The sequence below is a fragment of the Urocitellus parryii genome, chromosome 9 (assembly GCF_045843805.1).
Source record: "Urocitellus parryii isolate mUroPar1 chromosome 9, mUroPar1.hap1, whole genome shotgun sequence".
Lineage (NCBI taxonomy): Eukaryota > Metazoa > Chordata > Mammalia > Rodentia > Sciuridae > Urocitellus > Urocitellus parryii.
Genome location: NC_135539.1, coordinates 27264080 through 27545410, shown reverse-complemented (window position 1 = coordinate 27545410; position 281331 = coordinate 27264080). Strand labels below are relative to the sequence as shown.

General features: G+C 48.6%; 10 protein-coding genes, 2 long non-coding RNA genes and 2 other non-coding genes across 25 annotated transcripts; 7 read left to right on the top strand and 7 right to left on the bottom strand.

Moving 5' to 3' along the window:
- Window positions 1–43645: 43645 nt before the first annotated feature.
- Fzd9 (frizzled class receptor 9) lies at window positions 43646–45689 on the top strand. Its single transcript, XM_026396925.2, has one exon. The coding sequence runs from the start codon at window positions 43646–43648 to the stop codon at window positions 45419–45421; it is 1776 nt and encodes a 591-aa protein (XP_026252710.1). The 3' UTR covers window positions 45422–45689.
- A 3678-nt stretch (window positions 45690–49367) lies between these two features.
- Window positions 49368–129051, bottom strand: Baz1b (bromodomain adjacent to zinc finger domain 1B). 5 transcript variants are annotated; one of them, XM_026396823.2, is made up of 20 exons: window positions 127672–129051; window positions 116708–116824; window positions 111169–111313; window positions 103935–104130; window positions 99286–99407; window positions 94586–94783; window positions 82973–84671; window positions 81267–81405; window positions 80401–80534; window positions 75816–75921; window positions 74899–74997; window positions 70985–71162; window positions 66135–66317; window positions 58771–58918; window positions 57353–57500; window positions 55288–55400; window positions 53221–53363; window positions 51832–51935; window positions 51169–51555; window positions 49368–50686 (listed from the first exon to the last, which is right to left on the bottom strand). In XM_026396823.2, exons 1-19 carry the CDS (start codon window positions 127776–127778, stop codon window positions 51198–51200), a joined length of 4437 nt encoding a protein of 1478 aa, XP_026252608.2. In that variant the 5' UTR covers window positions 127779–129051; the 3' UTR covers window positions 49368–50686; window positions 51169–51197. The 5 variants fall into 5 exon arrangements, with proteins under 5 accessions (XP_026252608.2, XP_026252607.2, XP_026252610.2 ...); XM_026396822.2 differs by having other exon boundaries at window positions 51183–51555; XM_026396825.2 differs by having other exon boundaries at window positions 49368–50651; window positions 51183–51555.
- LOC113188591 (U6 spliceosomal RNA) lies at window positions 61084–61190 on the top strand. Its single transcript, XR_003301558.2, has one exon. It is a non-coding gene; the product is annotated as a U6 spliceosomal RNA (small nuclear RNA).
- Window positions 129052–130541: 1490 nt separating the features above from the next.
- Window positions 130542–160237, bottom strand: Bcl7b (BAF chromatin remodeling complex subunit BCL7B). 3 transcript variants are annotated; one of them, XR_003301555.2, is made up of 7 exons: window positions 160052–160237; window positions 155828–155903; window positions 141302–141398; window positions 139185–139355; window positions 137976–138055; window positions 131235–131382; window positions 130542–130774 (listed from the first exon to the last, which is right to left on the bottom strand). XR_003301555.2 is itself a non-coding variant. In XM_026396897.2 (6 exons), exons 1-6 carry the CDS (start codon window positions 160141–160143, stop codon window positions 137627–137629), a joined length of 609 nt encoding a protein of 202 aa, XP_026252682.1. In that variant the 5' UTR covers window positions 160144–160237; the 3' UTR covers window positions 136744–137626. The 3 variants fall into 3 exon arrangements, 2 of the variants coding, with proteins under 2 accessions (XP_026252682.1, XP_026252683.1); XM_026396897.2 differs by lacking the exons at window positions 130542–130774; window positions 131235–131382 and adding an exon at window positions 136744–137719; XM_026396898.2 differs by lacking the exons at window positions 130542–130774; window positions 131235–131382; window positions 139185–139355 and adding an exon at window positions 136744–137719.
- A 3475-nt stretch (window positions 160238–163712) lies between these two features.
- On the bottom strand, window positions 163713–172239 carry Tbl2 (transducin beta like 2). Of its 2 annotated transcripts, XM_026396895.2 has the most exons (7): window positions 172010–172239; window positions 170186–170307; window positions 169758–169942; window positions 168801–168952; window positions 168336–168462; window positions 167203–167355; window positions 163713–167009 (listed from the first exon to the last, which is right to left on the bottom strand). In XM_026396895.2, exons 1-7 carry the CDS (start codon window positions 172137–172139, stop codon window positions 166547–166549), a joined length of 1332 nt encoding a protein of 443 aa, XP_026252680.1. In that variant the 5' UTR covers window positions 172140–172239; the 3' UTR covers window positions 163713–166546. The 2 variants fall into 2 exon arrangements, with proteins under 2 accessions (XP_026252680.1, XP_077658654.1); XM_077802528.1 differs by lacking the exons at window positions 170186–170307; window positions 172010–172239 and having other exon boundaries at window positions 169781–169831.
- Window positions 172240–176613: 4374 nt separating this feature from the next.
- On the bottom strand, window positions 176614–195401 carry Mlxipl (MLX interacting protein like). Of its 4 annotated transcripts, none has more exons than XM_026396892.2 (17): window positions 195045–195400; window positions 190977–191083; window positions 186913–186995; window positions 186604–186693; window positions 186272–186316; window positions 185715–185916; window positions 185455–185535; window positions 182292–182461; window positions 180432–180957; window positions 180154–180221; window positions 179931–180078; window positions 179664–179779; window positions 179455–179574; window positions 179204–179331; window positions 178995–179118; window positions 178350–178479; window positions 176614–178162 (listed from the first exon to the last, which is right to left on the bottom strand). In XM_026396892.2, exons 1-17 carry the CDS (start codon window positions 195329–195331, stop codon window positions 178044–178046), a joined length of 2544 nt encoding a protein of 847 aa, XP_026252677.2. In that variant the 5' UTR covers window positions 195332–195400; the 3' UTR covers window positions 176614–178043. The 4 variants fall into 4 exon arrangements, with proteins under 4 accessions (XP_026252677.2, XP_026252676.2, XP_026252679.2 ...); XM_026396891.2 differs by having other exon boundaries at window positions 176615–178162; window positions 179931–180081; XM_026396894.2 differs by lacking the exon at window positions 195045–195400 and having other exon boundaries at window positions 176615–178162; window positions 179931–180081; window positions 190988–191068.
- LOC113188541 (uncharacterized) lies at window positions 194763–196892 on the top strand. The gene is made up of 5 exons (XR_013344282.1): window positions 194763–194851; window positions 195643–196040; window positions 196347–196397; window positions 196491–196582; window positions 196713–196892. It is a non-coding gene; the product is annotated as an uncharacterized LOC113188541 (long non-coding RNA).
- A 113-nt stretch (window positions 196893–197005) lies between these two features.
- Window positions 197006–200018, top strand: LOC144256846 (uncharacterized). The gene is made up of 4 exons (XR_013344283.1): window positions 197006–197098; window positions 197282–197358; window positions 197483–197548; window positions 199823–200018. It is a non-coding gene; the product is annotated as an uncharacterized LOC144256846 (long non-coding RNA).
- Window positions 200019–225393: 25375 nt separating this feature from the next.
- Vps37d (VPS37D subunit of ESCRT-I) lies at window positions 225394–229117 on the top strand. Its single transcript, XM_026396946.2, has 4 exons — window positions 225394–225531; window positions 226798–226969; window positions 227451–227533; window positions 228103–229117. The coding sequence occupies exons 1-4, from the start codon at window positions 225394–225396 to the stop codon at window positions 228463–228465; spliced, it is 756 nt and encodes a 251-aa protein (XP_026252731.1). The 3' UTR covers window positions 228466–229117.
- Window positions 229118–230936: 1819 nt separating this feature from the next.
- Dnajc30 (DnaJ heat shock protein family (Hsp40) member C30) lies at window positions 230937–236063 on the bottom strand. Its single transcript, XM_026396883.2, has one exon. It carries the CDS (start codon window positions 236049–236051, stop codon window positions 235374–235376), a length of 678 nt encoding a protein of 225 aa, XP_026252668.2. The 5' UTR covers window positions 236052–236063; the 3' UTR covers window positions 230937–235373.
- A 127-nt stretch (window positions 236064–236190) lies between these two features.
- Bud23 (BUD23 rRNA methyltransferase and ribosome maturation factor) lies at window positions 236191–245808 on the top strand. 2 transcript variants are annotated; one of them, XM_026396879.2, is made up of 12 exons: window positions 236191–236292; window positions 236388–236425; window positions 237298–237393; window positions 237484–237566; window positions 237665–237761; window positions 239934–240030; window positions 241145–241195; window positions 241858–241943; window positions 242076–242121; window positions 242405–242463; window positions 245349–245438; window positions 245552–245808. In XM_026396879.2, exons 1-12 carry the CDS (start codon window positions 236245–236247, stop codon window positions 245604–245606), a joined length of 846 nt encoding a protein of 281 aa, XP_026252664.1. In that variant the 5' UTR covers window positions 236191–236244; the 3' UTR covers window positions 245607–245808. The 2 variants fall into 2 exon arrangements, with proteins under 2 accessions (XP_026252664.1, XP_026252663.2); XM_026396878.2 differs by lacking the exon at window positions 242405–242463 and having other exon boundaries at window positions 245361–245438.
- On the top strand, window positions 244820–244947 carry LOC113188592 (small Cajal body-specific RNA 20). Its single transcript, XR_003301559.2, has one exon.
- A 2019-nt stretch (window positions 245809–247827) lies between the features above and the next one.
- Stx1a (syntaxin 1A) lies at window positions 247828–262146 on the bottom strand. The gene is made up of 10 exons (XM_026396920.2): window positions 262114–262146; window positions 254723–254800; window positions 254371–254470; window positions 252036–252110; window positions 251603–251676; window positions 251408–251516; window positions 251218–251291; window positions 250440–250577; window positions 248190–248300; window positions 247828–248004 (listed from the first exon to the last, which is right to left on the bottom strand). Exons 1-10 carry the CDS (start codon window positions 262141–262143, stop codon window positions 247927–247929), a joined length of 867 nt encoding a protein of 288 aa, XP_026252705.1. The 5' UTR covers window positions 262144–262146; the 3' UTR covers window positions 247828–247926.
- Window positions 262147–270749: 8603 nt separating this feature from the next.
- Window positions 270750–273127, bottom strand: Abhd11 (abhydrolase domain containing 11). Its single transcript, XM_026396884.2, has 6 exons — window positions 272944–273127; window positions 272644–272779; window positions 271868–272041; window positions 271545–271715; window positions 271251–271432; window positions 270750–271039 (listed from the first exon to the last, which is right to left on the bottom strand). Exons 1-6 carry the CDS (start codon window positions 273063–273065, stop codon window positions 270907–270909), a joined length of 918 nt encoding a protein of 305 aa, XP_026252669.1. The 5' UTR covers window positions 273066–273127; the 3' UTR covers window positions 270750–270906.
- Window positions 273128–281331: the final 8204 nt, after the last annotated feature.

The window sequence follows — 281331 nt, the reverse complement described above, 5'->3', positions numbered from 1 at the left end:
TGACCATCTTGCCTCAGCCTCCAGGCTGCTGGACTATTGCAGGTATGCACCCCTCGCCCAGCAGGTGGATACAAAGCTTGGAGGTAGGTCACATGGCCCGTACGTCACCATACAGAGGCCGTCTTGGGTGCCTCTGTACAGTTGACACTAAGCTGTTCAAGGAACGTGACTAGCTGCTCTCTGGACGTGCCGCTGTCCATCTACTTCTGGTGCCTCCCTGACTCCTGGGCAGTGCTGGTGCTGCTGCGTGGCACCGGTGCTCTCTGGTTGCTTTGAATGAACCACGTGTCTACCTCGTGCATCCGGAAGCCCAAGCTTCCCCATCTGGTCCCCAGGAACATGGCAGGGTGATGCTGTCCTCCTGCTCCCAATCCTCGCTCCTCGAGGTCTGTAGGCAGCGCTGCTTCTCCACTCGGGTGTAAATAGCATGAAAAAAGGACGGAGGCCAGGCTGCCAGCGTCCATTCCTGTTTTTACTGGCTACTTGTAAGTTAAAATTCAAACTGCCACTTGTTACTACAGTGTCTACATCTGCTGATGATGGCTTCTGAATTGCGGTGGCTGCAGCTATTCTGTACACAGAATGTCATGCTCCAGATTTCTTGGCCTGTGCCATTTTTGATTTGCTTCTGTGCTTCTGTGCCAGTTTGAAGACTCTGGGCTTATTGAGGTTGCTTTCCTCCAGTGCCTGGTGCCCAGCTGTGCTGTGCTGAACCTCAGCCTGCAGGTAGCAGATTCTTCTACAGCACCGCAGACACCTTCTGTCCTGGTCACTATCATTTCAACACATAGGACCCAATCCTGTTGTTCTGAAAAACTTGACCCTCAGGGTGTACTCAGACTCCCACTGCCTGTCTCTGGCAGTTTGCACAAGAGGGATCTGCTCGCCCACCCCTAGGTCCACCTCTTCCTTCACCCACACCAGCTGCTCTGGTGTTCTGGGAAAGGAGAGAAAGGGGAGAGGGCGCTCTTCCCAGATGAAGCTGCGTCGCGCTCTCAGTCAAGATTGCCCCTCGGCTCACAGTGATGGGCCCTCTGCTGAGGTCTCCCTGGGGTTCATCCAGGTGGTGGCTCTAATCTGGGGCCTGTGAATGAAGCGAGCTCTTCTGAACTCTGGAAGGGCTCCCTTGCCTAGCTCTCGGCCCCTTTCAGGGAGCTGCGGAGGTTAGCAGGGTGATGCTGCCCCGTAGAGCCCTGCTCTGTGCCCATCAGCTGGCTGTTTCTCCCCAGCCCCTCTGCCCTCTGTGGGCTGGCCCGCTCATTCCTCTGGGTGGTCTTCAGCCTGTTCCTGCTGGATTGCTGACACTCCCCCCACCCCGTGTCGACGGTTCCCTTTGTAATGTTACTTGTGGGTCTGTTATTTTATTTCAAAATATTGGGAGATTTTCTGCATTTCTAATTCCACTGTGGTCAAAGGATATAATCAGTGTGGGTTCAGTCCTTTTTAATTTACAAAGGATTGCTTTATAGACCAACATATAATCTTATCTTGATTTTTCTATGTGCACTTGAAAACTATGCACTCTAGAGTTGTTGGTTATGGAGTTCTGCAAATGTCACTTGGGGTAAGTAAGTTGGTTGATAATTGTTCACATGTTATATATCCTTTTTGAAACAAATTGTAGTTGTAGATAGACAGAATGCCTTTGATTATTTTTATGTGGTGCTGAGGATCAAACCCAGTGCCTCATACCTGCTAGGCAAGTGCTCTGCCACTGAGCCCTGTCCCAGCCCCAGCCCTGTATCCTTACTAATCCTCTGTCTGCTTGTGCTTTCAGGTTGACAGAGGAGTGTTAAAATCTCCAACTCTGATTGTGCTTTTGTCCATTTTTCACTGTTCTGTTAGTTTTTGTTTCATCTTGGAGCTCTACTGTTAGATGCAGCCTTAATGTTATCATCTCAGTGAATTAACCCTTTTATAAAATGTCCTTCTTAATCCATGATGACATTACTCTACCGCTGACAGATACGACCGTGCAGCCAGGCTTTGATCTGAAGGGAGCCCCTCTTCCATTCCACTCTCGTTGTTTTCGTTGTACAGCTTTCTCCAGCCTGTTGTTAACCTGTGTAAGGTTCATCTTATGAACAACATGTATGTGCATCTTGGGTTTTTTTAATCCCAATCTGACAATCTCTGCCTTTTAATTGAAATGGTCAAACCATTTACACTTAGTACAAGTATTGAGTGTGAGTGTGAGATCGTCACAGCTTTCTTTGTCTACATCTATCTTTTGTTCCTTTTTTCTTTTGGATTGAATCATTTTGGTTTGTATTTGTTTTCAGTATTCCATTTTTTATGTTGCTTATTAACTATAGCATTATGGGTGTTTTTAGTGTTGCTCCAGAATTAATAATATGAGACTATTTTTTACAATAGGCATCTTTAACTTTGCACAGTCTGACTTCAGAAAATGTGACTCCATCTCCCATATGACATGAAGACCCTTACTAGAGTGTTCTTGCTTTCATTTCCCCCGTCCTGTTGATCTGTTGCCATGTAGTTGCCTACCCCAAAATTTAGTGACTTAAAACTTCCATTTTATTCTCTCTCGTGATTTTGTAAGTTAGCAATTTGTGCAGGGCTCAGTGGGCCTGGCTCCTTAGTGTGCGGTTGTGAGCTGGGTGAGGCCTCACCGAGCCACTCCCCGCGCTCCTGCTCAGTGCCCCTGCAGCCAGTCCTCCTCAGAGCTGCTGGGGGAGCCTTACAACAGCGGCTTTCTCCATGAGAGCCCAGAGAGAGCCTGAAGCCTTCCTCATGCCCGCATGCTCCTCGTGCTCCTCTTCCTCGCCTCTAGCTGTCACTCCAGTTTGGTTTCCCAGCTTTCTTGCCCTCTTCACATGTTCCCAGCATGGTTCTTGGCACTGGACGCTCCTATAGCCCAGCGAGCTCTTCCGACTACTCAAAGCCCAGGCTGCTACGTCCCCCTCACCAGGGTGTCTTTATGGTTATTTTATATTCAGTGGCAGCCACGCTGCTCTGCATCCCACGTCCTGTGTATTTGTCACCTCGCATGTGTTACGGGTTTGTCTCTTCATCTCTCTGTCCCCCTAGAAAGATCCATAAGGTGGTGGTGACTTTGATACTTGCACATTTCTTTTCACTGGGATGTATTTTATAAACTACTGTGAAGGCCCTTCAACAAAGTCTTAGTGGGAGCTGGAGCTTACCCTACGGAGGACCAGAGGAGCATGGCACTGAACACAGGGACCTCCGTGAATGCTGGAGTTCAGTGAGAAGCCACATGGAAACTCTCAGCGACTTGGGAGGCTGAGGATCACAAGTTCAAGACCAGCCTCGGCAACCGAACGAGGCCCTAAACAACTTAGCAAACCCTGTCTCAAAATGAAAAATAAAAAGGACTGGGGATGTAGCCCAGTGCTAAGTACAATTCCCAGTACCCAAAATGTTTTAAAGATGGAAATAAATGTGAGTTCGCGGGGGAAATCATCCCAAACAGGTTCCTCTCCTCACCTCAGAAACTGCCCTTCTGCGAGAAGGGAAGGAGGACAGCACTTTCTTCACACTTCCCAGCCCCACCCCAGCACAAAGCCAGGGCCCAGGCACCAGCGCGGGAAGGGAGGGGCGGTGGAGCAGCGCTGTGGGCACCAGCACCTGCAGGGCTCAGGGAGGTCCAACCTGGGAGAGCGGGCAGCAGCACCCGGGAAGTTCAGGTGTGCTGGGGTTTCACTTGCCTGTCCTGCACGAGGCTGCCAGACGGGGTGGGGGTCCTGCACTTAATAGAGGAGGAAGCCAAGGACTACGACTTGCCCAGAATCGATCTTCAGGTGGGTCCAGGAAGTGGCGCTCCTGGGGGCGGTTGAGAAAGACTAATGAGTCCTGACCGCAGCGGAAAGCAAACACTGGTCAACGAAGAGACTGACCTGATGACCTCCAGGGGTCCTTGCTGTCCTGCTTTTCTGAAAGCCGGTCCTGTGGTGGTGTTTTTTTTTTTAGCTGTAGATGGATAAGACACCTTTATTTTAATGTGGTGGTGCGACCCGAACCCAGAGCCTTACACAACCGTGGCCCCTAGGTCCTGTGGTCTTGAGCTGGGATTTCAGAGCCGCTGTGTCTGGCCATCGGCGCCATCGGCGCCTGTTTCTGGAGCCATCAGGTGGGCTATACAGTGAGAGCTTCTGACTCCTGCCTCTCGACCAGCTGGCATCATTGGCCATGCGCGTCCCTCACTCACGACCTGGTCCCAGCTCCCTCCACACACGGGCTGGGACATCTGGGAGTGTCCCATTGTGGCTGTTAGTCACAGCTGGGAGCTGTCTAACTGCTGCATTTGATTCCTAGACCCTTCAACCAGCCGCAGGAGGAGGATGGCTGCAGTGGTGTCACCGCCGGGAGGCTGCTGAAGAGAGCCACACCGCAACCTGGGCTTCCACAGGGCCCAGCGCAGCACCCGCTCCAGCTCCAGACAAGTAGAAACTGCTGCTTTTGGAAAGGCAGCTTCTTGTTTTGTTCCAGTAGAGTTGGTCCTTGGCCCTTCTCCAGCCCTAGCCCCTTCCGGCTGGCCGTGTCCCTGGGTAAATACAAATAGAGATGGCTTTGTGTGTTTTGTTAGGTTCTCTGTTTTGAAAAGAGAATTATGTTACAAATGTTTTTGTTGTAAATAAATAAACGCTTCCTTGTCCTGGCAGGATCCAGTATGAATTAATGGTGCTCGACTGCTGAAGCCCCCCAGGGCGCGGGGAGGCCACTGCAGAGACCGGAGTGGGGGTGGGGGTGGGGTGTTTCTGAGGGCCACCGCCACCCTCGATTCTCCTAAGAATGAAATGCATGCACTTGGGTTGGGGTCCCTTGACACCTCTCTCTGGAGGAACTGTTGCAAGACTAATTAGAAACCAAAGCTAATTAATCCTCTTTTTGACCACCTGGGTTAGGCCTCTCTGGCTGGGCCTTAGTGTCACACCTGGGTGCCCCCCCCCCAGGCACTCTCTCCTCCCTCTCATTCCCCCCCAGTTCTCTATTCCCATCAGCACACAGGCTGCCCTCGGGCCGCATTTCAGACATTGCTCTTGGCAGTGAGCAAGCACCCTCAGCACCGTCCAGCTCCGCACTTCTTGGCAGAAACTACATCACTCTGGAGCGGGCCAGGTAGACTGTGTCTGGAGATGGGGGACAGGCAGTGCCAGGGTGCCAAGAGGCTCCCAGGGACTCCTGGCACTTCCCCCCACCCTGCTGGAGTGGAAGCCACAGGATGGTGCTGCGCGCAAGAGGCCCCGGGGACCCTGGGGAAGGTCCCAGGTCTGTACTCCTGACCATGGCCTGGCCTCATCTGCATCAGAACCTCGTCCCTACAGACTCGGGGGCCCAGCCAGACCCGTGCTCACCCCAGCCTGCTCTGTCAAGCTGGGCAGCACCTAGCATGGCCGTCTGCCCCTCTGGCCTTCCTACTTGGTCACACAGCCAAGTGGCCTTTGTAAGAGCCCTGCCAGCTGAGTGGTGCTGGGGTAGTCTCTGCACCTGAGCCTTCGTCGACCTCTGCCTCAGTGGTGGCTTTGCTACGGGGTCCCCTACGTCACCCAGGTGGTCTTGACCTCCAGGCTCGAGTGGTCCTACCGAAGCCTCCCAGGTAGCTGGGACCACAGACGTGCGGCCCGGCCAGTTCCATCTTAGAGCTGCCCTTTGTCAGAGCAGCGCCCCATGAGCGTGGCCCCACAGGCGACTCTGGAAGCTTTGGGCAGTTTAGAAATGCTGGAAGCTTGAGACACACTCTTTAGTGCCCCTTTGGGGACCCTGACCTTCGAAAGCATTTACATTGCTGGACATCCCCGAGGCTGGGATGTGGTAGAGCACCGGACACCTGAGAGTCCTCCCAAGGGAGCTTCGACTCAGTCCTCTGAACACGCTGGCTTTTAAGAATACGACAGAGGTCCAGGTTGTTGCCAGGCCACTCTCCACCATGCTCTTGCCATTCCCTGCAGAGCTGCTGCTCAGCCACACCCCCCACAGCACTGCGGAAGCCCTCACTGTTGCAGTGGCAGGCCCCCGAGGTGAGGCGCGTCCTAAGGTTCCCCCAGGATGTCTCTGCGGCTCGGCGTCTGCCCCCAGCATCAGTGTAGTTCAAAACCCAGAGGGAAAGCAGGTGGCCCCGTCACAAGCCAGGTAGGATGGCCTGCAGGGACAGGTGCACCTGGTCCTTGGGCTCAGGTGAGGTCACACTACAGGGACTCCAGCCCGAAGGCGAGCCTGAGTGGGACAACACTGCCTGGAGTCTCTGCCAGGGACGCTCGGTCTCTGAAGAAGGAACCCTTTGCACCGGAGCAGGGCTCCCACTCAGGTGGGCATCACAGAAGTTTCGGTGGCACTGGCCGGTCAGTCTCCGCACACCACCTCTCGCCTGGGTGGGTCCCAAGGCTTGAGCCCCTTTCCATCCTGAGGCATCCAGGGTGTGGCCACTCCCACCCTATCCTGGGGTGTTCCCCACCCCCACTCTGCGCCTGGCAGCTCCTCCTGCACACCCCACTCTCTGTCCAAGGGCAGGTGCGCCATGGGCGCCACGTGCTCTTCCTGTTGGAGTGTGCTCATTGGGCTTCGTGCAGCCAGCCTCCCTGTGACCTCAGGGACGACATGTTGGGTGTCCAGTGATGACCGCGAGGCGCAGGCCTTGCATGGCCTCCGCTCCATGTGGCACTGGTTGGCCACTGACCGCTCTGCACATGCCAAGGGCAGAAAGGGCCGGAGCAGAGGCAACTTGCCTTCCCCGCAGGTGCTCGGTGGCTGCCCTTCCGACCTCTCAGGGTGGCAGGGACCCTGTCTACACAGGGCCTCTGTCCTCCCCGTGGTCTGGGGCACAGCCCCTCCTGGGACCTGCGTTACCCAGCCTCCCTGTAGGGAATCTCCACAATCATTCAGGGAAGGACGGGCTTGTCCCAGATGACCCCCAGGTGACCCCAATACAGCTGAGGCAGCCACTAGGTCGAGGCCCTCCTGTCCCTCTCCACCGATGGTTCATTTCTGTCTTCCAAAAAGAGAATTTGTGCTCCCTTCCCTATGGACACAGGCAGAGAGGAACCAGCTGACTTTCACTGAGCAAATCAGGCAATAGGTGGCGACATAACCCACTTCATGCTTCTCCCCTCCAGCCTGGTGGCCCCAGGGACACTGTGACATCCACCTTGGCCACACCTGGCAAGGCCAGCCACTGAGCCAGCACTCGGCCACCCTGCCCACCTCCTGACTGCTCACACAGCCACTCAGCAAAAGCTGAGGGGACTCGACTCAGACAGCCCTGCCCTCCGGATTGGACAGGTCGAAGCCCAGAGCTGCAGGCACAGGGAAGGCTGGCAGGGAGGGGCAGAGTGTGTGAGGACACGGGACTGCCCCCAGGTGGCAGGGGGTCTGGACCCCTCTGTCAGCTCTGTGGCTCATCTGCCCAGGTGGCACCTGCTAGAAGGATGCTCAGTGTCCCACAGCCCGAGAGCTGAGCTGGCCACAGGCCAGAGGTTCCTGCCCTCTCCTGACAGTTAGGAAGGGCCTGATGCTCTAATTGCTTTGGTAACAAGGGCCATAAGTCAGACCCACCCCAGCAGCAGCTAAGCAGAAGTGCCTCTGTGCGTGCTTGCACGCACGCACGTGAGGTATATGCATCCTGGGAGCCTAAGAGGCAAACATTCTAGAAAGAGAAACATCACAGGTGCACCCATATGAGATTCTATAAACATTATATAAGTATTATAACAAACAAAGAAATGTATCGTTTCTCTTCCAAATGTGATTTTCTTAATTGACAACCCAGGAAAAACTGCCGGGTGGGGGGTAACACATGACAAACAGGGAGTGACCTTGGGTGACGATGACTCTGTAGCTGTTCTGAAAAGAGCCCAGAAGTCAAGAGCAGCCCGTGAGGACAGGCTCCGAGGATCCCAGAAAGAGCCCCAGCTTACCCCTGCAGGGCTGCCCCCGAGCCTGCAGGATGTGATTGCCTAAGAGCATGCTCGCGCAGTGCTGGGTACACAGTGGTGCTCAGTGGATGCCGAGTCTTTGGCTGCAGCACCACTCTGAGGTAAGTCGAGAGGCGGATGAGCAAGTGGAGGTGTCTGGAGGAGCGTCCTGCTGAGATCCTGCCTGCATGGAGTGACCTCAGCATGTCACTGTCCCCATCATCCGCGGGCCTCTGTGGGCCTGGGCCGCCCTCCTCTCCATCTCTCTTCCCAGCCTGGATCCATGCTGCCCTCAGTCACCTCCATGCCATCCTGATGGCCTCCTCTCCCCACTGTCCCTGTCCTGCCCCAGCCGCAAGTCCTGCAGCTCGGGGCCCACAGATTCCCTGGTGCCCTACGAAGGCCTGGCCCCTCCTGTGGCCTCTGCCTCCCGGACGCTGCTCATCCCTCAGTAGCTCTGGGAGGCCAGCACCCTCCTTCCCATCCACATGGCCACCAGACCTGGTGCCCTTCCCCGGGCTGCACCTCCACCGCCCTCACCTTTGGTCCCCTGCAGGGGTCAACAGCACAGTGTTCCCGCCACAAAGCCCCAAGCTGGTGTGACTCACTTACGGAGGTGCCGGCTGCAGAGTCACGCCCCCTTCCAGGCTGTGGCCTCCCCAGGCCAGGGCCATGCCTCCTCCTGCACCGGGAAGAGCAAGGCCACCCCGCAGGGCCATCCCACTCCTCTGACCCTGGTCCAAAAATGAGACAGGACACACCCTGAGGTTCACTCCTGCAGGATGTACGACTGGGGGGAGCCTCCAGCGTGTGGTGGAGCTGTGCAGCCCCCACCAGGCTCATTCTAGACCTTGTTCATCACCCCTTCCCTTCCCCCCTCCCCCAGGCCCAGACACCACAACCTGCTCTCCGCCTCTGGAGCTGCCTTTGGGTGCCCTAAAGTGGAATCCCAGTCCGCGGGCTTCTGTGCCCGGCTTATTTATTTATTTATTTACTTACTTACTAACTTATTTAGTACCAGGGGTTGAGCCCAGAGTGCTCAACCACTGAGCCACATCCCAACCCTCTATTTTTTTTTTCTTTTTAGTTGTAGGTGGACACAATACCTTTCTTTTATTTATTTTTTTTATGTAGGGCTGAAGATCAGACCCAGTGCCCTACACATGCTAAGCAAGCACTCTACCACTGAGCTCCAGCCCCAGCCCCTCCCCAGCCCTTTTTCTATTTTATTTAGAGACAGGGTCTCACTGAGTTGTTTAGGGCCTCGCTAACTTATTGAGGCTGGCCTCAAACCTGTGATCCTCCTGCTTCAGCCTCCTGAGCCACTGGGATTACAGGTGTGAGCCACCAGCCTGGGTAACTTCTTTTTTTTTTTTTTTTTTAAAGAGAGAGAGAGAGAGAGAGAGAGAGAGAGAGAGAGAGAGAGAGAGAGAGAGAGAGAGAGAGAGAGAGTGAGAGTTTTTAATATTTATTTTTTAGTTCTCGGCGGACACAACATCTTTGTTGGTATGTGGTGCTGAGGATCGAACCCGGGCCGCACGCATGCCAGGCGAGCGCGCTACCGCTTGAGCCACATCTCCAGCCCCCCTGGGTAACTTCTTGAGGGACAGCCACCATGACAGCTGAGCGTTCACATTCCTACCAGCAGAGTTCCAGACTCTGGTCTCCCCATATCCTCCACAATACTAGTTCTTCTTCTTTTTCTCCTTCTTTCTTTACATCATCCCCGTAGCTGTGAAGTGACATCCCTTTGCGATTCCGATTGGCACTTCTGTACCCTGGAATGAGGCGCAGCATTATTTCCTGTACTTATCAGCCATTGGTACATGTTCTTGGTAGAAACATGGTAGAAACTCCTTGGCCCATTTTCAAATACGTTGTGTTTTTATCGTTGGATTGCAAGAATTCTTTATATATCTTGGAAATTAATTTCTATCATCAGACTGATGGTTTGCAGAAATGTGCTCCCTGTCTGTGCATTCTCTTTTCCTATTTTTGATGATATCCTTTGAAGCACAAAAGTTTTCAGCTTTGAGGAAGTCCAAATTTATTTTGCTTCTGTTGTCTAAATTGGTGTGGGGTCTAAGAATCATTGCCAAATGCAGGGCAACCGGCTTACCCCCAAGTTCTCTTCTAAGAATTCACAGCCTTAGCTCTTACATTGGGGTTGTTGATCCTTTGAGTTAGTTTTTGTGTGGGTTCGAAGGGCCAGCTTCCTTATGTGGATCTGTATCCTCAGCACGATTCTTGGAAGAGACTGTTCAAGACCCACGGAATGGTCTTGGCACTTGTCAAGTGCCACCACAGATGAACAGGTTTATTTCTTTTTCTTTGTGTGTGTGTGGGGGGGGAGTAAGTACCGGGAATTGAACTCAGGGGCACTGACCACTGAGCCACACCCCCAGCCCTATTTTGTACTTTATTTAGAGTCAGGGTCTCAGTGGGTTGCTTACTGAGGCTGGCTTTGAACTCAGGATCCTCCTGCCTCAGCCTCACGAGCTTCTGGGATTACCTTGCGCTGCCACGTGCCCCACACAGAATCTCATCAGCTGTCACAGCCTGTGGCTTCCGCATATTCAAAGAGGCACCTGGCAGGGTCCTGCCTTCAGCACCTTAACTCTGCAGCAGGGGAGGAGTGGGGGTGCAGCCCCAGTCCACAGCCTCCAGAGGTCCAGCAGGAAAGTCCAAGCCCAGTCAGGCTCAGAGGAGGAGGAGGAGCGGTCTTCAGGGGCCGCTGCTGCTGAGCTGCCAGGGACCGAGGTGGGCAGAGAGAAGGGAGCTGCCCGGGCGGCTTCAGGGCTTCAGTCCTCCCGCGAGGTGAAAGTCCGGCTGTGGTCTGAGACGATGCAGTGATAGATCCCACGTCCCCTTTTGGACAGAAAGCCACCTTCAACTAGCCTGGCTGTGGTCACGGTGTCCAGGGAGGCTGCCCTGCAGGACGATTCCCCCTGCCCCCGCCCCTTCTCCCTTTCCCTCTCTCCTCTGCTCTCTCTGTGAGGCCGTCCCTCCTGCTCCCTGCAGGCTTCCTTCCAAGGCCAGGTCAAGGACATCAGCAGCCTCCACCCTTCCCCTTCCAAGTCCTGAGGCCAGAGTCTCCTGTGGGCTTAGCAGGAAAAGCCCAGGGAAGCTTTTGATTGGCCCAGGCTGGGTGCTGCTCACCCCCAAGCCAATCAGGAAGGGGGGTGGTGTTCCTGCTCCGCCAACTGGGTTACCTCTTCGGCTTTGGGGGTGGAGCCAAGTGACCAGGTCCTGGGCTTGGTGGGGAGCAGGCTGCAGAGGCAGGAGGAGCTCCTTCTCTAGGGGCTTCTGAAGGTGAGGCGCGGGAGGCCAGGCCTTGGGGCCGGCTGAGGAGGGCAGACCCGGACGGGATCCAGAGGGGAGCCCTGGCCAGGAGTGAGCCTGGTAAAGGACAGTCCACCCTCCTTTTGGAGCTGCCCTTTCTTCTTGCTACAGCTTGGCGTGGTTCGCCCCCAAAAGCTTCGTGTTGGAGCGTGGCATCGGGACGTTAAGAGGTGGTGGGACCTTGAAGAGGTGGAGCCCGGCTCAGGGTCATTGGGTCATTGGGAGCCCTTCCTGGGAAAGGGGTGCTTCTAGAGCCCTGTTTGTTCCTCCCAGAGTGGATTGTTATAAAAAGAGCAAGAGGGGGTCCCTCCTGCTCCTCAGAGACATTTTTTACCATGTGATCTTTTCACGGCCATTGTGGTGCCATCATCCTCAGGAGGCTGAACGACTGGGGCTGTGTGCTCTAGGACTTTCAGCCTCCAAAACTGTAAGTTCAATAAACTTCTTTTCTTTATAAAGGAACCAACTTCAGACATTGTCTCATAGCAACGGAAAACGTCCAGATACACTTCCCCACAGCCTCACTCCGGTCCTGAGCTGTGGGGCAAATGATTGGAGGTGCCCATATTACAGATGACTTTCATAGGAGCTGGAGGCCCGATAACAAACCACTCAGCCACCCGGCCTCCGGGAGGAATGGCTCCAGGGAGCCAGCCTGAGTGTCCGGGCTTTTTTGGCCCCACCAACACGTTTGGGAGGCTGCAGGAGGAGCACGAGTTATTGGGGGCCAGGATCCAGCTGCCTCCTACGGGGGTCCACCCAGGCGCGCTTCTTGGAGGATGCGCGTGGCCCGGGAGTGGCTGCCTGGCGAGGACAGGCCGGCGGTGGCGCGGTCGCGGGAACCCTCCGCGGGAGCCCCCGCCGGCCCTCGCTGCGATTCCAGGAGTCAGCGGAGCGGAAACGCCGAGCGGCGCCAGCCGGGGGCAGGGACGCGCTGGCAGCGCGGCCGGCGCTGCGCGGTTCGGTTCCGCCCGCGTTTGTGTTGGCAGCGGCCGAGGATCCGTGAAAGGGGCCTCTGTCTGCGCCGGGGAAGGAGCGGAGGTTCCCGGGACGACCCTCCTCCCGCGCGTGCAGCAGGCCCTGCCCCGGAGGGTCAGCAGAGGCGCCTGGGCACCCGGGGCCTTCCTTCCCGCGGGGTCCCACTGTCCTGGCCCCGGCGCACCCCCTCCGCCACGTCCACCCCAGGAGGAGTGGGCTGCGGGGACATTGGGACTAGCGGGCAGGAGAGGGTTCCTCGTGCAGGGGTCCCTGTCCTGAGCCGGTCTGCAGCACTGTCACCAGGCCGGGCCCTCCCAGGAGAGCCTAGGAGTGGACACAGGACTGGGCTGCCCACGAAGTACCTGGGTAGACTTGGCATACGGAAGCCCTCTGCTCACCTGGCTGCAGGCAGGTGCGGACACCTCGAGGGATCGTCCAGGTCCAACCAACAGCGGTCTCCTGGAGAGATCCGGCCCCAAGCATCACAGGGACACGGCTTTCCGTACTCGCTTGGAGGCCGTCTCTTGTGGCCCCCGGAGTCAGGTATAGTCATCCATGCAGAAGCAGCAAAGGAGGCTCAGAGAGGTCGAGCACAGCTACTTGTTCCATGTTACAGAGCAGCAGGATGCGAGGGCTGGAACGAAGCAGCCTGCAGGGGACCCCAGGCTCTCCTCTAACACAGCCCTTTCCAGGTTGTGTTCCCACAGACAGCCCCCGGGGGCTGGGGTGACTCTGTGGTAGAGCACTTGCCTGCACTCGGGTGGCCTGTGTCCAGTCCCCAGTGCCATAAGAAAAAAAGGGGGGGGGGAAACAGTAATGATTTTGATTCAAATCTTTTAAAGAGATTAATTAGTGGATTTGGACTTCTGTTTTGAACAGTGCACAGGATAGATTAAGATTTGAAAACATTGCTACTTTAAACATCCCGGGAAGTTAGACTAGAAATGACACCAGCAGCTCATCCTTTAAATCAAGAAACAGAGGACGGCTCCAAGGGGTGGACATGGACAAGTTGGCCACAGCTGCCCTGGGCGGTGGGGAGGGGGCTGGCGGAGCCCAGACTACCTGATCCACCGTGGGGATGAACCCTCCCTGAGGGCCTGCAGCTGGCCAGGTGGGGGCGGCATTAGACACAGGAAGACCAGGAAGAACTTGGTCTGTACCTGGGCTTTAAATAGCCATATCCCCCTCTCATTTTTTTGGTATTAGGGACTTACCCATGAGCACTGAGCCACATCCCCAGCCCTTTCTATGTTTTATTTTGAGACAGGGTCTTGCTGGGTTGCTTAGGGCCTTGCTGAGTTGCTTAGGGCCTTGCTAAGTCGCTGAGGCTGGCCTTGAATCTGTGATCCTCCTGCCTCCGCCTCCCAAGCTGCTGGAGCTATAAGTGTGCACCCATCCCTTCTAAAGGTTTGTTGCCTTGAGCTGGTGCTCACTGGCTTCAGAATCTACCCTTATATCCCCAAAATTGATATTATCATAAGTATCAATGCCACACTAGTGACATCTGTGGGCTCCCAGTAATACCGCCCTGCTGGCGACCAGCGCACAGTGCACAGAAGGAGACCGTCTGCCATGATGGAGGCTCGCAGCTGCCACATGATACCAGAGAGGCTGTGATGTCATATGTGCCAAATGACAAAGACAGTCAGGACCGCCAGAGAAAGAAGACACTGGGGGATAATAGATTTGAAAAAGATTAACTGGAACTTCTAGAAATGACAACACAGTTATTTAAGTTAAAAATCAACAGATGCCAGGTGGGGCACACCAGTAATCTTAGCGGATCGGGAGGCTGAGGTAGGAGGATGTGAGTTCAAAGCCAGCCTCAGCAACAGCGAGGCCCTAACCATCTCAGTGAGACCCTGTGTCTAAATAAAATACAAAATAGGGCTGGGATGTGGCTCAGTGGTTGGGTGTCCCTGAGTTCAATCCCGTATCCCCCCCAAAAAAAAGAAAGAAAACTTGAGAAAACAAGGAGATCCCCAAAATAGTGTCAGGACAGTGGAAACTATTCAAAAAAATTCAACATCATTTTGGCCATAGCTGAAGAAAGATTTAGTGAAATAGAAGATCTGAGATGATTGCTCCCTGGGGAGTGTGGAGTTTAAACAAAACTCCAAAACCAGTAAACCATGACAGGATGGGAGATTGCAAAAATGCAAAAAAAAAAAAAAAAAAAAAAAGGGCCAAAATTATTCCACTCTGATCCCAAAGTTTATTCTCTAAACAATTATCATGATTAGGACACAAATACAGAGGTGTAGTAAATATCATTTTCTTAATTTAATTAAATTTAATTTTCCTGCATGTGATTTTAGAGCTTCTGCCATCACAAAGCACAGGGGTCTCCCTCTGTCTCTCTTTCTCCCTCTCTTTCTTCCTCTCTCTCCCTCTGAATTAAATCCCCAGTTCCACCAAAAATGGGGGTAGGGACAGTCTATCAATCTATAAAGAAAATAAACAACATACAACTTTCAAAGCAATACATGGAGTGGGGACTAGGAAGAAACCAATCTAACGTGAAATGATAAGGGGGATAAACAAATAGTACAATCCGAAGCATTTAATTAATCACAATAAATATAAATGGACAAGATTCATAGATTGGGCTGGGGTTGTGGCTCAGTGGTAGAGCGCTCACCTAGCACGTTCGAAGCCCTGGGTTCGATCCTCAGCACCACATAAAAATAAATAAAATAAAGGTATGTGTCCAACTACAACTGAAAACAATTTTTAAAGATTCAAAGATTAAGAGAACGTGTCAGAGAAAGTAGTTAAACAAAAAAGTCAGACACATAGATATTAGGATGTGGAAATATCGAAAGTAAAGGAAATGGGAAACCTCTGCTAGGCCATGCCTAACTCAAAGAAAGTTGAATATCAATTAAAATGGACTTTAAGATACCGTTTCTAGATAAGGTGAGGAACACGCTCCACCCTCTCTCTCACAAAATACAGCTGTAACACATAGACAGGTTGGGTTTCAGGCTACAACGGCTGAAATCTTCTCACATTTGGCAAAAGATATACACCTAAGATTCAATGAGTTCAGGGAACCACACGGAGAATAAACCCAAAGAAATTCTAATTAAACCATTGAAAACAAAAACAAAGAAAAAATCATGAGGAAGAACACAACATTACCAGAGGGAACAACAGACAGTTCAAGTGACTGAATCTCTCATTAGAAGCCATCGGAACCAGAAGGAAATGGAACCACATTTTAAAGTGCAGAAAATCGTCAACCTAGAATTCTGTATGCAATGACAATGTCCTTCAGGAACTAAGATGAAGACATGCTCAGGTGAAGAAAAACTGAACTATTCTACTTCTAGTAGATCTGCTCCAAAAGAATTTCTAAAGGAAATCACTCAGGCAGAAGGGAAATGATGTCCAAATCAAATCTGGAATATCGTGATTACTGATAAGTAACAGAAGTGATAAACATCTGGGGGGAGGCAATGGTCTATTCTTCTGTTTTCATTTTTCTTTTTTTTTGTGCTCAGGATTGAATCCAGGACCTCCCACCTGCTAGATAAATGCTCTACCACTGAGCTACATCCTCAGCTCTTAATTTTCTATTTTGAGATAAGATCTCATTGATCACCCAGATTGGACTGGAACTTGTCATCCTCCTGCTTCAGCCTTGAAGACCTGGGAATACAAGTATGTACCCCCACACCTGACCGCTCCTAAGTTTTTTAAATCATGTTTGGGGATTGGAAGTGAGACTTATAGCATTGTTTGATGAGCTCTTCAATGTATGTTTGTTTGGAGTTTTTGGAACTGGGGGAGGGAGCTCAGGGCCTTACCCAGCCTAAGCACTGGCTCTACCTCTGAGCCACACGCCCAGCCTAGTAACAGCATTTTTAGCCAGGCACATGGACTGCCAGCATAAAAACGGAATGTCCCAGCGTTCCCTGCAGGTTGTGGATCTCTGTTGCAAGGGGTGGAAGGGCAAGCTTCCAAGAGTCTTCCTACAGAAGGTTAGTGAGCATCCTTAGGCTTCTTCTCATCTCTTCCTTCACTGTTCTGTGTAAAACTCAGAGGTTGCCTCGGACTTTGAGGACGAGGGCCGCACGATGGGAGCAATCCACAGGAAGAAATTGAACCTCCAAGGACTTCATACAGAAGTGTGAGGTCCTAGTTGTTTACCTCCAGCCCATTTTGCATAGAGAAATAATTTTTATCTTGTGTAAGTTATTGTTATTGGCAGGTTTTTTTGTGGCAGCTGAGGCTAATCCTGAATGGATACAATCTGATAAAAGGTGGCTATCAAAGACTAAAACAATTTTTAGATTTGACAGTGAAACATCACCTTTAACCAGGAATTCCAGTCCAGTCTGGCCTACAGCCTCTGCTTAGGACAACACTGACACTTCTGGCCATTGCAATAAGACAAGAAAAAAAATTAATACACCACCAGGATGAAGGTCATCATATATTTTCCTTATCTATGTCTAAAATTGTAATTGCACACAAAGACCCAAACTTGCACATGTGCTTAAGGAAATCTGTACAAGAATATTCAGCACATCATTGTTTTTGGTGAATATGTGAACACAAACACCCATCCATATGCCAGTACTTAAATAAATAAAAATATTTTCCCCATGTAATCAAATTTGACGTAATAGTTAAAATGGCAGAATGGAGCTGTTCATACTAATTTGGAGAGGTCAAAAATACAGTGTTGACTGTGGGTTTATGGGCTGGAGAGTAAACCCAGGGCCTCACACATGCTAAGTGCAGGCTCTGCCACTGAGCTGCACTCTCAGCCCATAGTGTCTATATTTTAAGAAGGGTCTTTATAGTCAAGAGACATTTACTTCTATTTTTGCAGAGGATTTTATAGCTGTTTCTCTTTAAGATAATTCAAAGGCGTGAGGTTTTAATGAAGAATGTGTAGCCACACTCATCACTGTCAAAGCACAGAGGTTTGTTTTTATTCTCTCTCCTTTTGTATAATTTTTTTTTTTTGGGAAAAAAGACAATGTGAAAAAAATAAAGTTGAGGAATGATATATTCAAAACTATACTATTATATATTTAAAAAGCATCCTAAGAGCTGGGGTTGTGGCTCAGTAGTAGAGTGCTTGCCTGGCACATGTGAAGAACTGGGTTCGATTCTCAGCACCACATATCAATAAATAAAGTAAAGGTCCATTGACAACTAAAAAATATTTTTTAAAAATCCTAAGCCTTTTTTCTTATATAGTCACACACACACACACACATATGCATGCAGTAAAAAAATCATAGGAATAATAATAATAAATTTAAGGGAAAAGAAATGGAATGGGAGGGGTATATGAGGGACTTGAATTGATTTTGTTATATTTTTTTGCTTGAAATAAAAATATGAAACAAATATTGCAAAATGTGCGGATTTGACAAAGCTGTATTGTATTAAGCTAGTTTTCATCCTTTCCTGAGTGCTTGGCATATTTATTTAAAAAACATTTTTATCTTCAAAGCCAACCTCAGCAACAGTGAAGCACTAAGCAACCCAGTGAGACTAAATAAAATACAAAATAGGGCTGGGGATGTGGCTCAGTGGCTGAGTGCCCCTGAGCAGAGTGTCAGTGCTGTCCTAAGCAGAGGCTGTAGGCCAGACTGGACTGGAATTCTTGGTTAAATTCAATTTCTGGTATCAAAAAAAAAAATAATTATCTGGGAGGCTGAGATGGGAGGATTGCAAATATGAGGCCAGTCTGGGCAACTTAGCAAGACCTTATCAGAGTAAAAGCTTAGCAACAACAACAATAATAAACATAAAATTTCAAAAGAGATGCCTTTGAAAACATTTTTCGCTATTTACAGAAGGTCAACATGTATGCTCAAATGTATTTCACACTATAGATTTACACATTTGTGATCATCAGAGTAAAACTTGAGTATGCATAAGGTTAATTCCATAAATGACTGCTATTCTTATAATTTTGACACTGTAAAAAAATACTTGGAAAATACCATTTCCATCTGTTTTTTGTGTTGAGAATCCCATATGAAAAAATCACTTTAAAACCTTACCAGGAGTTACATCAGAAAGCAGTTTTATAAAATTCACAGATGGTACAATCCAAAGTATTAGTTTTTAGTATGTTCACAGATATGAACAACACCACAGTCAACTTGAGACTATTTCATCACCTCGAATAAACGAAACAAAACAATCTTGTAACCTTTAGCTATTGCCATCCCCCCCAATTCTCCATCTCTCCTAGCCTTAAGCAAAAATGGTTTACTTTGTGTTTTCTACAGATGTATCAAAACCAGCCATTTCACAGAAATGGTGACATGCAAAATACAGCCTTTGAGATTGGCTTATTCCATTTATTAATGTCTTCAGAGCTCATCGGTGCTGTGGTCTGGATCAGGGTTTCTTTCCTTTTCATGGTTGAATAATATTCCATTGCTTGAATCTACCAGATTTTATCATTTCATCAAAGAGTTGATGGATGTTTGGTTTGTTTGCACTTTGGGGATATTGCAAATAATCCCGCTATGGGCATGTGTGAGTGTTTTTGTGGGTATATGCTTACATGTCTCTTAGTATATTTCTAGGAGTGGAATGCTAGGTTATATTCTATCTCAATGTTTAACATTTTACATTTAATGTTTTACATTCCCACCAACTGAGCATGAGGGTTCTGACTTCCCCCAACCTTGCCAACACGTGTTATTAGCTGACTTTTCATTTTAGCCATCCTAAGGATGTGAAATGCTATTTCACTGTGGGTTTGATTTTCATTAATGACTAATGGTGTTGATCATCTCTTCATGAGATTATTAGCCATTTTCATATCTTTGTTGGAGAAAGTTCTATTTGAGGGGCTGGGGTTGTGTCTCAGTGGTAGAGCATTTGCCTAGCATGTGTGAGGCACTGGGTTAGATTGTAGGCACCACATATAAATAAATGAATAAAATAAAGGTTCATCAATGTCTTAAGAAGTATTTTTTAAAAAGTTTTATTTGGGTTTTACCTATTGTTTACACGTAGGTATTTGTAGTTCTAGAGATTGAATCCAGGGGTGCTCTATCACTGAAATACATCCTCAGAACATTTTTTTAAAATATCTATTTTTTAGTTGTAGTTGGACACAATGCCTTTATTTGATTTATTTATTTTTTTGTGGTGCTGAGGATCGAACCCAGGACCTCACATGTGCAAGGCGAGCGCTCTATCACTGAGCCACAACCCCAGCCGTCCTCAGAACTTTAATAAATATATATATTTTTAAATTTGACAGAGTCTCTAAGTTTCTCAGGTTTTCAATCCTCGTGCCTCAGCCTCCCAGCTTGGGATTACAGGTGTGTGCCACGGCGCCCAGCTTTGCCCAATTTTAAATTAGATTATGAACTGTCAAAATCTTCTTCCTCCTCTGCTAGAGCTGGGACAGAACCCAGGACCTGCACATAAATTTTAATTTTCAGTCTATTTCTTTCTTTTTTTTTTTTAGAGGTACAGAGCAAAATTATGTTTATTGCCAAACTGTATTCATTTACTGGGACAGCATAATGCGTACAGAAATGTAAAATGCATAAACAAACAAAAAAAGGGTCACTATATTCTTACTCACAGTGGCAAAGGCTATCAGGAATGATATTGTAGTAAGTGAGATCAAATTAAGTTGAAACACTTAACAAGTAATTAGTGAGCTAAAACCTGAGGAATGGGAAAGGAGAATTGACAAAAATATATTGTACAAAGACCAATAGGTAAGAGTTCAGTCATTATTTCTTTGAATATTTTTTCTGCTCCTTTGCCTCGTCTCTTGTGGAGACTCCCATCACATATACTCTTCCCTTAACAATGTCCTGTATTTCTCTGAGTGTCTGTTCATTTTTCTCCCCACTTAAAAAAAAAAAAAAAAGCTTGATTCTTTAGATTGCATTTTTTTTGTTTGTTTGTTTGTTTTTTGTACCAGGGATAGAATCACTGAGACATTTCCCCAGCCCCTTTTTTTATGTTTTATTTTGAGACAGGATCTTGTCAAGTTGCTTAGCATCTCCCTGAGTTGCTGAGGCTGGCTTTGAACTCATGATCCTCCTGCCTCAGCCTCCTAAGCTGCTGGGATTACAGGAGTGGCCACTGTGCCGGACTCAGATGGCATAATTTTGATCAATCTGTCTCCAAGTTCATCAATTCCTTCTTCTGCCAGTTTAAATCTACTGTTAAGCCTCTAGTGAACATCTCACTTCAGTTTTTATACTTTTCAACTCCAGAATTTCCATTTAGTCATCTTTAATAATTTCTATTTCCTTATTGAAAGTGTCTATGTGATGCAGCCTTATCACCATACCAATCTTTCTTTTTTGTATTATGATTCCCTTTATGATTTACTGTGTGTGTGTGTGTGTGTGTGTGTGTGTGTGTTGGGGTTGAACCCAGGGCCTTGCCCACACCAAGCAAGTAAGTGCTCTATCACTGAGCTATACCCCAGCCTCCTTTTACTTCTTTTAAGATATATATATATTGCAGCTTGGGAGGCTGAGACAGGAGGATTGCAAATTCAAAGCCAGCCTCAGCAATTTAGCAAGGCCCTAAGCAACTCAGTGAGACCCTGTCTCAAACTTTAAAAAGCTAAAAAGGACTTGAGATATAGCTTCGTGGTAAAGCACCCCTGGGTTAAATCCCCAATGCAAAAAGTTTTAAATATATATATATATATATCAGCCACTTTGAAGTCTTTGCCTGTTCAATTCAGAATCTGTTGCCAGCTCTCCTCCTGGTGCACGGACCCTCCTATTTCTTGGCAGATTTTTGGTTGGAAACTGGATGTTTGAGGTAACTGAGTGCTGCCACCTCCTGGTCTGCCCTCCCAGAGGTCGTTCTTGTGACTTGACTGGCCACTCGGTGTCTTTTGCCTTCTCTAATCCACCCTCTCCTCCTCCGCTTGCAGCCTCTGAGGTGCCTTCAGAGGGACAACCATGGGAGCCCACGGTCACCCCGGGTAATGGCGGTTTGGGGAGGGCTGCAGCAACCATCTCTCGCCCTGACCACGTCCATTAAGCCCTGTCCCTTGCTGGCTAATGGCGCTATTGTTTTGAACATTGTCTTGGAGCAGATTTTGTCCCACAGACAAATCCAATCAACTCTGGGCTCGTATGAAGGGACTGGTCCCAGCCAGGGTCAGCGTCTGGAGAGTTCGGCTCCCAGGAGGGCTGCATGCCCAGTGCATCTGCCATCTTCTAATGACCTTCCACCATGACCCCCGCTGCTCCTGAGGCCCTCTTAGGCTCCAGCCTCGCCACGCTTTGTTGCACATGAAGTCAGTTCCTTTGGAAGAGGATCCAGAACTCTCTGTTCCCTGCCTTGTCCTGCTCTCTGGGCAGAATCTCTGTACCTCAGCTCCAGAGCTGGGGGATGGAACCATCTGTGCTTCTCTGAATAGCACCCCTGTTTTTGGAGCTGCCTGCTCAGGGAGGGGACAGGCAGGAGCCTCAGGTGTCCAAGGCTTGCCTCTCCCGGTGAAGAACTCTGTCTTACAAGCCTGAGCAAGGAGACGAGGACCCTGAGGTTCTCAGTGGTGACCTGCCCGAAGCAGAGTGGAGTCAGGGTGGAAGGAGGGACCCTCCCCCTCCTGGACTTTTCCAGAACAACGGACAAGTCACCAGGAGCTGGGAGTAGGATGAGAAATTCTGATTTCCTGTCCCCTCCACCCCAGGAAGAAAGCCTTCCAGCCCAGAGCTGGGGGGGGCGGGATCTCGGTGTTCTTGGCTATCCCAGTGTGGAGTGGAATTTCCATCTTGTTGAGCTCAGGGGGTGGGGAGTGGGTCTTAGTTCAAAAACCACAGACTCTCACTGTTCTTACCAAGTTTTAGTAGATTTTCTTGAATAAATGTTTATTCATCTTTTTATATGCCTTCAGGACCATTTCCAAAGGGTGCCTGAGCGCCATGGCCAAGTCCCCTTCCTCCACCCCTGGACGCGGAATGAGAGCAAGAAATGCTCCCCATGTTTGCAGCCACCGAGACAGGGAACCACAGCAAATCCTGCCCAGGGTGCCCAATCTTCGGCCACGGCAGAGGCACCAGAGGCCCATTAAACACGGGCCTGGCCCAGCCCGGGGCCTCCGATCCCGCAGACCTGGGGGACGGCCTGAGAACGCACATTTCCAGCAAGTTCCCCATTGACAGCCACGGCTGTGACACTGGAGACAAGAGCAGCACAGTAGTTTCCCCTCGTAAGTCAGCTGTGATTTATTATCACAATGGCATTTAGAACAGTGTCCCCTGGGCAGGCTCAGGACGGTGTTTATTATTTTTGTGGCACTGGGGATCAAACCAGGGCCTTGCACGTGCCACTGAGCTACACCCCGGCCCTCAGAAAGATCCTTACTATATCCCAGGTTTTTCTTCATATAGTTGGTCAGGTTTTTTCATTTTTAATGTTATTTTCCCTTTAACAGAAAGACTCTAGATGACTTGAGTTTCCAGCATTTTCTGCTGAGACTTTCACTATTTTTTCTTTCTTTTGCGGGGCTGGGCTGGAACCCGGAGCCTACGGCTGTCAGGCGGCCACGCTCCTCCGCCGAGCTCCGACCCACGTGTCGCTCGGAGCAGTTGCTGAGGACAGAGAGTGGTCCAGGCAGAATGGGCACCGGACACCAGGCCCTGGCCTAAGTCGGCATGCCGGCCTCGGGGTGCTCAGGGGGGCAGAGGCTCTGGGACCTCAGTGTCCCTCTGTCCCCCTCGGGGCTGGGTTCCATGTCAGACCCTGGACAAGTCTCCTAAGTAATGCAAATGAAAAGTCCAAGAAGGACGAGTGGCTGTCCACTGTCTTCCTCGGGGACAGAAGAACATGAAGGGCAGAGAGAACCCCAAGACAAGCCCGAGTGAGGGGAGGCCCGTGGGGCCCACGCCCTCCTCCTTTTGCATAAGGAATCAGGGGCTGGTCAACTGGGGTCCAAGAGGAAGCACCCAGGAAGAGGCTGATGCCTTTGAACTCCTAAGGGAAGAAGGCCAGGCTGCCACCGGGGACAAGGTGGTGCTTGGGATGTCTTTGCCCTAATCCTCCCCAGGGTCCTTGAGCCAGGCTGTGACAGTCATGGTAGCCCATGCCATGTGGCACCGAGTCATCCAGTTCTTCCAACAGCAAAGTGCGGATCAGTAGGACCCTCACTTCACAGGTGGGAGGAGTGAAGCACAGGGTGGTTAAGTATTCTGCCCAAGGTCACAGAGCGAGTTGAGTCAGAGCTAGGGTTTGAACCCAGATAGCTCTGGAGCCCTCCGCTTTTCATCCCTTCTCTGTGGGGTCATGATGTCCCCTAGAATGTAAGGACCTGTCCTGTCCCCATCCTGGACAGAGAGCCTTCACAGGGCACTCCATGGACTATTCCCAAGTTGCAACAGGGACAAGGGAGACTGCTGGACGGACGCTCATCAAGTCAGGGTGACACAGAGGAGGCTCAGAGAGGAGTGACTGTCCCAAGGTGCCCCAGGGCACGGTGTGGCCAGAACCACCGCTCAAAACTAATTAGATGAATTAAGTGCCCACAGTTGGCGCCAGGGCTGCAGCGCCCCAGGCAGGACGAGGCGGCCAGCAGAGGCCACTGCCCAGGAAGGAGGGTGAGGGCCCTGGAGGGGGCACCCTGCCACCCCTGCCATTGGCGGACATCGCTGGGGGGAGAGTCACCAAAGCAGCACATCACAGTATGAGCTTGGTCGGGACAGAGAATTTGGGTTCCCCTGCGACTGGGAGCACGTGGTCACCAGCAGAGACCCCGCGTGTGGGCAGAGGGGAGAGAACCACCAGGCCAGATGGCCGTGCGGATGGGTGGACGCACCTGGTGACCAGCCTGCGGCACGGCCTTCCTACCGGCTCCTCCCAGACCTGACCCCAGGGCCTGGACCCCCAGAGCTCCTGCCCCCACCCCAGAGAGAGGCCAGGCCACTGGGGAACAGCGTGGCTGGTGGGGTGTGACCGGCCAGATAGGTCACTTTTTCAGCTGGTCACTCTTTCCCACAGTTGCTGACCCAGAGACAACTGGAAACCCAGCAGGCCTGAGGGGGAGGGACTCAGGAGGGGAGGGCGGGACCCTTGACCTGTCCCCCTCCCACCTCCCGCTCCAAGGGCTGGGGTCTTGAAGTGGCCTTGGGAGGCCTGGGCTGGGGCCGAGGGGCCTGTTTAACCTATAGTTCCCGCCCCCACAGGGACACCTGGCAGGGCCTGGACTTGTCCCTGTGAATGCTCTCTAGATGACCCTGCTGCCTGTCCCGTGGCCATCTGAGGGTCTCCTCCCAGCTGACCCTGGTGGGGGGCTGCCCTCGGGTCTCCTTGCCCTGCCTCACTTTCCCCAGCTGTGGGAGGACACAAGCCCCCACTCATCGCCTGGCTCTGACCCTTCCTCCTCCTTAATTTGTCCCAGGATTGGAGCTGTCCCCCGTCCGGGCTGCCCTGGCCCTTCTCAGCTGCCCCTGGGACCCAGCAGTCTGCTGGGGACACCCCGTCTTGGGCGGTGAAGGGCAGGCAGCTAGCCGGGTACTCGGGAGGCGGAGGTGGAAACTCAGCGCTGACCGTCCAGCAGGGGAGAGCAGGGTGGGCGGGCGGCCCGGGAGCCACGGCTATTTTTACTCCTGCCCAGGAAATGGCTGATTTATATGAGGCCTGGTTGCTTCAGGGCTGGGCTATAAATACACCTGGCCCCACGCTCTGGTGCCTGAGAGGGAAGCTCAGGCCCGTCCTGCGTGGCCTCCCGCTGCCTGGGCACATGTGGCCTTCCTGGGGAGTCCCCTGTGTGGAGCTCCCTGTCCCCGGGCCTCACTGGGAGTGAGGTCATCAGATGCTTCCAGGAAGGACAGTTGCCCGGGGGTCGGCTCTGCAGAGGGGAAGGCGGGAGGGAGGCTTGGACTTGGGGTTCACTCACCTTCGAGGGACAGTTCTGGGTGATAGGGAGGGGACGGGGAGACAGGCAGCAGGAAGGGCAGAGATTGAGGAAAACTTTGCCTCTCTCCCAAGATGTCCCCTCTGACGGCAGCTCCTCCTGGGAATCTCGGGGCAAGCAGGAGGGGTGCCGGGTCTGCTGTGAGGGGTGTCTCATCCGGAGGGGCCCTCAACCCCCTCTGCCCCTTCCTTGAGCTGCAGGAAGACAGGCAGGGCCATGCCCTGGAGGCCCAGCCTCAGGAGCTGCCATCTTGCTCTCCATCTTGCTCAATGGTCTCTGGAAAGCTCCCTGACTTCTCTGAAAATTGACCTAAGGATGCACTCCTTGTGGGTTGACTGACAGGGAGGTTTTCAGGGCAGGCAGCCACTGTCTAACATCATCCTGTCCCTTTTGGGACCCTGGTCCCTCCATCGTGAAGTGGGGACAGGGTCACCCCAAAGCGTCCTTCTACCCCCCCCCCAGCTCTGTGTCAAAGGAAAGCAGCCAGGGCAAGGACTCCATCCCCTTGTTCACGGGAAACTGAGCTCCAGCAACCCCAGAAACAACCCAGAGAAGCAGACACTTGAACCCCACTGGTCTGTGGTGGGGCCTGGTCCTCCAGACACTTGGAGCTAACAGTGGCCTCACAATTCATCTGATTGTAGCGGTCAGCAGTGCTGCGTAACAAACCATTGGTGAATCCAGGAGCTTACAAGAACAAGCACTTATTTCTTGCTCCTGGTTCTGCCAGCAGCTGCATTTGGGTCTGCTCTTCAGGTGGGTCCAGGACTGAGACACTTCTCAGGCAGCCAGCAGGCTGAGGAAGGTGGGGTCAGGGGCTTCCCACAGCCAAAGGCCGGAGCACAGGAGGGTGGCCCCACGCACCAACACAGGCAAAGCTCTGCTAGCTGTGTCAGGTGCATCAGGCCACACACCTGGGCTGGGCCATGGACAGTTCTGGGCGGTGGGAGCCTCTGGCAAGAGCTTCCACTGCTGCCTGGGGACAGGAGGCCAAGGGCTGGGGCTGATGGGCCTGGACCTCAGGGTTGGGAGAAGAGGAAACCCTGCCCCCTGGGAAGTGCGGATTTGGCTCCTCAGAACTTCTGCTGTCCACCCCAGGGCAGACACAGTTGGGGCAATAGTGCCAGAGCCCACTGTGGAAAGGCCATTGGGCGAGGCAGCCCCACTGTCTGCCCTCCCCAGCTGGTCTCCAGCCCATGGGGGTCTCAGGCCTTCAGGATGCTCCCTGCTTCCTGCCTCTTCCTTCCCTCTGTGCCCAGAGGGGAGGAGTCTCTGCCCCCAGGGAAGAGGCAGGGCCCAGATTCGGATGGTGGCCACCTGATGCTGGCCTCAGGGACATGTTCAGACTGAGCCCTGATGTTCTGTGGCTGGACTGAGGTCCTTAGGCCAGCAGCAAGGCCATCTGTCCCTCCCCTCCCTTCTTTCTTGCCTGGTTCTTGCAGAATGACTAGTTGGGCAAGTGACTGGCACCCAGCAATTGACTGAGATGAACAGAATGGATTTGGGGTACTCGTGGGCCGTGGAGCCCACAGGATGAGTGGACGGGTAGGGTATGGGGAGACCATGTTCCTGGTTCCCAGCCCAGAGCCCAAGTCAGATGTGGGGTCATCCTGCAATGAGGACAGGCAACAGGGGCTGGTGGATGGGGAGGGGGTGCAAGGGTTGTGTCCCAGCCACAGCCACATGTGAGGCATCCAGGGGACATAAGTCAGGTGCACAGTGGACGTCAGAACTCAGAGGGGACTTCAGGGGTGAGGTGACAATCTGATCTCCTGGGGTACCTATGATGAGAGAAGTCAGAGCACCCCAGACGGGAGCCCTCCTGGGCAGGGACCTTGCCTCTTGGCTGCTTTGATGCGGTGTCACCTGGTACCCCTGCCACGGGGCCCTCAGTATTTCCCAGGGACTGGGTGAATCCCAGGGGAGGCTTGGGAGGATTGGGAGGGGAGGGGGTGCGCCCAGCCCTGGAGGAGGTGGGGTGTGCCTAGGGGGGGTGCCCTCTGTGCAGCAGGACAGGCCCCCTCTGGAGTCCTGGAATATCCGTCCCCACCTGAGGGGGGCGGGGACATGCCCAGGAGCTGAGGGGCTGAGAGGGGCCACAAGGTGACCCAGAGGCACATCATTGGGTGAAAAATATCGGAACAGCAGCAACACGTCACCCAGGCAGGGGATGGGGAGGGCTGGGATCCACCACCCTGATCCTGCAGGCCTCACCCAGCAACCCGCAGATGATCCTCCCATCCTAAGATGTAGGAGGAGCAGATGGGATGATAAATGGTGCCCAGGGCAGCGTTTGGCACACAGTAGGTTTTTAATAAAGGCCTTTTCCGCTTCTTCTCTAGGATAAAGGGCTGCTGGCTCCCAACTTCTCTGTGGGTCCTGATTAGACACCCCAGGCCCTGAGGCTGCGAGATGCCTTGAGCTCCCCAGCCCCCTACAGGCGGAGCCCACAATGTGCTCCATTGTTATCAGACATGGCCCGTAATATATGCTTCTTATAAAGAAAAAAGTGATCAGAACCATAAAAATATATATATCCCCAAACTCCTCTGCGACCACAGTGTGGAAAACGCCCACTTGGGAGGGAAGAGTCTTAATGTACAGGGATCCATCGTAATTGCAAAGGACAACTGCAAAATTGATTTCTCGTTGCCACCAATAACAGGACTCCTAAAAGTTGCTACTGAGCTGGGTCTGGTGACACCTGTCTGCGACCCCACTCAAGAGGCTGAGGCAGGAGAATCTCAAGTTCAAGGCCATTCTGGGCAGCACAGGCAACAGAGTGAGACCCTGTTTCAAAACAACAACAAAAATGTCATCCCCAAACTGAAAATTAACCATTTAGATTCTCAGGGAAGTTCAAATACATTCTCATAGTCCCATTTGGCCACTCACACTCAGCAGGACCCCAGGACAGGGACCACTTCTGACAGCTCAGGAAGGAGCAAGCACCTGGCGAATGTTGGTGAAGAAAGGAGAGATGTGGGATGGAGGGGGATGGAGGGGGATGGAGGGGGATGGAGGGGGATGGAGGGGGATGGAGGATGGAGGAGGATAGAGGATGGAGGAGGGTGGAGGATGGAGGAGGATTGGTAGAGAATGAATGGGTGGATCTTCTATTTGAAAATGGGGTGAGGGTCTGGGAGCTGGGCAAAGGGAAGAGCAGGGGAAAAGTGACTGTCCCGTGTCCTGCTCCATGGCCTTGTGACACCCACAGCCCAGGGCAACCCTGAAGGGTTGGCAGAGGTGATGTGGAGGCTCCAGCTGAAATCTGACGCCGGAGCGGGAAGGAGCCGGGCTATCTCCCTCCCTTCCTCAGAGAGGAGAACCAAGTCCCCAGTTGAGGTTCCCCCTGCGCCCTGGACCAGGAGGCTGTGCAGGCTCCACTCCCAGATGCAGGGAGTCCGCTGGGCACCTGCGAGATCTCACCATCCTCGCTAAGGGGCGATGTCCCCGTGTCCCAGAGGGGCCAGCAGGAGGGCCAGGTCAGAGCTGGGGCAGGGACTGTGCAGCCCTCCCGTGTCAGCGGGAAACCGTTTCCATCCCGAAGTCCCAGCTCCCAAGGTGGCACGGCTGGGCCAGGCGCGGGGGACTGCCATTGCCCCGAGCCCTTTCCTCCTGTCAGCCGCTGTCCCCTGCCCTGGAATTCCTGTCCCCTGCCCTGGAATTCCTGCCCCACGGTGGCGGCTGCTGGGCTTCCTCTTTGGGGGCAGCCCTGGGGCCAGTGAGGTGGACGCGGGCGGGGGTCCCCCCACAGCCTGGGTGGAGTGCCCACCCCTCCAGTGCCCACCCCTCCCGGGGGCGTTGTCCCCAGGGGCGTCCCCGCTGTGCCCGCGGGGCTGGGCGGGAGGGAAGCCCCACACCCTCTTCCCACTCGGCCCGACTTCTCCGTGTTTGTTTATTTACCTTGGAAAGCGCCCCGCGGCCCGGGCAGGAAATGGGCCGGTTCCAGGAGGCCGGCGGGGAACAAGGAGCCACATTGTGCTGCCGTCGCGCTCCGCCCCGGCCGCCGCAGGAGCCGGGACGGGGATCTGCGCGGGGCCCGCAGGAAGGAGGCGGCCGGGCTCCCGCCAGCCCCGTGAAGGGGCTTCTGTGCGGGGGCGCGGGCTGTGCGCCGGCACCACCTGGATGGCCAGGGGCCAGGCCGGGGGCCAGGCAGGGTGCCCGGATGGGGCTGGCCCCTGCGTGGCCTGGGACTACCTGGCACCGAACTGCAAACCCCGGGGTGGAGGGAAGAGCCCCCGGAGCCGGCTGGCCCTGAGACCAGGCACCTCAAGGGCAGATCCCACCCCTCAGTGTGGGGACATGGGCTCTCAGCCTCCCTCCCAGGTCCCAACTCCTGCCAGGCAGCTTGGCCCATCTCAGGCCTCCTGTCTGCCCCTCCCAGAGGCTGAGCTGGACAGTGCTCGGGTCCCTCCCCACCAGGGTGCAGAGGCCAGGGATGTTCTTGGGACTTGATGTCCCTTTGGGGGCAGCTTGGGGAGGAGTCAGCCCCTGGACTCTTCTCTGCTTAGAGCTGAGTGTCCCTAGGAGCCCATCATTCACTCAGGCAACACAGGCCCCCTCCCTGTGGGACCCCCCTACCGCACTCAGTCCCACCCTCTGCCCACACAAGTCAGCAGCCTTCTCCCAGCCTCTCCTCTCTGTGCTGGGGCAGGGGTTAAAGGCAGGGTTCTTTGGTTTTGGGTACCAGGGATTAAACAAGTGACACTCTATCACTGAGCTGCATCCCTGACCCTTTTTATTTTTATTTTTTATTTTGAGGCAGCTCTCACTAAGATGCTTAGGGCCTTGCTAAGTGGCCGAGGCTAGCTTTGAACTCATAGTGAGCCACTGTCCCCAGCTAAATGCAGTTCTGATGGTGTCACCCTCTAAAGTCCCCAAAGACTTCCTGCTAATTTCTGGGCTAGCTGCCCCTCAAACCCCAGCACCCTCCACTGCCTGCCGCCTCTTCAGGCCCCGCCAGGACCCTAAGCTGCTTTTGGTTCCCACCCTGGGATGTAAGTGGGGCAGGGCCAGGGACGAGGGGACTCCCACCCCATCCTGCTCCTGCCAAAGAGGCTCCTCTGTGGACTGTCCATCAGCTGGAAGACAGGCCTGGGGACCTCAGAAATGGGATGAAGACCAGGCACAGGACATGTGCACAGCTGTCCCCCATGATGGTCTCCTCCGCACTGAAAGACCGCTCCCCTCTAGGGCTCCACTCTCGACTGAGGACTCTGCCTTCAGCTTCCTCCAAGCTGAGGTCGTCCCTCATGGGTCTTCTCTGATGTTTGTCTCCTGACCACCAGCTCCACCAACAGGGACTCCTCAGTGTCCCCAGACGTGGGTGGCAGTAGGGGCTCAGTGGACGCACACTGGATGGAGGGCACTGCCCAGAGCCCCTCGGTGGACTCCCCAGTCCATCTGCGACTTCAGGGAATCCATCTCTAACTCCAAGAGGGTTAGTTTTGGAACTAACATTCATCTACAAGGGAAAAAAATGAGGAAGAAGAGCCAAGGTCAAGGTCAAGGTCAAAGACAGGGCACCTGCCTCTCACATGAGCAGTGCTGCTCTAGATGTCACCGTTAGGGTCCCTGGACACTCACGTGTGCCAGGCACCATCAGGGACACTGCTTTTCCTTAACTGACCCTTTCCATCCTTATTTGACTCCAGCAGCAACCACGACATCCAGTCAAGGAAACTGGCATGAAGGTCACGGGGGCCCGTCGAGCCCCAGGTTAAGCATTTTGTATCAGCAGCGCCTTCATCCCATCTTTTGGTCCTGGCAGCCTCGACGTGGTGAGAGGACAGGAGGGAGCAAAGTCATTCACTTCACAGAAGGGGCCAGGGTCCCGTTGTCCCCTCCAGGAGCTCAGTGCCCCCAGGACTTCCCAGTAGCCCCACCATTTGCCATTAGCATCACAGCTGGGGACAGAGCCTTGAACACATGGTCTTTGGGAGACCAGCCAGGTCCCAAAAATGTAACAATAAATAAATCAAAAAATAAACATAAAGCTGGAAGAAAAACATGGGGGTATTTCTCAAAAAGATAAAGAGAAAATTAGAGGTCCGTGTAGGGGGTCCTACCTGCACCCAGCAGAAAGAGGAAGGCGGAGAGTACTGGGAGGAAATCATCAGAGACACAACCTGAGGACGTTCCCTGGAACGGGGGCCACGGTGCCCGGGGTGAAGGCTCCATGGGCATCTGTCATCTTGGGGGTGAGAAACCATCCTGGGTAGAACACGTGACGAGAACCTGAAGGTCCCGCAACCAGAGGGGCGAGCTGGGAAGGACCACTGTGCTCACCAGGCTCCTCCGAGAGGGCCACAGGTCTTAGATAGACGAGTGCAGAGGACTCCTAAAGGGAATTAGCTTAGGTGGTCATGGTGGCTATGATGTCCCATACAGGCCACCTGCAGGCTGGAGACCCCAGGGTGCTGGGCGGTAGCCTGGCTCAGATTAAGTGGGGGGGGGGAACCTCAGAAGCTTGAAAACTGAGGGTGGAACTCATCTGAGGCTGAAGGTCTGAGAAGTCGGGGTGGGGGGCGGCTCTGGTGAGAGTCCTGCAGTGCAACAGCCACACGGCCTGGACACTGACTTGTGAGGACAGGAGCAGAGTGTCCCAGGTCCAGGAAAGAGAGAGAGCAAACGGCCGAGGCAGGAGGACCCCAAGTTCTAAGCCAGCCTCGGCAACTTAGCGAGACCCCATCTCCAAGTTCATGACCAAGTTATGGTATGCATGTCATCAATACCCCACGGCGAATCCCACTTTTATGTATCTATGAAGCACCAATCAGGGAAACTAGAAGGAAGGCCAGTAGCCCTGAGGAAGGGGACTGGGCAGGGTGGGGAGGAAAAGAGGAAGCCCTGGGGTGGAAGGGATCGCGTCAAGAGGAGCCTCAGCATCATGTGTGACTAATCACTAACAGCAAGCTAAGGGGAGCCTATTCTGGCTGGGGACAAGGCGTGCATCAGCAGGATGGACAGACAGACCGTCCTGTGTCCCTGTAGTAGAACGCTGACCTAAAGACCAGAGACACTGGCTGTGAAGCCAGGAGACCCGACGCAGCAAATTCCTGGGATTCCTTTTATATGGTGCTCAAGACAGCACAGCCCTACAGCCTGCTGGGGTGGTGGCAGTAGGAACAGTGGGGAGTCTGGGGGGGGTCACTGGAAAGGGACCCAAAGAGCCTTCTCTGGTGGTGGGGCACTCTGTCTTGGCTTGGGGGGAGGGGTGTCATTACACAAGTGTGTTCACTGTTTTAATCATCAAGCTGAATCCTGAAACGTGCACATTTAGTGTAAGTGATACCTCAATAAAAAAAGAAAAGACTATGTGTAATGTTATTTCATTAAAATAGTTAATGATGGCTGGGCACGGTGGCACACTCCTGGAATCTCAGTGACTCGGGAGGCTGAGGCAAGAGGATCCCAAGTTGGAGGCCAGCCTCAGCAAGTTATCGAGGTCCTAAACCACTTATTGAGACCCTGTTTCAAAAAATAAAAAGGGCTGGGGATATGGCTCAGTTGGTTAAGTGCCTCTGGGTTCCATCCCTGGTACCAAATATATCAATAAATAAAATATGCATACAGTTGTTTCCCATATCTGCGGGTTCTACATCTCTTGGATTCAACCAGCCTCAGATGGAAAATATTCAGAAAAAAAATATAAGCGATTTGAGCATCCTTGATTCCCCCCCCCCAAGAAGGTTCTGGAAACAATCCCTGCTGACCCCAGGGATCACATTTCTTTCTCTTTGAAAAGAGAAAGAAGGAAAGTCGTGGGTCAAAGTCCAGCTGCCAGAGTCAGTGTCCTGGGCAGAGGTGTCCACCAAGCACAGGCTGCTGATGTATTTGGTGAAAGAAAAAAGCGCAGGGACCCCGGGCTCTGTGGGTGGGGGCAGAACAGCAGGTCCCTGAGGCCCAGCGAGGGCTTGATGGCCACCCAGAGACACTCAGGTGTGACCCTGCAGACGGTGGGAGCCAGGGCAGACTGAGGAGCAGGGCGTATGTGGTGGCCAGCAGGGTCCAGCCTCTCCTGTCCTGGGCCATTAGGGCCAAGGGACAAGGCAGGGGCGGCAGCTAGAGGCACTGGAGGACCCCTGGTGGCTCAGCCCTTCTGGACAGGGATGGAGGCCCTGAGGGCAAAGTCACCGCAGTCACCTGCCAGGACAGGGGGCTGCAGGTCTCTCCAGGCCAAACCTCCCACTTGTGCAGGGGCAAGTCTAGGGGAAGAACTCGGTGCCCAGGCTCAGGGCAGGGCAGAGGGAGGGAATTCCCCAGAAGAAAGGAGAGTCAGGAGCACCTGGATGCCCCCAGCGGGGAGCGTGGCTGTCCACGGGAGGAGACCAAGCAGGGCCCGATGTCAGCAGGGCCACCCACCCTCAGGCACCCTGGGCACCGCGCCCAGAGCCCACAGTACTTTGAGAGGCCCATCAAAATGCTTCCATTTCTTTTAAAAATAGAAGGGGGGGGGAAATCACGTGGCTGACTTTTAAATAAAAATGTTTTTTTTTTTTTTTAATTTTTAATATTTATTTTTTAGTTCTCGGCGGACACAACATCTTTGTTGGTATGTGGTGCTGAGGATCGAACCCGGGCCGCACGCATGCCAGGCGAGCGCGCTACCGCTTGAGCCACATCCCCAGCCCTTAAATAAAAATGTTTACACATACGATAGTAATATATTCATCTTTTACCAATGCAATCTGAAAACGTAATTTTTAATTTTTTTTTTTTTTTTTTTTTTTTAATGAAAGAAGGGGCCCAGAAAGCAAAAATCCGTAAGGTCCATGAAAGTCAAATGCAGCTTCAAATAACAACTCCAGACATGACCTGAGAGTCATGGGCAGATCCTGAATGGAGATGTGGCTGTGTTTGAGAGAGAGAAAGAGACAGAGGGTCAGAGAGGTGGGGAAGGGTGATGAGGTTGATGGGAAGGAGGAAGGGCTGTGAGAATGAACAGTCATCCTGCTGTCCCACTCCTGTGTTGAGTCCCCATCCCACCTGGCACCTGGATGTCACCAGATCCTTTCACACCCCCTGGGGTAGCTGAGACTCAAAGCACAGGGAGGTTTGGTAAATTGTCCAAGATGACACAGTTGGTGGGGCACGATTTGAATGCAGGCTGCTGACCCCGGGAACTGCTCTTAACTTCTGGGACTTTGTGCCTCAGGGCCTGAGTGCCCCAGTGGGGGCCCTGGGGGACGATGTTAGAGCGACAGAACCCAGATGGGGTGTTGGGGAGCGCACTGCTGTCCTTCATGCGGGGAAACTGCCCACCTCTCCTCACACCCGAAGTTGCGCCCCTGTAGCCCTTTGTGCCCGGGAGGCCTGCTGACCGGCCGTGGAAGGGGCAAGGCGAGCGGCCCTGTGGGCAGAGGAGCGAGGAGCAGCTGAGGCGGAGAAGCAGGCAGGCCTGGCTCTCAGCCTGCCCCGGACTCAGTTTCCTCATCTGGGCAATGGGGGCCAATGGGCCAGGGATGCAGCACTCACCCAGCAGGTGCATGGCGCTGGGTAGGAAAGGGCCTTGCAGAGCACAGGGACCCTGACTCCAGGAAGGCCTTGCAGCTCCTGAGGGAGAAAGGCGAGGGTCTGGCTGACTTTCTAAAGAAAGTAGGTGTGATCCCAGGGACTCGGAAGGCCGAGGCAGGAGGACTGCAAGTTTAGCCTCAAAAAAAAAAAAAAAAAAAAAAAAAAAAGCTAAGAAGAGCCAAGAGAGGAAGAAGAGGCTAAGTCACTTAAAAAAAAATCCAGGGGCTGGAGATGTGGCTCAGCGGTAGCGCGCTCGCCTGGCATGCGTGCGGCCCAGGTTCGATCCTCAGCACCACATACAAACAAAAATGTTGTGTCTGCCGATAACTAAAAAATAAAATATTAAAATTAAAAAAAAAATTTAAAAAAATCCAGTTCTGTTGGATGTCAAGGGCCCCTTGCAAGGTCCCAGGACCAGGCTTCCCCCCGCCCCTGGGCCTCGACCCCCACCCGAGGCCTGCCGCTGCCCACCCTGGTCACAGCTCTGGATCCAGGGCTCATGGCCCACAGCTCCCTGTTCAAAGGAACAGAGGATGAAGCAGCAGGAGGAGGGCAAAGAAGAGCAGGGCAAGAGGGAGGTGGGGACCAGGACATGGGGACCACAGGGGACCCCAGGACACCCGACTGAGCCAGGGCTGGAGGGACAAGCACAGTCAGAGCCAGTCCCTGGCCTGTGGTGGGCTGGGATGTGGGGAGGGGACAACGTGGGAAGGGCCACAGCGGGGTGTGGGGGCAGGGCCTCTAAGCCAAGCAGGCTGCTCCCTGGAGGAGGTGTTGGTGCCTGAAATCTGGAGTCCAAGTTGGCCTGACTCCAGGAGGATCCCAGGGAAGCAGCAGCCTGGGCCTGCTCCCAGCTGCAGGTTCCTGGGCAAGAGGGCTGCAGTCTCGGGTCCTGGCCACTGTCCATGGGCCTGAAGGGCACTACGGGGCGGGGTGAGATGAGCCAGAGAGGCAGGCAGCAGGCTGGCCGGGTGAGACCCATGGGGAAGGCTGCAGGCCTCCCGCTGCCCCCCCCCAGGCCGCCTCCAAGGTGTCAGGGGGGTCCAGGTTGGGGTCTGTCCTCGGTTCCACCCCCTGGCTGTGGCCAGCGGCAGGACCCCTCCAGGGTGGACGTGGCAGAGCCACCCGGGGATGACCTAGAGACAAGCGTGCGTCTGAGGCTCGTCTTGAGGCCACGTCATGGTTTTCTGTGGCTGTAACTGAGCGCCACACGCTGGGTAGTTTATAAAGAACAGCGGTTTATTTGGCTCTGGAGACTGGGCCGTCCGAGTGCCCAGAGCTGGCCTCCGGTCAGCCCCTGGTGACACAGAGCAAGCTGGCTCATCTCTCCTGCTATAAAACCACTAATGCCACCATAGGGGACCCACCCTTGGGACTTCATCAAATCCTAAGCGCCTCCAAAGGCCGCGCCTCCAAGGGCCTTCAGCCTGTGAATGTGGCGAGTCCAAGTCCCAATCCCTGTGGCTGGGGTGGTGCTGGCTGCAGGGAGCCACCTGGAGGTGTCCTGCCCCCACGGGCCACCATCGGTGGGCAAAGCGAGGGCAGTGGAAGGAGGAGCCCCTCTGGGCCCGCGCAGCCCAGCCTGGGCCCCCAGGACCACCACTGGGGCCAGGGGAGGGCTGGGGAAGGGCTCTCTGCCACCCAGCCTGAGGCCTGGCAGGGGGAGGCTCTGCCTGTCCTGAGGGCACCAGGGAGGGTGCTGCCTGGCTAAAGGTCACCCTCCCACATCTGACAGGCCTCCTTGGGCTTCTGCCCTCACACCTTGGGCACATGGGGCAGAGAGCCAGGGTCCTGCCTTGGCTGCACTGGGCTGAGATGACTGAGCTGGGAGCGAATGGCCCAGAGCCCCCTGGGGACCTTGGAGCCTCCAAAGACAAGGACCAGGCAGAGGAGGAGGCCAGGAGGGGAGTGGGGTGTCCTGAAAGAAGCCCGATGCCACCCTCAGGGTGCCTCCCACCAGAGAGGGTGGGGGTCCAGCGGGCCCTGTCTCTGGGGCAGCCTGAGCCCTTCCCGCGGGGCTGCGGGCTGGGCAGGGCTGCGGGGGGCAGCGGGGCCTCTTTCCTCCTGCTCAGCAGCTGAGGTTATTTTTTTCTCCTCCGCTGCTGCCGAATTTCCCTTCCCTTTGGATAAATAAGCAGCAGGTTCCAACGTCAACGAAACAGGAGCTCCTGGGCCTCACAAAGCCGCTTTCAGCTGCGGCCGGTGCCTCCCGCCTGCCTGTCCCCGGGGCGGCCAGGGCTCTCCAAGCGTCTGCCCTTGGCCTTCACTCTTGCCCAGGCCCCTTCCCAAGAGCACCGCTGGCCCTTTCCTGATCTGCCTTCTCCAGCACAGCTCCTGTTTGTCCTTGGCTCTCACTGCTCCATGCACACTAGACAGGGTTCCAGAACCTTTACCCCTCCCCGTGGCCCCAGGGATAAATCCTGACCGCCGACCCTGGGCTGGTGCCTCCTCTAGAACCCCCTACCCTCTCTCCCAACCCCTTCGCACTTGGCTTTGAGATTAGCTCAGGCATCACCTTCTCTGACTCTGGTCCCGGCAGAGGCCGCAGTGGTGAGTTCTGTCTGTGACTCCAGCTGACCAAGAGCAGCCAGAGCCCCAGTGCTTCGGGTTCACCTTGGGTCCGGACACCCAGCCTGGTGAGTGCTGAGAGGTGCCCAGAGTAAGTGCTCAGTTAAAGCCTGCCATTAAAAATTCACATGAAATCACATTAACATTCCATGCATCTAAAACCAGTGCAAACTCATGGATCGTGTCGGAGGAGTTCAGCGGTTGCCTGACCACAGGGTGAGGAGGGAAAGAAATTTGGGGGGTGGGTGATGAACATATCATTACTTAAAAAAAGAATCCTGGATCATTAAACACCCACCTGTAAATCCTTGCTACTCGGGAGTCAGAGGCAGGAGAATTGCAAGTTCAAGGTCAGCCTGGGAAACTCAGTGACACCCTGTGTCAAAAAATAAAAAAGGGGGGCTGGGGATGTGGCTCAGCGGTAGCGCGCTCGCCTGGCATGCGTGCGGCCCGGGTTCAATCCTCAGCACCACATACCAACAAAGATGTTGTGTCCGCTGAAAACTAAAAAAATAAAATATTAAAAAATTCTCTTTCTCTCTCTCTCTCTCCCTTAAAATTAAAAAAAAAAAATTTTTAAAAAAAAGGGCTGGGAAGAGGCTCAGGGGTAGAGTGCTCACCTAGCATGTTCAAGGCCCTGGGTTCAGTCCCCAGTACTGCAAGAAAGAAAAAAAATTAAACATAAATAAAGTTTTAAAATCCTGGGCTGGGCATATAGCTCAGCGGTACAGTGCTTACCTAGCATGCCCACGGCCCTGGGCTCAATTCCCCAGAACCTCACACACACACCTTGGGACACTGTCACATGCCCTTAAGCAAGATGCTTTCACTCTGTCTAAGCTTCAGTTTCTTCACTGAAAAATTAAATAATAAATCCTTATAAGGATTCAGTGAGATCCAAATTAGTACGTAATGAATGTTGGTTATTTTCTCCTGTTTTTAAAAAAACTGTAATTTAAACAGTATTTGATGTCAATAAGAAACATCTATCATTTAGAACCAGGAGGGGGGAAGCCTCCATGAAATATCCATGACCTAGCCAGGTGGTGCACCCCGTAATCCCAGTGGCTCCGGAGGCTGAGGCAGGAGGATCACAAATTCAAGGCCAGTCTCAGCAAGTTAGCAAGGCTCCAAGCAATTTAGTGAGGTCCTAAATAACTCAACGAGACCTTGTCTCTAAATAAAATATATTTTTTTAAAAAGGCTGGGGATGTGGCTCAGTGGTTCAGTGCCCCTGGGTTCAATCCCTGGTACCAATAAATAAGTAAATTAATTAATTAATTAATTAATAAAATAAAATAAAAAATCTGACCTGAAACAGTTGGAGCTGGGACAAAAATGATGAGTAACATGTTAAAATTCTATCACAGAAATGGTACATAGTTTAAGCTAGACATAACAAGAGGCTGGCAGATAGTGAGCTCTCAATAATTATTATTGATATTCAACTCTTTCCCCACATAACACACCTACTAAGGTAGCACAGAAGGAAATGGAATATTTGGCCACCGTGCCGTTCTTCCACAGACAGTTTGTCTCATTTGGTGAAGGACCACGCTTCAGTGAACAGAGTACAGATTTTGGAATCAGGTCAAACTAACTTTATATCTGACTTTTTTTTTTTTTTTTTTGTGTGTGTGTGTGTGTGTGCTGGGGACTGAACCCAGGGGTGCTTAACCACTGAGCCTCCTCCTCAGCCCTTTTTTAGTTTTAATTTTGAGACAAGGTCTTGTTAAGTTGCTTAGAATCTTGCCAAGTTGCTGAGGCTGGTTTTGAACTTGCAATCCTCCTGCCTCAGCCTCCTGAGTCGCTGGGACGTGTAACTGCTGTGCCCAGCTTTAAATCTGACTCTAAACGAGACATGTAATTTTGGCCTCGTCACTTGAACATCTTTTAGCTTCAGTTTTTCAAACACAAAATGAGAACAAGGCCACCCATTCCAGGGACTGAGGGTGAGGATGAAGGTGATGTGAGGGCCCATCTCTGACATGCCTACTAGGTTGAAGCTTGTTGGTAGGTTGGTGGGTTGGAATTCAGAAGGTGTTTCCACGGAGGAATCCTCTTGCAACTGATGGTCATATCCCCATCTGGTGCAAACCCTAAAATCTCTGTTACTAAGCTCATTTCACCCTGAATTCTAGTATGCATTAGTCATTGACATCTTAATTAGTTACTGACAGTTTAATATGCAATACGATATTTGCATTTTCACTGGAGGACATTCATTATTCGTCCATTGGGGTCGTTTCACAAGTCCTCTTCAGGTATGTGCAGTTTATCATGTAATACCAACCATGTCCTTCAATCTTGCTTTAGAAAAATTCACTTCCCCATTGACCCAGCAATCCAAGTTCTCAGACTCGATACTATAAAAATGAAAGCTCAAGGACATTCAGGGTTCAGCAAACTTCCTGTAAAGGGTACCAGGGATTGAACTCAGGGGCACTCAACCACTGAGCCACATCCCCAGCCCTATTTTGTATTTTATTTAAAGTCAGGGTCTCACTGAGTTGCTTAGCACCTCACCAGTGCTTGGAACTCATGATCCTCCTGCCTCAGCCTCCCGAGCTGCTGGGATTACAGGTGTGTGCCACTGTGCCCAGCTCCATTATTTGACTTCTTCAATCACCCCTAGTGTTGAGATTCTTGTGAAAATTTTAAGAGCCCTAATAAGAAATTTTAAAAATATTTCTTTAGTGAATGGAATGAATGTTCTAATCCAGTCCTTGACATCCACATAAAGGACAACTGAGTGAGAACTCAAGCTGCAGGAGGTGGGGACATTCCCTGAATCGTCCACACAAGGATCCCAGCTCTGTGCACCTGGGCACGTGGCACAGGAGTCACTAGGCACCTGCATGTACCTTGCATGTGCACACATGTGTGCCAGGGCCCCTCTACAGGGACACACTCATGTTCCCATCTGCCTCTGCCCCAGGGCACAGTGTGCTGGGTATCTGCTGGGTCTTCCTCAGCCTCTCCTGAGGGCCACTCAGGCACTGGAAGAAACACAGACAGTCCTCCTGGGCCCTGCTTACTCGCATGGACGCCTCTGTCCCCTGGGTCCAACCAGAAAGCCTCCATAACCTCTTACCCCCTGGTATTCAACCTCCTCTAGAAGGATCCAGGGTCCCCTTGCCATTCCCACTTTATTCACCTGGTGGTGCTGTGATGGAACCCCGGGCCTTGGGCATGCTAGGCCAGCGCTCTGCCATTGAGCTATGCCCCAGAGGACATTCTTCTCTCACAACAAACATTGATGGGTGCCTACCCCAGGCTGGGTGCCAGGATGAGAGGGCACAGCCCTGACCTCTACCTGCGGAAGCCCCCCCCCCCAGGCTCTTGAGGACAGGCACAGGTGTCACATGTTGGGTGAGGGCAGGGCTAGTCCTGGAGGAGGGGCTGCAGGGCTGAGTTGGGGGAAGAGGGAGAGGCTAACCCTGGAGGGAGTGGCGTGTGTCCAGTGGGCAGGGAGTGGTGGCCACCGTCCGGGAGGATGTGGAAGAGGGTCTCTGGGGGCCTGGGCTGGGAACACAAGTCAGGAGGATGCCCCTTCCCCAGCCCTGGCCCCCAATAAAAGCGGCTGTTCCCAGGAGGAGGAGCCGGGCGGGACTCCATTCCACCTCGCCATTGCCATCGCAGGCCCCTTGCCCAGCAAGCAGGAGTGGGGATGGGTACTGATGCTGACCTCCCTCTCCCGTCCCCCCAGTCCTCCTCATAGTCTCCCTTTCAGTGAGAGCCTCGGGTATTGTTCCACTTTTGTAAAGACGGGGATCAAGTGACAAAGCCCGGTGGGTGGGCAGGCGGCCCAAGAGGCCTCTTCTCTCTCGGGCAGCATCTGCATGGGGGCGGGGCTGTTCCACCCCCTACCTCTGGCTTCCCAGGAGCTGGCTGTTGCCATGGTGACAGGCCTGGCATCCACAGCCCCTGGGGGCCCTCCCCACCATGGCTGCCAGAGGAAGGGCCCCCAACTCCTCTTCACCCTGGAGGGGGCCGGGGCACACAAAACATGGCTGATAGGCCCCCGCAGCAGGTCCCCAGCAGCCTGAGCCTCGAAGTCCGGCTGCCAGCAGAGGGGCAGTTCCAGAACTCCCACAAAGACACCGTGACAGTGGCCCGGTGGGGGCTCAAGGAGCAGAGCTGGACCTCCCTTCACTACCATCCAGGTCTCACGCCTCTTCGGGCCAGTTAGAGGGAAATGACAGGTTCCCAGGTCCCTGGCACAGCCCCTGGTCTCATGGCAGAGCGAGGGGTGGGTGGAGGGCTCACATCGTGCTGGGACAAGGCAGGTGGCAAGGACCCTGGGGCCCAGGGCAAGTCTGCAGCCCCATCCAGAAGAGATGAGGGTGCCCCAGGAGGTGGTGGTGTGCCAGAGAGCAGGAGAGGAAGGGCCACAGGGCTGGGAGGGAGCCCGCAGAGGTCTGGAGCAGGCTTGGAGGAAATGAAGGGGGACGGGGCTTTCCTGGGAGGGCTTCTGTTGCCATCCTAGGAGTATGAAATCTCACCCTGCGCAACGGGGGAACCTCTGCTGTCCTTAATCAGGTGGTCAAGGCTGGGCCCTTTTTTCCAAGGGGACCATGCTCCTGCCCTCCTATGTGGCAAGTTCAGAATCTTGCACCAGCACCTCTCTCCACTTGGGCATCTCCACGGGTGCTCCATCTCTCTTGTCCTCTTGACAGGGGCTGGGTGAGCGCCAGTGACAGCATAAGCCTTCGTCCGTCCTCGAAGAGAAGCTGAGCACTAATGACAGGCATGTGTGGGAATGCCAGCCCCATCTCCTCCATCATTGCCACAGCCTGAGCCGCCACCCTATGCCACACTCTGCAGCAGACAGGCTTTGGCTGAGTGGGGCTGGGAGGACAGGTGCCCTCCTCTGGTGGTGGACACTGGCAGCTTCTGCAGAACAGCCCAATTGCCAACCCTGGCCTTTGGGAGCTACATAATCCTGAGTAAAAGCTTTGACTTTTCTGAACTTCAGTGTCCTATCGGCAAAACAGGTACAGGGTTCTTTGTAAGACTGCCATGAGTATTAAAAAGGGAATTGTAATGTGCTTGGCTCTCAGTAGGTCCCTGGTCAGGTTCCTTAGCCTCCCTGCCTCCCGAGGACACAGCTATTCATTCTCTAAGCCTTCCTGAGCAGCTAGTAGGTGTCTGACCCTGGACTGAGACCTCATATAGAATCTTGGTTGTTGTTGTTGTTTATTGTTTGTTTTGGTACCAGGGATTGACCCCAGGGATGTTCTACCTCTGAGCTACATCCCCACCCCTTTTTAATTTTTTTTATTTTGAGACAGGGGTTCTCAGGCTGGCCTTGAACTTAAGATCTTCCTGCCTCGGCCTCCAGAGCCTACAGGGCCCAATTCTCATATGCAGTATTGACTCTGAATCCTCCAGGTATTTGTAGGCTGAGGGGGTGGAGATAGATGGACAATGGTGGGAACAGTCTAAAGGTTCCCAGAGCAGAGTCCCTTGCCGGGTGATTCTTGGATTTTTCCTGCCCAGCTATCTGGGATCCACAGCAGTTTCTAAGCAGGTCCCAAAGATCAAGGGGGTATCAGAGAGAGGTGATAGGGTGCTAACACTCCTCCAGAAGGGAGAATGTTCTTGTGAGATAAGTAGTACAGCGCCCAGAGGCGGAGAGTTACACACGGAACTTTGGTAACTCGATGCCCTTGCACATGTCACGCCTCTCAGCATCAGTCTCCCCACCTGAGAAATGCGGATAGTGCCTCATTCTTGGAAGGCTACGCAGATGGCACGAGGTCCAGCTTGCAGCAGGATTCCTCGGCAGAGGTGCACAGGACCTGGATCATCTGTCCTCTTTACAGAAAAGGAAACTGAGACACACAAACCAGTAAAGAGGCAGAGGATGCACTTGGACAGTCTGAGTAGGAACCGAGACTTTCCACAAGTGGAGGGAGGCCTCATACAAGTTCTCTCCACGTGGGAAAACGCCTCCCATACTGGGGGTGTAGGCAAGGGACCGTCGCGGGGAGAGTTTGGGCCGCCAGGGAAGGGGAAGAGCCTGGTGGAAAAGGAAGAGTGAGCCGGTAGAAAACGTTGCCCACCGCTCCGGTCCCCCGCGGGCGCCCCAGCGCCTCTGAGAGATGCGGCTCCTTTAAAGCCTGGCGGGGGCGTGTCCGGCGCGCGGGCCCCGCCCCTGGGCGTGTCCACACAGAGCCCCGCCCCGGGCTTGTAGCCGCGGCCCCGGGGAGACCGCGCCGGCTGTGGCTCGGCGGCGGCTCCACTGGCAGCGGCGGTGGCGGCTCGGCGGGCTCGGCGGCTCCTGTCCTGCGGGCGGCTGCCCGAGCGCTGCCCGGCAGCGCCCGGACCCACGTGGGCGGCTCGGCTATGGCCCGCGCCCCGCGACGTGGCGGGCAGGCACGGGGGCGCGGGAGTGCACGGCCCGAGTGAGCCGGGGCCGCGCTCGCGCTCTCGGCCCGGGCCGCCCGGGATGGCCGTGCCGCCGCTCCGCCGGGCGCTGCTGCTGTGGCAGCTGCTGGCGGCGGGCGGCGCGGCGCTGGAGATCGGCCGCTTCGATCCGGAGCGCGGGCGCGGGCCGGCCCCGTGCCAGGTGGTGGAGATCCCCATGTGCCGCGGCATCGGCTACAACCTGACCCGCATGCCCAACATGCTGGGCCACACGTCGCAGGGCGAGGCGGCTGCCGAGCTGGCTGAGTTCGCGCCGCTAGTGCAGTACGGCTGCCACAGCCACCTGCGCTTCTTCCTGTGCTCGCTCTACGCGCCCATGTGCACCGACCAGGTCTCGACGCCCATCCCCGCCTGCCGGCCCATGTGCGAGCAGGCGCGCCTGCGCTGCGCGCCCATCATGGAGCAGTTTAACTTCGGCTGGCCCGACTCGCTCGACTGCACCCGGTTGCCCACGCGCAACGACCCGCACGCGCTCTGCATGGAGGCGCCCGAGAACGCCACGGCTGGCCCCGCTGAGCCCCACAAGGGCCTGGGGATGCTGCCTGTGGCGCCGCGGCCCGTGCGGCCCCCTGGCGACGCAGCCCCGGGCCCGGGCGCAGGAGGCACCTGTGAGAACCCAGAGAAGTTCCAGTACGTGGAGAAGAGCCGCTCGTGTGCGCCGCGCTGCGGGCCGGGCGTCGAGGTGTTCTGGTCACGGCGCGACAAGGACTTCGCGCTGGTTTGGATGGCCGTGTGGTCGGCGCTGTGCTTCTTCTCCACGGCCTTCACCGTGCTCACCTTCCTGCTGGAACCTCACCGCTTCCAGTACCCGGAGCGCCCCATCATCTTCCTCTCCATGTGCTACAACGTCTACTCTCTCGCCTTCCTCATCCGCACAGTGGCGGGCGCCCAGAGCGTGTCCTGCGACCAGGAGGCCGGCGCGCTCTACGTGATCCAGGAAGGCTTGGAGAACACGGGCTGCACCCTGGTCTTTCTGCTGCTCTATTACTTTGGCATGGCCAGCTCGCTGTGGTGGGTGGTCCTGACGCTCACCTGGTTCCTGGCAGCTGGCAAGAAATGGGGCCATGAAGCCATTGAGGCCCATGGCAGCTACTTCCACATGGCTGCCTGGGGCCTGCCGGCCCTCAAGACCATCATTGTCCTCACGCTGCGCAAGGTAGCTGGGGATGAGCTGACAGGGCTCTGCTACGTGGCCAGCATGGATGCAGCAGCACTCACGGGCTTCGTGCTGGTGCCCCTGTCCTGCTACCTGGTGCTAGGCACCAGCTTCCTCCTGACCGGCTTCGTGGCCCTCTTCCACATCCGAAAGATCATGAAGACTGGCGGCACCAACACCGAGAAGCTGGAGAAGCTCATGGTCAAGATCGGGGTCTTCTCCATCCTCTACACGGTGCCTGCCACCTGCGTCATCGTCTGCTATGTCTATGAACGCCTCAACCTGGACTTCTGGCGCCTCAGGGCCACAGAGCAGCCATGCTTGGCAGCCACTGCCCCTGGAGGCCGGAGGGACTGCTCTCTGCCAGGGGGCTCAGTGCCTACTGTGGCTGTCTTTATGCTCAAAATCTTCATGTCACTGGTAGTAGGCATCACCAGCGGTGTGTGGGTATGGAGCTCCAAGACTTTCCAGACCTGGCAGAGCCTGTGCCACCGCAAGATGGCAGCTGGCCGGGCCCGAGCCAAGGCCTGTCGGGCCTCTGGGGGCTATGGCCGTGGCACCCACTGCCACTACAAGACCCCTACTGTGGTCTTGCACATGACTAAGACGGACCCCTCTCTGGAGAACCCCACACACCTCTAGTGACAGAGGCCTGGCTCTGGGTAGTGGCTGCCCCTTCTTTGCCCTCCCCTCCCCCCAAGAGACAGCTGACTAGCAGCTGCCCAGCTGTCAAGGTCAGGCAAGTGAATGCCAGGGGGCTGAGGACCAGGGTGGGGACCCAGAGAGACTCACATCCCTCTCCCCGGCTAGTGCATGGGGGGGGAGGCCTGTTTGAGTCCCGGAAGGTGTGAGAGGAGGGGGCAGAAGAGAGCGTGGTTTAGCTGGCGCTTATTTAATGATGTAATTTATTGTTGAGTTCCTCTGGAAGCTGTGACTGGAATAAACCCCGGTGTGGCACTGCTGAGTCCTCTCTGGGCTGGGAAGGGGAAGGTAGGACGAGGGTCTGCAGGGCTCCCTGAGAGCAGAGCTGGAGGGGTGTCAGGCTCATTCTCTGGCTCCCCTCCAATCAGGAGTAAGTTCCCCCCCCCCCCCCCGGGCACAGCTGTTTTGCAGAAGTGTGTGTGTGTGTGTGTGTGTGTGTGTGTGTGTGCGCGCGCGCACGCGCAAGCCTCTTTCTGAGGCCCAAGTGCTGTGCCTACAAAGTGGGGCTGGGATGCCTGCCAGGATGCTCAGGGAATCCCGGGGATGACACGATGCCCTCTGGCTCCGGGGTGTCCAGAGGCTCGGGCTGTGGTTGTCTTCCCTTCCTCACCCTTTGTTTTCCTCATTAGCGGACAAGGTGGGGATTGAGCCTCCTCCACCTTGTCTCAACGGGTCCCCTTCCCAGGCCTGAGGCTGGAGGATGACCTCCTTCCTTGGGGCGCTGGTCAAGGCATCCCCATATCCGGCCCTCCCTTGTCTCTGGGAGGGGCACATGGGCCCAGCTTGGCAACGGCTTCTTGGTAGTGTGGATGTGGGCCCAGAGATGGAAGCCCTGGAGCTTAGTAGCGATTGGCAGCAAGCTCCACACAGGTAGCTTGCACACTTGTGTTGGGAGGTAGGCAGAGGCACTGTGTGTGCTGGGGCAGCTCAGGGCCCTGGGACCTGCCTCCTCTGTCCCCTGTGATGTAGCTGTGTAGGCCACCTGAGACCTTTCAGCTTGTGGTCAAACACCATATTGACCTGGGACACTCACTTCAGCCAGGTAAAGGCACTGGTCACTGTCCTGGGGCCTGTACTACCTGGAGCCAGCATTCGGTGTCAGTGCCAGAAGACCCTCAGGGCCCAGGCTGGGGCAGGTGCCCCCACTGCTTTCTACAGTAGGAGGACAGAGCCCCCGTGGCAGGGCCTCTCAGGCTTGAGCTTTGCCCAGCACCAGCTACCAGTGCACAGGGACCAGAGAAGTCTGATGAGAATCACCCAGGTTGGGTCCCAAGCAGGTCCCTCATGGGTTGAGTTGGGGTCAGGCTCATCCTTCAGCACAAGGGTCCCCAGGGGCATGTACAGGAATGTCCTTGTCCTTCTCTTCCCACAGCACAAAGTAAGTCTGTGCCTTTGACCAACAATGCTAAGGGACCTTAATTCCTTCTAACTGGGTGAGAAACAGAATGAGGAGAGGTAATAAGGAGCTCATTATGGCAGTGGCCACACTGAGTGGGCTCCCGGGCAGTCTGCAGGGAGTGTGGGGTGCTGAGGGTGCGCCATCGGGCAGGGGCCTCTAGGAAAGGGGAGGATTTGCAGCAGCGGTGGAGTTGAGCATTGGAAGAGCACCAGAGGACCCTCTTCCTTGCTAGGCAGGGGACAGGGGAGGGGCTGGCCCTGGCTGTGTCCACTCAGCCAAAAACAAGCCCAGTGCTGGCTGCCAGATCCTGGAGGGGTGGGGCTGAGGAACACCGGGGGCAACGATACGGTCAGGAGGGCAGGTTTGAGGCTACAATGGTCCACGTTGGCCAGGGCTTGAGAGGAGGGCACACAATGCCAGCAAAGGCCTCTCAGCCCTGGATGAGCCTTTGAAGACCCTGAGGGGAGAAGGAAGCAGTGATGCTCTAAGCCTTGGACAGAGCCTTCCCCTGGGCATTCAGTGTTGGTGCTTCACTGGTTCAAAATCACAGCCGCATGGCCTGAGGACGTGCTGGGAGTTAACCCAGTGGGCCTCCAGAGCTTCTGAGAGTCCTACACCAAGGATCTGATTTGGTCCAGTGAGGGGGAACTGCTTGTTCTCCCTCTTGTGTTGGGAGGTAGGACCAGACTTCTCTGGTCCCTGTGCACTGGTGTATAACTCAGAGAGGTCCAGTCCACATAAACTGGGTAAAGCAGGTGAGGGAGAAAAATAACCCTTCTGCAACTGGATAGATCTCCCCAACCACCCAGAAAGAACATTTCAGAACTAGGCAGCAGCACCCCAGAAACCAATACCTGCTGGCTCCTGTACCATTGGCTCTGGTCCCTTTCTTCCCCTTCATGGTCTCAATCTTTAGAATGTAGCCTTATACCTGGGGGTCGGAGCTTGTGCATAGTGAGGGCCTTGGTTAAATCTCAGCCCCGAGTTCAGCCTCTGAGGGATCTTGGGGCCCAGGGCTGTGTTCACTCCCACAAGGCAGCTCCTGGATTGGGACAGTCCACAGTGTGAAGAGGCCTGAAGGTCCAGGGCAAAGTTAGGATACGGGTTCAGGGTTACTCTGTCCTCCTGACTCGCTCACTCTACACTCTGCTAGACACCCTGGCCCCCACCAAGCTGGAGAAGGCTCATTGAGGAGCTGCTGTGGAACCCAGAGACCTCATCCCAGGACAGGGCTGTAAGACAAGGGTGATCTCGAGTAGAGTCCTCTGGAACAAAGCTCTTCTTTGCACTAGTCATCACAGGTGAAGTAGCTTCCCTCAACATCACTGGCCTGGGGAAGGGGCAGATAGGAAGGAGATGGGATGCTGAGCAGGGCCCCGTGCAGACCTGGAGGGAGGACAGCCCCACAGGTGCTGAACGGGTGGGCCTAGGAACCCACCACCCAGAACAGAACTTCACTGACCGGGCTGGGAGCCCTGAGTGCTGCCCATCATGTACAGAAGAGCTTTCTTCTCCAGAGCTGGAGGGGACAAGCGAGTGGAATCCAAACTGCTAGGGGGCCAAGCCCACCTTCCCCCAGAAGGGATGGGCACCTCTGAGTGCTTGGTGCAGGCCCTGACCCAGAAAGCCCATGTCCACAAGGCTGTGAGGCCAGCGGCAGAACCTGCACCCAGGGCTGCGGCCTTCCCTCAAACCCTCTTCCAGGTTGGCATCTGACCTTTTGCTCTGCCTGGTTCGGGTGGTCAAGAACTGGCAGTCCAACTGCTCAGCAGGCAGCACTGCAGCAGTGGCTTAGCAAAAGCTCTCTTCCCCAGGAGAGGCGTCGCCCCACAGCGGCCTGCTCAAACCAACTGCAGACTCTCAAGCACACATGAGGGCGAAATCCAACAGGGCGGCCACGGGTGGAACCGCTGAAGCCGAGCACGTGGGAACTCATTATATTTTTCACCCATTCTGTGAATGTCTGAAATTATTTCCCTTGAAAAGAAAAATGTTTTTGGGCTGGGGATGTGGCTCAAGCGGTAGTGCGCTCGCCTGGCCTGCGTGTGGCCCGGGTTCGATCCTCAGCACCACATACAAACAAAGATGTTGTGTCTGCCGAAAGCTAATAAATAAATAAATAAATAAAAAGAAAAAAAAGAAAAGAAAAATGTTTTAAAATATAGGAGTTTCTCCCCAAACTAAAGGAACAAAGACCCACAGTTAAGCCTTAAGAATACTTTGCCCCAATTCCAGATGAAATTCAGGGAGCTGGATTGAGACAAGATCAGGTCCTGCCTGCCTAAGTACACCTGGCCTGTCTCCAGGAAGTGAAGCACTGTGGCGGACAGGGCCACAGGGACCAGGCAAGGGGTACTCTGGCCTGCCACGCCAAGCCTCACAGGGAGCCAGCCAGGCCAACCAGAAATTAGCTCCCAGGACTGGACTCCCCGCCACCTTGGCAAGAGCACAAAGAAAGAGCTGCAGAATTGTTTCTTCTTTATAAACACAAGTACATAATGTTTATTTGAAATTCCAATTTATTACAAGTTCACCCTTTAATGGGGCCCTTCCTCCTTAAAGACAATTAAAAAAACAACCAACAATTCAGGTGTCACTGCAGTGGGAACACGGATTCTCACTATAACAAGAACAGACTGGATCTAGAATAAGCAGCAGGGGCTGGGGTGGTGGCAGGGCTTGTCCTGGTGTCAAGTCAGTGCTTACCCCAAGCCTGGAGAAGGGTGGTAACCCTACCCACCAGCCACTTGAGACGAGTCCCAGAACCCCCGGGCAGGGAGGAGAAGGAGAGCTGGGACCACACCTGGGAGTGTCATGTCAGGAGGCTTACTCTCAGTCCTAGGAGTGGCAATCCCCTTGGTGGGCTTCTTTTCCTTTAAATAGATACAGAAGAGCTGAGGTGCTCACGTGTTCCAAATTCAAAGTTGATAGAATAGAAAAATCAAACCCTGTCTTGTACTTTTATCAAAATCTGTCATAAAAGGGAAAGAAGACTACAAACTTTTGCCTAAATATAACGACTAGGTTAGACTGGCTGTGGAACTGCTCTCTGAGCTGCTCCCGCCCTCCACCCCCACTGACACTGACCACTGCCATATGCAGTTCGCAGGAGCTCTGAGTCTGAAGCCAGAATGGGCATGGGAAGAGGCAGATATGGAGGAGGAGGCAGAGCGCGCCGCCAGCGCCACAGTAGGCAGAAGGCCACCAAGATGCCACTGGACCAGTCTCCAACCCAGCTCCTCTGCAGAAGACCAGGTGGGTGAGGGCGATGGGGGCGTAAAGCAGACACATCATATAAACTGTACTGTACATGTGCCAAAGCCAGATGACAGATATTTTACAAGATGTTCTTTATACAATATCACTGCTGAAACAAGCAACTTTTAATAACTAGAAAAGTCAATTTAAAAAAAATCAAACATTTCAATTCTTCCTGCTCTTCTGCTCCCTAAGAGCTCGTCTGGTATGTGGGTGGGCTGGGCTCCAACACCCCTCTGGCCAGATCCATCAAATAAAGGTTATACGCATGATTATAAGCAGGACTCAGTCTCTAAGTGAAGTGCCTTCGTTTTTTGTTTTGTTTTGCTTTGCTTTGTTGAGGCGGTGGGGCAGGGAAGTGGGAGAAGGCTATCACAAAGAAGGGGCAGGGTGTTCAGGAATGGCTCCAGAAAATGTCCCTTTACTCTGCTAAGATCAACTCAAAAGACCACAACTGTCTCATGATGCTGGTGAAAACAGAATTCTGTATGGCACTCACTGACATACCGTCACCTGAGAGGGAGGAGGAGGAAGAGACAGAGTACCGGCTGAAAGAAACAAGACTGTGTATAAATATAGATTAAACAAAACAAAACAAAACAAAACAAAAACAACACAACCTCCCCAATTAGCCTGATTATTCTTGATCCTGCTAAGTAATGCCGTAACCCCTCACTGGAGACCAGAGGGGCTTGGCTTTGTTGCCAAGGTGGGAGGGACCTCAGAGGGAAGGGAGGGAGAAAAAGAACTGGGCTCACAGGAGACACAGTACCTGGGCCTCCTCCAGGAAACGCTTGGAAAGCAGGGCTAAGACCCTCTTCTGCACCCAGAACTTCTGGCAGAAATCACCTACTTGGTATTAGGCTCCCCGAAAGCTTTGATTGAATAGGCCCAAAGGGGAGTTGGAGAATAGCACAAGCTTGGGGTGACAGATATTTCTGGACTCCCATGATTTTTTCCTTCCAAGTTCTTCTCCATCTTCCTCTCCTGCCTCCCCACTCCCCCCAGCTGTCCCCCACTATCCCCCTACCTCAGCTCCCTTACCAGGGCCCCACCTCTCTATTTCTTCTGCCTTCGTGCCCTGGACTGTCCAACAGGCTCTGGATCACTGTCCCCTTCATCGTCAGCAAGCCGGTCGGGAAACTTCTTGCGTTTCCTGCGGACATACGGGTGTCCAGGGAGGTGTTTATGCAGCAGTGCCACCAGGCATTGCTCCGTCTTCACCATGCAGCTGAGCACGTGGCTGCCTCGGCAGTTGTACAGCTCAGCGTTGGTGAACACCTGCTTCATGTCAGTAAGGAACTCCTGCACGGAGCGATAGTTCCCACAGGAACACTTGTTCTGTATTGTCTGAAGGTCCATGGGGTGGGTGATCACCTCATAGTAGTCCTCAGCCTCATCCCTGGTCACAGGCTCCCTGTGGAGAAGAACCAATGGAACCCTGATTGCAACTGAGAGAAGCCTGAGAGCCAAATAAGGAGACCCAGAATGCCCACGCCTGAAGGACACAGAAGAGATGTGGTCACCTTGTCAGAGCTGTCACTATCCACTTGGAAAAGCTAGTTCCCCTGCCACTAAGACGTCCTGAAAGGAAAGGGATGGGGCGGTCCCTGGGGGCTCAGCCAGCTGCTTTTTTCCCCTATTCCCAGCGCCTGCCTGACTGCGTGGCCAACCTCCCTGGAGCAGAGCTCACCTGAAGGGCCAGCTGAAGCGGTACTTCACAATCTTGTGGAGGATCTCCTCACACTTCTGCAGCTCCAGGCTTTGCCTCCTGGAGCTGCGCTTGGTCTGAAGTACCTAACACCAAAAGAAAGAAGAATGTTTGTAATGTTTTGAACAACCAATAAAAAAAAAAAAAAAAAAAAAAAAAAAAAGAAAGAAGAATGTCTATTAGAGGCCCAGAGTAGAACAGCAGGCAGGACAGACAATGTGTGCATCTGCTTAAAAAAAAAGAGAAAAAGAAGGAAAAGGAAAGAAAAGAAAAACAGAGCTCAACCATTTTCTTGATGCAGAGACATCAAAAACATTCGACATTCAAGTCGGGCCACACTCTGGGCCGGGAGGCAGGCATCTTCATCTATCCACTCGCCCGCTCCCTGGTGGACAGCCATCAAAGCAGCAGAGGGCAGGCAGCAGTTGCTGCATTAACAGCAGGACTGTTAGAGGTTGGCTGGAAAGGGCCACTGTCAACAGGACGCTAGCACTCTGACAGCAGATGGACCCGGGATTATGGTGAGACCAAGGATGGGTATAAACAAGCAACTGCAAAAAGCCGGCGGGAGGGGGGGCGGATATTGGACCTCCAGTAGCCAATTTTGTGGAGGTGGGGTGTCCGGGAAGGAAAATAAGACGTTCAATTCCCTCGCAGGGCCTTTCCACTGAGTGCACTGTAAGAGGAGGTGGCTGAGGACAGAAGGTGGAATCCGTCTTCCAGGTGGCTGTGAAACCACTGGGGACTCACAGCAGTAGGAGCCACTGCCCTGAAGGAGTTAGAGCTGGGCACACAGGGGGGTCTTTAATGTCCTTTCATCTCCAGAATGGCTTGCTTTATGCCCCGACCCTGAGATGGGGGTCTGCCAAAACAAGCACATTTTCAAGAGCTTCTTTTTGTTCTTCAAAGCTCAAGTGAGAGCTAAAACAAAACTACTAAAATTACATTGGCTGAGGAGCAGAGGGGAGGGTAATGTCCCTCCCCTAACAACTGTCGGCAAAAGACCCAGCAGTAAGTGAGGCTCCAACATTGCTGACATTCCCACAGGGAGATCCAGCCCCTCTGGGCCCACCAGAGACACATGGGTACTATTTTAAAATCCTTAACAAGTTGCAGGCTGCTTACTAACTGAGAGGATGATGTTTGCAAGCTATGGCCGGGGAATGCCAGACAGAGCTGTTCCGTTCCCGGAGGGCTGGCTGCCCAGAGGCCCACCCATGGGCCCACCCACTTGCCTCCTCAGACCCCCAGGCTCAGGAGGAGGGAGAAGGGAGGAGAAGCAAGGCTCCACCTGCTGCCTGGTGAATTCCTAATTCTGGGGGAGGAAATAAGAATAGGAAAACGAGAGGGAGGACAATAAACAACTCTTACCAGCTCATCAACCTCAGCATCATCCACAGGGGACACCTTTGGCCGTGGCCTCCTGGTGGGATGTGGCTTCTTACTTGGTCGTCCTGGCCGTGCTGCCGGGGGGATGATTCCCTGCTTACCCCGGGTGGTCTTTCGAGGTCTCACTGTAATAAAAAATAAAGAATTCAGAGCAACAGAGGAGGAAGAGCCCATTGGGGGCAGGGCAGGGAGGACAAAGCCACTCATACAGGCAGAGCAATGGCTTCCTTCTATTACGGGTGCTCTTGCTATTTTTCTCTTGCCCTTCCTAACAGGTTGCTAAGAAGTAGCAGCAAGAGTAGATGAAAATGTATGCCCCTCTTCAATTCCCAAAGACCTTTTAGACGTCTTTGTCCCAACCCTGCTCAACTGCTCCTGGGAATGAGGCCTTGAAGGATTCAACTGCAAACTGACTCAGGAGGAAAAGTCCTGGTCTTCTAAGACCCGAGCTCAGCCGAAGTGTGTGTGTGCTTATATGCGAGACAGAGCCTCATCACGAAACTGCCCGTCTCATAATCCCCAGACTTATCCTACACCCACCATCCAACCTTCTCAGAGAAAGGCAGACACCAGTGAAGGGCCACAAGCCTTCCTCTCTGAATCCAGTTCAGTGCTTGCTCTAGTCCTGTCTTCTTGCATTTCTGACAACCAGACAGTGCACTGCAAGGGCCTGCCCAGCAGCCCCAAGAGAGGACAGGCAGGAAGGCAGCCAGGCTGCGAGCATCTCCAGTTGGCAGCAGGGGCTGGATGTCAGGCACACCGACACTCCTCAGCATGCCCTTGGGAGCACTGTTCCACGAGGATCAGCTCAGGGCTTCTCCATTAAACCCACTGTCTATGACTTTTCCTTGCTAATATTCTGGCAAGTGGGGAGATGACATTTGGGCAAAGACGGATTTAGAGAATAAGTGTTGAGAGAACCAATCACCAGTGCTTTCTTTTCTATTTCTGGACCATGGTAACTGGCCCCCTCCCATGGGCTATTTCACAGCCTCTAGCTTAAGATTGGGCTAATAAGAAAGGGAAAGAAGCTGAGGCTCAAATGCCAGGCCCTCGAGTCACACCAAGGAACCACAGCTTTGGTGGCCTGAAAGGTGAAACAAAAAAAGGCTCTGAAGTACCAAATGCTCCCTAGATTCCTTTGGCAGGTAGAGGCCCTAGAACCCCAGAAAGGGGACAATTCCTTTCCGAGCCACAATGTGGAAGCTGAAAGCTATCACCATTTTGAAAATAAACAGAACCAGTATTCTGCTATATTCAGAATCTGTCCAGACAGATGTGCATCCAAGCCACGACTGGCGCCCTCACTGCAGAATCCTGGAATACCTGCTCACACACTTCAGGACACCTGAAAAGAACACCTCCCAAGTGTGGGGGAGGATGGTGGGAAGACTGGAGCAGAGGTGCCAGCTTAGAGCCCTCCTATCTTGGCAGCACCAGTGCAGGAAGTGAAGGTCAAACATGACCTCTCCTCACACCAAGCATAAGCACTCAGGGCTGCCATAAAGAGATGTGAGATGGGAACTGTACCATCTCCTCCATCTTGAGCTGTGGTCTCAGACGAGACTACTGGCCCCCATCTGCGAGGACAGATCTGAACCTTTCTAACATCCTTTTGCTTAAGCCATGAAAAAACAGTCTTCTCTTTGCAAATTAGCAAAACTATAGACCTGTGTGTTTTAGGGAAGAAATGATCACTGTTACCAGAGAAAAAAGTACATCTCTGAAAGCGGCACTGCACCAGAGGCCTACTCATCCACTGTCCCTTATGTGGAGGGGTTCAGAGTCAGAAACCCTGTCATAAGCATGCTTGCGAACCTGAGCCGCCGTAGGCTGGTGTTCTCACGACCAAGCCACCCACCTCCAACGAGGCAGGTGATTAGCAACAGCATCTTGAAAACTCATTTAAACATATGGCTGCTCAGTTATGCCACAGTCACAGGAGAAAGGGAAGACGGCAAGATGCTGGCATCAATAATCGACTACTGGCCTTTCCAGGTCAGCTGGGGAGACTGTGAGGTCAATGATGTGGACAAAGTGAACACTTACATCGCAAGCCAGCCACCTCATAATCTTCCTCCTCCTCCTCCTCCTCCTCTTCTTCCTCTGAGTCACTCTCATCATCTTCGCTGTCCTCAGAATTAGACTCCTCAGTGTAATTCCTGTGAGGAGGAAAAGACATAGAGAACAGTTCTAGCCCAAAGTGGTCCTGAGAACAGCTGATGTCCCACAGGGATCGCAGCAACCTTCACAGAATAGATTAATCTGGTGAGAAGGGGACAGACCCTAAATCTAGATCAGGAGAGTTTTTTCACAAAATTAAAACAAAAGGAGGCTTCAACAGCATGCCTCCCTTTTCTCTGCCCCAAATGTTTTGGATAGGACACCAATGGCAACAGAAGTCAAGACCAAAATGCAACCCTACCCCTCCCCACACAAAACAATGCAAAACACTATTACTTTTGTCTCACAAAAAGAGCCATATAAAGTAACATTTCAGGTCCTAAAAGCTGTCCCCACTCTGGGATGGACTAAAAAGACAAACAGTCCAGACAGGTGTTACTCCACCTTGATGGCCCCCTTCCAGGAGCTGAGACAGCTTGCAGATGACCATAACTTCAAAGCAATGGTAATCCCAGCTCAGAGCAGCTGGTTCCAAGCCCCATGATTTCAGAGAAGCATGTTTCATCTCTCCAGCGTGGCTGGAATGGGGTGAGAAACAACTCAGGCATACTGTTAAGGTGGAGTCAGGGTCAGACTGCTCTACCCTTTGCAAAAGAGACCAAGCTACAGTGCCTATAAGCTACCTTTATACAATCTCAACTTTCAATGCAAAAAACAATGGTATTAATTTGGTAAATATTAGGTCTTTCTTCCTTACAAGGTCCTATGTTTTCTGTATTGACACTTGGGCAGGAAAAAAAAAAAAACAGCACCTCAAATCGCAGGGCACTGATGATCTTGTGGGAGGGAACCCTATATATGATCAGACGCAGGCATCAAAGTACTGTTTTAGAGATGGAAAGTTCAGCCAGCAAAGAGGAGAAATTAACTCTAAGGATGTACGAAGAACTTTTCAAAAATACAGTGCAAGGGGCTGGGGATGTGGCTTAAGTGGTAGCACGCTCGGCTAGCATGCATGAGGCACTGGGTTCGATTCTCAGCACCACATAAAAATCAAATAAAGATATTGTGTCCACCTAAAACTAAAAAATAAATACAGTACAAATGTAGCTAGGCCAAAGGCAGCTTACTCAGTTGGGAGTGCTGAACAGAGAAAAGTCCAAGAGACAGCAATGAGCAGCCTATAACAGGCACACACAGGCCCCAGGGCCCAAAACCTAAGCTGCTGTTGCTATAAGTCTTAGAACTTAGGCAAGGGAGTTTGGACTTTATTCTAGAGGCAATGAAAAGATTGGAAGTTTTAGAACAGTAAAGACAACAGATCTTCACCTTACTGCCTGCTTTTCTGGTATCACCATAATAGTTCGACAGGTAAGAAAGGGAAAGATATGAGCTAAGACAAAGGAGCTGCAAATCCACCAAAGGACTGCACATGAGAGGTGTAGGAGAGACAAACAACCAAAGGGACCACAGAGAGTGGAGAGCAGGCAACTTTTTCACAAGAAACCTGGACATTTTCATAAGACACCTGGACGCTGGACTACTAACATCTGGCAAATTAATAAATACACTGGATGGGAAGAGAAAGCTCCTGTCTAAGTCGACAGCAAAGTTCTAATTGTGAGAGGAAAATGTGGGAAACAGGAGGTGCAGGCAGGGAAGGTCATGAGTTTGAAGATACTAAGCAGCAGCTGGTTGTAAAAGTAATCAGGAAGTGAGGTGTGCACAATGTGGGGGCAGAGGCAGAGGAGATGCACTGTCACTTGAGAAGAAAGTAGGATCAAGGAGACAAGAGAATGTGGCTGGTAGAGAAAACTACAAACACCAACACTAAACCAGAATCAGATCAGAGCCCTTTGACTCCTATTGAAGCACCATGAGTGAACAGGCTCTGTACTAAAAGATGAACTTAAAGCTCTTTGGAATCACTCAATTTGAATAACTGAAATTTATTTCTCCATTCATTTATTTATAGAAGAAAAATCCTCACCTGCCACGGGAATTGCGCCTAGCAGTAGCAGGCTGGCAAGCTGGGCACTGCCATTCACCATCTGGTACTTCATAGAGGGCCGGCCTCAGACAAAACAGGTGGAAGGCTTTATTACACTCATCACACAAGATCAATTTGTCATCCTCACCTGCAAAGAGATAAACTTGTATAGCACTGTGGGTGGCACAGCAACAATCACTGAGCAGTAAGCCAAGGTGCTGACCCTCAGCTAACACCACAAAAGAACAAACATTCTAGTATAGTGCTACCTCTTTTTCAAAACACAGTCATCTTCTGGAAAGAAATGTAGAATAAAACAGACTATTGGTGATTTAGGGATAAGATCTCCTAACTTATAGCCAAAAATCTACCTACAGATAGGACAATTAGTATTTACTAAGAGGCAGCAAAAACCAAGTGATGGCTAGAAACTTTGCTACTCTTCTCTGATCCCAAATGCTTTCCAATGCATGTCTGGTAAGGTCCTCCAAGTCATTTAGTTTCCTGACATCTGGAAATACAATGAATCAGCATGGTCAATTCCCCCTCTCTGACTTTCATTCTAAATCAGTTTTACAGCAATTGAATGACATTGTATAGAATTTTTCCTTCTTAGAAATTAAATAGCTTTAGCCACTAAGAAGTCAATCACATGACTTTTAGTCATGAAGCTCCTTTTGTACACAGGTGACCTGAAAGATCTCAACAGTGAACATCCCTAAATGCTTTGCTCTGTAGGACACAGTGGTAAAAGGGCCAACTCTGGCATTCACAGCGAATAAAGAGTGCCCTCTGCTGGAAGCACTCATCTTTTCTTCCAGACAATAAAGTTCCAAGACAAAACTGGATTTCAAATTTTAGATGAACTGGGGCTGGGGTTGTGGTTCAGCGGTAGAGCACTCGCATAAGACATGTGAGGCCCTGGGTTTGATCCTCAGCACCACATAAAAATAAATAAATAAAGATATTGTGTCCAACTAAAAAATAAATATTAAAAAAAATTTTTTAGATGAACTAATTTTGCTAGTTGTGGAAATCTGAAGATTGGAGATCAACTGTTCTTACAATATACTCTAAACTGAGGAACTAAGGGCCTGCTCTGATCCAACATCATGTGATTTCAAAAAACAGCATCTGATAGACCTTCAGGAGAAAGTAAATCTGCCCCACCATACTAAAAATATTTTTTTTAATTATTTATTTTTTTAGTTCAGCAGACACAACATCTTTGTTTGTATGTGGTGCTGAGGATCGAACCTGGGCCGCACGCATGCCAGGCGAGCGCGCTACCACTTGAGCCACATCCCCAGCCCCTAAAAATATTTGTATACAAAATTCTTTTGGGGAGAGAAGACAGCTTGAGAATGGAGATCTTAGTACCTAGCACACCCACATTAGCAAATTTGATCTAAACGTACCTTTCTTTCGACAAACTTTGCACCTAGCATTTTCTGCTGACATATCCCACTTGATACAGGCGTCAAGCATCCCAAGTAGAACATGCATTCTGGAAAAAGTCTGAGCTTCACGGATTGCTGTCTTCCATTTTTCCAGAGCAGATGCCACCTAAACAAAAGAGCAAACCAGACTGGAATTATTACTACAGTGACTTCAAACACACTGACAGGGGACCAGGAAAGAGTGAAGAAACAAGAGAATTCTCAGGACATTTGTCTCGTAGAGCTTCATCAATCTACCCATTTATCTTATAGAAAAGAAGCCTTTAAAGGGTGGGGGGTGGGGGAAACTTGCCAAAGATTGCACTCAGATTAAAGGGAGGCAGGGGGAATGGCAGGGACACTCTCTTCCAGTGTTATCCCCTCAGACTTAGTAGCATTTAAAAGTAAGGAACAGGGACTGGGGGTGTAGCTGAGGTTCAGTGCAGAAGGCCCTGATTTTTACTTAAAAAAAAAAAAAAAAAAAAAAAAAAACAAAAACAAAACAGCTTTCAAGAGGATAGTGAAAGTTGAGCTAGCTTGACTGTGGTGAGAGGCTGGAGGAAGGAAACAAGAGCTGTCCTTTCTCTTTCCTACAGAAACACAAATACAGAATCACAGAAATCCTTATGTGTAAAGACACACACAAACCAATCTATATTTAAACAGTGGCTACTAAAGTTCTAGTGGAGAGTGACTCATTCCTTCTACTCCAACTTCTGCAGATGTTTCAGCATTTGCTTTGAAAAAGAAGCATAATTTCCTCCCTCCCTCTTTCCTTCCTTCCTCAGAGCTCCTTGGTAAATCTGAGTTCACCAATCAGAGCTGCCTTGCAATCCCCCCTCTGCCCTACACACACACTCTCTAGAGTAGAGATCTGACACACAGCACTGCAGGTTCCTCATCAGAACAGTCTCCTCCAAGCTGGTCTAGAATCCCGTCTCAGCTTCCCCAGGAGCTGGAACTACAGGCTCACTGTGCTGCCCAGCAGGTCAATTCTCACACAGCACTATTGCCAGGCGGCAGGGACTCAACCACAGATGGGTGTGGCTGTCCTCTAGTGGGTAGTCACAGGCAGGGCACTGAGAATACAGTCCCACTCTGCCCAGCACTGCTTTTCACTCCCCAGTTATTTCCATCAATTATGAAACCAGGCATCTACAGCTCATCTGGCCTCTTTACAATTATTTTAGATATCCAAAGAGGTCTTGACAACAATAAACATATTTAACCTTTTTAAAAACAGACTTAAAATATATCATGTAATTAGGTAGCTTTTTGTAACTGGCGATTTTCACTGTATTTCTGGGTTCATTAATATTCAATTTAGTTGCTGAATAATACTCTTGTTCAGATATGAGATATTTTATTTATTCATTTATCAGCTGATGAACATTTGGGTTGTTTCCAATGTTCTGGTTAATTCAGAATGCTTCTGCTACAAACAGTGGCATAACATTCACTTGTCACTAGTTACTTTACATGGGAAGAAAGCTTGCCCAAGGCTTCACAGAAATCTAGGGCCAGGTCTGCAGATTTCTGATCTAATGCTTAACACGTTAGGAGCATCTCCTGATGTCTCCAGAGTTACTCATTAAAGCAGAGACCAACCAGTCTCTAATTTTGAGGGAAAAAACATTAGATATTCAAGTTTCGAGGAAACATTATAGTCTCTAATTACACACAATTCCAGCCTAGTGCATCAAAAGACAGAAGTAAAACAAAAAATCCATTACATTCAAAGTAATGCTTTTAAACAGATAAGCACTGGCCAGATGAAAACATTTCCATACTTAATACTGGTGGCATCCTATTAAACCCTCCACCTTAAAGTGCTGCGGGAGCCTGCACACATTCTTTTTCTTCTTCTTTTGGTACCAAGGAGATTGAGAACAGGGGCGCTTAACCACTAAGCAACATCTCCAGCCCCTTTTATTTTTAATGGTCTTGCTAAGATGCTTAGGGCCTTGCTAAGTTGCTGAGGCTGGCTCTAAACTTGCCACCCCCCCCCCCAGCCTCCCAAGCTTCTGGGATTATAGGAGTACACCAACGACACCAGGCCTAGACACAATATCCTAGTGGAAAGAAAAATCAAATTCTCTAGCATATAATGTTTAAATAAACTAAATCCCTGGTCAGAAGTAGCTGCAACAGAATAAAGGAAAATGGAGTTTACATCTAAGTCACCATGAGTGCCTTTGTTTAACACTAAACAGGCAATTGTCCTATCTTGGCAAGGATATAACAAGACTTCACGTCAGTCTTCCACAAAAGACCATTCAAAATAGAAAAACAGTGCTAGTTACAGTAGTACATACACCAAAAGTAGAACCATACAGAGATTATTCACAGGGCACCTACATAAGAATGATATGAACACTCATGAAATGTTCCACATTATTTGAAATATCACACGGTACCCCATAAATTTGTACAATTATCATGCTAATCAATAACTTTTTAGAAAAAAATTAAAGGAGACAGAAATGCTAACTACTCTGATTCAATCATTACATGCTGCACACACGTAATGAATTATCACTATACCCCACAAAGCTGCATAATTAAAATAATGAGCAAATGTGAATTTAAAAAATTAAAACAAAATGAAAAAACAATCAGGTTGTCAGGGCAATGCAACCAAAGTAAAAAGAGAACAACAACAAAAAAAAAACCCCAGGATTTTATCAAAATATACATTATCTTTCCCGCTTAATTAAGGGATTTGAGAGACAATCTACTTTCATAAATAAAGGAAACTGGGGCCCAGATTAGAGACTGACATAAACTCATGCGACGGCCTAGTGCCAGCTGAAAAAACCCTGGCCTTAGCTAAGTGGAAACTTTTTTAAAGCAAAGGACAGTGGAAAAAGATGACCTTGGTGGAAAACTACAGGGCCTAAGGTCATGTTAATGCAGAAGGTCGCTGAGACACTCTGTGGATGTGACTGACTTTCCAAGAGGCCCTACCAACTTCCTATTCCTGCACTGGGTCTGGACCTGCAGAGGGCTCACTTTCTCCCTTCTAAGCTAAGATCCAGTCTTACCTGACAAGCTAAGAAGGTTATTTCACCATGGGCTTTAGTACTCAAAAAGAGATTAATGGGAATTCTGTATCTGTTAGTTAGTTCTCAGGGAGAAGAAAATGTTATAGGAAAAGAGATAGCAGGGGAAAATGGGACTTCTGGCATGGGAACATCCAGGGAGACTCCTGTGGTGTCAGAAGAAAAGCAGGGGGAACATGACTACTATGTACAAATAACTGAGGTGTTTATGAAAGGAGAGTGGTGTCTGTGTAAACTGGAAGAACAAAATCAGAATTAGTTGTCAGTGACCAAAAGAGTCCGATTTGAGTTGAATCTGAAAAGGCCTCTGGCACCCCTGCCATGACGATTAATTCATGCTCATTTTTCAACCCCCAGTTTCTGCGTGATCTCCTCTGGGAAGTCTTCTCTAACTGGCCCTGGGCATCCCTCAGAGGCCAAGCCAAGTAATACTCTCTCTCGTTGGTACAACAGCTCTCGACTTATGATGGTATGACTTATAATGTTCAGACTATGAAGATGGAGTGAAAGTGACACTGATTTGGTAGAGACTGCACTTAAATTGTGGGTCTTTTCTGGGCTAGCAATAATACAGGATGATGTTCCCTTATGATACTGGGTAGGAGGCAGTGGCTCAGGCAGCCACATGCTCACAATGGGAGCTGGCTGTGCTCCAGAGTGCTGCCACTACGTGCAGTGGGTCGGGGACATACAGTGTTTTCGATTCAACATTATTTCCACTTTACCATGGGTGTATCAACATGTGGTAAAACCCCAGTAAGTCAAGGAACATTAACTGCCTGCCTGCTCCGTCTCATACTCACACCGAGTACCTTGAAGACAAGGATTTATAGTTTTTAAAATCTCCATGACACCTCCAGACTTAGCACAGTTATGCCTTTATCAGATGTTTGTGAAAGAAGGAAAGGGAACCAGGAAAATCTACAATTAGGGATCAGTATTCTGCACTAGATAAGCCGGGACTTGTCTTTCAAATTCTTTTCTTCACAAGGTATTTTAAGCAGAAATCTAATGTACAAAACAGACAAAAATGGAACTGCTAGGTATCCTCATAATGGGAAATGGGAGACTTCTTCATACTCATTAGCAGAAATGAACAACATGGGGCTGGGTTGTAGTTCAGTGGTAGAGTGCTTGCCTAGCATGTACAAGGCCCTGAGTTTGATCCCCGGCACCACAGAAAAACAGAAGAAAATAAAAAACCCACCAGGGAGATCACTACAGACCAACAGAGAAGGGACAAATAATTGCCCAGAATATGTTGATAAGTGCAAAGTACTGAATGTTTGGATAGAAGGATTCCATTCTGTGAAAATCTAATAAAAATTATCTTTGTAACAGAGAGCACATCAAACTATTAGGGGTTACTAAACAGAGTGGTATCTTTGGGTAGTGAGGTTAGGATGGCAGTTATATATTTTTACTTAACCTCTTGTTTGATTTATTTACAATGAGCATGTTATGTTTAAAACTTTTAAAAAGCCAACAAATTGGATGGATATCTACATAACAACAAAAACAAACAAACAAACAAACAAACAAAAAACACCTGAAGTTGGATCCTTACTTTATCCTTTACAAAACTTAATTCAAAATGAATCAAAGACCTAACTGTAAAATTAGAAGAAAACAGAGACGGGGCTGGGGATATAGCTCATTTGGTAGAGTGCTTGCCTTACATGCATAAGGCCCTGGGTTCGATCCTCAGCACCACAAAAAAATAAATAAATAAAAAGAAAACAGAGGGAGGAAAGCTCTGTGACGTTTAATTTGGCAATGATTTCTTGGATGTGATACCCAAAGTGGAGGCAACAAAAGAAAAAACACAGATGAGTTGCATTAAAATATGCATCAAAGAGCAGTATCAATAGAATAAAAAGACAACCCTGGGAATGAAAAAATACATTTGCAAATCACATATCAGATAAAAGATTAATAGCAAGCACACGCAAAGAATTCCTACAACTCAACCAAACAACCCAATTTAAAAACGGGCAAAGGAGGGCTTGGGTTATGGCTCAGTGGTAGAGTGCTCGCCTAGCATGTGCGAGGCCCTGGGTTTGATCCTCAGCACCACATAAAATTAAACAAATAAAAGCTTAAAGATTAAAAAAAAAAAAAAGAAGAAGAAGAAAAAAAAGGGAAAGGACTTGAATACACAGTTCTGCAAAAATGAAACAAATGGTGAATAAACACATGAAAAGATTGTCCTATCATTGATCATTAGGGAACTACAAACCAAAACCATAAGACAGCACCTTCTATCCCTTAGGATGGAAACTATCAAAGAAACAGGACATGAGTGCTGGCAAGGACATGCAGAAACCAGAACCCAGATAACTGCTGACAGAATTTCTGGAAGCTGGTCCAGCCACTGTGGGACCAGTGGATAGACTCCACTTCCATCCACAACTCCACTTCTTGGTGTATCTCAAAAGAATTACAAGCAGAGATATGAAGAGATACATGCAGGTTTTTGTTCACAGCAGCAGTATACTCAATAATTAAGACAGAGAGCAACCGGAATACCAATCAACAGCTGAGTTAGTAAATAAAACTGTGTGTGTGTGGCGGGGGGGGGGGGGGGGGGGAGTATTAAAAGAAATATTCGGGATTCATCTATGACCCTAAAACCCTTGAAATTTCTTGATTTTCTTTAGTTATAGAGGCCCCTAGACAGACTCAGGATGGGTCTGGCCACAAAAGGACTAAAGTAATTAAAGGCGTGAAACTTTTAGCCCTACCTACAACTCCAGTAAGGGGTGAGGAAGGGGCTTCTGGGTTAGTGAACACATGGGTGTGCTGAGAAACTGGGGTTGTTCAGAGAGGGTGTGAAAGCTCCAGGCCCTTCCAACCCTATGCTTCTTGCATGCAGCTGTCCCTGAGGTGTGGCCTTTATAGTAACCTAGCTGTCCTAAGAAAAAAATGTTTCCCTGAGTCCTCGAGCCATTTTAGCAAACTACTGAACCTGAGGCAGGGGTCATGAAAACCCTCTTTCGGCCAGCACAGGGACTTGTGATGGGCATCGAAGAGAGCAGTTTTATGGGACTGAGTTTATTAACTTGTGGAACCTGATACAAACTCCCAAGTAGTGTCAGAAGTGAACTTCAGCTGAACAACAACAAAAAACTGGAGAACTGCTTGCTGTGGAAGAAAATTCACACACATCATGTCAGAAGTGTTGTTAGATAGAGAAGTGGTTTTCTATTAACATACACTGGTTAAAAACAAAGGAAATTCTTATCATGCTAAGTGAAAGCCTATCCCCCAAAACCCAAAGACTGAATGTTTTCTCTGATCAGCAGATTCTGATCCATAGCAGGAGGGAGGGTAAGGAAGAATGAAAGAACTTTGGATTGTGCAGAGGGAAGTGAGGGGAGGGATGGGGTTGTGGGGATGGGAGGGACTATAGAATGAGAAGTAATAATACATATATTATTACTCTATATGTGTATGATTACACTACTGGCGTGACTCTGAATCACATACAGCCAGAGAAATGAGAGTCGTGCTCCATTTGTGTACAGTGTGTCAAAAATGCATTCTACTGTTGTGTATAACTAATTGAACAAATTAAAACAAACAAACAACAACAACAAAAGAACCCAAAGGAAATTCTGGCATGTGCTATACAACATGAATGAACTTGAAGACATTATGCTGAGAAGTTCTAGGGGTGGATGGTGGGTGATGTTTGCATAACAATAGGTATACACTTAACAACACAGCATAAAAAATGGGGAATTCCACATTATATATATTTTTACCACATTTCTGGGGAGAAGATACACATATTCTGACCATTATTCACAGCTGTAAAAAGCTTTAAAAACCACAAATTTAGCAAAAGTGATTTTTAAAAAAGGAATACAGGATCAGAGGGTAAGGTCACAAGTAGCTAAAAACTGTAAGGTAAGACTATTTCAAAACCAAATTACAGGGGCTGGGGTGCTGACTCAATGGTTGAGTGCTTGCCTAGCACATTCGAGGCACTGGGTTTGATTCTCAGCACCACATAAAAAATAAATGAATAAAATGAAGGGTATTGTATCCATTTACAACCAAAACAAACAAAAAATTCACACTCACATAATCAAAAACTACATTTTTGGGCTGGGGTTGTGGCTCAGTGGTAGAGCACTTGCCTAGCATGAGAGGCACTGGGTTTGATCCTCAGCACCACATAAAAATAAAGAACATAAAGGCATTGTGTCCATCTACAACTAAAAAATATTAACAACAACAACAACAAACCCCCTATGTTCTTTAATAACTAAATACCTTTGCTTCCTCTGCCATTTTTTTCTCTTCATCCACTTCTTCAGTTTTTACTGAATCTTCACTTTGGAGTTTTCTTCTCCTTTGCTTGGGAGCCATGAAGCCTTGGAGAAATTTCTTTATGACACTGGCCTGAAGGGCAATGACACACTCACCAAAATCCTTCAGTTTTTCTAATGAAATGACCTACAAGAAATAATTTAAAAACTAGATTGAGAAAAGGGTGCAAGAAAAAGAACAAAGTCATCTTTAAATTCAAATCAACCTAGACTAAAATATCAAAGGCCACATAACATAATTTAACACCTGTGTTTCTTAGTTCACTAGATGGAGTATACATTTAAAAGTTGACTACTTCCATTCCCCCAGTGATAGGATACATAGAATGCTGAAATCTCACTCACTTCAAGAGTTACAGAACTCATTCATCTGATAATACTGAGCACCTACCAAATGTAAACTATAGTCTTAATGCAAAGACAAACTGAGGAAAATCAAAATTTACTGGTTTTCTGGCTTAGTTACTTAATTGTCAAGTAATATGCTTGATGTTATGTAAGCTTCACAACTAATTTATGGATGAGAAAACTGGAGTTAAATCACATCATCAAAATCATGCTCTCAGTTTCCAGATTCCATTCTGGGGGAGGGGGCAACCCCACTAGGACTGCAGGGCTGGGCTCTGTTTCTTCAGGCAGCTCCTGGAACTCTGAGAACTTCTAACAGCACTTGGTGGAGTTGGGAGTCATCACTCAAGGCTTGCTTGGATTATTTTGAGTCGGGATTAAGTCAATGGCACCAATCAAGAAGAAAAGTTGAATCGGTGTATATTAGTGTAGCCAGAAGTTTCTGTATATTCCAAGACAGAATGTTTTTTCCTACAAAAAAGACTGCAGCTGTCTGTCCAGTAACCAGCACAAGTTATCAAAGAGGACACCTCTGAACTAAGGAGTAAACTGCATCGGAAATGAGCGCTGGTGCAGAAGCGCTTGACACAGCTGAGGCATTGATGGCAGGTGCTGGAGGACATTAGCCTGCAGCACAAAATGCTGGCCAAAGTCCCTCAGGGGTCCTTGGCCTGCCTGGAGCTGGCATTTGCCAGCATGCCTGAGCCTCTAAAGCTGACCTGAGAGGGGTCTGGCCTACAAGGTAATGCCCTGCAGACAGTTTGGCCAAATGTTCCTATGGGGATGTGGCATTTTAGAACTATTTAAGGGAGAATGAGTCACTGTTTTGTTTCCACCCAAAAATTTCCTCCAATTTTTATAAACTGTTAATTATTTGAGTACTTTATAAAATAAAATACCTATAGCTTTGTAAATGAAGTGTTTTTAAAAAAATTTTTTTTGAGGAGGGGAGGTTGTAACAAAGTTTAGACTATTAGTTTGATGACAGATTCTTTCTTGGTTTTTAATTTTTTAAATTTCTATATGACTTTATATGTATTTCCCTAGTTGTTAATCTGTTAAGAGCTGAGGGAGAAACTGCAACCTGAGGAGAAAACTTACAAAACTCTTCAGGAAAGAAAAAATTTGGTCGAAGGCCTTTTGTGATAATTACCCATCCATGGTAGTGTAAACAAATATGTAAATCTGCTGTTTCAAGACTTAATTTCTTCAAGAAAAGAAATCTAAAGCAACGTTTGTAATGTTTCCAGAGTATTACAGAGTTCACATATTTTGTAAATGGGCCAGAAAAGGGTTAAAATCTGCTAGGACTGTGTAGTAATATTACAGTAGATCCTTAAGCTGATGCTGCCTTTTATTTGGGTGCTTGTTTTGCATGGTATTTACTGTTTTGAGGGGGAGACATAATAGGAGCATGATTGCTAAATGCCTTGCAGAAAGTGAATCAGTGTAACAAAGCAAACCTTGTCTCACTAACATGACAAAGGACACAAGTGAAGTACAAGGGGTCAAAGTTCAGTCTGATTCTTATTCTTTTGAGTTTTGTTTTATGTGCTTGTGTTTGTTTTACTGTTTGAAGAGACAGTTTACACAAAGGAAGATTCTTGCTCATAGATTTGATTCCAGGAAACTAGGGCCTTGGGATGGAGAGTGACCTGCAGACTGATCCTCAGCTACTTCACCTCCACAAACAGCACATGGGGCCTCCACTGGGGAAGCTATTTCGCCCTCTTGTTGAAGTCTTTCTGTTCTATGCAAAGCTGGTTCCAGTACATCCCTTCACCCAGTACAAACACTCCACTGTCTGAATAGTCATTAGGTCGGTGATTTGGTGTCTTGATTTGTTTTTCCTCTCCAGCCCTGCAGATCCCTCCTCAGACATCAATATTCATTCATGTTCCTGGTCTGGCCTGGATACCACCTGGTCCATGAAGCCTGCATTTCATTCCAGGGTACAGGATCTGTTTCTGTGCCCCTTACTACTCTTTGGGAATTAGACTTGATTCCCCTTGAAAATATAAGCACATGCATTTTATAGGATACTTTGTACTCACTTTGGATATGCTTCTCATTACTCATTTTGTTTGTATGCTCTGCTGATGGAGGCCAGCAGATTTCCTTGATTAGAATGTATAGGTCAAAACTTTTTTTAAATATTAAAAAAAATTTTAAAAATTTATTTTAGTTATAGATGGACATAATACCTTTATTTTTAAATTTTACATGGTTCTGGGGATCGAACCCAGTGCCTCACGCATGCTAGGCAACCGCCATACAACTGAGCCACAATCCCAGCCCAGGTCAAAACTTTAAAGTTATTCTTACTCATATTATAAGGGTTTAACCTGATCACCTCATGCTAGTTATAAGTTCTAATTGGAAGCTTTAGGTTTCTTGATTAAAAGCCTAAATAAACTAAGTTTTGGGCAGTCTTTCAACAATAAAGGTATTTTTGGTGAAAAGATTTTAAACTGTTCTACTTGATGCTTAGTGAAAATATTCTGAGTTAGTGTATATACAAGTTATTGTCTTCTCTTTATAATAATTTAGAAGTTATCTATCAAATGACAATTTTTCAAAAATAAATCATGCTCTTACACACTGCACACTATCTTGTTACAGAAGGCATACCAATTTAGAAATTCCATTTTGCAGCTAAAAAGAGATATAACTCAATGTCACTAAGAAAGAGGTCTGGATTGAACAGTGTAGGCAACTGTTGAACATTTGTTAAAATTTTAAAAGCATGTGTATAGCTACTTTTCAGGTTATGATTGGATGTTCACACTGTTCTCTCTTGTTACAACCTTACCATATCACCTATCTTACATGAAATAAATATGTAGTACTGGAAAATAACAAAATCACTTAGGTTCAACAAATCTTCAAGTATCATTCAGAACCACAAATATATTTAAATCTGTTTTTCTAGAAAATGTACCAAGGATTCATCACTAGACTAGTTAAAAGGAAAAACTTACATATGTAATATGTAATTTGTTAATTCTGATAACAAAGAAACAGAAATGCAGACCATGAAAAAAAAAAAGGGTTGATATTTACAAATTAGGGAAAATGAAAAAGATGCACCAAACTATACAACTGTAAGAATACACAAGCCAAAAAGCCAGGTGAGGTCATGTGTGTTGTCCTAATTTGTCATAAGGCTGAGGTAGGAGAATCACAAATTCAAGGCTAGCTTGGTCAACATGAGACCCCACCTCAAAAAAGGAAAAAGAAGGGGGAAAAAAAATACACACACCACACTATCAGATGCACCTCCCAACACAAACACTCCTTAATACCCATGAAAGTGTAAGTCCCTTATTTAAAGGGGTACAGTATTTGCATATAGCCTGTGCATCCTTCCATGTATTAAGCTCTAAATGACTTATGAAATCTATTACAATGTAAGTGCTACATAAATATCTCTTAGAATTTAAGACAAGGGGAAAAAAAATCTCCACATGTTCAGTACAGTCACAAATTTTCCCAAACATTTTGTTAAAATATTTTTTTTAGTTGTAGTTGGACACAATACCTTTATTTATTTATTTGTATGTGATGCTGAGGATCGAACCCAGGGCCTCACACGTGCTAGGCTCTACCGCTGAGCCTCAAACCCAGCCCCTTCCCAAACATTTTTGATCGGTGGTTGGTTGAATATGCAGATGTGGAGCCCATGGTTAGAAGACTGACTATAATTTGAAAAGATCCACAAACATTAGTATCTAGAATTATGTGGACTTTATGATTTAGAATCGGAAAAACACATCTTACAATAACAGTTGATAGTATTTGCCAGTCTTCTCTTCAGCTTTGGTACATAGACCTATGTAACATGGAACAAAGGGTCTCTTGAAACAGCTTTACTTATACTTCTTAAGGATCCTTTCACACATCAGGACTGTGAAGGGGCCTTAAAATATACTTCACTTAATTAGTATAAGTGACAAACAACTAAACATAGCTTAACTCAGCTGATAGAGTATACAGAATGGATCCAAGTAGGATTCACAGACACATTTCACAATTTGAAGCACAGGTATCATAATGGAAAGAAAAGTTAAATGATGGGCTGGTGATATAGCTCATTTGATAGAGTCCTTGCCAAGGCTCTGGATTTAATCCCCAGTACCACACAGACACAAAAAAGAAATGTTATATGACCATGGCTTGACAGCCAGTTTTCATTCAGGTAAATAGATAAGCTCTTTTCAAACAAAGGTTCTGAGGAGACTACTAGATTTTTTTTCTGGAAATCAGCAAAAGATAACAAAGGGAAAAATAACATACTTAAACAATTTTTGGTTCTATACATAACAGGACAAACCCAAACATGATTTCTAGGGTTATCTTGGCAAGTCAATTACAGTATCAAGAAACAATTTCAAACTGTGTTTTTCTAGGTAATAGCTTTCAAAGTGTTTTTTTTATACTCTTTACCCGGGCTTCGAATTCTGATGTTTCCTCCACATATCCAAGTCCTCCCTTTTGTAACCTTGTTGCAACTTCAATGAGATCACTCCGGAGAAAGTTTAAAAGCTCCTGGTTGCCATCACAGGATTTTAGACCCAAATTTGGTTTACGAGCTAGATGAATAGAGTGAATGATGTCCTGGTACCTATAAGAATTGGGGCAAAGGAAAGGGGAAATAAAAAGTATTTGGAAAAAAAAAAGAAAAAGAAAAAGAGTATTTGAAGATATTCTTTAAATTTTAATTACTTGAATGACATGTTCTATTTCTATAAAACTTATTTTCTCCTTATTGTTTTTTAGTCAGTCTCATGTTTTAGGTACACAATTTTCAAATTTTTCTTAATTCTTGCTTCATTCTAAAAACAATTATTTTATTCTGTGTTGGCTAATTCTGGTGTCTGGTAAACAATGCCTTTCCTAGTTCTCACTCATGACACCTGATTTGTGCATTTTGTGACTCCCAGGACTCTCCTGGAATGTTAGTTATGGGAACTGCTGGAGGCCTGGCTGGTGCTGTGCTCCTCTGGAGAACCTGCACTTGATTGTTTGTTCTAAGAAAATGCCACCAAACTGGGATGATTTTAAATTGTCTGCTTAAAACTTATCACAACACAAAGAAATGTCAATGTACGACCAAAATTACATGGTAACTTCAGCAGGGTTTAGTCTCACACTGAAAGTTAACCCTTTCAGGTCCCAGCAATAGATTCCTATCAGGCACTCTACCCCAGGGGCCCCAGGCTTTCCTGTAGGCTTCCTACAAAATAAACACTAAAGCTAATGTCACCCGAGCTGAACACAAAGTTCCTCTCTCTTAGTAATAAAGACTTTTATATTATTTTCCTTGGATGTACCTTCACTATGTCACGCTGGTTTCTCCCTTCACGATTTCCAGATGCTACAGAACCTCCCTTTCATTTTCTCCTTTGATGCAAGTGTCATCTAGGAATACACTTAACTCAGTGGCAGTTAAGATCATTTTGGCCATTAATGAAGAATTCATTTTAACTTTACTGCAATCTGAGAAAATATCCTAAAGTCAATGTTTGTAAATTTGTTGAGCTTTTGTGGCTAAGTACATGGTTAATTTTTATAGTCAATGAATATAAAAATCTTATTTTCTTATGCTTCTAGCTGCCCTCATATACTTTTGCTCACCCTTTTATTTACATTCCCATCCCTTTACATATTTTCTTATAAATAGTATGTATGTTTTGGTTTTCAAATTAGAACCTCAAATGGCTCATGAAACATTATCCTATCCCCGGTCTCCCGCAAGAGGAAACAACTCAAATAATCACCACCAAAAGAAGGGACAAACTAGGGTGAATTCACTAATATTATATAGATTTATGGAACATTATACAGAAATAAAAGTGCAATTCAATTATAAGAAACATGATGTCACTTAAATAGGAAACAAATGCCAAACTGCCTGGTATCCTTAAAAAAGTTTAAAAGAGGGGGCTGGGGTTGTGACTCAGTGGTAGAGTGCTCACCTAGCACGTATGAGGCACTGGGTTTGATCCTCAGCACCACATAAAAATAAATAAAATAAAGGTATTGTGTCCATCTACAACTGAAAAAAAAAAATTTTTTTTAGAGTTCAAAACAAGCCAGCGGAGTGGTAGACGACTATAATCCTAGTGACTCAGGAGGCTGGGGCATGAGGATTTCAAATTCAAGGACAGCCTTAGCAACCTAGTGAGGCCTTGTCTGAAAATAAAAAATAAAAAGGGCTGGGGATGCAGCTCAGTGATAAAGCACTCCTGGCTCGAATCTCCAGTACTAAAGAACAGAACAGAATTTCAAAACAAAGCAAACAAGGCTCTTAGCAGTTTAACAAAACCCTGTCCCAAAATAAAAAGGGGTAAGGTTGTAGCTCTGTGGCACAGCACCCAAAGTTCAATCACTTTACAGCTGGGATTTATCCCCAGCCTTTTATACTTCTTATTTTGAGGCAGGGTCTCTCTAAACTGCTGAGGCTGGCCTTGAACTTGCAATCCCCCTGCCTCAGCCTCCCAAGTTGCTGGCATTTTAAATGTGTGCCACTGCCCCTAGCTCCAAGGAATTCTAAAAATATTCAGTAAAAAAAAAAAAAAGAAAAAAGAAAAAAGAAAAAAAAGTTTTTACCTTGAGACATGGTCTCAGTATGTTGCCCAGGCTGGCACTGAACTCTAGATCCTCCTGTCTAAGCCTCCTCAAGTGCTAGCTTTCATCTTTAATCCTGATAGTCTCTAACCATGAACAAGAAGTTTTGATCTGTTTGCATTTAATGAATAGAACAGGTCCTCTCAATCTACTCATATGCCTATAAAAATACTTTGACCACAGAGGAGGAACCTCATAGATCTGTATTTCTTTGTGGTTCTGGGTACTAACACTTTGTCTTTCTTAAATTGACAAGATACATTTGTATTAAGAAACACGATTTTGAGCATAATTTTAATTAATGAACATATTAAGCAATGGAATAAAATTAATATGATATACCTATCACCAGTCCAAAAAGTCTGGCAATACCATAGAGTATGTACTAAATGGTATTTTTATCTGTTGAACGAACTCTAGATTCAGCCATGAAAATAAATATGTGGTCAGAAATTAGAAGAAGCCTTAAGCCAAAAACCCTTATCCTGCCTTTGATATAAAGAGTGGATACAACAGAAATAGCATCAAAAAAACTCTAAATGAAGTGGATGCTATTTTGAAAACAAGACTGGTTTTGTGGATTTTAATTTTGTTTTGTTTCTCATATCAGGTATGAAATCCAGGGCCTCCCTCATGCATACTAGGCAACAACTCTACCACTGAACTATACCCCCAGTCCTTTTTATTGTGAGATAGGTATCACTAGCATGTCCAGGCTGGCCTTAAACCTGTAATCCTCCTGCCTCAGCCTCCCAAATACCTAGGATTACAGGTATATTCGATGAGGCCCAGCTTTTTTTTAAAAAAAGATAAAATTTATATAAAATAAAATTCACCATTTAAAAAAGGTATTGTTTTATGGGATTTTATGTTATAAAATCATCACAACTACCAAGCTCTAAAGCAGTTCCAAAACCCTAAATAGAGACTCATGCATGTTAACAGTCCTAATATTACCTCCCCTATTCTCTGGCAATGAGGAATTTGCTTTCTGTTTCTAAGTAGTTGCCCCTTCTGGATGTTTCATATAAAAGAAACCATAAAATACCTAGTATTTTATATTTGGCTTCTTTCATTCAAACCTTACATTTTGTAGGTTCATCCATGTTGTAACAACACTTCATTCCATTCTTGTGGCTAAATAATATCCCATCATTCAGAAATACCATATTTTGTTTATCCACATGATGGGTATTTACATTCCACTTTAGGGCTATGGTGAATCTTGACAAAACACTTTTTTTTGGTACTGGGGATTGAACTTGGGGTGCTGTGCCACAGAGCTACAACCTTACCCCTTTTTATTTTAGGACAGGGTTTTGTTAAACTGCTAAGAGCCTTGCTAAATTGCTGAGGCTGGCCTCAAAAATGCAATCCTCAGCATTCAGAGTTGCTGGGATTAGAGGGGTGTGCCAATGCACCAGCTTAATGAAGGGAACACTTTAAAAAACCAACCCATCTGGTACTATGTTTGCAAGAGTGCCTAATTACAATGAGGCTAACAGCTTGATACAGGGCAAGCATTATTCAATAAGAAATCCTGGTAGCCTGTATTATATATGATTTAAAGGTATATTTTTCCAGATAAGCATGATGCACCAAAAATATGAACATCCAAGGGTTACAGAAATTTTTAAATTTTTACTTTATAAGCAAAACCAAAAATATTCCTCAGATATTTATATCTACCATTGAAGAGAAGATGTGAGAAGCAAAAGAAAAATCCTTACCTCTTTTCTAGTCTCTCTTTAAGTTGACTTTCTCTTATTCCCTGAGGATGAAGGCAGTTTAGCAACTCATCCAATTCCTTCTGACTATCACATAAAAACCTGTAGAGGTAAAACAGATCTTACAACTCTGAAAAGCCATCAGTCAAACAATAATGGATCAAGGGTTGGTGGTGGAAGTTGTAAAAGCAAAATCCTAAACCTGTTTACAGTCTAATATCTGCAATTAGAATAAATAATTCACTCTTTCCACGATGCCAATTGTCAGCTTTATCACAACACTGGAGCCAGTGTTTCTTTAGTACTATGTAAAATTTTATAAAGTTAATAGAAATATACGTCCACATAACTCCAAAAAGAAAACCTATACCTGAAAGATGAAAAGTCAGTTGATCACAGCTAATGCAGTTAAAGGAATTAGAAGGGCCCTCTCAAAACCTAGTTTCTTGCTAAAAAAGCACAACTATGCAAAAAGGAAGGCTACTGGATGTACATACAATTTCTATTCTTTAATAAGTTTTAATCAATAAATTTGTTATATACTTTATAAAAAGTATTAATAATTACCAAACTAATAAACTTGAATGAATTAATAAAACCTAATTCAGGAATATCCTAAATCCTCTGTTCCCAGATTCAAGGGCTTCTCTACTGCCATATAAGATCTTATATAATATTATAAGATATTATATAATATACAAAGTTATTACAGAGGGAAAAATCAAATTCCAAATGTTGAGAAATATAAATATCTGCTTATCAGAAAATCAAATCTGCTTTTAAAACAGTTTTAATATTCAAAAATTCAAAGTAACATGAAATGTTCTTATTAGATGTCATTATACTAAATATTTTCTTCCTTAACACTTCAGAAAAAAAAAAGAAAAAAGAAAGAGCAACCAGATGAATGCTCACATTACCATAGGTTCTGTCCTTGCTTGGGAATGGTAGTCTCCACAGCCATTTCTACTGCCGATCCATGCTGTGTGTTAACAGTTGTGTTTTTGCCTAAGTTTGTTTTCTTACCTAAGAAGAATGTAACCATTAAGTTGATCATAGTAAATACTAATTCCTCGTTTCAAAACTAAGTAACCTATGCCAGGCCCAACAACTAACAACATAGATGCTGTCTATCAAATATGTGACATGTAGAGTAGACACAAATTTCTCTTCATGCACAGTACGTTATCTGAGTCAAATGGTCTCCAAATTATGATGATACAATTTACAACTTTTTCATTTTATGATGATAGGAAAGTGATACACATCATATCATTAGAAACTGTACTTCAAACTTTTATTAACTTTCCCTGGGTCTGCAATATGCAATACAGCACTCTACTGCAATGCTGGGTAGTGTCAGCAAGCCACATATTCACAAGGGTAAGCAATGATGGTTTACAGTGTGCTACGATGCTCCTAAGCCATGCTGTTTAGTAGGATATATGTATTAAATGCATTTTATTTAAAAAAATTTTTTTTTAGTTGTAGATGGACAATACCTTTATTTAACTTATTTATTTTTATGCGGTACTGAGAATTGAACCCAGGGACTCCAAGTGCTAGGCAAGCGCTCTTCTACTGGGCTACAACTCTAGCCCTAAACTGCATCTTCAACATATAATATTTTCAATTTCTAGTGGGTTTATGGGAACATAACTCCACAGTTGAACAGCTGTATAGTTAAAATTTTAAGAGTATAGTAACTTAGAATAGAGTAGAGGGATGACTAAATAACTTTATATCAAAGCAAATAAAGAATCCTTGGAATGGGACGTAGCTCAGTGATAATAGCGCTTGCCTCAAATGACTGAGGCACTGGATTTGATTCCCAGTACTGCAAAAAAAAAAAAAAGAAAAGAAAAAATGAATGTTCCTTTTAAATGATGTTAACAGCAAAGACACCTGAGAAGAAATGGAAATAACCAGAATATAGAAAATACTACAGACTTAACTTTGGAGACTTCAAATGTCAAATTATAACCACTAACTTTTTAATAAATCAGTTCACATATATACATGTTTATGACCTTAATATAGATATATCTTAAGCCAATTTATCAAAGCCCAATTTAGAACACAATATTTTCATTCTGACTTAATACTATAATTCGTTCTCTCCCTGTCCCCATTCTCTTCCCCTTAACCTGAAGCAATTTCCATGAAATTCTACCATGTAATCCCGTGTAGTCTTTATAGTTGGGTAATTTTGAAGAGACAGTATCATCCTAGAACTAGAAAACACTAAACGAGAACATCCACAACACCAAGCACAGCATTACACACTCATAAATCCCAACTATTCAGGAGACTGAGGTAGAAGGACTGCCCATTTAAGGCCAATCTGGGCAATTTAGTGTGACCCTATCTCAAGGAAGGGTTGAGGGATGGGGAAGCAGGGGTGTGGGGATTGCTCAGTGGTACAGTGTTCCTGGGTTCAATCCTCAGGAACAAAAGAAAACTTGCTGTACAAATAAAGGGATTTGGATGCCCAGTTCTCTCTTGGGGATCTCTTTAACTATGTAACTGACATAAGATTTTGTTGTTGTTCTGGCAGTACTGGATATGGAGCACAGGGCCTTGAACGTACTAGGAAAGTGCTCTACCACTGTGATACCCCAAGCTGTCCGCCTAATCACTACCTGTTTTGGAATGGAAACTAGGTCCTTGCACGTCAGCCAAGTACTCTACCACCAAACTAAACATCCAGCCTTTTAAAAATTTTATTTTCAGACAGGGTCTCACTTTGCTCAAGCTGATCTCAAATCTGCTGTCCTCCTCAAGAAGCTACAATTACAGGTATGGCAGACATGACCATGCCATGCTGCCACCTGGCTTTTGAAACACATTATAAATCAGACCCCTTTCAGTAATGTCTCCCGGTTCTGATGATCCTGACTCCACAGTTAACTGCTAATTTAACAGTGACCTCAGCTGGGTATTTATAAAGTCTATAAAAACTACAGTTTTTGACAAGGCAACATAATCTACACTTAATATAATTCAACATGAAAACACCTTACATTTGAAGTTTGGGAATATATAATAATATTAGTAGTTTTCTTATTAACAATTCTTTGAGTATGGGCTGTGGATGTGACTTAGTGGTAGAGCATTTGCCTAGGTTCAATTCCTGGTACTATCAAAAACAAACAAACAAAAAACGCAATTCTGTGAGTTTAAGTTTGGGTTAAGAGTTTCTCTAAAATGAAGTACTACTTAAAACATGAATATTTCTTAAAGAAATGTAATAATCTAATATGTGAGAAGCAATTTTCATTGGGTTCAACTAACCCAATGGTTCTCAACAGGGAGCAGAGCTTGGTTTTCACTGACATCCAGAGGCTATGGGTACTGCTAAACATCACATAAACATGGAACAGTTTCCACTACAAAGAATTTTCTGACTCAAAGTGTTAGTAACATGGAGGTTGAGAAGACCTAATCTGACCCACACATCCCATCTTTAATAATTAATTTTAGTTGTTGTTGGACGTTTATTTTATTTATTTGTATGTGGTGCTGAGAATCGAACCCAGTGCCTCACGGATGCTAGGCAAGTGCACTAACACTGAGCCACAACCCCAGGCCCCAAGCATCTCATTTTTAAAACTTAAAAAAAAGAGAAATTTAATTTCTTAAAATATATTCAACAGGTACACTTCGAGAAAGAATGAAAATACATATTCAGAAAAGTAATTTGCGTTTATTTTACAAATCCAACATGTTATATAAATGTGCCAAGATGAAGAAGACTGTCCAGGCCCCCTCATGGCATATGGTGTGATGCTACATCATGTACAACCATAGAAATGTAAAGTTGTGCTGCAACTGTGTACAATGAATCAAAATGCATTCTGCTGTCATATATACCTAATTAAAAAAACAATTAAAAAAAAGAAAACCATTTCTTAGAAAGCTTTCTGTGAATACAACTCAGCAAAGAATAAATAAGAAAAAGCAGAAATAGTAAAATGTAAAAAATATTAAAAATGCTAATTATAGAATATTCTGCTTTATGAAACAAATATGGAGAAAGAAATCCCAAAAGGGAATCTTCTGTTGTAATTGCTGAAAGTACCAAAATTTTTTAGTCATATTTAAAAATGAAAATCTTTCATAAATCCTAAATAAAAATTTAAAATGTAAGTAATATATTGACTTAACATTTGCATTTAAGAGGACAAAACTGCTTTACATACATTAGTGAATTCCTAGATTTCTCTAAATGACATGTGCCAAGTATTATTATTATGAGTCCTGCTTTTTAAAAAATATTTTTAGTTATAGTTGGATGCAATATCTTTATTTTATTTATTCATTCATTTGTTTGTTTATTTATATGTGGTGCTGAGGATTGAACCCAGTGCCTTGCACAGGCTAGGCGAGCTAAGCCACAAATCCAGCCCCTAAACATTTTTTTTTTTAAAGTTAGCTACAGTTTTGAGATTTATTAGAGTGACTGTGAATGTAACTATAGCACTGAGACATAATTAACATGCTTTTAAATGTTATTTACATATGGAAATATTTCCTATGCTTGTTCTTATTCCTAAATTTTATTGTTTTCTATTTTTATAAAATTTCTTAGTAGACAAGAGACGCTCCAAAAATCTTGAATAAATACTTTTAAAAGCAAAGAACAAGGAAACATATTTATTTATTTATTTATATTCTTTGGTACCAGGAATTGAACTTAGAAGCACTTAACCACTGACCCACACCCCTAGCTCATTTTATTTTTTATTTTGAGAAAGGGTCTTGCTAAATTGCTTAGGCCCTCTCTAAATTGTTGTGGTTGACCTTAAGCGCGAAATTCTCTTGCCTCTGCCTCCCAAGCTGCTGGGATAGAAGATATAACTCTGCTTTCTTAGTCCTTAACCTCAATTCTAAGCCCTGAAGCACCTATAAAGAAGTTTACAAGGTACAAAGTTTGAAAACTATGCCTATAAATATTTACTGCCCAAATATCCTAATATTCAAGCTATTTATCCTCTCAACAATAGTGAGAACAAAACTGGTAATAAAATATGAATTTCTTTCCTTCTCTCTATGCATTCACAACCACTCACCTCACTAAATACTTCTAGCTTTTTTTAAAGAAATGGAAAGGTAGTACTCCTTAATGTGGTGCCTACATGAGTTGGGTAAAACAAATATTGAGAGTCCCTACTTTAAATGGTTTGACTTAAAATTTTTAACTTTACAACGGTGTAAAGCAATACAAATGCAGTAGAAACGGTACTTTGAATTCTGAATTATGATCTTTTCCCAGGCCAGCAACAGGCAGTACTTATTCTCATGCAATGCAGAGCAGCAGCAGGCAGTCGCACAATCACAGGGGAAACACTGAGGCATCACAGTGTGCTATGCTGCCAAGGGGGATGCCTGGAAGTTTAGGTGCGTTCAATGCATTTTTAACATGCAATCCTTTCAGCCTGTGATGAGTTTATTAGGACATGACCCTATCACAATTTGAGGGGTATCTAGAGTAGACAGGCTTACTTCGGGGATAGTAATCCTCATCAGGAGAGTCTGCACGGTCTTTGCGGCGATGGTTGAATCGGTAGTCAATACTGTCATGTACCCAGCCTTTCTCAATGAACAATCCCGGAACTTCATCTGAGAAGAGCCAGTATCTACAAATCACAATCAGTGTTAATCAGATAATGAATACATCAGGATGGGATGATTTTAATATTAGAAAAGCTGACTAGAGTATGACAAGCATTTGAAACTGCAGCTGATAGCACCTTTGCTCAAAATTGCAAACAGATAAAACTGATAAGGTAAAGCAGAGGACATCAAAATTTACTTAATGTCTATAATCTTTATAATTGCTATCTTTGGATTCCACACAATGCATGTATTTAGGTTGGAAACTGTAGCTCAGTGATAGATTGCTTGCCTAGCATTTGCAAGGCCCTGGGTCCAATTCCCAGTACTGCTAAAAAAAAAAAAAAATATGTCTGAGAGTGTATGTTGTGTATAAGAAACTATAAGAAACTCTATTTGGAATACACTTCATCTTATTTTTAGTGACTTTAAGAGCCAGAAAACACCTTTTTTTTTTTTTTTTTTTTTTAAATTTTCTTAGTGGCAATGCTGGGAACAAACCCAGGGCCTCCTGAATATTGGGTAAACACTCTACCACTAAGCTACATCCCCAGCTGAGGGACACATCTTATTTAACTTTATAACCCTGCATTTGGCATAGATAATGTTCAGTAAATGTATGATAAGCAATTATGTTTTCAATCAAAACTGGAAAATTGAATAGAAACAGTTATCTATTTTTAATGCTTTAGATAGCTTCATTAATTAATAACAAAAGAATCTCCCCATAAGATAACAAGAATCAAACTTCTTACCTATTATGGTTTCGATCTGTACCAATAGGAGTCCTCCGCATGACTAGCTTTGCCTTGGCAATCCCTTCCTGGAAAGCCTTCTCAGCCGCTGCCTTGTGCTTCCGGATTCGTTCTTCTTCAGCTTCACGTTCTAGTTTCACTGGTAAAGATAAAAAAGTGTCCATCAGCAGATGCTCAAGCCAGGTGTGGTGGTGCTCACCTGTAATCCCAGCAGCTTGGGAGGCTGAGGAAGGAGGATCACAAGTTCAAAGCCAGCCTCAGCAAAATCGAGGTGCTAAGAAACTCAGCGGGACTCTGTCTCTAAATAAAATACAAAATAGGGCTGGGTATGTGGCTCAGTGATAGAGTGCCCCTGAGTTCATTCCTCAGTACCAAAAAAAAAAAAAAAAAAAAAAAAAAAAAGATGCTCAGTCTGGTAAGGCACACACCTGTAATCCCAGCTGAGTCAGGATGGCCAGTTCAAAGCCAGTCTTAGCAGTTTAGCAAGGCCCTAAGCAACTCAGCAAGACCCTGTCTCTAAATATATATATGTATGTATGTATGTATGTATGTTTGGGGACGCAGCTCAGCATTCGTGGGTTCAATCCCCAGTACAAACAAACAACAACAACAACAAAAAAAGGTAGATGCTCAGAGAACCTCAGTTACTCTCCAAATTCTCATCTATGAAATGACATGTAAGGCAACAATTTCTTTTCGATCCTCCTATATTCCTCAAATTTTCATGAAGTCCCACTTACCAGTCATAGGATCCTCAAAAAGATCAGGATAAAAATAACTAATTAAATAACCACTTCAAAATTGTAGCAATGGTTATACATATCTGTGAGTGCATTTTAAAACACTGAATTGTATATGATAAATGGGTGAATTGTGTGTTGTGAGAATTATTTGATAAGATTTTTTTGTGGGTCAGCGAAAGAGTGCTCACCTAGGCACGAGTGAGACCCCGGGTTCGATCCTCAGCACCACATAATAAATAAATAAATAAATAAATAAATAAATAAATAAATAAAGGAATGTAGGGCTGGGGTTGTGGGTCAGTGGTAAAAGGTTCACCTAACACACATGAGGCCCTGGGTTCGATCCTCAGCAACATATAAAAATTAAATAAATAGAATAAATAGTTCAGATCTGATGGTGCCATCAAAGCCCAAAATTTTTTAGTTCTTAAATAATAATAAAGGAAAATTATTATCTCAGTTGGCAACTGTGCTAAGGGCTTCAAATACCTTGTCATTCAATCTTACCAAACATGAGAAAAGTATGGCATGGATAAATAACTTGCCAAAGAAATACAGCAAAAAGGATTCAAACCCAAGTCAGCAATTCCAAAGAGCAATCTGCTGTTTTCAATATGTCTATATGTGGGTTTGGGCATTTAGCAAAACCAGAAAAGATGCCACCATTGCATTAACTTATCATCAACTGCAGAATTCTAGGCCAAACAGTCTAAAATATTACAAGCCTAGATCTAGGGCTACAGCTCTGGGGGAGAGTGCTTGCCTGGTGTGTGCAAGACTCTGGGTTCAATCCCCAGCAACATCCACACACATAATATGATTATATAATATGATTACCTAGCTGGTTCTGGGTTGTTACAGAAATAAGCAAATAATTGACAGAGACATCCCATTTCTCTATGAACTTCCCATCTTTCACCATCTTCTAAAGGCCTTCCCTTTTCTCTGGGTGTAAAATCTTACCTTTCATTTCCCTTTCCTGGATCTCCCGTTCCCTCTTGGCCTGCATGGCAAGCAGCCTTCTGCTCTTCACAGCACTAATCATGTCTTCAGCTTCCATATCTACCTGGGGCTCAAACTTTACAATTTCTTTTTTCCTATCAGTTTTCCCTAACCCATTTTCCTCTTTGCCATTTTCTTTATTTCTGGCTTCCATTTCTTTCCGCTTCTGTTTCTCTGCTCTCTTCTTGTCGTTCTCCTCCTTCAACACAGCAAGCCGCTCCTTCCACAGCTCTGCAGACATCTGCTGTCTGGTCTCCATGTGGTCTTGCACTGAGTACGTCATGAGGATCCGGTGGCACAGTGCTGTCAAGATCTGCAGCTTCTCCTCCGATGTTAGCTCAAAAAACTCAGAGGTTTCCAGCTTCTCTAAGAACTCATCTTGTACCTCGTTGTCCTCAAATGGTGCCGAGTCTTTATTGTCATCTGTGTCTGAGCCCTCACTTTCCTCCTGGGCATCTGACCTGCGCAAGCAGAGCCGAACCAGCTCTGAAACAGAGTGCAGAGTGAGCGGGATTTCTGACAGCTTCATTCCCAATTCACCATAGTCTTCCGCTATTTCGTCTTGTAGTAAGGTCTGCAGCAGGATGACCAAAACTCTATTCAGATATAAAAAGCCACCCTTATCTGCACTCAAGGCTTCCATTAGCGACACAGCAGTAATAGGATACTGAGCATCTGGTAAGAGTAGCCCAGAATAACAGCTCAAGAACTCCACCACCAGGGCCACATCCCCAAAGAGGGTATTGGGCAGCCCTTCAGGGGTATCCACCAATCTAAATGTTGGAAGATTTTTGCCATTTAACTCTTGGTCCTCATACCGCTTCTGCTTTTCTAATTTCTCAAGCATTTCCTTCTCTCTTCTTTCTTTGGCTTTTTCCTTCAACTTTTCTTTTAATTCCTGTCGTTTCTTCTTCAAATATTCTTTTCGCTGCTCTTCAGACATAGAGGCCCACCTCTTCCTATGCTCTAGAAGCTCATAGCGCTTTTGTACAATAGTTCTCAATTCTTCCGGGAGGCGGGCCCTATCTTCACTGGAAAGAAGACGAGCTGTTTTGGAGATAACACAGGATAGGGCACTCTTTTTGTCCTCTCGGTCTTTGTTTTCTTTGTAATATGCAATCAGGTGCAGAGCAGCAGGAGGCAAGTGTTTATGAGGTTTACTGGAGGACCTCGGTGTGGCCCCAGAATTCCGGGGGGCTCGTGTCATCTTCTGAGTGCCTTTGGCCATATCCAACAAAGTCATCTGCTTCATTTTGGTTTTAGGAGTCTTTAAACCCTTTTTGGGAGATTTGGCATTCCCTGTGGATTTCTGTCCATTCAGGATGCCTTTGCTCCTGCCCTTTGCCTTCAAAGGTTTATCACTGTGCTTCCCTGGTTTCTTAGTTGGTGGGCCTTTTTTAGGAATGTGAAAGTTGGCATGTAACTTGTTGGGTGACATCATCTTCATCATTTCTTCCAGATGTTCATCTGGAGATCTGGAATTCTTTGAATTCTTCACTTTGAGTGGTGAGCCATTCAATGATTTTTTCAAATGTACATGACACCATAACTTAGGATTTAATGGTGAACTCAAAGAACTGTCTGCCTTGGATTTCTTTGAGGGCTTCCTATCTGGGGATCCAGTATTCTTCCTCTTAGTAGAAGGGTTGAGAGTCATGTACTAGAAATTAAGAATAGGGAAAAAATTAATTTTAAATATTAAAAAAAATCAATGTCATAAAGGCCCTCATCCTCAGGTATTCAAGTAAAACTACATATTCACTTCTCTTCATAGACACTGTCCCTGAAAAAGCAAAGACATTATTGTTAGCTAATGTTTTTGCCACATCAATACAAACATCTCTGAATAACCAGACTTACAAATCTATACTGTGGGATTGAAAGTGCAGCTCAATGGTAGAGTACTTACCCAGCATACATGAGGCCCAGGGTTCGAGCCACAGCATCAGGGGAAAAAGTCTACACTCTGAGATTAAACCATTTGTTTATTTGCTTACTTTGTGCCAAGGATTGACCACAGGGCCTCACACATACCAGGCAAGTACTATATCACTGATCTACATCACCAGTCCCTGATATTAGACGTTTTTGCTACTTAAGTAGCTCTATGTATTCTTAAATATCTCAATGAAATCTGTGAACCTTATCCCTGGAAACAACACATAAAAACTATGCATATAATTTCGGAGACCATCACCCACAGGCACCAGATAAGGAATACCTAAAAAACAGTAATACTTGAGTAATTTTAAAAGCATTGCCCTTCGGCAGGGGGGAATGCAGTGGTAAAGTACTGACCAAGCATGGTCCAGGGTTTGAGGCCCAGCACTTCCAGAAGAAGAGAACTGCTATGAAGTAGGACTGGATTTTAATGCTTTAAACTTTTATTCTGGATCACAGCATGCTATGATTTTAAGTATAAAGTGTAATATTCAAAAATTTTGCCTAAATTCAGGCATCTTTTATTAATAAAAGTATCCATAAGTATAATAAAAATATAAAAACTGCTCACAGATAAGGAAACCTCCTGACCTTGGTTTCTCAAACTCCTCTCTGTCCTTTCCCTGTAACTGAGTAACTCATTTCCATGAATACATTTAACTATGAGCTGTCTAAATTCTCATTAATTTCATACAATTTTCTCTTTGAACAGCCTATATTTCTCAAATTCTCTCCCACTAGTACTCCAACCACACAATCCTCCAATCTCCCAAGACTTTAAATCCATTTATTTTATTACATTTTCACCACCCTCAACCTCTTGTCCTTTTATTTTAAGAGAGGGGTCTTGCTATGTTGCCCAGGCCCCTGCCTCAGTTCCTGAGTAGCTGGCACAACGGATGCACCACCTGACTCTGCTCATCCTTCTTTATCCAGTTTAAATTCCAGTTAGTTATTTAATCAGTCTTAATATAAATATACAATTCCCTTGTCTCTCTTCTTCTATTATATTTACCTGGAAAAACCATAATCCCGACTGGTTCACATTTTATTCACTCTAAATTTAGCTCTAACATGGCTAGGATAAAATACACAAGTAGCCTCTCTCCAATTCTACCACCAGGCAACTGAAATGGGGACCCCTGACAGGCCCCTGTTCATGGTGTATTCCCTTAGCCTACTCCTCTTCCCTGTCTCCTAGAAAAGTAGCTTCTCCTACCAACTCTCACCCCTCCATCTCCATCACACATAATTAGTTAATAGGTTAGAACCCCTTCCATTTGTCACAATACCACTCTTTCTCTATTTAAATGTGTTCTTCACCCAGGCACACAAGCCTATAATCCCAGTGACTTGGGAGGCCGAGGCAGGATAATCATAAGGTCCAGGCCAGTGCCAGCAACTTTATTGAGGCCCTAAGGCAACTTAACAACACCATTTCAAAATAAAAAATAAAAAGGATTGGGGCAACTCAGTGGTAAAGCCACCCAGTAGCAAAAATAAATAACTAAATCTGTACTTTAAAAATAAAACCATCTGATTTTAATGATTTAAAGATTGTAATTACAAATAAAAAAGAAAAGACTTACAACTAAAACATAAACTGAATGAAATATCAAGCAGTGCAAAACTATAGCCTATTTCAGAAAAAGTTTTAAGAGGATCGAAAGACTAGATAACCTACAGAATACCTGACTTCTGCTGCCAAAAGGAGTCATACAAACACACAAAATTCCGAAATTTCAAGTTTTTTAATAGGTCTAACTTGAGAAAAGCAACATGTAAAGAAGCAGCCTGGAGACAGTAGGTATGACAAGCTAGTATAAAACAAGATTGCAGGCAAACCAATCCCCCAGCCAGAGACTACGGAATTTGAAATCAGAAGCCACTAAAAAAGGCTACAGAGAAATAGCTAAGGTAAAATAAAGAGAGAACACTGAATAATCCCATGCTCTTAGGAGTAAAGCAAAAGATGTAGTAAAATTTAATAAGCTGTGCTACAATACCAACGAAAACTCAAAACACTAGGGCTGGGAATGTATGTAGCTCAATAGTACAGCACTTGCCTAGCATGGGTTCAGGCCCTAACGATACACAACAACAAAACAAAAAAACAGAATGAAAAAATTTAAACATTAAAGGCAGAATCATCAGAGAAACAGAAACAGCAATACAAGACTTCTACAGAAGTAGGGTGTGCTCTGCATGAGTAAGCTACGCTTAACAAATTTCTCTTCTAGCTAAATTTTCTTTCTTTTTTCTTCTGGCTAAATTTTCTAACTTTAAAAGCCAATCTGCCTTCTAAGAATTATACTGACTGCGTTTTTGTTTTCTGTTTAAAACTGGATGTTTTGTTTCCCAGTAATCCTCAGGACAGGCTGACAAAAAGGTATAGTGCTTAAAAGAACACATTCTTTACTCATGAATTCCCCAATACAAAATTTCCCTGTCCTAGCTCCCCAGGACAAATTTGAAAATGTTAAAAATAAATAAGTAAAGAAAAGTAAGTTATTTCACAAATTCCATTCTCCTGCTGGATACTAATACTATAAGTATTTTAAAAAGAATACTATATCAGAAAATACCCTCCAAATCACAGAGAAAGATCCAACACTACCTGGTCAGGAACTAAATACAAACATGTTGTCTCCCAAAGTGAACCATCTTATTCAGGCAACCTTAGAAAATATCCATAGCACAGCCATAAAAAGTGATGTTTCTAATGCTCAGAACAAGCTATTGCTTAAAAATTATCCTAAAATAAATCTAATATTGAAAAAGAGAATAAAATGAGACTGTTTTGTTTTTAGCATTTAAGTAGGTATCTTTTAGTAGGATCTATTTTAACTGGATCTCTTCTTAATTTACTGATTGTATTTCTCCTACTTAAAAACATTCAAATTTAGAATAAGTTTCTTTAACTTGACTCAGAAGCATACTATTATAAAGCAGTAATACAGGTGAAGGTTTGTTATGAGAGGGTACAGCCACCCATTTTTATTTATAAAGTGTGGGCTTTTTTTGTGTTTGTGTGTGTATAGACAAACCACACCATAAATTTATATTTCTTTTTCTTTCTTTTTTTTTGAGAGAGAGAAAGAATTTTAATATTTATTTTTTTTAGTTTTCGGCAGACACAACATCTTTGGTTGTATGTGGTACTGAGGATTGAACCCGGGCCACATGCATGCCAGGAGAGCGCGCTACCGCTTAAGCCACATCCCCAGCCCCATAAATTTGTATTTCTGAAAAATGGAAAAAATGAACTCACCCAACCCCCTCCCAATAGGCCGGCTCCCGCGTGAGCAGTCCTTCAGTAACTGGGTCATCTCAGCATGGGTATGCTGGGGAGTCACAGCCCAAGGGAGCCGGCACGGCTGGACTCAGGGGGATCTGAAAAAGCATAAAACCACTTATGTGCTAAGGGTCTCCCCTCTGCCCCACTCTGAGCAATTCGCCTTCTAGACTAGCATAACGGCAGGGAGAAGAGAAGAATGAATACCCAGATTGGCAGGGTTAAAATTTTTTGGTCAAGGCCCTTCCTAATTGCCAAACAGGTAATCATACTTAGGAGTGTTCTCAGCAATGGGGGAGGCAGAAAGAAAAACAAGGGTATACACAATCCTACATCTGTCCTGTTGTGTAGAACATGCCACCACCATAAACACCATGTTTGTTGGTAAAAAGTAAAATAAAAAGTGAAGAAACCATTTGTAACATCTAAAATGCTGAATTTAATAATAAGCAGTATTATCTAATATACAAAATCTTAGATTAGAAAACTCTGGCAATCAATACCAGACTCTTACTTCATTCTTCTCATGTTTGGGATCTGAGGGCAATCTCAATCTCTATATGCATTTGTCAGACAATTTTCTAAATGTGTTACTCTGAAGTATTTTTAAAGAATTTTGAAAATAATATTCTTTCTTTCTTTATTTTATTTTCTATGGTGCTGGGGTTTGAACCCAGGGTTTGGAGCACGCTAGGAAAGCACTCTGCCACTGAATTATATCCCAAGCCCCTGTTTGTTTGTTTAAGTACTTCTGCTTTTGTCTCTAACTCAAGAGGGAACCTTAAAGGCAAAATTTTAATTAAGAAAAATCTTAGCCAGGTACAATGACGCACATCTATAATCCCAGCTATTTGGGAGGTTGAGGCAGAAAGGATGCAAGTTTGAGGCCAACTTCAGCAAGGAAGGAAGGGAGGGAGGGTGGGAGGGAGGAAAAAAAAAAGAAGAAATCTTAGAGCTAGGAACCTACTTAAAAAGCTTGTTTAGGACAAGTGAGAATTATATTTTAAAATGCATTTCAACCATTAGTAATGGGACAAATTAAAATTATATTAGGTGCCTTCTTTATTTGATCTTCTGAGAAAAATATATCCATTCTGTGGTATTCCTAATCTGAACCTAATAAGAAAACAAACCCAAATCAAAGGGCATCCTACAAAATAACTAGTTCATGTTACTCAAAAATGCCAAGGTTGGGGCTGGGGTCTTGGCTCAGTGTCAGAGCGCTCGCCACGCACACGTGAGATACTGGGTTTGATCCTCAACACCACATAAAAATAAACAAAATAAAGACATTGTGGGGCTGGGGTTATGGCTCAGCGGTAGAGTGCCCACCTCGCATGTCCAAGGCCCTGGGTTCGATCCTGAGCACCACATAAAAATAAATAAATAAACAAAAGTTAAAAAAAAAATAAAGATATTGTGTCCATGTACAACTAAAAAAATATTAAAAAGGGGCTGGGGTAGCGGCTCAGCAGTAGAGCGTTCGCCTAGCACATAAGAGGCCCTAGGTTCAATCCCTAACACCACATAAATGAATAAAATAAAGAGTTATGAATATATATATTAATATAAATATATATATATTTTTAACACCAAGGTTATCTGAATAGGGTGGTATACACCTGTGCTCCCAGGTACTCAAAAGGCTGAAGAGGAGGATCTCAAGTTTAAGGCCAGCCCATACAGCTTAGTGAGACCCTGTCTCAAAACAAAATAAAAAGGGCTGAGGATGTAGTTCAGTGAGTAAGGTCCTGGGTTAAATTTCCGATACTAGCCAGGTGTGATGAGGCACACCTGTAATCCCAGTGGCTCGGGAATCTGAAGCAGGAGGACTGTGAGTTCAAAACCAGCATTAGCAATTTAGCAACACCCTAAGCAACTTGCAAGATCCTGGTGATGTGTGTGGCTCAGTGGTTAAGTACCCCTGGGTTCAATGCTCAGTGCAAAACAAAACAAAACAAAAGGAAAGGATGACAGAGGCTTTTATTAGGCAAAATTTGAGTTATAACTGCAGATTATTGTATTGTTTCAATGTTAATTTCCTGATTTTGATAACTATACTACAGTGACATTAGAAAATATCCTTATTTTCAAAAAGCACATATTCAGGCTGGGTGTGGTGGTGTGTACCTACAATCTCAGTGATTCAGGAGGCTGAGGCAGGAAGATCACAAGTTCAAGGCCAGTCTTAGCAACTGAGTCAGACCCTAAGTAACTTAGTAGGACCCTGTCTCAAAATAACAAAGTAAAAAGGGCAAGGATGTGGCTCAGTGGTAAACTGCCCCTGGGTTACATTCCCAGTAAACTTACACACACAAAAAAAGAAACACATATTCAGGTATGTTTTAAGAGGACATCTCTATTTATACTTAACTGGGTTATATTAAGTTATGATAAAGGTTATAATATTCAAGAAATGTTATTGAATACATGGAAATTCTTTAGTATTCCAACAATTTCTTTCTTTTTTTTTTTTAAAGAGAGAGGGAGAGAGAGAGAATTTTAATATTTATTTTTTAGTTATCGGCGGACACAACATCTTTGTATGTGGTGCTGAGGATCGAACCCGGGCCGCAGGCATGCCAGGCGAGCACACTACCGCTTGAGCCACATCCCCAGCCCTCCAACAATTTCTTATGAAATCACTTCAAAATAAAATGCTTTTAAAATGTTGTAAGAAAAATGCTAAAAAAAGGTCCAAATTATTTCAGGATTCCAAATGTCCTTTTTTTCCCCTAATATTTACTTTTTAGTTTTAGGTGGATACAATATCTTTATTTTATTTTTATGTAGTGCTGAGGATCGAACCCAGTGCCTCACATGTGCTAGGCGAGCACTCTACCACTGAGCCACAACCCGAGCCCTCCAAATGTCTTTTTTTAAAAATGTCTTTTGATCTAGAATTTATGTGACCAACAGTCATCAAAACAAATTTTCCGGATGTTTTTAGAAGTATCATTTTCTTTACTTATTTCTTTACTTAAAGGTTTCCCTATTAGCACCCATCATTACAAAGATAGTGAACTCTAAGAAAAAAATAGGGCTGTTGTGTAGGTAGAGGGAAATGAGCAGCTAAGATGGCAGAAGAGAAATTATTTTAGCATCTAGTTGCTTTGTAAATCATTCTTCCAAGTCATTAGGCCTATAAAAACTTAGCTAGCCCCAAAACCCAAATGTCAGTGGCATTTTTCTTAACAAATGACTTCTTCAAGAAATGAATTAAACAGCCATATGCCCATTATATGCAATGTGCTATGCCAAACTCATAGGATACAAATTGAGTAAGTCAGGTAGAACTTATATTCTAGAAAAGGTTTACAAGACCACAAAACACAGCCTCATCATCATTATCACACTAGGCCCCACTCAACACTCCTGTTCGTCTAGATAATTCTGCAGTCTCCAACCTGAGCACTCTCTCACTGATCCTTTCCTAAAGCTGATGCTCAGAACTTGATTCCTCTTCTCAGGACACACCTTGCTCTCGAGCAGCTGTATCCAGTAGCCTGGTAGGAAATTATATTCTACAAAAATCAAAGAGGAGACAGAAAATTTTGCATGCCTTTGGGAAGGGTGGATAACGCTCATTATATTATTTTAAACTTCCTTTAAATGAAGAAAGAATCCAAAGCACTGTTTCATGGTCTACTTATCTGGGTTCACTATTCTGTTCTACCCTGATAAGATATCAGAGGCCCTTTAAGAAAACTAATTTAAGAAAGGAAAACACATAGCTTATATGCAAAACATAGAAGACAATCAGGGAAATGTCAAACAATGAGTATCAGAGAGTAAGAAATTACTGCTTTCAGGTATAGAAAATAGAAAATAAAGATGTGTACATGCTCCTGATTTTATAGACCAGTATTTTATATGAGTCTCAATTTCTAAGTAAAATCACTCACTGCCTTTTTACAGTAGCTTAATATAAGCAAGCATGCACATCCTAATTGCAATCTGAATTATAGTTAAATTTAATAACTAGTGATTTATGCCCTCATTAAAATTTTTTGAGAATAGCAGTTATCTTCAGAGATTTCCTTGAGATGTAAGTAAACAGAATTCTAATCTCTGGCTCCTACATAATGTTGAGCTCAGCTTTTTTCTCTTAATAAGCCAGAAGACCTCTTACTCATAAATAGTAATTTCGCCATTTATATATTCGAATCACTAAACATAAACAATTTTTAAAATACATAAAAATATAGCTATAAGATTTTTAAAAACTAAGATTTTAAGGGTTCAAGTTATCCAAAGTCTAAATCCCACTCAGAGGTGAACTTATATAAGGATTTTCATATAGTTAATTCTGTGTGATAACCACAGAAAGCTGTATCATCTGTGGCAATAAAATAACACTGAGCTCCAATCTTCTTAATACAAATATTTTTTTAAAATTTCAGACTAACTATCGTTCATGGAAATTTTCATTCTGATCTAGAATAAGCTAATTCATAAATGAGTCTATTAGAAAATAATAAAAATGTAAGACATGATAGATGATAATGTTCAATGATGCTGGTCTAGAACAATACTTGCTAAATGCTGAAATATGGGAGGAAGTCTGCGTGTGTGTGTGTGTGTGTGTGTGTGTGTGTGAGAGAGAGAGAGAGAGACTGTCTTGCTGGGAATTGAACTCGTGTCTTATGCTCTACCACTGAGGTACAGTCCCAGCTTGGGAAGAAATCTTTACCAATGTTCTACAGAAATAAAATTAGTTTTCAATATATTTATGTCAACATAATTAATGTAAGATAATTAAGGTTGTTTAGTTATTAGTTATGACTTGAAGGGTTCTTAATTTTTAATAATTAAAAGAGGGAGGGGGTTGGAGTTGTAGCTCAGTGGCAGAGCGCTTGCCTAGCACATGTGAAGCACTGGGTTCAATCTTCAGCACCACAAAAAATAAATAGGTAGGTAGGAAGATAGACAGATAGGGGAGATAGTTTAGTGGCAGAGTACTTATCTGCCATGTACAAGTCCCTGGGTTCAATCTTCAGTACTGCCAGAAAAAAAAAAGCAGAAAAGGGAAGAAATCCAAAAGTCTGGCATTGTTTTAATATTTTGTCTCTGGTGCTGAACCCAAGGCCTCAAGAATACACACACTCTACCAGTGGGATAGACTCTGAACATGTCCTAATCCTATTCTGATCTAAAGACCAAAATGAAAATATCAGCCAGTATACTGATAAGTTAAATTTATCAACAAAAGAAACATGAGAAATCTCAAAAATCTACATTTAAAAAAAAAGAATTTGGGCTGGGGATGCAGCTTAGTGATGGAGCACTTGCCTAGCATTTGAGAGGCTCTATGTTTGATGCCCAGCACAGCCCCACCCCCTAAATCTTATTGGAGGAACTCTGAGACAGAAAAGACAATCATCCTAGGCCAAAGTCTGGGATCTTGTTATACACTTCTAATTGGAATGGATCTCAGATTCCCCATCTGTAAAATAATACATACACTATACAATTTCATAAAAATGCTCTGAAGATAAAATGAGACGATTCAAGGGAGAAAATATTCTGAAGAGAGAGATGCTAGATTTATTTACTACTAACATATCACTCAAAGTAATATAGTTTCCAGGTTTTTTCCCACAGCTGCCAGTAATAATTGATCATCTTGCCTGATATACAAAACAAGTTTTCATTTTAAGAATCCGTTCACAAAATATTTTTGTTTCCAAAAAGAATATAAGAGAGAGGCTGGGGATGTGGCTCAAGCGGTAGCGCGCTCGCCTGGCATGCGTGCGGCCCGGGTTCGATCCTCAGCACCACATACAAACAAAGATGTTGTGTCCGCCGATAACTAAAAAATAAATATTAAAGTTCTCTCTCTTTAAAAAAAAAAAAAAAAAAAGAATATAAAGGAAAAAAAAATGTTGTATAGTTTTACTTTTTCAATTATTCATACATAGCAAAAAATAAATCAAATTAAGGGAAGCTATTCAATGTGCCCCCCCCCACAGCCCCCATTATCACAGCCTAATGAAACACATATCTGGAAATTTTCAAAATCATTATATGATGTTAGATTTTAAAATCTGGCCAGGCACAATGGTGCACATCTGTAACGCCAGCTGAGGCAGGAGGAGGACTTTAAGTTTGAGACTACTCTCAGTAACTTAGTGAAACCTTTTTTCAAAATAAGGAATAAAAGGGCTAGTGATGTGGCTCAGTGATGTAGCACCACTGGATTCAATCCCCAGTACCAAAAGAAAAGAAAAAAAGAAAATTCAAAAATCTGGTATAAATCTAATCTTATTGGAGTCAGAGAGAATAAACTCATCTACTAGTGCATTATTCTGCTATCCCAAAATTAATAGTGACCTTACCTTATATGGATCAAGTAAAAAGTCACTGAACTTGCTAGGCAGGGAATATTTTTTCACCAATTCATCTTCTACCACCCAAGGTGCATTTTCACCAGTACCAGCACGTAGGGCATTATGCCGTATAAAGTATCGAAGTATCTCCTTATTTGGTGGGCGCTCTGTTCGAATTAAGCTATCTGCTGGCACATTGCTGATGATCTAGGTGAAAAAAACAAAAATAACTCACCACTAGGATACCATGGCAATTAACCAATAAGAACAAAAATTTACATCTTTTCCAGAAAACACAATTCCATCTATGAAATAAGGTTATAAATTAGAAGAAAGAGTAGAATAACATTTAGAGATAAAATGTCTAATTTTAAAAATATCCCAAGGCAATTTGTTGATATTACCTAAAAATGTGAACACCCTTCAAACCCATAATTCCTCTGTTAAGAATTTACCCTGGGGGCTGGGGATGTGGCTCAAGTGGTGGCTCTCGAGCATGAGGCACTGGGTTCGATTCTCAGCACCACATAAAAATGAAATAAAGATATTGTGTCCACCTAAAACTAAAAAATAGTAGAGAGCTTACCTAGCACATGTGAGGCACTGGAATTGATTCTCAGCACAGCATATAAATAAATAAATGAATAAATAAAGGCCCATCTACAACATATTTATTTATTTATTATTTATTTTTTTAATATTTTCTCTTTTTTTTGAGAGAGTGAGAGAGGAGAGAGGAGAGAGAGAGAGAGAGAGAGAGAGAGAGAGAGAGAGAGAGAGAGAATATTTTTTAATATTTATTTTTTAGTTCTCGGCGGACACATCTTTGTTGGTATGTGGTGCTGAGGATAGAACCCAGGCCGCACACATGCCAGGCGAGCGTGCTACCGCTTGAGCCATATCCCCAGCCCCTACAATATATTTAAAAACAACAATAAAAACAAAACAGAATTTACCTAAGCATGTAAATACAGAAATTTTCAACTACTTTTAACATCAAAAAGTGGTGCTGGGGCTGTGGATATAGCTCAGTAGTACAGCACTTGTCCAGTATGTACAAGGCCCTGGGTCTGATTCCCAGCACACACACACACACACACACACACACACACACACACACAAAACACCACGGAGGAAGGAGAGTAATTATTACACAAAAGTTCATCAATACGGGACTCTTTCTCTCCTTCTTTCTTTCAGTACTGAGAATTGAACTCAGGGGCACTTAACTACTGAGCCACATCCCTAAACCCTGTTTTGTATTTTATTTATAGACAGGGTCTCACTGAGTTGCTTAGGGCCTCACTAAGTTGCTGAAGCTGGCTTTAAATTCTTGATTCTCCTGCCCCAGCCTCCATAGCCAAGCTGCTGGGATTATAGGCATGCGCCTCCACGTCTGGTTAAAACGTATTTTTTTAAATTAAAATACATATACATAATGGAAATCTTGTAGCCTTGAAAAAAACAAAAAGTTTCTCAATCAGGACAAATTCACCCAAATCATCTAAGGTAAAAGGAACTGTTTGGGCCTCCCCACAAATTTAATGAGCCAGAAGGAGCTCTGGAGGTAAAGTCAGGAATGTACATATTTAATAAGCATGCCCTACTGACCATCCCACACTACAATCTAAGAGCAATGTTCTGAAAGAAAAATTAATGACACAACAGAGGCTGACCAAACAGTAAATTTTAAAAGTAAATTACAAAATAATATAGAATATTCCTACTTTCAAGTCACTTAAGAATTAACCACCATAAATTAGATCAATAGTCACCGATTATCTGAGTTTGAGATTAGAGATATTTTTTTTCTTATTTGCATTTTCTATCTTCCAATTAACCAATATTTACTACCTATGAGCAAATCAACTTACACTCACCAATCAAAACCTGAATGAGAGAAGTGGCTGAGATTTTAGAATGTTTTAACTAGGTGCTTGCTGAATAAGAGGCAAGAAACTTAATGAAAAATTATATTTAACTTTCAAACATAGAAATCCTAATAATCTAGTCATTTCTGCAGATCACTAATTATACCACAAATGAGTCACAACGGTGTGAGATTTGTCAATATTTTGAGATGGGAAAAAAAACAGTATAAACAAAGAGGCAAAAGAACTGCAATATAGCCCAGGAAGTTGGCCCACGCCTGTACCAGAGACTTGGTAGAAGGATCACAAGTTTCAGGCCAGCCTTGGAATGAGACCCTGTCTCAAAATAAAAAATAAAAAGGGCTGGGGTTCTGAGGTTATTGAGTCGGGAGAGTCACAGGCCAGACATTATCAGTTATTTTCTGTTACTATTTGATTGGCAAATCAGGTGACTTATAAATAAAAGCTAATAATGTTATGTAACTCTGTGTATCATACAAAATTGCTTCTACTACTCTTATACTAAGTAATAAAGATTTTGTTCTAGTGAAAAAAGGGGGGGGGGGGCTAGGGTTGGGACTGCAGTTGTATCACAGCAGCAGAGCACTTGCCTAGCACATACATTGAGGCACTGGGTTTGATTCTCAGCACCACATATAAATAAGTAAATAAAATAAAGATCTATCAACAACTAAAAATTATTAAAAAAAAAAAAAAAATGGCTGAGGGACCAGGAGTTTGGGAAGCCTCAGCAACTAGAAGGCACTAAGCAACTCAGTGAGATTCTGTCTCTAAATAAAATACAAAATAGGGCTAGAGCTATGGCTAAGGTGGCTTATAAATAAAAGGTTGAATGCCCCTGAGTTCAATCCCCAGTACCCAAAAAAGAGGGAGTGCTAGGGATCTGAGATGTAGTTCTGTGGTGAAGTGCTTGCCTTGCAGGTGTGAAACCCTGGGTTTGATCTCCATTTCAAAAAGAAACACACACACACACACACACACACACACACACACACACACACACCCTTTTAGCTGGATGTGGTGGTCCGTGCCAGTAATCCCAGTGGCCTGGGATGCTGAAGCAGGAGGATATCATATTCAAAGCTAGCCTCAGCAACTTAGTGAAGCCCTGCCTCAAAATAAAACAAAAAAGGGGCTGGGGATGTGGCTCAAGCAGTAGCGCGCTCGCCTGGCATGCGTGCGGCCCAGGTTCGATCCTCAGCACCACATACAAACAAAGATGTTGTGTCCACTGAAAACTAAAAAATAAATATGAAAAAAATTCTCTCTCTCTTAAAAAAAAAAAAAAACAAAAAAAAGGCTAGGGATGTTAGCTAAGTGCAGTTGCACATATTTGTAATCCCAGTGGCTTGGGAGGCTGAGGCAGGAGAATCATGAGTTCAAAAGACAGCCTCAGCAATTTGGAGAGGCCCTAAGCAACTCATGAGACCCTATCTATAAATAAAATTCAGAAAGGGCTGGGGATGCAGAACAGTGGTTAAGCATCCCTGGGTTCAATCCCTAATACCCTTCCTCCCCCCAAAAAAGCTAGGGATGTGGTTAAGAACCACAGGGTTCAATACCTGGTACTAAAAAAGAAATGAAAAAGGCATGGGGGCTAGGGATACAGTTCGGTGGTAGAGCACACCTGGATTCAATCTCCAGTTCCACAAATAAAAAAGTCCCAATTCTTGACACAATAAAATCATAAAAACTAAGGCTGGGGCAGGTGTAGTTCAGAGGTAGAACATTTGGCTAGCATGTATGAAGCCCTGGGTCCAACCATCATCACACAACTCCCCACCCCAACAAAATTTACATATAGGGGCTGAGAAAATACTAAATCCAGAGCATCACAGAATTAATAAAAGGTAATACTATTTTAAGAATATTCACTGTTGTGGGTTATTACCTTACAGTTTTACAAGATTCCTTATATGAGCACTAATTAGAGTTGACTCAATTTCTGAGTTTAAGTATATTACAAAGAGCTGTACTTTTAAAAAAATATTCTTTTAGCTCAGAGGCAGAGCGTTTGCCTAGAATGCATGAGGCACTGGGTTTGATTGGAGGAGCCCATTTACCATATAAAAATAAACAAATAAAATAAAGGCATTCTGTCCATCTAAAACTACAAAATTTTTTTAAAAAACATTTTTTTTAGTTGTAGATGGACACAATCTTTTATTTATTTATTTGTGTATGTGTGTATTTATTTATTTTAATTTTTTAGTTGTAGATGGACATGATACCTTTATTTTATTTATTCATTTACTTTTTATGTGGTGCTGAGGATTGAACCCACCCAAGGCCTCTCACGTGATAGGCAAGCGCTCTACCGCTGAGCCATAACCCCAGCCCCTACTTATTTATTTTTATGTGGGGCTAAGGATGAAACCCAGTACCTCACACGTGCAAGGCAAACACTCAAACACTGAGCTACAACCCCGCCCACAAACAGCTAGTTATACTTTTAATAGGAAAAAGCTATCTCCTTGGGAAGTCTATAACCACTGGGAATAGAGTCTTGATTTTCAAATCGAGAAGCTTAAATGTTCTCTTACACTCTTATAATTCCTTTAAATAAAGAAAATGCCTGGTATCTCCTACAGATAAAAATATAACTTAACTTAAAGTCATAATTACTAAGACTACAAATAAAAATAATTTAACTTAAAGTCATAATTACTAATAGTACCCACCACTTAGAATGCGTTATACAAAGACACCCATTAACATGTTTCTTCAGCACATTTTCTCTAAGAAAACCAACCCTGTAACAGTTTCTTAAACAACATCTATCACATATAAGAGATTTAACATAAAGTGCCAACTAACCTTATCTTCATTTTGTAGTTTCACATCATATTTGTGAGGCAGAAATTTTGGAGGAGCCCATTTCCTTTCTCCCTTTTTTAATGAAGTAGGAAGTTTGCGTGGAGATCTACGTGCTCTGTCATCTAGTCAAATAAACAAAAATTCATGAAAAAGCTTGTTGTTTTAATTCTATTCATCCATTCATGAATAATAATCTTACTGAACACCTATTCTGCACCAACACTGGGTGATGTGGCCCAAAGATGAATCATTATCTCCAACCTCAAGGAGTTAAAGTCTATAAGAGGATAAATAAATAATTACACTACTAATTAAATACTATAACAGAGGTTGATTTTCACATAGGTGATTTTTAAAAAACGCACATCTAGTTCAAACAAGATTTCTTCTTTGAGCTGGGCATAGTGGTTAATATATATATATATATAATAGAGAATAGAGAAAACTTGAGTCTGAAAGGCAGGCATGAAAAACCCAAAATATGACTTGTTCAGAAATACAGACTTATAGTACAGTAAAAATCGGACTAGTGGTAAACTGAGGCTAGATTTTAAAAAGATTCATACACCATTAAAGAGACTATAATTTGTCTTGTGAGCACTAGGAAATCAAAGTTTTAGGTTTTTTATTTTTGTTTGGTAAGTTTTGGGGATTGAACCCAGGAGCACTCTACCACAGAGCAACATTCCCAGCCCTTTATATTTTTTATTTTGAGACAGGTTTTGCCACCTTGACAATTTGCTTAAACTTGCAATCCTTCTGCCTTGGCCTCCCAAGTAGCTGGGATTTCAGAGATGAGCCATTACCCAGCTCAGAGAAGAAATTTTGTTTTAACTAAATGTGCATTTTTAAAAATCACCAGTGTGAAAAAATTTAAGAAAACAATTTCAGCAATTACAAGATGAATAAAATGAGAAGGTAAGGCTGAAAATAAGGAAATCAGAAGACACAATGCCAAATATCTGAATTACTATAAATGAAATGGAGAATGAAAGAGTCAAGAGGCATTTAGGAGTTAGACTTGGTGTTAATTACAAGTAGGAATACTAAAGGTTTCCAAGTTTTCTGCCTTTCAGACCAAGTACATGGTGGTGTCATTAACTTAAAGGAAGAGAGAAGAACAACAAAAGGAAGAGAGAAGAGCAGGATTCTTGTTAAATTGCCTTGAGGAAACAAAAATGAGATGGTCAATTTAGCTTTGTATGTGCTGCATTTGAGTTGCCTGTGGGACCATACAAGTTGAAGATCAGGCCTGAAGTTACTGTACAAGTCTGACCTAGTAAGTCTGACCTTGGGAATCATCAGCCTACCTACAGATCAGAGTTTAAATTGGGCATCACTGATAGAGAACAGTATGTAAAATAAAAAATGAAAAGACAAAGATAGAACCCTCTGGGAAAAAATCCAAGGAATGGCAGGGACAAAAAAAAAAAAAAAAGGAAAAGGTAAAGAAACAGAGTAGTTGAGGAACTAGGAGACAGTGTATAAAATAATATAAAAGATGTGAGAGCAACCATCAGTGTCAAATATAACAGAAATGTAAACTAGACCAAGAAGCAATCTCCAGATTAAACAATCAAGAAGCAGCTGGGCATGGTGGCACACACCTAGAATCACTGCAACTCAGGAAGCTGAGGCAGGAAGATTGCAATTATAAGGCCAGTCTCAGCAATTTAGCAAAGCTCTTAGCGATATAGAGAGACCCTGTCTCAAAATAATAAATAAAAAAGGCTGGGAATGTAGCTCATTGGTAAAATGCCTGGGTTCAATACCCAATAACAATACCACCACCAACAACAAAAGAGATTACGTATAACCTTATTTTAGCCATAAAATGACACAATTTAGACCACAACAGCATAAGGAATAAACTGATGGTCAATAAACAGCGATAACATTCTCAGATTTGATGGATACTACAAGTTTTGTAATAAACCATCCCTTTTAAAAAAAAAATCCCCAAACTGTAGATTTGTGAGCATTAATAACACTGAATAAATATACAGGTTTGTTTGTTTTTAAAAAGAACATTGACTTGAATGGAAAGAAAACAAGATGATCAAGGGAGACATGTTATTCTTTTTAGAAAATGAGACTTTATTAATAATAAGTTGAGAATAAAAATAAAAGTTAACCCAACTCCTTGAGAAAGAACAAATACATTTCAAAGGACAAGTGTTTTAGCCAAGAGAAGAAAAGAGAGTCCCTCTTACTATGATGAGAAAGAATACAAAAATTCATCATGTCATTAAGAACACAAAGCTAGAGCTAAGGATATAGCTGAGTGGTAGAGGGCACCTGTCCAGCATGCACAAAGTCCTTCTCCCAACAGGAAGGAAGGAGAGGAAGAAGGACACAAAGTTGAGACATTTCTGGCTAATACATTATTGTTTTCCCCATAAGTAGAAGCCAGTGTCATCTGATGAGAAAATACTATTGTATTAGAATTTCTCTTTCATTCCTGTGGAAATTCGAACAATTTTTTCCAGAATATGTCATAACATTAATTCCTTAGCTGAATAATAGCAAATGACATTAGATCTCAATAATTAAACCACAAAAAAAAAAAAAAAACAATAAAAAATTCAGTGGGTGGAGATGTGGCTTAGTGGTAGAACACTTGCCTACCATGCATGAGGCTCCGGGTTCAATCTCCAATACTGCCAAAAAAAGAAAAGTCAAAGCCTAAAACTTGGGGCTCCTGGTATACAATACTTCAGGCATAAAATGAGTGTAATATATTATTATTGGTATGCCAATGATCTGATTCTAGAAATATCAATTCCTTACCAAAACAATCTCAGGGGATTGTAACTAATGCTCATGTTATAAAACTTCAGTATCAAAAAGAGAAAAACTAGGGCTGGGGCTGTAGCTCAGTGGCAGAGCACTTGCCTTGCACATGTGAGGCACTGGGTTCAATCCTCAGCACCACATAAAAATAAACGAAGATATGCTGTCCATCTACAACTACAAAAAAGTTTTTTTTTAAAGAGAAAAACTAGAAAACATAAACATAAGCATTTATAAAACAGACCAGAAAACAAAATTGAAATATCAACAAGTAGGGTAGGCCAGTTACAACTACAACTAGTTATACTTCCTTTAGACTACAGGGAAGTACGTATATAAAACCATCTGCATATATCTAAAACATCCGGAAACAAAACACAGAATGAATGACACAATATGACACTTCAAAGTAACAACATTCTAATCCAATATCTGTAAGAATTGAATAATATGGCAAAATTATTTAATACTGACAGTCATGGATTAACACACACTACATTGTGCACATGCTTTTGGAAACAAAAGGAACATAATTCAGCTAAATTCCTTATTTATATAATTTTTTAAAATGAAGATCTGAGACTGAATAATTTTCTCAGTGGGCAGTGTTCCTGTTCTTCAACTTTCAAAAAATTATTGTTAGAGCCTCCAGATACCTAAACTTATTTTTAGACATTGTTGTATTTCAGAATTATAGCAGCTCCCATGAGAGGAACTTAGATTACAGAAAACAAAAGGAAGGCCCTTAAATCACCACACTGGTTTGCACTGTGAGGAGGAGTAAGGTTTAGAATAAAATTTGCCCCTCCTACTTTGATCACCCCAATTACACATAAGTACATATTTTCAACTTTAAGAGTAAAGGATATCATGCTAAGTGAAATAAGCCAATCCCCAAAAAACAAAAGCCAAATGTTCTCACAGATATGTGGATGCAAGGAGGAAAGAATAGAAATTCACCAGATTAGACAAAGGGAATGAAGGGAAGGTAGAAGGATGGTAATAGGAAAGACAGTAGAATTAATCGGACATAACTTTCCTATGTTCATATGTGAACATAGGACCAGTGAAACTCCACATCATGTACAACCACAAGAATGGGATCCTAATTAGAATAAGTTATACTCCATGGATATATAAAATGTCAAAATACACTCTACTGTCATGTATACTTAAACAAATCAAAACGAGACTCTGAAACACAGATTAAATTTTCTAATATTTATCAGCTCCTTTAGCATCCCTAAATATTGGGCAATATTTGTGCACGTTTTTATTGAAGTAAAATGTATGTAACACTGTATTTTCATATTTTACCATTTTTAAATGTACAACTCACTGCCATTAGTTATATTCACAATGTTATACATAAAAAAAGGAAAAGAAAGAATACTTTGCCATTTTGAGTAGTTAGGGATTAGTACTTAGCAACTATAGGAAATTGACTTCCCAATGGTATTAATTATTTAGGGAGATGTAAATCTTAATTCATTTTGTGATTATTCTGCTTATATTCTGAATGATAAATGAACAAGATCATGTCTATATAAAAAAAATGACTTTTTTTTTTGGGTACTAGAGATTGAACTCAGGGACACTAAACCACTGAGACACACCCCCAGCCCTATTTTGTATATTATTTAGAGACAGGGTCTCACTGAGTTGCTTAGCGCCTCACCATTGCTGAGGCTGGCTTTGAACTCGAGATCCTCCTGCCTCAGTCTCCAGAGCCACTAAGATTACAGGCGTATACGACCTTGCCTGGCTACAATTACATCTTTGTTTTTGGAGAACTCTAAAAGATGTGTGTATAATAAAATGACAGGGTCCCATGACAAAGCTGGCATCATACATACTATCCCTCCGTCCTTCATCCTCTTTTACTACTGCCTCCTTCTTCTGATGGTCGTGAGCAATTTGACTGGAATTCTCTTTGTCACTTGATGGAGAATCACAGGCACCATCAGATTTCTTCTCAGTGGCCTCTTCATCTACTTTCTCTAAAGGATGAATCTTCACAATCTTCACTTTGAGCATTTTCTCCTTCCCAACCTATAAAGAAGAGAAAAATCAGATATCTAATAAATAAGAACTAGAAACCTAAAGAGTTGGACTATCAGAAGAGTTGAACAATATGATCCAATATAGATTCTTCCCCACAAAAATTCACTAAAATTCTGAAGCATCAAAGGACTATGAACTTTTAGTTCTCAAACTTCTAAACTGAAAAGTAAAATGATCATGACCTAGTTCATAATTCATGTACAAATGTGCGGTCAAAAAGCTATCACTGTGATAGCTGAAATATGCATAAATATAGTTCAAGAACTTCCTTTGTACATCAGGGTTGGGGTAGTGGGAACTGAACTCAAGGATCTATGCATGCTAGGCAAGCACTACCAGAGCTGCAACCTCCACTCTGTATTTTTTACTTATTTATTTTGGTACCAGTGAGTGAACCCAGCAGCATTTAACCACTAAACCATGTCCCCAGCCCTTTTGCACTTTTTATTTAGAGACAGGGTCTCAATGAGTTGCTCAGGAGCTAAGTTGCTGAGGCTGGCTTTGAACTTGTGCTCCTCCTGCCTCAGTCTCCCAAACCACTGGGATTATAGGCATGTGCCACCGTGGCCAGGTCACTCTTTATTTTTGAGACAGGGTCTCACCAAGTTGTGGAGGCTAGTATACAAAAAGGCAAATTATAATTTTATATATTGATCTTATATCCTTTTTTTTTGTGGCTCTGGGGGTGAACCCAGAAAGCACTCTGCCTATGAGTTACATCTCTAACCCTTCTTTTAACTGTATCTTGAGACAGGATTCCACTAAATCAGACTGATCTCAAAATTGCCATCAGGAGCTCGGATTATAGGTGTGTCCCACCAGACCTGATTTAAGACAGGTAGTTAATGCTATGTTTCCTTTATGTACCACTTTAGCAACTGCTTACAAATTTTAATACTGTTTTCATATGTTCTAAATATTTTATTCTTTAAATTATAAATTAAAAGTACATTACTTAGTTTCCAGTTATTTAAAGATTTCCAGACAATTGGTATTAATTTATAATTAATTAAATACTTTTTCTTTCTTTTTTTTGGGGGGGGGATTAACAGGGTGCTTAGCGACATCCTCCAGCCCTATTTATTTATCATTTCGAGACAGGATTTTACTAAGTTGCTTAGGGCCTCACTAAATTGCCTAAAGCTGACTTTGAACTTGAAATCCTCCTGCCTCAGCCTCTTAAGCCGCTGGGATTATAGGCTTTCACCACTACACCCAGAATGACTTGAATCCTTTCAAACTTGAGACTTCATTATGGCCTAAAATATGGTCTCTTTTGGTAAATTATTCACTTAAAGGAATGTGTACTCTGATGTTTTTAAGGTTTTTTTTTTTTTTTTTTTTTTTTTGTGTGTGTGTGTGTGTGTGTGTGTGTGCGTGCATGCAGTGCTAGGGATGAAATCCAGGGCCTCACCCATGCTAGGCAAGCCCTATGCGGCTAAGCTACATCCCCAGACAGGTAAAATATTTCATATTGGTAATTTATAATGGCTTATAGTGGTATTCCAAGATTTTCTATCGTCGTTGCTCTTTAGTTTATTTTACGATACAGGAACTTGAACCCAGGGCCTTCATGGACCTGGCGCTCGCTCACTCTATTGCTGGGCTATGTCCCCAGCCCTGTTTTTATTTCTTGAGACAGGTTTTTGCTGAGTTGCCCATGCTGGTCTCAAATTCCAGCCTCCCAAACTGCTAGGACTACAAAGTATTACTACTTTGCAACACCTTTTCCATCAATTTTTAGGAAGGGGAAGTGCTGAATCTCTTAACTATAGATGTGATTTCTCTTTTTTTCCTTATAGTTCTGTCCAATTTTGTTTCATGCATTTTGAAATTCTATTATGAGGCATAAAAAGTAAGGACTACAAGCCAAGCATGGTAGAGAAAGCCTATAGTCCCAGTGACTTGGGAGGTTAGGGCTGGAGAATCACAAGTAAGAGGCCAGTGGGGCAACAAAGCCAGACTGTCTCAAAATAAAAAAAACAAAGGTGCACTGTAATCCCACCTTTGGAATTAATCCTGTAATCCCAGTTACTTAGGAGGCTGAGGCCATAGGATCTTGGGTTCAAAGCCTGCCTCAGAAACTTAGTGAACTCTAAGCAACTCAGTGAGATCCTATCTCTGAATCTGAATAAAATATAAAAAAGTGCTGAGGATATGGCTCAGTGGTTAAGCACCTCTAGGTTCAATCCCCAGTAACCCCCCCAAAAAGAATAAAAGATGATAGTGTTATTTAATTACAATGTTTTTTAAAAAAAATTAAGAATGGGAGATAAGTACCTACAAAGACATATATCCAATAACAAACACTACACCCAGAATATATAAAGAACATTAAAAAATAAGAAAACAATACATTTCTTTAAAGGGACAAAAATTTAAACCAACATTTTGCCAAAGAAAATGTGAATAAATGGATGGCAAGCACAGAAGATACTCAGTATTATCAGCTGTTTCGGGCAATGCAAATTGAAACCACAAGTCAAACCACCTATTAAAAATGCTAATTTTTTTTTTTAATTTAAAAAACTGGCTGGGCATGGTCACACACACCTGTTATCCCAGCCACTTGAGAGGCTGAGACAGAAAGATCACAAATTCAAGATCAGCCTCAGCAACAAAGAGAGGCCCTAAGCAACTTAGTAAGCTCCTATCTCAAAAGATAAAAAGGGTTGGGGATGTTACTCAGTGGTACAGTGCTCTTGGGTTAAATCCCCAGTACCCAAAATATAAATAAAAATAAAACTGATTATACCAAGTGTAGACACCAATGTGATGAAATGGAACTTTCACAAACTGATGGTAGAAATTTAACAGTTTTAACCATCTCCGTAAACAATCTGGCAATTTCTTTACAGTTAAACCTATGGGGTGCTGGAATTGTGGCTTAGTGGTAGAGCACTTGCCTAGCATGTGAGGCACTGGGTTTGATTCTCAGCACTGCATATAAACAAATGAATAAAATAAAGGTTCATCGACATCTTAAAAAAAACACAAAAGCCTATGAGTACTACTGTGACCTAGTCATTCCACACCTAGGTATGTATCCAAGAGATAAAGTAATCTATATTCATACAAAGACTTGTACACGTATCTTCATAGCAGCTTTGTTAGCCCAAACAACCAAAGTATCTATCAATGGGTGATGGATAAACAAACTGTAGTCTACACATAGAATGGAATACTAAGTAATAAAAAGCACAACCTTTGATACCACAGTAACAAGGATGCACATCAAAATAATTTTGCTGAATGTAAAAAAGCCAGACCAAAAGGAAAAAAAAGATACAAAATGATCCATTTATATAAAACTCTAGAAAATGGTCTGACAGAAAACAGATCAGTGATGGGGACCAGGAAGGAAAAGGACGAGATTACAAAAGAGCATAAGTACAGTTTTAGGTATGAGGAGTATATTCCCTATAGTGATTACAGCAAGTTTCACAGGTGTAAAATGTAAAAAATGTCTCCAAATCTGTCAAACTGTACATTTTATTTATTTGACATGGGATTTCACTATGGTATTCAGTGTAATCTCAAACTCCTGGGCTCAAGCAATTCTCCTGCCTTAGATTCTCAGTAGCTAGAACTAAAGCATATACCACTACATCCAGCTTGTAAATTTTTAAATATGTGCAGTTTATAACATGTCAATTGTAATGCAATAAGGATTTTGCATGTGTGTGTTTTACTGGGAATTAAACCCTGGGCCTCATGCATGCTAGGCAACTGCTCTACCCTCATGAGCTATATCCCCAGCGCCCTTATCTTTCTTTCTTTTTTTTTCTGAAACAGTATGCCACTAAGTTACCTAGGCTGGCCTCCAACTTGGGATCCTCCGGCCTCAGCCTCTTCAGTCACTGGGATTACAGGCAGTCACCACCATGCCTAGCTTCAATAAAGCTATATTTTAAATCAACTATAATCGTGTATTCAAACCTAGAAAAAAAAAACTAACATTCAGAATACAGTGCCTTGCCAGAAGTGTCACAGATAAAAAGTAATCAAAAGCCAGGTGCAGTAATACATGCCTGAAATCTCAATGGCAGGGAGGCTGAGGTAGGAGCATCATAAGTTCTTGTTATTACTTTATTCATCTTATGTGTACAATATTATCTCACTATAGTTTCCATTTGATTTCCTTTATTACAAATGAGCTTAAACATTTTTTCATGTTTATAAGCAAATATCCCCCTAATTATTTCCTCTCTTGCTTCAAACATTTCTTCTTCCATCTTGCATATATATGTGCAGAGTATTTTCTTTCTGCCACTTCAAATCCATCACCATTCTTCTCCACACTGTTCTATGCTTACATGGGCTGACCTTACTGGTTCATACCAAAAGGCTCCCTCCCCTGCTCTCCAGAATTTGGTTGAGTTCAGTCCCTGGTAAGTATTAGGAGAAAGTCAGACAGTAGAAGAAAAGTGAGGTTAGGGTATTATTTACTCCCTTAATGCCTCCCTAGCAGGTTGGTTAAATCTCATTACAAAGTACTCTTTGACAACTAAGCTACTCTTCAAATTCCTGTCATTTTCTCACTCTCCTTGTTTCCTTGGGGTTTAGAAATGCAGTCTCCCCACTGGCTGATAGTTTCCTTGTCCCTGATCGGACTGTTGTCTGTTATCAACAGCCCTTTATTAAACTCAATTCAATTATATCATTTAAGTATGATATCTGTTTCTTACCAGGACACTAATAAAAAGTATGTGATTAAAATCCTCCTTCGAGGGCTAGGGTTGTGGCTCAGTGGTAGACTGCTCGCCTAGCATGCACGAGGCACTGGGTTCGATCCTCAGCATCACATAAATGTAAAATAAAGATATTGTATCCACCTAAAACTTAAGAATAAATATTAAAATTTTTTTTTAAAAAAAACCCTCCTGCAGGGACTGAGGATATAGCTCAGTTGGTAGAGTGCTTCCCTCACATGCACAAGGCCCTGGGTTCAATCCCAAGCATCATAAAACAAAAACTCACCTGCAATCCCAAACATTACAAATGAAAAAGAAGCAGCTACAAAATACAGAAAATCAGAGTCAATAAGTGAAACAAGAAAGGAGGAAGACTTTGGAACCATAAACACGAGTTTGAATCTTGACCTCATACTTACTAGCTGTTTTGTAGCACATATAATTGCTGAGCTGGCTATTTAAGCCATTCCCCCGCCCTCCTCTGTCCAGCCAGCCTGACTTTTCAAGAAAAAAGGCAAATACTCATTTTCTCAGCTTGCAGCTAAAGATGGATACATAAGGCAAGACCTAGCCAATGACATGTAAAGATAAAGGGGACACATTTTTATTCTTCTGGAAAATCTTCTTATCCTACTTAGACAGGCATTACTTTGGGGACTGTGGATGTAGCTCAGTGATAGAGTACTTCCCTAGCAAGTTCAAGGCCCTGGGTTCAATCTTCAGCAATGTCAAAAGAAAAACAGAAAGAAAAGCATTTCCTCACTCTGAATACAGTCACAATTTCACACCAAGAGGCAATAAAGTTAAAGACCAAAACTCAACACACTGAAAAAAGCAAGAGAGCTTGACAGTATCATCCAGCCTCTACACCAACCTTGGAACTGTCTACTTCTAAGACTTTTTATGTAACATAATCAAATGCCTTTATTGTTTAAGCCACTACTATTCAATGTGTGGTGCCCAATGTAACAGCATCATTACCATCCTACAGCTTGTTAGAATAGCTACTTTAGGACCTGTTCTAAACCTCCTGAAGTCTCAAGCATGGACCTAAGAATATATTTTCAGAACCTCTCTAAAGCAATTTTATTTAGGCTATTTGAGAAATAGTAACCACCATTAGGTATATGGCTAACAGTTCTCTTATCTGATACATATCAACCTAAATAAGCTATTTGAAATTTTAAAACTTTAAAATTTTTTAAAAATTTAAATTCTTAGCCAGGTGTGATAGCATATGCCTTTAATCCCAATGGTTTAGGAGGCTGAGGCAGGAAGATTGCAAGTTCAAAGCTAGCCTCAGCAAGTTAGCGAGACCCTAAGCATTTCTGTGAGACCCTGCCTCTAAATAAAATATAAAAACAGGCTGGCAGGGGTGCTGTAGTTGTAATATAAATGAAATTAACAGGCAGTGGTAGTGTGCTTGCCTAGCATGTGTGTGGCACAGGGTTCGATCCTCAGCACCACATAAATATAAATAAACAAGTAAAATAAAAATATTGTGTCCATCTGCAACTAAAAAAAATTTTTTCTTTAAAATGGGCTGGGGATGTGGCTCAGTGGTTAAGTGCCCCTGGGTTGAATCCCCAGTACCAAAAAAAATTTCAATTGTTTAAAAAAAATTTTTTAAATGGCTGGGGATGTAGCTCAGTGGGAGAATGCTTACCTAGCATGTATGAGGTTCTGTGTTCAATCCCTAGTATCAAGGTGAAGAAAAGAATTATATAAGGATTGCTTTAATGTTAGGTATTGCTTTTATAATGGTTTTCTTGTAGTTATTTGGGCTGTAAAATTAAAAAACAAGTTTAAGTAGAAAAGTCTATTCTCGTCATGGTTATAGTAACAACTTGAACCCAAGGGTGCTCTACTAGTGAGCTACACTCCAGGTCTTTTGTTTTTTATTTTGACACAGGGTCTCACTTATTTGCTGAGGCATGTTGTCATGTTCCTACCTTAGCCTTCTGAGTCACTGGGATGACAGGTGTGTGCCACCATAACCAGCTGTTGAAGTTTTTGAAAGTCTTTTAAAGTATGAAAAAATTACCAAAAAAAAAAAAAAAAAAAAAACCCAAGATAATAGAATTACCAAAAAGAAAGAAAAAACAAAGAGAAAGCAAAGATATAGTGGTACCCAGGTAGCAATAATCACAGAATTAAATATTCCCACATAGTCAGTGTGGTTCTAAAATTGGTCCTCAGAATACCTGATATCATATGAACCAGACATCAAACATAATACAATTTTAGACATGTACAAATAGGCTCTGTAGTCTATTACAGAAGTTTCAATTCTGAATTAGTGGATGAAATCATAGGAGAGACAGACACTTACCTCAAAGTCACACTCTTCACCCACAGCGTATTTGGTCATGATTTCCAGCCATGCAGTGTCTACTAACTTCTCCAGGGAGGCGGTGTTGTGGTGAACCATTTCCAGAACAAGTTTCTCGTACCAGGTCGGAAACTCCTCCTTCAAACTAAGTAAATATGCTGTTAGCTACTAAAAACTGAAGAAAACCTATCCACATATTTAATTTAATTTAATTCGGGTCAATTCAAACTTTAAGACTCAGCTTTTGAGAGCAGTATTAGAATCACAGCAAAGCAAATATTTCTTGAGCAAATACATGTACAACCCCGGAAGAATACAAAGATTAAAAAACACAGTTTACAGGGGAAAAACTGAAAAACTTTTTAAAGTAGTTCTGTCAATTGATCTATATAAGTTAACTTTCTTATCTATAAATGAAAATAACAGGCACATTACAGGTAAGTTTAAATATTTTCCCATTAATTGGTTTTTGGAGAGTGAATTTCTTTTCATCTATGAATTTATTCTTATCCTTTATCCAGTTTTTAGTTAGGAAGACATAACTGGATTATATTTGTGATATTTCTCAGATGCATCCATTCATTCCCCACCCCTTACCCCCTACCCCCTACCCCCAGGACTGGGGATTAAACCTAGAAGATTTCTAGAACCAAGCCACACCCGAAGTTCATTTTATTTTGAGACAGGGTCTATGTTGCTAAAGCTGGCCTCAAACTTGCAATCTTTCTGCCTCAGCCTCCCACATCACAGGGATTTATAGGCATGCACCACCACGCCTGGTTCACTCATTTACTTCTCACAATACCTTCTGAGGTATCTAGAATTTTTATTTTATGGATAATGAAATTATATCAGGAATAGTTAATACGTTGAAACCATGACTTAAATCCCAAAGCCTTTACAAGTAAAACATTGAGGTACCACTGTTCAGTTATAAATTAGCAAAAAATACTTAACTATCATACCTGATATGGCAACTAAACACTGCTGATGGCCTAATTTTTCAACCCTTTTAGAAAGCAACTGAACAATATTCATCAAAACTGCCATATACTTTAAGATACTCACTGCTGGATTCTTTTAGCAGAAAATGGGAAGCAACTTTAATGGACAGTTATTAGATATGCAATTTTGACCAGATAATTTAATATTTATTCCAAAGTTTATAGTTTTGGGGGGATTGGGGTGGGGGATGAGAACATTAGTGCAAATGCCAGTATTAGGTTTGTTTTGTTCTGCTTTTTTTTGGCTTATTTGTTTTGGTAGTAGTGCTGGGATGGAACCCAATGCATGCTAGGCAAGTGATTTGCCACAAAACTACAACTGCAGACCAGTATTAGGTTTTGTGTTACCATGATACAATGTGATATATAAGAAATATTCTGCCAGCAGCTCAAGAGGCTGAGACAGGAGGATTGCAAGTTCAAAGCCAGCCTCTGCAACAGCATGGTGCTAAGCAACTCTTACCCTGTCTCTAAATAAAACACAAAATAGGGCTAGAGATGTGGCTCAGTGGTTCAGTGCTCCTGAATTCAATTCCCAGCACCAAAATAAATAAATAAAACAAGGAGTATTCTGCATCATTCTATGCAATTCATAACTACTGACTACTATACCGTATCTATTACCATACTCTTACAATGAATTAATCCACCAAGGTATCTACTATACTACAATCATGATCGATATGTTCCAGTTTCCCCGACTTTGTGTCCTCTTCCCAGCTTAATCAACCTTCCAAGATGTTTTCAGATTTCCTTAATTCCAAGAGGCTTTTCCTGGCCCCTGTAAATTCACTCTCTTTCCATTAAACTCAGGTTTCAAGCTCCATGGTCTATAGCTAGTTATTTCTGGAGAGTGAGGCTGGACAATAATGTTCAGATTCCTTTACTCCATGTCATATACATTTTTTTAAAATATTTATTTTTTAGTTATAGGTGGACACAATATCTTTATTTTATTTTTATGTGGTGCTGAGGATTGAACCCAGTGCCTAATGCACTCGAGGCAAGCGTTCTCCCTCTGAGCCACAATCCCAGCCCTCACATACATTTTTATAACAAGGGTGTGTTACTTCCTTTTTTCTTCTTTTGTTTTTCTTTTTTTTTGGGGGGGGGGGCAGTGACAGAACTTGAACCTGGGGCCTTGCACATGCTAGAGGTAAGCACTGTACCACTAAGCTACACTCCCAGCCCACGCATCACTTTTGTAAATAGAAAGGATTTTTACTTTGAATAAAAATTTCAAAACCTCCTAATCTTTTTCAATAATTTCTCCATCCACCCTCCTATATTTTAATAGCAATCAAATCATGTAAAACATTTCCAAAGTACATTCTACAGAACTTCCCTCAGATGTAACAGGTTCCAAGGTCAAATAAGTTTGAAACCCATTATATAAAACCTAGTGAAAAGTATCTCTACTGCAGGTCTTCTAAATATCTTTAATATGCTAATGTGTATGCCTTTCTGAGAAAGTCTGTAGTGGCTTTTTAAACTCTTTTTAGGAAGAAGCAGAGAGTTAATCTCATCCTTTTTATTCCTGCCATGCATTCCTGCGCCAAGCATCCCTGCATGACTACTATTCCAGTTACAAAGATTCCCCTCCTTCCCTAACTCTTTCTACATGCTGCTTCTAGACAATCTTTTCAAAGCCTAACTACTATCATAGGCCTCCCTTATTCAATACTGGTATCTTCCACTGTTTGCTGAATTAAATACAAATAAACATTTTCTATCTTAAACATTTTGGTACAAAGTATCCAACCTTTCACCAGTGCAGGGACCCAGCAACTCAGGAGGTTGAGGCAACAGGATCACAAGTTCAAGGCTAGCATTGGCAACTTAATGATAACAAGCTCAAAAACAAACAAACAAACAAAAAAAAAAAGATGGGATATGCCTCAGTAGGGGAATGCCCCCTGGGTTCAATCCCCAGTACCTCAAAAGTAAGTAAATAAATACAAGTGTCAAATGCTATCTTCATAGAGCTGGGGAATGAGGCTTAGTAGCAGAGAATTTACCTACTATGTGCAAAGCCCTGGGTTCAATTTCCAGTACCACCAAAACAAACAAACAAACAAACCCAAGTTACCTTCTTCATGAAGTCTTGTGAAGTTTTCCTAATATCTCCAGGTTAATATCTTTAGTCTAAATTCTATCTGACCTTTACTTCTTTGTATGTAGGGAAATAATTTATTTTTCATTTTGAAGCTGAATCTTCATATTTGTTCCTAACAGTTTTTTTTTTTTTTTTTTTTTTTGGTACCAGGGATTGAACTTGGGGGCATTTGACCACTGAGCCCCATCCCCAGACCTATTTTGTATTTTATTTAGAAACAGAGTCTCACTGAGTTGCTTAGTGCCTTGCTTTTGCTGAGGCTGGCTTTGAACTCCAATCCTCCTGTCCCAGCCTTCCGAGCCAATGGGATTACAGGTGTGCACCACCGTTCTGGCTCAGAATAGCTTTTTACTAAACAGATTCACTGGGTTTTTTAGGTACATAATCACATTTCCTACAACCATAACATCCTCCTTTATTACTTTTTTATCTTTTTGTAGGCTAATGGTGGTATCTTTTATTTACAAAGAATATTTACACACAATTTTCCCAAAAAGTCATCTGGAGAAGGTAGTGTTGTATTTGCAAAAAAGTGAGTAATATCTGCTTATTTAATGCAGAGGATTGTGCTATGCACTGTAACCAATTCAAGAATAAGTCAAATATGAGTTCTAGCCTTAAGAAGTTCACAGGCTAGCTGGGCACAGTGGCACACACATATAAACCTAATGACCCAGAATGCTGAGGCAGGAGGATCACAAGTTCCGAAGCCAGCCTCTGCAATTTAGCAGGAACCTGTTTCAAAATTTTAAAACAAGGGCTGGGGTTGTGGCTCAGTGATAGAGTGCTTGCCTGGCATAAGGGAGACACTGGGTTCAATCCACAGCACTACATAAAAACAAATAAATAAAATAAATAAAGGTATTGCATCCATCTATAACCAAAAAATAAATAAATAAGGGATAAGGATGTAGCTCAATCTCCAGTTTCAAAAAAAGGAGAAAAAAAAACAGTTTGGGCTGGAGTTGTGGCTCAGAGGTAGCACGCGCGCCTAGCATGTGTGAGACACTTGGTTCAATCCTCAGCACCACATAAAAACAAAATAAAGATATTGTACCTACCTATAATTAAAACATAAATATTAAAAAAAAAAAAAACATGTTTACAGGCTAAGGCTGATACTGCAAATCAATAGCAGAGTACTTGCCTAGCATGCCCTGGTTCAATCACCAGCACCAGGGGGAAAAAATTACAGTCTTTTATAGAGGTCAGTGGGCCAAATCCAGCATCCTGCTAGTTTTTTTGGTTTGTTTGTTTGAGTACCAAGGATTGAATCCCAGGGGTGCTTAAAGACAGAAACACATTCCCATCCCTTTTTATATTTTCAGACAGGGTCTCGATGAATTGCTTAGGGCCTTGCTAAATTGGTGAGGCTGGCCAATCCTCCTGCCTCACTGCCCTAGGCACTGGGATTATAGGAGTGAGCCACCAGGCCCTGGCAGTGCTAGTTTTTGTAAGTAGTTTTGTTATAACACAGCTACACATTTCTTTATATAATATCTATAGCTGTTTAACAATGTCAAGAGTTTAGTTGAGACAAGTGACCATATGGTCCACAAAGCTTAAAATATTTACAAACTGGCCCTTTATAAGATGTTGGCCAACCCCTGGTCTAGCACATTAAATAAAGTGTGTGTCACAAACACACACACACACAAAATACAAATAACACTAATCCCAGAGAGAATGTGCCAATAAGCAAAGAAGAGGCACCAGGTTAGCCGTCTTGACCAATGAGTCAGCAGGACCATCACAAAGAGCCCACTAGTATTCAATTAGTAAATCCTATGCTCTCCTGCTTGTCTGCTACAAGTCAACAAGAAATCCAGAAAAAGCACCTATTCCCAATTCCCAAAAGGACTATTTTATCATCCCTAGTTTCTACTTATCTCTTTGTATGAACCTATAGCCCAAATTCTGCATGTTTTCTTTGAGAGATCATTCAAACAACTAGGCATTTTGAACAGATGATTTTTTTAAGACACCTAATTCACCCTTTCTATTAAACTGTCCTCAAACTGTTATCTGTTTTTGACATCTGCTGTAAATATCATCTGAAATTTCAAATGACCACAAAACAAAGAAAACTTTATGCCTTTTTGCTGTCTCCATTTACACTTTTAGGTCACATGAGTGCCCCCTGCTTAAAGCCATATTTCCAGAGTATTTACATGGTAAAAGTATAGAGCAAAAACACTCAAAGGCCTGGTAAAACCTAAATAAATATGTATTGTCCCCACTTTGCTACTAGCAAAATACCACGAAGATAAAGGCCCCTGACACTAATACAGTACACTATCATATATATTCCAATTAATGCCTCATATATTTGAAAACAAATACTGCATTAAGAGTTATTATTCCATCCTTTCCTAACAAGGTGAAGATGGGGCCAGAAGGCAGGGCTTCTATTACTTACAGTTCAGCAACTTCCTGTTCTTCTTCCCAGGCCTCCTTGTGCGTTAGCTGACTGCTTCCGGTGCTCTTACATGTCCAAATGCGTTCACTGTACCTTTCCAAGCGGGCTTCATACTCTCTGTTGGCAGCAGCTCAGGAAAACAATATTCAAGTAACAGAGACATCCAATCCATACTCATAAAATAATTATTTATAGAAAAAAAATCTACAGTACTATTTCTATAATTTATAGCAGGAAAAAAGACAGAAATGAAACCAGGGTTTTCAAGTGGCAAGTCCAAAGCAAGATCAGAACTAAAGTACAATTAGAATGATTTATCACATTTTACAAATAAAATATTAGTATTTTAGTATAAATGTCATTTCCTCAATTCAACAAAATTTCATTTCACTTTACAAGGCTCACACAGTACTAAAAATTCCCAAGAAAAAATATCATATGAAAAAGGAATAGCTGGGAGTGGTGACACACCTATAATCCCAGCAATTCAGGAGGTTGAGGCAGGAAGATCGCCAAATTCAAGGCCACACTCAGCAACTTAGTGAGGCTCTGTCTCAAAATAAAAATGACATAAGCAGTTTTTACACACTTAACCCGACCATTCCCAATGTGTGTACGTGTAAGTTACACCCTTGAATTTTGAAAATGTTTTGCTCTGTCAGGCACAGTGGCGCACGCCTATAATCCCAGAGGCTCTGGAGGCTGAAGAAGGAGGACCTCAGGTTCAAAGCCAAATTATTTAGGTTTTACCAAGTCTTTGAGTGTTTTTGCTCTATACTTTTACCTTATAAGTACTCTGAAAATATGGCTTTAAGCAGGGGGCACTGATGTGACCTAAAAGTGTTAATGGAGGATCTCAAGTTCAAAGCTAAGCAATTCAGTGAGACCCGGTCTGTAAATAAAATACAAAATATGGCTGGGTGTGTGGCTCAATGGTCAAGTGTCCCTGAGTCCAATCCTTGCTAACCCCCAAAATAATTAATTAAAACATAAAAAAGGACTGGGGATGTGACTCAGTGGTAAAAATGCCCCAGGGTTCAAACCCCAATTCAAAAGGGGGGATAAAAAGGAAAACCAAAATAAAACAAGGCATAGGGACTAAGAGTTTAAGAGGTCAGTGCCAGGGTACAGTGAAAAACACCTGTTCCAGCAACTCAAAAGGTTAAGGCAGGAGGCAGAAGGATCACAAGCTCAAGGCCAGCCTGGAAGATTTAGAAGATCCTGTCTCAAAATAAAAAATTGACTAAAAGGAGTAGGGATGCTCAGTGGCAAAGGGCCCCAGCCCTCAATCCCCGTTTAAAGAAAGAAAAAAAAAAAAAAAAAGAAAGAAAGAAAGAAAGAAAAGAATAAGAGCTCAGATGAGTAGCAAGTTTAAGAATCATTCCACCAGAGGGCATGCCTGTAATCCCAACAACTCAGGAGGCTAAGGCAGGAAGATCACAAGTTTGAGTCCAGCCTGGGCAACTTAGCAAGACCCTGTCTCGAAATAACAAAAATAAATAAAAAGGTCTGGGGATATAGCACAGTGGTAAAGTGCCCCTAGGTTCAATTGCCAGTATCAAAAAATAAAATAAATAAAAAATAATTAGTCTATAGTAAAACAAGATGACCACATTCTCACAGGCAGTTTATAACACTCTTATGCATATACTAATGCATATTAACATAGCATTCCAGGGCTAGGGCTGTGGTTCAGTGGTAAGGCACTTGCCTAGCACGTGTGAGGCACTAGGTTCAAACCTCAGCACCACATAAATAAATAAAATAAAGGTATTGTGTCTACCTACATCTAAAACATTAAAAAAAAAAAATGCATTCCAGCCTGCCTTGGGAACACTTGCTGCTTCCTAGGATTAAAAAATAAATTCCAGGGCTTGGGATATAGCTCACTGGTACAGCACTTGCCTCACATGCATGAGGCCTTGTGTTCAATTACCAGCACTATGAAAATTAAAATCCTAAAAATAACTTTTGACATAATATCCATTTTCATGTTGTCTCCAATAATAGTACATTTACCAGATTATTTAGTAATTGTTCAGTCTCTTCATGAGAGAGACAGGGGGAGATATTGGCATAAGTGCCAAATATACTGTAACTTTCCTTACCATCCTGACAGAATTCACCATCACCCAGCCACATTCAAATTCAAATGGCAAGTAATGAATTTACTTTATGCACAGCAACAGATGCCATACAAGAAATCAACTAACACTACAACTAGAGAGTTAACTGCCGAGTCAGCTGCCAATCCCTATACTTTCCAAATGACACATTTTTATGGTGGCTAAAATAAAAGTACTTAAACAGCTCCTTCTATTAATATCAATATTGTCTTCCAACTCACAAGTATTCATTTTTAATGTATAAAGACTTTTTTTAGTTTTCCAAGGTTGTGATCAGTAAAAACGGCAAATGATAGGGACAAACTCACAGGTAATCTGAACCAGCAACCACTTCACTTACTAAAGATCTTTCTCTGAATCTGCCAAAATCTAAGTAATAAATCCAATTTTCTCACTAAGGATGGTGCTAATATGGGAGTGATTAAACATATTACAGTACCAGTAAAAAATAAGAATCCAACTTTTATAAAATGCTAAGGAAACCCAATCACTGAGAATTCATAAAAGTAGGATGGGCATGGTGACACATCCCTAAAAATCCCAGTTACATGGGAGGCCAAGGCAGGAAAATCCTAAATCAAGGTCAGCCTGAACAACTTAGGGAGACCCTGCCTCAAAAAAGGGGGCAGGGCCTGGGGAGTAGCTCAGTGATAGAGTGTGCCTGAATTAAACATCCAGTACCACAAAAATAGAGTAACAAGCTGGGCATGGTGGTGCAAGCCTATAACCCCAGCAGCCTAGGAGGTTGAGTCAGAAGGATGGCAAGTTCAAAGCCAGTCTCAGGAACTTAACAAGATTGTCTCAAAGTTTAAAAAAATAAAAAGCACTGGGGCGGGTAAGCAAGCCTAAGGAATGGTGAGATGCTAAGCAACTCAGTGAGACTCTGTGGTCTAAATAAAGAACAATATAGGGCTGGGACACAGAACCACCTAATAGGGAAGCAGTGTCAGCATCCCAACTCAGATGCAGGCAAGGGGTTAACAAGATAATTCAGTTCTGTTCAGGAGATAAAGGCCATCTGAATTAAACAACAGAGAGAAGTCTGCGAAGCTTGTGCCTTCTATGACCCCCAAAGCTTGTGCCCCCCAGACTGAGTCAAGCCTGTGGCACTAGTGACCACTGGTGGAAGGCTTAGGACATTGGACCAAGTAGACACAAGTGAGATCACATGGGGTGTGCCTTAAAGGGGAAATTGGAACCCCTGCCCCTTCCTCTCCCTCTCTGTCCTTCCTGACTAGCACAACGCTGCCACTACATGTTCCTCACCAGGATGTTTTTTCTTGCCACAGGCCCCAAAGCAGTGGAGCCAGTTGATCACAGACTGAAGCCTCTGAGCCTCTGAGCCAAGTCTTTCCTCCTTTTATGTCCCACCTCTCAATGTTCTGACACAGAATCAGAAAACTAACATCAAGAGGCATAGATAGACACTGGAAGAAAAGAAGAAAGGACAACATCATCACTTGTACATGAGAGTGTTATCTAATTAGAAAATTTCTTAAAACTAAAAAAAAAAAAAACCTCTTAAAATCAATATAATAAATGTCATCTAGGCGGCTAGTTACAAAATTAATGTTCAAACTTTTCTGATAATGAAGAGTCTTTCCAAGCAATAAACAATGTTAGAAAACAGTGAGCATCTCATTTGAAATATGTATATAAAACTACAAATATTGGTGTTTTTTCTAAGTTCACAAAGATTTATACCCTGGCCATGTAAAAGAAAACGTAGTAGAAGATAGGTAAATGTGGGCTGGGCTGTAGCTCATTGGTAGAGTGCCCACCTCGAATGTGTGAGGCACTGGGTTCAATATTCAGCACCAGATAAAAATAAAGACAATGTGTCCAACTACAACTAAAAAAAAAAAAAAAAAAGATAGGTAAATGTGACACACATTTAACAGAGAAAGATACACAAATGGCCCCAAAAGGAAAAGGTATTTACTTTCTTCTATAATTAAATAAAGGCCAACAAAAGCAAGAAAAATAAAAGAGGGGTGGGGGCTGGGGATGTGACTCCATGGTCAAGTGCCCGAGTTCAATACCCAGTATCCAAAAAAAGGGGACTGGAAGTATTGCTCAGCGGTTAGTGTCCCTGGGTTCAATCCCCAGTAGAAAATAGAGTAATAAAAAATAAAATTAAATAAAAAACTAAAGGGGGCTGGGGTTGTAGCTCAGCGGTAGAACTCTTGCCTTACACGTGTGAGGCCCTGGGTTCAATCCTCAGCACCATGTTAAAAAAATACTATAGAGCTGGGATTATGGCTCAGCACGTGCCTCACACGGGCGGGGCCCGGGTTTGATCCTCAGCACATAAAAATAAAGGCATTGTATTGTGTCCATCTACACCTAAAAAACAAATAAATATTTTAAAATAATAATGTATATATTTTTAAAAATTTTTTTTTAAAAAATAAAGGACTGGGGGTGTAGTTTAGTGGTGAAATGCCCAATACTAAATAGATAAAATTAATTTCTTATTATTAGTTATTTTAAAAAGCAGGAATAACATGCCCAGTTCATTCTCCTTAAAAGTAGACTCACGTAAACACAGTATACAAGACTGGTATCACTAAGATGCCTCAGTGATTTCTCCAGTCCAACATTTTCTAAACTAGACTCATTGTTACTACTTTCCCTTCTTCCCAAACTGGCTCCTTACCAGACAGTCCCAATCTCACAGATGCTAGTGTCCAACTCAGGCATCAGGAAATCATCCTCATCTCTTCAGTCCCTAACTTCAACCACTAACAGATTTCTCAAGTCAGTCCTTTCTCTCCAATAACCAAACCATTATCTAATCCACCCTGCTTTCTCACCTAGTCATAACATTTTCAAACATTTTAAGTAGCCTCTTTTGTAGTAATCTTCTCTGGTCCTTTGTACTTCTCACCCTAAACCCTTATCTTACTCAATCTTTGTTTTTTACTTATTTTAATTTTTTAGGGAGAGAATTTTTTGATATTTATTTATTTATTTTTTAGTTTTCGGTGGACACAACATCTTTATATGTATGTGATGCTGAGGATCGAACCCAGGTCGCACACTGGTCAGGCGAGTGCACTACCACTTGAGCCACATCCCCAGCCCCAATCTTTGTTTTTTAAACTCATGTCTCCTGTTTACTTAAAGGTGTTTGGTCCGGCTGGGATTGTGGCACTGGGTTCAATCCTCAGCACCACATACAGATAAATAAACAAAACAGAAATATTGCATCCATCTGTAACTAAAAAATATTTTTTAAAAAAAGGTGTTTGTCCTCAGGCCCCCTGAGATGCAAATATGTTCCTTCCCTGAGGGAGGCAATTCTCTTGCCTCCAATTTATTAAAAATCATGATAAGATTTTGTTAAGTTTTATTTTCTGTAATTTATAAAGTAATTTTAAAAGAAAAATAGAGAATATTTTACAGATATGTTTAAATACTAAATATTTATTGATTATGGTTTTTTCCAACAATGAAAGTACCATCTATCCTCATATATACCTTTCCAACAGCCCCTTCCATAAAAAAACTATGCTATCTATATAGCATTCTCCTGCTGGGTCACTTCATCCATTCCTGTAACTTCAATTATATTCTATATGCTAATAACTTCTCATACTAACTCAGTCACCTCCCTCTGAATTCTAGACCCATATAACCAATATCAATGTGGCTACTTCCTTGGATATGCGTAAGTGACTCAATAAGACGTCCAAACTGAATATTCCACTATCTCATTCCACTCACAAACAAAACAAAATTAAAAACTTGTTCTTGGGGTGGGGATGTGGCTCAAGTGGTAATGCGCTTGCCTGGCATGAGTGGGGCGCTGGGTTTGATCCTCAGCACCACATAAAAAGTAAAATAAAGATGTTATGTAAAAAAAAAAAAACTTGTTCTTCTAGAATTCTTTATTTTGGGGAATGGCACTAAAATCCAAATGAAAACACCATCCTTGACAAATCCCCAATCAATCGCAATTCTGCCAAATCTGCTTCATTTATCTCAAATCCATCTCTTGAACTTCACCTCAAGGGCTGGTAACTTCTCTCAGACCACCATCATCTATTGCCCAGATTATTTCACTAGTCTAGTCACTTGCAGCTAGTCTCCAAGCTGAAGATCCCTTCTTGACACTGCAGCCACAGTGATCTCCCTACTTCTTTTTTATTCAAAATTTTCACTAAAATGAAGGCCAAGTTCAAATTCCTTACCCCATGTCAGAAAAGCCTACAAGACACAGCCCTATTCACATGACTCACTACTAAGTAATTTCTTCACTCTAGGTATATGAAAGTTCTTTCAAATTCTTAAAATCATGAGCCTTTAGGAGCTGGGGATGTGGCTCAGCAATCAGCACTTAGGGTGAGACCCTGGGTTCAACACCCAGTATCATCAAACAAAACAAGACAAAAACAATTTAAACTTGAAAAGCTGAGGCAGGGAGATCATTTGGGTTCAAAAGTTTGAGGCCAGCCTGGGCAATACAGTGAGACCCCATCTCAAAAAAAGTGAAGATAATCTCAGTGGCTAGGGAGGCTGAAGCAGGTGGACTGAAAGTTCAAAGCAAACCTCACCAACTTAGTAATACCTTAAGCAACTCAGTGAGACCCTGTCTCTAAATAAAAAAAAAAAAAAAAAAAAAAAAAATAGAGCTAGGGATGTGCTTCAGTGGTTAAGTGCCCCTGGATTCGATCCCTGGTACCAAAAAAAAAAAAAAAAAAAAAAGCCAAGAACCCTCAAATTCATACTACACATTCATAAACTCATCATACCTTCTCTGCCACAAATATATAATTCTCTATTCTTCAACCAACCAAATTCTAATTGTCTTTTAGATTTCAAAAAAAAACTTTCTACAGGAAACATCACCTGAACCTTCAAATATAATACATTATATTACTGATTCCAACTACTCACCCCCTTCCTATACAGGATTTTACATCTCCAATCACTGCCTGTGGCTTGCAATGTCTCTTGAAGAGGAATGTACATCCCCATCCCCACCTACTTGGGACTTGCTTTGACCAATAGATGTGAACAGATGTGAGATATGCCACCTACAGGAAGAGGCTTAAAAAGCCATTATGTTTTCCTCCAGATCTTTCTCTTTACTGCTAGAAAGGCATATCACACACAGGGACTGCTTCAATCTAGGTCTTAGAATACAAAAAAGGTGTTTTGCCAGTGACCAATACCTATAATCCCAGCTACTCAGGAGACTAGGGCAGGAGGATGTAAAATGAAGGCCAGCCGGGCAACTCAGCAAGACCTTATCTCAAAATAAAAAACAAAAGAGGTAGGAATATAGCTCAGTGGTAGCACATCCCTGGGTTCAATCCCCAGTAGAGCCAAAAAAAAAAAAAGACAAGAAAAAAAGCCCATTAGAAGGATACTGAGTCAGCTGCCTCTAAATCCTATTTCAGATTTTAGGTTACCAAAATAAGTCACTCATTCTCAAATAACCACTCAGAGCAAATGCCAATTGAGGTTTTTATGTTCCAGCAACTCCTGCACATATAATTGCAGACAAAATGTCAAAGCAATTCTCCAAAGGTTGTGTAAGCTATAAATGATAAGATATTTTCAAATCATAGATCATCTCATTATGCATCTACTTTTTTATGACTTCAAGAGCCAGCTACCTCCTCACCACAATATACAGCTGCTTTGTTCTCTTTAGCCTGGTAAAGATTGTTTCTTTCAATAAAGTACGTGAAGCCATGGTGCTTGCCTGTAATCCCAGCAACTCGGAGACTGAGGAGGGAGGACTGCAAGTTCCAGGCCGGGTCTCAAGAATTTAGCAAGACACTAAGTAACTTAGCCCTGTCTCAAAAAAACAGAAAGGGTTGGGGCTTGTAGTTCAGTGGTAAAGCCTCTTTGGTAAATAAATAAATAAATAAAATGCTCTAGTCATTCTTGTCTAGAGGCAAATTAACTGTATGAATAATGCCACAAAGGTCATAAATTAATTTTCTAAACTTTAGTAATTATGACAGTTGAATCAACAGAACAAAAATACTAATTTACAGCAAGCTGTTTGAAGCTTCAGTTCCTGCTTAAAATCTAGCTTCATTACAGTCAGTGTATCATCAGTCTACTGTCAAATAATCACATCAAGAACTGCTCTGAAAAATTTCACATTCTTCAACTAAGATGTAGTGTCTTGCCTGTGGTACTACCCTGGGAAGTAAAAGCATAAATTCAAATCCATAATATAATCAACATAATCAATATAACACCCAGTCATTACATATATAAATTATTTACAACTTTTTTAAGTTTAGTGAAGATGTACACTGTACCTTCAAGAACATACTAATTCACAGCTTTAAGTCAGTAAAATACCATATAAATTTTCTTGAGTACATATGCAATTAAAAAGGTGAGTATTAAAGGTCGAGCACAGTGGTGCATGCCTATAATCCCAGCAGCTCAGGAGGGGGAGGCAAGAGGATCCAGAGTTCAAAGCCAGCCTCAGCAATTTAGCGGGGCGCTAAGCAACTCAGTGAGACCTGGTCTCTAATAAAATACAAAAATAGGGCTAGGGGATGGTCGAATGCCCCTGAGTTGAATCCCTGATGCCCCCCCCAAAAAAGTGAGTATTAAGAGAAAATTAAAATATTGAATACTATTAAAAATATAACCATAAATATAAATTAAGAATAACAACAGTTCAAATGCAATTGTTACTCAACCATGTATTTGTTCTCCTCTATGAAACCACTAATAGCCTAATAAAGAAATATGCCAACCTGCCAACCATACAGTACAATTGTTCAAAACCCATCCTCAAAGTGTTTCCACTTGTAGACATTCCCAAGAGAGCAATATATCCCCTAAATCTAATGCTCTTAAAGAACTCCTTTGTTAAAAGAGTTCTAAATGCTTGTATGGGAAATAAAAAATGAAGAATGCTTACAAAATACATAATATTTCACATTACAGTTTCTAATTATCATCAAAAAGTCTTTTTACACTTACATATACACATACTCACAGATACATACATGTATATATTTCAATGATTTCATTGAGTGACATGAAAAGCCTTTGTTGCCAGTCCTAATTTAGCTATCATGGCCATTTTCACCTAACTCACTACCTCTTCGACTTGGAATTTAACTCTTCCCTAAGCATGTCTCTCTGTCTCTCTCTCCCTCTTCTCTCTCTTTTTCTTTTTCTGATGGCACTGGGGATTGAAAAAAGGACTAGGGATGTAGCTCAATGGTAGGGAAAACAGCTGAGGCTTCGAGTTCAATTCCCAGCACCGCAAGAGGAGAAAAATAAAAAGGAGTGGCATTTCTCCTTCTCTCAAAATAATTAGAAGGGACTAGGCAGGAAGAGCACTGGATTATAATCCTGACATCATTTACAGAGCGTGTGACCTTTAACAAGTCATCCTCAACTCTTTGGGCCCACTTGGCAAACCAGGCAAGGCTCCTCCATCTCCAAAATTAATTTCTGCTCCATGATATTATACGTATATTTCATCAAAAGAATTCTTATTGCCCAGACTCACTTTCCAAGTCTCTTTGTATGTAAACACCCAACATTCACAAACTGCACTCACAAACAAGAATGAGATTATTCTACCAAGTACTACATTAACACAAAGATCAAGGAGAAATTAAAGGGCTCACCTGGACACTTGCTCCAATGCTGCCACACACAAAACAAGAAATCTAGTCTTTCCAAAGAGTAGGCCTGGTGGCGCAGGTCTGTAACCCCAAAGGCTCAAGAGGCTGACAGGAGGATTGCAAATTCAAAGCCACTCTCAGAAATTTAACAAGGCCCTAATCCATGCAGCAAGACCCTGTCTCAAAATTAAAAACATAAAAGGGCTGGAGAGTTGGCTTAGTGGTTAAACACATCTGTGGGTTCAATCTCTGGTACCAAAAAAAAAAAAAAAAAAAAAAAAAACCGAGGGCTGATAAAACTACGGATACGTGAAAGCTTGATTCAGAAATCCTCTTTTAAGATGTAAACTTTAAAATGATAGATCTAGCATCCATATTAAGAAAAAAAAAGTAAAATAAAAGCCATCCACCAGGGCTGGGGATGCTGGCTCAGTGGTGTGGCGCTCGGCAGCGCGCGAGGCCCTGGGTTCCATCCCCAGCATCGCACAGCCTTTAAAGTAAAATGAAAAGTCTGAAAGCCCAGGCTAGCGGCAGAGCTCTCCGAACAAACGAGCAAAGAGCCTCGGCTTCCCATCTACAACAGCAGCCTCGTGTTCCCAACACAACGCAAACCCTTTAAGTACTTCTCCACATTTTTATCTTATTAAAAAAGCAAACACCAATTTCAAATCTTGAGAATTCCCAACCTCCGTCTTCCGAGGGAAGGGGAGGGCCGGGGCTGCGGGACCGGCTTTCCTCCCGCCTCCCCTGCAGGTCTGGAAATGCAGCCGGGTCCTGCGCCCGCGGTGCTGTCAGCTCAGCCAGCCCGAGGTCCGCTAGAGTCCCGGCGCCCCGGCAGGGCTGGGGACTCGGTCCCGGCCGGCGCCAGCCGGATCACGAGGCTGCGCGGGTGCAAGATTCCTAAAACTTGAGCTGACGACTTCATTTAAATTAAAAAAAAAAAAAAAAGCGCCAAGCCAGTCCCGCTTTCCGGCGCTCGGGGCCTACGGCCAGGCGGAGCGGGCAGGAGGTGCGCTCGCTGTCGCCGGGCCCGGGGACAAAGTGAGCGGCCCCGCCGCGGCAGCCAGCGGCCCGCTCGCGGGCCCCGGAGCAGCGGGCCGAGCCGGAGCGCGGGCCCGCAGCGGCCAGGCGCGCTGACAGCTGCCCCCCGCGCGGTGCCGAGCCCCCCGACCGCCCCGCGCCCGCCCGGCCCGCGGCGCCGGCTGGAAAAGGATACTCTCGGGTGCGGAAGGCCTCCTGCGTGTGCGCGATGGTGAAGAGCGGCTCCTCCCCGGGAAGCGGCTTCGCCAGCGGGAAGGGCTTGCGGCCCAGCAGCGGCGCCATCGCGGCGGCGGCGGCGGTCCTCCCGGCCCGCGGCGCAGCACTAGGCCCCGCGGCCCCGCGCGAGCGCTGGCTCCCGGCGGTGGGGGAGGGGAGGGGTGAGAGGGCGGCGCGAACTCCCGCTCCCTCACTGCCGGCGCGGTCGCGCGACCGCCATGGGGCGCCACGCAAGGGCGCAGAGCTCCTACGCGCAGCGCTGCGCGTCTCGGCAGCCCACCCCGGCCAACCTTCGCCACGGATCCACACTGCCGGCAGTCACGACTCCTCCTCAGCGGCACCGGAGGAAATTATTGAAAAATGGCGGGAGATTCCCCTCCTCCCCCCGCCGGGCCAGCGCACACACTAACTTGCTCCCCTGTGGCGCCGATAGCGAATGCTCCAATAGGCGGACAGCTGGTCAGCGCTCACTGCCTATTGGCTCGGAGCAGCTGCCGCTCTGCGTCTGGGTCCCGCCCCGCTGCCCCTGCTGCGTAGTTGGGTTGCAGCGCACTAGAGGGCAGTCTGAAGAGGTGAAAGGTCACGTTATGTAAGCGCTGGTGACAGGCTCACGGGCCACCAGCGGCGGAGTTAAATGTGGGGGACTGCGGGAACCGAAAGGCTGCGAACTAAAGGAAGTCAGGCCAGTGAAGCTCCTACACACATACAGACATTGCGCCATCTGTCACCGACGGCGACATCGACATCCGGGCACCACTGTCCGTGTGGTGCGCCGGAGGGGGGAGGGGGGAGCTCGCGGCCAGGGGCTTTGTCTTTCCACTTGTGCTCCGCCCCCTTCTTAAAGGCGCCGCTCTGGGCCACGCCCGGGAATGCTTGGGTGGGGTTGGGCTTCGAGGAGGTGTTGGCGGGAATCGCTCCAGAGACCTTTCCCAAGTAGACGTGGTGCCCAAGCACGGCTTGAGCCCCAGCCTTGCTCACCCCAAAGTTAACTTGTGGACGAGAGTGTGGTTGAGATACCGAAGCTTGTTCCTAGGCGAGGCTTGTTGGAAAGGGTAACATAGGAGGGTCTTCGGAATGAGAAGTTAAAGGACATCTCAGAATACGTGCATTCATCCATCAGATGTGTTCACCATCACCCGAGGATGTTCCTGGCGCCGTGCTGGATGCTCGGGGGGGGGGGGGGGAGAACAAGAGGAGAGACTGCCCTAAAAATATAACAGACGCAAAAAATCAAGAGTTCTGTGTTAAGTGCGCAGCGAGAAAGCGGCCGACTGCCGGAGGGCGCGGAGCCTGAGCGGCTGCAGCCGGCACCCACAGAGTCCAGAATCTGGACAGAACAACCAGAAACGCGCTGATTAAATCCTCTCCTTATTAAATGGCCTTTCTTAGTTCAAAGATTTTTCAGTGGCCCCAGGGTACACTTCTCAGCCTGTTGTTCAACAGGGCTAAGTTGCTAGGTCCCTGAATGTGGCCTGCCATTGCCATATCCTTGTCTCCTTTTCTTCTCACTTCAAGAGAATCTGGGGGCTAGGGATGTGGCTCAGTACTAGAGCCCTCGACTAGCATGTGTGATGCACTGGGTTCCATTCTCAGCACGGCATATAAGTAAATTTAATTAAAGGACAGTAACAGCGAAAACCTGGGGGTGGGGGTAGGCGGTAGCTCAGTTGGTAGAGCACTTGCCTGACATGCTTGATTTGATCCCCAGAATTGCAAGAAAGAAAAGTAAAATCTTCCCAGCAAATTCTTGGTCAGAGGCCATCTGATCACTGATGAAGACTCCTCTGATCAAGGGAGCCCATTTTCCTTCAGGAGCCATGTCTTTTTTCTTTTTTCAGTGATCAATGGACCTTTATTTATATGTGGTGCTGAGAATCAAACCCAGGTGATCCCAAGTGCTCTAACACTGAGTTATAACCCCAGCCGCTTAGCCATTTCTTTGAAGATGAGTGGGAGAAGTCTTCTCAGAGGATATGGCATGGAATTGTGAAAAGAGAAAAAAGTTCTCTAGACAGAGAAATGAGGGCCAAACATTCTAGGCCAAGAGAACAGCAGGCTGAAGACCATGAAAACTTCTGTACATCAGACTGGGTCAGGTGGTCGAGGCATGGCGCAGGCCTATGATCCCCACAACTGGGAAAGTTGAGGCAGAAGGATCATAAGTTCAACATCAGCCTCAGTAACTTGAAGCCTTAAGAGACCCTGTCTTAAAAAAAGGGCTGGGGATGTGGTTCAGTGGTTAAGCACCCCTGGGTTCAATCCTGTTAGAAATACTGCAAGCAACCAAACATGCTCAGAAGTGGATGGGTAAGGGGTTTGCTCCTGCTAGAAGGGTGTCTGCAGAAACCTGGCTAGTGAGCCAGCAGGGGTAGGCAGGCCAACCACTTTTATTATTGCCCTTTGCCCTGTTTGGAGGAGCTTGAGTACAATAAACCTGATTAGCTAATTTTAAAATTGGGGGGATCAAAGTGAAGGGCTATAATTAAAATGGCTACAATTGGGTCCAATTACGGCTGTATTCTGAAAATGGAGCACTGGACTGTCATTTCTCACAAATCCCCATTACCAAGGAAAGAAAAGTATCCAATAAGAGTGGCAGAGGAAGCAGTCATCCTGGCCACTGTGTTGGTTGAACTGGAGTGACCACTTAGAATGGAATTGCAGTTGGGTGGCAGTGATACTAAGGGCTTAAGTGGAACAAGATTAGTGGAGCTCCATAACAGGACAGACCTCAGCAGGAACAGATACCCAACAGCAGACTTCAAGCAGACAGAGTAAAGACTCCACAAACATTAAGAAACAAATGATGGACATTTTTTTATATTTCAAAAACACATCTAGGCTAGAGGTGTGACTCAGTAGTAGAGTACTTGTCTCACAGCAAGAACAAAAAAATCTATGACACACAAGAACTGGGCATCCAGGCATCAAAATCATTTTAGCACTTGGAACTGCTATGGACCGCAGTCCACTCCAGTGCTGGAGAGGCAGGGTTCTACATACGCGGAAGTCAGGGATGAGCTCCAGGCGCTGGACAGCCATCTAGAACACATCTGGAAGCTCTGAGGAAAATGGTAGTAGAGGGTGAGACTTGCTGAGCAGAACCCATTTGAGTCTCTGCCCTATTAGTTCATTCAAATAATGGGGGAGAAAACCCATGGAAGTTTGGTGGGTTTTATTTCTACTGATTGCCCCTGGTTGAACTGTGGCTGCAGACCTCAGAGGTGGAGGCTGAGACTCAGACTTATTTCTACTGATTACTTCCATCTCTCTCTTGAGTTCTGCTGCCACAGGTCAACCAGGGAATATCAAATGCACCTGCTTAAATTCTTGAACTATTTCCCCTTCCTACCATCCTGATAGGGTCCCTCCTACATTCTTTTGTCATTACTGTAACAACTGCTCTATTTTTTTATGATACTGGGGATTGAAGCCAGTGGTGCTCTACAATCGATTACATCCCTATCCCTTTTTAAATCATTATTTTGCAATAATAGGGTCTCGTAAGTTGCCCAAACTGACCTTGAATTTTGGATCCTCCTGCTCAGTCTCTCAGGTGGCTGGGATTACAGGTGTGAGCCACCATGCCAACTCTGATGTCATATGTTCTGCTTTCATATGTTCTAAGTTGCATTAAAATGATGTCTTAGTCGGTAAAATATACATAGTTCTAAAAAGAAATATAAACATAGTTCAAAAACATATCAAATAGTTTTACATGATGCAGCCCAGAAGCAACCTCCCCTGCCTGCTGTCTGCTCCACCAGACTTCCATTTTTAACTCATTAAGCTGTTTCCTCTGGTATTTACCTCCTTTTTGTTTTGTTTTGTTTTGTTTTGTACTGAGGATTGAACCCAGGGGCACTTTACTACTGAGCTACATCCCCAGCCCTTCTTATTTTTTAAGATAGGGTCTCACTAAATTGCTGAGGCTGGCCTCGAACTTGTGATCCTTCTACCTTAGCCTCCCAAATGGCTGGAATTACAAGTGTGGGCCACCATGCCCAACCTTACCTCTACATTTCTAAATAACAAATATTTTGCTATTTTATGCACTTGTTTCGCAGCACTGGGGAGTGGGCCCAGAGCCAAGCACGTAGCCTATGACTGGGCTATATACATGCCCAGCCCAGTTTCCAGTTTCAAATATTGTTGAATTTTTTCCATGGAAGATGAAGACTTTGTCCTCTGTTAAACAAAAATTGTGGGAGGCTGTTGTTTTACACTGAATTTCTTCACCAGACTACAACGGATCAGACCAAGCCAGAATGGAGTCACCTCATTCCAAATTTTAAAACAGATAAGTCCCAATTTGACCAGTTTTTCCTAGAAACATCATATTTCAATCCACCTGAGTCAAAGTAAAAAGGGAGTCCCTTGTGCTTTAACCCTCACAAAGAAGTAACCTAATGTTAATCAATCAGCTTTTTTTTTCCCCCTATAATCGTTTTCTTGTACCTATTTTATAAAATCAGTATTCTGCTTTTGCCCAATGGAGACTCTTTCTTTTTTCTGTTGGTACTAGGCATCGGATCCAGGGTGCTTTGCCACTGAACTATATCCCCGTCCCTTTTTATTTTTTAAGACAGGGTCTTGCTAAATAGCTGAGGCTGTCCTCAGACTTTTGATCCTCCTGTCTCAGCCTCCCAAGTCACTGAGCCACCCATGGCTGGCTGCTCTTGCCCAATGTGAGCTTTCATTCTATTTTGTAGGATGGAGGCCTTCCTGCTTCATGAATAAATTTGTTATTTTGGTCTTTGCCATCTGTTATATTCTCCCCAACACCACACATGTATACAGACATATCCCCAAAATTATATTATGATCAGTTAAACTAATGGGCAGTATATAAACTTGTGATTATGTGCGATTCACAGATGATTCATATCATGGACTGATTACATTTTCTTATTTTGTGTTTCCTGTATTGCGTCCATCTTTCTCACTTTATTTCACCTTTTTCACTTGCATACTATCACTGCTCTATCCTCAGACTGACAGGACTATATGACTCCTCTCAACAAGTACAGACACAACTGGGCGCGGTGGCACACACCTGTAATCTCACTGGCTCCAGAGGCTGAGGCAGGAGGAGTGCAAGTCAAAGCCAGCCTCAGCAAAAGTGAGGTGCTAAGCAACTCAGTGAGACCCTGTCTCTAAAAAAAATACAAAATAGGGCTAGGGATGGGGCTCAGTGGTTGAGTGCCCCTGAGTTCAATCTCTGGTACTAAAAAAAAAAAAAAAAAAAAAAAAGACAAACACACCATGTGAATATCCTTCCAGTTGTTCTCCAGTTCTCGTCTCCTCCCTCTCCACAGTATCCCACCACTCCCAATGGTTGGCTCCCTAAGGCCAATGGAGTGAAACCCAATCCTGGCCTGATCTGCACAGAGCTCCAAAATCTGTCCTTAGTCTACTTCCTTTTTTTAATTTATTTTTTATTTTTTCTTCATTAGCAAAGTCTAGGTTTATTTAGGTTGCTAAATATTCCCTGCTGAAAGGATGCAGAGCTCCCTGGGAAAATGAATGTCCAAAGTGAGTGTTTTAACATCCTGTACCCAAAAGTAAGGAATTGCTCGAATCATGAGGAAATGTTCAAAGGGCACAGGAGACGGCACTGGGGAACTTACTGAGACCCTGTCTTGAAATAAAAAGGACTGTGGGTTGAGCCCTCTGGGCACAACCCACAGTGCCAGACGCAAATACTGGAGACTGATTTATAAAGGACAGCATGTATTTCCTCACAGCTGTGGAGGCTAGGGAAGCCGAAATGGAGGTGGGCAGCTTTGATTTTCAATGGCTCAGGGCTGCTCTCTGCTTCCACGGTGGCCACTGGGTGCTGCACTGACCAGAAAGGAGGGCTGTGTCCTTGGTAGCACAGGCAGAATGGTGTGAGGCCTCCTTATGACAGTCTTTGCCTCACTAACCAGGAAGGGACCTTTGTGGACTCATCACCTCTGAAAAGCTCTGTCCCACTGAACATGTGCCTATGCCCTTTCCAGCCTTCAGTTGCTGTCCATCTTCACTGCTCCCCACATTCAGTGCACTGTGAGGCAGGCTCAGGTCATTGAAATGTGCATTAAGGACAGGGCCTACCACTGCCCAGAGGGAACTGACACGTTGTTCATGAAGAACTAGTGGCTCAGCCCTTGACTTTGTCTTCTTTCTTTTCATCTTCCCAATTCTTTTTTTTTTTAAATATTTATTTATTTTCTTTAGTTTTTGGTGGACACAACATCTTTGTTTGTATGTGGTGCTGAGGATCGAACCCGGGCCGCACGCATGCCAGGCAAGCGTGCTACCGCTGGAGCCACATCCCCAGCCCATCTTCCCAATTCTTATCAACTTCAAGATGGTGGTGGAGGCCACTAGCCTGAATTTCAATGATAAAAGTGGAAGTCAGTGAAAGAGAAGGGTTTCCATGGTATCTTTTCCATCGTCCTATATGTTCCTTTGTAGGCTCTCTCAACTTTGGAATCTAGAATGCTGTGTCTCTTGAGGTCCCACACAGAGGGACTGGTCCCACACAGAGGGACTGGCCCCTGATGGATGGAATTCCTGACTTCCTGCTTTCCCAGCTCTAGCATCAGGATATGCAGTCTCCATGAATGTCAGCTGCTAACTCCCCTTGCTATTTTTCACTCCTGCTTATCCTTGTCTGACATTTTATTTCCATAACTGTTTTTCATTTATAGAAACTGTATGGGTTCCTTGGCCAGGCACACACATGTAATCCCAGGAGGCTGAAGCAGGAGGATCACAAGTTCAAAGCCCGCCTGAGCAACTGTGAGGCGCTAAGCAACTCAGTGAGACCCTGTCTCTAAATAAAAAATACAAAATAAGGCTGGAGATGTAGCTCAGTGGTCAAGTGCCCTTGAGTTCAATCCTCAGTACCCATTCCCCATACAAAAAAGAAATTGTGTAGGTTCCTTCTCAAATCTGCCTGGTCATTTTTTTTTTTTTAAATATTTTATTTTTTAGTTCTCGGCGGACACAACATCTTTGTTGGTATGTGGTGCAGAGGATCGAACCTGGGCCGCACGCACTCCAGGCGAGTGCGCTACCAGTTGAGCCACATCCCCAGCCCTGCCTGGTCATTTTTTAGTCTCTTATTCTCAATACTTTCCTTTGTTTAAACACATGATGGCCATCTTGGGCTGAAGACAGAGCTCAGTGGCAGAGTGCTTGTCAAACATGCGTACAGCCCTGGGTTCATCCCTAATACACACACACACACACACACACACACACACACCACCTTATTTCAGGTACCACATACAAGAGTTTCAGGATCTGACACTCCTTTGACAACCTAATAGTGTTAACATTTTTAGAAGAGCTCTCACTCTCTCTTTCTCTCCCCCTCCCTCCCCTTGCTTTTTGCTTTGTAGGTTCTCTTTTCTCCTCCTCATCATCACTTATGGTGGGGGACTATGTGGTGAGGACTGACAATGCATTTATACAACCTTGTCCCTCTCCTTTTTCTTTGTAGTGGGGATTGAGCCCAGGGGTGCCTGACCACTGAGTCACATCCCCAGCCCTCTTCATGTTTTGAGACAGGGTGTCTCCTGCCTCAGCCTCCTGTGTTGCTGGGATCACAGCCACATCCCCAGGACTCTAGGCTCTCCTTCCTTCTCCAAATGATGGTGGCACAACATGATATGTGATGGGGTTGAAAACTGAACATTTTTCTCCTGAACGGCTTTCAAACCTGCAATAGGACACATCCATCCATCCATCTGTCCCACAGTGGAGGGCTCTAAATAATCTTTAAGAAAAAGACAGGAGGACTTAGTCTCTGTCTTGATTCCCATAGGATCAAACCTCTCTTTCTTCTACTATGCCTCTTTTCTTCTGGGAAATGAAAACCCAAAGTTTAAATAAATAAATAATAATAAAAAAAACTTTTAAAGATAATAGGCAGTAGAACTCAGATTTCATCATGATACCTGGAGCCCCTATGAGAAATGAGAGGAACTGCTTCAGACAATACTCAAATTCTTGGAACATGGAGAATGTAGAATTCTTTCCAACCATGACTCTCTGGTTTTCCTTTGGAATCAGAACAAGAAAGAACTCATGGTCCAAGGGCAGATTTGTGGTTGCCCAGGGCTGGAGGGAGGGAAAAATGGAGTGCTTATTATTGGTCCCTGGGGTAACGACAAACTTCTGGGCTGGACAGTGATGGTGGCCGCACAGCATCAAGGATATAGTTAGCACCGCTGGATTGCACGCGCTGGGAGAGCTGAAAGTGGGCTGGAGACAATGGAGCCCAGCGTTGAGCACAGCTCGCTCATGCGGGACACAGAGTACATGTCACTGGGTGTGGTGGCACATGCCTATGATCCCAGCTACCTGGGAGGCTGAGGCAGGATAGCAAGTTAAAGGCCAGCCCTGGTAATTCAGCAAGACCCTGTCTCAAAATAAAAGAGCTGGCAATGTGGCTCAGAGGCAAAATGCTCCAGATGAAATCCCAGTTTACTTCTCTTTGTGTCCCTCCCTCTTGCGCATGTGTGTGCCTCTTTGTGTATTTTACCAGAATTCTTTTTGGTACCAGGGATGATTGAACCCAGGGATGCTTAACCACTGAGCCACATCCCCAGTCCTTTTTTTGGAGACAGGGTCTCACTAAGTAACTTAGGGCCTTGCTGAGTTGTCGAGGCTGGCTTTGAACCTATGATCTTCCTCCTTAGCCTCCCAAATCACTGGGATTACGGGTGTGCACCACTGTGCATAGCTATCTTACAATTAAAAATGTAAAATAACAAATTCACAAATCCCTCCTACGTACATGTGGCTGTGGAAAACACACCCACTAGTTGTATTCCCTGTGCACAGGGAAAATGGTACAATTCCCACTCCATGCCAACTCTGACGATTCTCTCAGAAAGTGCACCCTGGAAGCAAGACACCAACAGGGCTAGCCCAGCACCTGGCTGCCATGCTACCAGCCCTACCCCCACAACCTACAAGAACGAGCACAGATTCAAACAAGATGTATTTCAAATAGTTTAATTTTAAAAATATTCTATTCAGTGCTAAAATATGTCTTCACTTGCTGTTGCCCATTTTCATTTTCTTAAACTTTTTTGAAACAAAAAATAAAATCACAAAGTTCAATTAAACATGCAGATTTCAAAGAAAAGGGGACTTCCTAGAAAGTGTGAGCTGAAGTACTGTGGGGGTGGGTACTGCTGTCAGACCTCAGATCCCTGCTAGGTAAAGTGTGGCAGGAGGCAGGGGAAGCTGGAACGAAATGGACAGGTACAGAGAAAGCTGTGTGCATGTGTGCGTTGGTGCACGCGCGCGCGCGCGCGCGTGTGTGTGTGTGTGTGTGTGTGTGTGTGTTGGGGGAAGAGGGCGGTTCCAGAGGGGCACAGGACTGTCAGCAGCTAGAGAGCCCAGGAGAGGCAGGAAATGTACATGGACTTTCTGCCCCTCCTTCCTGCCCTCCTGTGTCTCTACCCAGTCCTTCTCCAACAGCAGCCTACAGGGCCCTAGCCCTGTGGGAAAGTCCATGAATCTACAGTCTCCATTCAAGTTCAAGTAACCTTAGGCACTCTCCTCTCCAGAGGGTGCCTTCACATCTCTTTCTCTTCAAAGAAGCGCAGCAGCTCAGTCCAGAGGTTCTGGAGCAGAGAATGCTTCCTGGAGGTGACAGATGAACCTTGGGATGGCTGATGCTCCAGCTTACTTGGGGTGCAAAACGACATGAGTGCTCCTCTTCTCAGAGCAAACAGACATAGGTGCCAGGGACGGGAAGATGATGCTCCAACCCCAAGTCCAGCCCAGAAGGCTCCCAAGTGCAGACTCTGGACCCCGGTGCTTGCCCTTACCCCAGCAACACGGCATGGCCAGAACCAGAATGCAATAAATAGAGGCAGGGGCCAGGAGGCGAGGGCTCTGGGACAGTGCTAGCTTTCGGATGCTGTCTGCGGCACTGGGGGTTGGTCCACACAGAAGCGTTTCAGGGGCGGGGCACCTGAATCTTCCTCTTCCTCTGCAATCTAGGAGCAGCAAGAATACCAAGTGACAGGGCCATCCCTCTCATCAAACCTGCCCATAAACCTGCATTACAACCCCAACACTCACCTTGACCTCCTGGCAGATGACTCGCCTCTTGCCCTGCCTTACTATTGGAGACACCAGCTCCCTGGCTGCCTTTGGCCCTTCCATAGCATGTGCCAAGCTAGCAACCCAGCCGCTGGCCGGCTGTCTTTATTTTTTCCCTTAGAAATATGAAAAGCCAAAGGGACACCTCACCTGTGTCTCTAGTGGGACCGGCTCTTCCTTCGTGAGGGTGGGAGGTTCATCAGCAACTTCGGAGGCAGGCAGGGAGGGCTCTGAAAGAACAGCAAGGTCAGCCCGAGGGCAGCAGAGCTCAAGGGGGCATCTCAGCCTCAAGCTGGCAGGGGATTTTCTATGATATAGGTAGAGAGGGGGGAAGAACACCAACCAGGAAGCAAATGTGCAAGGTCTCAGTGGGCCAGGTCTAGGCGGAGGGGGCAGCCACTGAGGGTAGTAAAGTATGGCTATGTCACAGAGGGCCACCACCAGTGCTGGCTGGGGAGCCTAGTCCCTCCTTGGACACCTGCAACCCACACAGTAGCTCATCCTGCCACTCGCCAGCTGCAACGTCGCAATCCTAACTCAGCCTCCTGGTCCTATGAGGGCTGCCTTGGGGTTAGACAGAAGGTACAAGGCAGGAGGAAGTACAGTTGAGTCTTAGCTGCACTTGGCACTTTCCACAGAGGGAGAAACTCCATTCTGAGGCCTGATGTTAAGGGGTCACAGAATAGCAGAAGCTGATGGGGGCCAAAGACATGCACAGGTGCTTGCATCTTGTTAGCAGGACACAGGGCAAAGAGCAGGAACTCTGACATTGGAAGGACCTAAACCTACATCCAGGTCCTCCAGTTACTACCTCTGTGCTCCTGGACACAGATTTAACCTTTCTAAGTCTCCACCTTCCTCAACTGAAATGGAGACAGTAGCTTCTATCTTGTAAGATTTTTGAGAGGATCATGCCAGGAATCAAATGCCAAAAGCCCATTACACAGAGCCCAGCATGCAACTGTACTTCCTATTCTCTTCAGTTTGTGAAGGGATAAAATACAGTCATTCCTCAAAATATCCTGAGTGGTTACCAAATAGCTGGATGCTGCCAGGCTCTGAGGTTCACACTCTTTTTTTTTTTTTTTTTTTGTACCAGGGATTGAACTCAGGGGCACTCAACCACTGAGCCACATCCCCAGCCCTATTTTTTTTTTTTTCTCCCAACAGTACCAGGCATTGAAATTTTCAATCCTCCTGCCTCAATCTCTTGAGTGGCTGGATTACAGGTGTGCACCCTGCACTGGGTTTCTTTAACCTCTAATCCAAAGAAGAGAAATGTCAAGTCCAGAGGTAAAGACCCTCCTGATGCTCATCCTGGGTCACCCCAACTCACCCTCGAGGGTCACCCCAACTCACCCTCGAGGATCTCCTGGCCCAGAGTAGGGGGCTGGGAGTCATCAGTGCGGAAGTCGGAGGTATGTGCTGGACTTAGGGACTCACTCTGCTGGGGACTTGGGCTCGAGCTAGTGCTGCTGTCCACCTTGAGCTGACAGACGTCAGACACAGAACTCTGGTTGCTGTTTTCATCTGAAAGTCAATCAGCAAGGGCAACAACTGGGGTGGGTATTTTCCTCAAGAGGAGCTCAGTTCAGAGCTTAGGACCTGGCATCTCCATGAGCAGCCACGGACACCATGGGTACAATGAGCACTGCTAAAGACACCCCCTGAAAAGGTGGACCCATGTGGGTTTCTATGCACAGCAAATTATCTGCCGTCTAAGTTGATTAACGTGTTTTCTGTTTCATAACCTATTATCATAAGCATCAGATGCAGCAAAAATCTTTAACTTCAAGAAGGATTTACACTTTGGGAAGGTCAAGTTATGCTCATTTAATGGCTGGCTTCCTTACTGATACCACTTACAACTTGGACCTGGCGTTTTCTCACTGACAAAGAACAGAGGACAGAGCTGCACCAGTGGTCAGTGCTTCCCAATTTTTCACACTACACAGAAAATGATACGATCTTGTCTGGCACTCTTGGGTGGCATCTGGAGGTGGTCACTCAGGCCCTTCAGCTACCTGGTTGCCCCAGGAATGAGGAGCCACTACCGGGGAGCTTTGTCTGAACACTGTGAACCACCATCTAATTTAAAACCCTAGGTGTCCACAGCTCCCCTCCCCGCCCCTCCTGCAGCCAGTCACCAAACCAGATGTCATCTCCTCTCAGAGGTCACCTGTGCTTGCCCCTTCCTTTTCCGCTGCTCTTTTCAGGGCTCAATACCTCTGGCATGGCTTTCTGTGACAGCCACCTACCTGTCCTGCCATTGGTCTTATACATTCATACTACTGTCTACGTGATCTTTCCAAACCCTTGGATGGGTCCCAGCTGCCTAAAGAATGATTTCACGCTCCACTGCTTCTTAGGCCAGATGGAAGACAGTCCTATCCCAACCTCCAAAGTCCTTTCTGCTCTCTGGCCTTGATGCCTGTTCTTCCTCCACTCTCACCCTTGGCTCCACCTAGCTACTGCTGACCGAAGAGCGGTTCCCCTCATGGCACTGTGCCAGGTGCTGTGTGTGCCGTGCCTTCCTCTCCCTGGTTCCCCGGCTCCCTCAGGGGAAATCCCCACCCTCTTTCGATGCTGCTGTTGGTCCCTGTGCACCCTGCAGCCCACAGAGATGGCCAGACCAAGGAATGGAACCCCTGTCTCCCAAGGCTTTACAGTTACTGAACTCCACCCAGAGCTGGAGGCCCCTTGCCTGCATTCTCCTCCTTGTTTACTCTGACTTTGGTCAGGTGAGGGAGGGTGGGAGGGGAAACTGCAGGCCAGGCTGGTGCCAGGTCTAGTTTTGAAGGCAAAGTCCTAAGCCCACCCTCGTCTTCATACCTATAGAGACCGCTATGTCTCACGCTAAAACAGAAGTGGTGTTTATCATAAAAAGACTGAAGCTCTGTCCCCATGAGAGTCAACAGGCTCTCTTCTCTAAGCATCAGTTTCCTTAAATAGGGATGATAACAACTGTCTGGTTTAGATCACAGGCTGATAGAAGGAAAAAAGATGAGAAAGTGTAAGGGTTCTGTCAACAATGACTGCCCCATAGGTGTCAAGGGATGAGAAGGTGAGGACATGGCTGCAGGTCAGCCGGGGCAGGGCTGGCTTTGGTGATCTATGCTAAGGCACCACAGTAAAACACATGCCCTGGGGCTAGGGATGTAGCTCCCAAAAAGTAAAAAAAAAAAAGAAAAGAAAAAAAAAAGAAAATTCTAGTTCTTTAAAAAATAAAATAAAATACACTGACCCAGAAAAACAGGCCCTGACGGGAGTCTGTCAGCTACTAGTCGTGTAGCTTAAGACCCCTAACCTTGGCTCTCATGTGCCAGCTGCCCATCTCTGCCCTGCAGGACTAGGTGTGATCTCAAGGAAGACAGAGGCAAACCCAGCACTGCTCTTCTCAGAGCTCCTCCTCTTACTCCTGTGAGTTCACCTCGGTTCTCTATTTCCTGCAAAGAAGACACACAGAGGCAACTCACCTTGGAACTCAAGGAGGAGAGAGGAGTTGGCTGAGGCATCAGAGGGAAAACCATTAGGTTCCCGAGCTGTTGAACTGTTCGACTTTGACTTTTCTTTCTACAAAAGAAAAAAAGAAAAATATGAAGGAGCTAAACCAGAGACCTGTGGAGAGGACAAAGGTGCTATCTGGGAGTCCCCAGAGGTCAGGATTAGGACTGAAGAGAAATAACCGGGTGGGCGAGAACCAAGGAGGCTGGGATAACAGAAGCCAGGGCAAGGCCTCTCCTCGAGCCTCAGCATCTCCATCTGTGAGGCGAGACTTCTAGCATGAGTAAGCTGAACCAAAATGAGAGGCAGTCACTTCTTCCTCTCCTGGAGCTCCCTGTGGTTCTCTTCTCCTGCCCTGATCAAGATGTTGCACCCAGCCCAGTGTGGTGACACACACCTGTAATCCCAGCAACTCAGGAGGCTGAGGCAGGAGGATGGCGAGTTCAAAGCCAGCCTCAGCAACTTAGCAAGGCCCTGTCTCTAAATAAAGAATACAAAAGAGCTGGAGATGTGGCTCAGTGGTAAAGCACCTCTGGGCCCAATCTCCAGTACTAAAAAACAAAAAAGCTGCTTCACCCAACCCCTCCTGGTGTGATGGGTGAGAAACACAAAACAGTCCTTTGAATAGATTCCTGTTTTAGTAGCACAGAAGGAAAAAAGGTAAGAGGAGAATGGACCTCTGGAAGCACAAGAGGGGTCACTATATATGCAACACAGGCAGCACAGGACAGGGGTCCCTGCTGGCTCTGTTGCTAACTGATCATCCTCGTCTATTCAACATGATCACCCCAGCCTGCCTTTATATTTCCTTCAAGCAGGCTAGGTAAGTGCTAGCACAGGAGAAAAAGCCGAGGGTGAACAAACTAATCAATCTAAGCATTTGCAAGTGAAAGCATTCTTTTTTTTTTTTAATACTTTGTTTTACTTATAGCTGGATACAATATCTTCATTTTTATTTTTATGTGGTGCTGAGGATCAAACCAAGTGCCCCTCATGTGTTGGGCAAGTGCTCTACCACTGAGCCACAACCCCAGCCCCTGCAAGTGAAAGCATTCTAAAAGCCCAAAGCTTAAGTCTGGGTAAGTCTCAAGTTTACCAGTTCACACCTTTTTGGAGGCTGGAAGAGTACTGAAGATTGAATCCGGGGGTACTTTACCACTGAGCTACATCCCAGTCCTTTTTATTTTATTTTGAGGCAAAATCTCACAAAGTAGTTGAGGCTGGTCTCATACTTGCAATCCTTCTGCCTCAGCCTCCAGAGTTGCTGGGTTTACAGGTGTGCACCCAGCTGGTTTTACATTTTTTTAATTTAAATATTGATTTTTTAGTTATAGGTAGACACAATATTTATTTTATTTTTATGTGGTGCTGAGGACCGAACCCAGGGCCTCACACATGCTCTACCTCTGAGCCACAACCCCAGCCTTGGTTTTACATTTTTTAAATCAAATTTTTCATTTATATTTTTATCTTTGGTGCTGGGGATTAAACCCAGGGCCTCACGCATACTTGGCAAGTACACTATAAATGAGTTATAAACCCAGCACTTTTTATCTGATTTTGAGACAGGGTCTCACTAAATTGCCCAAGCTGGCTTTGAATTGTGACCCTCCTGACTCTCAAGCCTCCCAAATCAATGGGATTACAGGTGTGTATCCCACATTTTATCGCTCCACCTTCTAAAAGGATGAGGCAGGCTTGGAGTGTAGAACCCTTATCTAGCTCGGAGGCCCTGGGTTCAATCCCCAGCACCATAAAATAAACAAACAAAAAATAAAACAGGAGCATGTGGGGACATATTGGTACACTAGCACCCACAGCAACATTTGGCTTTACCATAGTTTTTTTTGTTCTTTCGTTTATCTTTATTTTAATGATTTTGTGTTCACATACATTATGTATTCACTCCGTTAAATCATGAAAATAGAGAAAAATCACCTCCATGATTAGAGACAACCCGTACGTTTGTATGAAAAAGGAGCATAGTATAGAATTAGAACAGGCTTATCTTCCCCCACTCACGATACATTTCCCTAGGTCACTAAATAACCTTTTATAATATGTTCTTAACAATTGTAAGGCTTTACAAGATTCAGTGCAGAATAACTTACTGAGTTTTCTACAATATGATCTTTAGTTTGCTGGAGATTTTTAAATGTTATAAATAATGCAACTTGCAATGCTATAGAAGTAACTGTGAAGCTGGGTACGGTGTTGCACACCTGTAATCCCAGCTAATTGGGAGGCTGAGGCAGGACTACAGTTTCAAGGCCAGCCTCAGCAACTTGAGATCCTATCTCAAAGATTAAAAAAAAAAAAAAAAAAGGTGGGGATATATCTGGAGATATAGCTCAGCAGTGGTAGAGTCTTCCTGGGTTCAATTCCCAGTACCACAAAAAGAAAAAAATGACCACGAACACTTCATGATTAGCTCCCAAAGATAAGTTCCTAGAGATAAAATTTATGGATCAAGGCTGGGGATGTGGCTCAAGCGGTAGTGCACTCGCCTGGCATGCGTGCAGCCCGGTTTCGATCCTCAGCACCACATACAAACAAAGATGTTGGGTCTGCTGAAAACTGAAAAATAAATAAATAGACTGAAGGTGAAAGGTTGGGAAAAATCATATCACTCATATGGACCTCGGAAGCAAGCAGGAGTGTCCATACTCATATCAAATAAAATAGACTTCAAGCCAAAGTTAATCAAAAGGGATAAAGAAGGACACTACATACTGCTCAAGGGAACCATATACCAACAAGACATAACAATCGTAAATATATATGCCCCAAACAATGGTGCAGCTATGTTCATCAAACAAACTCTTCTCAAGTTCAAGAGTCAAATAGACCACAATACAATAATTATGGGAGACTTCAACACATCTCTCTCACCTCTGGACAGATCTTCCAAACAAAAGTTGAAAAAAGAAACTATAGAACTCAATAATACAATTAATAACCTAGACTTAATTGACATATATAGAATATACCACCCAACATCAAGCAGTTACACTTTTTTCTCAGCAGCACATGGATCCTTTTTCTCAAAATTAGACCATATATTATGTCACAGGGCAACTCTTATTAATTATAAAGGAGTGGAGATAATACCATGCATCCTATCTGATCATAATGGAATGAAACTAGAAATCAATGATAAAAGAAGGAAGGAAAAATTCTGCATCACTTGGAGAATGAACAGTATGTTACTGAATGATCAATGGGTTAGAGAAGACATCAAGGAGGAAATTTAAAAATTCTTAGAGATAAATGAAAACACAGACACAACATATTGGAATCTATGGGACACAATGAAAGCAGTTCTAAGAGGAAAATTCATTGCTTAGAGTTCATTCCTTAAAAAAAAAGAAAAAAACAACAAATAAATGATCTCACTCTTCATCTCAAAACCCTAGAAGAAGAAGAGCAGAACAACAGCAAAAGTAGAAGGCAAGAAATAATTAAAATCAGAGCTGAAATCAATGAAATTTAAACAAAAGAAACAATTGAAAAAATTGACAAAACTAAAAGTTTGTTCTTTGAAAAAAATAAATAAGATTGGAAGATCCTTAGCCATGCTAACGAAGAGATGAAGAGAGAGAACTCAAATTACTAGCATATGGGATGAAAAAGGCAATATCACAACAGACACTACAGAAATACAGAATTATTTTCTGAATTATTCTGAATCCTTATACTCCAATAAAATAGAAGATAGTGAAGGCATCGATAAATTTCTTAAGACATATGATCTGCCCAGATTGAGTCAGGAAGATATACCCAACCTAAACAGACCAATATCAATTGAGGAAATAGAAGAAGCCATCAAAAGACTACCAACTAAGAAAAACCAGGACCAGATGGGTATACAGCAGAGTTTTACAAAACCTTTAAAGAAGAACTAATACCAGGCTGGGGATGTGGCTCAAGCGGTAGCACGCTCGCCTGGCATGCGTGCAGCTTGGGTTCGATCCTCAGCACCACATACAAAGAAAGATGTTGGGGATGGATGTGGCTCAAGCGGTAGCGCGCTCGCCTGGCATGCGTGCGGCCCGGGTTCGATCCTCAGCACCATATACCAACAAAGATGTTGTGTCCACCGAGAACTAGAAAATAAATATTAAAAAAAAAATTCTCTCTCTCTCTCTCTCTCCCCTCTCTCACTCTCTCTTTAAAAAAAAAAAAAAAAAACAACAAAGAAAGATGTTGTGTCCGCCAAAAACTAAAAAATAAATATTAAAATTAAAAAAAAAGAACTAATACCAATACTTTTCAAGCTATCTCAGGAAATAGAAAAAGAGGGAGAACTTCAAAATTCATTCTATGAGGCCAACATCACCCTGATTCCTAAACCAGACAAAGATACTTCAAAGAAAGAAAACTACAGACCAATATCTCTAATGAACATAGATGCAAAAATCCTCAATAAAATTCTGGCAAATCAGATACAGAAACATATCAAAAAGATCATGCATCATGGGGCTGGGAATGTGGCTCAGGCGATAGCCCGCTTGTCTGGCATGCGTGCGGCCCGGGTTCGATCCTCAGCACCACATACCAACAAAGATGCTGTGTCCACCGAGAACTAAAAAATAAATATTAAAAATTAAAAAAAAATTCTCTCTCTCTAATTCTCTCTCTCTCTCCTCTCTCACTCTCTCTTTAAAAAAAAAAAAAAAAAAAAAGATCATGCATCATGATCAAGTAGGATTCATCCCTGGGATGCAAGGCTGGTTCAATATACGAAAATCAATAAATGTTTTTCACCACATAAATAGACTTAAAGATAAGAATCATATGATCATCTTGATAGATGCAGAAAAAGCATTCGACAAAGTTCAGCATCCCTTTATGTTCAAAACACTAGAAAAACTAGGGATAATAGGAACATACCTCAATATTGTAAAAGCTATCTATGCAAAGCCTCAGGCTAGCATCATTCTGAACGGAGAAAAATTGAAAGCATTCCCTCTAAAATCTGGAACAAGACAGGGATGCCCTCTCTCACCACTTCTGTTCAACATAGTTCTTGAAACACTGGCCAGAGCAATTAGACCGACAAAAGAAATTAAAGGCATAAAAATAGGAAAAGAAGAACTTAAATTATCACTATTTGCGGATGACATGATTCTGTACCTAGCAGACCCCCTAAAAGGGTCTACAAAGAAACTACTAGAGCTAATAAATGAATTCAGCAAAGTGGCAGGATATAATCAACACGCACGAATCAAAGGCATTCCTGTATATCAGCGACAAATCTTCTGAAATGGAAATGAGGACAACCACCCCATTCACAATATCCTCAAAAAAAATAAAATACTTGGGAATCAACCTAACAAAAGAGGTGAAAGATTTATACAATGAAAACTACAGAACCCTAAAGAGAGAAATAGAAGATCTTAGAAGATGGAAAAATATACCCTGTTCATGGATAGGCAGAACTAACATCATCAAAATGGCGATATTACCAAAAGTTCTCTATAGGTTTAATGCAATGCCAATCAAAATCCCAATGGCATTTCTTGTAGAAATAGATAAAGCAATCATGAAATTCATATGGAAAAATAAAAGACCCAGAATAGCAAAAGCAATTCTAAGCAGGAAGAGTGAATCAGGCGGTATAGTGATACCAGACTTCAAACTATACTACAGAGCAATAGTAACAAAAACAGCATGGTACTGGTACAAAAACAGACGGGTAGACCAATGGTACAGAATAGAGGACACAGAGACCAATCCACAAAATTACAACTATCTTATATTTGACAAAGGGGCAAAAGCATGCAATGGAGGAAGGATAGTATCTTCAACAAATGGTGCTAGGAAAACTGGAAATCCATATGCAACAAAATGAATCTGAATCCCTTTCTCTCGCCATGCACAAAAGTTAACTCAAAATGGATTAAGGAGCTTGATATCAAAACAGAGACTCTGCATCTGATAGAAGAAAAAGTTGGCTCCAATCTACATAATGTGGGGTCGGGCTCCAAATTCCTTAATAGGACACACATAGCACAAGAGTTAAAAACAAGAATCAACAAATGGGACTTACTCAAACTAAAAAGTTTTTTCTCAGCAAGAGAAACAATAAGAGAGGTAAATAGGGAGCCTACATCCTGGGAACAAATTTTTACTCCTCACACTTCAGATAGAGCCCTAATATCCAGAGTATACAAAGAACTCAAAAAATTAAACAATAAGAAAACAAATAATCCAATCAATAAATGGGCCAAGGACCTGAACAGACACTTCTCAGAGGAGGACATACAATCAACAAGTACATGAAAAAATGCTCACCATCTCTAGCAGTCAGAGAAATGCAAATCCAAACCACCCTAAGATTCCATCTCACTCTAGTAAGATTGGTAGCCACTATGAAGTCAAACAACAACAAGTGCTGGCGAGGATGTGGGGAAAAGGGTACACTTTTAAATTGCTGGTGGGACTGCAAATTGGTGCAGCCAATTTGGAAAGCAGTTTGGAGATTCCTTGGAAAGCTGGGAATGGAACCACCATTTGACCCAGCTATTCCCCTTCTCGGACTATTCCCTAAAGACCTTAAAAGAGCGTACTATAGGGATACGGCTACATCGATGTTCATAGCAGCACAATTCACAATAGCTAGACTGTGGAACCAATCTAGATGCCCTTCAATAGATGAGTGGATAAAAAAAAATAATGTGGCATTTATACACAATGGAGTATTACTCAGCACTAAAAAATGACAAAATCATGGCATTTTCGGGGAAATGGATGGCATTAGAGCAGATTATGCTAAGTGAAGCTAGCCAATTCCTAAAAAACAAATGCCAAATGTCTTCTTTGATATAAGGAGAGCAACTAAAAACAGAGCAGGGAGGAAGAGCATGAGAAGATGATTAACATTAAACAGGGATGAGAGGTGGGAGGGAAAGGGAGAGAGAAGGGAAATTGCATGGAAATAGAAGGAGACCCTCATTGTTATACAAAATTACATATAAGAGGAAGTGAGGGGAAAGGGAAAAAAACAAGAGAAAGAAATGAATTACACGGGGCTGGGGATGTGGCTTAAGCGGTAGCGCGCTCGCCTGGCATGCGTGCGGCCGGGGTTCGATCCTCAGCACCACATACCAACAAGGATGTTGTGTCCACCGAGAACTAAAAATAAATATTAAAAATTCTCTCTCTCTCTCCTCTCTCACTCTCTTTAAAAAAAAAAAAAAAGAAATGAATTACAGTAGATGGGGTAGAAAGAGAAGATGGGAGGGGAGGGGAGGGGGATAGTATAGGAAAGGCAACAGAATACAACAGACACTAGTATGGCAGTATGTAAAAACGTGGATGTGTAACCGATGTGATTCGGCAATCTGTACACGGGGTAAAAATGGTGGTTCATAACCCACTTGAATCAAATGTATGAAATATGATATGTCAAGAGCTATGTAAAGTTTTGAACAACTAATAATAAAAAATACTTTAAAAAAACTTATGGATCAAAGGGATAAATATCTTGCAAATATGAAAGCTTATAAACATAAATATATGCAGCTAACTTGACCTCTAGGAGTTTATACCAACTGATTCTCCTTCAGTAGAGGCCCATTGCTTGGTCTCCTTTACATTTTTTTCCTTGACCAACATGATCATCATCCTTCCTATTTTCCCTAGTCTAATATAGGTCAATGCCAGGAGATGGCACACCACCATGGACCACAGGAGAGAAGACCAGCTGCTGAACCCCAGAGCCCAGCTTAACAACCAGCATAAGCACTGTGAGAATGTACTGTCAGGCACAACCACCTAAGCCTTCAGGAAGAAGCTGCGGTCCCTTTAAATGACTATTTTGGCACATCTAAAGTTGTTTTTGTTTCACTTAAGGCTCTCTAGAGAAATTTACAATGGAACCAGCTCAAACTGCAATCACCCCCTTTTGGGTGACCTAGAGTAAACTCTGCTTATTATAAGCCTATATTATCTACCCAAAGAAATTCCCATCTACCATTTTTTGAACATGAGATGTACAGAGAAGCACAATGTCCAAGTGCACATGCTCAAGAACGAGCCCCACCCCCACGGCCTGCAACAACTGACAACAAGGATTTCCTACAGTAAAAACTCCATGCTTTGTTTGCTCAGCTTTGGGAATTATGCACATCTCGTTCCTTGCCTTGTCACAAGAGATCAGCCTCTCCTCTCTCTCCTGCTGGCTGTGATGCTTAGCTCTGCACTCACCAAGGGGTGGACCATCTGAGCTGGGCTGCCAAGAGGGACCAGGTGGCAGAGTCTGTGAGAGGAACAAGGGGGAGTTGGCCCCCACCTGCATCACTGCCCTTGGGGTAAGAATGTCATTGCAATCAAGGCTGGGTGTGGCCTTGGACCTTCCTGGAAGAGCACCTAGGACTGATACTGGAGGATCCTGGGCAGAAGAAGGCAGAGGGTAAGGGGGAAGGCTGGCCTGAGGCAAGCCCCTCCCCTATGTTCACTTAGAGGAGGGGAACTAGGCCTAGATTTCCATCCTTCCACAATCACATTTTACTCCTTAGAGCAGCAGAGAGAGTCCCAGGGCAACAAAAAGTAAGTGCACAGCAAAAATTCTAGGCATGGTGGGGCCTGGTGGCCCACACCTGTAATCCCAGCGGCTCAGGAGGCTGAGGCAGGAGAATAGAGAGTTGAAAGCCAGCCTCAGCAATTTAGAGAGGCCCCAAGCAACTCAGTGAGACCCTGTCTCTAATAAAATATAAAAAAGGGCTAGGCACATGGCTCAGTGGTCAAGTGCCCCTGAGTTCAATAACCAGTACTAGCCCCCCAAAAAACTCCAGGAACTGGAGGACCATGAAGCCACAAAAGAACAAATCACAGCCTAGAGCCTAAGCAGACTAATGGGGCAGAAGGACCAAGTTAAACAGTAAATCCTCTGGGGAAGGTACAGGTGACACAGCAAACAGGAAATCTGGCAGTAAAGAGTGTAATTGTCAGCACTTCTGTAATCCCAGAGGCTAGGGAGGCTGACACAGGAGGATCCTGAGTTCAAAGCCAGTCTCAACAACAGCAGGGCGCTAAGCAACTCAGTGAGACCCTGTCTCTAAATAAAATACAAAATAGGGCTGGGGATGTGGCTCAGTGGTTGAGTGCCCCGGAATCCAATCCCTGGTACCATCCCCCTGCAAAAAATAAAAAATAAAATAAATTGGAAAAAGAAAAAAAGAATGTAATTGTCAAAAATAAAGTGAGTGTAAGCAGAAATAGATACAACTGGGGCTGGAGCTGGAGCTGAGCAGTAGAGCACTTACCTAGCCCACGCAAGGCCCTGCGTTCGAACCTCAGCATCACATAAAAATAAGTAAATAAAATAAAGGTGTTGTATCCAACTACAACTAAAAAAAGGAAAAAAGAAAGAAATAGATACAACTAGAGAAAAGCCTAATGAGTGAAAACTGGCTCCACAGAAACTCAGAATGTGTTAGGAAAAGACAAGAGATGAAACAGGAGAGAGAGAGGTTAAGAAATAGGTGCGGTGGCACATACCTGTAATTCCAGTGACTCCAGAGGAAGAGGCAGGTGGATGGCAAGTTCCAGATCAGCCTCAGAATTTTAGTGAGACCCTACTACTCTTTTCTTTCTTTTTTGGTACTGGGGATTAAACCCAGGGGCACTTCATCAGTGAGCTATATCCCCAGCACATTTTTATCCTTTGAGATATGGTCTTACTAAATTGCTGACAGTAACCTTGAATTGCAATCCTCCTGCCTCAGCCTCCCACCAGGGTTCCTGAGATTGCAGGTGTGCGTCACTTTGGTCAGCTTGACAAAACTCTTGAAAGATGTAACACAGCAAGAGAGAAATGAAGCTGGACAATCCAGCAAGATCTGTCTCTAACAATAAAACGGGACTTAGGAAAAACCACTGAATGACCCTGTCAATGCCATTTTTTTTTTAAAGAGAGAGTGAGAGAGGAGAGAGAGAGAGAATTTTTAATATTTATTTTTTAGTTCTCGGCGGACACAACATCTTTGTTGGTATGTGGTACTGAGGATCGAACCCGGGTCGCACGCATGCCAGGCGAGCGCGCTACCGCTTGAGCCACATCCCCAGCCCCCTGTCAATGCCATTTTGATATGCATATCCGTCAAATTTTGTGGGAGACAAATAAAGAAGTGGAATGTTTAGGGGTTTTTTTCAATTTTTTTTAAATTTCTTAATGGACCTTTATTTTATTCATTTATTTATATGTGGTGCTTAAAGCTGAACCCACTGTATAAGTCAAGTGCTCTACTGAGCCATGATCCCAGCCCATGTTTTTGTTTTTTAACTTTTAAAAAGCAAAATGGCTTAGTTTTGATGAAGTACAATGGATTGACCATTTATAGTTCATACTTTTTGTGTCATGTAAGAAATCTCTATCAAATGCAATGGCAGTTAAGATGATTTCCTCTTTTCTTCTAGGAGTCCTCCATTTTTAGCTTTTACATTTAGGCCTAGGATCCATCATGAGTTAATTCTGATATATGGTATGAGGAAAGGCAATATTTTAAAAACATATCCAACTGCACCAGACAACATGTTGAAAAATTATGCCTCCCACACTGAACTTCCTTTTTTTTCAAAAATAAAGTGATCAGGTACAATATAATTTCTAGAGTCTATTTCTAGACTCTTAAAATTCTATAGACCCGCATCTACCTTTTTGCCAATACCACACCACCCTATTACCGTAGCTTTGTTTTTTTTTTTGTTTTGTTTTGTTTTTTAAGAGAGAGTGAGATGGGGGCTGGGGATGTGGCTCAAGCGGTAGCGCGCTCGCCTGGCATGCGTGCGGCCCGGGTTCGATCCTCAGCACCACATACCAACAAAGATGTTGTGTCCGCCGAGAACTAAAAAAAAAAAAAAAAAGAGAGAGAGAGAGAGAGAGAGAGAGAGAGAGAGAGAGAAAGAATTTTTAATATTAATTTTTTAGTTTTCGGCGGACACAACATCTTTGTTGGTATGTGGTGCTGAGGATCGAACCCGGGCCGCACGCATGTCAGGCGAGCGCGCTACCGCTTGAGCCACATCCCCAGCCCTGTAGCTTTGTATTAAGTCTTAGAGTTAGGTTGTATGACCTTGCCAAATTTGCTGTTTAAGTTATTTTGGCTATTGAAAATCCTTTGTAGTTAAACACAAATTTTACAACCAGATTTCTTATAAGCTTCAAAAGACGAAGAATTTAGACTTGGTTAAGTTAAATCACTTGGGGGAAAGACTGACATTTTAAGAACATGGAGGATCTGACCTATGAACACAGTAAAGACCCACATCTCCATTAACTTCTCTCAGCAAGGTTTTGTACTCTTTGCTGCACAGGGCTGGCTGTAGGATCCTTTTTTCAAATTCATTCCTAAGTTTTTCATAATATTTGATATTATTGGAACTTTTTATTTCAATTTCATTACACATAGCTAAGAAATTACAACATCTCAATCTGAATGTATATTTTTTTTATTAAATATTTTTTTAGTTGTAGATAGACTCAATGGTATTTATTTTTACGTGGTACTGAGGCTCAAACCCAGAGCTTCACAAGTGCTAGGCAAGTGCTCTACCACTCAGTCACAACCCCAGCGGTATTTTCTTCTTTTAAAGCAATGAAGCTGAGCACAGGGGCACATACCCATAATCCCAGCTACTGAGGCAGATGACCACAAGTTTGAGGCCTGCCCTAGCAACTTAGTGAGATCCTGTCTCAAAATAAAAAAGGGCTGGGGTGAAGTGTAAAAAAAAAAAAAAAAAAAAACCAAACCAAACCAGAACAACAAAAAAAGCTACTTAAAAGGAGTTATATACTCAATAAAATAGGCAAGAAAAAGAACAGAAGAGTAAACCCAATAAAACAAAAAAGAAAATAACAACAATGACAAAAACTAATAAAACAGAAAACAAACCAAAGAAATTACTAACAAAAACTAATTGTTAAAAGATTTTAGAAGCGAGAGAGTGTATTGTGGGGAAAAAATGAAAAGACGGATATAGAGTAAAAAAGGCAAAATAACTAAATTATCTAACAGATTTTAAAACACACCAACACCAGCACACTAGTACACCTGAAAACCCAACCAACAGTCCTCAGAGGGCACTGCTGGCATCTCAGAGGGCGGTTAATGCTTCACTCTACAGGACTTTCAGAATTGAGCAGAGGGCTTGGCCACATTCTAAATATGCCTGGGGATGGGGGATGAGGGAAACAGCACCTCCTCCTATTAAATGGGGAAAAGTGTATCCACATGGAAAAGTGATATCAAGCCTCTATGGAGCCTCTCCTTCACACAAGCATAAACATCAGTTCTGGATGTGTCATAAATGGGAACAAAACAATTAACTTACAGAAGATTATAAGGAAGAATATCTCTGTAGCCTCAGTGGTAGCAAAGATTTGTTAAGACTTAATTTAAAAGTATCAATTACAAAGATCGATTATTTTGTCCATATTTAAATTGAACACTTCCACTAGGTGCAGCACATGCCCACAGTCCCAGATACTCAGGAGGCCAAGACAGAAGCAAGTTAGAGATGAGCCTACCCTTAAAAAAATAAAGCTAGGTGGGGGCTAGGGCTGGGGCTGAGCATAGCGCACTTGCCTGGCATGTGTGAGGCACTGGATTCAATTCTCAGTACCATATATAAATAAAATAAAGATCTATCAACAACTTAAATATATATATAACAACTTAAAAAAAAAAAAAAAGCTAGGTACAGTGGCACAGGCCTGTAATCCCAGCAGTTGGGGAGGCTGAGATAAGAGGATCCTGAGTTTAAAGCCAGCCTCAGCAAAAGTGAGCTACTAAGCAACTCAGTGAGACTCTATCTCTAAATAAAATACAAAATAGGGCTGGGGATGTGACTCAGTGGTAGAGTGCCCCTGGGTTCAATCCCAGGTATCAAAAGAATAAAAGAAATGGATAGACACAGCTCAGAGGTAGAGCATCTCTGGGTTCAACTCTCAGTACTAACTCGCCCCTGCACCCCTGCCCAAAAAAGGAAAAAACATTTGTAAATGACTAGAGAAGTGCAAAGAAAAGCCAAAGCAGGAGACTGATTTCCTCTAGAGGGTAGGAAGGATGGTGCTAAAAAGAGTTGGCAGTGTTTTCTTTTGTTTTTGGTAATACTGGGGACAGAACCACTGAACTACATCCCCACTCCTTTTTTTTCCTTTTTGGAACTAAACCAAGGAGCACTTTATTGTTGAGCAACACTCCCAGTCCTTTTTATTACTTATTATTTTTATTACATATTTATTTATTTTGGTACCAGGGATTGAACGTAGGAACGCTTAACTACTGAGCCATATCCTCAGGCCCTTTCTTGTATTTTTATTTAGAGATCGGATCTCACTAAGTTACTTAGAGCTTTGCTAAACTGCTGAGGTTGGCTTTGAATTTGTGATCCTTCTGCCTCAGCCTCCCAAGCCACTGGGATTACAGGTGTGCACCCAGCCTAGGTAATACTCTATTGTTTGACCTGGGTAGTTTTTACAAGAATATTAGTTTTGTATTTATTTATTAGACTGTACAACTGTACTTTCCTATGTGTGTGTATGTTTTCAGTGCTGGGGATGGAACCCAGGACCTCATGCAGGCCAGACAAGCACTGAGTTACATTCCCAGCCCCTTCTCTCTGTTTTACATTCAAAATTAAAAAAAAAAAAAAAAAAACATTTAGGGGAAAAAAAGGTTGGAGGTAATGTGGGTGTTTGTGATGCAGGGAACGTGCAGCTGTGATCACTGCACTTAAGAGGACACAATACAAAAGTGTCCACATTTACAGATATGTGGCAAGTTCTTGAGATCACAGCTGAATGAAAGAGAAGGAAAAATGGTTTACAGATGTAAACAGATGGATGTTTTGAAAACAATACACATATAAACAATGTTATGTATTTTTCAATAATTTATAGGTATCCAAATCAACAGAGGGATGATGAATAAGGCATTTATCAGAATCAAAAAGGTATGTATTTATACATATAATACACACACTGCAATCAGTAGCCAATCAGATAAAAGCATCAGTCAGTACACTTTTTTTGTTTTCTTGTGATGGTGGAAAGGAGGCCATGGTCTTAAGCATGCTAGGCATGTACTCTACCACTGAGCCAAACCTCCAAGGATCAGAGAATAAACATTTTAGGTTTTGTGAGCCGTCAGGTCTTACAGCAACTATACAGCTATGCCACTGTGGCTCAAAACCACCTACGAACAACAAGGAATAAAATAAGTCACTGGCACAGTTGTGGGTCCATATAACTATACTTACAAACATGGGAAGCAGGCCTGGGAGCAGTCTGTCAAGACCTGGAAACGTCAAATGGATCACAGGAAGTGAACAAAGGCAGAAAATACTAGTGGCCTTGCATGGACCAATGACAAAGAGTACCTGAAGTATCATCTTCAACTCAATTTTGTGCAAGTAAGTTTGTTTATAAATAAGATGTAATCAAAGAAAGAATGGGTACCTTTTTTGTTGTTTTGATTTTCTTCCACACTTACCTCCTTGCTGTCTGTCACAGGAACCCACTTAAATATCCTAAGGGATGTGTCACCCACAGTCACCCATTTTTTCTCCCTACAAGAAAGACATTTCTTATAACTAATAAAACAATAAACAGATTTTCTGTTCATTAACTTGTGCTTTTTTATTTCTCAGCAGATTATTCCTTCACTCTGAAATGCCTTCAAAATTTCTTATCTGTCAAATTATAACTGAAGCTGTGTTTGGGGTATAAGAAATCATCAATTACCCAAGTATGGATGACAGGGCTAAAGAAAGGTTAAGAAATCTGCCCACACACACTTTTATTTATTTGGTTTTTTTGCAGTACAGAGGAGTGAACCTAGGGGGCACTTTACCACTCAGCTACATCCTCAGCCCTTTTTATATTTTGGTGTTTCTGGGGATTGAACCCAGGGACTTGTGCATGTGAGGCAAGCACTCTACCAACTGAGCCACATCCCCAACCCTATTTCATTTTATTTTTTTGAGTAGTGGGGATTGAACTCAGGAGCACTTGGCCACGGATCCACATCCCCAGCCCTATTTTGTATTTTATTTAGAGACCAGGTCTACTGAGTTGCTTAGCACCTCACTGGTGCCGAGGCTGGCTTTGAACTCATGATTTTCCTGTCTCAGTCTCCCAAGCTGCTGGGATTACATGCCTGCACCACCATACCAGGACTTTTTTATTTTTAATATTTTTTTTAGTTGTAGTTGGATACAATACCTTTTTTTTTTTTTTTAATGTGGTGCTGAGGATCTAATCCAGCGCCTCACACATGCTAGGCAAGCACTCTACCACTGAGCCATAACCCCAGCCCCCTTTTTATTTCTTTAGATACGGTTTCACTAAATTGCTGAGGTTGGCCTCCAACTTACAATCTTCCTGCCTCCACCTCCTGAGTGTACTGAATATAGGCATGTGCCACTGTGGGTAGCTAGGACAGATTTTTTTAAATTAAAAATTTTAAGGGGCTGAGGCTAGGGCTGGGGCTCAGCAGTAAAGCACTCGCCTTGCATGTACAAAACCCTGGGTTCGATCCTCAGCACCACATAAAAATAAATAAGTGAAATAAAGGTATTGTGTCCAACTACAACTAAAAAATAAATATTAAAAAAAAAACTTAAAAAGAAGGCTGATAATTTTAGAAATAATCTCTTCAAATCTCTCTAGGTTAATCCCACACTGCTCCTCTTCTCTGTCTTCCATTCAGAAGTCCCTCCAAGGGATAAACAATCACAAGACACTCCTGCTTCAAGGGTAGGAGGTGAGGGGGAGCAATGACAGTGGAAATGGGAGGATCCCTTCCCATTCTGGGTTGTCAAGACTATATAAAGGGCTGGGATTGTGGTTCAGCAATAGAGCGCTTGCCTAGCACATGTGAGGCCTTGGGTTTGATCCTCAGCACCACATAAAGTACTGTGTCCAACTACAACCAAAAAGTAAATATTAAAAAAAAAAAAAAAAAAAATGGGGCTGGGGATGTGGCTCAAGCGGTAGCACGCTCGCCTGGTATGCGTGCGGCCCGGGTTCGATCCTCAGCACCACATACAAACAAAGATGTTGTGTCCGCCGAAAACTGAGAAATAAATATTAAAAAAATTAAAAAAAAAAAAGATTAGGGGCTGGGGTCGTGGCTCAGTGGTAGAGTGCAAGACTTGCATATATGAGGCACTGGGTTCAATCCTCAGTAGCATGTAAAAATAAATAAAGGTATTGTGTCCATCTACAAAAAAAAAAAAAAAAAAAGAAAAAAGGTTAAATAAAGAAGAAATACACCTTGAGGATCAAAGCTCTATAGAAAACCCTCTCAGCCTTTCTGATAAGGTGGATGCTATATACCCACAAAGTAAGCAAAGACATAAGGTGGAACGACTGTCTTGCCCACAGTCACTCCATAGGTCATTATTTAAAGTCTCACAAGTAGTCCAGATTAAACTAAATTCACTGTTCTGAACTCGCGCCTTCAATATACTTTAAGAATTGTGAACCCATGTGCGTAAAGGAAATGTAATAAAGGCACTCCCTTGTTCTAGAATTACTTCTGCAAGCCCAGGCTGGCCTGGAACTTGTGATCTTTCTGCCTCAGCCTCTTAAGGAAACAGGTTTGTCCCACTGCATCTGAAAGTTTTAAGTCTGATTTGAAGTTACAAAAAAGCCAAAAAAGTAACTGCTGTTCTGTTCAGCAAATAATGACACAAAAATTTGAGAGACTGTGACATAACAAAGAAAAACGAAGACTTAGTAAACTGGAGTTAGTTTCCCAACAGACCACTCCAGGAGCCTGTGGTAGGGCCCAGGGATGCATCACATGGCCTACAGACCCTTTCTTTTCTGAAGCAGTCTTTCTATGTTGCCCAGGCTAGCCCCAAACACCTGGGGTTAAAAGATCCTCCTGCCTCAGCCTCCCTAGTAGCTGGGACTATGCAAGTGTACGCTGCCTGGCTAAATAACCATTTTTATATGTTAAAAATCATCACAGCCAGGTGTGGTGGTGCAAGCCTGTAATCCCAGCAGCTTGGGAGGCTGAGACAGGAGGATTTCAAGTTCAAAGCAACAGTCAACAACATCAAGGCACTAAGCAACTCAGTGACACCCTGTATCTAAATAAAATACAAAAATAGGGCTGGGTATGTGGCTCAGTGATTTGAGTGTTCATGAGTTCAACTCCCAGTACCCCCCCCAAAAAAACTATAATGCACAAATTTAAAAAAAATGTGGTGGTGGGGGGGAGTTGCTGACCCTGAAAAATAAACTTTGGAGCAGAGCCAGAAATTAATTAGGCAAGGAGGAGAGAGGAGGATACCCAGCATCAGGAACAGAAGTATGGTATCAGCATCCTAAGAAAGAGGCAGTACCTTTTTTGGTCTTTATCATAAAATAAGAGGCTTCTAAGCATTACTTTGGAAGCAGAAGGGTGTTATAGTACACTTTAAAAAGATCACTCCAGACTGGGTTGTAGCTCAGTGGCAGAGTGCTTGCCTAGCACGTGAAGCCCTGGGTTCGATCCTCAGCACCACATAAAAAGAAACAAAACACAGGATTGTATTCATCTAGGACTAGAAAGATTTCTAAAAAATCGCTCTAGTACTTGAAGTAAGTAAAATGTAATTAAGCAAACACGACCCGAACTGGACGATGAGCAAGAGGAGCAGCAGGATGATCCACCAGGGAAGGCGTGGAGTTCCAGGCGGGAGAGGAGAGCCCTATGGCATAGACCGCTGGAACAATGACGGCAAGGAAGAGAATCGTGGGCTCTTAGGTCTCACCAAAACCTAGGAGGATTCCATGTGGAGAGGGAAGCCATGATCTATTATTACTTAATTATTTCTGCGGTTCTACTAGAGACTGAACCCAGAACCTTGAACGCTGAGCTGCATCCCTAGCCCCTCTCTGACATTTTGAGGCAAGGTCTCGATAAACTGCTCACACTGACCTAGAACTTGGGATCCTCCAGCCTCCCCAGCGGCTGCGATCACAGGTATGTCACACGCCCCGGGCAAGGAAGCCAAGAATTGCTTCATATTTGCACTAAATCTCAGCGGCTGGAAGGCTCCTGGGGAGAAAGCCAACGCTGCCCTGTCTTCAGGGTGGGGGCCTGGACCCAGGGGCGCTCAGTCGCCGAGCGACATCCCCAGCCCTTTTTGTTTGTCGAGGCAGAATCTAAGTTCCCAGGCTGGCCTCGAACTGGAAATCTAACGGGTGAAGCTCCTGATAACAAGACGGGCGCTCGGCCGACGTCAGAGCCGTTTCCAAGCCACTCGGAGCCGGGTCTCGGGAGCGCAGGGTTTCCACCTCAGGACCGCGCCAGCTCCTGGAGTGCGCCATCTGCCCCGAAACTTCGCAATCTCCGGCGGCTTCCCAAGCACTGCGCGCAGCCCGGCGGGCCACTCCACCGCGGCTCTCCACCGCGGACAAGCGGCAAGTAGGCAACGAAACCCCACTGCAGCACAGGACTCCGCGTCCGGAAGCCGGAAGCGCCTCCCGACGCCCGCGACCGCGGCAGGTGGGCGGGCCCGCGAGCCAGGAAGCCGCTGATTGGCCGCGTCCGGGGCGCCCTCTGACCTCACGCGGACGCCAGCGCACCCTCCTCCCGCCTTCTCCTACGCCCCCCCTCCCCCAGCTCCGGCCGCTCAGCTCCCACCCTGCCCGCCAGTCCCGCGCTCCTCTGGGTCTGGGCCCGAGTTCCCCGCCAGAACCGCTGGCTCCCGCCCCTCACCATTTCCGCACTTTCTCGATGGCCGCCATCACCTTCTTGATGTCGTCCTTGGCCCGGCTGCGGGTCTCAGCCCGGACCGACCGGCCCGACATGGCGGCGGCGGGAACGGCGGGGGCCAGGACACTGCTCCCAAGACACGGAGAATCGCGCGCCTCACGCGCCGCCGCCCGCCCGCCGCCTCAGCGTCACCGCGGCCGTCGCCCCCTCCGTGCGCGCGTGCGCGAGGGAGCGCGCGCACCCGCCCGCCCCCTGGGGCTTGAGGCCTCAACGCGCCTGCGCGCCCCGCCCTGGGCGTCCCTTTAGAGCGCCCCGGGAGTCCCCTGGGCCCCTTCGCTGGTGTGTGTGCACTTCGAGCCTGGTGCACGTGCTATGCACAGGGCGAGGTGCGAGGCACTGCCGGTGTGGTCCTCAGCATCCCCAGGGTATTTCGAGGTCACCACCCTCCTGCCTTGCTGTTTCAACTATTATTTGATGCCCTTTGACCTTGATGGAACCAAGACTCTGCACCATCTGCCTTGCCTCTTCTGTCTGGCATCCTTGTTCCCCAGATACACGACTGTGCCCCAACCACAGGAAGTTTCACACCTATCTACTGCATGGCTTCCAGCCTTTGCACACACCTGTTCATCACCTGCAATTCTCTTTATCTCTTCATCTGATAAATATACTACTTTTTCCAGCATCCAGTTCAAACTCCAGCCTTTCCCAGATAGCCTAGGGTTCTACCTTGCTTGTACTTAAGTATAGTCTTAAGTATGAAATTCAGCAATTGTTGATTAAATGCTGCCTGATTTATGGAAGGCTCTGTACCTAATGCTGAGAACATAGTGGTTTTGTTTTCAAAGAGCTTCTGGTTCAATAGAACATGTAGACCAGAAATTAAGTATTTAAAATGCCTTTTGAGGGGCTGGGGTTGTGACTCAGTGGCAGAGGGCTTGCCTAGCATGTGTGAGGCACTGGGTTCAATTCTCAGCACTGCAAATGAATAAAAAAGGTCCATTAACAACTACAAATACAAAAATAAAATAAATGCCTTTTGACAAATGCTTGGTTAAGGGAAATACAAGGTACTAGGATAACATAATCTAGAGAAAATGACCTTGAAGCTATCTCTGAAAATAGTAGATGCTGTTACTGTAAAGACTGCGTCCACAGACACTGTAGGTGCACAATGAATATGTGGGTAAACGATGACTCTTTAGTGCAAGTCTTGGCTTTTTGCCCTGGCCCATGCGTGGGCAGGCAAGCAGGCATGTACTGATGATGCCTATAGTAGGTGAAGAGTCCTGTGGCAGCTGTTTCAGGAGACACAGGAAGCGGGCTGTAGTGGTTGTTTTCCCCACCTCTAGAAAAACCTCTGCTCCCTTCCCGGCACTGGGAATTGAACCCAGAGGCATTCCACCATTGACCTTCATCTCCAACTCTTTGAGACAAGGGCCTAGCTAAATTGCCCAGTCTGGCCTTGAACTTTCAATCTTCCTTCCCCAGCAGCTGGCATCACATCACTAGGATTACAGGTATGCACACCTGGCCCTTTAAATAAACTTCTTTTTCTCTGCTCCACAGAAATCCCTGAACTTGACCAAGCCTTAGGTAAGACTGTCCCCTTTCCTGATTGACAAATGTCATGGCTTGATAAACATTTGTTCTCTTGCTGGTGACTGAGTCAGAAAGAGCTTCAGCCTGGCTGACGAATGAAAGAGCCAAACTAGCACATGGAGAGAAAAGATGAATCTAGAAACAATAGGATTGGAGGTGACACATCAGTTTTTTAAACCTAGCTGATCCAAAATAACCAAACTCACATGTGGCCAGAGCACCTGCTAAATACCCTCTAGCAGTGAAACTGTGGGTGACGCAAAGATGACTAAGACTTACTCCCTGCCCTCAAGGTGGTAGTAAAGAAAGCAATAGGAAAATGAAATGCATGGTGGAACTCAAGTGCCATGAGTCAAACCAGCTGTTGGGTCTTCAGTCCCATCCCTAACCCCCATGGTTCAGATACAGGCCACCACCTGAAAATTACACCAACTTCTCTCACTCTGGTCAACTCCTGGCCAGCCTTCACCCTGAGGTTTCTCTTCTGTTGGGAGGAGTGTGTGTGTGCAGGGGGGGAAGGGGGCAGGGGACATGAGGTGGGGGGAACACTGGGCATCTAACCAGGGCCTGTAAGTGCTCTGCACACTCCTAGGCCCCTGTAGCTTCTGTTCCTCAGCTGCTCTAGCCTCCTACTTCCATGTCTCCTTCAGCTCATCTTGCCCATCACCTTCCCTGGGCTACCCACTGCCCTAAGGACATGCCTGCTTCCTCCTATATGTCGACTTGGCCCTCCATTTCTTACCTCTTCTCCCACAACAGCACGGAGAACAGAGCCTGGCACTATGCAAATTCTCATTAAATACCCAAAAGCCCAACCTCAGTGGTTCCCTTGACCCTTTCCTCTGTGCTGTGCTCTGTGTAACCAAAGTGGAAACCTACAAACTATTACCCATAGGCACTTTTTGAGTTCATAGCCAACTTGCATTCAATGCAACTGCTTCCCTTCTCAGAGTGAAAGCTACAATGGCCTACAGTAGCCCTATGGTCCTCTTCCCGTCAATGCTCTCCCCTTTCCTCCTACAACTCCACCTGGCTATGGCTGAGACTGGCCTTGCTCATCTGAAAACACCTAGTCAAGCTCCATCCTCAGAGACCTTGCACTTCAGGTTCTTCCATGATTCACAACTGCAGTGTCCCCCAAAAGCTCATGTCAGTCTTGAATGCAGCTATGTTCAGAAGGTGGAGCTTTGGGGAAAGTGATTTGATCATGAAGGCCCTGATCTCATCCATCATGGAGTCACAGAATCCATGAAGAGTGGACTCATGAAGAGTGGGTCCTTGGCGGGGGTTGCCTTCAGGGTCTTGTCCCCAGCTCTGGCTCTGCTCCATCACACCCCTCAACCAGGACACTCTGCCCTACAGGCCCTCTGCCCCACACAGGCCGGTAGCAATGGAGCCCACAAGCCATGGACTAAAACCTCTGAACCAGGAGATAAAATTATCTTTCCTCTTCTATTTTCTCAGGTTTTTGTCTCAGGTAAAAAGCTGGCTCAGGCCACCTTAAGGTCTTTACTCAAATGTCTTCTCCATGCAGCGCTCCCTGGGCTTCCAGACCCACACTCATTTCTGTCCCCTTTCCCATTTTTCTCCAGAGCATTCGTCACCATTTCAGACACTTTGTCTTTGGAGTAGCTCCATCAAGGCGGCAACATGGCCTGTTCACTGATTATTTCTAGCACAGAGTACAGAGCCCTGCGTAACGCAGGTTTCTCATTAAATACTTGAAGGCCCAACCTCAGTGGTTCCCTCGCCCCTTTCCTTAAGATCTCTGAGGAGGATCATGGTCCTGTAAACACCCACAGGGCTCTTGTTACCTGAACAGAAATTTACCAAGACTATCAATAGGCCTTAAACTGTGTGCTTGTTTTATTCAATTTTGATGATTTTATCAGTCATTTAAAATATTTTCCAGGGGCTGAGGTTATGGCTCAGGGGTAGAGCACTCACCTCACCTTGGGTTCGATCCTCGGCACCACATAAAAATAAAGGTATTGTGTTCAACTTCAAAAAAATATATATTTTCCAAACACTTTATTTTGAAAAAATTTAGAACCCACCGAAGTTAAAATAGTAATTTAAAAATAGTAATGCTGTCTGCACCCAAGTCTTGCTAAAAAGCAACTGGGCAGCCTCCTCTCTACGTTAGGATCCAGACACTTCCTGGTTGCAAGAGAAGCAGCTGCATCTTTACTGAGTGGAGCTGTCTGGCCCCAGAAAGTTTCTGACCTTTTGTAGTGTTTTCACTCATTAGAAACTCACAACATGGCAAGTGGACATGATAGGACTTATTCCCATTTTACAGATGAAAAAACAAACCCAGAGGTCAAGTGATCTACCTGCTTCAGGCCCCAGCAGAAACGGGAACTGAAGACTTCTGACTTCAGTAACTCAACATTCTACGGTCACTTCCTCTTGGGTGTACTATGGGAGTAATGCCAGAGCTGCTTCTCAAAACAGGTGTGCAAAGAGTTTTTTTAGTCTCAATCTTCTGGCAGTCAAAAGTAAATATTCACCAGCTCCATGTGCACAGTATTATGAGTCAGAAGTCTGTTATCAGGAACATAAAACCATACAAGTGTAAGAACAAGAATATACCAAGGTGTCCACCCACCACTTGCCCCTATTCTGAGTGCAACATTTATTGAAGGCTTACTTAGTCCTAGCTACTGTGCTCAGGACCCAGAACAAAGAAGACAGACAAGGATTTTGTCCCTGTGCAGTTCACACTGCAGTGGGTCCTACAGTCCACACGCTGACGAGAGACAAGTGGCCTGCATCTGGTCACCTCAGTGTTTTGTGTGGTCCATACAGTTCTTAATTTTCATGTTTTTATTTTTTAGTACATTGCCAAAACCGAGATTCTCTGAAACAGGCAACATGTGCTAGATCCTTCAACAATAATAGGTAGTAGTCACCTGCTGCCCCACAACCAGGGCGTATGCCCTCAGCTCCCTGCAGCCTCCACCATTTCCTATCGTCTCAAACCCAGAGGACTGGCCTCAGACACTGACATGTTGGTTATTTGACATCCAAAAGAACTGAAATGGAAACCCCTGAAGCAAACAAATATCCAAACAAGATAATTTCAGATAGCATCAAGTTAACAGAGAACAAAGAAACTAAGCTAAAGTGACGGGTGTGATATGATTGGTGGAAAGGGCTACTTCAGATGGGGTGGTCAGGGAGGGGGATTCTCTGGGAGGCAAAAGAAACCAAGAACTGAAGAACTGAATTATGACAATTCCTGCCAACAGGAAAGAAAGACGCTTCCACACAGAGGGACCAGCACAGGCAGGAGGCGCCGGCCGCTATAGACAGTTCAGCTCATTCAAGAACAGCAAGACCAGGTGGCTGAGAGCGGTAAAGAAAGATCACAGAGAAGGAAGGGGCCAGGTCACATGGCTTCATGGTGAGAATTTTAGGATTTTGTTCAAAAAGCAAGGGGAAGCTTTTGAAGGGTTTTAACTAGGGAGTAAGGTGGTCTGCTTTACATTTTCAGAAGATCACTCTGCTGGGTAGAAAGGTGACTAAGGCAACAGAGGAAGCAGGGAACCCAACTGGGAAACCAATTGCAAGCTGTACTATGAGGTCCAATAGGTGACAGTGGCTAGGACCAGGATGGTAACAGGAAAGATGGAGAGAGGCAGCAGACTGAGCATGTCAAGGAACTTCCTTAAGGGTGGATGGAGCAGTGGGGGTGGGAGGTGGTAATGAAAAGGGAGCAGTCAAGGGCAACTTCGAGGTTGTGACCTGTTCTAACATCTGGAGAACACTGGGACCACCGGATGCCCTGGTTTTAGAGATCAAGACTGATTCTGGATGAAGACATTGTGCCTAGATTCCTAATGTCCCTCACTTCCCATATGCAAGCAGTCCTTATGCCCCCATATTCAAACTTTGAAAGACCCAATTTCTTATCAATCTATCCATTCACCCCCATACCAGTCACCTCTGTCATGGCTCAGTTCTCTCTCTCTCTCTTGCCTTGACTTTTACAACAGTCTACTGTAGCCATGAATTTAAAAGCAGCTCTTATAGACATGTCTCTTAGTTCCCTGACCTCAGTCATATTTATCCTCTGTACCTAGCCGGGCTGGCCAGAGGAGGCACTCAAACATGTGATGACGTGAAAAGAGGTCTCCTCAGACAGGATGTGACTTCTCCAGAGTGGCACGTCCCCGCCCAGGATCAGACCGCTCTTCCACACAACATGAAACTGAACCAGACTCCAAATGTATGACCAAGTCCCGTAAAACTTTGCTACACAGGAATGTTTCTAATTTGGTTTCAAACCACACTTTTGAGTCCCACTTTTACTGAACAGTTAATGACATCGGACAATATTATTCTTTTTCACTTTTCTTCCAAATGTAGGGAACTTATACTTCCTTAGCCTCATGTTTGCAAGGAGGCAACAGCGAGCATTACTCTGCATTTTACAAATAAGAAAACCAAAGCCCAGAAAGCAGCACCTTCATTACTTCTCATGGAGCTGGTAACCTGGCCCAGGTGAAGGCTCATCTTCCTGGGGCTCAGAACACAGCTCAGCTCACCCCATAATAGTGCTGCAACATTCCGGGGTTCATATCTACGTTTACAAACTTCCTGGGTGTCAGAGTATGCTGTCACAAGGTCAAAGACCACTCTCCTCAGTGCTGGGTGAAGACAGATTCCACCCCTTGGGCCTAGGAGAAAGAAAAGCACCTTGCTCTTCAGTCCAGAAGTCAAAAACAGTAAGGAGAGAGAGAGATCCAAGTGGACAAGAGCAGTTTCAATGGGAAAAAGAGGGGCCGCCAGCAAGAACACCAAGACCTCCTTTGGAGGGTTTCCACCCAGGAGCACCTGGGAATCAAAGTGGAAGTACTGGGGAAGCAGGCCAGACCCTTCCTGAGCCAGTCACTTCTTCAGGGCTCCCAGGCTCCTCAGGGCCTCCTGGGCCTGGGTTAGCTGCTGCTGCAGCCTCTGGCGAGTGCTCTCGGTGGAGGCCCGCTTCAGGAGGCCCTGCATCTCCTCCACCACTGCTCGGTGGCCAGGGGTATTGTGGAAAAGCCGCACTGCCCGATCCCCACAGGAGGCCAGAAAGCGGCCAGTGATGTCGAAGGATAAGTCCGTGATACACTCCCCATGGACCTGCTCAAAGCATTCCTCCTTCTCACCCCGCCGGGTATTGTAGAGATGAATACTAGTGCCGCTGGCCAAGGCCAAGACGTGGGTGTCAGGGGAGAGAGCCAGGCGGCACTGCATGGTGCTAGCCTCTTCAAAGCGTCCTGTCCTCAGCAGGTAGGGATCCTGCTGCTTCTTGTATTCCACATCTGTATCCCACAATTTCCATGTACCATCCTTGGAGACAGAGGCCATCCTGTAATATGCGAAATCACAGCTTGAGCCCCAGCTCCCTCTGGCAGGGAGGCCCCTGGGGAGTCAGAGGGACCTCAGCTAGGAAGGCAAGTCTGCTTTCCCTTCAGAGCCACAGCTCCGGCAGGAGGGAGGGCTTGCTTTGGCTGCCAGGAGCCACTGCTAAGACACCAATGAGGGCACATTCACTCACTCACCTCCGCGAGTCGTTGGAGAAAGCGAAGGAGTGGACAGCTGCAGTGTGGCCCTTCAGTTCAAAGGCTCGCACGACCTCCTGGAAGTCCCCCTTCTTTCCAAAGCAGACTTCCCAGACCTTCACATCTGGGGTGAAACCACATGTGGCCACAAACCTGCCACACAACCCAGGTTCCTTTGAAACAATTTTATAGGCACCTTGTTCCTGCAAACCCCTTACACAGCTTTTCTGAGGATACTTTTAAATTTTTCTGTGGTGCTGGGGATGGAACCCAGGGCCTATGCATGCTGGACAAGCCCTCTACACCCCCGCCTAGACACAAATAACTTTTTTTGTACTGGAAACTGAATCCAGGGGCACTTAACCACTGAGCCACATGCTAGTCTTTTAAAAATATTTTTAAATTTAGAGACAGAGTCTCACTGAGTTGCTTAGCGCCTCGCTAAGTTGCTGAGGCTGGCTTTGAACTCTGCCTCAGCCTCCCAAGCCACTGAGTACAGCAGCATCTTTAAAAACAACAACAACAACAAAAAAAAAACAGGAACAATTTACCACTGAGCTACATGCACAGCCCTCTTCATTTTTTACTGAGACAGAGTTTCACCAAGTTGCTTAGGGCCTCGCTAAATTGCTGAGGCTGGCCTTGAACTTGTGAACCTGTCTCAGCCTCCTCAGTCACTGTCATTTCAGGCATGCACCACTGCACACAGCACAAAGTACCTTTGAAAAGTGCTTTTCTGAATGATTTTGGCCAAATTAGATGGCTTGCATGTACTAATGTATACCAACAAATTCCACCATTATGTATAATTATAATGCACCAACAAAAAAAATTTTTTTTAAAGAAGTGTTTTTGTATACATGACTTCAGTTTATCCTCACAGCTTGCTTTAAGATATGTAGAGCCCTCACTCTGCCCTTTAAACTCAAGAGATGAAGAAACACAAATTAAGGACAGTGGTAGCTTACATGAAATCTCATACACCACGGCAACATTGGGAGAGCAGAGACTTGCACCCAGAGTTCCGACTCCTCCCTGTGTGCTCTCCCCCCACCACAAAGCCACCTCTCTGTGTTGTGCCTGACTTGTCTCAACCTCTCCCACCCAGATGCCTTGGCCCTTCCCAGGCTCACCTGCTGCAAGGGGATATAGCAGCATAGGTATTGTTCATCTGGTTGGTGTTGATGGTAGACAGAACCTGACCTTTCAGATTCCAGATGAGGACAGTTGTGTCACTGGAGGCTGTCATGATGAACTTCCCTGAGAGGGAGGGGAATGACATGAGCTGAAGTCAATGATCTGATCCAACTGTCATTCTCGAAGAGACACTTTAAAAGCCTCTGCTGCCCAAAGCATCAATGTTCCCCTCCCACGCCAAGGGTGGCCACAGGCAAGACCTGTACAGCTCTTCCCTGCCCCCTTGCTGTGACTCTCAGGACTAAAGGGGAGCACAGAACCTGGCTGCTTGGAGTCAGAGCTCCTTGGTCACACTGAGACTGACAAAACTCCCAGGCAGCATTAAGTCATTCAGCAAATGTAACTGTGGACATTTTAGTTTTTCATGCCTTGGGCAAGTTCCACCTCTGAACGCCTTTTACCTGTGTCAGCAATGCCAATGTTGATGACAGGTGCCTTGTGCTTTTTAGGGAAGTCCTCTGGGGTGGCTGTGAAGGTAAATCCCCCATCTTCTCTCTTGGTCATCTTGAAGACACGGAGAGTGTCCCCATTGGCCAGCCAAACAATGAAGGCTCTAGAGACAGATAACACATAAGTCTCTCCCTCATCTAGACCCAGAAGCCTATGTGTTCCAGGCCCTGGGGAAACTCAAGATCTCCCCTCGTGCCTTGTAAGTCTAGCCTTATAATGTAACCCCTGTTTCAAAATCTCAAGCCAGACATGGTGATACAACACCAGTATTCCCAGCAACATGGGAGGCTAAGACCAACCTCAGCAACTCAGCAAGGCCTATGGACTTAGTAAGAGAATGTCTTGAAATAAAACAAAGAAAGGCTGGGAATGTGACTTAGTGGTAAGTGCCCCTTAATTGCCAGTACAAAAAAAAAAAAAAAAAAAGACGACGACGACAAAAACTATTCAAAAGCTGGCCATGGTGGCAAAACCTATAATTCCAGCTACTTGGGAGACTGAAGGAGGAAGATCTCAAGCTTAAGACCAGCCTGGGCAACTTTGCAAGACTTAATATCAAAATAAATAAATAAAAGGGTTGGGAACGTAGCTTGGTGGAAGAGCACCCCAAATTCAATCCCCAGTACAGGAATATCACAGCTTTGGCTTCCTTTAATTTCTCTGAGAGCTTCCAAGACTCGACTAGAAGCCAGGTTTTGGCATTTGCTGGATGGAATTATTTCCCCTACTCTGCTTCCAAGCTATGTAACAACATAGCCCTCCAGGAAGCCCAGGCAGTGCCCAAACTACCTGGATGCTCTCTTTCTGCCACCCCACGGAGACCTTCCACTACTCCCACCAGATATGGGAAAGCTATAAACCTGGGGTGAGGCTTCTACAAGCAAACCTGAGGTCCCATCCTGTCCCACCTGCAGTCAGGGCTGAAGCGCACCAAGGTGGCGTGATCCAGCTCCACGTTGGCTCTCATGCTGCGGTGCTCCCGCTGGAGGAAGTCCTTGGTGCTCCAGATGCGGACTGTGCGATCATCTGCACAGGTGGCCAGATACTTGCCATTGCTGCTAAAGTCCATGCAAGATATGTTTCCGCTGTGGCTCTAGGGGACGGGTTGGAGTAAGTGTGAATGGGAGCCTCCTAGAGGAACAAGGAAGCCTAACCTGGAGCCATGACTATGGACCCCTATTGCTGGAATAAGAAAGGCTAAGATGAGACATGCTCAATGACTTTTCAGAGGCAGAGAGGCCTGCAATGCGCATTGATCAGTACAAAGGAAAAAGTCTGCAAGGGTCTGAGTCTTCGCATGTGGGCACTATGTGGGCACCCATGAGTACTCATGTACCTTCAGTGCTGCAGCCAGGAGACGGTGAGTGAAGCTATGTTGTTGAGGCTTCTCCTTGCGAATCCGCTGACTCTGTTTCTGCTTCTTGGATCCTGACTTCTTGGTTCCATTTGCTTTCTGGCCTATTAGGAAGGCTCAAGTCATCATTCACTCATCTGTAAGCACCTACTAACTACCTACAACTGACTAGGCACTGAGAAGAGCAGCAAGAGAGGACCAGATATGGCTCTTGTCCTCGAGAAGAGAGAAATATTATATGTGAAACAGGCAAAAACAAAGGCTTTGGAATTAGACCTGGGTGTGGATTCTGTGTCTACTACTGAGTGACCTTGAGAAGGCTACTTGCTTTTAGTTCATAGAGCACCTCAGTGCAAATTAGAAAAGGCACCAAGGCACCCTCTCTGGGCTGAAATAGCTGAGTGGGCTCATAGCACAGCCAGTGTAGTGTGGATTCTTGGCCAGATATTCCTATACAGGAAATAATGTGCACAACCAAATCTGGAGGCTTGAATCTTGGATAAGTGACTTAACTGATCTGGGCTTAAAGAGAGACTAGGAGAACTGGATGACAAACCAAGAGCACCCAACACATGCATTAAAGACCCAAGGAAATCTCAGAAAGAACTCAGAAAGAGTAACATGTTTTAAGCATCTGTCTACCCTGTGCCAGGAATGGTGCCAGTCAAGTTTTACATAATATGTTAGAGAATCAGGCTAGGCACAAAGCTGGCATGTGCTAGATGGTGGCAGATGTCCCCCCATTCCTACAGGAAACATACCTCCTAAACCTTGCACACAAAGATGGTCACAATCTGGCTCTGCTTACCTTTCCAGCCTTGTCTAATAAGCCCCACCTGACCTTTGAGCACAACAAATGCTGTTTTGGAATTCACTGCCTTTAAGAGTTTTGCCATTGGAAGGAATGTCTGCCATTCTTAGCCTCCTGGCAAATTCTTCCTACACAACTATCCTTCAGAACCCTACACCACTGGCTGGGGCTGTAGCTCAGTTGCAGAGTGCTTGCCTTGGGCTCCATCCCAGCATCAAAAGAAATAACAAAAGAACCCCTAGCCCTCTCCTGGGTTTCCTACTCTCAGCAAAGATTTCATTGACCTCCAGAAAAGCAGGGCTGGCCATTCTCACTTTTTTTTTTTTTTGTTTTCCAGTACTGACCTCTTCTGTGGCATTTATTACACAATTTTTTTCGCGTGCATTCTTAGGGTATTTATATTTACATTTTAGATGTACATTTTTAGATGCACTTTTTTTTTTTTTAATTTTGACACAGGGCCTCGCTGAGTTGCTTAGGGCCTCGTCAAACTGCTGAGGCTAGCTTTGAACTTGCGATCCTCCTGCTTCAGCCTCCCAAGTCGCTGGGATTGCAGGAGTGCGCCACCGCGCCGGACTGGATACAATTCCTTACTGGACTCATTAAAGGAAAAGATCCCAAAGTCTACCAGCCCGATCCACGTTGCCGTAGGTCGCAAAACTAATAGAGAGTGCTTAAGAACGAACGCCCGTTCTCCGTTTTTTTTTTCCCCCCAGCACAGCACGTTCCGGAGTTTGCAGCTTTCCTGGCGACCCGGGCGACCAAAGCAGCGTGGCCTTGTCCTGCCAGAGGGCCGCGGCACAGGGCCCTGGTCCCAACAAGCCCTGCCCTGGGGTGCGGCCGGCCCGCCAACGCGGCGCCCGGCCTCTGGGAGGAGGCTCACTTCACCACGGGAGAAACTGAGGCCTAGGATCCCCGGCCTGCGCCGGCCCAAGCCGCCGGCTGCCCCACGCGGACACCCAGCGCGCGGCCCCTCCCCGCCAGGCCCTACTTACGGACCGGCCGACCGCCCCTCTCCTCCTCGGCGCGCAGCCACCCCCGCGCTACCGCCGCCGTGGCCATCAGGGCCAGCAGTCCGACCAACAGGGACAGCCCCATCAGCTCCGGCATCTGAGGCAGCTCCATGTCGCCCGCACGCTGCCACCTCAGCCGCCGACTACGCTGGCGCCCGCACGTCTCCGCGCACGCGGGGGCGGGGCCTTGCCGTTAGCGCGCCTCAAGGGGAGGGGCCTGGCGGTTGGCGGTTCCCGGAGGGGCGGGGCCTGCCCGTTGAAAGCTTTTGAGGGGCGGGGTCTGGCCGTCGGAGGGCCTGGAGCCCCTTCCTCCAGACGGTTGGAGGGCACCTCGAGGGGCGTGGCCTATCCATTAGCGCGCCCAATCGAAGGGCGGGGCCTGGCCTTGGGCGCTTCTTGCGAGGCGGTGCCAGATGTGGGCGTGTCCTGAGGGCGGACCCTGGTGATCCGCGGGCGTCGGGCTGCGGAGGTCGTGCAGATGCTGAGGGTGCAGGTAGTGAGATCTGCAGGTCCTTGTCATTCCTATCTTGAGTAACTTGCTGATAACAGTTTATTAAAGGCTTATTCTGACCTTGCCACACTGGATCCTTTCAAGGAAGCAGAGCAGGGGCTTTATTCGCATTTGACTCGTGGGAGAGTCTTTGCAACAGGTGAAAGTTAGATGGGCTCTTGCTGTTACTGAAGGGGCAGAAGGGTAGTCCTGGCATCGGAGCGGGGAGCATCCTAGCAAAGACCTGAAGAACAAGGATGTTGTAGAGAGGCAGGGCATGAACACGATAAAAAGATGGCAGACAAGGTCCGAAAGTCTGCAAGGCCTCAACTGCCAGCTCCATCCAGCATGTGGGATCACAGGAGGCAGTGGGGCAAAATCCATTTCTGGATTCTCTGGATGTGTAAAGACAAAAAGACAAACCCGGAAGTAGCTGCAAGGATATGAGGAGTTGAAAAGAGCCTGGGCTGGGGATGGCCTGGGGAGGGGAAAGGAAGTTGAAAAGCAGATTTTATTTTTTACAGTGTTGGGGATTGAACCCAGGGCCTCACATATGCTAGACAAGCACTGAGCACCCCCAGCCTCTGAAAGCTTCTTAATCAAAATATAATAATAATAATAATAATAATAATTATAGAATCAACAGGTAGTTGAAAAAATGAAGAGGTCCCAAGGACATTTCCACTCAGTTTCATCCAATAGTAACATTTCGCAAAACTGTAGTAGAAGATCACAACCAGGAACTTGACACTGATACAATAATCTACAGAGGTTTTTTTCAGATTTTGCCAAAAAGGACAAAAAAGATTGAGAGAATTTGGATTAGACCTGCATGGCTGGAAAGGGGATATTCCCAGTATGGTCATACTCCTTGGACTCCCAGCCCCACAGCCCAGAGCAAACAGAAGTACCAGGATCAGTATTCCAGCTTCTAATATTTCCATCTCCACCAAGGAGCTGCCTTTCCTCACCGTCCAAGCCCTGCAGCTTTAATTTATAAGGACCCTCTAAGGAGACAGGTTACCACAGGCTGACTGACAGACACAGCCGCAGTCTCGCAGTCTCGGGTGAGGAAACAGATCCAGTCAGAAGGCAAATGGAGCAGCTTCATTTCCTTCCCTTTTGTCCTTTGCAGGGAACTGACATTGACTCAGTTGTGGGCAGTGGGGTGGGGAGTGCCAGGAGACGGGTGTTCAGAGCCTCCTGGGGCTTTTCCTCACTGACTTGCTATTTAGAAGTGTAGGCATGGCCATGAACCACCATCTTTCGCCACCATCTAGAGGCCAAGCTTTTACTTTTAAAAGCATATTGCATGGGACATTTATTGATCCAGCAGTTTTGGGTTTCTTTAATCCCACGTTGTCTCCACTGATTAGGAGACAGACTATATGAAGTCGGGTGATGTTCCCAAGGTGGCACAAGTAGGGAGAGAACCTGGGGACTTGTTGCAATTCATGAATATGGTACAAAGAAAAGCAAGAGCAGCCCTCTTTGTACAGCTCAGGCAAGGCTACAAAATCCGTTCACAGCAGTGGCTTTTAAGACAGGTGATGTCAGAGCTGTGGATGTAGCTCAGTGCTAGAGTGCATGTCTGGCATGCATGAATCCCTCCCTGGGTTTGATACCCAGTACTACCCCCCCCTAAAAAATAGGTGATGTTATGAAATAATTTAGTTTTAATCAGACTCAGGAAAAAAATAACAGGATCAGGTCAAGTAACTTGCCCCAGATCAACAAGGAAGCAGGGAGAGAATCCCTAGTCAGACCTAGTTCTGCTGTGCTCCAAGATCCATACTCCTCCCATGAAGCCTTGTGCTAACCCTCATGTGCTGTAGCCCATTTGGAAGCCAAGATCAAAGTCAGGCAGGACATGGACACAAAGTAGGATTTGGGGGAGCTAGGTGGATCAGGGAGAGGATGCCAAGGACAGGGGGCCTTGGCTGACCTGTACAGTCAAGCTGTAACTTCAAGCATCGGCATATGGAGAGGTGAGGCAGAGGGAGGGAGGGAATTCTGGGTAGGGAAGGAGTCTCAGCCTGCCTCCCTTGTGGGAGGATAATGCCTTGTGAGGGCAAAGTAGGATGCTGCAGCCCAAGACCCCAAAAGACTCATAACCGCTTGTAATGTGAAGGGAGGGAGACTGTGGAGAAAGGAGGCTGGGGGAAGTTGCACCTTGAACATGTGCTCAGAAGGCTGGTCTCCACAGGGGCAAGCATGTGTTAGACAAAGTAATCAGATTCCTCATTATTTAAATAGTGGTTTTCATGTACAACCAGAGATATGAAAAATTGTGCTCTATATGTGTAATATGAATTGTAATGCTTTCTGTTGTCATATGTAACAAATTAAAATTAAAAAAAAAAACACACATAGATAGTGGTTCTCAAAGTGTGGTCCAGGAATACCAGGCATGCACATTCTTAAACTCCATCCTTGACCTGCTACTGGGAAACTTAGAGGTGAGGCCCAGCAATCTGTATTTTAACAAACTCCCTAGTTGATTCTGTTGCACAGTAAAGTTTAAGAACCTCTGGCTGAGTATAATTCGGCGGCAGAGCACTTACCTAGGTTGTATGAGATCCTGGCTTCCATCCTCAGTACCAGAAAATAAAGCAAAACCTCTGATTGGAACTAATCCGAGCCCCAGCTACACGTTATTCACAGCTGAAAGCTTCTATTAGAGTTCTTGACCTTGGCTGAATGTTGGAAGCACTTTCAAAACTGCCAGTGTCTAAGCATCACACCTGGGATTCTGATCTGAGTCGTTCAGGCTGGATCAGGGCATGAAGATTTTTTTGAAGCACCCCCAAGTTATTCGATCGCACAGGTAAGTTTGAGAAGCAGCTGGCAGGGACACAGAAGGCAAATGCTAGAGTAGATGGAAAGGTGATGTTTTATGGACCAGGGGATGGCTGACAGGAAAAGGCTTAGTCAACTGGCCAGGCCTTAGGAAGAGGTAGCACAGGGCAGTGGGATGTGGGAAAGGGTTGAAGATATCTGCTTCAAGCCCACACAAGTTTGGGTGATGGCTCCTGTCCCAAGAATAGAGAGGACCAGCTCAAGTCACCACAAATTCAAGGGAGCTGGAGAACATCTGGAAGGAGGTGTCAGGGCGGCCCATGTGGTTGTATATAGCTCTAGGGAGAAGCAGAGATAGACATGGAGGAGGAGGTCCTTAGCAGAGAGGCTGAAGGGGCTTCCCCCAGAGCAAGGCCCAGCATTTGCCCCAGAGCAAGAGGAAAAGGGAGCCAGGGCAGGACAGGCTGAGGAAGAGGCAGCAGAAACCCAGAAGGCACTGTCAGGGAGAAAGAACCGTCTGGAGAGAGAATGGTTCAAGAAAGCCAAGGGCCCAGAGGAAGCCAGAAGCGCACCTGGATTTTTCAAGCAGAGACTCAGTCGGAAATGAGCTCAGTGGGAGCAGAGTGGAGGCAGGAGTCCAGCTGGGGGGTTCTAGGAGGAGGGGGAGCCTAAATTGGGCAGGGTCCGATGGACACGTGGGAGAGGAGGGGAGACAGCCAACGAGTGTAAGCACACTTTCAAGGGAAGAAGCCATCTTGAGCAGGATTGAGGGTATGTCTTATGGAGAATGTCCTGGAAGGACGCAGCAGCAAAGAGCGCCAGAAGCTGGGCACACCCACCACCCCCATGGCAGAGTGGCCGAAGCCACCTCTGGAGCAGCGTTGAGTGGCTCACAAACCATTCTACCTAGGGCAAGTGGCTTAACCCTTCTGTGCCTCAGTTTCCCAGCTCTAAAATGCAGATAATAATATTGTTATAACTTACATAGTGTTACATACCAGGCACCATTGTAGATGCATTGTATATTTTACTCATTTTTTAAGAGATGGGGTCCTAGTCTACTGCCCAGGTTGCCCTGGAGCCCCTGGGCTCAAGCAGTCCTCCTGCCTCAGCCTCCTGTGCAGCTGAGGTTCCAGGCATGCATGGCCACACCCAGTTTAGATTTACTGGGAAATCCTCACAACCCACCAGTAAGGATGAAATGAGTTAACACCCAAATCACTTAAAAGAATGCTCTGCACATAATAAATGCTAGAAATGTTCAACAATTATTGCTTTTGTTCTTTTTGATACTGAGATTGAACCCAGGGGTACTTTACCATGGAGCCACATCCCCAGCCCTTTTTGTATTTTATTTTGAGACAAGGTCTTTCCAAGTTCCAGAGGATCTCACTAAGTTGCCCAGGCTGGCCTTGAATTTGCACTCCTCCTGCCTCAGCCTCCTGGGATCACAGGTATGGCCACCATGGCCAAATTAGTGTTCTTTTTCAAATGAATGAGGGAAAAGGAAAGGCCACAGAAAGCTCTGTCTGCTATTTATATCTGAAAGTGTCTCCAGAAGTTCTGAGAAGATGTAAAAGGATCCCAACCTGCAGGCTTGGATGCCAACTGCAGGAGGAGGGATACAGCAATGAACAGAATCCACAGAGCCACTGCCCTGGCCGGGCCCCACTACAGTCCCTGGGGCAACGCTTGTTTTATGAATGAAGGAAGGAGAAGCATGGGGGCCTTAGCCTCCTCATGCGACTCCACACCTGAAGTACCAGTTCCTTCTAGGGCATCCCAACCAAGTAGCTATCCACCCTCTACTTGTCCCCTCACACAGCAGGGTGGTCACTTCCACTCCTTGGTCCTGGCTCTGCTGTCTTCCAACTCCAAAGACACGGAACCCATGGAGCCTTCTGCTGTCTACGGAGGAGGACTTCCAGGGGGTGGGTTTCCCTGCCTCTTCCCGTTCTCAGCTCAGCACCCAGGAGCTCCTGGAAAGAAGTTTCACCTCCACCCAAAACCTTCCAGCAGCTTCTAGATCAGAGTAAAAGCTAAGATCATTTCACAATCCACATGGCCCTCTACAAAGGCACCTTCCACTGTCAGCAGAGGTGACCACCCAGAGTGACACACGTTGACAGTCACGCCGCCATCCCACAGGCAGGCATTTTCTTCTTTTATTGATCAAGAATTATTTATAAAACCCACACGCACACAGCCACACTCACACAAGATGCCTGTCCTGCTGTGGCTACCCCTGCCCTGGTCTCTCCTGGCACCAGGCCCCCCTGGCCTCACCCAAGGGAAGCCTCCTGCAGCCCTGCAGCTTGGCAGCAGGAGCAGAGGGAGACCCTCCTATCTGCCTCCCTGCTCAGGAACTGAGGCTGGTGGCCCCTGTGGAGGAGCAGGCAGAAGTGACAGGGAAAGAGGGCTGTCCTCCTCCTTCTCTGAGCTGGCAGCTTAGGTCCCCAGTGTCACAGCTGCCTTGGGGTCATCTGGTGGCTGAACCTTCCCCTATCCCCATTTTGCTGAATGGAAATAGAAATCCAGAGATGGGGCTGCGAGTGGCCCAGAATCACATCAGTGGTACAGCAGGGACAGGGACACGCCTCCTCTTGGCCTCTAGGAGGTGGGAGACCTGGGTCCCATTCAACCCTCAGGGAAGGAGCCAGTCAGAGCCTGGGACAGGAGGAGAGTGCCCAGCAAGTTGTCACTGGAGCTCAGCGTCATCTGCCAGGACTATAGTGGTCTGCCGACAGGACCCTCTGTGACTGCCCTCGTGGCTTGCTCAGGCACACGGCTGGGATCAGTTAGAATGCTGGTTGAAGCGCTCAGCTGGCGCAGGGAGTTCAGGACAGCTGAGGAGAGACAGAGACACCTCCCTGTAGTTACCCTGGTGGCTGGAGGATCATCCAGGGGGCCTGGTGGAAGGGCCCCAAACCCTAGTCTGTGTTGAAGGGAGGTTGGAACAGGGCCTGAGCAGGGTGGAACCCCCTCCCCTGAGGCCTGACACTTCCATGAGTGGGCAGGTGGGGGCTCACGCACTTGGCCGGAGGGCAGGCAGGGAGCAATACTGGTCCAGCCAGGCCAGCGATGTCTGGCGGAGGCTGTGCAAACTTGACGTGGACACCATCCCATTGAAGGACTCGAAGAGAGGCCGGATGAGGACGCTGAACTGGGCCCGGGTCAAGGAGCAGGCCTGTGGTCCACATGATGTCCCCACCACCTCACATGGAGCCTTGACATCTGACCCAAACCAGGGGAAAGAAGAACCCGGAACTGTCTAACCTTGACCCCAAGGACTCCTGCTGTGCCTCCTCCCATCCTGCCAATGGTGGTCCAGCTCTCTGGCTCTTCCACAGCCCTTGCTCATGCTGGACTGTCCTGTATCCCTGAGATCCCTGCCTTGGCTCAGTCAAGACCTTGACCCTGTGGCTTCTAAGTCTTCTCAGGTGTCACACCACCCACTTTGGGTTCTTAAGGACACCCCAGCGCTTCCTGAAAGCCAGGCTTTGGCTGCTCTTGCCCAGGGCTCCTTCCTCAGTCTCCCTTTTAGCTCCACCTCCAGGCCATGCTGCTGGCCAAAGGCCTGAAAGCAGGGGGCAGAACCACAGCCCCTTCCCTGGGCCCAAGTAGCCCTCCGTTGCAGCTGTCCCTGCTCCTCCAGGCCACTGGTCTAAGTGAGGATACTACCCAGAACTTCCAGTTCTGCAGTGTTCGGGTCCGGACGTAGTCGTCGAACATGTCTCGCATCTGGTCAAAGCGCTGGTGTGTGATGGGCACCCCGGTGGCGGGCAGCTGCTGCTGGCACAGGCTAGGGGCGTGGAGCGGGTGAGGGGCTGGGGGTTCAGTGGCCACATGTCCCCCTTACCCCGGCCACCCGCCCAGCCCCTGCCTACCTGATGGCGGCATTGAGCTCCTCGATCTCGTCCCGCAGCTGCTGGGCCTCCTCCAGCATGGCCGCCCTCTCCTGCTGCAGCATGAGGATGTACTCGGCTGTCTTCTGCAGCGTGGTTGCTTTGCTCACCTGCGGGTGCCACCAGTGTGGGCCTCCGTGCTGGAGGTGGTCCTACCAGAGTGTCTGGAGGACCTGGGATCTGGTCTTGCTGGGGGAGCCGCCCAGGAAGGGGCCCTGTGGCTAGGGGCTCACCTTGAGGCTGGGCTGGGCATTCAGTGTGCCCACGAGCCCGTGCAGGGTGTCGAACCCCAACTTGATATTGAAGCGACGCTTCTGCTCCGCAGATATGTGCGTGATGCGACGGTTCTCAGTCTTGGGGAGCAAACAGAGGAGTGAGCCTAGGAAGGAGCCTGGGAGGGGCTGGGGTAGCAAACCAGTCTCAGGCCGGGGATGGTGCCCACCTTGTTATTGTCAGGACGGCCCCGGCAAAGGATGGGCTGAGGGGGGGAGACGCTGACACTCAGCGCCCCTGGGGCTGGTATGGAGTTGAGCTCCCCTGACCTCCGCCGTTCGCTGCCTGTGTCAGAGACAGACCCACAGACAGACCAACACACAGGGGAGAGGGTCCCGTTGCCTTGTTCCTCTCATCCTGGCCCCAGACACAGTTGTCCTTTATCCTTCTTCTCCCTCCACCCCCTGTATTCCCCAATCCCTGCAACCCTCTTTACCGCCAGGTGCTGGAGGTGACAGCCGCTCTGCTTTGGGGACAATCAGGGGCCTGGGAGGGACCAATGTGGTCGGGGCTGGAGGTGGTCGGGGTGGTGTAGGGACCGGGTTTGGAGGAAAGAAGGCACAGGGGAACTCGGAGATGGTCTCCTGCTGGATGGAGAAGGGCAGAGAGTGGGGTAGAGTCTCTGGGCTCCCCTCACCTCCCAGTGCCCGCCATCTTACCGGAGACCCTGGGGCCCGCAGGAGGGCACTGGGCGCCAGCGGTGGTTCCAGGGCTTGCTCAGGCTTGGCTGTGCACAGGCAGGACCGTGAGGGCTGCTGGGGCTGGCCCAAGCCCAAGGTGGCTCAAGACCCCCCTCCTGCAAGCCCACCCCTTTCACATACAGCCCACCTGCTAAGCCCACCCTGGAAGGAACTCGCCCTGGGCTCTCCCAGCCCCCACCCCAAGGTCGCCCCCTCATCCCCACCCCCTCCCTCCAGGCCCTGCCCCTCCATCTCACCTCTCCTGAGCAGCTGCGTGAGGCAGGGGTTGTTGCTTCTGGCAGTGGCAGGGGCCAAGGTGGGGCCACCGGCCTTCCGTCCCCTGGAGGATGGGGTGGGGGGCTTGCCTCGGGGCTGCACACCCTGAGGCACTGCGAAGTGAGGGCCCAAGGCTGGCTCTGGGTACCCCGAGGGCAGATGGTCTAAGGGGAATGCCACAGGGGCAGGGCCTGGGGCAGGCTGCACAGGTGGGAAGGCTGTGGGAGCCGGCAGTAGGGATGCTCCTGGGGCAGGGGGGACTGCAGCGAAGGGAAACCTGGCAGAGAAGAGGGGCTCCTCCTGCAGCAAGGCAGGGGGCGGAGCCAGGGGCGGGAAGGAGGGCGGGGCGCAGGGCTCCAGGCCTGGCACCTTGGCAGGGGTAGGGTACTGGAGGAGAGGTGGTGGGGCAGGAGGGGGCGGGAGCTTGGGCTTGGGGTCTTCAGGATGGAGGAAGTCAGAGCTCAGGAAGGCACTGGGGTCCAAGGAGCCAGGGCAGCTGTTCCGAGCCTAGTGGGGGAGACAGACACTAAGAGCAGGGGACAGGGCTCCCTGCAGCCAACCCAAGCAGCCTCCTGCTCTGGTTGAGCTGTGGCCAGGGCCACATGGGAGAAATGATCCCTGCCTTTAAAAACAACCCCCACCCCACACACAGAAATTATAATCTAATGGGAAAAAGGAGTAGACTACATTTATGCACAAATTAGGCAAGATCATCAGTCTCCCTGCCCACCCATGCATCTGCCAAATAGTTTATCCATTCATCTACTAACTTAACCACCAACCCATCTGGTAACCAACCCACTAATCCATTGTTTGTCCATCCATCCACTTGCTCATCCACCAATCCATCCATCCATCCATCCATCCATACATCCATCCATCCACCTATTTCTTCTGTCATCTCTGAGCTACTTCATCTCCCTATCTCAACAGCAGCCTCCTAGGGATGGAGTCATGGCTAATACCCGAGCCACCCATATTTCCTTTACTCACCCACCAGCCCATCTGTAATCCACCCAGCCATCCACTCGCCATTTGCATTTTCACCAGCCATTTATTCCCTCACCAGCCCATTTATCAATCTGTGGTGTCTATGAACCCACCCACCAGCCCACCCATCCAACCAACCGCTTATCTACCTGTTCTCACCCATCCATGCGCCACCATTGACAATGCAGTTGTCCACTCACCAGTACACCCATCCATTCACACACTCATTCTCTCTCTTGTTCACTCATTGGACAAACATTGACTGAGTGGTGCCCTGTGCCTGGGCTGTGCGAGGTACCAAGATGCAGAGGTGAGCAAAAACTAGCCCTTCCAGGGGGGAGCTCCTGGCAGAGGAGACAGACCCCTCAGTGACCAACTAGGATAGCGCCTCAAAGTCTGAGATTGGAAGGAAAAGCCTTCTCACACAGAAACAGGAGCGTGACCTCTGAACCAAGATGGTAGACTCACTGTTTCCTACATATCTGTGAACTTCCTGCCTCCATGCTTTGGTTCCCGCTGTTCCTCCCACCTGGCTTGCCCTCTCTCAGTCTCCTCTGTCCACACCTGAGGCTCACAAAGACTCAGAACTCCCTGCTCTCTTCCAGAAAGCTCTCCAGAGCAGCCCAGCCCCAGGTGGTGCCCTGCTGTGTGGTTCTCATGCCCTGGGCCTTCCCCCACCTATACCAGTCCAGTTGTGCTGCTACATGGCCCTCCCAGAGTCTCTCTGGATTGGCCAGCTCAAGACGTGGATTTCAGGAAGTTCCTGTAGACAGCCTGGACACGGGCAGGGCCACAGCCAGAGCCAGCTCTCAGGGGAGCTGGGCATGGTCGATGGGGTGGTGGGAGCTCACCTGCAGGCGGTTGTGTCCCGGGAGGTGGGTCATGATGGAGGGAGCTGGGGGTGGCTCCAGGCCGAGGATCCCACTGCTGAAGAGAGAGTCAGCCACGGGGCTGAAGCTGGGGGGCTCTGGGAAGTTTGAAGATGTGGGTATCTGTGGGGGTCTGTAGTTTGTGAAGAAATCTGCAATTTGGACACACAGGGTGGCAGGGTTAGGGCTCAGGCTAGCCGAGGTGGGGTGGGCGCTAGAGGAGGAGAGGGGCTTCCACAGGAGGTTGTGAAACCAGGAGTTTCTGTCTCGCTTGGGGGAAGCAGCCAGAGTCTGGGGCGGGACAGGCCCAAGTGGATAGAGCAGGGGTTGGGGAGTGAGTGAGCAGGGACCCAGGGTCCCCCAGAGAGCCCCCACTAGGCCCAGGAGAGTCCCTTCCCCACCCCATCCCCTTGCCTGCTCCCCTTACAAACTCTGCTGGAGGTCTGGAAAGGGTGGCATAGACAAGGGCCAAAAGGGCAAAGGGTGGGGTGCCGGGAGGATGGCAGGAGTTAGGGGTGAGCTAGGGGTGAGCTGGTCAGGAGGTCAGTGGGTCAGGGAAGGTCAGGTTTCTTGGAAAGCCAACAGGTGGGGCTGCAAGAGCAGAGCCCAGGAGGAGGAGGCAGGGTGTGACGGGGTGACAGAGCCCAAAGTGTGGTCTCAGCCTGGGCTGAGGAGCAGGGGGCGCTGAGAAGCCTGGAGGGGCTGGGGAGGCGGGCAGCTGGATTGTTTGGGGCGCGGGTTGTGTAAGTCCTGGGCTATTCTGGTTTTGGGAAGCAGCTGCCTGTGGCCTGACCACATCCCGGGCCTGGGCGCCACCCGCCCACCCGCTCCCTTCCGGGCACCTTTCTCTGACCCTGACTGGCCTGCGGTCTGTACCAGCTCTCAGGACTTCTTGGGCTGCCAGACCTGACCCCGCCTTGGCAGCTCCCTATAGGCCTGGGATGGACCCTGTCCACTCTTTCCCTTCAGGGTCCCTGGCTAAGGAGCCCCCTCTCAGGAGATCAGATGCAGAACCTACAGGAGTCATGTGTGTGTGTGTGTGTGTCTGTGTCTGCTGTCTGTGTGTCTGTCTGTCTTAGGTGATTCTGCTTTGCCGGAAGGCATAGAACCTAGGGGTCAGCATCAGTCTGTGGCCATGTCTGAGCCCTGACTCCCTGTGGACCTGCCCTGAGGCAGCAGGCTCAGCAGTGTTACCTACTCTCTGCCCACATCTGTCTTCTCAGCATCTGGTTAGAAGGCAGCTTCCTCACGATGCCCCCTTTCAGGGAGGAACTGGATGGCCCAGGTGGTGGTCACTGATCCTCCACCCCAGCTCCTCAGGGACCATGGGCCTCATCACTAGGCCACTTGAGGCCCAGGGCTTTAGAACCAGCTCACACAGAGCCTCCCACCCACTGCGCCCACAGAGGCTCGGGCATGGGGTGGCGAGCCCCGTGCATTCCTGAGGCACAGTCTCCCTCTTACTCGAGGCTTCCCATGCCTCTTCCCACCCTGGCTTGAGAGAAGCCACTTCCCAGCCCTGACCTCTCATGGAGCCCATCCCTCCCTCACCTCTGTTCCCCTCCCTGGCCTTGCCCTCCTTTCCTGGAGCCCCGTCCTCTAGCTACCTCCTGTGCCCTGCCCTCGCCTAGTCTCCAGTCTCCGTGGAGTTCTGTACCCTCCCTGGGTTGTAGTCCAGCCTTCCAGGGAGGGGCTCCTGGGGACAACTGGAGTATGAGCCCGAGAGCCCCCATGCTCCCTGCCCTCCGGGTGCAGAGACTTGAGAGGGCCACACTAGCCCTGCTCGGCATGACCCACAATTGCCCCCACCCAGCTGCTACCTTGGACTGAGAGAAGCCGGTGCCCAGCCCCAGTCTGTCTGGGTCTCACTGGGAGCCTCGAGGGACCCAGCTGGGCTCCTACCTGTGGTGGGTGCTTGGGTACCCAGGCAGGGCTGCCGCCCTCCCAGGCTGGTCTGCTCCCAGGGCACTTCCATCCACTTCTGCCCCCGGCAGCCCCCACCCAGCCCAGGGCTGGGGCAGGGGTGGGGGTGGTTCCTCATTCCCTAATCCCCGCCCCATAGGCCTCCTCCTCTTGAGTGACAGGCCCACGACCCTGTGGGGAAGGAGTTGGGGGGTCACTGAAATTAAGCCTCTATCCCAGGGACCCTCCCTCTTTCCCCTGGCCTTGAGTGAGACAGCCTGAGCTTTGATGTTTGTCTATCCCCCAAAATGGCTTTGGGAGCTCCTAAATGCATGCATATAGGGAGCAGTCTGCAAGATCTATAGCTCAGTGAAGAGTACAATGTGAGGAAGAATCTGCTGTGAAAACAGAACCAGAAATTGTCCACATTGGCTTATACGGACCTATCTCTATCTCTGGAAGGACACCAGGGCCAGGTGCAGTGGCACACACCCATAATCCCATGCAGGGGACCAAGGTGGGAGGATTGCAGGTTTGAGGACAGCCTCAGAAATTTAGCAAGGCCCTAAGAAACTTAGCAAGATCCTGTCAAGAACTGCTGGGCAAGTAGGTCAGTTCTTGAGTTCAATCTCCTGTACCAAATTTTTTAAAAAAGGATGCTAAGACATGATGACTTCATGGCCCTGGGTCAGGAGAGGAAGCAGGGAAACTACTTTCCGAAATGCTTTGTCTGATGGTTGGAATTTTCCTAAAAATACTACAGGAGAAGGAGGGGGAGAGTGGCCAGGTGAAACAGTGGCCGAGAGCTGGCAGGTCGGGATGGAGGCCATGTGGGGTTTGTTGACCGACTCTCTCTCTACTTGTGTATGTTTGACATGTTCTTTAATAAATACTTTTTAAAAGCATTATATAAATAATAAACAGACCCAAACAAATCAAGGTCCCTTTCCCCTCCGAGAAAGTCTGGCATGCATTGCTTTCCTGGGAGCCCCTGGAGCCTGCAGCTTCAAAGTCCCTGCTCTCCTGGTCCTGAATTTCATCTGGCCTTGTGCTAATGACAGGCCACACTAGCTGTATCCCAAAGCTGGACAAAGGAGGGTCAGAAAGATGCTTCAGAAATGACCCAGACCATCTGCCCTCCCAGAGGGGCCTTGCACTGGCCTGGGGTCTCAGGGTCAACCCTAAGGCTTTCCTTGCACTGACCCTGCCCATCTGCCTCACCTGGGGGAGGGGTCTGCCCCACCTGAGATCTCCATGAAGTCATCCAGGCTGGGCTGCAGAGGCGTCAGGTCTGGCTGGATCATGTCAGCATTGCCGACGTAGGCTGGAGGGGCAGAGAGACATCAGGAGCGGTGGAGGGGCAGGAGCGCCTGCATCCCTTCCCCTGGCCATCCTGCCGCCCTCCTCTGCCTCCTGCCTGGACGCAGGCCCTCAGCGCCTGCACCCCTTCCCCTGGCCATCCTGCCACCCTCCCCTGCCTCCTGCCTGGATGCAGGCCCTCACCGTCCTCTGGGGGCAGCTGCAGGGGCGAGGGGCTGGGCTGTGTCATGGTGAAGAGTGTATCGGAGATGTCGGACAAAAAGCAGTCCAGGTCCAGCAGCTGCCGCCCACCGGTCTCCTCCTCGGGGCCCCCCAGCAGCACGGGCACCACGCTGGAGAAGAGCTGCTCGCACCATCGCTCTGGCGGCGGCCACCCACCTTCCGCCTAGCGAGATGGAGCAGTCACTGACAGCCAAGCAAGTCACCCCTTGCTTGGGGATGAAGTGGCCCCCGGCCGAGGGCCTCTCTGAGATACACCACTTCACCTTCCCTGGGCACCAGGTTTGCCTCCTGGAAGGCCAAGGTCAACTCATCACTCTCCAACAACTTCCTCCAGGAGTCAGACCAGGGTGGCCAACACCCTTATCAGAAAAGATAAGGGTCTCTTCCTGCAATCTCTGTTTTTCCCGGCCTGAACCACTTGCACCCCCCTCACAACCCACCCTCACCCCCAGATCTGCCCTGGCTAGCCAGGTGGAAGCAGGCAGATCCCAGTCCCTACTGGTCTCCCAAGCACCTACCTGCTTGGGGGCCAAGAGATCCCCTTCTCTGCTGGACTTTCGGAGCTGCAGGGACACAGAGATGGACGCTGGATCCCTTGCCTCCTCCCCTTAGTTCCCCCCGTTCCCAACCCCATCAATGGGATCCCAATGTTTCTCCCAGGGGCTCCCCAGGCTGCAGCCACCCAGAGTACGAAGTCTGCGAGGAGACCATGTGGCCACACGGTGGCGCTGTCAGCCTGGGTCTGAATGAAGGGCGCAGGGGTGGGGGAGCCCCTCCAGGGCTATCCAAGAGTCTGTGGCCAGCAACCGCAGGAGAAAGTCCTGGGGCCATCCCTGGGTCCCTCACTGACCCGCTTCTTGTAGTAGATGCGCCACTTGTGGTACTCGCGCATCACCACCTCGATGCGCCGCTTCCAGTAATTCCCCTCCAGGACGACAGCCTGGGGAGGGTCAGGGGACAGGGCTCAGTGGGAAGGGTGACATCGTGACATCGGCACCCTGCCGCCAAGTTCCCAACTCTCATCCAAACCCTGCCCGCCCGGCCAGCCGTTCCCACCCAGCGCAAAGAAGGGGGGAGGGCTTTTTAAAAAAAATTTGGTATAAGAGATTGGGTAGGTGGGTAGCTGGGTAGGTGGGTGGCGGCCATCAGCCTCAGCTACCTCCGGTTTCCGGTGCTCGTCAGCCTCTGGCCCCTGCAGGGGTGTCACGAAGCCACAGACGGGGCTCTTCCTCCGCTCCACATCTGAGAGAAGGGGGCCAGGTGAGGGGCACTAAGCTCCCTCATCCCCCCATGGGGATGGAGGTTAGGACAAACTGGGCCTCAAGTGACACCCTATGAAATCCTGCCTGGACTTTGAGACTGGATTAAGCGCTGCCTCCAGGAAGCCTTCCTGCTTGCCCTGGCCCTCTGGGATCTTCTTTGCCCTCTTTGGGAGCTTGGTAGGGGCACAAGCAAGGTTTGCTGAATAGATTGTGAGGCCACAAGTCACAGGCAGGGTCCCCTGTCTCTGGCTCCTTGGTATGCACACTCCCACCTCAGAAAACCAGCCCTGGCCCACTTTCTCCCTGCCACCTCCCTGAGCCCTTGTCCAGCAACCTCCACACCTCTCTGTCTCCAATCCTGACCTCTCCCAGGTCCTTTCCCTCTGGCTCAGAAGCACATTCTAGCCCCCTCCTATTTTTTGGTACTAGGGGTTGAACCCAGGGGCGCTTAACCACTGACCATGTCCCCAGCACTTTTAAAATATTTTGTTTAGAGACCGGGTCTCCCTGAGTTGCTTAGGGCCTCACTAAGTTGCTGAGGCTGGTCTTGAATTCTTGATCCTCCTGCCTCAGCCTCCCAAGCTGCTGGGATTACAGGCATGTGCCACTGCACCCAGCTCCCAGCTAATTCTCTGTCTTTGCATCCCTTTGCTTTGCTCTCGAGCTCTGAAATTGTCACTTGTCCCTCCACTTCCACACCTCGCTCTCATCTCCACCTCCTGAAACTCAGCATCTGCCCCACACCACTGGATCCGTCCCCCCAGACCTCAGTATGTGCCGCCCACCTCCTCCAGGAGCCCCCCTCTGCTCTCCTGCCCCCTCACCTCTGGGCACTGTCTCCTCTACGGTGCCACCCCAGCCTCTCTCACTGCCCCTTCCAGCTCCAGCTCCATATCCCAGCTGCCTAGGGACCCTCAATAAGATGTCCCAAAACTTGCCACAAAAGTTCCCCACCAACTCCCAGCATTCCAGTCTAATGCGTGGACAGACCACATCAGTTCCACAGGACCTGTGACATTTCTTCCACCGTCCCTCCCCTCCCTCTCCTCTCTCTCAGTCATGCCCTGGTCTCAACTGGACTTCCCCGACTCTGGGGCCCACCTGCTTCTCCCCCTTCCCATCTCCTTCATAAGCCCCACCTCAGAGGCACACAGCCCATGGTCTACCAGGAATGCCCATTCCTCCTCTGCCCACCCGTCGGGGCAGCCCCTCCTTCCCCAAGCCCCCATGGCCATGTCTTCCCATGCTCCACCCTGCCTGTCAGCCCTGTGCAGGTTTGCCTCCCCTGGGACAGGGTGGCACCCAGCAGGCCTTTGTTAGAGGGAATTGGGCTGGGACGTAGCTCAGTGGTAGAGCTCTGGCCTAGCATGCCTTGGGTCCACCCCAGCACTACAAAAATAAAACAAACCAAACAAAGCAAAGGTGACCCTTGCAAAGACGACGATCACCAACTCCTCAAGAGGGGCCAGTTCATGAGGATCTATCTTGCCTCAGCCAATTTTCTCTGGGACAAACATGGACAGGGAAGTTGGGGACTGCTGGAGTGTGACATTCATTAGGACTTTTGGCACCATTTACAAAGTCCTGCCCTCAAGGATATTCTGCATAGTGGATGCTCATTGGACTGGAGGAAGGGCATGGTCCTGGCTCCTGAGCCTGGCTTGGACAGGAAACAAGGGACCTTGGGTGCATAGGCTCCCAGGGGCTTAGAGCAAGGAAGGCTTTGAAGAGTATCTGTCCCGAGTTCCCAAATGAGAACATGACCACCAGGAAAGGTTATGTATGTCCAGGGCCCTCAGAGAATCAGGGTTGAGTGGCCTCTCCTGCCTAGCCTGGAGACCCTGTGCTCTGGACAAAAGGGCTGTGACACTGTGGCTTCCTGGGGCTGGGGAAGGCTTTGTTTGGTAAGTTTGTTCCTTTGCACCTTTGCTGGGACAGATGCTGGGACAGGGATACATGGTTGAATCAGGGCGCTCTCAGCTCCATGGAGAGATAAGGAAGTAAACAAACACAGCACAGATAGTGCAAGTGGAAAGTCCTTCTCGCCTGCCCAGGAGAGGTGCAAAGTGCCCTGGGAGCTCCGAGGAAACCAAGAGGCTCTTCAAGCATGGGAGAGCGAGTGGCGGGGCAGAAAGGAGGGACCCTGGAGGTCAGGAGGCTGCTGAGGGGCAGCAGGGCCTCCCCTCCTGGGGACTAAGGCGAGCCGCTGGGGCGGGTGAGCCAGGCAGCCCTCCACCCCTCTGCAGCCCACCTTCAAACCTTTGGTTTTGGAGGAAGAGGGGGTTCCTGACACATGCTGCCACCATGATCCAATAATAATGATCAAACCCAGCTACTCATATCTAGGGAGTCCCTCTGAGTACAGGCTCCTGCGGAGGTACAGACAGCCTCACTGAAATCACACAGCAAACTGGTGCGTGGGACCTGTCATTACACCCATTTTTCAGATGAGCAAGTTTTGGATCTGGAAGGTTGGCGATTTCCCTGTGGCCACACACATAGGCAGGACCTGCTGGGACTCGGTTCAAATCCAGCTCTGTGCCATGCAGAACCTGGGGTCCCTCTGGCAACTTGTACCATAGCTGGAGATCAGGATCTGTCTGGGTGAGGACCCCAGGGATGGGGGCATCATGACTCAGCGGTCATCAGAAACTTCTGCAGAGTAAATGGTTTGTGCCTCATTCAGCTTTGGGAGTAAGGGGGACCTTGGGTGGGGAGACACTGACTCCCCTTGGCTTATCAAATTCCTGGTTTGATCATTTTGGCCGGGACCTGTCATGCAAGTTCTCAGAAATGGCAGAGACCCAGAGAAAGCATCCAAAAGGCCTGGATCTCCTGCTTTCCTGCACAGCCTGGCTGCCCCCTGTGCTGGGCGACCTGCATGTGCTCAGAGAGTGGGAGTGGGGGGCAGGGTGCTGCGCAGCTGCCAGCTGTCTTTAAGCTCCATGAACCTGAACACGTCTCTGCCTTTCTGAGCCTCAGTGGCTCATCCACAGAATGGGCACCATCATACCCCTCACTCAGAGTTGCTGGAAAGCCCTGACTAAGAGCCTCTATGAAGGTGCCTGGCACAGAGATGAAGGAAAGCCAGAAAATGACACTCCCTCTGCTTGGAGGGGATCCACAGAGCCAGTGTACAGAAGACGGCGGCGTGTGTCCCTCCTGGGCTGTGTGTTCCCAGCTCAGAGCCACCTTTGATCTTGCAGCAGGACCTAACTGAGCTGGACAAGGTCCTGACACTCAGCTGACTGATCCCATCCTCAGCCTATGCTGCCCTGCTGCACAGGGGACTGTCCCTAAATGGGTAAACGTGACCTCTTCAGGTATATAATTTAATTCCAGGCACCTTCATATCTATTGTCTCCACATCGACCATGAAAGGTAGGGTTGGTGCTCTTATTTTGTAGATAAACAGGTTCAGAGAGGTTAAGCCTGTTGCCTGAAGTTACACAACCAGCAAGGGGCAGAGACAGGGTGAGAACTCTAAGGCCAGGGTCACTTCCACCACCCTATATGGCTTCTCTGGGTCCCATCTATCAAATACCTGCTGAGTATTCAGTAAGGACTTCAATAAAGCTGGTGGAGACCCCTGCAAGACCTTCCTCCGTTTCCCCATTCATAAAGTGATGCAGTTGGCCGAGAGGATGTTTAATACCCTTCTTTAGCCTGGCATTCAAGGCACCTGACTCTACTAGTGGGATCCAGAATGGGTCTTGAACTTGACCCATAATCTTAGCCTATCTTAGTGCTTCCAAGGGGTGCCCTCTGGTTTCACAGTGGTCAGCACCCTCTAGGACACATTCCCCAGCACCCTCTGGGAGTCAGAAGTTCAGACATCCCAGTCAGAGGGAGCTCCCCAAAACGCCACAGCACTCTGCCAGAGCTGGCTCTGAGGGCCCCCGGGGGCTTTCCCTGTGGAGCCCTCTGGCTGGGGACAGGCCACTCCACGGTGCCCACTCACACTGGATATACCAGGCTCTCCAGATGGCGTTGTTGAGGCGGATCTTGTCTCGGCAGAGCAACTTGAGGCCTTTGAAGTTCTTCCACTTGGGAGACACCAGCTTGCCGCTGTCGGGGGGAGAGGATGGGTCAGGGTGGGGTGGGGATGGAAAAGGTAGGGGACTCCTGCAGGAACTGGCTCCACCCTCTGCCCATGCACTAGGCATGTGTGGCTGGCTCTCCCAGCCCTGCATCTAACCTTAAAGACTGGGCTCTATGCCGTGTTCCCCGCAGACACCAGCCTGTCATCCAGGCTGACCCTTGCTTATCAGCATGGTGATAAGAACAACTGCATCCTCCTGGGTGGCCTCACAGGCATCTGTCTTGTGGACCAGCTGGGGAGGGTAGCCCAATTCTTTTCCTCTTCCTTCTTTTCTTTTCTTTTTTTTTTTTTTCTTTTTTTTTTTTTTTTTTGCAGGAATTGAGCCCAGGGCTTTGCACATTCTAGGCAAGTGCTTTGACACCGAGCTACATTCCCAGCCCTTTTTATTTTTTATTTTCAGACAGGATCTCTCTAAGTTTCAGAGATTGGCCTCACACTTAAGATCCTCCTGCCTCAGCCTCCTGAGCACTTGGGACTACAGGCATGAGTCATGATGCCTTGATGCCTGCCACATTTGTGTTTTCTTTTCTTTCTTTTTTTTTTGGTACTGGGGATTGAACCCAGGGACTTTTAACCACTGAGCCACATCCTCAGCCCTTTTTATTATTAATTTAGAGACAGGGTCTCACTAAGTTGCTGAGGCTGGCTTTGAACTTGTGATCCTCCTGCCTCAGCCTCCCAAGCCGCTGGGATTACAGGTGTGCACCATGGTGCCCATTTCTTATTTAACAAGAGAAAGAGGGACAGGAAAGGAAAGGGGAATGCCTAAGTTCATACAGCAAAGACTTTCTTGGTCTCACTGGCCCCTTTGGACCAGGAGAGGCCAAGGGCATGAGGACAGTGTGCCAGGATGGCAAGGAAGACTCTTCCCAAGGGGCAGCCTCAGAGCAGCCAGGAGTGCTTCTCACTGCCCTTTAGGTGCCCATCTCCAGCCCCGGGTTGGCAGTGTGTACTGAGCTGGATGGTGTGCCCTTCTTAGGGCCACAAGGGCCCACAGGAAGTATATAGAAGACAGGGCATTTTAACTCTGAGCCTAACACCAGTTAGTGGTCCACTAAGTCTGCAGGGCGAAGGGCTCTGTGCAGTTGATGGTTTGACTCAGGGTCCTGCTGGACACAGGCCAAGTCTATCACCACCAGCAAGCTGACCCAGGAGGTCAAGATGCTCTGGGACACTAGACCCTGTGGGGTCTACAAGCCAGGTTTGCATACACGTCCCTCTGGCTCACCTTCTGCAATCCCTGCTCAGGGAGACCCCAAGCCTTGCAGAAGGCCAGGCAACTCTTTCCAGGGGCCCCTCCATCCTCCTGGGGGTGACAGGTGGCAGTCTGACCCCTCAGCTCTTCTCTCTATGGCACCTTGGGTGCATGCATCATTGGGTCTCCTCTTCTCTCTGGTCTCCAAGCTCCTGTGTTTGCTTTGGGGTAATGATGGCTGCTGGGGGGAGGAGACTGTCACCCCAGAGTATAACAGGCCTCATTACCCAAATAAAGGATATAGCCAGTGCCCTAGCCTGATGGCTGGCCCCCTCTGTCCTGCAGTTGGATAAACACCATCTGTCCAGTAAGAAGACATGGCTGGGGGTGGGGGGACTCTGCCCCCTCCTGGGCCAGCTTGTTTTGTCCACCCAGGTGGGGGAACTCCTGAGTTTGTTACCCCTGCCTGTATCCCAGCAACCTCCCAGCCCCGTGTGATCACCCAGTGCCTGCCCTCCACCATCTCCCTGCTGAGGTGTGTGGCCCAAGCAACATCCAAGCCTGGGAGGAAAGCATTTGGTTGGCTGGATGTGAGGGGTGGGACCCAGCCTGGTGCAAAAGCCCTGGGACAAGGTTCAAGAGCTTCTTGTACCAATGGGAAGCTCAGAATCTCAGGGATGGGATGGGGAGAGCCTTAGAACTTGGTTCAGCACCCCACCCCCAACATGGAGGAATTCCCTTGAAAGTAGCCCCAACAGGGGTCCTTTTTGCTGCCCCACCCTCCGGAGGCCACTCTTTCCCTAGCTACCCTGCTCTGACCATGAACAAGTACTTTCTTGGAGTCTCCACAACTTGCCTCCCTGGGGCTTCCACCCACGAAACCAGGGAACACAGGCTACTAGAAAAGTCCTCGCCCTGCCCACACTGCCCTGAGGAGGGTGAAAGGCAGCAGGCTGTTCTTCTCAAGTTGGCCTGTTTCTCCCACCACTTTCTGGACCCCCTGCCTGCCTGGCTGGTCCCTTTCCATTCAGCTGCTTCCCTGGGACACTCTGCTTCTGCAATTCTGGCTCCTCCAGGAGATCTGTGTAACTGCAGGTCAAACACTGTCCCAGTCTGAGCCCCAGTTTTTTCCTATATCAAATGGGGAAACCGGAAGTCTCCTCTGCTGACCCACCCCCATCCTCTGTGCTCAGGCTGGCACCCAGGACAGGATAGGGAGATTTAACATTCTGTGCATTTGGTGGGAAAAAATCCAGCAGCTCTCTTCACCAATGCCCCCAACTGGGGTTATATCAGCCTCCAGCCAGCCTCTTAGGGGGCGATTTGGAGGTGTTCTCTGCCCCTCACCTTACCAACCTTCCTTTTCACCCACCCATAGTCTGGGCTGAGGGGCGGAGGTTACCCAGCTCACGTGGAGCTGTTGTGGTGTAAGGGGTGTGAAATGGGTGGGAAATGAAGACCCTTGGGGGAGCGTGGGAAGAAGGGGGCGCATCCGGTGTCCTAGGACCTCAGATGTTGTGTCCCGGGCAGACTCGTGATGTCCAAATGGGGGAGGGCAGAAAGGGACGGGAATTTGAACTTTCCACATCGGTCTAGCGCCCTGGATGATCAGGTTGCAACATGACCTGGGCCCGAGGCCAGAACTTGTGGGCCAAGGTTACTTTGCCTCCAGCCAATGGGGTCGCGCGCCTCGGTGGCCACAGGGTAGGCAAAACTCCTTGGCAATCCGCACCCCAGCTCCAGCTCCCTGTGGGGCGGCAGGTACCCATCTGTAGCCTGCGCTTCTCTCAAGGGGAGGAGGCGCCGCGGAGGAAGAGGAATATTTGCACAGAGAAGAGATCAAGGCCGCCGATCCCCCTTTCTCCTCTACTGTTTTCGGTTGATAATTTATCCTGGCCCCTCAGCTGCAGAGAACTTTGCTCCAGGGCACTGAGCCAGGACCCCAGTTCGCGCCCTCCTCTGGGACACGGGTGTGGAGAGGGAACCGGGTGCGGCCTGCGCGTTCTGTGCTGCGCTAACAGGGATCCCAGACTGCTTTAGGCGCTCTGCTGCCCACGGCCACCCGGGTCTGCAAGCCCTGGCCTCCCCCGAACCAGCCCCTGCGGCCTACAGCACCCCCTGCCGGTCCTCCCCGGGAACTTTTAAGGCTAGCTTCTCCGCACGCCCCGGCACCCTCCTCCCTCCACCCTTGACCTAGCAGATCGCGAAGTCGGGTCCCGGCAATTGGGGGAAGGCGGATGAGAGACTGGTTCAGTTTCAGTGGACGGTGGCTAAGGAGTGGAACGACTTTGGGCACTGGGAGTACCAGTGCAGGAACCGAGGGGTCAATGGGCTGCTGGGGAAGGGCGTCCAGGGCCACATCTGATTGGGTGGGATGGCCCGGGTGAAGCGGTGGAGATGAGCCAGGCTGGCCTATAGTCCTGGGAGCGCGAGGGACGCCCGGCATTTCTCTGCGGGGAGAGGAGCCGAGACCTGGGAGAGAGGCCTGGTGGGGGCCTACGGAGGGCAAGCGGTCCGCGCTCGGGGAGGAGGTGACGAGGTGCGGAGTGTACGGGTCGGTCGGAAGCCAGTGGGCAGGGTGGCGGCTGAGGACACTCAGGGTTGGGGGAGTGGGAAGCCCAGGTTGTGGCCGGAGTCTCCCGGCGCAGCAGGCTCGTGAGGGGTGCCCAGGGCCCCAGCACGCGGTCCCGCCACCGAGAGTCGAGGCCGTCGGTCTCCGGAGCCGCCCTCACCTGTAGGCCAGGCTCAAGCACTCGAAGAGGCGGGTGAGTGTGGGGTCGATGCTGCGCGGCCCGAAGTCGGAAAGCCCGACCGGCCCCTCTTGGTCACGCCGCCGGGTCAGCGAGTCGCTGTGCGGCGACGACACCATGAAGTGCCCGCTGTGGATGACCTGCGAGCGGTGCAGACCGCCCGCGCTGCGACGGGGACTCGGGTCCTCCGAGTCTGTGTCCGAGTCCGAGTCCGCGCTGGGGTCGACCCGCGGGACCTGCAAGCCCGCGGTCAGACCTGCCAGCGCCATGGCCGCTGCCGCTTGGCCAGCGCTCGGCAGAGCCACTTGAGCACTCAAAGTGGCCGGCCCGGCCTTATTAACATAGCCCCGCCCTTTCTCAGGATAGGCCGTTCGAGGGGGCGGAGCCTCTGAGCCCCGGGGGGAGGGGGGAGGGGGGGAAGGGAGCGGACCGGGCGGGGCTTATATTGGCTCAACCGACGTCCCAGGTGTGAGTCCTGGGATCCCCTCGTTGAGGGGTCTGTCCCGACCTCCCCTCTGTCCCTCCCTTCTGATTTGACCACTTGGAGTCCTCATGGAACCGCCCCTACTTCTCCCAAAAGGGTTCTCAGGAAAGTCGACCATCACACCTCGGTGCCTGGTTTCGTGCTTTCGGGTGGCTTCTCCCCCCCACCTAACTACTGTCCATCTACCCGACCTCCCTGATCTCTTGGCTCCTGACCCCTAGCGGCCCTCCAACAGCTGAGAGATTCACATCTATGATTGGCATACTTCGGGGTTCCCTGGTTGTGAGTCCCGAGAGGCTCAGCAGGACCATTACCAGAGTTGGGTAAGGGGGAGCCTTGGCCACCGTCCCCTGGACATCCCCCAGGAAGTACTCAGCGCAGAAGCATCCCCTCCTCTCACTGACGCTGAGGTCCAGCTTTTGTTCCTGCGTCTGAAGATAGAAACCCGGTGGGAGCACTCACATCTGTCACCTTACTGGACCATGCCGGTGGGGGTAGGAAGTAGGACCTCCTTTTTCTCCCTTCCCTGTGGCTCCCAACTCAGGGGCCTTAGCTCAAGCAGAGACCCAAAATAATCCTTGCTTTGCCACTAATTCCACGAATGACCTTGGGCAAATCTGTCTCCCTGGTCACTCCACCTGTATAATGGGGACACTGAATTCAGCCATTTCTTAGGATTTGGCAACTTGACCCTTGCTTCAAAGTTCAAAGTCTTTGCTATCAGTGTCCCCGGCTCCCCCTCAGCATTCCTCCCTGGCTTCCTGTCCCCAGCAGTAAATCTCAGGGTTGTCCTCCTTCAGTTTCAGAGACTTTCCCCTGAGCTGGGTTTGAGTGGAGTGGAAGGATTATGGGTGAGTTCCCTCCCTCGCCCTTCCCTTCCCTTCCCTTCCCCTGTCATTAACTGCCAATCAAGAGCCCTCTGCACTTCTTTTTACCCTTTGCAGGGCCTGATGACACCTTGGGAGGTCTCATACTGAAAAGACACGTTCTGCCTATGAAATTCAAAACAAAAAAAATACCATAGTACACAATAAATGTGAGAATGTCCACAAATTCTGACATGTCACAGTTGGTTTAGGGTGGCCCTGCCCAGAATGCAGCACAGCTAGCCTGACTCCCCTCTCACTGCCTTTCCCATCTGACCCCTTCTACCCACGGCCTCTCAGAAAACAATTCTGGTTTACCGTCCATGTCCATGGAGGTGCAAGACAAGCCCTGACTGGGGTGTGAAGAGCCGGCTGTTCCCAGTGGACCTGCTTGACACCATGTGTCCCCGCCTCCCAGTCTTGGCTCTCAGTATTCCTCCCCCACACTGCCTTCCCATCAGGATACATTCTTGAAGTACCACCTCCCACCTCTTCTGTGGGTTCTCCAGGTAAAAATCGAAGTCTCCCCCAACCCTTGTGCCAGTCCATTCAAGTCTAATTTCCTTCTGTTCTGCATTCACAGCGAGGGGTGCACGGGTTTCTCTTTCCCACTACATGGCAAATTCCTTGGAAGCAAGAATCACATCCTGCTTCTCTCTATGGCCCATCTTCCCAAGTGCACACGGGTATTTGTTGAATGAATGAGTGTAAACTGCAGCTGCCTGCTAGGTGTGCTTTGTCCATCCACCCATCCATCCATCCATCCATTTATCCTTCTCTCTTTTTTGCGAAGGGGTTAACTGGGGATTGAACCTTGGGGTGTTTAACCATTGAGCCACATCCCCAGCCTCCCCCTTTTTTTGAGACAGGGTCTTGATAAATTGCTGAGCTTGGCTTTGAACTCATGATCCTCCTGCCTCAGCCTCCTCAGCCACTGGGATGACAGGTATGCACCACCGCACCCGGCCTATCCTTCTCTCTTTTTTCTCAGGAGGGAGGATTGAACCCAGGGATGCTTTATCACTGAGCTACATCCCCAGCCCTTTTTACTACTTTTTATTTTGAGACAGGATCTTGTTAAATTGCCCAGTCTGACCTCAAACCGGCAATCTTCCTGCCTCCTGCTGGGATTACAGGTGTGTGACACTGCGCCTGGACCATCCTGTATCTATCCCATCCTTTCATCTATCCATCTGTCTACTCACCCATCTATCTTATCTATCTGTACAAACACACACACACACACACACACACGTATTAAGTGCATCTTAATACATTATGTCCAAAACACATACTTTTGGAAATCATGTCAAACACAGTTTGGGGGGATGTCTAAACACATTAATTTACCCACAACTTGGCTTTGCTTTAGAGACAAGCAGTGATGTTAGTATTTAATTTTTGCTTTTGCAAAAGTAAAAAAAAAAACTTTAGAAAAGCAATAAATTGGCACTTTAAATATCCATAGAAATAGAAAGCAAGTTAGCAATTGCTGAGGGTTGGGGCCAGGGAGGGGGGCCTGATGGCTAATGGGCTAGTATTTTCTTTCCAGACTGAACCACTGAAAAGGGGTGAATTTTATATTTTGTAAATTATATCTCAGCTGGATGTGGTGGTCCACACTTGCAATCCCAGCAATTTAGGAGGCTGAGGCAGGAGGATCACAACTTTGAGGCCAGCCTTGACAACAAGACCCTGTCTCAAAATTAATCTTTTTTTTTTTTTGTACCAAGGATTGAACCCAGAGGCACTTAACCACTGAGCCACATCCTCAGCCTTTTAAAAATATTTTATCAAGGGACAGGGTCTCACTGAATTGCTTAGGGCCTCACTAAATTGCTAAGGCTGGCTTTGAACTCTCAATCCTCCTGCCTCAACCTCCTGAGGATTATAGGCTTGTGCCACCACACCTCACGGCTATTCCAGTCCTATCTAAAGAAAAAAATTTTTATCTGGGTGTGGTGGTGCACACCTGTAGTCCCAGAGTCTGGGGAGGCTGAGGCAGGAGGATCGCAAGTTCAAAGACAGCTTCAACAACTTAGCAAGGCCCTAAGCAACTTGGCAAGACCCTGTCTCTAAATAAAATATATATTTAAAAAAAAGGGCTGGGGATGTGGCTCAGTGGTTAAGGTCCCCTGGGTTTAATCCCTAGTACCAAAATAAATAAACAAACAAATAAAATAAATAAAAAGAATTGGAATGTATAGCTCGGTGGTAAAGAGCCCCTGGGTTCAACCCCCAGTGCAAAAAAAAAAAAAAAAAAAAAAAAGCGGGGGGCGGGGGAGAAGAATAAGTTATATCTCAAAAAAAAAAATTAAGCACTTTCACACATGATTCTCAACTGTGTGCATATGTGGGTATTTTTACAACCATTTTATGGCAGGGAAACTGAGGCTGGAAGAGGTAAAGTGTTCCAGAGGTCTGTAGTAAAACTGGTGATAAATAACTAACATTTATGGAGCTCTTACTAAGAGATATTGAGAATCATCACAAAAGCCACATGACTTTTCTTCTCTCGCTTTCTTTTTTTGGGGGGTGGGGGATACTGAGGATTGAACCATGGGGTGATTTACCATCGTGCTACCTCCCCTCTCTTTTTATTGTTTATTTTCAGACAGGGTCTTGCTAAGTTGCCCAGGCTGGCCTTGAACTTGTGATCCTCCTGCCTCAGCCTCTCAGTAGCTGGAATCACAGTGCCACCTCTCCTGGCACACATCGTGACTTTTAACCCATTTTGTAAATCAGGAAGCAGGCTTTGCTGAAGGTCGCATGTTTTGTTTGCTTCTGGGTGCAGGGGTCGAACCCAGGGCCTCGGACAAGCAAGTGCTCTACCACTGAGCTACACCCCCAGCCCTGGAGGTCACATGTTTAGGAGATGGCTAGGACCCAAAGGCAGGCAATCCGATGCCAGCTCCTTATTCAAGATCTCATTTTCTCAAATCAAAGGCTTGCCTGCAGTCCCAGCTATTTGGGAGGCTGAGGCAGGAGAATTGCCTGAGACCACGAATTCCAGACCAGCCTGGGCAACATAGTGAGGCCCTGTCTCAAAAGAAAAAGAAAAGGAAGAGGAGGATGTGAGCAGAACCTCATCTACTACTATTGCTTGTATAACTTGGCACAGCCACTTTGGAAAATATTTGGCAATAACCCCTAGGGACGAACATCTACCTACCTTAGATGTTCTAATGACCCAGCAATTCCTCAGAAATATGTGCACATGTCCACTAAAAGACACCAATAACACGCACAGGACTATTTAAGGTAGCACTTCCTTAGTTTTTGGTACTAGAGATTGAACCCAGGGCTGCTCCACTACTGAGCTACATTCCCAGCTCTTTTTATTTTATATTGAGATAAGGTCTTGCTAAATTACCCAGGCTGGCCTCCAACTTGCCATCCTCCTGTCTTAGCCTCCAGCCCTGTTCCTGTCAGCCCAAAGCTGCAAAGAACCCAGATGTCTGTCCACAGATGCGCAGATCAATGCACCGCTGCACAGCCACTCTGTGCTCTTGAAGGAAATGCCGCCACCCGGGGGTGTCTCACTCACAATGTGTTGAGCAAGAGAAGCGTGAGATGAAAGCTGTTGATTTCCTTTATATGACGCTCCAAAACCCGCATTCATACAGAGCTCTGCGGTGTTGGGCTGCCGTTGAGCTTTGGGGTGACCAAGTCTTTCTGGGGGCTCCTAACATTTTGTTTATCTGAGTTTGTGATAAACATGGGTGGTTCTCTGGGAACATTCATTGCTCTGGATATGTTTTTTACATGTATTTAGACTTAAAGGTGGTTTTAGAAAAGAAATCATGTTTGCGTGCGTGCGCGCGCGTGGGCATGCACCCCCCTCCCCACCCCACACAATATCAACCCATCTATTTCCTGAATCACCTTCACAAGCTGCTGGTGGCATGACGGGTATTTAGTGGATTGTTTCCCTTAGCTATGGCCACCTCTGCTCCTGTCCTGGTGTGGGTCCAGGGCCTAGCCTCTCCCTCTCCTTCCCGGCCTGTGCTCCTGTGTGCCTGTCTGGCAGTCTGAGATTTGGTGGTCTCCTCACCAGTGGGAGCACATCAACATCAGGAACATGACCTCTGCCTCTTCACCCTGGCACCCCAGCTCCTTCTGCCAGGCTGGGTCTGCAGAAGGTTCCACCAAAGAATGCTTTGGCTGCACAGAATGGGGGCAAATCTTTGCCACCTGCACCTCAGATACAGCATTAATACATAAAGAACTCAAAAAACTTAACACTAACAAAACCAAATAACTCAATAAATAAATTGGCAAAGGAACTAAACAGACACTTCACAGAAGAAATATGAATGGTCAACAAATTTTTTTTAAACGCAAATCAAAACCACACTGAGATTCCATCTCATTCCAGTCAGAATGGCAACTATCAAGAATACAAGTTAACAATAAATGTTGGCGAAGATGTGGGGGGAAACACTCATACATTGCTGGTGGGACTGCAATTGGTGCAACCAGTCTTGAAAGCAGTATGGAGATTAGATTCCTCAGAAAATTTGGAATGGAACCACCATTTGACCCAGTTATCCCACTCCTTGATTTATACCCAAAGGACTTAAAAATCAACATACTATAGTAATGCAGCCACATCAATGTTTATAGCAGCTCAATCCACAATAGTTAAGCTATGGAACCAACCTAGATGCCCTTCAACAGATGAATGGATAAAGAAAATGTGGTATACATACGCCATGGAATATTACTCAGCCATAAAAAGAATGACTTTATGACTTGCCAATAAATGGATAGAGCTGGAGACCATCATGCTAAGTGAAATAACAAAGGTTGATTGTTCTCTCTAGTGGAAGCTAGCTCACAACAGGGAGAGGGAAGGACGGAAGTTCGTTGGATTAGACAAAGGGGAATGAAGGGAAGGGAGGAGGGTTGGGAATAAGAAAGACAGTAGAATGAATCAGACATCACTTTCCTATGTTCATCTATGAACACATGACCGGGGAAATCCCTCTTCATGTACAACCGCAAGAATGGGATGTTATACTCCATGTATGTGTGATATGTCAAAATACTCTCTACTTTCATGTCCAAGTAAAAAGAACAGCAACAACAAAAAGAATGCTTTGGCTGGGCTGGGTTGGGCATCTCCAGGCAGAGAGGAGGGAGATGGTGACTCGGCCGAGAGGAAGGGGAATGTTATTCATGAGTCAAGGAAGCACCGCGTGGAGGGCAAATAAGGAGAAAGAGGACTTTTAGCTGTGTCTCCAATGGGTGCCAAGTTGGGAAGCCACTTCCTTGCTGGGTCTCAGTCTCTACATCTGTAAAGCAGATGAACGAATCCTGAAGGAAAGATTGTTAAATAGGACTAAAGTCAGGATGTTCAGCTGGGCATAGTGGTGCACACCTGTCATCTCAGCAACTCAGGGGACCCTGCCTCAAAATAAAAATTAAAAAGGGCTGAGGATGTAGCTCAGTTTTACAGCACCCTGAGGTTCCATCCCCAGTACCACAAGAAAAATAAAATTAAATAAGGGAGCCAGAGGGATTACTTTTCATAACAGAACCATCCAATTTGTTCTGTTAAAAAATATGAGTCTCAGTTGAGCATGGTGGTGCACGCCCATCATCCCAGCAGCTCAGGAGGCTGAGGCAGGAGGATCATCAGTTCAAAGCCAGCCTCAGCAACAGTGAGGCACTAAGCAACTCAGTGAGACTCTGACTCTAAATAAAATACAAAATAGGGCTGGGGATGTGGCTCAGTGGTCAAGTGTCTCTGAGTTCAGTCCCTGGATACCCCTCCCCCCAAATATGAGTCTCAACACTCTATGTTTATGTGTAGTGATGTACAAATGGCAATCACAGTGTTCATACTTTTTTTGGGGGGGGGTGTAAGAGGGATTGAATCCAGGGAGGCTTAACCACTGAGTCACATCCCCAGCCCTTTTATTAGTATTTTATTTAGAGACAGGTTCTCCCTGAGTTGCTCAGGGCCTCGCTAAATTGAAGAGGCTGGCTTTGAACTTGCGGTCCTCCTGCCTCAGCTTCCCCAGCCGCTGGGATTACAGATGTCTGACATCACGCCCAACTGTTCACACAGTATTAAATTATGAAAATACCAACTCAAAAAAAGGTCTTATGAAGACTACCTGTAGTCCTGACTGAGAACCACGCATCTTTGTGCCCTGAGATTGAAGAATGGACAAGGAGGGAAAGAAGTACAGCAGGCTAGACATCAAGGGGGCATTCAGCTATCTGTCTGTCAATCTGTCCATCTGTCCAGTTGTGCGACCGTGGGGTCCTTTACCTTTCCATCCATCCATCTCCTAATGATCATTCTGTTCACCCACCTGCCTTTTCCTCTACCTCGATCCACTTATAACCAGTCCATCCATCCATCCACCCACCCATCTCTTCTGCCCAGCCATTCATCCATCCCCTGCCATCTACCATCTGCCCATCCATCCTTCCCGGGGTTCATGTACCTGACCTTTCATTTCGTCATCCACCCCCCACCCAAATCCCCACTCGCGCTGGTCGGGCACCCATGGTGATGTCAGCCCTCTGTTAAGCTGGGGTGGAAGTGGGGGAGCCCAGATGCTGGTGCTCTGACTCCTGTCTCCTTGCTGCTTAGCTTGCCCAGCTGTGACCAGAGAGGGGCAGAGACCGTGCCTGGGGGACTGAGGAAGTTCAGAGGGTGGAAGGACAATGAGCAGCCTGGGGAGGGGGCAGTCTGGGAAGTCTCTTTAGAAGAAAATGTGCTTGGGGGGTCTCCCAAGACCAGGTGAGGACCAGACTGCAGGGGGTGGGAGCGCCTGGGAGGGCGAGGCTGGATCCGAGGCGGTGCTGGGAGCCACAGGGTGCAGCGGTGGGCATCTTTGCCACGCCCACCCAGCCTTGAGGGCATGGTCAGGCAGCCACTGCCCCGCCCCTGAGCCTCTCCAGAAAGTACAACTGAAAGAGGGAGGCTGGGGAGCAGGTCGGAGGCACGCCACTGGCCTGGCTAGCAGGAGGCGCTGGGTTCCATCCTTCCATCCAGCAAAAGGGGGAAAAAAAATGAAAAGGGTCTCTCTCCCCTGGGGAGTTTGAGAAGCACCCATCACACCGTGCCATGCACCCCCACTCCTGTGCCATGCACCCCCACTCCTGTGCCATGCGGCCTCTCAGCCTTATCTCACTTCCCTGTGAGTGGGGTGAGGACAATGGTCCCCACCTACAGGACAGTTCCTGCCGTCTGGCTGGACTGAGGGGAACCCAGGGCTGCTCCACATCAGACACTAGACAGCGCCCTATGAGCTCCCAACCCGGGCCAGGGATGCGAGGTAGGGAGGAAGGAAGCACAGAGAGACCCCTGGGCAGGCAGGACGGTGCGCAGGGCCTGGCCTGGTGCCAAGGATACTGAGGAGGCCGGGAAGACCTGTGGAGGGCAGCTGCCTGGGTTTCCCAGAAGGTTCTAGAAGAACCAGAGTAACTCCAGGCCCAGGTCCCCTCAGTCCCTCTCCTTCCTTTCCTCTCCCAGGATCCTTCTCCCCGCACCAGCAAGGCCACAACACCCCACCCAAAGCTCCCCGGGAAACAGCAGCCCCCCAGCCCGGCCCTGGCGGAACCACAGCACTGTCAGAAGCATTCTCTGCCCCGTCCCCCAGGTGGTATAGACAGGCAGGGATTTTCCTTGCCCTTTATCACCATAAAGGAACAAGCCCTTTTTATTTTGAGGGTCTCACTAAGTTGCTTAGGGTCTCATTGAATCGAGGGGTGCTTGGCCACTGAGCTACATCCCCAGCCCCTCCCCCCTTTTTTTTTGAGAGAGAGAGAAAATTTTAATATTTATTTTTCAGTTTTCGGCAGACACAACATCTTTGTTGGTATGTGGTGCTGAGGATCGAACCCGGGCCACACGCATGCCAGGTGAGCGCGCTACCGCTTGAGCCACACCCCCAGCCCCTCAGCCCTTTTTATTTTGGGGGTCTCACTAAGTTGCTTAGGGTCTCATTAAGATGCTGAGGCTGGCCTCTGACTTGTGATCCTCCTGCCTCAGTCTCCTGAGTCACTGGGACTGTAGGCCGGCACCACGCCGACTCCTACACTTTTTGACTAATAAGGCTAGATAGTAGAGAAGATAGGGCGTTGGGGTGGATGGTGTGCAAGGCCCTGTGGAGGGGGAAACAGTGGTATGTGGCATGATGGGCAGTTATTTGCCAAGAACTTTCCCTTCTGCAGCACTTTGGTGGCTTCCTGGGCAGCCTTAAGACCCCATGCCAAGGCTGGGGTGTAATCAGTGATAGAGCACTTGCCTAGGATGTGACAGACCTGGGTTCCATCAGGAACAAAAAAATTAAAAAATTACCCTATATGATGACATGACTGATGTACTGTATATTATGTACAACCAGAAGAATGAGAAGTTATACTCCATTTATGTTTGATGTGTCAAAATGCATTCAACTGTCATGTATAACTAATCAAAACAAATAAAAAATAAAAAACAAAAAAATAAAAGAGCCAGGCACAGTGGTGCACGTCTATCATCCCAGCAGCAACTCAGAAGGCTGAGGCAGGAAGATCGCAAGTTAGAGGCCGGCCTCAGCAACTTAGTGTGACCTTGTCTCAAAATAAAAAATAAAAAGGGCTGGGGATGTGGCTCAGTGGTAGAGCACCCTTGACTTCAATCCCAATACCAAAAAAAAAAAAAAAGAGAATGAAAAGCGCCTGTAATCCCAGCACATCTGGAGGCTGAGGCAGGAGGATCAGGAGTTCAAAGCCAGCCTGAGCAACTTAGAGAGACCCTGTCTCTAAATAAACTACAAAATAGGGCTGGGGATGAGGCTCAGTGGTCGAGTGCCCCTGACTTCAATGCCTGGTTCCTCCCCCTACCAAAAAAAAAAAAGTGTGGACATATAGGTACCTAGTGACACCTGGGTGGGATGATGAGTCACACAGACATTCTCTTTGTAAGTTTCTACAGATGACAATGTTGTCTAATTCTTAGGTATTTGCTTTTGAAATTGGGGTCTGTGTGCCAGTCACATCCTCATTCTGAGGAGCCCAGGGTGGGCAGGAGGACGGGGACAGTGAGCTCTCAGCCTCATGGCCACACAGGAGAAGGGGTGAACCTGAAGTGGCTGTTTCACCAAGACAAGCCATTATGCCACGTCTGTCAGTCTGCAAAGATGTCAGTGGCCCCTGTATACCATAAATGATTTTAATCCACTTTTGTGTGTGTGTGTGTGTGTGTGTGTGTGTGTATGTGGTACAGGGGTTGAACCCGGGGGCACTCGATCACTGAGCCGCATCCCCAGACCTTTTTACTTTTTACTTTGAGAGAGGGTCTCACTAAGTTGCTTAAGGTTTTGCAAAGTTGCTGAGGCTGGCCTTGAACCTACCATCCTCCTGCCTCAGCCTCCTGAGTCACACTTCTGACACCACACATGTCAGGAGGAAGTCAGCCGGATGTCCTGCAATTCAACTCAATCCTGTCACTACCCTGAGTTAGCATCAGACCCCACAGGTGAAGGGCTCAGTCCATGTGGCTGCCCTAGCTCCAAAGGCTAGTCCCAAGCCTAGAATGTCACTGGTACTTCTGACCCCCTCCTGGGTACTGATCATCCACTCTGTTTCTTATAGAACTCAGTCGAGCACTTTACTTACATTTACCAGTTTATTGTAGAGGATGGAACTCGGGACCAGCCACATGGAAAAGATGTGTGGGCAGAGGGTGGAGCACTGCTCAAACCCTCTGGGTCCTCTCTGGTGGTCTCCAGCACGGGAGCTCCCTAACCCCGTGCTTAGGGGATCTTATGGAGGTAAAGGGGTGATAGATTGCACCATTGGCCACTGGTGATTGACAGCTTAGGTGTGATTTGTCCCCTAGACCCCGAATTCATGTAGGAACTTAGTCTCCAAAGTCACGGGTTAATGATGTGAAGAGGGTGGGAACTTGATCCAACCATAGTGTTTGGAAGTGATTAGGGTTAGATGAGGCCATTAGGGTGCAGCCCCCATGGCTGATTCCTAGTGGCGTTGTAAGAGGGACAGAGACCAGACACACAGACATAGGCACGGGTCGTCCCTGTGTCTTACCGTGTGGTGCTGTGTACCACCTCAGGACCCTGCCAGCAGAAAGCCCATTACCAGAACTGAGGCAATGTGAGTGTCATTCCTTTGAATCTCCAAAACTCAAAAAAAAAAAAAAAATTGGTGTTGGGGGATTGAATCCAGCGCCTTGCACATGTAGGCAAGTGCTCTACCACTGAGCTACATCCCATCCCCAGATCTTTTTATTTTGAGACAGGGTCTCACTAAGTTGCCCAGGTTGTGCTCAAACTTCAGCTCCTTCTGTCTCAGCCTCCATAGTAGCTGGGAATAGAGGGAGTGCTATCACAACCGGCAAAACCTCTTTTCTTTATAAAGTTAAGCTGCCTTGGGTATTTTGTTATAGTAACAAAAAGCTGACTTATACAGGGATTGAACTCAACTTCCAGTCCCTCTGCCTTCCCCAGAGGTCAGACTGGCCTCATCCTGAAACTATCTAGGAACTTCAGGCCACTGACATTAGCACACACCCATCACCACTCTGGAGATTCCAAAGAACCAGAGACAAAGAGCCAGACTACATTTCCCATTGTCCCCCTACCAGGCATTCCCATGAGCTGCCATGTGCTGTCTATCGGTTATCAGTGTAATCAATCCACCTAACCCCCTGTCACACAGCATGGAGTGTCCCCATTGTATACAGCTAGGCTCTAGGGACTGTTTGCATGTTTATTTACTTGTCTCTCCGGTACCTGTTAGATATGAGGACACTCATGGGTCGTATAGTTAATGAGTAAGTAGCACAGGTCTGATTTGGACCTGAATGCAGCTGATAGCAGAGCCCAAATGTGCCCTTCCATGGGGCTGCTGGGAGAAACCAAAGGCTGAGTTGTCCCTTTGGCATCCCCCCTTGCCAATATCACACATCAAGGAAGCCCACCCGAGACGGAGCTCGAGAACAGATAAATACTATTTGGGGAGGGGGCAGCTGGCATGTGGACAGTGAAGGGCTGACAGATTCTTGGGAAAGTCAGCCTGGCCACCCAGCAGAAGGGGGCAAGGGCGACAGACTCAGGGTTCTCAGAGGGAGAAACTGGGGCTCGGACCATACAGCACGTGACCTCAGAGACCAAGCAGGGTGTCCTGCCCCACAGCTTTGGGATTGGCACCAAAGGAAGAGAGAGAGAGAGACAGAGACAGAGACACAGGGATCCAGGAGACGCAGAGCAGGCCCCAGAGGCCATGGCCCATTTTCTAGATGAGGAAACAGAGGCCCCTGGACAGGAGTGCCCAGCAGTGCAGCCTCGTTCTTTGGACCTGGATGGCACTTCTGTGCTCCCTGGGGTGCCAGGGTGTGGTCTGCCCACAGTTGCCAGGAGTAAAGGAGGTGTCTCGTGGAGGTGGAATGACCGTCAAGGCTGCCCACATCCCAGACCTGGGGGGATGGCGTTCAGACGGCAACGCCCAAGACAGTGCCCCTCCCTCAAGGCCTCCTGCCCAGCAGCGTGGGGTACAGGACCTGGACTGTGGTGGCCACCAATGCTATACCATGTGACCTTGGTTCCTCGGTACAGTGAGCTCTGAGTGTTAAAATTCTCATCTTTATGATGTTCTTTCTGGCGCTGTGATGTCACATGTACTAAATGCAGTTGTTACAAAGATCAAATGAAATCGGGGGCAGTGATTCCTGATTGCTGTGGGTTTCCTTCCTCCTTCCCTCTTCCTCTCCAGCCCCAGCAGCTCCTCTTGCCTCACCAACATCTCCAAGTATGTTAAAAAAAAAAAAAAAAAACAAAAAACAAAAAACAGATGCTGGCTGGGTGCAGTGGCGCACATCTGTAATCCCACTGACTCCGGAGGCTGAGGCAGGAGGCTATCAAGTTCAAGGCCAGCCTCAGCAAATTAGCAAGTCCTCCACAATTTAGGGAGACCCTGTCTCAAAAAAAAATAAAAAGAGCTGAGGATGTAGCTCGGTGGTAAAACACCCCTGGTTTCAGTCCCCGGTACCAAAATAAATACATAAATAAGTGAAGATAAAAATAAAGTGCTATAGAACACAGAAGATGAGGAGGCCACCTTCCCCAGGGGACACAGGGAGAGAAGTTTTCTCAAGCTGGCCAGGCAGGTGACAGCTTTTCCTCTGCCCAGAACCCCCGGCCTCCCCTTGCTGGATAAGCTGGTCCTACACTGGTCCTAGGCCTGGGCTGATGGGAAAGGGGACCCTCGGGGGGCAGCTCTCTCACCCAGAGCAACACAGCTGTTGGGGCTAAGTGTGGGACCAGAGCTGGTATGACCTGCAGAGCCATGCAGGAGCAGGCCTGGGGACTCCCAGGGCAGGGCAGACATGACTGTCTCCCAATCTGCGTATCTCAGAGTCAGTCAAGGAGGTGTGTCCCCTATTTATCAGGGCCAGGACCTGTCCTGGGAATATTTTGTTCCTTCCTGCCCTGATGGGGTTCCCTTCTTCAAGGGGGGCTTAGCCAACCTCCAAGAGGAAAGGCAGGCAGGGGCTACCTTGCTTGAGTCTCAGGTGCGTGAAGGATGGGAGGGAGGTTGATGTGTGGGTGCAGACCATGCGGACGCTCACGAGCTGACCTATGAGACCAAGGGGCAGCCAACACAGCCCCCCCATGCAGAGCATGCACTTGCCCACAGCTACTCCACCATGAAGTTACTGCTGAGCAGAGTGAGCCCCAGAAAGAGGACAGGCTGGCCAAAGTCATGTGGGGAATAAGTCAGAGGCAGCCTTGGGAGCAGACAGAGGTTTGGAATCAGGCAGCCTGGGTTTGAATCCCAGCTCTGCCACTTCTAGGCTGTGTGACCTTGAACCAGTGCTCTGACCTCTCTAGACCTCTGCTTCCTCATCCATAAAGGGAAGATAATATCTTCCCTCTCGAATTATCAGGAAGAAGGAAACACTGCCAGACCAGCCAGCACAGAGCATGAAAAACTTCAGATCCGCCCTCCCCCAGTTGGAAGAGATGTCCTGAGCCTGAGGCAGCCCCCGACCGGGATGCTTTTCGAAGGAGCCCAAACCCCTTCTTTGGCCCTGACCAGGGTCACTCACTCCCTGAGCCATGTTGGGAAGGCCCCTCCCAGCCTCCGACATCTCCAAGCCTGCCTTGAACCATCACAGCACCAGCACGGGCAGCCCCAGGGGAACCCAGGGAGGGGTCTGTCCCCAGGGAGTGGAGTGGCTGGGCAGGGGTGGTCCATGGGAGCTTCCAGGGCACGGCCCCTCCTGTTCTGCTCTGCAGTTTGCTAGATAGTGACACCTGCCCTCCACCTCACTCTCCTGCACACACCACCCCACCAGAGCCGTCTGAATTTCAGTCACAGGATTCCAAGACTACGGTCAGGTACCTGACCCTGGTTCTCAGCTACCCTCCACACAGGTCCCAAAATAGGGCCTGACCTGGGCTCTAAGCTGAGTCTTGGCCTGGGGTAGACTGTATTCTCAGGGAGGTTTAGGGGAACACCAGAGGGTCATTTTCTCAAGAGGAGGACATTTTAGTGGCCACAGCTCAGATCTCCGTAGCAGGAACCTCCCTCTACTTCTGGAAGCTTCCCTGACCTGAGGCTGAAGATCTGGGCCTCCTTGGAGTGGGCTTGAGGTTCCTGGACCCCCACTTGAGCTTCCCTGTGGACCTAGGAGCCTGGGCTGGAGATGGGAGAGGCCAGCTGCTGAGAATAGGCAAAGTCCTTGGGCAAGATGGCAGCCTGGTGAGATCCCCAGGCTTAGCTGTGATATCACCCAGAAGGACTAGAGGGACCCTGCTGGAGTGGGCTTCCCTGTCTTCCACAGCACCCTGGTGTCCCCATCTGCACATGAGTGGCCCAGGGGCAAGCCCTGCACGTCACAGAGAAAGAGGCAGGCCCAGAGAAGGCCAGCAGAGTGCTTCCCCATGTGACCTTGGGGTCACATAGCCTGACACAGACAAGAACCCAGTGCTTCCATACCAGCCCAGCCTGACCACCCCTGCCCCCTCCCCACCAGGTGGCCTCAGGAGGCACAAGGGTTGTTGGGAGCCGGAAGGAAGCCCTGGCCTTTCCAGGCCTGACCATTCAGCCCTGCTACCTGTCTGCAGACCTTGGTGGCCAGGAACCCACATGCCCCATCCTGACATCTGGCCCTTCCTTTTGCCTCCCAGGGTCCACAGTCAGCTCCAAGAACAGTCCCCCAGGCCACTGTCCAATCTTAGTCCAGCTCGGGACCCAGGAGGCATCCAGAAACCAGAGCCCCTGACCCTCTCTCTGCTCCTGGAAGGACCAACGTGAACTCCGGAATCTTGATCCAGCGTCCTCCCGGGAGTAGGAGCTGGCCTCCTTCTCCGTGGGCGGCGCCGAGCGGAGGGAGGAGGACACACGACGGTGCCCCCACCCGCCAAGCCACCGAAGTGCCCTGCACAGTGGCAGGTACCGGACAGGATCCGACTCCGCTGGGGAGACGCTGGCACTCACCTGATCGCTGCCGCGCGCTCCCTGGACTCCCGTGATCTGCAGGTGGCACCGGCCCGGACCCCCCTCCCCGGGTCTCGGCGGGCGCGAGGGATGCTGCGGCGGCCGCTCCAGCGCCTTCCCCGCGCGGGCGGCAGAGGGCTCCGTGCGCTGCGTCGCCGACCCGGCTTTTGCCCGCGGGTGTGGACGGGGCACTGCCGGTCCCCGCCCTCCCCGCTCCGGCGTGTCCTTTGCCCCTTGATCCGGTGCCTCCTTCTCTCCTTAGCACGTGGGTGGCAGCCGCTCCGCCGACTGCAAGCCTGTGGGACAGCCCTGGCCCAGGCCGTGGGCTCCGGCGCCTGCCAATCCCCATCTGCCGCCGGCTCGTGCCCGCTCACCTTTAACCATCCTCCCCGGGGGCTTGGTGCCTGGCCCCCAAAGCGAGCAGGGAGGAGCCCCGGGTGCCCAGTGGGCAGAGGAAGGGCCTGGGATGGGCCTCTGCCAGCTCCAGGAACCGCAGCCCCTTTGGGACCCCATCCCGATTACTGAACTCCCCTTTCTGAGCCCTCTTCCTCCACATTAAGTCCCTGGAAGCCCTCTGTTCTGCCTGAGAGGCCCGTCTCTCCGGGGACCCCTCTTTCTGACATCTTTCCCTTCCCAGAGTCCCCTGCCTCCAAACTCGCTCCCTGCAGACTTCCCCATGATCCTCTGCCGCTGCGCCCACCCTTCTCCTCAGGACACCCCTGCACACACTCAGTTCCTCCTGCCTCCAGTAGCCCTGGGACTCCTCCTGCTCCTGGGGCTCTGTCCTCCTGACCTACATTCATTCTACAAACACCTTGGCATACCCTTAGCATAGTAGTCCAAGGAGAGGACAGGGACAGGGACAGGGGCAGGTCCACAGTGGCCAGGTACTGGATCCAAAGCCATTCATGAGGCATTGGAGTCCTCAGAGTCAACTCCACTTGGGAGGGGATCAGGGCCTTAGCTCACCTGCCAGTTCTTGGGGTAGGGAGTGGGGCAGGCAGCAGTGGGCAGTCAGGGGTGGACAGAGGAGGAGCCTGAGCCTGTGCAATGATGGGGCAGGTCCTCTCAACCCTGGAGCATCATCCTTCCTGCTCTCCACTGATGGAGACAGCAGAGGTGGAGAGAGTCCTGCTAAGGACAATTCGGAGTTTCCTGCTGGTGACAGGAGGTGTCGGGCAGGGGGCTGTGGCAGGTAATACTGGAGGATTGGGCTGGGCCCAGAAGAGGCCCTGAGTTGTGCAGGATCCTGCTCACACCCTACATTCATGCTGCCCCCTGCTTCTTCTACCCTCTTTTCTGTCATCTGTCCATGACAGCCACCTCACATGATTTACTATGGGGTCTCAGTGCTGCTGCCTTGCCCAGACACCTGTCCATGCCATGGCCAGGACCCAGAGAAGGGGATCAGTGGTGATGCATGTTTGTGCGCAAGCAGCCCTGGGGTACAGCCCTGCCCCTGCCTTTGACTGGCTCTGTGACTGGGTGAGGTCCTAATGCCATCTCCTAGGACCTCAGCCTCCCCGTACACACAAGTGGCAGATTTAGCAAACAAAAGCCCAAGATGCTCAGTTAAATTTCAATTTCAGATAAGTATTTTTGTATCAGGGTGTCTCCTGAAATATTTGAGGTTTGTTTGTTTATACCGGGGATTGAACTCAGGGGTGCTTAACCACTGAGCCACACCCCCAGCCTGTTTTTGTATTTTATTTAGAGACAGAGTCTTGCTGAGTTGCTCAGGGCCTTGCTAAGTTGCTGAGGCTGCCTTTGAATTCACGATCCTCCTGCCTCAGCCTCCCCAGCTGCTGGGATTACAGGTATGTACCACCGTGCCTGGCTGGGGTATATTTATATTAAAAGATTATTCATAATGCATATCTAACACCCAAACTTAGGACTGGGGAAAGTGCTTACCTATCATGCATGAGGCCCTGGGTTCAATCCCCAGTACTGCAAAAGCAAACAAACAAACTCTCAGATGTAACTGGACATCTTGATTGACAATACCCCGGTGAAATAGAGGAGGCGGGAGGTTTAGACAGGATGTTCTCCCTCAGGACTCCTCTAAGCTCCAGCTACCTCCTAGGACACCCTCAGGTGGACCTGGAAATGGTTCAGAAAGCTGTGCCTTCCTTGCAGAGGAAGGGGCAAGCAAGGTGAAGATGGGTGGGTGGCTGTCATCATAGGGCCCCACACACAGAGAGGAGGCAGAGAAGTGTCTAGAAGCAACCCAATCCTGGCCTGCTTCCGGAGGAGGAAGGTTTTCATGGTGACTTGGATGCTGGGGAAGAAGGGAGGAGGGGTTAGATGGCTTCTGGTGATACTTAATGGAAGCTGGGGAGGTGGAGGGTCTCCTCCTGTTGGGAAGAGTCCTGAAGATCAACAAAAAGGATCAGAAAGGATTCTCCAGAGACCTGCCAGCCTGTCTCTTCAACTGAACACAAGACTGCGCTGCTGAGAGACATTTGCTAAGGACTCACCACCTGCCGGGGCCCTTCCCCACCTTCCAAACCCTTCAGGCGAGTTCATTCATCAACTCATTTTGTTCTGGTATCCCAGATGTGGAACCCACGAAAACTTAAAATGAGCAACAAATATACAAATATGTACTTAGGGTAACTTGGAAATAATTGTTACGTTGTTAGGGGTCTGTTTTCCCCCTTTGGTACCAGGGATTGAACCCAGGGGTGTTCTACCACTGAGCCATATCCCCAGCCCTTTGTATTTTCTTTTATTTTGAGACAGGCTCTTGCCAAGTTGCTGAGGCTGCCCTCCAATTTAGCAATACTCCTAACTCAGCTCCCGAATTGCTGGGATTACGGGGGTGGCCTGGCGTAGAAAGGTCTGTTTTGTTTTGGTTTTGATTTTGTTTTTGTTTTTGTGGAAAAGCAATAGGTAAATGACAGGAGCCTTTAAAACCATTTTAAAATTCATTGTAAAGATGGCACAAACTCTACTGCAAAAGTTACTTCCACTACATGTTCAACTGGATAAAATATTAAGTACGTAACCAATATGTAATATAAGAAACACATTCATGAAAGCATTTCCTAGAACTGTTTTCATTTTATTTTGAGGAGTTCTCTGTATTTCCAATATCAGATACTATATTGTCCCAGTGTCCTATTTATAGGACAATCTGTATCTTCCTTCTTATTGATAATAAAGGATATCTGAACTCTGTCTGGATTGTGATCTCCAACCTATTTTAAGGCACTTATGTCAATTTCATTGAAATATTTGCAGAATTGAAAATTTGGAACTTCACCAGTTAATCCCTCCAACAGCTGGAAGAGATGTGTTTTCTCCCCAGTTTACAGATGAGGAAACTGAGGTTTAGGGAGGTTAGGCAACTCGCCTAAATTCTTACAGGTCTGGGTGTCCTGGCTCCATTCCGGCCATGATCTTGTGCTGTCCCTGCACCAAGGGGACCTCTCATGGCACAGGGGGACAGGTGAGTCTTAAGTGATGCCGGAACAGTTGGGGCGAGGATCAGGGCTCCCGTGGAATGAGCCAGGAAGGGAGGACCATTCTCCCTGGGCGGGAGGGAAGGTGCACGCTAGCCTGGCCAGGGTGGATGGGTCCTTGGGCAGCTTTCAGCTTTAGGAGAAGACCTTGAGAAAAGGGGCATTAGGTGGAAGATGTTCTGAGCAAAGATGGAAGAGGGGAGAAAATGCAGCGCAGGACCCGGTCAGGTCAGGAGTCTGGCTTGGCTGGGGGTTGGGGCTTTCCAAGTTTGAGAAAGGGCTGGGGGGGGGGGAGAACTGCAGAGGGACACAGGACCCTCCTGATTGACTGGGTCAGTAAAGAGGGATGCATTGCAGGGGAATGTCCAGGGACCCTCAGGGGGGTGGGCGCCTCAGCCCTGGGGTGCCTGGGGCTATCTAAGCTAAGCCAGCAGCATGACACCCACTGGGTGGATCACACGGAGGACCCCTGGAACTTGAGACACGTATTTTGCCACACTTCTAGCGTCGGTTTCTACAAAGGTCTAGAATCTCTATTAACTCTGAATCTTGAGCAAAATATCAAGGACAAGTCCACTGAATTGCATAAAGAGGATTTAGGGACCGGGGAGGAACACAGATCCCTACCTCACACCGTATCCAAAAATCAACTTGAAATGGACGCCCGACCAAAGTGTAAGAGCCTAAGATATAAAACTCTTCAAAGCAACCATGAGTCTTTGTGATCATGGTTAGGAAGTGGTTTGGGGGAAGGTCGGGAGTGTGAAGGTATCAGGGAAGGCTTTCTTGGTTTGAGCTGGAGCACCTGGAAGGAAGCTGACCTCCTAAACCAAACAAAGGGGGGAGAGGGAGACTCTGGGCATAGGTAAGGTCATCCCGAGCCTCTGACAAGGCAGATGGCGAAACCCCCTGGAAGCTGAGTGGGCTGGCTATGAGCTCATTCTGCCTGTATCATGCCTCCTGTGTGCCTGGCTTCACGCTGGGAGAATATGATCATCATGTGGTGAAAAAAAAAAAATGCTCCTTCAACAAAAGGATGGCCTTCATTTTTTACAGGTGTAAGACCAAAAGAGATACAAAAACTGGGATGGACCTAGATGGCCAATGATGCACCGATGAATTGATAAAGAAAATGCATATGTACCTAGAGGAATCTTGCTCAGCCATGAAGAAGAATGGAATTTGGTCATTTGTGGCAACACAGTCTAACCTGGAGGATGTGAGGTTAAGTGAAATGCCAGGCACAGAAAGGCAGATATGGCATGTGCTCCCTTATATGTGAAAGCTCAAAGTTGGTCTTAGAGAAAGAGAGAGTAGGATGATGGTTATTATCTGGGCATGGTGGCACACACCTGTAATCCTAGCAAATTGGGAGGCTGAGACAGGAGGATGGCAGGTTCGAGGCCAGCCTCAGCAACTTTGTGAGAGCCTGTCTCAAAATAAAAAATAAAAACGGCTGGGGATGTGGCTCAGTGGTAGAGTGAACCCTCAGTGCTAGAATGGAAAAAAAAAAAGAAGAGGTATAACTTCTAGGGTTCTATTGTAATTAGAATGACTATGGTAGACAACAGTTACTTGTATATTTCAAAATAGCTAAAAGAGAGGATTTTGAATGTTCTGAACACAAAGAAATAGTAAATGTTTGAGGTGATGGATTCACCAATTACCCTGATCTGCTCATTACACATTGTACACAAGTATTGAAAATACCACACTGTACTCCAAAAATATGTACAATTTTGTGTCATTTAAAATTTAAAATGTTTTTAAACAACCACAAATAGGCAGTGTATTGTTAGTGTACGTATAATAAGGAAAAGGACCTATACCTCTGTTAGAATGGCTAAAATTTTTTAAAAAGTTGAGTAGTTGGGCATGGTGTACATGCCTGTAATCCCAGCTGCACTGGAGGCTGAGGCAGGAGGATAGCAAGTTCAAGGGCAGCCTCAGCAACTTATCGAGGCCCTAAGCAACTCAGTGAGACCCTCTCACAAAATAAAAAGTTAGAAGGGATAGAGGTTTAGCTTAGTGGTAGAGTGTTCCTGGTTTCAACCCCCAGTATGAAAACCAAACCAAAACAAAGACTTGTATATAACTGTCCACAGCAGCTTTATTTATTTTCCTAACTGAGAACAATTCAAATATCCATCAACAGGTGAAGGGATCAACCAATTGTGGTATGTCTGCCCAGTGAAATACTACGCTGTAACAAAAAGGAAAAACTGTTGCTAGATGCAATGATTTTGGAAAATGAAAAAATAATTCTGTGTTGAATACACTGTATGATCTCATTTACACAACATTCTAGAGACTGCAGAGCAACCCACAGTGATAAAAAGCAGGTCAGAGATGCTATCTGAGGAGGGAGTTGAAGGGGAGGGAGAAGGGACTGAAGAAGGGATTATAAGGGGACACATAGACACCTTGGGGGATGATGGAGATGCTCCTTGTCTTGATTTTGGAAGTGGTTTTATGGGAGTATAACTTTGCCCAAACTCTTCAGATTGTACACTTTAAATATGCACATTATATTGTGCATCCACTGAACCTCAGTAAAGCTATTCTTAAAAAGCAAGGGAATCATCGTTCCCAAATTCAGGAGTGTGGTTATGGTAAGGGCACAGCCTTGGACAGAGGCACCTAGTAGGTGTAAATTATTGTTGAGGTTTCAGTTATGCAGCTGGGTAGTGGTTTCACTGGTATTCATTATAGATTAATAAATACATAAATAAGTTTTTGTAGTGTGGGGATTGAACCCAGGGGCACTCTACCATCTGAGCTACATCCCCACCCCTTTTTATATTTTATTTAGAAACAGAGTCTCACTAAGTTACTTAGAGTCTCACTAAGTTACTTAGAGTCTCACTAAGTTCCTTAGAGCTTCTCTAAGCTGCTGAGGTTGGCCTTGAACTTGCAATCCTCCTGCCTCAGCCTCCTGAGTTGCTGGGATTAAAAGTGGGTGCCACCATGCCCAGTTGATACACGAATAAATTAAATAAAAGTAGGAACATATGGATCAAAGATGAGAATGTATTAAAATACATGCACACACACTGAATTGGGATTGATCTATTTCTGTGTACCAAGGTTCAGATTTTAAAAAGAGGTGTGTGCTGGGACAACTGGATTTCTACATGCAAAAGTATGGAGTTGGATCCCTACCTCACACCAGATAACTCAGAATGGATTCATGACTGGAGTGTAAGAGCTAAAGATCTAAAACTCTTGGGCTGGGGATGTGGCTCAAGCGGTAGCGCGCTCCCCTGGTATGCGTGTGGCCCGGGTTCGATCCTCAGCATCACATACAAACAGGGATGTTGTGTCCACTGAAAACTAAAAAAATAAATATTAAAAAAAAAAGAAAAGACTACTTAAAAAAATCTAAAACTCTTCAAAGTAAAGGTGAATCTTTGTGATCTTGAATTAGGAAATGTTTTTTTAGGCATGATGCCAAAGCACAGACCACAAAAGAAAAAAAATAGATAAATTTGGCAATCAAAATAATAGTAAAATAAGGGGCTGGGATTGTGGCTCAGTGGTATAGCGCTCACCTAGCACGGTTAAGACCCAGGTTTGGTCCTCAGCACCACATAAAAATAAAGGCATTGTGTTGTGTCCATCTACACCTAAAAAATAAATATTAAAAAATAATAATAGTAAAATAATAAAAAATTAAAAATGTATGTACTTCAAAGGATGGACACCATTAAGAAAATAAAAAGACAACCTACAGAATGGGAAAAAATTATAAATCATATATCTGATAAAAGACTAGTGTCCGGAGATATAAACCATTTTTACAACTCAATGGTAAGAACCCCCCAAATGTCCAATTGAAAAATAAGCAAAGGCTCTGAATAAACACTACTCCAAAGAAGGCATAAAATTGGCCAGTGTTATAGATTTTTTTTGGGGGGTACCAGGAGTTGAACTCAGGGGCACTACAGGACTGAGCCACATCCCCAGCCCTGTTTTATTTTTTTAGAGACAGGGTCTCACTGTGTTGCTTAGCAGCTCGCTGTTGCTGAGGCTGGCTTTGAACTTGTGATCCTCCTGCCTCAGCCTCCCAAGCCTCTGGGATTACAGGTGTGCGCCACTGTGCCAGACCAGTGTTATAATTTTGATCCAGAAGGTCCTTCAAAGTCTCATGTACACAGAGGTGGCACTTTCAGGCAATGGCTGGACCATGAGCACTCTGACCATTGACAGCTGATGGGACTACTGGGGTGGGACCCATTTGGAGGAGGTGGGTCACTGGGGACATGCCCTGGAAAGGTTTATTTTATTTGATTTTTTGGTACTGGGGATTGAACCCAGGGGTACTCAACCACTCGTCACATCACCAGCCCCTTTTTTGTATTTTATTTAGAGACAAGGTATTGCTAATTTGCATAAGGCCTTTTTTTTTCTGAGGCTGGTTTCGAACTCATGATCCTCCTGCCTCAGCCTCCCTGCCATACCCGGCCCCTTCTCCTCCTCTCTGCTTCCAGGATGCTCTGAGCCAAGCAGGTTCCTCCACATTGCCTTTCTGCCATGTTGTTCTACCTCACCTCAGGCCCAAAGAAATGCAGCCAGCTGACCATGGACTCAAACCTCTGAAACTGTGAGCCAAAGTAAACATTTCGTTATTTTGGTTGCAGTGACAAAAAATTGACTAACCCAGCCAATAAGACCCTGGCTGCTTGATATCATCAGTCATCAGAAAAATGCAAATCAAAACACGAGGTCCCACTTTGCTCCTATTAGGGTGGCTCTTTAAGACAAGACAGTAAGTGTTGGCAGAGAAATGGGAACTCTCCGATGTCAACAGGGCATGTATCATATGATGCAGTAGCTTTGAAAAATACTGGTCTTTCCTAAAAAAAAATTAAACATTAAATTATCATATAATTGTCATATACCCAAGGGAAATAAAAAAAATATGTCACACAAAATCTCGTATGAAGATGTTCACAGCAAGTTTATTTCTAATAACCAGAAGTGGAAACCACCCTCATGTTCATCAACAATTGAGTGGATGAATAACTGTGGTATATACATAACATGGAATATTATTAAGCCTTAAGAAGGAGAGACGGGGACCGTGGTTGTAGCTCAGTGGTAGAGCGCTCGCCTAGGATGCGTGAGGCACTGGGTTCGATCCCTGACACCACATAGAAATAAACAAATAAAATAAAAGTATTATGTCCATCTACAACTAAAAAAATATTTTTCAAAAAAAGGAGAGACAGGCAATAGAATAATACTCAGCCTTAAAAAGGAAGAAAATCCTGACCTGCACTGAGCTGTGGGAATCTTAAAGGTATTGCACACCAAGTACGATATGAGTCCATTAACTTGAGTTTCCTTGAATAGTCAAATTCAGAGACTGGAATTTGGTGGTTGCTTGAGGCTGGGAAGATGGGAAAGTTCTAGAAGCTGATGGTGTTAATGGTTGGGCAACAGCATGAATTCGCTTAATGCCACTAAACTGTACATTTAAAAATGGATAAGATAACCAGGCATGGTGGGCACATGCCTGTTATCCCAGCAGCTCTGGAGGTTGAGGCAGGAGGATCAGAAGTTCAATGCCAGCCTCAGCGACTTAGTGGGACCCTGTCTTATAATAAAAAATGAAAAGGGCTGGGGATGTGGCTCAGTGGTAAGGTGCCCTTGGGTTCAATCCCTGGTATGAAAAAAAAATCAAAAATCCAAAAATGGATAAAATAGTAAATTTTGTTATATATTTACCACAGTGAGAAAATAAAAATAAATCTTATACCGGAAGTGACTGCTGATGGCTACAGGGCTTCTTTTGGGAGTGATGAAAATGTTCTAAAATTAATTGTTCCAATGGTCGCACCATTCTACAAATAAACAAAAACCCATTGATTTGTACAATTTAAGTTGTTGAATTGTATGACATGTGGATTATAGCTCAACAAAGCTTTCCTCCTCCTCCTCCTCCTCCTCCTCCTCCTCCTCCTCCTCCTTCTTCTTCTTCTTCTTTTTTTAGGAAGAAAAGAATAGATCCCCAGAGAACAATGCACTTAAAAACTGAACCAAGTGGCGGAATCCTGTGGACAAGATCTGCTTTGCAACTTTGCATGGTGGGCCCCTGGCAATTGCAGGCAAATAGTAGGTACTTCATAAGAGAAAAGCTGAGGGAAATTCCCAGGACAAACACATTCCTGCTGCTTTTATCTAATATATATATATATATATATATATATATATATATATATATATATAAATATATATATAATATGTATCTAATATATATTTAATATATATCTTATATATCTAATGCATACATATTATATATATAAATATATCTATATATGGTAGTTGTAGATGGACACAATATCTTTATTTTATTTATTTACTTATTTTTAATATTTATTTTTTTCTTGTAGTTGGACACAATACCTTTATTTATTTATTTTTATGTGGTGCTGAGGATTGAACCCAGGGCCTTGCATGTGCTACGCAAGAGCTCTAACATTCAGCCACAACCCCAGACCGTTATATATTTATTTATTTATTTATTTTTTAAAAAGAACTACAGATGGGGGCCTCAGAAGTGGAGACAACTTTTTTTTTTTTTTTTTAGAGAGAATGAGAGAGGAGAGAGAGAGAATTTTTAATATTTATTTTTTAGTTCTCGGCGGACACAACATCTTTGTTGGTATGTGGTGCTGAGGATGGAACCCGGGCCGCACGCTTGCCAGGCAAGCGCGCTACCGCTTGAGCCACATCCCCAGCCCTATATATTTATTTTTATGCAGTGCTTCACCCGTGCCAGGTAAGCACTCTACCACCAAGACCCAACCCCAGCCCTTCTGCTGCTGTTAATGGAACAGTAAGTGCCAGATATCATGCTCATCCTCATCTGATCTCCCACCCACCCATTTTTCAGGAGATATCATTGAGGCTCCGGCAATGACAGATTTTCTCTTGATCATAGACAGGAAGTGGCAAAGCTCAGAAGGGGACCCAAATCTGCCAGGCTTCAAAGCTGAGATCTAAAAACAGACCCTCAAAAATTCTTCAGTTTGTATAAAAACTTTCAGACTTACCAAAAAGCATAATATAGTATGCACCTGTGTATGTACCCTCACTCAGCTTAAGAGATCAAATGAAGGCCTGGAGTTGTGGTTCAGTGGTACTCACCTAGCACGTGCAAGGTCCTGGGTTTGATCCTCAGCACCACATAAAAATAAATAAATAAAATAATGTTATTTATTTTATTTAAAAATAAATAGATAAAATAAAGTTACTTGTTTTATTTAAAAATAAATAACTTTATTTTATTTTATTTTAAAAAAAAGAGAGAGATCAAATCAACCTCAGACTGGGGATGTAGTTCAGAGGTAGAGCATTTGCCTAGTGTGCACAAGACCCTAGGGTCAGTCCTCAGCACTGGGAAAAAAGAAATTAAAAAGTGAGGGAGAGAGAAAGAGAGATCAAACCATCCTTGCCATGAAATCTCCAGCATCTACTGCCCTCCCTACCACCAATTCCATATCCCTTCCACTGGGTAGCTGTGCTCTTGAATTTGATGTTTATTGTTGCTACTTTTTTACTCTGTACTTATTTGCAAAAAATATGTAGTTTTGCCTATTCCTGAACTTTATATAAAAAGTAGTATCCTATGGAATGAGTATTTGGGGGGGGGTACCAGGGATTCCAGGGACATTTAACCACCAAGCCACATCCCCAGCCCTTTTTATTTTTTATTTTGAGACAGGCTCTTGCTAAGTTTCTTAGAGCTGTGCCAAATTGTTGAGACTGGATTTCAACTTGTGATCCTTCTGCCTCAGCCTCCAGAGCCACTGGGATTACAGGCACTTGCTAAGCAGCTTCCAGTTTTTTTGTAATTACAAATACTGCCACTGGGAACATTCTGTCCAATTGTCTCAGTCCAAAGGAGCAAGAATTCCTAGGAGTTAGTATTTCTTTTCTATTGCTTTTGTTACAAATCACCATCAAACCTGCAGCTTAAAATGACACAAATTGATTATCCTGCACTTCTGGATGTCAGGATTCCAAAATGGGTTTTGGCAGAAACTGAGGCACAGGCAGTCTTCCCCTCTTGGAGTCTCCAGGAGAGCATCTATTTCCTTGCTCTCTCCAGCCTTTAGATGATTGTGATTTATGGCTTCCTCTTCAAAGCTAGTAATGTAACATCTTCAGATTTCTCTCTGCTGCCATTGTCATATCTCCTTCTCCCATTCAGACCCTCCTGCCTCCCTCTTGTGACTACATGATCCAGGATCATCTCCCCATCTCCAGATCCTTAAGTCAGAGGCATCTGCGAAGGCCCTTTTGCCATGTAAGGTCCCATATTCACAGGTTCCTGGGAGTTTCTTTGGACAAGGGCATTATTCTGTCTAATATAGAGAGAAATAGCTGGGGAGGGGGTGGCACAAGCCTCTTTGAATTTCTTGTTTGTCATACTGCTCTCCAAAGCCAGCCGATGCTCTCTCCCACAAGTCCTGCTTAGGTACGCTGGGTGTTCCTGTCCTCACCATCACTGGATAGTATCTGACTTTTTAATTTTTGCCAGCTTGATAGATATGAAATGCCTGGTTTCTGGTAGATGTTTAGCAAAAAAAAAAAAAAATGGTGGTCAATAATTTGGCATGTGAAAAAGAATACTGACAGGAAGTAAGGAGTGGATGACCTTGGCTAGAGAAAAGCCCCTGGCATGGTGGGAGTGAGGTTCAAGGCGATTGAATCAAGTAATGGGGTGGTGGGGGTGGGGCAGAAAGTGGAGAGCAGAGCGGGAACTTGAAAAATATCCATGGGGAGGTGAGAGGGAGGTGTAATTCTAAAGGCAGAAATTAAGGGTGGAAGAGAGAACAGAAGACGTTAGTGGCAGAGCGCGCCAGGCACCTTACAGGGCTCAGGGGGAGGTGAGACTCAATGGAGGTGAGATTCCAGGGAGGCATTTGGAAGGAAGAGAGCTGCCTCTTCTGGAGGCAGGAGGGAAGCAGGGCCCTGGGCAGGTGCTAGGAATGTCCAAAGAGGTGAAGCAGGACCTGGGACAGGCTTCTCCTTACTGAGCAGTGGAGCTAGCTACTGAGCTGGGGAGGAGAGGACTAGGGGTCTGAAGAGCGTGGGGAAAGGCTCACAAGCAAGGCTCTGGGGCTCTGGGCCTCACAAGAGGAAGGTCCCATCTTCAGATTTTTTTTTAATATTTATTTTTTAGGTGTAGATGGACACAACACAATGCCTTTATTTTTGTGTGGTGCTGAGGATCAAACCCAGGTCCATCCTGTGCTAGGCAAGCGCTCTACCGCTGAGCCACAATCCCAGCCCCACCTTCAGATCTTACCTTGACCTCCTAGGAGGAAGGAGGCTGACAGCCCAGGGTGTGAGAGGCCAAGGGAGGCCAGGGAAGGCACAGTGTCTAGGAGATCCCTGAAAGCTCATTGGAGACAGTGGGCTCCTGTTCCCTGGTTTATGGAATTCTCTGGTTCCATTGTTTTCTCCTTAACCTTCAGAACTCCTATTCATCCTTTGAAACCCAGCTCAGATGTCCACTGCTCTGATGAAACTTTCTGATTATCCTGGTTTCACCTGTATTTTCAGAGCAAGCGGTGAAGTGGAACAAGCTCACTCATTGAGGTTTGATTTAATATAAGTAACTTAATCTCTGAACTTCTATTTCCTGAGATGGGGAATGTCAATGGCCAAGCCCACTTTTTAAAAATATTTTTTGAGACTTCTAATATTTATTTTTTTTTTAGTTTTCGGTGGACACAACATCTTTGTATGTGGTGCTGAGGATCAAACCCGGGCCGCACGCATGCCAGGCGAGCACGCTACCACTTGAGCCACATCCCCAGCCCTTTTTAAATAGTTTTTAAAGTTGTCGAAGGACCTTTTAAAAAAAAATATATATATATGTGTGTGTGTGTGTGTGTGTGTGTGTGTGTGTGTGTATCTATATCTATCTATCTATCTATTTAGTTGTGGCTGGCACAACACCTTTATTTATTTATTTATTTATTTAAATGTGGTGCTGAGGATCGAACCCAGGACCTTGCCTGTGCGCTAGCGCTCTACCTCTGAGCCACAACTCCAGCCCCAAGGACCTTTATTTTATTTGTTTATATGTAGTGCTGAGACTTGAACCCAGTGCCTCACACATGCTAGGCAAGTGCTCTACCACTGAGCTATATCCCAGCCCTGACAAGCCCACTCGTAAAGATGGGAATTGGAAGCCAATGTGTACTGACACCTGCCACTCTGTCTTTACTAAAGTAAGCTGAGTGGGAATGTGACTGCCTTAATCGGACAGCTCCCTGAGGGCAGGGACAATGTCCTAACAGCGTGTATAATTCAGTGCCCTGCACAGACAGGCATCATGTGCTCTCTGGATCCTGCACAAAAGGGAAGAACTGGGATTGTCTATCATTCGCCTGTAATGGGACTTTAGGGAGCTGACATCATCCCTGAGATGTTTCCTCATCTCCAAGGTAACAGTAACTCATATTGGGTACCAAGTCACCTACTACCGGTAAGGCATTCAACATCTGCAATCTCGAATGCTCCCTGTGTATCACCGTCCCATTTCACAGAAGAGCAAACTGAGGCTCGGGGAAGGCGAGTGACCTGTCCAAGTTGGCAGCAGAGCTGGAGCTCCTGGCCACCTGCCGAACTCAAATTCGTGCAAATCCAAGGGGTAAATGAGAAAGAGCCTTGCAAATTGTACACACGCACTAGGGGGGACGGTCCACGCCTCCAGGTGAATGGTGGCGGGGCGATGGGGTGAGCTGAGAGGCCCTCCGCACCGCAGCCGACATTCAGCCTCTGGGCCGGTTCTGGGGTGCGCGCCGCGTAGCGTGGCCGGGGCTGCCAGGGGTGCGGCCCGCCCCCTCCCTGCCCCACCCCCAGCCCGGCGGTGCGGCCCCTTTAAGAGCAGGCGGGGCGCCCCCTGGCGGCGGAGCGGCGCGCGCGGCCGGAGCCGGAGCGGATCCCGGAGCCGGAGCGGAGCCGGGGCGGAGCGGGCCGAGCGGGCCGAGCCAGCAGCCGAGCTGGGGGCGCGGGCGGGCGGCATGTACCGGGCCCGGGCGGCGCGGGCGGGGCCGGAGCCCGGCAGCCCGGGGCGCTTTGGGATCCTCAGCACCGGGCAGCTGCGGGACCTGCTCCAGGATGAGCCCAAGCTGGACCGGATCGTGCGGCTCAGCAGGAAGGTAGCGCGGGGGGCGCGGGGGCGGGGGGCCGGGCCGCGGCCTGCCGGACCTGCGACCACCGCGGCAGCGCGGGCCGGGCCGGGCCGCCGGGGCGCGGCGCCGGGCACGTCCGATGGGCCCCGCGGGGCCGCCCGGGGAGGGGGCGCCCGGCCGGGCGGGCGGGCGGGGCGCGAGACCGGGAGGCGCCTTGCGCCCGGGGCGGCCGCGAGGCGGGTCCTCCGGCGGATGCTCGGGAGGTGTGTTCCGGGGGGTACGGGCGGCCGTGTCGGGGCCCCGCTCGCGCGCCCGCGCTCCGCAGGGCCGGAGAGGGGAGGCGCCTTCCGCGGGGCGAACTCGGGGCCTGTCTGGCACCCGGGGCTCCGCCGGGGGCTGCGCCGTCTGGGCGCGGGAGGGGGCTTTGTGTCTGCCGCGGGGGCGGGGGGGGGCTGCCGAGCGCGGGCCGCGCGTTCCGGAGGCCACCGGAGGAGAAAGTTGTCTGTTTCACGGGCGATAGGCCCGGGCTGGGTGTCCGCGGGGGCAGGAGGCAGACAGGAGGGGCAGGTGCATCCTACAGGGGACAGATGGAGGGGAGTGCGTTCCCCAGGGGCAGGCGGGGAGGCTCGGCCCTCCCAGACTTCTCCAGGGCCGGGGGCCGCCTTCTGCCAGCCCAGAGCAGGAAGCAGGTGCTGGGGATCAGGGAGGAAAAGGGGGTGTGTATGCGCGGGGGCGTGGGATTCCACTGGAGGGCAGGGGAGGGGTGTGAAGGGAAGAGAGGGTGACCTGACTGGGGGGGGCTGCCAAGGGACAGGGTGCAGACAGCACTCCGGAGAGTCAGCCCTGGGGTGGGAGTGTTTTCAGCACAAACACCTGAGGAGGAAGCAGACAAAGGCCTGGAATAGGAGCGAAGCTGCCCATGCATGGAAAATGGGACAGAAGAGGGAGGGGAACTCCTCAGGGACCCGAGCAGACATATTAATTGAAAAATTAAAAATTAACTAACATTTGTAGAGGCCTTCATAGTTTTGTTCACTTAAGTCTCACAATGACCCCATAAGACGGGTGTTTTGAACTCGCTTTGTAGAAGTAACTGAGGTCCAAAGAGGAGCTCAAGGCAAAACTGAGTCCCTGCCACCGCACTCCTTCCACCTGTTGGGCTTGCAGCCCTAAAGGTTGGGGCCTTGCCGGTGCCTTCAGCTTGGCCCACGGGCACTACTATGGCCCAGGATGGCAGCAAGGTGAGCCTGGGCAGACTCCCGGGGGCCCCTCTTAGCTCTTCTCTGCTGGCAGTTCCAGGGCCTGCAGCTGGAGCGGGAGGCATGCTTGGCCTCCAACTACGCCCTGGCCAAGGAGAACCTGGCCTTGCGGCCCCGCCTGGAGATGGGCCGAGCAGCCCTGGCCATCAAGTACCAGGAGCTTCGAGAGGTGGCTGAGAACTGTGCTGACAAGCTGCAGCGACTTGGTGAGGGGACATCTGGAAGGACTGCCTGGGGTGGGGGAGCAGTTGGCCTTCTGGCTAGTTGACCAGAGCATGTAGTAGGCTCTGAAGGGTGGGACTCGGGCAGATCTACTCCTTGGCACATCTGAGGGGTGCTATTCCTAGCCTTCTGGAAATGGAGTTGGGGAAGGGGCTCTAGGTGGGTGGACCTGGCTTGGAGAGGCTGAGTGTGGTCCCAGGAAGTGGGAGAATTGGGTCCAATACCCAAGTGCCCCCTAGGTGTTCTGGGAGTCAAAGTCACTGCCTTCCCTTCTTCACTGAACTGGGGGCAGAATCTTATTGGGGAGGGACCCACAAGGTAATCATATGGGCACTGTGCAAATGAGGAATCTAAGGCTCCAGAGAGGAGACGGGCAGTGTGGAATCATAGTCAGTGGGAGAGTCGGCCCTTGGGGCTCTGGCTTGTCCATCCTAGCTGGTCACTGTGTCCCTCTGTGACCCTCAGAGGAGAGCATGCATCGCTGGAGCCCTCACTGTGCCCTGGGCTGGCTACAGGCTGAGCTGGAAGAGGCTGAGCAGGAGGCGGAGGTGAGGGGAGGTGGCTGGGCCTGCATGGGGACCAGAGGGAGACCCATCCTATCCACTCTGGTCTCATTACATCGAAGACTTGGGAGCTCCTTCCCTGGGAAGCCTGCCCTGAGTGCCTGCCATAGCCCATTGTGGCTGTCTGTACTGCTCCAACCCTGGATAGAATGGCTCACTGTCCCCATCTATGACTTTTGCTCTTGATCCCTTGTGAATGTCTCAGAGCAGTGGAGTTGGGAGGGGTCTACGGGAGACCTGAGTGGACTTGGTGCTAGGCTGGGAGTGTGGAACCCCATGAGGTGAAGGACACAGGGGAAGAGGACCCTGCTTGAGTTCTCTTGATGAGACACCTGTATGTCCCCACCTCTGATCCTGCCTCAGCTCTGACCTGGCAGGTCTGGTGATGACATCCTCATTTTGGAAGTAAGGAGGGCATTTATCCCCCTGGTCACTCAGCAAGTCAGGCTGGTCCAGACTGGAACGCAGGGGCCCTTGTTCCCTGCGGTGGTTGCCATGGGGAGGGACTCTGTCCCTGGCCATACTTCTCCCAAGCCTTCTCTCCCTCTGCCCAGGAGCAGATGGAGCAGTTGTTGCTGGGGGAGCAGAGCCTGGAGGCCTTCCTGCCGGCCTTCCAGCGCGGCCGGGCCCTGGCGCACCTGAGGCGGACACAGGCTGAGAAGCTGCAGGAGCTGCTGCGGCGACGGGAGCGGTCTGCCCAGCCAGCCCCCACTGCGGCCGCGGACCCCCCCAAGCCCTTCCCCGCTGCAGCTGTCCTGCCCACTGGGGCTGCCCGGGGGCCACCATCAGTGCCCCGGAGCCTGCCCCCCTTGGACTCCCGCCCAGTGCCACCACTCAAGGGCTCCCCTGGGTGCCCTCTTGGCCCAGCCCCTCTGCTGAGCCCTCGGCCCTCTCAGCCAGAGCCCCCCCACCGGTAGGATCCAGGCTGTGGCCCCCCAGTGGGGGGCCTAGACAAACTTGATTCCTGGCTCCTCCTCCTCCCCCACTGCCTGGGTGGGGGGAGGGGCAGGCCCCTCCCCCTGGCCTCAGGCAGGCCCTGGCGGCTGAGCTGGGGAGGAGGGTCACCCCAAGAGGCCCAGAGAGGGCTTGGGTAGGGTGGGCAGGGTGCTGGGCCTCGGGCGATGAGGAAACTCTGCCTTTCTTGTCTCCCTGGCTGGGGTCTCTGGGGTGACAGGCCAGCCCCACGGAAGAACTTCACTTACAGGGCCTGGGGCCAGGACGGTACCGCTTCCCCTCGGGGCCTGTCTCACTCTGCCACTCCACTGGGTGCGCGTAACGCCAAGGCCAACGGGAGCGTTTCCATCAGGTCTTGAGCCTACTTTTCCCCCAGTCTGGGGCCCACCACCTAGGAGCCAGGTGGTCAAGGCCCCAACTGCGGGGCAGGGACATCACAGCCCTGGGGCTGCTACATGCCCTGCACCTGCTCCAGACCCTGGGGCAAGATAGGCTAGGGCTCTGACCTGCACCAGTGAGAGCAGGCCACCCCAGGAAAGACCATTCTGTATTTTTCTGTCCCTGTCTCCTTAGAATGGAACCTTTTTGAGGGCAGGTCCTTGTCTTTGTATGTTCTGTCCCCAGCCCCGCTTCCTAGGGGCCGTCAATAAATGTGATGATGCGGATGACGCGCTGCCAGACTCCTCTCTGCTCCCTTGGCCAGCCATTCTGCGGGCGCAGCCTCCACAGTTCAGCCTCTGGGCCGCCTCCTCTTGAGATGCCCTCCCTTCCTCTCTACCCACCCAAAGCCCAGCGTCCTGCAGGTCCAGCACTGCTGCTGCCTCTTCTGAGAAGCCTCCTCTGGTCACCAACCTGTGAAAGCCCTTCCTAAATCTTATCTCCCAGCACTTCTGGCCAGAAGCACATTTTGCTCCACGGCGGCCTCCAGTTGCTCCACCTGTACGCGCTTTCTTTTCCGGGGTCTCTTGTAAGCCCAGTCAGGATGGCACCTGCTCCTTCTGGCCTGCCAGATGACCACCTCTCTGGGCGATGGAGTGTCTGTGGGACAGAAGGGCTTTGTCTTCAGCCAGGTGGAGACTGGAGGTCAACTTGGCTGATGAGTGTGGGCAAGAAGATGGGTGAGCAGGAACATGCCCTGGCTCAACCTGGGTCCCGGCTAAGGAAAGGAATGATGTTCAGGGAGGTGTGGAAGTGCTTGCAGGCACAGGGGACTGTCAGAGTGCCATAGAAGCTTGCAAAGTTGGCCTGGTCTGGTTGGTGAGAGTAAGAATTGCACCATCTTGAATGAGAGAGGTCTTGGGTTGGCTCTGTATCCCACTGAAGTTTGACACTACAAGATAGAGATCCCAAAAGGGCACCTTTGGAGGAATAAGGACTGGAAGGAGTGGAACTAAGTCCCAGGAGGGAATCTGTTGAGAAACACACGTGTGTGGTGTTTAGCTTTGGCATTTCTAAAGGACTGTCCCCTATGGTGCCAGAGTCAAAGGAGACCAATGGAAGCAGACCGCGCTCGGTCAAGGCCCTGAGTGCTGCGCTCACATGGAGGCATCACAGTGCCTGATGGGCCTTTAGAGATTAGGCAACAGCTGGAGGAGCAGGCCCATGTGAGCTTCAGAGAGCCCTCTGGGCCAGTCACTTGCCCCTAGTAGGGGTATAGTTAAAACCATGAGTGCCCACTCAAGACACCCTGTCCCACCCTGGCCTCATTGCTCCATTGCTGAGACGACAGTGACTCATCAGTGAGGGAAACCTTCATTCTTGTCTCAGCTGGGACAGGTTGGGCCTCTCTTGCCCTGGAATCCATTCCTCGTCCCAGCTTCCAGGAGTTTTGATTGTTATAGGAGAGATGGAGCTGAGGTTGGGCATGACCAAGCTTTTCTCTGCTATCGTGACTTGGGGAATGGCCTCTAGAGGCAGCATCTAGTCTGAAGAGGGCAGGTGAACAGCAAAGGAAAGACCCAGGTAAGAGTGGGACTGAGGAGGGAGAAGAGTGATACCATGGGAACCAGATGCGGTCCTTCCAAAGGCCATGTACACACCTCACCTTCCACCAAGAGCTCAGACCCACCTGTAGAGGGAGTGAGGCCTCTCAGTGTTCAGCTCAAGCCTGGTCAAGACCTGAGGTAGGTGGGGATGGAGTGGGTTTCCTGGGTGGGCCAAGGGAGAGGCGAGTTGGATGGCTAAAAAACTTCAGGAAGCCCCTGGCTTGAAGGCACATGGAGTATTCTGGAATATTCTGGAAGAGGTCAGGCAGTCTGGGCCTTTCCTCCTTTCTAAGACTTTCTGCTTCCAGGTTCTAAGGCCCCAGGGAATGATCCTGACTATGATCCTCTGTGAAAAAGTACAAACTTGAGGGACTACATCAAGGTCCTTTTATAGACACTACTGCTTTTATAAACCAAACCAAAAATACCCCCAAATAACAAATCTCCTACCCTTTGAGATAAACACAAAATTCTTGTTTCTCAGAAAGTCTTACATATGCCTCCTGGTTTGGGAACCACTGGCTTCCCATCATTTTCTAGGCTTCCTCTCTTGTCCAGAGATGGACCATCAAGGCTCACTGAGCTATGCAGGCCTGAGCCACTGTGGCCTTGCAGAGCCCTGCCTATAAGCTCACCCCAACCTTCCAGACAAGAGGTTGCTGAATGGTTTCTAGAAGGGACAAGCTGGTTGGTTTCCCCTCTTGGTGGACACGCAGAAAGACATTTCTGTGCTCTGGGGACATGGTGCAAGTGTGTGGATGGAGGCCTTGTGTACCTCACCTCTTCCAGCTGGTGGGCATGCAGCAGCCTGGGAAGCAGTGTTCATCTCAGAGTGAGTGGCTGTTAACTTGGCTTCTCCCACAGTGCCCAGGAAGTTAAGTCAGCTAAATGGTGGCAGATATTCTCATTTTTCAAGAGGTTAGCAATCTATTTTTCTGCAAAAATCTCCCAAGTTTTGAATGTTGGTTTAAGATATTTTAGGACACATCCCAGCCAAACAGGTTAGTTGTGGCCCATGAACCACAAATCTGTCTGCCCCAAGTCTTCTGAAATAGGCCTTCTTGTGTCTAATGCATCCCTTCCTTGGACTGAGGGTGTGGATGCTAAAGGGGCAAAGGTAGGGTGAGCGGGAGGTCAACCAGCCTCAAGATTAGCCGAAGGATCCCAGGCCTGAGATATGGCAATTGGAGATATGTCTAGAGTCACAGGACCAAGTGACCTCAGGACAGCCAGTGAGAGATGAACCCCCATATGGGCTACCTGCTGTGATGAGAGCGTTCTTGGCAATGCAAGGTCAGAAGGTCCACATACCTTAACAGAGGGACACTCAGCTGCTCTGCACAAATCTCTGGGCTGTAAGCTGCATCCCAGAGCTGAGCTGGGGGCAGGAGAGGCAGGTTCTCTGCCATGCTCTTGTGCATGGGCAGATGGCAGTATGTGACTTAATCACAGGCAGATGAATCGAGAGTACGCAAAGGCCAGGTTAGAGCCCACATTCTTGTGCACCAACTTCAAGAGCATGGATGGGGGTGGGGATGTAACTCAGTGGTAAAGTACATGCCCAGGGTCAGGTGTGAGGCCCTGGGTTCAATCCATAGCACTTTAAAAGAGGGGGGTGTGAGGGCTGGGGATGTGGCTCAAGCGGTAGCGCACTCACCTGGCATGCGTGTGACCCGGGTTCGAGCCTCAGCACCACATACAAACAAAGATGTTGTGTCCGCCAAAAAACTAAAAAAATAAATATTAAAATTCTAAAAAAAAAATAAAGGGGGGGGTGTGAGGGAGAGGACTGAAGGAGTACCACCACTGACCAATGTCCCTTCTCTTCGCCTGTTTTCATGGCGTCTGGTGACCTCCCTGAAAGCCCAAAGGTTCAAGACTCAGGCTTCTCCCATTTCTCAAAAAAAGGAGTGTTGGTGCCAATCGCTTGGCACCTGTGAAGACCTGAGTCAATTGTGATCCAAGGGATGACTCCTTGGACTAAGGCTGGCTCCCTCTGGTTCCATGACAGAGGCTGAAGATGCACCCACAGGATGACAGCTGGGATCTCAGAAGAAAGTAGGACTCTTACTGTCAATGCTGGGATCTGCAAAGGGTTAGTTTACCCAGCAATAAAATAAAAGAGCAACGAGGGGGGAGCAGTTTGGCTCAAAAGGAACACAGTTCTGATCAACTCCAAGGACACACACAGCTGTCTACACACATGCGTCTTGGTCCCTGCTGGCTGCCCAAGTCTTCCCACCTGGGCCTGGTGCCTGCTGCTCTCTTGGCCTCTACTGTACTTGCACCCCCTTCCCCACCCCACTGAGCACAGCCTGAGGCAGATTTGGCCCTTTTTGCTAGTCTCTTGTTCTAGGTCCAAACTTCAGGGGAGATTTTAGTTTGCAACCAAAAGAAGAAAAATGACTAAGACTGGACATGTCTGAGCCTTCCTGCAGGATCAGGACCAGGGGGAAAAGCCCTACAAGGCAGAGGTTAGTGTCCATGGCAGCCTCCTCTTGCCAGGGCAGGTAGAGTAAGACTCATACAATCAGGAAAGGGGAAGACAAATGTTATCATGGGAACCAGTTGGGGATCCTTCAAAGTCCTCCCACACATCTCCCTTTCCATGAAGACTCAGACTCAGTTTTAGGAACAGCAGGGATAGAGCCTCTCAGAGCCCGGCTGTGGCCTAAAAAAAGACCAGAAGCCTATGGGGATGGACACTCTCAGAGTGCAGTGGTCCTTGTCATAGCCAAAGGAGAGGCTGACAGGTAGATGATGCTTAATAAACTTTACAGACTAACCTGTTTAGAGTTGCATAGAATGTTATGGAACGTCCCCAGAATTTTCATGTTGAGAACCATCCCCCCAGTCTGAAACCTGTAAAATTCTATGTATTTACTGGTTCTAGGGCCACAGGAAACATTCTTGGCTGGGAGAAGACAAACGTGAGGTCTATGTCATGGGTGCATGGTGTTACAGATCCCTAGTGCTTTTACAAACCCAAACTAAAGAGCCCTTCTGATGGAAACAAAAGCCCCCACCCCAAGTACTGTCAAGCCTTGCTTTCTTGGATGAGAAATCACTCACTTGTGCACATTCTGCTAAGCTCCGCTTCCCCTAGTTTATATGTACAAAGAGAACTTGAAACATAACAACATTAAATGTTCTTTTAAAAAGTACATATATCCTCTAGTGGGTCGCCAGGACCCACCTATAATCCCAGCAGCTAGGGAGGCTGAGGCAGGAGGATAGCGAGTTCAAAGCCAGCCTCAGTAAAAGTGAGGTGCTAAAAAACTCAGTGAGACTCTGTCTCTAAATAAAATACAAAATAGGACTTGGGATGTGGCTCAGTGTCTTCGTGCCCTTGAGTTCAATCCCCGGTACCAAACAAAACAAAATTAAAAAAATAACCAAAACCTTCTACCAGTAAATCAAGGCTCAGAGCCAAGCAGCTCTGAATCTACATGGGTTTGAATCTTTACTGCGGAATCATGATCATTGGGAATCTAATGACTAATTTATCCCCGTCTCCTAGGCAAGATAATCAAATAGTTTTCAAGAGATCAAGCTGGACTATATGTGGGTATACCCCAATTTATACAAGGATCTTACACAAAACATCAAGAGCACGAGCTGGCATTAACATACCTAAGCACCTTGGGCTTTGCTTACACCCTAGACTTGGATCCTCAACCTGGCCTAGACATCCTGTAAGGGTTTTCCTCTCCCACAGCTTTATACTCAGCCCTGGGCATAGACACTCCAGCTTCTGCCATCTCATGGCCATCCCACTCTCACAGGTGGTAAGTGAAAGGAGTCTTACTGCCCAGCTGCTCAGCACCAGAGAGAAAAACCAAATACCCAAAACTCCAAACAAGCCCTTCATGCAGTTGTGCAGGAGGAACACTCTCCACTTTGACCAACAAGGCTTCTGACCCTCAGGAGGCCTGGCTACTCCAAACCCCCCCAAGTTTCTCACAGCCTCCAGTGGCTTGGTTTTCAGGACATGGCTTATGGGGCCTCTGATAAGCACTGCAAATTAAACAGGAGTATGGGCCACCCTCCAGGGACTGAAGCTCCAAGTCAGTCTATTTCTTGGAGGAGACGGGCTGCACAGTTAGCAATCAGACTGGCTAATAAAGGGCTGACCCAGGTGACAGGCACACAGTCCCAAGGTGAATTCTGCCCTTCATGCTGTAATCACTAAGGTCTAGAACTATGGTTAATAAAGGGTGACAGGCCTCAAGAGAGCAAATGATTCACTCCTTCTCCAAGGTCACACACTAGATTCATATGGACACGGGGCACACACTCCTTATGCCTGATGACCTTGTTTTCTCACTCCCATGTGCCACCAACAGAAGGGAGAGTGGTGTGGGGCAGACCCTTGAGGAGCAGTAAGCTCTCCATGCACCACATCCTTACCCTGGATCAGTCCACATCTGTGGCGTGGGGAACACACAGAAAGACAAGTGTCGTACAGCCCCAGAATTTTTCTTTTGGCAGCCAACAACTGGGCATATTGCACGTTTCAAGGTTACCCAGGAGCCCAGAGACACAAATACGGGGCAGTAGCAGACAAATATTGCTCAGGGCTTTTCGATCAAGCCAGAGCGAGAATTCCTGAAGGGACATCAGGAAGGCGACCTCTGGAAGCAGGCAACCAAGGGACTCCTGAAAACCCTCCACTTCGGGCCTTTGGGATTCTTCATGCTGGGACCTCTTGGGCATCGAGAAGCCTCCTTTTCTGGACCGCAGGGATGTGCTGGTCACCAGTTAGGATGGGCGGGTTCGGGAGGTCAAGGGGCACATCCCTTCGGACCCCAACAGAGGTAGACTACGCAAGGAAAGGGCGTTTTCTCGGGGCTGGCTGGGCAGTTCTCCTGCCCTCCCGTCTCTCATCAAATACGAAGGCCGATGAGGATGAATATTAAGAGGAGAAGAAAAATGAAAGTCGCGTCCCGGGTTTCCTCCCACTGGAACCCCTTCCTGGCCTGGTCCTCCTGCTGTTTGCGAAGAGCCTCCCGCCGGGCCCGGAGGCGCTGCTCGCGCTGCAGCTGCTCTCCGTAGTGCGCCTGGTAGAAGGCGTCGAAGTTGAACATGGTGCGGGGGGCGCCCGAGGCGGCCCCGCCAGCCTCACGGGCCCGGCAGCTGGACGGCGGGGCGCGGGGAGCCGGGTCGGCCGCGGGCGCCGCCGAGGGCCGGACGCCCGGCCCGAGTAGGTCCTGGTCGCTGAGCAGTCCGCGGTCGTACTTGCGACGGAGGGTGGCACTGCCCAGCACCAGGTAGGCCTGGGAGATGCGCGTGAAGCGCTCGGCAGCCTCGGCGCTTCCCGAGTTGCGGTCGGGATGGTAGAGGAAGCTCTGCCGGTAGTAAGCCGCCTTGATCTGCGCTTGGGTGGCTGTAGAGGGAACGCCGAGCAGCTCGTAGAGCGCCGTGCGCGAGTATGGGCCGTCTCCTCCGGAGTAAGTCCTCGCTCGCAGGTCCGGGTGTATCGCAGAATTCTGTGGAAACCTCCGGGTTTGCCACAATTTCCACAGGAACAACCGCGGCCACCAAGGCCGGCGTGGAGCTGCCATCTTGAAGGGAGGTGGGCGGCGCTGGGTTAACCAATGGGAACCGCGTGTTGGTCGCGACGGCGCCGGCAGGTAGCCAATCAAGTGCAAGAGAAGGCGGGGAGAGGGGCGGAGCATGCGCGTTACGAGGCAGTCGCGGGGCTGATGACATAAAACCCGGGCTCCGGGAACACCGGCGTGCTGAGGAGGCTAGAGGATGGCGTCTCGGGGTCGGAGACCCGAGCACAGCGGACCCCCGGAGCTGGTGAGGCGCTTGGCCCGCGGGTATCGCTTTCTCTTCTAGGGCTGTGGCGTCTGAATTCTTTCCTCTACTTGCCTTTCTCTTCTTCTTCCCCGCAGTTTTACGACCAGAATGAAGCCCGGAAATACGTTCGCAAGTGAGGGGAGCCTGGAATCCCGCGGCGTCGGGGGGCCGGGGCCCGGGGCCCGGCAGCTGCCCCGAGTGTCGGCATTACTTGGAAAACACGCAGAATGTTGGGGAGGGGGAGAGCAGGGAGCTGAGCGAGGCCACTTCTCTGCCTCCGTCAAGGCAGCGTTAAGCCGTGATCCCCGTGGGGTCTCGGTAACCGCGGCGCCCAGCTGCGGTCGTGCCTGCTTTACCCGGTGGCTTTCCGAGCGCAGGGCGGCCGCTGTTCCAGCGCCTGGCGAAGGGGGCGGAGGGCGTTGTCGTGGGTCGGTTCTGTGGGTGGGGAGGAAATAATAGGTAGGTTCGCATGATCGAGGTACTTGTCGCTTTACGTTTCACGACGGCTGGCCGTTGGCACAGGTATCTGAGGTGCCTGGAGGGTAGCTACTGGGACAGGTGCAGAGTTATTTGGCAAGTAGAAGCTTCAGCAGGGACTTCCGAAACTGCCCTTTCCAGTATACGACGCTGTCGAAAATTCTACAGGATACCCGGGTTTTCCTTCCCGTTCAAATTGGAGTTCAAGACAGAGAGGGTCAGCAAAAACCTCTGGTCCACTTGTCTTTACGAGTCACACATAGACTTCCATCTGCAGAGCTCCCTGTTTAGGCATTTTTGAAAACTCTGGAGCTGGTGTATATAATTTATGTCACAATAAAAATAGCATATTGTTGTATTCCATGAACTTTTAGAACCACTCTTAAATAGATTTAAGTTATAATTACAAGGAGCAGGGTCAAGAAGGAGTACCTCTGGCTGATGGTTCCCTTCTTCTTCTGGGTTTTTTGTTCTGATGAGGTGTAAGCCCAGCACTCCTTTATCACTCACTGTACTCTGCCTTCCCAGCTCACGGATGATCGATGTTCAGACCAAGATGGCTGGGCGAGCACTGGAGCTCCTTAATCTGCCTGAGGGTCAGCCCTGCTACCTGTTGGACATTGGGTGAGATCCTGGGGCCTGGTTCAGGTTGCCTGGGCAGCATTTTTGCCACTCAGTAGTACTGAGGCCTTCCCTGTCCATTGTGTCTTTCAGGTGTGGTTCTGGGCTGAGTGGAGATTATCTCTCAGATGAAGGGCACTATTGGGTGGGCATTGACATCAGCCCTGCCATGCTGGGTGAGTATGCTCTGTTTCACACCAGGGAGGCCACCCTTATGAGTAGGGCGCAGCTATACTCCTTGTCTGCTTCTCTTATGTCCTTTTCTCCCATGTAGATGCAGCCTTGGACCGAGACACGGAAGGAGACCTGCTTTTGGGGGATATGGGCCAGGGTATCCCCTTCAAACCAGGCTCCTTTGATGGTTGTATCAGGTGAGGGTCTTCATTTCCTGTTCTTAATTTTGTAGGCCAGTCCTCCCAAAGTTGGCTATAGCAGAGTCACACAGGATATTTGAAAGTATACATCTCCTGGGATTTTCAGATTTATTGCAGAAGGCCCAAAAATGTGTGCTTAATTTCAAAACTGTCTACTGTGATCAGCTTGCATTGCCAGGTTCAGACACTTCAGTATGGATTCTCTGTGTGCTTGTATATGCTGGGGTCGAGGGGCTTTGAGCCTCTAGAAGCCATGTCGTGGGCCTTGGAAGACGTCTTGTTTTCTTCTTTTCAAACAACTAGTGGAGAGTGCCTGGGATACTCTAATGTCTTCATTGGCTTTGGAGCTCTTTCTTGGTTGTTGGGTCAAGTTTGGGGCATGTTTTTAGTTTGGTAAAAGATCTTAGAACACTGAAATGACTTGGAAATATGAAGTTTTTCTTTGTCTTCCTAGCTGAGTTCTGTTCAGTGTTTGGAGCAGTGCCCTGTTGCTGGGAGTGGATGCTGGGATAAGGGAGAAGTTACAGTCCTTCAGTTGGGGATACCTCCTTTGGCAATCCTAGGTTGGGGGTAGGATTAGTGTGAGGAATCAATATTTGAATTTGAAGATTTTCTTACATGTAGGAGTAAGACTTAGGTCAGGGGACATTTCAAGGGTAGCAGTTGTTTTTTCAGTAATGATTAGGTGAGGTGTTCTAAGCTGTGAGAAACCAAAGGCCAGTATTATAGTATGTATATCAGGAGCGAGTGGTCGTGTGTGTGTGTGTGTGTGTGTGTGTGTGTGTGTGTGTGTGAGAGAGAGAGAGAGAGAGAGTAGGGGGGGGGCTCATGCATCCTAAGTGTAGAGTCTACTGTTGAGCTGCACCCACAGCTCCCCCTGCTCTTGGTACTGGGGTTGAATCCAGAATGCTCTACCATTGAGCCACAACCCTAGCTCTTTTTAGGATCTTGCTAAGTTGCCAGAGCTGACCTCTAACTTGCAGTCTTCCTGCTTCAGCCTCCCAAGTCACTGGGATTAGAGGTGTGGATGGCTGCACCAACTTCATTTTTTTCTTCTTCTTCTTATTATTTTTGTTTGTTTTGGTACCAGGGATTGAGCCCAGGGGTGCTTTACCTCTGAGCTACATCCCCAGTCCTTTTTTATTTTTTATTCTGAGACAGAGTCTTGCTAAGTTTCTGAGGCTGGTTTCAAACTTGCAATCCTCCTGTCTCAGCCTCCTGAGTTGCTGAGATTATAGGTGTGTGCCACCATGCCTGGCTCATTTTTGTTTTTAAGAAAAGAGATGTTATGGTGTATTTTTTAAAAAACATTTTGTATACGTAAGATGTTGTACAGAGTGCTGTGGAATACGTAGAAATAAAACACAGTTGCTGCTTTTAAGATTGTCTGTGCTTTACGAGGGCTGTAGACAGCCAGGCCGCTGAACACAAAGCCACTTGTGGGGTGTGCGCTGGGGAGTTGTGGGGCCTGCCAGAGTTGTGAAGAAGAGCAGAAGGCCTTGAAGGAGAGGAGCCGGGTGGGATTCAGGTAGTGAGGGGCCTGCAAGAGAAGAGGAGCAAGAGAGGGCATCGGTGGGTGGGAGGGAGCCAGGGAGCACAGGGTGCACAGGGTGAACGAAGGGTTTCATAGGAGTTGATATTGCACAGGGTCAGTTCCCAGGAGGCTTTTAGGAGCATCCCACGACATCGGGGCTTTATTTAGTAGATGATGGGGGCGGGGAGCAATGCAATCAATCTGTTTGAGGAAGGCTGTTTGAGATGGAAGCAGAGTGAGGGGAGGTTGAGAAGCATTTGAAATGCTCCTGGGTGCTGAGGTGGGGGCAAGCTGAGAGGGGGACATGGGAACTGCTGAAGGCTTAGATCAGGACTGCAAAGACCCTGGGCAGGCACAGAAGGAAGCACCTTAGCATAAAGGGGCAGCTGGACCAGTTGGGTGCCCTTCCTTGACTGGGAAGGGAGTAGGGGGCCTGACTCAGGAGGTGAGCGCTGCCTTCCCTACAGCTGGCTAGCTTGATCCAGTTTGTAAGAGTGCCCAAGAATGGGCCAGCACTTTCCAAGAAAGGTGTTCCAGGCAGGAGGCCATGGTGGAAGGTGCCAGAGGCCTGAAGAAGCCTGGAGTCGGGGAGGCCAAGGGTTGGTCCCTCTCCTGATTGATCCCTTTCCTTCCAGCATCTCTGCTGTGCAGTGGCTCTGTAATGCCAACAAGAAGTCCGACATTCCTGCCAAGCGCCTGTACCACTTTTTTTCCTCTCTGTATTCTGTTTTGGTGAGTATGAGGTCTCTTCCTTTTCCAAGTTGGCTGTCCTTCCTACCCACCCCTGCAGGTTGTGTTGTGGAGTTGAGGGGTCCCATGATGGGAGGGGTGGCAGGACCTTACTGTGGTTGCCGCTATCCAGGCCCTTAGCCAAAACAGAAGTCTAGGTGCAGTGGGCTGACACTAATCAATCCCCAAAGACACCGGAGTCAGTATGAGACCCAGGTATGAACTTGGAATAGGGCAGCCTCTGTCGATCACAGTTCCTTGGGTTTCTGGGAGATGATATTACACAGGGTCAGAGGGCTTTTAAGAGCATCCTACGAAGTTGGGGCTTTCTGCTACATTTTAATCAGAAGTTGGGGACGTGGGCTGAGCAGAGTGAGAACAGGATGGCATGGCCAGCACAGAGGGCACTCTGGAAGGTGTACCCTTCCCATGTCTCTCCCTCTCTGTTCCCCCCCACTGATGTCGGCCTGAGATGGGAGCAGGTTGATTATTTATCATTAAGAGCATTTGTTAGCTTTATTTTGTCTCTGTAACTGGAATGGTGTTGATTTCATTTTTTTCCTAAGATTCAGTCATGGGTTTTGAAATTCTAAATCCTAAAGGAACTCTTTTCACAGTTTGAAAGACCTGGGTGTGTTTGCCACCCTAGTCCCCCCTCCTCACCCCACTTTCCCGGGCAAGTGGTCCCTGGAGGTGGCTGGCTGCTGGTCTTGAGGGTTTTGGGTTTCTCCCTCTCACACCCTGGGTGCATCTCGGAGCTGCAGGGGCCTTGGTGCTCCCCCTTCCTCGCTCATTCCAGCGGCAGCTGCCCCCACATCAGTACTCCGCCCAGGGCCCTCAGAGCGAGGCCTGCCTTAAACCAAAGGGAGCCCAGGAGCCTGCCCCCTCCAGCCTACTGAGTGTTCCTTTTGGCACTTACCACTGCTGTCAGTTGGTTGCCTCCACCACCAAAAAGTGGGCTCCGACCATTTGGGAGTGTCTTTTGTTCATGAAGATATCTGGCCCTAAGATCAGCGTTCTGCACACGCTGGGAGCTCATGAGTATTTAGTGAAGGAAGGCCGCCTGGTCCTGATCCTGAGGGCATTTGTGAGGCAGTGACATTTCTGTTGCCCCCAGGCCCGTGGTGCCCGTGCCGTCCTGCAGCTATACCCTGAGAACTCTGAGCAGGTGAGCCCTGGCTGCTGGGGGTGGCAGTTGGTGGCGAGTGCAGAACAGGGAGCTGCCTTGGTGCTCCCTCGGCTGCCCTCTGGCAGCCAGGAGACCACAGACAAGGAACTTCACAGGCTGTCAGTGGGAACAGGGACTGAGCACCCAAGAGTGGGCCCTGCAGCCCCTGATGGTGACTGGTTATCCTAAGTGGGGTGGTGTCCATGGTACCAGTTAGGTGTCTTGTCTTCTCCTGACAGACAAGGTGGTATTACAGGTAGTGGGATTTCCTCAACCAGATAAATGGTGGGAGGGCAAGGAGTGAGCAGGTGTCTGCTCTGGGCCTTGTGGGTAGAAATGATGAATTCATGTCCACTCAGACAGGACGAGTCCCCTTGACTAACACATGAGTGAGTGGCTCCCAGCTGGTGGCCATTCATTTGCTGAGGTTAGAATGAAGAGATGGGTTCCTGGGCTGGAGAGGGAGACCCGAGGGATCTCCCTTCTCTAATCCCCCAGGGGAGGTGCAGGCCTCTTTGTGGCTCTGCTGGTTGTGGGACTAACTGAAGGCGTCTTATGGAGAAAGGCCTTCCATGTCTGGGCAGCAGCCTGGCAGCTTGAGGGGAGGGATGTGCCTTCTCTTTCAGCCTCCCCTGCCTAGCTCCCCACCCTTTTCTCCTCAGTTGGAGCTGATCACAACCCAGGCCACGAAGGCCGGCTTCACTGGTGGCGTGGTGGTGGACTACCCCAACAGTGCCAAAGCAAAGAAGTGAGCGGGATTGGTGGGCTGTCTAGGCCAGCCAATGAACCAGGGTGGTGCCGGGGTGGGTCCCAGGGCCAGTGGGACTCGCCACTTCCCGCAGGGCTCTGAGTCAGGGCCTCCCTTACATTCTCGTTTCAGGTTCTACCTCTGTCTGTTTTCTGGGCCTTCAACCTTCCTGCCGAAGGTGAGGGACCCTGGGATTCTAGGCCTGTGTCTCCAGCATTTCCAGCTATGGAGCTTAGCCTGAAGAGCATTCTGAGAGAACAACAGAGGTCAAGGTGGCCCAAGCCCCAGAGCTCAGAGCCAGGAATGTTCTGTTTCTGCAACCTGCCCCGCAGGTCCCAAAGGGTGTTGGCTCTTTCTGGAACAGACCTTGTGCCTATTGCAGGGGCTTGGGCTCAGGGTCTGGATTGGGCAACAGGGTTGCGGATCTCCAGGGTGGTCTAAGAGCACTTTGTTTCCTACAGGGGTTGAGCGAAAATCAGGAGGAAGAGGAGGCCACTGAGTCCATGTTCACTAATAAGAGGTAAAGCAGTTGCGGAGTCCGGTTAGGGGCAGGGCCTGTCGCCACCAGATTTGTAGTGTATCTCTGCTTTCATCCCAAGACTCAGCCTCAGATGCAGTGGGGATGCCATGGTGGGACTGGAACTGGACATCGCTCTTGAACTGTGCCTGCTTCTGCTGGAGCTGGAGGGTGGGACACTTCTGGGTGTCTGGGCAGCTCGACTCCCTTAGTCAGCCCGCACATGCCCTTGCCCCTCATGGCAGGCTGCCCCCTCCACGCACCTGGGCCCCGTCCCTGCGTGGCTCCCTCCTGGCTCCCCTTCCCTCTCCTGCATCCTCATCTCCACTCTCCTGGGTCATTCGCATCTGCACACAATTTATCCTGTTTCAGAAAAGATCCTCCCTCAAACCAGATCAGCTGCCCACTATCACCCTGTCTGTCTGCTTCCTGGGAAGCAGAGCGCCTGCTCGCCTCCACCTGCTTCCTATTCTGCCGACCTAGCAGGCCCTCAGCTTCCCCATTGACCCCATCTTGCCAGATCCGCCTCCTCTCAGTCCTGCCCTCTGCTGTCCTCATCTCAGCTGTGTGCTCAGTGGGGTCTGACACAGGGGCCACTCCCTTCTGGACATGTTCTTGGCTGTTCAACCCGTCCTGCTTTCCTGCAGCCCCGCTGGCTGTTCCTGCTCAGTGTGCTGTGGGTTCTCCTGGGTGGTGTGCTGGGCAGCCTGGCCCACTGCTCTCATCTCTGCCACTTTAAATGTCAGCCAGGATTTCAGAGCCCTCGTCACAGCCCTAGCCTCAGTCCACTGCAGGTTTCCCGGCTTCTCAGTCCCCTTGCCTGGACTCACCACCTGCCCGTCAGACTCACAAGTTCCCCGCCTTCTCAGTCATTCCTGTCCTTCCTCACGTGTGACATCCAGTCAGCCCACCCACGAGTCCTGTCATCCCTCCCTCAACATGTGCCCCAAATCTGGCCTAGACTGTCGCTGCCGAGGTTCCCTGCTGTCCGTCTGTCCGTTGAAACTTGAAAACAAATTTCAACTTGTTTTTTGCCCAGCAGCGACACTGGACCTCTTCTCAAAGGTTCATCATCTCCTGTCGATTCTCTGCCCACTGTCTGTGGTGGCCTTCCTGTCGCCTTCATTCTCCACCTGTCCCTGCTCTGGGTCATGTGTTTTGTTTTCGTGGTTATTATTTGTATCCCCAACTAAAATGAAATCTTTGTGGGGCTGGTGTCAGATCGTTGGATCAACAATAGCCTCTTGTTAATAGAAGGTGCTCGGGATTCTTGAATGTGTAGTGGATTATGTGGTGGCTGAGAGGGAAGCTGTTCCCTGGTTCTGCTGGATGAAACCAGTCTCAAGGTGAAAACTGAGTGTTTCTGCAGCCACCAGACCACTCCTTCTGACCCCTGAGGGGCCCTGTGGTTGTTCCTCTTGGCTGGGTGGGGGGGTTGTCTGCTTGGCAGAGGAGGGTACAGTTGTGTTGACCCCTATGCCACTTGGTCCTCATACCTGAGTCTGCTGACCACATGTCCTTGCTGTAAACTTGGGTGAGCTGGAGGACTGGGCACCATTCCCCAGCTGTTTAAAAGGGGTTGACCCTGCCCTGTCACCGTGTGTGGAGCACAGCGAGTGTGTGCTTCATGGCTCCCTTGCTCTGCAGGCTCCTGCTCCGTGGCTCAATGTGGACAGAGGGGCGGCTGCAGCCTTCTAACTTACTGTCACTACTGTTTCATCACATTGAGGGCAATTTCAAATAGGTGGATTAGGAACAAGTTGAAGGCTTTGTCTAGTGAGGCTGGGCCTCTGCTTCTTCTGTTTCTCCTGTTTGATCCGTGCTTCCTCATCCTAACTGACCCTCCAAACTCCTGAGGCCACGCCCCCTTTTCTCTTGGCCTGTGAGTCACACCCCAGCCACCTGCTCCCTTATGTCCCCCAGGCCGTTCCCACTTGTGGCTGCTGCGTGCTGAGTGGTTCGTTATGGTTTCTGGGACTGAGCTCCTGCACGCACCTGTGCAATAGGACTGGGGTTCAGTGGGACTTGCTGGCTCTGGCTTCGCTTGCTTCTCAGGACTCTCCTGGGTCTTCTGGGCTCTTCCAGTTGTCTTTCCTCACCCCTGGGTCCCTTGTTCTGGTCCTTCTCTGTGCTCCTTTCTGGTACACCCTGAGCAGCTCTTGGGCCTCCACACTGGCTTTGCCTAGAGAGCATTGCCTCTGCCCTGGTGTACTCGAGGGTACCTGAAGGGCAAGGCTGGTTCCACAGGCTGTGCTGCGGGTACTTGGGGACTGGCAGGCAGCTTTGCCTGTGTTGTGCTGGAAGCATTGCTGCCAGGCCAGGATGTAGCTTTAGGGGACCAGCGCAGGCTTCCTCTTGTGGCCTCTCTCCCTTGGTGCTGTGGGGTTCTCGTCTCCTCAGCCAGAGCTGGGGGCCAAGATTAGTCTTCGAGGTCCTCGTCGGGGCTGCCAGGAGCCGGGTAGTCTTGTTTTCCTACCTCAGACATGAGCAGCTGGGAGCCCTTTGGTCACTTCCAGGCATCCCAACTCCATAGGACCATCAGGGCCCCCTGTGGCAGCCCTAGGCAAGGGGCCTCTGGCTTTCCTTGGCACTGCCAGCTCTGACCTGCTCTTGGCCAAAGTTGACCACAAAGTAGTGCAGCCCCTAGAGGCAGGAAGTATGTGCACCCAGCACAGTTGCCACAGAGATGCCAAGTGAAGGCCGCACACCTCTGACCCCAGCACCTGTACTAGGAAGGGGGCTGTCCTGGGGACGCGCCATCATGGAAGAGGGAGTACTTGCAGGAGGGGACAGTGAGAGACCACCTTTACTGGGGGAAAACTCCTAAACTGTCAGCATGTGCCGAGGGGCAGCTCAGTCCACCACTCATGGCCACGCCTCTGGCCCAGGGTTCCCCACAGGCTGGCGCGGCGAGGCCTGGTGAGGAAGAGCCGAGAGTGGGTGCTGGAGAAGAAGGAGCGCCGCAGACGTCAGGGCAAGTGAGTAGCGGGCAGGGAGCAGTGACGTGGGGGGCGGTGGCCATGGCCATTGAGGGCTCACCTGCTGGGAGGGCTGTGGGTTCTTTATCCTGAGACACTGTTGTCCCCCACAGGGAAGTCCGACCCGACACTCAGTACACCGGTCGCAAGCGCAAGCCACGCTTCTGAGTGGCGGCCACCTCTGGATAGCTCTGACCCATCATGGGAGCCGCCAGCTCAGCTCTCGCCCCCAGGAAGTTTTCTGTTTTGAAGTGATTACTTTTGCAATTGACAACATAGTATTTTAGAAAAGTTCTAAAATTATTTTCACTAAAAAAGTTATAAGGATTTCTTGTTTTGTTCTAAAAGCAATAAACCACTTTGCATGGAAGTGAACTCCCATTCTGTCCTCCCTCTGCCCCAGCTAGTCCAGTCCTGTCCCAGCCTCCCTAATCCCTCTGTTGGGGGCTACTGCAGGACTCCAGGCAAGAATTGGGTCTCAAGATCCAGCTGGGTGGAAGCAAGGAGCACGGGTAGGTTCCTTGAACTAAGGTCTCCTGTCACGTGGGATTTGCACATCGCGCCCACTTGTAGAGTGGGGAAGGGTGGTCAGGGTGGAGTGTGGCAGTGGTACCCACTGGCCTGAGGCCTTTGCAGGCCTCTGCCACCTTGGTTTTGGTGGGTGATGTTCCTAGCCCAGCACTTGATTGCCTCAGAGGCTGTCTCCTGTCCAATCCGAAGTGGTCAGGGGGCAGGTCCTGTTCCAGGATGTATGGTGTGAGTCTGTCAGGCTGATAACCAAGGTCTGGGCCAGGGAGCAGAGGGACTAAAGCTGGACGTGCAGTGCACTAGGCACTGAGCAGGGGCTGAGCCCTTCATGGGTGGCTGGAGGGGAGGCTTAGGGCCTGGGGAGCTCCACCTTAGAGTGATATCTCTCCCAGGGATCAGGTTGCAGGCCTCGCCTCTGTCAAGACATTGGCCACTTAACCTGGAGTGAGGGTAGGACTTTGGAACTGTCCTCATAGGAAAGGCTGGATGTTGCCCACTGAATGGCCACATGCAGATGTCGGCATGTGTGCCGGGGGAGATTGTGGTCCTTTGCATCTGAGCCCCTTCTGTTAATGCCCACGGTCACCCCAAGTTCTAAGGCCATGTCACTGCAGCCAGTGAGAAATGGCAAACATAAGCCTGCAGTACAGATACAAATGTTTATTCTACATAAAAATTCCACAAAATGGGCAGCTGGTTGTACCAAGACCTTTGGTGAAGGGGTGGAGGAGAAGCCGCAGTTCAAGAAGGCAACACGGACAGTGGTCACAGTCACTGGGCGGGAGCAAAGCCGAGGGATGCAGGGCACTCTGCGTGGCCCCGCCCTGCTGCATGCACTCGCATGCACACTCTCTGCCTGTCCACAAGGCAGGAGTCTTTGGGGGGGGGGGGCACGCTCTGACCTGAAGCCCCAAGATGGCAGGGGAGGGAGGGAGCCCTCCATGACTGGCTGCTGAATACTGCATCAGGGACAACTGACACCATGTGGCACATCAGTGGGGGACAGCAAGGGCAGGATGAGACTGCAGGCCTGAGTGACATCTGGCTTCTGGGAGCATGGAAGAGCAGGGACCATTGTCCCCAACATGCAGTGCTGGCTTAAGGTCCCAACTGATGAGGCCTGTTGGGACAGTGGCTGACCCAAGCTGCAGCCTTCATGGGGAAAGGCCTGATGGAGCCTGTTCTGCCTTCCCAGCGCCAAGGGTCACCGGCACCTGGGCACAAGCCAGCCAGCCTCTTCTGGGGTCCCATCTTCCAGTGGGTCACTTGGGGTCCCACCTACCCCAAAGAAATTGCTCCTGGGGCTGAGGGCTGTGCAAAGGGAGGCTGAGGCTGAGGACCTGCTGGGCTTTGCCCCAAGTAGGAGAGGGAGCCTGATCTTGGCGAGCCAGCAACCATGGCACCCTGAGCCTCCTGGCAGTGGTCAGCTAATAGAGGCTTAGTGCTGGGCTATCCCTCAGGGGCACCCTCCCCTAACCCAAAAAGCAGCACCATGTGGTCAGCTGGTCCCCACCCTTCAGGGGGCTCGGCTTGGGGGAACAGCTGGAGAGGCCAAAGGACAGAGAAGATGGGCAGGTGAGGTGGAAGCCAGGTGGGGATCCGGAAGCAGCCCAGATCCCAAGCCAGGGCAGTATGTGCCAGCTGCCAGCCCTGCCTGGTCAAGGTGGAGCAAGCTGGGTAAGACCTGGGTCTTCTCTGCATGGACCCATCCCTAGCCCCCCATTCTTCCCTGCCCTGCTCCCCTCTGCCTCCTCTACAGACACACACTGTCACAAATCATGCACACAACACGGCTCAGGGCAGAGTCAGGAGAGGGAAGCCCAGGGCAGACAGGGGCAGTATGGGGTGGGGTGGGGGCGTCTGAGCCAGGAGGCGGGGTGGGAGGGCGACCCAGCCAGGCAGCAGCAGCCAGGGCTCCTCAGGATAGCCCGTCCAGAGTACAGCGGCAGGTGGGTAGTTTCTATCCGAAGATGCCTCCAAAGGTAGAGGCGATGACGATGCCCAGGATCACACAGCAGATGATGATCATGATTTTCTTCTGCAAGAGGGAGAGGCAGGCATTGCTGGAGAGGGACTAGAACGAGGTCCAAGGACCAGAGGATCTGGGGGATCTCAGGGAAGGGGTGACAGCCTGAAAGTGTGTAGTGATGGGTGGTGAAGGCTCTGGTTGGAGCTTGGTGGGGGTGGAGTAGCTGCAGAATGAGGAGGGTGCTCGCTACTGACCCGGCGCGCCTTGCTCTGGTACTTGACAGCCTTCTTGGTGTCAGACACGGCCCTCTCCACGTAGTCCACTGCGTGCTCCACATTGTACTCGATCCTGTCAATCATCTCCCCCTGCAGGGCCAGGGGTGTCCAGGCTCCAGAGGGCTCCCTCTTCAGGGAGGCAGCTCAGGGCAGGGCACCAGAAGAAAACCCTAAAGGGAAAGAGAGAAGGGGGCTTGGGGAGGCCCAGCTGCAATGTCTCACCTGTGACCCCCAGGAAAGGCACCCTGGCTGGGCACACAGGCTTCTGGGACAACTCCCACCTCTTCCTACAGAGCAGCCATCTGGGGTTGGAACCAGCCATGCAGTCTCAGCCAAGGGATGGGGACTAACCATGCAGAGAATGCTAGCTAGGACCCTGACACCTCCCACCCCGATGCCCAGCAGAGGAAGATGGGTGCAGGAGTGTGTGGGCTGGAGTCTGACCCTGCCCTGGCCACAGCTCATGAGGTGACTACTGATGAGTCCCCACTCCATCCTCCTTGGGTACAATGGTTCCATCCAGTTCTTGTTTAAGACCCCTTTCCTAGCCCTGGGCCCTGGAGTCTGGCCTCATGCTCCTTCCAGGGACCAATCTGACTTCGACACAAGACTCCAGGCAAAGGTGTTTGTCCTCCTAGGAATCAGACCAGAAACTATGCAACTCCAAGAAGAAAATGTAGGGTCAGCACTCCAGCATATAGGCTCAGGCTACGACTCTCTCAATAGGACCCCTAGAGCTCAGGAAATAATGCCAAGAATTAATAAATGGGATGACATCAGATCAAAAAGCCTCTGCACAGCACTCCTCAGTATTGTATCCTGAAGAATTAAACTCATCCTACTACCGTGACACATGCAGACCGTGTTTACAGCAGCACAATTCGTAATAGCCAAACTGTGGAACCAGCCTAGGTGTCCATCAATGGATGATGGATAAAGAAAATGTGGCATTTATACACAATGGCATTTTACTGAGCCATAAAGAAAAATGAAATTATGTCATTTGCAGGAAAACGGATGGAACTTAAGAACAATAAGTGAAGACAGCCAAACTCAGAAGGTCAAAGGTTGAATGTTTTGTCTCATGTGGAAGCTGGAAAAGAAAAAGAAAAAGGAAGGGGGGACCTCATGAAGCTCCGAGGGTGAGAAGCCAGGCAAGGAGGGAGGGGAGGGGGACACCAGGGGTAACAGCAGCTTGCAGGAATGTGTAACAAGGAATCTCGCCATTACCTACACTGTAACCACCACCAGAAAACCCAGGGGAAGAGGAAACACTGTGACTCCCCCTCCAACTCCATGGCCTTCACTCGTGACCACATCATCATGGTCTGTCTTTCCAGGATGCAGCCTCCCCACCTCTGAGTTCTTGTCACTCCCATACTAAACACCCCCCATCGAGAGGCACCTCCAGGTCCCAGCAGAGCCTACTGAGGCGTCTCCATCCAGCAGGGTCTCCCTGCCCCGTTCCTCAAGTAAGTCCAGCTCCTGCCTGACTGGGGACCTGGGGAGTGCTGGTCCCCTGGCCTGGGCCAGCGCATCTCTCCTCCCCTGTGAAGTCTTCATGGCTGGCTCCTTTCATCTCTTGGCATCAGTGCAAATGCCCCTCCTCTGGCCTTCCCTGACTCACTCCATGCTTAGAGGCCATCAGGTCACCCAGCATAGTGCCCCCACGTGTGGCCCTCAGACCAGAAGCACTGCATTGCATTGCTGTTGGGCTTGTGAGAATGCATGTCCAGGCCTCTGCCTCAGCCGCCCAGTCTCTCGGCACGGGGACCAGGAGACCTGTAACAAGCCTTCCAGGTGACCCCAGGCACTTCCAAGTCTGAGCATCAGTGTTGCACTCTGCCTCCCCCTAGTGGCTCCTGAGCACCTGGTGCCAGAACACTCCACTTGCTCTTTACTGATGCTGCTCTTTCACTCAAGAGCCACTGGCTCCAGGAAGCAGGTCCTTCACTGCTATCCCTCCAGCTCCTAGAAAAGCATCTATCTAGTCCATGGTGGCCCCTGATAAATAGCCAAGGAACAGTCAGGCAGGGCTGGGGGTCATGCAAGGCCATGCAGAGGAGGGGGTGCACAGGGCCCTAGAGGCACTGCCCACAGCTGGTGGCTTGTTACCTGAGGACTTGTTCCCTCCCGAGCAGGGCAGCGTGTTGGACAGAAAGGGGAAGGTCAGTGCAGCCCTGCGTGCTGCTGGGGACTGGGAGGCGGCAGCGAGGACTGGGCACTCACCTGGCTCTCAACCAGCATGGCCATGTCCATGAACATGTCATGTAGCTCTCGGATGCTGTTCTCCAGCTTGATGATCTCACTGTGCCGGGTCTCGATCTCGCTCAGAGCCTGTTTCGAGATGCTGGAGTCCATGATGATCTAGGGGTTGGAGCAGTGAGCTGAGGCCTGGGGTCCAGGATGAGGAGGGCAGAGGCCACAGAGGAAGGCAGCTGGGATGGCAGAGCTGGTCTGGAAGCTGGGCTTCCTCTCCAGCCATGACCCTCCCGCCTCCTACTGGTCCTCCATTATATGAGCTGTCACCTAATTTCTCTGTGACTCAATTTCCCACCTGTAATAGGGCTGATAATACTCCCCACCTGTGCCTGCCACAGAGTGAGTGACAGTCCTTAAGCTGCCTTTCCTCCACGCCCCTCTCTTCTGGAACTCACACCCAGTGCCACCTCCTTTGGGAGGTTCCTCCTGCTTGGCAGGGCACAGAGCTTCACTGGAAAGTAGAGACGGCCAAATATCCTCCATGAGAGGAAGCTGGTCCTGAGGACGATGGGAGAAGCCCAGGCGACGATCAGGGACAGCAAGGAAGTGGGTCCAATTGAGGCACCAAGGGCACGGGTTTCGCAGCCACTCTCCCTACATTTATGTGACCTCAGCCTGGCCCCTTCCCTCTTCTAACACCTGCCCTAGGGTGTCTGTGTCCAAACAGACCAGGCCCAGTGCTTTGAGCACACAGCTGGGGTGAGGACGGGGCTAGTGTTGATAGGAGAGGTGGGGTCACACTCACCCCAGAGGCAAAGATCGCGGGGTTCCCACTCTCCAGCATGTCCTCCAATTCCTCACTGGTCGTGGTCCTGCCGGCTGCAGGTGGGGTCACTCTGAGCCAAACCCTCTCCAGGGTGCTCACTGGCATCCCGGGCCCCACCCTGTCCCTCCAGGCCCTGCCCTATCCCTCCAGGCCCGGCCCCACCACTCACTGATCTCCAGCTGCCTCTGGATGCGGCCCTTGCAGCGCTCACGGTAGTCAGACTGCGTGGCGTTGTACTCGGACATGACCTCCACAAACTTTCGGGACAGCGTGGAGTGCTGGGAATCCAAGACAGGAGAACAGGTGTCAGGCCCACCGCGACCTGGGGCCTCAGGTGCCCACCCACCCTGGAGTCCAGGCACACCTGTGTCTTCCGGATCCTCAGGTCTGCGGAGGAGCGGTTCAGGCCCTCCTCCTGCTCGATGCTCTGCTCGATGCCTGGGGGTGGGGGACACAGGGCTGCTGGGCCACAACCTGTCCCACTCACCACCGTCCCCAGCCCGCCCAGGATCTGGCGTCCCATAGCCAGCAGAGGTAGGGGTGGAGTGGTCTATGAATGACCTGAATGGTGATACGGGAAGTAGAAGGGGGCCACCTGTGAGGCCTTGGGCACACCCCAATATCTGCATCTATTGGGTGCTGGGTCTGGTGGCTCCGACCACCCTCTGCCCCTGCTGCTCACTTTCTGCCAGGAAGGCCAGGGCCATGTCCAGAGTGGGATGCGCCAGGTGCTGTGAGTGAATAGGGAGCCAAGACCCAGTGCCCCCCTCCTGGCGGGGGGTGATCAGTGGACTCACTCTTCAACTTGGAACGAACTTTGTTTGCCGTCTTCTTGATGTCGGACATGAGCTCCTCCAGCTCCTCCTTGGTCTCTGGGGAGGCACAAGGGGTGGGGTGTGGATACCTGGGTCATCCCTGCCTATATTTGGGGTCTATCTCCCTCACTGTGGGCCTGGAGGGGGCCTCCCCTCCCCTGGGCCAAGGCTCTGACTGCACCCCCAATCCCAGGCCAGGCCGGCAGCTACAGCCCACACCCCTTGCACTGCCTTCGGAGGCACCTCCTTCCTCCTTCACTGGCTCCCTCACCCCCTGGAGATAACAGATGGGTCTAAATTTAAGGCAGAAATAATTGTGGAGCAGCTGGCAAGGCTGGAGTTGGCACCGGGGAGCATTTACTCGACGCCTGCATGAGTCGGAGGTGGGGGTGCAGGCTCACCTCGCCGTACCTGGTAGCTCAAAAGGGCATGTGGCCAGCCAGTGGGCTGACACAGGCCAGGCTGGGAGGAGCCTCCCCCAACCTGCATCCCCTGGAGTCTCAGCCACAGGTGCCTGATAGGGCAGATCGGGGTCTCCTCACAAAGCTGCCCCTCCCCTAGGTGCCAAGCACCGTGCAGCAGCTGGGGGAGGAGGCACCTGGCCTGTGGGGGGAGCTGAGGAAGAGGTCCAGAGGCAGGTTCCCTGGACACAGCTGGCCTGGAGGTGACAGGTGGCTGGGGCCATGAGGTGAAGGAGGAGGAGGGCAGCAACATGGTGCTCTGGCTCTTGTTCTAACCAGGACCACCCTCCTAGGCTGGCAGAGGCCCTGGGGGTGCACAGCTCGGCCCTCTCTGAGGGGTTGGCCACCCTCCGCTGGGGTGCTCCTGGCATGCCCAAGCCCCAGGCAACCCCTAGGACTCCCCAGAAGGTGGGACCGGAGACGGGTCTCAACATGGTGTCAGGAAGGGCCTAGGCAGGGGTCATCTCCCAAGGGGAACTTGAGTGGGGTGGAGCAGGGTCTCCATAGAGCGGGGGTGGCGCCTTCTCCGCGCAAACAGAGGGAAACTTGGTTACCAGCTGCTCTGACGTCTCAGCCTCTTTTGCTCAGACCCAAAATAGCCCAGCCGGATGGCGGCCCCCAGAGGCAGCAATGCCAGCCTTGGCCCGGGAAAGCCCCCCACCCCCTGCCAACCTGCCCAACTCCGCTCAGCCCTGGCACCCCATGAGGAGCCCCCTCCCCTTGCTGCGTGCCTGGGTCTCAGCCAGGTCTCGACTGCTCAGTTCACAGGCACAGTCCCCACCCTGGCACAGAGTGGGAGAAGTACAGACAGTGGCACGGGGGCCTGAGGGTGGCTGCTGAGAGGCTCCACTGCCCTTCTACCCCATGGGGCAGCTAAGGGTGCTCTGTTCTCACTCACAGTCACCACCTGACCCTTGGCAGGAACAATCACACAGGGTCATGCAGTGACTCAGGTACAGATGGGTAGAGAGACACATCATGACCTATCTATCCTGGATACATCCCTGGGGAGGGGGTAAAGCATGATAGTTGCACTGGCATGTCCCCTGCCCTGGAGGTCCCTCTCCTGTGCTTCCTCATAGGCCTCATGAGCTGGCACCTTCCAGAGAAGCCGGAGGGGCAGGAGGTAAGCAGTCTGCAAGGAGCAGAGTGCCTGGAGGCATTAGGGTCTGGGTCCAGCCACAGGGGGCCAATCTCTGCCAGCTTGGGGGGGTGAATGCCCCTCCAGCGAGACGATCCTGGGCGGGTCTGCTCATGGCAGCCTGGCGCACACTGGTGTATTAATCAGTATCTCAACAGGAATGAGAGGGCCGGGGCAGGGGAACCATCAGGGGACAGGGTGGAATCCCAGAGTACACAGGCTCCTTGTGCAGAGGGAGAGGTGACTTCCTGGACCCGTGAGAATGCCCAGCTCCTGGGTACCAAGTGGCCAGGTGCCAGGGCTGCCAGCTCTTGCCGGAAGCTCTGCCTGCCTGGCCAGCATGCCCTCCCACAGCAGCCATCTGCTCCCCAGGGAGGCGGCCAGGGGCGGGGCCGGCAGGGCGGCCTCCTATTGATCAGAGACTGCTCCCTCCCTCTCAGAATCCTGGGCAGGGCAGTGGCCAGACCTGTGGCCTTAGGAAAAAACCAGGGTACTCAGGGAGGGTGGTGCTGATCACGTGACACCGCCCCCCTCCGCCATGGGAGGGTGCCCCTCCCACAACCCAAGACTTCCTAGGAGTCCCAGATCCAACTGGTGGCCGTGGGCACTGGCCCCTTGACCCCAGGACAACTGCTGCTTCGTCAGCCGCCTGCAGTGCGGGATGCCAGGGTCTGTACCCCCGTCAGTCCTGGCCCATCCCCAGGCCCCCACTCACTCTCGTCAGGGTTGGGTGAGGCCAGGATGGCACTGTGCTTCCGCTTCACCTCCTCCACGTTCTCTGCGATCTTGTCGATGAAGCCCCGGATCTCCTCCACCTGGAGATCAAGGCCAGGGGGTCAGAAAAAAGCCCAGGAGGGATGGCATGGGCCCAGGGCCTGCTCAAAGCCAGGCTGGGCGGGAAGGTGGGGGGTTAGGCGTGAGCTGAGCTCCGCTCTGAACTTCAACACCTCTGCCCGCCAGTGAGGTCATTCACAGGTGTACTCGGGCTGCTGGGCCCACTCAGGGGGGAGAGTGGCCACCCAAGTCTTGGCAGGGCACAGGGAGACGCAGGGTGGGCTGGCTCCCACCTGCTCGAAGAACTCATCCATGAAGCGGTCTCGGTCCACGGTGACTGTGACATCATCATCATCGTCGCTGTCCTTGGCCTGCACAGGGTTGTGCATAAATGAGTGGACCCATGTAAGATCCCCAAGTCCCACTGGACCTGGGACTCCAAGCTGCAGGGCATCTGTGAGGATGTAGCCGTGCCAACCACCCACCTCCCTCAGGGGGGCCTCTGGGCAGGGACAGGGACAGTCCTACCTGTGCCCTGGTCTCTCAGCCACAGTGAGACCTGGAGTATCCCTGAGCATGCAGTCTGAGAGAGTGGCCTTGGCCGTCAAGTTGGTAAAGGGACCAGGTCTCCACCTCCAGACTAGGGATTCCCTCCCAGTGGCTCAGAGGCCCTGCCATGGGGCGGGCAGCCCAACCTCAAGGTGCAGTCCCCCGACTCAGTGGCCCCAAAATTGAAGTGAGCCCACAAGTTGGCTGGGCCTCTGGCTGGCCCCTCTAGGTCCCCAGGCTGGCTGAGACAGACTGCCTGCCAGCAGGTCCTCCTCTCTCCAGCCCTGTGGTCTTAGTTAAGCCCAGCGTTCCCAAGGTCCCTTCCTGGTTGGCCCCTGCTGGGGAGCCTGCTGCTCCTCTGAGGCCTGGGTGTCACTGAACCCTGCCTCACAAGGTGGAAGCCACCTCCACAGCACCCAGCCAGGCCCGCGCGATGCCGTCGGTGAGGCGCTCTGTTGGGTGTCAGCCTGGCCAGCTCAGGTTTCTTAGGGCTCTCACTCCTTGTCAGCCTCCACGTTGGACCCAGATGCTCCTTCCTTCCAACACAGAGCGGGGCCAACAGGCAGGAGGGGCAGGTCACATCTAGGCCATGGACACAGGTGTGGCCCCACCCTGCTGCCCCAAGAGCACCTGCACGATAGCCACCGGTCATGAGAGGGGGAATCCCGTCTCTGCTCTGCTGGCCGCAGTCATGACTGTCCACCCGACACCTGGAGTCAGCAGAGGCCAGCCCACTCTGCTGCCCAAGGTCCCTCTCCAGAGCCGAAGCATGGAGAGGCAGGGTGGCTGCCCAGGGCATGGGGCACTGCCTCTCAGACTGGGGCTCAGGGCCCTTCGGGGGGCAGGCACTGCCTGACTCTCTCATCAGGTGGGGGTCAAGGGACGAGGAAATCTGACAGAACCATTGGGCTGGGCCCAGGACAGACACTGCCCACTGAGGGTCATCCTTCTGTCTGTTTGCACCTCTGTGAAATGGGGACACTGATGGCTGGCTGCAAGGAGAGGACTGAGGAGGGTGGACGGCAGAGATGTTCAAGGGCCCCACCAAGACCCTGCCACGTGGGGACCCACCAAGAGAGGACAGGAGGCTGGGAGCTATCTGGAGGCAGCTCCAGGGCCTCCTCCCATCAAAGATCACACCTCCTCCCCCAGCTGCTAAAATAAACCCCCCGCTCCCTCTCCCCACAATGTGTGCGGCTGCTGCCAGGTGGCTGCCCCTCCCCCAGGCCCACCCAAAGACACAGAGAATCGGGTGCCATTTTCATACTTGTGGACCAAGCCAGACCCAGGAATCGTCAGAGAGCATTTTCTAGGGAAACTGAGGCCCAGGGCAGCCCCAGGAACCCCACTCTGTCCTGGGTGGCCAGGCAGGTTGGGAAGTGGTCCCAAGGGTTCCTGCCACTGGAGAATCCTGCCCCCTCTGCTCTTCTGGTGCCGAGAAGGATGAGGATGGGAAGGGGTGGAAGGAGAGGGTTCCAGCTCCTTTTCCAGCAAGAAGAATGTCCAGAGGTGACAGGCAGTGCCAGCCCTGCCGAGCCCCGGGGATCTGGACTGGCGCCACTCTGGACCTCGACCTGCCCATTGGTCAAACAGACCCCATCCTCTCCAGCAACCAGTGAGCGCCAACCTGCCCTCCAGGCCTCCCTGGAGGGCCAAAGGCTGGAGGAGGAAGTTCCTAAGTCAGAGCTGGCGGCGGAGGTGCACGGCCTCCTCCAGGCCCTGAGAGGGCAGAGCTGGAAGGGGCCCAGGTCCACCTTAGAGATGGCATTCAGGGTGGCCTCCAAGCTGATCAGGATTTAGGGCCCGACCTCACAGCTGCAGTCAAACCAGCTGTGGCCCCTTGAGGGGATGCTCCAAGGACATGGCGGGCACCTTCCCCTCAGGACCTCCCACTCCTCCGCCACCCTGGGCGCATTTCTCTGGCTCGGAATGGGAGGTGTCCCTCCCAATCAGGACCTCGCTCCTCTGGTCTCCCACACACGATCCACAGCCCTACATGAACCAGAGCTGCAGACTCTCAGGCCCCAAAGGACCTGAGAAGTCCCGTGGCCTCAACTTCTAGCCTCAGTTAGCATGCTCCTGTGACAGAGAGCTCACTAGCTTTCCAGGGCATCTCTGCACATCTTAGGCAGACTCCACTATTAGATATTCCTTCCCTTTCCTGTGGTTTGGCCCAAGGTAGAATTCCAAGGACATTTTATTTATAGACCAGTTCTCACTAAGTGGACCAGGTTGGACTTGAACTTGTGATTCTCCTGCCTTAGCTTCCCAAGTAGCTGGGATCACAGGCATGTGCCACTGTGTCCTGCCTCCTTCCTCTTTCTAGATGATCTACCTTTATTAATGTAGCCAGAGATGATACAGGTGATCGTGCAGTGCTTCCCAACAAGGAAAACCCTAAGCCTTTCCCCACCAGTGTGTGGGTTGGATCTGGGGCTCAAGTGAAGGACTTTTTTCCTGCTTTGTGTCTTTGTTTATGCTCTCTGTCACAGGAGGCATGCTAGCTGAGGCTAGAAGTTGAGGCCACGGGACTTCTCAGGTCCTTTGGGGCCTGAGAGTCTGCAGCTCTGGTTCTTGTAGGGCTGGGAATCGTGTGTAGGAGACCAGAGGAGCGAGGTTTGTGAGATGCTGGTGGCTCTTGACCGATGCTCTTTGCAACCTCAACTACATCCAGGCCAGAGCTTGTGGCATCTTCCTAGAGACACCCTCAGATAACTCAGACCCTGGCTCAGCTCACTGGGCGGTGAATTAAATGCAAGCCCCTGGGGTGTTGGATATCAGAGCCCTACCTGCCTCTCTCACCTCCCAACCCTCCCACATGCTTGACCAAGACAGAATGGGGTGATGCGGTGAGCCTGCTCGTCCTGGTGCCTTGGCCAGGGTGGGCGCCGTACAGGCTCGTGAATAGGGCAGCCAGGCATGTTTGGGGGATTGGGTCTCCAGCTCCCTTGGGAATCTGCAGCCCCCTGAGCGGCAGCAGAAAGTCTGGAAAGGGGGCTGGACTGGATCTGAGGCCCTGGGAAGCCCTGACGTGGAGGTGACAGCTGGAATTGTAGGGCAGCTGCAGGCTCAAGGGCCCAAGGGGGCTGGACAGATGTGCCCAAGTACCACATGGGCATCTTGCCAGCCACCTGGCCAGCGCTAGATTCCACCTTTCTCCAAAGCCCTCTCCTTAAGCCCCCAGCTCAGAACCCACTCTGCTCCAGGCCCCCAAGCCAGAAATCTGGGGGCACCCCATTCTCCCTCCTCACAGCCACTAACCTCCCATTTGTCTGGGTGGGTTTTCTTTCTTTCTTTCCCTGCCACCCCTCCTTTTCTGTGGTCCAGCAACAGAATCCCCTGCTCCCCAGGTTCCACCCAGAGGGCTGAATGGGGGCTGTGGGGCGGGGCTGGTGACCCCGTGCCCCAGGGCAATGCTGCTGGCTCTCCTCCTCTGGCCAAGCAGTCCAGCTCCAGCCTCATCTCCCCAGCCTAAGCTGGAAGCCAAGGCTGCCCCCACCACAGAGGCCATCAGAAGACCCCCTTTGGGAGCCACGGTGGCAGAAGGCCCCAGGCTTGCCCTGGCTGATGCGGGCAGCCCCGGTGGTCTTCCTGGCAGAGGCTGCAGGATTCCAGGACAGCTTCCTGACCTGTGTCTGATTCCTTGGCCACGGCCTCCAGCCGTCCCGGCGATGGCGCCTGGCCAACCAGCAGGTTGATTCGTCACTGCTCAGCCCAGCGCCCGCTGCTGTCTGCCTCCGGGGCTATTTTTTTCCCTTCCTCTTTTTAATGACTAATCAAAGTCAATACCACTAGTGCAGCAAGGCCCAGAGACCAATCAGGATGTGCGAGAGGCCACTCTGGGTCTCCAGGAAAGCAGGCTCCCTCTGTGGTCCGGCCTCTCTCCTCCCCACCGCTGGGTCTGTGGTCTGGGTGCTCCCTGTGCCTCCCATGCCAGGTCCCCAGGCGGCAGATGCCCCTTTGCAGGGCCCCAGAGAGCTCAGGAAGGCACTTCCCACCCTGGAAAGGGGCTGGGCTCTGCTGTGTGACCTTGGATAAACCTCGGGCCCTTTCTGAACCTCACTTTTGTGGTGCTTAAAACAGGAGGCTAGACTGGACAGACCTGCAGGGCCCCCTCTGTCTGCACCCTGGGTGGGGGGATATGCCCAAACTCCCTGTTTATTCTGAGGTCCTCAAAGGAGCTGATGGGAGGCCAGGAGGGAGACTCTGCCCGGCTCCTGTTCCTGCCTCCTCTGTGGGCAAGGAATACTGGCTCCATTGTACAGATGGGGAAGCGAGCTGAGCAGCTGAGGCTGAGGTGGCAGAGGCCAGCTGGGGGCTGGGGTTCCTGGCTGCCCCAGGGAGCCTGGCCTGCTACAGACCTCAGGGGGCCCTGGGAGGCCCTGTGCAGGGCCACCAGCCCATATCTCTTGCTTGGACAATCCGAACCCTTGGCTTTCCTCAGATGGCCCCTCCTTTTGGATCACCCCTCTCCTCCTAAGTCCAGCTTCCCTTTCTGGGCCCTCCCAGGGTCGAGGTGGCCCAACCCGCCCTCTGTGGTCACTCTTTGCCTCTTATGGCAGCTCCCACATGACCCTCGTAGCCCAGTGTATGCAGGAAGGTGTGTGGGCGCTCTGGGGAGTCCCCTGGGCGGAAGTCAGGAAGGCCTCTGAGTCGGGGGGGTGGGGGCAGCTACATGCCAGGGTGTGGTTGCCTGGGGAACCCTACCCCCAAAGTCTGCCCGGCTCTGTCACCTGTCTCCCCTCTGAGGTCACCTGCACCCCAGGGGCTAACCTCCTGGTCTCTGAGGGCCTGTTGCAGAGTTGAGGCCCCTAACCTGGTCCCCATGGTCCCCTCACTATGGCCTACAGAGCAGGGAGGATCTGACCAGGAGGGTGGGGGCTGGGGAAGGCTGGAGGGCCGGGCCTGGCCTGCGGAGCTGAGGAAGCTCGCCAGCTCCTTCTCCAAGTGTGACTTTTATAAATAAGCTCCCGTCGCCTTCCTTCCAAATGTGGTGGCGTTGGGTGGGGGAGAGAAGGGAGGAGGAGGAGGAGGAGGAGGGAGGCAGGAGGCTGGGGCCATGACAGCTGCTGTCCTAGGTGCTGCCTCTGTCCAGCCTAGCCACCACTGGCCTCTTCATTCCTAGAGTTCCTGGGGTTCAAAGATTCCCCCAAATATGCAGCTGAAGTCAGGGGACAGCTGGGATCTAGGTTTTCCTATTTCCATTTCACAGGTGGACGCCCCAGGCCTGGAGAGAGAAAGGGACTTCTAGGAAGGTCTGACTAGTCACCCCAGCCAGAGAGGGCTCCTGCCAGCCGCCCTGGAGCTGCTAGAAACCCTCCACAGCAGGGCTGGTGACAATGAGGTCAGCCTTCATGGGCTCTGAGTGCCTGGGGTGGGGCTGGGGTGCCTGGAGAGCGCCTCAGACAATTCAAAGCCAAGTCAAGTCCCACTGTCTGAGGGACCACTCAGGCTCATCTGGGAGCAGGGCAAAGATCTGGATTCAAGTTCAATCCAAGCTCTCTTGGGGCTCCCCAGTCCTGGCCAGGAACCAGCAAGGCCCCTTTCTACCACCCTTCCCTCCATCTATCAGTTTTCCTGTGCCTCAGTCTCCTCTTCAGCAGAGGGGATGACGGCCAATGAACCAGGGGCCGCCATCAGGTGTATGGGACTCTGTGGTCCTGACCACTGAGCTCCCACGCAGTCCCTCGAGGGACCCACCAGGCACCCTGACATGGACAAATACAGCTCACAGCTGTTCGTCCTGGGCTGCCACGCTTCCGACTCAACACTGCATAGGAAACTTGAGAGCGTTTAGAGACCTCAGACGACAGGAGGGGGCATCTTCTTCCTCTGAGACTTCCTGGGGTTCACAGAGGGGCTGGCGGGGCACTCAGCCAGGAATAAGGCAGGTGGTATGGCATGCTGCAGCCAGGGACATGGAGGCGGGAGAACACCCGGGGCTCTGTCTGCCCAGGAGACAAGACTGGTACAATGGGGGCACAACAGGGGCACCCCGGGCACAGAGGCAGTTAGCCTCTGGGCAGAGCCAAGGGGTCAAAAGCTCAAGGACACTTCAAACTTTGCATATAAGGGGACCTAGGGCTCAGGCTCTAAGTGGGGCACAGACGGAGGATTCTGGGGAGCCACTGAAGTGGGGTGGCACCCACAGATCAATGGGTGGGGTCAGTCAGGGGATCAGATGAGACAACCTGGTACTGAGCCTGACTGGCCCCTCCCACAGGCAGGCTTCATTTCCTCCACTGCCCCCCACAGCCCTTCCTGCCATCCCTAATTGCAGAGGCCAGGGGAAGGGGAGCCCCATTGACGAGGAGCAGGTGGCAGGAGATCCCCGTCTGGGCTGGGGGTCGGTGGGCTTGGAGTCAGAACCTCTGAGCATCCTCCCACTGTCCCCTGAAACCCCGCCCCTGGAACCACACCCCAGGGGCCTCCAGACACAGGTGGAAAAACAGACGGAGGTCGCAGGCAGACCAGGGGATCCGGGAAGGGGCTGGAAATGCCAGGCTGAGCTCCCGGGAAGCCTGAAGGTGGGCGGGGAACAGGTGTGAACCCCTCCCCAACCCGGGGTGGGCAGAGGATCCGACCGCGACCCGGCGGACAGGGAGCCACAGGTGCTGGGCGGGAGCCACAGGTGCTGGGCTGCGCGGCTCCCGCCGAGGAGGCCACCCGCACCCGGGGCCGGGCTCCGCGGCGGGGCTCCGTGCGGGGGGCCGCGCCGGGCCGGTTCCCACTGCGGTCTGCCCATCCTGCCTTGTGTCTACACCGAGGGAGACGAAGGCTCGACGCGAGGGGCAGTGGAGCTACAGAGGCAAGACCTGCTCCGCTGACGAGGAGAGGTCAGGCTTCCGTCCCGCCACCGAAACCCCACGACAACCCCCGGACCCCCCAAACCAGGGGCGCCGGAAAGTTTGTCCAGGACCCTAGGCCCCGGCCTCCCGTCCACCGGCCAACGCGGCCGAGCTGGCGCGAGCCCATGACCCCAGTGGGTCCGAGGGGCGGGACCCGGAGGGGGTCGGGGTCCCAGCCCGCAGGCTCCCTCCTGGGTGGCGCCCGGGCTGTGCCCCAGGGCCGTGCGAGGCGGGCGGGAGAGCGCGGCGCCCCGGCGGACAGCGGCCGCGCGCGGGGCCGGACTCACAGTGCGGAGCTCCTGGGTTCGGTCCTTCATGCTCCCGGGAGTGGCAGCGGCGCCGGCTGCAGCCGAGTGAGCCCCGCATGCGCGGCGGCCGCCCCGCGGCTGCGCAGCGCCTGCCCGGCCCCGCCCCGGCCCCCGGGACCCCGGCCCAGCCCAGCCGGCCCCGCCCAGCGCCATCCGCGCCCGGCCTGGCCCCGCCCCCAGCCCGCCCCCAGCCCGCCCCCAGCCCGCAGCCTGCGTTGTCCTACCCTCCCCAGGCAGGATCCCTTAAGAGGATGGAGTCCCAGAGCCCTTGTTCCTCCCCTGCCCCAGCCCCCTTTCCAGTCGACCACTCGGCGTCCTCGGTCTGGACCCTGGATCCTCACTCCAGAGCTTGTCACTTCGCCCCGGTTTGGCTAGAGATTGGAACTCCCTCCTTGACTTTATTGACTAGGGACCCCCTGCGCCCCTTCCTTCCTTTACTCAAAGTCCCCCACACACACACACCGAGAGTTCCAGCCTCTGAGCCCCTGCTCTTCCACTTCTCCCATCATCTCCTCCAGACACAGGCTCTGAGCCCCTCTTTCCCCAGAACTTAATCTGTCCCATGCTGGGTGACCGCCCTTTTTTTCTTTACTTTCTACACCTAGCAGAATGTAGGAAGCCCTTGATCTTTGGGAAAGGGAGATTTAAGTTACAGGTCCCTCCTTCCCCTTTTCCCACTTCCCCAACCCTGAGTCCCAGGCCTGAGGTCCTACTTCCTATCTGGAAGCTGGAGCAGCATAGACTGGGGCCCAGGTTCCTGTTGAATCAATGGGAAGATCTTAGTAGTACCTGCGGAGGACTGGAAGTGGGGGCTAGTCAGGAACAGATGTAACCTTTAGGTCCCTGCCAGCATCTGTTGCAGGAGTACACGTGCACGCACACACACATACACTCACACCAGCATCCCCTTGAGTCCCAGCTGTCTCTTCTGTGTAGTGGCTCAGACCCTCTTAACCTCAAGCCAAGCACTCCCCTTTGCCTTACCCAGGGCTGCTAAGGCATTACTCTGGAGCCTGTCCAGCTCCTGCTGCCCAGTGTGTCTGGGCCTGGCACCTCTCCCAGACTTCCGGCACAGGTTAGCTGGCTGAGAGACAGACTGGGGACACGCTCCAGCCTTCCCTTCTTCCTTGGAAAATCTGGCCCAGGGATGTAACCTGGCACTGAAGACAGTTTCGCTGCTTCTAGTTGTCCAGGTTTCAACCTTGAATGCCCTGCAGAGGCGGTGTCCGGGGCACCCCATGTGACTGATGAGAAACGAGGACCCACCTGCTAGAGGACCTTGCCCAGGGTTATGAGGAACAAGTGGCAGGGGGAGCTGCCTGGCTCCTGGTCCACTGAGCTTTCCTAGAGACCAGTCTGGCTGTCTGGGAAGTGGAGACAGCTCCTGGCCTCAGAGAGCCCTGGGGTCACCCAGCGTCAGTCATTGAGACACATGAAATGGTTGCATCAAAGAAGAATAAAGAAAGGTGTGGGAGCCCTTCACCCTAAACTCTGGTTTTCTGATATAAACCTTATACTTTATTCATTAATTCATCAAACACCACATGGGAAGCCATGTGCTGGGGCCCCTGCTCTGTACTGAGGGTGGTCCTGGTGAAGTAGGGCACCCAGATCTGGTTCTAATATGAGAGGGAGCCAGAGTGCCTTCCCAAAGGGTGACTGCCAGCGAGGATTGTGACCTAGACAACTGACATCGAGTAGGATGAGGGGGTGAGGTTGCAGCATCCTGGACAAAAGAAAGACACAGGAAGTTGGGCGTGGTGGTGCACACCTGTAATCCCAGAAATGAGGCAGGCTGAGGCAGGAGGATTGCAAATTTGAGGCCAGTCTTAGCAATTTCGTGAGAACTGAAGCAACTTAGTGAAACCTTGTCTCAAAATTAAAAAATAAGGGGGCTGGGGATATGGCTCAAGCGGTAGCGCGCTCGCCTGGCATGCATGCAGCCCGGGTTGATCCTCAGCACCACATACAAACAAAGATGTTGTGTCCGCCAAAAACTAAAAAATAAAAAGGCTGGGGATGTGGCTCAGTGACATGCACCCCAGGGTTAAACCCCTGCTACCAAAAAAGAAAGAAAATAGCAGGGGCGGGGGGGAGTGGGCATGCTCTTGGAGCACATCAAGGGTCTACTGTGGTACTAAGTGAGCCTGAGTGGGCATAGGTGGCACACAAGGCCAGGGAGGCAGGCCTTGAATGCTAAACTTTACTGTGTAGAGAAGGCGGAGCCTTGTGGGTTAGATTCCCATTCCTTTGTTTGAAAGGTATTTATTGAGCATCTACTCTGGGCTGGCTACTCTAGATTCTGGGGATAGGGCAGAAAACAAGCCAGACAAAAGTCCTTGCCCTCATGGAGTCCTTGGTCTATAATATCACAGTGATGATAATGTGCTATAGGGAAGATAAAGTAGGGAACAAGGAATAGAGACTGCTGGGGCTGGGGAGGGGAATTTTAAATTTGATGGTCAGGTAGGCCCTTGCGTGTGTGGAAATTGAGAAGGGGGTAGGAGTGAGCCATGTATGGAGGGGCACTTTGGGTGGAGGGAACAGCTCGTGTGAGGACTGAGCTTGCCTGGCACACTTGGGTAAGAACCAGGAGGCCAGGAGGCCTGGTCCTCGCTGGACCACAGGGGGCAAGGACAAGCCCAGAAGGGGTGGAGCAATTGAGGGAGGGGCAGGTCATGGAAGGCTTGTCCAAGAGGCATGGGGACCACAGGGGGCTTCTGAGTGAGGAGGGATGTAACCCTCTCTTGACTTTAACAGCCTGGCTCTGGGTTGAAAAGGGACAGATGGGGGTTGAGGGCAGAAGCAGGGGCACCTACTAGGCGCAAGGTGACAGTGTTGGCCCAGGGCCATGGCAGTGGTGGAGGTGAGAAACCGTCATATTCCAGGTACCTGGGAAAGGTGGCGCCAATAGGACTAGCCTCCAGAATGAATGGGAAGGAGGTGACTTCAGATGGGGACATCTGGTGTTCGAGGGGTCTGCTTCAACGTGCAGGGGGGTCGCCCGGATGGCCCATGTGGGGTCCCAGCAGGGGCTGGAGGCTTGGAGTCAGGAATAGTCTCGCTCAGGTGGAGGTGGAAGTTATAGGCCACTGTCCAGGGAGTGTGTGTGTGCATGTGTTCACGTGTGTGTGTGTGTGTGTGTGTGTGTGTGTGTGTGTGTGTAAGAATGCTCCACCTGGAATGTTTCCTGACAGACCATGGATGGATGGAGACAGAGGAGCCAGAAAAAGGGCCTGGGCTGAGTTAGACCCTGTGTGGAAGATGCCATGGGTCCCCCAGGGCAGCCGACCTCCTGGAATCTGGGACACTCCGTGGAGCGGGGGTGGGGGGTATTTGGACTGGAAGTGGCCAGGTGGGGGATGGGGAAGGGTACTCCAGGGGGTAACCAAGGCAGGGATTGTGAGAGGGGGGCTCATTCTCCCTGGGAACCAGACCCCATGCCACACCCCTGTCCCCCTGCTGTCTGTTCCTCGATATCCTGTCCCCACTGCAGTGAAGGGGGCAGCTGTAAGCCCCAATACCGGCTTCTGTTTCCGCCTCCCACTTGTGTGTGTGAAACTGGGGTGGAAGTGAGCTTCACCCTCCGCCTTCCAACAATTTTTTATTTTGAGGCAGGGTCTCTCTCAGTTGCCCATGCTCTTCATCATCCTCTGCCTCGGACCCCTGAGTCACTGGGGTTCCCAGTATGCACCACCACTCCTGCCTGTCCACGCCCATTTGTTCTGGGCAGTGAGGTTTCCTTATTGCCTGGGCAATAGGAGGTCCTGGTATGTCAACGTGACTTGCCATGTCCTCTGTGGCCTGGCCCAGCCTTACCGCCATGAGCAGCTGGCTGCAGTGCCCACCCACTGCAGTCCCTACAACCCGTGGCACGCATCTTCTTGGTTTTTGCAATGTCAGTGTCCCAAGCCTGTGTCCTTCCTCCCCCATGCATGTGGCTGTGACCCCTAGCCCTTCCCCTAGACATCACCTCCTCCAATCATTCCTCTGTGAGAGCAGGAGGATGAGTTTGGGCTCCTTCTGCATGTCCCATGAAGACCTAATGACTGCATTAACTGTCAGGTGTGGACAGTGTCTGTCCCCTCCTTAGACTCAGGAACTGCAGGGCAGGAACCTGGTCATATTTCACTGATTCCCAGTGTTTGCAGATGTATTGTTAAAAATTCGCACATTTGAATGAGCAGTGTTCCCATAAAGGAGCCCTGGCTGGGACTTTGGGGGCTCTCCAAGGCCCTGGGCACAGTTTGAAGTTTCCATCCCGATCTTGGGCCTGGGTGAGCCCAAGGCTGTTGGGATACTGATGTTGGGGCCTGCTGCCACCTGCTGGACAAGACCGGTGTTGCCTCCTCCCCGCTGCTCCTGCTTTGCACCTGTGTGCTGGGGTTGGGATGAGGTCACCACCTCATCTAGAAGCCCTCCGGCTGATGGGAGAAAACGCTGTGACAATGACAAGCCAGTGCTGGGGAAGTACAGGGACTGGAGGTCTGGAGCAGGAAACTTGTGAAAGATTCAGGAACAGACATTTCTGGGGCAAAGTCGTGAGGAGAACAGGAAGGGCAACTGACCCTTCGTGGCTGGTGTTTGCACGCGTGTGCGTGCATGTATGTGTGTGTGTGTGTGTGTGTGTGTGTGTGTGTGGTTGCTGTTGATGTTAAGGTTGTGCTGTCGTTGCTTTCTTGGGTCCTGCAGGTCTATTCTCTTGGGCTCCTTTCCTGGTCCTGACTCATTTATGGTACAAAGCACTGGTCACAGTGTGGGGGTCTTATTTAACCATTACTGTGACCCTTTCAGGGAGGCCACCCTACTAGACCCATTTTACAGATGAGGACAATGAGGTTCAGGGAGGCACCCACAGACAAGGATGTGAAGGATTGTGTGACAGCATTTATAAACCACCAGCCCAGCAAATCCCATCTGTTTTGAGCACAGAGTCCAGTCCCCTGTCCGAGGGGCAGCTGCCTGCCACGTTTGTTCTCCTCGACCCCAGTCCACCATTAGTCCGGAGCCACCATCTGCCTCCACCTGAGGCCCGGGACAAGCCATTATGGGGAGCAGGACTCGGGGGATGCAGGCAGTTGAGACAGCACTTTGGGATGGAATTCGCTCTATGCCTGAATATAAATCTCTCTTCTTTTTCCTAATGAGGAGATTAAAAGAGAATTGGCCTCATATTTTAATTTAAACGTTTAGAGATGGAGATGAATAATTGAATCCCTACTTAGGAAGAGTGGCTAAAATATTGAAATTTTAAATATTTAAAGTCCTATATTTCAAAGGAGAATTTTATGTAGAAACAAAGCTTTCCCACTCTCCTGGTTTGTGAAAGATTTTTCCAAACCTTTCCCTTGAATTTCTGCCTCCCCTTGACATTGAAAGAATCACGTCTCATCCCAAGCGCCTCCTCCGGGACCCTTGACAGTTGTCTCAACCCATCATTGTCATTTTTGCTTGGAAACACAGCGCTTTTGAACCTGTCATTGATGCCGTCACTTACTGATAATGAGATCCCAAATCCTGAGCATGATCAAGGTGGCTGTTTTACATTTAGGTATGTGAATATTTGGGATGTCCTTAGGGTAACTGCAGAATTATGTAAAATGGTCCTTCCCATTCCGTCAATTTTTTCTTTTTTTATAATTTTATTTTTATTTTATTTTTTTAAGATTTTTTTTGAGAGAGAGAGAATTTTAATATTTATTTATCGGCGGACACAACATCTTTGTATGTGGTGCTGAGGATCGAACCCGGGCCGCACGCATGCCGGGCGAGCGCACTACCGCTTGAGCCACATCCCTAGCCCAACTTTTTCTCCATTGCAGTTCTTATATGTACTTGTTCATTTCTTTCCGTCTGTTTTTGGTACGAGGGACTGAACTCAGGGGTGCTTAAATACTTAGCCACGTCCCCGGCCTTTTTTACATTTTATTTTGAGACAGCGTCTTGCTAAGTTGCTTCAGGCCTCACTAAGTTGCAGAGGCTCACCTCAAACTTGTGATCCTTCTGCCTCAGCCTCCAGAGCTGCTGAGATCATAGGCATGCGCCACCATGCCCAGCTTGTTTTTTTTTTTTTTTTTTTTTGGTACCAGGGATTGAACCCAGGGACACTTAACCACTGAGCCACATCCCCACCCCTTTTTTATATACTTTATTTAAAGACAGGGTCTCACTGAGTTGCTGAGACTGGCTTTGAACTCACAATCCTCCGGCCTCAACTTCCCAAGCCACTGGGATTTCAGGTGTGAGCCACTTTTTTATGCTTCTTAATTAACACCCCCAGTCATGTTTCCAGTCGACGTTGGATAGAACGCAGCATTCATTAAATGCACAACAGTGGTCCAATCAGAGGGAGGATCGGAGCAAGACCAATGAAGGACTATCTACAAAATAACTTCCCTGCAAACTACAAACATGTCAAGGTCATGAAACTCAAAGACTGCAAATTGTTCTTGATTGAGGGAGACCAGCAAGATGTACAATCAGGCATAACGTTTGATACCATAATAGAATATTTAACTGCAAAAGCTTTTTTTAAACATCAAACAGCAATTTAAAATTGTTTCAAAATAAAAAGTTTAAATGTTAGCCCTTGTCCTGGCTCTGACAGACAGCCTGCAAGATTCACCTTGGACAAACTCCTCAGGAATCCCTGTGGCTGATGGGTCTGAGGGGCTGTCTCTGTGCTCCCACCCGGGGACCACTGCCACTCTCTTACCACCATGCCTGAGCTTCATCCTTCCTAGCCCTGGAGCACCCTGGGAGCAGGGCCTGTCTGCTCATGGCAGAGCCATACAGCCCAAGCCCACCTCTTGACCTGGGGTCCAGTCACAAAAATCACTGAGACTGGCCATTGAAGCAACCCTCACTGGTCAGGACCAGAGATCAGGAGTCACAGAGGGTCTTAGAGGAAGCATTTACTGCTTGGGCTGAGTCGAAAACACAGTCCCCAAGACACAATCTTACTGCAAAGGCCTCTCAGTGGGGATGAGTCTCCTTATGAGTTTTGTCACTCAATGTGCCCATAGAGAGAGACTGTCACTGAAGGTGATGTGGGGTCCTGAGACCTGCTCCCTAGAATGTAGCAATGCATGGAGGGAGGAGGGACAGACAAGTTGTCTAGAGGGCTGGGTGCCATCTGAAATCCCATCGACTCAAGAAGCCGAGGCAGGAGGATCAAAAATCCACAGTCAGCCTCAGCAACATATCAAGGGACTGTTAGTCTGGAGACGTCTGCCACAAATAAAACTTTTTTCCTTATTTCCTGTGAGGTGAGATCAGAGCTGTGTGGAGGCGATGCCATTCCAGATGTCAAGAACAGAACCTTCATGGGGGTGTGGGGGGCTGCAGCATCTTGCTGACCCTGTCATCACAAGAGGCAGTAGAAAGGAGGCCTGTGACTGGGCAGGAAGGCACTGGCAGAGGGACTGGGCAGGATGCAGGATAGGAGGGAGGGGCCCTATGCTCCTTGCCCTGGGCCCGCCTGCTGGGGCCTGCCCACTGGGGCCCGCCTGCCAGGGAGTGCCTTGCCTGGAAGGGAGGGCAAGGGCCATGTCCTTTCCTTGCCCCACCCTGCCGACAAGAATCCCTGTCACCCGGCCACTCTTTCTGTCCAGGACTCTCAAGGGGTAAGTGTCCTGAACCCATTTACCTTCTCCTTTCCTGAGGAGGGGGTGAGGACTCCCGTCCCTGGAGGCTCAAACACCCTGCCCATTCTGCTGGCCCTGAGACCAAGCAGCAGTGTCACCTGCCGCCCTCTCGGGTCTGTGCTCTACTTCCCAGCAGCCACAAGCCAGGGTGCTTGAAGCCGGTACAGGGCACCTCAGCTTCCTCCCCTCCTGACACCAGCGTCATGGTCAAGGCCAGGGTAGAAAATTCCAGGGTGGGACACCTCATTTAGCGGAGCCCCAGATCATGGTCCCCTCCTCTGTCCCCTACAACAGAGCCCAGAATCTCCAGCAGCTGGAGCACTGGGGGCCATCCAGACAGAGCCTTCCCTGGACCAGGTCCTGCAGGAGCGGGATGAAGCCATCGCCAAGTGAGGACACCTGTGGGGACTGGGGTGGGTGGGGAGAGGGCCACACTCAGGGCCCCTGCTGAGTGGGCAGGGACAGGGCCATCCTCAAGCCTCTGCTTAGGGGGGGCGGGGGAGTCAGGCGATCCTGGAGAGAAGCCACTAGAACACCCACAGTGTGGCTAAGGCTGGGGCTGTGGTCACATTTGCCCACCGCCAGGGCCCAGAGCCTCAGGCTGCGGTCCCTGCGACCTGCAGGAAGCGGGCAGTGGAGGCCGAGTTGGACACATGCAAGGCCAGGCTGCGGGCGGTGGAGGCCCAGCTGCTGGAGGTCCTGGAGGAGAAACTGAGGCTGAGACAGGAGGTGGAAGCCTGGGAGGTAGGTGGGGGTGCCAGGTGGGCCTGGGCGGTGTGGGGAGCCGGTCTAGCACCAGCCCTGAACCTGCTCTCCTGCCCCAGGAGGACATGCAGCAGCTGGTGAGGCAGCAGGTCCAGAGTCAGCTGCAGAGAGAAGCCAGGGACGCTCAGGGTGCCCATGGGGACCCTGGTGCTGCCAGGAGCCCCTGGGCCCGACTGGGGCGCTGGTGGTGAGAACTCGTTGGAGGATTTTGGGGAATTGTCTTTATTCATTAAACCTGGAGGCCTGGCCACTGCACACCCCCATTCCCTCTCAGTACGCGCCCGAGTCCTGTGTGGCAACGTGAACAGGCTGCAAGGACACGAAGCCTGGGACCTTCTGCTCCTCTTGCAGGCAGCACCTCTTAGACCAAGAAGCTTTGGACAGCAGCCATGAAGTCCTGGGGGCGGTCAGCATGAACCCAGTGGTTGGCGTTAGGCACAGTCTGTATCCGGGCGCCAGGAAAGAGTCGCCTAATCTCAGGGTGGTGACTGGGACTGGGCATCACAGGGGCAGCCATTGAGAAGGAGTAAATGGGGACAGAAAGGGACAAACAGGGGTAGGGTGGGGAGAGAGGGAGAGCAACCTGAGTCCACATGCCCAGTGGTTTCCAGGCTCTCAGGTACCCTGTGCCCACACCCCAGTCCTCCCCAGGCTGGGGGGCTAAGGGAGTAAGGTGTGGCCCTCCTGTAGCCGGGGCTGGCTTACCATACATAATGGGAACTTCCACCAAGGAGGAAGAGAGATGGCCCAGAATAGGGTTCCTGTTGTGGTGGGAAGTTCATAATCTCATCCAAGTGCTCAGCCAGGGCATCCAAGTTCATTCTCCATTGGAAGTGCCCATCTACCTCCACCAGGTTGGTGAGCAGGAACTGCCGCACGGCCATGTCCTATGGGGGTCTAAAGTTGAGTGCAGGTGGGTGGCTCCCTGTGAGGCCACCACTCTGCCCTTCACAGGTCCTAGTCTACATACAGTACCATCAGGGAGCTTGGGTGCATTACCTGGACAGCATGGCTGAGTTGCTTATCAGCCAGTTTTCGAGCCTGGGAGCGGGGCATCTTATCTGGGATGTCTATGGACTTCATGGCAGCCACGTAGGTCGCAAACTTTGAGGTGCCTGTGGTCTTCACTGGGCTGATGTCCACTGCAATCAGCCGTTCCACCAACTCTGGCTGTGGGAGATAATTGGACTGGGGACCAGTCTCAGAGCAGGCCCAGTTCCTGGAGCCCAAACTTGGCCCTCTAAGGCTTATGAGTCCCAGGTCACCTGCTGGGCATCTAAGGTCTAAGTTGGAGAGAGGTAGCCCAGACAGGGGCGGCTCACCCTCTGGAGCGCCAGCAGCATGGCTGTCTTTCCTCCCATACTGTGGCCAATGAGGGCACAAGGTGCCAGGTCCAGCTGGGGCAGGAGGCTCTGCAGGTCCTGGCACATGGCCTCGTAGCTCACATCTGGGCTGTGGGGGCTGTCACCATGGTTCCGAGCATCTACTGTCAGCACCTGGGGAGATGGGGCAGCACAGGTATCCCAATAGGGACTGCAGATCAAGGTGGGCGAGTCTGGGGACAGACCTTGAGGAAAGGGAAGGGCTCAGATTGTGAGAGTGCCCAGTGCCCAGACCCAAGAGGTCCAGATGGAGAACTGGGGACGCTCTGCTAGAAAAGAGAAGGCCCAAAGGGTGTGACCACGTCTCTGAAGGAATGGACTGGCTAGGTGTAGCCCCAGAATAAGTCCAGAAGGAGACTCCAAGAATTTCCAACAGAGGAATGTTAAAAGGTGGTGAGCTCCCTGCCGTCCCTGGTGAACAATCAGGGACTTTCAAAGGGAGGGTGTTGGTCTTAGCTCAGTGTGGAGTAGGCCAGTGGAGATCTAAAACATGAACGAAGGATGGACACATGGCAGCATGAGGGAATAGGAATGGGGAGTCCCTCCAAGGCCTGGGTTCGCCGGAACAGCGAACTCATCCTTGGAAGGACTTCTTCCATTTCTGCTTCAAGGTTACTGTGTCCAGAAAACTGCCACTCCTCAACCAGGGCCCCCAAAGTGAGGGTTAGGGACTGGCCCCGCCCCACTCCTAGGCCCCGCCCCACCCGGAAGCTCACCCTCCGGCCTGTCTGCTGGGCCAAAGCCTTGGCAATGGAGTTGAAGTTGGTTTTGCTGCCGAAAAGCCCATGCAGAAGGACTATAGCCGGGAGGGTCGTCTCCCCGTCCAGAAGCCTGTAGGACAGCGGTAGCGGCCTGCGGGGACGATGGGGGGAGGGTCTGAGTTGGGAGAGGGGGGAAGGGTTGCCGAAGGAGAGACGGGGGAGGGGGTGGGCCCAAGGGGAGGAGGGGCCGTTAAGGTCATGGGGCTGGGCGGGAGGAGGAGCAGAGGGCACCACTTTCCAGTGCCCTTGACTGACCTCGGCTTGCCCTCCCTTTGGCCGTTGCTGCTGCTGAGTGCGACGGGCACCCTCGAGAAGCTTGGAGTGGAGGGACCGAGCGCCCCACGGGGAAGCCTGCAGGCTCGGGCCCAGCAGAGCATGCCGGCCACTACCCGGCACGCACCTCGCAGGGGACGGCCTGCCCACGCTCCGCCTCCCGCTTTCGCACGGAGCCCTGCCCATTTCTGTCTGGAGCCCCGCCCCTCTCCCCGCCCTCGAAGAGTCCATCGAGTCCCCGCCCCCTGGTTGTGTCCCCTTACGTAATCCCAGAGACCAGTCCGCCCCCTTGCCCCGCCCCGTGCGTCTCTACGTAATCTCCGCTGGCTGCGCTCGGCCGTGCCCCTGGCCACGCCCTGGGCGGGGCCATCCGAGACTCTGGCTCCGCCCCGCCCCGTCGTGCTCTGCTCTTTGCAGGTGGCACAGCGATCTGGGAATCCAGTCCGCGCCGCTGCACACGTCCCCAGTTCAGAGCGCGAGCTTGCGCGGCCGCGGGGCGGGTCCTTGGCAAGCCAGAGAGGCTCTGCCTTGGCCGGCGCCCGGCCCCCACCTGGCCTCTTCATCTGTCCTCACGCACCGCACTGGGTGGGTGCCATTCTTTCTATGCCGCTGGCGCGGGGGTGAGAGGCGCCAGGAGTGGCTCCTGTCGTCCGGGCGCCAGCTTGGTGGCGCCATGCTCCACAGCTGGGGTTCGACGGTACGAGAGCACTTTATGCGTCCTGAAGTCCCCTCTAGAAAGAGCTAGGAGGAGCTCTAGAGATCATCTTCAACCCCTGTGGGCTCTTCACAGACGAGAAAATTGAAGAGGGTAAAAGACTTGTGCAAGAAACAACCAGAATTTCGGTCTGGTCCCTTTCCTGATGCGAGTCAGGGTATGAGACTAGGGTCAAACCCCAGCCAGGTGTTTGCACTGTTGCGATCATTTGCTGGACAGATCGGCACCCTGCCATTTAGTAGCAGAGTAACAGGCAATCCTCATCTTTCCACCCTCAGAACTTAGCTCATCTTGCATGGAAACCACTTCGTTTGGGAACCCCAGCCAGCTGTCCTGGTCTCTCCCAGTTTGGGCTAGGTTGCTTCAGGTCTCAGCTGGCCTCCCCTGCAGTCCATCCTTTAACACTTTCAAGAGTAGCTGCTTTTGATTTTTTTTCTTTCCCTGTTGGTGTCATCAGGGGTCCTTCTGCTTAGAAGCCTTCAGGGACTCTCTGTCCTTAAAGTTAGGAGTTTAAATCAAAGCACTCTCAGGCTCCCCCAGTGAGATCTTTCCTGCATTCCCTTTTCTGGGGCTATGTTGGCCTTCCAGAATCCTGCCCATCTTTCAGGGCCCAGGATAACTGCCACCTCCTCCTCAATTCTTCCCAGATTTCCTGAGTTGAGATGAATCTTTTCTACCCTGTGTCCTCAAAGCATTTGTCAAACTCCTGCACAGTCCTCTAGAGCTGGCCTTTCCTGTGTCTGCCCTAGGCCAGTTTCCTGTGTCCAAGGTGTAATAGTAATTTTGCTGACTGATCATCAAGGGGTTCAAGAGCACCTGCAAGTGCTTACGCGGAGCTTCAGTAGGTAGCCAGGCCATTGCTCCCTCCAGACCATGACCCGTGGGCCCCCAGTGGCACACCTGCCTCCCCCACCTCTTTTGGGCACTCCCAGGTGCCCTCTCCTTGCCTGGGGCTCTCAGCAGGTGTTCTGTTCTAATCTGAGGAGGGCCCTGCAGTCACTGGGGACTCTAGAACACCAGGTGGTGTGCTCTTTTGCTGCCAGCTTAGTTTATTAGGGGTGTGATGGGGACACCTGAGCCCTGGATGGGGCTGGTCCTAGGCCTGGGAGGGGTCATCCAAGGGTGCTTTTCTAGAGCTGGGGAAGCAGGAAATGGAGGCTACTGGTTCAGAAAGGTAGTATTTCAAAGGTGTTTGCAAACACTACCCCCTCCCTACTGTCTAGCCTTGTAACCTGAGCCTGTCCCATGACCTTTGACCTCCAGCTCTGGAGCCAAAGAGCTGTGATTTGGGGGCACCTCTGCCTTGAAGCCTGTACTCAGTCCCTAGCCCCCAGCCCAGCCCTGTCACCCAGCTGGTCAAGGTTGGGCCTGGTAAGCAGAAAAACCTGTTGGTTTGAGGTGTCGGTGTGAACATTCCAGAGAAAGTGGTGGGCGGGTGGCAGCTGCCTGTAAGGGACCCGCTGCTATTGAGGAAGGCCCACGGCTGCCCACCCGCCCTCCCCAGTTTATTGCAGGCCCGCTGTGGGTTAGTGAGGGTCTCCTTCTCTCAAGTGGGAGTGTCAGGCCAGTGGGGTAGAGAGTACATTTTCACATCCTTGTTCCTGGTAATCCCAGCCTTCCTGGGGCATCCATTCCCCCAAGGAAAGGGAGGAGGCAAACTGACCCAGCTCCATGTCACCCAGCCAGTGGGTCACTCAGCCAGTGGGTGGCCCAGTCCGATTCCTTCCTGGAATCTGCCCTCCACTGACCCTAGTGCAATGCTGCTGTATTTCATCACTGCTATTGTGGTTGGGGACCAAGGGCCAAAGGGGTGTGGCTTGAAGCAGCAGGGACACTGCACCCCGGTGGTGGTGGTGGCGGCGGTGTTGAATGGGTTAAGGTGGGAGGTGGCTTCTGTTCCATAACCGCACCTGGCCCAGTATCGGTCACGTGGCCAGGGTTTCACCTGCCCCGCTGAGCAGGGACAATCAAGCCGCTTGTTCTGCAGCCTGTCTCCATAGTGACAGGAGTGTGCCTGGGGGAGGTCACCAGGGCAAATTCCTGCCAGCCGGCTGGGTAGGGCAGAGGTGTCCACGGTGCTGTGGCCCATGGGGGTTCCCCCAGGCCCCTTGAGGTTTCCAGGTGGGGCTCTTTCCAGGGACCCATCTGTGTCAATCCACCCAGCGCCACCTCCTGTCCTTTCCCCCCTGTCAGCCCGGCTTCTCTCTTCCCAGATTCTGAACCTGAGTTTATTAAACTGCCTGGACTTTCCTATATATTATCTGCTTTAATCCGCACAGCAGCTTTTCCCAGCGGGAATGGTAATCCCTGAGGCTTGGTTACCTGACTGGCCTCTCCCACGGCTCACTGAGCACTTGGAGAAGGTTCTCTCCTTCCTGCTGCAGTCGGTAGAGAATTGAGCTTCCACAAAGGCCAGGCACCTTCCTAGACAAGTAAATGAATGAGCCACACCGCAGTGGGTTGTGGGAACATTTGTTTTCCTCAGAGCAGGCTCGGTGGCTGGGGTGTAGCTCAGTGGCAGGGCATATACTTAGCATGCACCAGGACCTGGGTTCAAGGCTCAGTGCAAAAAAAAAAAAAAAGAGTAGGGAGGCCCGCAGAAGGTGAGGACTGCACATTACCATCTGCTGCTCTGGTGTTAAGGGCATCTCTGTGCCCCACCCTCTACCTTCTGTGCTCCCAGGCCAATGTATTTATCCCTGGCACCGGGATGGGCCCCTGCTAACAGCAACATGTGTCAACTTTGTTTTCTGCCTCCAGACTTGTGTGCAAGTCCTGTGTCCCTCAGGGACACTGATCACACACACACACACACACACACACACACACACACACACACAGAATCTTATACAGTCAGAGTGACAACGCATTCCCTTTGGGAGTGAACATGAGAGGAACATGGGGGGAGTCTGTCTTTGGAAACCCAGCAACCACACTCCCCTTGAGAAAGGCCAGCCTGCAGGATATAGTCCTGTCTCTTCTGCCTGTGTTTTGGAGCCTTTGTTGAGCAGCTACTAAGTGCTGAGCACTGGGGATGCAAGTGAGCCCCCATCAACTCAGACCCAACAGATCCTGGGGACATTCCTTGGCACACTGAGGGCCTCCAAGGAGCCAGACCTGGCCCTGGGACAGACAAGGCAGCTCTGCATAGAGACGCTTGAATGAATGAAGATCTGAAGTCTGAGTAGGAGCTGGCCAGGTGGAGAGGTTACAGAGGAAGAGAGTGTTCCTGAAGCCAGTGCACCAAGTACAAGGTGAAGCCATCCTATGTCCTCAGGCCGGCCCTCAGGCCACTCTTGATGCTTCCTCCTTCCTCACCTTCCCTAACCCTGTCCCCACCTCGTTCTGTTTCCAGGTGGCTCTGATTTCTCTCCCCTGTACTGTTCTTGCCTCTTGGCTGGATGTGTGCATCTTGGCCTCTCCAGGGACCTCCCCCCTCCTTAACCAGCATGATCTGCAGAATACACATGTATTTCTTTTTTTTTAATTTTGTGGTACTGGGGATTGAGCTCAGGGGCCCTTTACCGCTGAGCCACATCCTCAGCCTTTTTTTTTTTTGTTCTTTATTTTTGAGATAGGTTCTCACTACATTGCGGAGGCTGGCCTCAAACTTGCAATCCTCCTGCCTTAGCCTCCCAAGCCACTGGGATTACAGGGGTGCACCTCTGTGCCTAGCCATGCAATATATTTCTGTTTTAATCTGTTTTGTTCTTTCCTACATTTTCCTATTTTTCTGTGCTCATTACCCCAAGGGATGCACGTAGCATCCCTAAGAGTAGAAAAGCTGGTTTATGTGTTTCCAAAGCTGAAGCCCTTCAGGGAATGGAATGCCTAAGCAGAGACCTTGGCCCAGAATGGGAGGGGATCTGCCACTGTGCCTTGGCTGAGTCCCCAGAGAATGGCTTTTTTTTTTTTTTTTTTTGGCACCAGGGATTGAAGCCAGAGGTACTTAACCACTGAGTCACATCCCCAGCCCTTTTTGTTTTTTTATTTAAAGACAGGGTCTTGCTGAGTTCCTGAGGGCCTCAATAAATTGCTGAGGCTGGCCTTGAACCCTTGATCCTCCTGTCTGAGCCTCCTGAGCTGCTGGGATTATGCACTGCTATTCCCACTGAGGAAAGACTCTCGAGCCTACCAGCTGGTTGGGACTGTAGGGGGCTCACAAAACACTCCCCCTTCTCAAGCCCAGAGCAGATGTGGTGCCAACTGCAGCACCAGAGGGACCATTGAGATACTGCCAACTCGCCCTTTTCCCAGCGTGCCCCCATATTCGGTCTTGCTAAATATCCTGGGATTTTGTGGCCCAATCTTGGGAACTTTGAAGCTGCACTTGTTACCTGTTGCCTCGGCCAAGTGGAGCATCAAAGGGGGACTCTAAGATGAATTACAGAAAATAATGACATTATGCAGGTGGGTTTGTGGACTGATTGCCAGAACCCTACCTGTGTGTATTGGTTTGCAAACAATTTTATTGTTGTTGTTATGACTTGGGAGCTGGGGCTTGAACCCAGGTGTACTTTGCCATTGAGCTATATCCTCAGCCCCCCCCCCCCGCTTTTTTTTTTTTTTTGGTACCGGTAGAATTTTTTTCTTTCCACATTTTTTAATTGGTGCATTACATATTGCATATTGATGGGATTTCTCCTCCCATCTGTGCACGTGGGCACAATAGAATGATATATATTGGCCAATATCGCTCCCCAGCACTTCTCCTCCCTCTCTCCTCCTACCCCTTGCACCCTTTCCTCTGTTGATCTCCCTCTGATTTTTAGGAGATCTACCCCTGCCTTCATTTCCCTATTCCCTCTGGTTTCCCCATGTGAGAGAAAATGTATGACCCGTGACCTTCTGAGTTTGACTTATTTCACTTAACATGATGGTCTCTATCCATTTACTGCAAACACCAAAATTTCATTTTTCTTTGTGGATGAATAAAACACATTGTGTGTGTGTACATATCTCTGTGTGTGTGTGCATGTGTGTGTGTGTGTGTGTGTATCACATTTTCTTTTTTCTTTCATCGATGGACACCCAGGCTGGTCCATAGTCTGGCTATTGTGAACTGTGCTGCTACAAACAAGGGTCTGCATGTGTCACTATCGTATGGTGATTTTAATTCTTTAGGATAAATACTGAAGAATGATGTAGCTGGGTCCCGTGGTTGCTCCATGCCTGTCCTTTGAGGAGCCTCCACACCGTTTTCCACAGTGGTTGTCCCAATTTACAATCCCGCCAGCAGGTGTAAAAGTTCCTTTTTTTCTACGTCTTTTCTGGCATTTATTATTGATTGTATTTGGGGTTTTTTTTGGGGGGGTACCAGGGATTGAACCTGGGGGCACTTAACCACTGAGCCGTACCCCCAGCCCTTTTTATATTTTATTTAGAGAGAGGGTCTCACTGAGTTGTTAGGGTCTTACTAAATTGCTACAATCCCAACCTGACTTTGAACTTGCAATTCTCCTGCCTTAGCCTCCTGAGCTGCTGGGATTACAGGTGTGGGCCACTGTGTCCGGCTTCTTGTTTGTATTCTTTTTTTTTTTTTTTTAATTTTATTATTTATTTTTTAGTTATCGGTGGACACAACATCCTTGTTTTTTTTTTTTCTTTTAAAGAGAGAGTGAGAGAGGAGAGAGAGAGAGAGAGAGAGAGAGAGAGAGAGAGAGAGAGAGAGAGAATTTTTTTTTTTAATATTTCTTTTTTAGTTCTCGGCGGACACAACATCTTTGTTGGTATGTGGTGCTGAGGATCGAACCCGGGCCGCACGCATGCCAGGCCAGAGCGCTACCGCTTGAGCCACATCCCCAGCCATTGTTTGTATTCTTGATGACTGTCATTCTGACTGGTGTGAGATGAAATCTCAGTGTAGTTTTTTTTTTTAATATTTTGTTTAATATATTTTTTAAGCTGGACACGATACCTTTATTTTATTTTTTTATGTGGTGCTGAAGATTGAACTCAGCGTCTCTCACGTGCTAGGCGAGTGCTCTACCACGGAGCCACACCCGCAGCCCTCTCAGTGTACTTTTGATTTCCATTTCCCTGATTGCTAACGACATTTTGAACATTTATTATATATTTGTTGGCCATTTGTATTTCTTCTTTTGAGATGTGTCCGCTTAGTTCATTTGCCCATTTATTAATTGGGTTATTTATTTTGGTTGGTAAGTGTTTTGAGTTCTTTATATATTCTGGATATTAATCCTCTGTCAGGTGAGTAGCTAGCAAAGATTTCCTCCCATTCTGTAGGTTCTCTCTTCACATTGCTTCCTTTGCTGTATGGAGCCTTTTAATTTGATGCCATCCCATTTATTAATGCTTGGCATTATTTCCTGAGCTGTAGGGGGTCCTATTGAGTAGGCTGTTGCCTGAGCCATACTGTATGCTGGAGTGCTGACCCTACATTTTCTTCTAGGAATTCCAGCCCTTTTTATTTTTTATTTTGAGACAAGTTCTTGCAAAGTTGCTTAGGGTCTCACTAAATTGTCCAGGCTGGCCTCCAGCTTGCAGTCCTCCTGCCTACCGTACACGCTACCAAACATGGCTTTTAATGAATGAATTAATTAATTTTCAGTGCTGGGTGCTCTGCCAGTGAACTACACCCCTAGCCCTTTTTGTTTATTTCTAGAGAGGGTCTTATAAAGTTTCTGAGGCTGGCCTTGAACTTGAGCTTGATTCTCCTGCCCCAGCCTCCCCAGTTAGCCAAAGACTGCTTGGCTAACCAGAAGAGGGGGAACAGGTTAGAGGGGAAATGGAGAAGACACAAATCAATTAGGAGGTACAAACGTAGATATTGAGTTGGGACATCTGCTGGGTTGGCTGGAAATGGAATGCCAGAGTTTGCACAGCCAAGGCAAGCGCTCTGTCCCAGAGCCACATCCCCAGCCTGTAATGGATGCTCCATGGTGGTGACTTTTGACTGGGAGGTGAAGGTGGACGTGGAGAGAGATGGGTAGGTTTGGCCTGTAATTTGGAGCTAGAGTTAAGAAGCTTGATGAAGAATTGCCTGGGTAGGAAGGGAGATGGTGATGAGGGAGGAGAAGCAATCAGGACCACATCCAGGCTGGGTCCTTGCTTTGTTTACAGAGATGGAGAAATCTTTGCTTTCATCTCTAGGGAATTAGTGGTAAGAACCTAGAGTTCCACCTGGGGGCATGTTCCCTTTGAAATGTCCCTGAGAGCTCAAAACAGTTAACCTTTACTGAGGGCTTGGCATGTGCCAACCACTGTTGCCAGTGCTTTCTATCCATTAACCCAGCTAATCCTCCTAAGGACTTCGAGAGCGCACGTTATCACTTAGATCCCCTTTATGGATGGGAGAACGGCACCTCAGAGAGGTTAATTAATTGCCCATGATCACAGAGCTTGGCAGCGTGGAGACGATCAAAGAGAACAGCATCTTGGAGGAAGAGAAGAGAGCCCAACCAGCGGACGCCTGAGTGGGAGGGGGAGGCCGGCGCAGGGAGGAGGGAGGTCAGGTGAGGGTGGCTCCTACAGAGCGGGCGGCCCAGGGGGGCACGGGAGCCAGCCGTCCCTGGTCGCAAGCATGCGAGAGAGTAGGCTGGGGAGAGGAGCTTGACCGTTGGCGGTGACTACACGGAGGCACCGGTGGCCTTGCGGAGTCCTGGGAGTGGAGGCCGGGTGTGGGCAGGGGCAGG

What these genes read in the sequence shown, in the direction of transcription:
- Fzd9 (XM_026396925.2), top strand. Translation starts at nt 43,646, where the DNA reads ATGGCCGTGCCGCCGCTCCGCCGGGCGCTGCTGCTGTGGCAGCTGCTG.
- Stx1a (XM_026396920.2), bottom strand. Translation starts at nt 262,143, where the DNA reads ATGAAGGACCGAACCCAGGAGCTCCGCACT. An exon ending in TGAGGATCCGGAAGACACAG is followed by an intron (nt 251,517 to 251,602) that starts GTGTGCCTGGAC and finishes TTGGATTCCCAG; the next exon opens with CACTCCACGCTGTCCCGAAA. An exon ending in CCGCGATCTTTGCCTCTGGG is followed by an intron (nt 250,578 to 251,217) that starts GTGAGTGTGACC and finishes TCCAACCCCTAG; the next exon opens with ATCATCATGGACTCCAGCAT.
- Abhd11 (XM_026396884.2), bottom strand. Translation starts at nt 273,065, where the DNA reads ATGCTCTGCTGGGCCCGAGCCTGCAGGCTTCCCCGTGGGGCGCTCGGT. An exon ending in AACTCAGCCATGCTGTCCAG is followed by an intron (nt 271,433 to 271,544) that starts GTAATGCACCCA and finishes AGACCCCCATAG; the next exon opens with GACATGGCCGTGCGGCAGTT. An exon ending in GGAAGTTCCCATTATGTATG is followed by an intron (nt 271,040 to 271,250) that starts GTAAGCCAGCCC and finishes TGTGATGCCCAG; the next exon opens with TCCCAGTCACCACCCTGAGA.
- Bud23 (XM_026396878.2), top strand. Translation starts at nt 236,245, where the DNA reads ATGGCGTCTCGGGGTCGGAGACCCGAGCACAGCGGACCCCCGGAGCTG. An exon ending in ACAGCGGACCCCCGGAGCTG is followed by an intron (nt 236,293 to 236,387) that starts GTGAGGCGCTTG and finishes TCTTCCCCGCAG; the next exon opens with TTTTACGACCAGAATGAAGC. An exon ending in ACCCTGAGAACTCTGAGCAG is followed by an intron (nt 241,196 to 241,857) that starts GTGAGCCCTGGC and finishes TTTTCTCCTCAG; the next exon opens with TTGGAGCTGATCACAACCCA.
- Dnajc30 (XM_026396883.2), bottom strand. Translation starts at nt 236,051, where the DNA reads ATGGCAGCTCCACGCCGGCCTTGGTGGCCGCGGTTGTTCCTGTGGAAA.
- Tbl2 (XM_026396895.2), bottom strand. Translation starts at nt 172,139, where the DNA reads ATGGAGCTGCCTCAGATGCCGGAGCTGATGGGGCTGTCCCTGTTGGTC. An exon ending in CGCTTCAGCCCTGACTGCAG is followed by an intron (nt 168,953 to 169,757) that starts GTGGGACAGGAT and finishes ATCTGTCTCTAG; the next exon opens with AGCCTTCATTGTTTGGCTGG. An exon ending in TTCTCCAACGACTCGCGGAG is followed by an intron (nt 167,010 to 167,202) that starts GTGAGTGAGTGA and finishes CGCATATTACAG; the next exon opens with GATGGCCTCTGTCTCCAAGG.
- Mlxipl (XM_026396891.2), bottom strand. Translation starts at nt 195,331, where the DNA reads ATGGCGCTGGCAGGTCTGACCGCGGGCTTGCAGGTCCCGCGGGTCGAC. An exon ending in GCAGCTGCCCCCAGAGGACG is followed by an intron (nt 185,536 to 185,714) that starts GTGAGGGCCTGC and finishes CTGCCCCTCCAG; the next exon opens with CCTACGTCGGCAATGCTGAC. An exon ending in CGGGACACAACCGCCTGCAG is followed by an intron (nt 180,958 to 182,291) that starts GTGAGCTCCCAC and finishes CTCCCCCACTAG; the next exon opens with GCTCGGAACAGCTGCCCTGG.
- Vps37d (XM_026396946.2), top strand. Translation starts at nt 225,394, where the DNA reads ATGTACCGGGCCCGGGCGGCGCGGGCGGGGCCGGAGCCCGGCAGCCCG. An exon ending in TCGTGCGGCTCAGCAGGAAG is followed by an intron (nt 225,532 to 226,797) that starts GTAGCGCGGGGG and finishes CTCTGCTGGCAG; the next exon opens with TTCCAGGGCCTGCAGCTGGA. An exon ending in AGGCTGAGCAGGAGGCGGAG is followed by an intron (nt 227,534 to 228,102) that starts GTGAGGGGAGGT and finishes CCCTCTGCCCAG; the next exon opens with GAGCAGATGGAGCAGTTGTT.
- Baz1b (XM_026396823.2), bottom strand. Translation starts at nt 127,778, where the DNA reads ATGGCGCCGCTGCTGGGCCGCAAGCCCTTCCCGCTGGCGAAGCCGCTT. An exon ending in GAACAGGAAGTTGCTGAACT is followed by an intron (nt 111,314 to 116,707) that starts GTAAGTAATAGA and finishes ATATTTACTTAG; the next exon opens with TTTGAAGGAGGAGTTTCCGA. An exon ending in ACAGATCGAAACCATAATAG is followed by an intron (nt 80,535 to 81,266) that starts GTAAGAAGTTTG and finishes TGTGATTTGTAG; the next exon opens with ATACTGGCTCTTCTCAGATG.
- Bcl7b (XM_026396897.2), bottom strand. Translation starts at nt 160,143, where the DNA reads ATGTCGGGCCGGTCGGTCCGGGCTGAGACCCGCAGCCGGGCCAAGGAC. An exon ending in ATCGAGAAAGTGCGGAAATG is followed by an intron (nt 155,904 to 160,051) that starts GTGAGGGGCGGG and finishes TCTTTCTTGTAG; the next exon opens with GGAGAAAAAATGGGTGACTG. An exon ending in CGGTCCCACTAGAGACACAG is followed by an intron (nt 137,720 to 137,975) that starts GTGAGGTGTCCC and finishes TGCTGCTCCTAG; the next exon opens with ATTGCAGAGGAAGAGGAAGA.